The 288,358-nt window shown below is 46.5% G+C and overlaps 3 protein-coding genes across 3 annotated transcripts in view; all 3 read left to right on the top strand.

Annotated features, from left to right (window-relative positions):
* The window catches only part of PMVK (phosphomevalonate kinase), an 18,194-nt gene extending 1,440 nt beyond the window's left edge, over nt 1-16,754 (top strand). Inside the window, exons 2-6 of the mRNA XM_082616611.1 lie at nt 1,037-1,100; nt 3,759-3,911; nt 6,494-6,623; nt 7,693-7,845; nt 16,547-16,754. Of these exons, the coding sequence (XP_082472737.1) occupies nt 1,037-1,100; nt 3,759-3,911; nt 6,494-6,623; nt 7,693-7,829 (484 nt within the window). The 3' untranslated portion in view covers nt 7,830-7,845; nt 16,547-16,754. The remainder of the gene's footprint in view (nt 1-1,036; nt 1,101-3,758; nt 3,912-6,493; nt 6,624-7,692; nt 7,846-16,546) is intronic.
* A 42,501-nt stretch (nt 16,755-59,255) lies between these two features.
* On the top strand, nt 59,256-229,427 carry KCNN3 (potassium calcium-activated channel subfamily N member 3; the record flags this gene model as incomplete). The annotated part of the gene is made up of 8 exons (XM_082615534.1): nt 59,256-60,164; nt 110,110-110,205; nt 169,530-169,948; nt 205,112-205,253; nt 212,238-212,348; nt 222,381-222,508; nt 223,251-223,320; nt 229,077-229,427. 8 exons carry the CDS (start codon nt 59,256-59,258, stop codon nt 229,371-229,373), a joined length of 2,172 nt encoding a protein of 723 aa, XP_082471660.1. The 3' UTR covers nt 229,374-229,427.
* A 49,274-nt stretch (nt 229,428-278,701) lies between these two features.
* Nucleotides 278,702-288,358, top strand: part of ADAR (adenosine deaminase RNA specific) — a gene marked incomplete at its 5' end in the record, with an annotated part of 40,562 nt that continues 30,905 nt past the window's right edge. Inside the window, 2 exon segments of the mRNA XM_082612194.1 lie at nt 278,702-278,803; nt 278,806-278,844. Of these exon segments, the coding sequence (XP_082468320.1) occupies nt 278,702-278,803; nt 278,806-278,844 (141 nt within the window).

Genomic DNA, 288,358 nt, shown 5'->3' with positions numbered 1-288,358 from the left:
GGGGGCTACTCTCCGTTGCGGTGCACAGGCTTCTCATTGCGGTGGCTTCTCTGGTTGCAGAGCGCGGGCTCTAGGCGCGGGCTTCAGTAGCTGTGGCACTCGGGCTCAGTAGTTGTGGCACATGGGCTCTAGAGCGCAGGTTCAGTAGTTGTGGCGCACGGGGCTTAGTTGCTCCCCAGCGTGTGGGATCTTCCCGGACCAGGGCTCGAACCTGTGTCCCCTTCATTGGCAGGCAGATTCTTAACCACTGCGCCACCAGGGAAGCCTGTACAAGTTTCTCATGAGAAAGTTTTGTCATCTGTGAGATGGAGATAATAATAGGGTGATTGTAAGGGTTAAATGAGATAACGCACATGAAGGGCTTGGAACAATTCTTGGCATTTAGTAAAGGCATAGGAACTAAATGTTGGCTTTTATATTTATTTTACCCACATTGGCTCTGTTACTTGCAACGGTGCTTTGGGTGAGTCAGTTTTCCTCACTCAACCTCAGTTTCCTCATCTGAAACATGGAAATAAGAACATCTATCTCACCATGTCAGTGTTTAAGTGAATCTGTAAGGTCAAGGTCAGGGCAATGTCAGGGCAGAAATCATGTATCTTATTCACATTCGTATCACCTGGATCCAAATATAGAACCCAACAAATGGTTGGTTGAGTAAATTGAACAACTGAATGAATGAATTATTTATGTGTGGTGACCAAGTCACTTGAGACTGAGATACCCCTGGCTGTGAGAGAACTAGTCCAGGGGCCCAGCAGTAACTGAATCCAGCCAGAATATTGCCAGGATGTTCACACTGTAATTATGCTTTTATTTGTTTTCCCTGTTAGTTTCAGGGCTCTTTCACATTCGAGTTTCATAATAATCCTGTGGGAGACAGAAAAGAAACTGTTATCCCCATTTTACAGATGAGGAAATCAGGGAAGTTGAGACCTGACAAAGTTATATAGATGCCAGTAGCAGAAATGGTGCTTCACTCTTCTGGGGCCTGGAAGCTTTAGGTTAACGGGGTTCGGATCTCCCTGTCTCACAGACTTGGAGCTGATGTGTGTGCTGTCCTCCGGCTCTCTGGTCCACTCAAGGAGCAGTATGCTCAGGTAGGTGGTGGTTCTGTGGCATCTGGTGGGTTGGAAGAAGCCAGCTCCTGAGCTTTGGTTGCTGTGCTGTTGCTTGAGTCATGAGCAGCGTCTCTCTGACTCCTTTTGGGAGGGTGGCAGACGGCTCTCCGCTTTCTATAGGTGGACCTTTTGGGGGCATTTTCTGTTTGTTTCTTTCCCATTGCCCTTACTCACTTCAGGCCACCTCCCTAGAGCGTGTTCAGGAAAGTGTGTCCAGAAAAGGCTGTAGACGTGAGTTGGCAGCTATGATGCCATGTTATTGGTAAGGGTCTGTCCCCTTATTCAAAAAATATGACACACATCACCCCCCTCCCCCCATTAAAGCTGGCCAGCAACAACCCTTGGAATTCTCCCCTTAGAAGTTTAATCACATGAAAAAAGCAAGATGTAGAACAGTGTATAGAGAATGCTGCATTTGTATAAAAATGGGGAAAATTGTAAATATATTTGCTCATATACTTAGCCATTCAACCAATATTTATGGGGTGCATTCAGCACCGTTCTAGGCGCTTGGGATGTGTAAAAGCCTGGGCAGGATACATAAGAGACTGGACCATTGGCTGCCTCCAGGGAAGGGACCTACATGGCTGGGGAACAGAGGAGGGAGAGAGATTTTTCACTGTAAACGATGTTTATCTTTTGAATTTTGAACCATGTAGATTAAAAAAAAATAGGACTGCAAAAAATAAGTAGGAACTCTCAGGATCTTAGACTTCAGAAAGGGAGCCTGGAGGGTGGGATTAGCTCCCCACACAATGAAGAGCCTGATCTTCGCTTACATTTCTGTCCTTGACCTCTAGGTGCACCCTTCCAGGGACTTGTGCTCATGGCCCCTTGGTCAGTTGGCCTGAGACTGAACTTCTGGGTCCACACAAAATGAATTTGTCCCCTCCTTCCATATGACGGCCCCATCTCCATGGGAAGCATTCTCCTGAACCATCGGGTCTTCTCCCACCACCTAAACAGACCCATTCATAGGGTGGCAGCCTGGGGGATCCTGGGAATAAAAGATTCAGTGGTTTTCAATTTTCTTTTTTTTTTTTTAGTGGGAACCTTTCCCAAATGAAATTGGATGCAGAAATTCCTTGTATCCAGTAGATAGACTGGGAGTGACTCTGAGTGGAGCGGAGGCACTCAGCCTTCCCCAGTGGGGCTTGGGCACCTCCAAACCCCAGGGCTCAGAGGAGCAGTTTGAAAACCACTGATCTGCTTCCAAACTTCCCAAATTAGGCCCCACTCCAGACCAGTGAGCCAGGCTGGAGGGTGGGGTAGGGTGAGTGGGCAGGCGTTTGCATTTCTAAAACCCCAGTAGGAGATGGATAGGCCAGCCTGCGCCCGCTGTTTTTAAGTCCAGCACTGCTTCATCCATTGCTCCCATTTGAAAACAAATTCAAAATGAAATGTTAATGCATTGATTTTTTAAGTTGCAATGGGGAATATAATTGACAAGCAGACCATAATGCTCCTGGTGGCTAATCTCCCCCTGTGGTAAAGAGTACATGGCGGGGCTTCCCTGGTGGAGCAGTGGTTAAGAATCCACCTGCCAATGCAGGAGACACGGGTTCGAGTCCTGATCCAGGAAGATCCCACATGCCGCGGAGCAACTAAGCCCGTGTGCAACAGCTACTGAGCCTGTGCTCTAGAGCCCACGTGCCACAACTACTGAAGCCCGTGAGCCTAGAGCCCGTGCACCGCAACGAAGAGAAGCCCCTGCTCGCCGCAACTAGAGAAAGCAGCCAAAAAAAAAAAAAAAAAAAAAAAAGTACATGGCAAACTAGTTTATAGTTTATAAATGGGAGATGGCTGCTGGCCCCACTGTGGAATAGGGTGCAGGTAGGTGATTTGACTTGCTGGGTCACGGCCCCTTCAGTTTGTACATGAAGAAACTGAGTCTTTCGGGAGAGGGTCTTGCTGCAGTGAATGCCAGGGGAGCTGAAACCTGAACTGAGTGATGTTTTTCAGACCCCCTCCCATCCTGGGGCCCTCTGGATGGCCCCTCCTGCTCGTCAGTGTCCCTGGAGAAGGGAAGGCTGGGTCTGGAAGGGGTTCCCTAGGGTAGTCAGAATAGCCCCTCCTGCTCCAGGGGTCCAGGAGTGCCCAGAGCCAAATGTAGTGATGCTGATGCAGCAAAGGTGGCAGGAATTTGGGGATGAGGAAGGGGGTGAGGGGAAGGGGAGAGAGACAGGGAAGCTAAGTCTCCTGGGCTTTGGGATGGGGACAAACGATGCCAGAGGGGTTGTGGAAGGACACAGAATGTGATGTTTTCAGATTTCCCACTTTAGTTGAAGACTAAGCCTGTGCCCAAGGGAGGTAAACTAATTTCAGGTTTAGTTTAAGCCAGAAATGATTGGGAAGGTAAAACCGTTGCAAAAGAGAAAACCACATCACACATTTAAAGACAAACTGAAACAATCTCTGGATTATCCCAAGGTGTTTCTTCCATCTGCCAGTGTTTGAGAGTTCTTAGCTGCTAGGGCCCTTTCCCCTGCAGGCCTCTGGCCTGGCAGCAACCTCACGAGTCCTTGCGGCAGCCCTCAGGGAAGGCAGGTGAGGGGAGGGGTGGCCCTCCCTCTGTTTTAGGGAAGACCTAAGCGAGGTTGAGAGGGTGGTGGCATAAACAGAATGTGCTTTGGGCAGGAGCACGGCTTAGACTTCCAGAGACTCCTGGATGCCAGCACCTACAAGGAGCCCTTTCGGAGGGACATGATCCGCTGGGGGGAGGAGAAGCGCCAGGCCGACCCAGGCTTCTTCTGCAGGAAGATCGTGGAGGGCGTCTCCCAGCCCGTCTGGGTAAGTGGGCTCTATGGCAGCATTAGGAAAATCTGTTTCCCCAGCCGTCTGCCTCTCCCCAGACATATCTCACATGTGTCCATTTCTCTCTCCCCACGGCCACTCCCCTGGTCCAAGCTCCTGCTGTCTCTCACCCAGACAGTCGTAGTAGCCCTCACACTGGTGCCTGCTTTGGCTCTTGTTCCTTGTGATCCATGCATCACACAGCAGCCAGAGTGACCTTTTAAAAACATCAACCAAGTCATGTTTAGAACCCTTTGTCCCACTGTTTTGATGGACAAAATCAAAATCTGTAATGTGAACTTCTGGGCCTTGAATGATTGGCTCCTGCAGCCCTTTTAGCCTCCTTACTCCTTAAGCCACAGCAACACTGGCCTTCTCTCTGTTCCTCAAATAAATCAAACCCCTTCTGGAATCAAGGCCTTTGCCCGTGTCCTTCTACCTGCCCGGACTGCCCTTTCTATCCCTCTTCACCTGGTTAGCTCCAGCTCAGCTCCCATGACACCTCCACAGGGAAGACTTCCCTGATGCCCAGGTCTTAACTGGCGCTCCTGGTCAGGTGCTCCCATAGCACCTTATTACCCTTTTCCTTCCTCATTCATTCTGGCAGCCAGTAGTATCTTCTAGTAGCAGGACTGGTTCCAGGTGATTTGGGGATACATCATGTGAAAATCTGATGAAGTCCCTGCTCTCAGAGTACTTACATTATAGCTGGGGGCAGAGGGAGTTAGGCCCTAAAAAAATATAGAATATGTCAGGTGGAGATAAATACTAAGGGACAAAATAAAGCAGGCCAGGACTCTGAGGAGGGCTGGGTTGCTGCTTTATTAAGAGTATCAGGGAAGGTCTCACTGATGTGATGACATTTGAGCAGGACCTGAAGGAAGTAAGGGAGTGACCCAAATGGGTTTTTGTGGGTGAAGGGAGAGTGGCAGGAGGTGAGGCCAGATCATGAAGATTCTCTGGAAGAGCCTGGGGTTTCTCTGAGTGAGATGGGGACTCACTGGAGGGTTTGGAGCAGAGGAGAGGCATGGTCTGCTCTAAGGTTTAGAAAGCTCTCCCTGGCTGCTGCGGGAGGTCAAGGATGGAAGCAGAGAGGCCAGGCAGAGGATCTTTCCACAAGACAGCAAAATGGCCGTGGCTCGGCTCGGGGCGGTGGTGGAGTGGAGAGAAGGGGAGGATTCTGCACAGATTTTGAGGATAGAACCAATAGGATTTCCCGATATGATGGCTCTGGGAGACAAATCCAAGGGTTTTGTTCAGAGTAGCTAGACAGATGGAGTTGTGATTTTCTGAGACAGGGATGGTGTGGAGGAACAGGTCTGGGGAGAAAATCAGGAGTTCAGTTTCAGAGTGGTAAGGTCGAGATGCTTGTTGATATGCGCTGTGATTACATGGTAATTAGTGAAGCTGCATCTTTAGAGTCTGTCTCTCCCACCAGACAGTGAGCATCCTGAGGGCAAGCACCAGGTCTGTTGTGCTCACCACTCTATCCCCAGTGCCTAGCACAGTGCCCGGCACACAGTAGGTGTTTGACATAGTACTTGTTTAAGAGCTGGGTGAATGAACATGTCCACAGCATGGACAAAAACAGCTGACCTCTTTATTCACTTATTCATTCGTTCATTGACCGTGTGCTCCTGAGTGCTCCTTATGTGTCAGAGGGTGCTAAGGGCCAGGGATAGAGCAGTGAATGGAGACAAAGTCCTTCCCCTCATGGAGCTGACTCTACGGAGTGCAGATCAGGCAATAAACACACAAACAGATAAATAGTGACGGTTTCATGAATACTTAGTGCTCAGAGAAAAATAAAAAGCATATAAGAATTGGAAGGGACAGGAAGAGAGCCAGGAAGGATGGTAGGGACAGCCTCTCCAAGGAGGTGATATTTGAGCAGAAACCTCCATGAAGCAAGGGAGCCTCCCTCACGATTATCTCGGCAGAGGAAGTAGGATGTGCAAAGGCCCTGAGGAGGAGACCTGGTTGGTATGTTTAAGAAACAGCAAGGTTTTCAGTTGGCTGCAGCAGAATGAATGAAGGGTAAATGATGGGAAATAGGTGCCAGATCTTATAGGTCCTTGTAAGTTGGGGTGAGAGCTTTGGATTGTATTAGAATTATGGGAAACCTTTGAGAGATTTAGGGCAAGGGACTGACAGGAATCACATTTACATTTTAAAAGGTGCTGGGGGCAGGGACCGATTAGGGTATCTTTGTTTCTGGCCCCAGTTTGCTCATCTGTCAAATGAGTGCATTGGACTGGCTGATCTGACTTCAAAGCTTGAGGCCTCTTCTTCAGCTCAGCGATGACTGACATGACCGTAGAATACAGTGTGGGCATATCGGGCTGCAGACTGCAGCAGTCAGGAAAGGGCTGCCTGGAGGGAGGAGGGGATGTCCGTCCCAGCTGGCTGGGTAATAATAGGGAATGGGGCTACACTTTTCTGGGTTTTGTAGTCCATGCTCCTGTTTATTTGGACTGGGTCTGGGTCTTCTCCTCTTTCTCCCTTACCCCCAGTGCCTTGTCCTGTTGCTCCCTGCACCATGCCCCTGTTGGTCACTTGTTTGTGTCCTTTCCCTGCAGCTGGTGAGTGACACACGGAGGGTGTCTGACATCCAGTGGTTTCGGGAGGCCTATGGGGCTGTGACGCAGACGGTCCGCGTGGTGGCCACAGAGCAGAGCCGACAGCAGCGGGGCTGGGTGTTCACACCAGGTGAGCTGCTCACAACCTCTACCCCAAGGCTCGGCACACAGGCCAGCCGCCCCACCTGTAGACCAGGCCACCCGCTCCTGGGCTCTTGGTCTGGTCTTCCGCTGTCTCCCTGGCAGGATGTGGGGAGTGAGCAGGGGATTATAAAAAGGAGTCTGAGGCCTGGGGCTCAGGAGCACCTCCAGATTAAAAAGTGGAGTTGGGTAGAGGATGGTATCCTTGGGGGTGAAGGTTGCCCTGTGACCTTGGCCTGGTATCCTTACCTGGGCTGCCTTCTCCAGGCCAGTGGGCTTCTGGAGGTCTGGCTGGGACCCATTCCCCTGGTCCTTCACCTTTGCTTTCCAGCCTGGTGGGGGGACTGACAGTGGGTCAGAGGGTGGGCCCGACAAACTTCACTCCTGTTTGATTAACAGAGTAGGGGGAGGGGGAAGAGGAAGCTCTACTAGGCAGCCTTAGTGGTGCCAGCCCAGGACCTACTCTGTGGCAATTCAGAGGCATAGCTCATATGTCTTCCCTGCCCTAGGTCATTGTGACTCGGGGAAGTTCAGATCAGTGGGTACGACCCTTCCTAATGGCTGCTCACCTCCTGGGCACTCACTCTGGCCAGGCCCATGCTAAGCCCTTTAAACATTATCTCACTTTATAGTAGCAGCAAACCCACCAGGTAGATGCTCTTATTACCATTCCCATTGTCAGGTGAGAATGGCACACTCTGCCTTCCAAGAGAACTGAATCACAGATACAGGGATAGAAATGGACACAACCAGCTTCACATAAAATGAAAACGAAATGGCCATTTGGGTTGTCTGTGGTTTGAGATGGCAGTGACAAGTGAAGACTTAAGTCAGCGGGACCCTCTGTGGGGCTCAGGTGGCTGTGGACTGCTGAACCTGCTATCCTGGTGTTTCATGGGGTGGGGAAGTGCCCTCTGGGGTAAGTGGAGCTTGGTTCCGGAGGGACTGAGGGGAGTGTGAGAGAGGGTGGCTCCATGTGGGGTCAGCAGGCCACAATGCCCAATGCCTGGTTTTTGTCAGGAGGGATGGGGCCTGACCTCGCCATACCTCCTCTGCAGGGGTGGATGATGCTGAGTCAGAATGTGGCCTGGACAACGTCGGGGCCTTCGATTGGGTCATTGAGAACCACGGAGAAGAGCAGCGTCTGGAGGAGCAGCTGGAGCAGCTGATAGAATTTGTCCGCTCCAGGCTTTAGCTGGCAGGTTCTAGGAGTGAGTGGGGGCTTCCAGGGTGAGGGTGGGCTCCCTGGGCCGAACATGTGGTTGCCGATGCTGGCCGAGGTTGGGGGAGCAGACAGAGGGCCTGGGTCAAGGTTTCTGGGGGCTGGTAGATGTCAAACAAGTTAAGAAACCACCAGGGACCTCATTTCTTCGTGGAAAGGACAGCCCTACCTCTTTACAAGGAGACTTAAAGGGCAGAGGGGTGTGAGTTGGCTGTGCTTGAAGCAGAAGCATCACCACCTCCATGGGCGCCAGACCTGTCAGCCTGTGGTGGCCTTGCTTCCCCGACTGGATGCTTTCAGCCTCTTGTTCTCGTCAAGAGCCTGGGGCTCCCCAGTGTGGATACTAATAAACCTTCTTGGAGCACCTGCTCAGAGCTGGACATCTCTCATTTCCCGGATGACAACCCAGCCTGTGTGGCTCCGTAGGGCCTGGGTTGTCCTGGTGGCTGTGGGTTTCTGCTCCGCCTCCCAGCTGGGCGGGAACATATCCTGCAGAGGCTGACCTTGATCCGGGCCAAGTGGGTAAAAGGCTTGTATGTGTCTGAGGCAGGATTGGAGTCTGAGGGTCTTGTCTTCTGGGATGGCCCCAAGAGAGGCTCAGCATTCCACAGAAAGTGCCACCAGCAAGTACCCAGAGGGACTGGGGTATCATAGAGGGGCAGAGGCACCAGAGCTTGATGGCACCTGGTAACCATTGTTTGGCCCTGGGCAAGTCACCATAAACCTCAGCTTTCCCGTAGAAGGCCTTGGACTTGACCCCTTTTATTTATATAGCCTTATACAATTTCTAAATTTCTTCCAGATTCTTCACAGCCACCCTGTGAAATATTCAAGGAGGGCATTTTCATCTGCATTTAGCAGATGCCAAGGACTCAGAGAAGTGAACAACTTGCCCAGGGTGGAGGGTTAGTATGTATTTGTGCTCCGGCCAGGACACAGGCTGCCTGACTCCTGACCAGGCCCCTCGGCCATGTGCCTTTGGGGTACGGTGCAAAGACCTGTGGCTCCTGGCCGTCCTCAGGCCTAGCCTGAACCCGCCAAGTCTCTGGCCCTGGCTTTGTTCTCCTCCTACAAATCCTGTGGGTTCTCACTGATAAGGGGACAACCAAAGAAATTCCATCAGTTTCACCGTGACCCAAACTGAACTCTACATATTCCTGCCCACATCTCCTCCCTACATCACCTCTTCCTGATGCTAGTTCCCTGGCTCTTCAGTTAACCAGGCCTGAAAGCTTGACAGTCATCGTGGACTACTCCATGTCCCCTGACCCCCGGCTAATCAGCCCCCAGGTTCTGTTAACCTGCCCTCCCTGTGTCTGCTACTGTAGGGAAGTCTGTGTGCCCAATGCGTAGTGAGGCCAAACAATACTAAAACCTCAGAGTTTGGAGCAGAGAAAGGTTTATTGCAGGGCCGTGCAAGGAGACAGGTGGCTCATGTCTTAAAAACGCTGAACTCCCCTCAAGCTTTCAGCAAAGCCCTTTTATAGGAAAGGTGAGGGAGGGCTGTGGTTAGTTGTTGCAAACTTCTTTGGTGTCAGATCCTTTGTTCTTGAGGTCAGGTCACGGTCAGGTCACGATGTTCCTGTAATCCTCCACCAAAACAAATGTTATTCTCTGTTCTAACCAGAAAGGGCAAGGTCCCAAAGGCTCAACTTTTACTCTCTGAGGTCCAGGTCCTGGCTAAGAGGAGGGGGTCCCTGCGGAGGTCAGGTACCCTGCCGGGAGCGTTGGTTAAGCACCTAGTCTGGGTCTTACCGCCAGTGCCCAGGCCCGGCTGAAGAGGCAGATCTCAGCTTGCAAGCACCCTCAGGGCCAGGTCCCCAGACCCTGCCCAGCCATCATCACTGAGGGAGCCAGGTGCCCAAGGACCCAACTGGCCCTCAGGCTCCTCAGGCCACCCAAACGGCGGGGCCAGGTCACGCAGACTACGAGCCATGTAGACTGCTGCTGCCATTAGGGTCGCAGAGGCGGGTATGGGGGAGAGGTTCACTGCAGCCTCAAGGCCTGGGCCCAGCCAGTGGGCGGCCATGGAGAGGGCGTGAGCTCTGCAGGACACAGCCCCCAGCCTGTCGCTGGGCGCCCAGCTCATCCGCAGGGCCCGAGGCCAGAAGGCCTGGAGGGCCCCGGGGAGAAGGCTGTGACCCGTCTTTTACCGGACTCTCTGACACAAGGACCACTGCCAGGCCGACTGTTGGTGGGGCGGGGCCACTAACCGCGGCGCTCAGGGTCTCGCGCTAACAGGCGCGAGCTAAGGGCTGCGTCCCCGCCCCGCCCCTATTACGCGTCTTCTCTCTGGGATTCTCACTGGAAGGTAAACTCCCTGATGGTTGGGGCGTGTCTGTCTTGTAGTTGTAGCCCTGCCTCCCAGAGTTGTAGGCCCACAGTGGGCACTCAGAAAACGGGTGTGATTGGATGCACGGTGAGGCAGGACTGTAGGAGTCACGCTGGAATCAGGTGGTGATCATGCGGTACATGTTTCCTCATCTTCACCTGGAGGCTCTGACCCAGCCCCTGGGGCCTGGTACCTCTGCTCCCCGCTGGCATTGAGCCAGGACTGGCTTGGAGGCCACTGGGGTCCTTTCCAACGCAGAGACTCCGCCTCCTCGGGGCTCTTCTCAGAGTTGACAGCCGAGGCTCTTTGTGAGGTCATTTCCCCCTCCGTGTGGTACCAGACCGAGAGATCACAGATCTGTTTTTTTTTTTCTTCCTAGCTTTATTGAGCTATAATTGACATAATTGACATATAATATTGTATAAGTTTAAGGTGATATGATATCACATGATATATATATATATTTTTTGCGGTCCGCGGGGCTCTCACTGCTGTGGCCTCTCCCGCTGCGGAGCACAGGCGCCGGACGAGCAGACTCAGCGGCCATGGCTCACGGGCCCAGCCGCTCCGTGGCATGTGGGATCTTCCCGGACTGGGGCACAAACCCGTGTCCCCTGCATCGGCAGGCGGACTCTCAACCACTGCGCCACCAGGGAGCCCCAACATGATTTTTTTTTTTTTAATAGGTACTTTTATTTATTTATTTATGGCTGTGTTGGGTCTTCGTTTCTGTGCGAGGGCTTTCTCCAGCCGCGGCAAGCGGGGTCCACTCTTCATCGCGGTGCGCGGGCCTCCCACTATCGCGGCCCCTCCTGTTGCGGAGTACAGGCTCCAGACGCGCAGTCCCCAAAATTGTGGCCCACAGGCCTAGTTGCTCCACGGCACGTGGAATCCTCCCAGACCAGGGCTCGAACCCGTGTCCTCTGCATTGGCAGGCAGACTCTCAACCACTGCGCCACCAGGGAAGCCCCCCAACATGATATTTTGATACATGTATATATTATGAAATGATTACCACAAAATAAGGGTAGTTAACACCTCCGTCACTTCACATAACTGCCATTTTTTTGGGTGGTGGTGAGAACTAAATGCAACCTCCAGGTATATAATACAGTATTGCTAAGTACAGTGACTATGTGGTACATTAGATCCCCAGAACTTATTCATCTCATAACTGGAAGTTTGTAACCTCTAGCCAACATCTCTGCATTTCTCCCGCTCCTAGCCCCTGGCAACCACCATTTTACTTTTGTTTCTATGAGTTCAGCTTTTTAAAATTCCATATATAAGTGAGATCATGCAGTATTTGTCTTTCTTTGTCTGAATTATTTCACTTAGCATAATGCCCTCAAAGTTCATCCATGTTGTTGCCAAAGTCAGGGTTTCCCTCCTTTTTTTTTCTGGTTGAATAATATTCCATTCTGTGTATATATATCACACTTTCTTGATCCATTTGTCCACTGATGAACAATTAGGTTGTTTCCATATCTTGGCTATTGTGAATAATGCTACAGTGAACATGGGGGTGCAGATATGTCTTTGAGATAGTTATTTCCTTTCCTTCAGATATATCAGATCTATCTATCTATCTCCTTCCTTAAATATCAAGGAGGCAGGGATGAAGCAGAGAAGGGGAGGTGGCTCTCATATGCCCTTGGTAGGGGTGCTGAGCTGGTTCCTGGCTCTGGGTATTTGGAAGAGTCACAGGATGTGACTTGGGAAGCCAGCGGGTCCACTCCCCACCCTTTGACAAGTTGGCACTGATGCCTCTTAACATGGGAGGCCCCAGTGGCTAACCAGTCACTTCTGATGGACTTGAAGTTTTTCTACGCTTAAAAAAAAATCCCAAACTGATATTTCTCTAAATATCAAAATCAGTAATAACCCTGACTTATGATACCCTATGTTTTGATGAGAGCTTTAGCTGCTTTTTTTTCAAGACATTTTGTCTGTGGTTATGATCTCGGAGTATAGCTCTTATTTTTTAATATTATGTATATGTTCTTATATTTTTTATAAGATTAAAAAAAAATATATATATATATATTTATTTATTTATGGCTGTGTTGGGTCTTCTTCGCTGCACACAGGCTTTCTCTAGTTGCGGCGAGCAGGGGCTACTCTTCGTTGCGGTGCATGGGCTTCTCATTGTGGTGGCTTCTCTTGTTGTGGAGCACGGGCTCTAGGCCCACAGGTTTTAGTAGTTGTGGCTCACGGGCTTAGTTGCTCCATGGCATGCAAGATCTTCCCAGACCAGGGCTCTAACCCGTGTCCCCTGCATTGGCAGGTGGATTCTTAACCAGTGCGCCACCAGGGAGGTCCCTATATGTTCTTTTAATAATTATTTGTATCACTAACATTCTCTTAAAAATTTTATTATTCCACTTCAGAACTGCTGAGTTGAGGCATAGTTGGCATGTAATAACTGCACATATTTAAAGTGTACAATTTGATAAGTTTTGACATTTGTATTGATATATATCCATGAAACCAGTATCATAATCACAATGAACATATCCATCACCCTCAAAAGCTTCACCATGTCTCCTCCTCTTGCCTCTCCCAACCCCTGTCCCCAGGCAGCCACTGGTTTGCCTTCTGTCTCTATAGATTAGTTTGCATTTTCAATAATTTTATATAAATGAGTCATACAGTATACATTTTTTTTTGGTCTGATTTCTTTCACTGAGCATAATTATTTGAGATCCATCTACATTATTGCAGGTTCATGTCAATAGTTCATTTCTTTTTATTCCTGGTGTGTGGTATGAATATATCACCATTGTCTGTCCATTGACCTGCCGGATGTTTGGGTTGTTTCCAGTGTTTGGATATGACAAATAAAGCAGCTATGAACATTTATGTACAAGTTTTTGTGTGGACATGTATTTTCATTTCTCTTGGGTAGATACCTTCTTAACTTTTTAAGGAACTGCCAAACTGTTTTCCAAATTGGTTGTACTACATGTCCACCAGTACTGAATGAGAGTTCCATTTGCTTCATATCCTCACCAATACTTGGTATGGTCAGTCTTTTTAATTTTACCTATTCTAGTAGGCATATAGTGGTACCTCATTAGCATTTTATTTGCATTTCTCTAATTAATTTGTTACAAATCCTATGTTCAGTTTTGATAAAATCTCTCAACAAACTAGGAATAGAATGGAAGATCCTCTACCTGAAAAAGAACATCTACAAAAGTCCTATAGCTAACAGCACACTTTATAGTGAAATACTAAATGCTTTCACTCTAAGACTGGGAATGAGGCAGGGTTGTCCACTCTTATCACCTATTCAACATCATATTGGAGGTTCTGGTCAGTGCAATAAGACAAGAAAAAGAAATAGAAGGCATCCAGATTGGGAGTGAAGAAGTAAAACTGTGTTTATTCATATATGACATGATCATTTATATAGAAAATTTGATGGAATCTCCAAAAAAACTACTAGAACTGATAAGTGAGTTCAACAAGATTTCAGGATATAAGATCAATACATAAAAATCAATTGGGGCTCCCCTGGTGGCACAGTGGTTAAGAATCCGCCTGCCAATGCAGGGGACATGGGTTCGGGCCCTAGTCTGGGAGGATCCCACATGCCCTGGAGCAACTAAGCTCATGCACCACAACTGCTGAGCCTGCGCTCTGGAGCCCACGAGCCACAACCACTGAAGCCCGTGTGCCACAACTGCTGAAGCCCACGCACCTAGAGCCCATGCTCTGCAACAACAAAAGAAGCCACCGCAACGAGAAGCCCGCGCACCACAATGAATAGTAGCCCCTGCTCTCCTCAACTAGAGAAAGCCCTTGTGCAGCAACGAAGAGCCAACACAGCCAAAAATAAATAAATAAATTTACAAAAAAAAGTAAACCTTTAAAAAAATAGCATAAAAACATGGAATAGAGATAAATCTGATAAAAGACATGCCGAACCTGTACACTGAAATCTATAAAACATTGCTGAGAGGAATTAAAGAAGACCTAAAAAACAGAGATTATACCATATTCATAGATGAGAAAACTCAATATTAAGATATTCATTTTTATTGACATCATTACATACAGTGAAATGTACTGATCTTAAGTGTACAATTCAGCAAGTTTGACAAATGTGCACACCTGTGGAACAAAACTCCTTTATAAGATAGAGACATTTCCATCACTCTAGGTTTCTTTTTAACCCTTCCCAGTCAACCTCTGTCCTCCCAGAAACAACTATTATTTTGATTTCTTTCACCATAGATTAATTTTGCCTATTCTGGAATTTCATATAAATAGCTAACATCCAATTTTAAAACACATTCACAATTATTTATTTATTTATTTATTTATTTATTGGCCATGCCATGTAGCTTGCCAGTCTTAGTTCCCCACCAGGGATTGAACCTGGGCCACGGCACTGAAAGTGTGGAGTCCTAACTACTGGGCCACCAGGGAATTCCCCAACGATAATTTATTTTTTAGACTTAACTGGTTTACTGCTCACTTTCAATTCTTTAATGATACCTCAACTTCCCCATGTTTGAATTTTGTATTTTAATTTCTCTCGAGACAGTTGATGTGTCTTCAAATGCTTTTTTCAAAAAGGGCATGTGGGTGATATAATTTTCTGAACCCCTATGAAAGAGAGAATGACATTCTGTTGCCTCTACACGTGGACAGTGACTTGGCTGGCTTAGGATTCGTGACCTGGTTCCACTCTCTGCTCGTGTTTGATATTGCAGAGTCTGAGGTCACCTTGAGTTTTGTTCCTTTGAAGATAACCTCCTTTTTCTGTCTGGATGCTTTGGATTTTTTTTTTTTTTTGGCCTTCATTTTTAAAATTCAAATTCTGGCATTCTCCAAGGCAGAATGTGGACATGTTTCAAGAGAAAAAAGTTGGCGCTCATTGTTCCCTATAAAGTGTTATGGAGAAATGAGATGGAAATTTAAATGATTTCATACATCCAAGTGCCTGCTGCGACGTGAAGTAGTCCCCTTGACAGATGTTGCCTCTCTCAACGTCTTGGGGAGCTCCCCTTTGGTTTGAGGAGTTGGTCTCAGGGATGACAAATTCTCACTCTCTGAAAGCATATTTGGGTTTTGGAAACAGCCAAATGAAATCTGGTGCTAAATTCTGCTGAGGGGAGTGAGGTGAGAGATGCACTTTTTGGCTAGAATAAATAATGCCTATAGTGGAACAACTCTAAAACTTCCTCAAGGCCAGTTCTAGAGAGGAATTTTTAAAAGTTGTCTTATTGTCCATGCCTCTGTGCCTTTGGATATGCCATTCCCTCTGCCTGCAGTGCCCTTTCAGTGGCTTTCACTTGGACCTTCACAACTAAGGGTTGGACCACTGCACTCCCTGAGTGTCTCGTAGTGTGTGCTTTCTCACTGCTCCATCACTCTGTGAGCAATTCAGGAAAGGTTTTTTGTTTGTTTGTTTTTTGAATCTTTGTCTGGTGCCTGGCATGTAGTAGGTCTTAATAAATGTTTGCGGAAATGGAAAAGCTTTTTAAGTGTTAGGAGAGAATATGACCTCCCAAGCTTACTATCTTGAATTCGTCAATGTTCGTTTGGACATATAAAGTTATGGAGAGTGTGTCTGAAGCAACAACTCACTGACTCCTGTTGCATTACTCTTATTTATAAACAGTGGTGTGCTGGTAAATGTTGAAAAATTGGCTCTCTGGGGGGAAGAAAGGCCCCATTTGACCATTTCTATGATGTAAATACTCCTGCTATGGCTGATTTCAAGCTACTAACGTCATGTCAACTGGCTAGCAAAATTCCTGAACATTTAAAAATTAGCTCTTGCAAGCTTGCTCCAGTACATCACCATGAAAATTCTACACCTCTTTTTGTTTTTCCACCATTACCCAGTTTGTCTGGGTGGCTTTTTTGCTGTTTATACAGCACATGTGTTGTATATTTTATCCCTTGCGTCAGTCCAATTATTACTCTTATCCTCAGAGACTACGGGGCTTCTCCAAGGTGGCAAAGCTTTCCTGTCTATTCCTGGGTTTGGTCTCTGTCTGGAGCTCACTGCCAGCACCATGAGGGGCTGGAGAGATATGTGTTTTGCCCAGTCTTCTGTTTGCTGGTGTTGAGGTGAGCTGCCTGGAAGGACCCAAGGACCTGTTCTTGGCCCAGGACGTCCCTGCTGGCAACCAAGCTGTGACGTTTGATGGCCTTTGTCATGTTCACTTGTGACCTGATGAACAGGTGACAAGGAGGTTTGCAATTTTTATTATATGGGGATGAGCAGCTGTCACTTTCATGGCCTAATTCAGGATCTGGATGGTGCCTCATTGTCTGACAGCTGAGTGAAGTGATGCGCTCCTCTTTACAGTTTGGGGTTTTAACCTATTTCTTCCAGGTGCATCCAGGGAGCGTCCAGTCAAAGCTGAGTTCCTCAGGAGCCCAAGCTGAGGGCGATGAGGGCTCCCCCAGGAGGTGAGAGATGGACCTACTGCCTGCTTCCTGCTTTGGTGGTGTTTTTTTTTTTTGTTTTTTTTGTTTTGTTTGTTTGTTTTTTTTGATGTGCACCATTTTTTAAAGTCTTTATTGAATTTGTTACAATATTGCTTCTGTTTTATGTTTTGGTTTTTTGGCCGTGAGGCATGTGGGATCTTAGCTCCCCGACCAGGAATTGAACCCGCACCCCCTGCATTGGAAGGTAACGTCTTAACCACTGGACCGCCAGGGAAGTCCCTCCTGCTTGGTTTTTGTCTTAAATGATAACCAGTTTCAGGGCCTGTGTAAGGTCTGTGTTAGGGACTGTTAGGTTTTCTGGGGAGTCACCCAGATATGTGACATCATAGAAAGCAAGTACTGTAGTGGAACTCAGTGATCTAGCTTCAGATCCTTCACTTACAGATGAGGAAACTGAGGCCCAGTGAGGGGAAGTGTTTTGCTCAACGTCATACAGCAATAGTGGCAATACCAGGACTAGGCCCCAGGGCTCCTGACTCCCCATGCAGGTCTCATCCCCTGCCCTTCGTTTCCCTGTGGGAGCATGAGCCTTGTGCCCTTTATCAGAGGGTGGCAGAGAAGGCCCAGCTTGAGCTCTTGGGAGCTCTGCCAGGTTCCCTGCTTCCTGGGTTTTTCCAGACTTCCCTGAGGAGGCTGGGCCACCTGCCTATGCCACCTGGTGTGTTCTGTTTAGATGAGTCAATCTGTACCAGGAGAGGCCACAGAGGCCGCTTCCCAGGAGGGAACACTCGTGGCGTGAGGGGGATGAGGAAGGGAGAGATGGGTGTACACCTGGACCTGCCGTTCCTCGGAGGCTAGGGCACGGTGGAGGGCCGTGCCCTGCACCACGGCTGCTTTCCATCTGGGCGTTGACAGTGTCTGCTAGGTGGAGACCTTCCCAGCAATGTCCCTGTATCGTGAAAGCTCTGGTGAATTTCCAGGCACACCCAGACCTGAGCCAGTGGTACTTTTGGCAACTCATGTTTCCTGCTGCTGTGGCTGGCTGGTCCCGTAAGGTGGTGTGGAGGCCCCAGGACATCTGGCCTGGGCTGATCATTGTCCTAGCAGATCTGGGATGTTCCAGGAACTATGATAAGTCCTGTTGAGTATTGGCCAAGCAAGCCAGGAAGGGCAGGGAGCTGAGGCCTTGGATCCATTTGGCAAAGTCATTCTCAGCACCTGCCCTCTCGAGGGAGCACCAGGGAGGGGAGGCGCTCAGACCTTGCCCCAGTGGGGGGAGGGGCACAGGGAGGATATTAACTCGGGCGTCAGGCTTTACAGTTTACCATGTGTTTTCATGCATATTATTTCATTCCATTCTCCCAGTAGCCCTATTATTGTTCCCATTTTAGACTGAAGAAATGGGGACAGAGGAGGATGAGTGACTTAGCCCAGCACGCTTTGTCATCAGGCTTGAATCCCACCTGTCACTATCCAGGTGTGCAACCTGGAGCAGGTTAGGTCACTTTCTTGATTCCCACCTGTAAAACGGGAATCTTGCTACTACTGCAGAGGCTGTGCAGGTAGCGCTGCGCTTGCCCTTCGGGAGCTCAGCTAATGAGACTTCTTCTTTCCCCCCCTTATCCCAAACCACATGGCCAGCAACCGGGGAGGTGGGCCTGGAATTTAGGTTTCTTTCCCTCTGATATGTGTGAGATAAACTTGGCATTTTTGGAGAAGGAATTCTTACTAAGAGATAAAGGGAAACACAAACACAGAAATGAGTGTGTGAACTTAAGGGCAGAGTGCTGAGGCCAAGTCTGTGGTGCTGAGCCTCGGGCTGGCTTGCCTGGGGCTCACCCACACCTACCTCTGGCCCTTTGTCCCCTCTCAGTGTGTCTGGCTGGCCTAGACTTGCATGGGCACCCTGGCAGGTCCTCCAGGGTCCTTACGCCTTCCCAGAAGTTTCTCCCACCTGCTCTGGGATTGGACCCTCAGGGCGGGCTCGCTGATGGATTGTCTGAGCCCACCTTGAACTGGGAGGGAGTGCTTAACCAGAATCAGCCCTGGAGCAGGCTCAGCTGTGCCCTTTGGAGGCCCCAGTGCCCAGAGAGGCTTCTCAACGCACCTCAGGATGCCCACCCCTTCCCACCCTGGCACGCAGGCCACAGAGGTTTTTCAATTGACAATCAATTGACATCCTGAGGTCCACACTCAGGATGGTACTGGGCATGCAAGCACAAGTCAGGTGCGATTCAGCGCTTGTTCAGACCTGGTTTACTTCTGTCAATCATTCCTTTTTTAAAAAAAAATAAATTTATTTTATTTATTTATTTTTGGCCGCGTTGGGTCTTCGTTGCTGTGCGTGGGCTTTCTCTAGTTGCAGAGCGGGGGCTACTCTTCGTTGCAGTACGTGAGCTTCTCGTTACAGTGGCTTCTCTTGTTGCGGAGCATGGGCTCTAGGCAGGTGGGCTTCAGTAGTTGTGGCTCGCAGGCCCTAGAGCGTAGCCTCTGTAGCTGTTGCACACGGGCTTAGTTACTCCGCGACATGTGGCATCTTCCCGGACCAGGGCTCCAACCCGTGTCCCCTGCATTGGCAGGCAGATTCTTAATCACTGCACCACCAGGGAAGTCCTTATCAATCAGTCTTCAGAGGCCTCACTTTCATGACATCTGGTGGGATTGAACTTGACCAACTCAGAAAAATCCCAATTGTCAGTTACTTTCAGCTTCCATTAAGCCAAGCTGGTACGGGCTCACTCCTCCCTCCCTCCCTCCCTCCCTCCCTCCCTTCCTTCCTTCTATGATTTTGATGGTCACTGATTTAGCTACTGCAGCAACTCTCCCCTCTCCCCACCACCACTGCCCCCTGGCAAGGGTTATGGATTATATTCAGTACACAATGTACACAGTTTTTTGGTCCCAGGATATGGTGACCTATGGAGGCCTGTACTCATAATTAGGTAATTATTTTTATTTTATTCTGTATTTTTTTGCTAAATATCTCAGGCAGGCCCTGTTCCTACGGCTTCAGTCTCATCCCTTGAATAAATGTTCTGTGCTCTGCTTTCCAGCCATCCTGAACTTATGGATCCCAGTTCCTGGAATCACCAGGCTCTTGCTCATTTCTGTGCTTTTGAGTGTACTGTACCCTCTGCCTGGAACACCGTTGCCCTGTTGTTCTCTTGGCTCACTCCTCCTCCGGCTTTTGTTCTCTGCTTATGTGTCACTTTCTTGTCCCGTGCTCCCTCCCCAAGGTGAGGTGTCCTTGCTCTGGAATTCCATAGCCCCCTGGTCTAGCCTTACCACCCCCTGTGAAGGTCTGCTTAATCATGCTCCCTGCTACCCTCTGAGCTCTGTGAGGTTGGGGCCGGTCCCTCTTACTTATGTAACTCCCAACACTCAGCGCAGTACCTATCACATAGTAGCAGGCAGTAAATATTGTCAAATGAGTGAATGAGAGAGTGAACCATGGCCAGTCAGGAGGCCACGATTATGACCATGAAAGTGACCAGGCTCTGGGGCATACGGGTCCCTTAGCTCAGATGCCAGACACACAGTGGTGGTTTGGCCATGCTGATGTTGTCTCTATTCCAGGCTGGGGAGGTGATGGCAGCCAGTGTGGCAGAGCCCCAACCTGTGTCCTCCACTTCCCCTCCTCAACTCCATTCTTCTTCTCCCGCCCCTCCTGCCTTGGTGGTGGAGGGCCTGCCCCGGTTCTCTTCAATGCTTCACTCCCCACTAGTGTCCCATGCCCGCTTCTAGGGCTTGGCTGCATCAATTAGCTCCTTTCCCTTGGATTTCCCAGTTTCTCCATCTTCCACTGTCCTGAAACAGCTTCCCTTCCATCTGCTGACCCCTCAAGTACCATCTCGGTTCTCTCCTCCCTTCACTCCTTAACACTCTACAATTGGACCTTTGCTCCCATCTCTTATGAAACTGCTTCTTATAGGTGACCCACCATGCACACAGTGTTTTCAGTTCTCACTCATGATCTGCCTGCATCAGCAGATACGACCACCCACTCCTTCTTTCTTTTTATTTATTTATTTATTTATTTATTTATTTATTTATTTATGGCTGTGTTGGGTCTTCGTTGCTGCACGCCGGCTTTCTCTAGTTGTGGCGAGCGGGGGCTACTCTTTGTTGCGGTGCGCAGGCTTCTCATTGCGGAGCATGGGCTCTAGGTGTGCAGGCTTCAGCAGTTGTGGCAAGCGGGCTCAGCAGTTGTGGCTCACGGGCTCTAGAGCGCAGGCTCAGTAGTGTGGCACATGGGCTTAGTTGCTCTGCGGCATGTGGGATCCTCCCAGACCAGGGCTCGAACCCGTGTCCACTGCATTGGCAGGCGGATTCTTAACCACTGAGCCACCAGGGAAGCCCCCTCTTTCTTGAATTCACTTTTTTTTGGCTCTCCTGCCTCTCTGCTCCTGCCTTTTCTATTTCTGACCCCTCTTCTCTTCTTGTCCTAGAAATACAGGTGTTCCTCAGGCCCTCACCTTCTGTTCTCTCTCTCCCCCCCTCCGTTGGTGAGCTCGTCTTGATGCGGATGACTCCCGAACTTTCTTGCTTTGCTACATGGATGTTCCACTAGTTATACTCAGACCAGCCTTGTCATCACCCCTCAAAGCCTGCTCCTTCCCGAACATGCTCTGTTCCATTGCTCAAACTGTAGCAGGGTGCCCTGGCTGAAACCAATCCCTCAGACTTTTGAAACCTTGATGAAAAACTCTCACGGAAAGGTCACAAGAAGTTTTTGTCTTTAGAGGTGGTGACTTCATTTCACTTTTGGATCAGGCAACTCCTTTGTTTCAGGAAAATTGCCCAAAGCAGCCCTTTCATTACGCACATGTGAAGTAAGCATTTACCCATTGTTCTCAGGGAGAGGTGAAGTCACGGGTTCCCTGAGTGCACTCACAGCTGTGCAGTCATTCTGTTTGGTAACAGCAGCTCTTGCATATAGTTGAGTCAGAGCTCTGCCTCTGAGACATTGTCATTTTGGGGGGCGGTGGAGGGGTGTTTGCAGGGGGAAGTATTTCTTGAATCTGTGTGAATATAGAGGACACTGAGCTGCAGACTGCTGTTTGTTCTTGGGCGTTTTAATTTTTTAAAACTTTATTTGGCTGTGCTGTGCAGCCTGAGGGACCTTAGTTCCCCAACCAGGGATCGAACCTGTGCCCCCTGCATTGGGAACACAGAGTCTTAACCACTGGACCGCCGGGGAAGTCCCTGTTCTTGGGTGTTGAGTGTTCTTGTTGGGCCAGTAGTCTGTGGGGCATCCAGAGCCGAGTGAAGGGGCCTGCTGGCAGGACCCACAGCGTGCCCACCACACCTTGCTTGGAGGAGAGACTGAAGCCAGAACAGTCTGGACCTGGCATACCCCACCTGGACTGGATGGGCTGCAGGTGCTCTCTCTGTGTGATCTGGTTTCACCTCCCTACTAGACTGAAGGCAGCATGAGGGTGGGGACTGTGCATCTGCCAGATGAATTAATGGATGGATAAATACTGTGTTCTGCTGTACCTGGGGCCATAGAGCAGGAGCACCCTCTCTTGGTAGGCTGGGGTTTCTCCCAAGGGTCCATCATCCCGGGAAGAGGATGCTCCTGGGTAAGGAGGGCAGGTATCTGCCAGGCTACGGGGAAACCATCTTTCTTCCCTCTGCAGGTGGGCTGGGAGTGCATCATGGAGGGGCCCACAGCCCCTCTGTGTGCTTGTCTTCCATCACTCTCAGTAAGAGTCTGAAGGCACAGCCAGTGGGCCTGCCCATCAGGTTTGTGGGGCTGGGGCGAGAGGCCTACATAATACGTCTAAATATTTAAAAGTTACAAAGAGAACAAACTTAAATAAAATACCTTCTAACCTCCTACTTTGACAAATATAACTTTATAACGACAAAACTGGAAAATATGTAACTCACAGTTGACAAAATACCAAAATTGATTGAATTTAATTATTTTCATGCATGTCTGTTAATGGTCCAGAAACGATTGGATAAGTAATAAAGATAAATATCATTCATAAGTTATTATATAATGTTCCACAAAATTTATTTTTCTTGTCTTTATTTTAACAATATCACTAATTATATTAATTTGGTCAAGATTTTCCCTAATTTGTGTGCTGTTGACAGCAAGGATCTAAAAGATGAACGTACAAAAAACACTTTCCAAAAAGTACAGTAAATTGAAATAAATGTAAAACATTAAACAAATTAAAATTAATTTCCATATATTTTCAAAGAAATTCCATTTCTTGCAAAGTTGCCATTAAAATAAAAGGCAAACTACTAGTTTAAATGAATTAATGTAAAAAATTTAAAGCAAAATTTTTGAATAAAGCTGATGATTTAAAATTTTATTTTATGAAGAGTTAATTAAGTCTTTTTTTTTTTTTTTGGCCATGCTGTGCGGCTTGCGAGATCTCAGTCCCCCAACCAGGAATTGAACCTGGGCCAGCGTGCCCTGAGCTACGCTTCTGAGAGAGGAAGATATCCCTGTGGGGTGTGTGTGTTTGTGTGTGTGTGTGTGTTTGTTTTATCATTAACAGCTTTATTCTAACAATATTTACATATCATACCACTTGCCCATTTCAAGTGAATAGGTCAATGGTTTTTAGTATGTTCACAGAGTTCTGCAACATCACCACTAATTTCAGAGTGTTTATCAACCTCTAAAGAAATTCTATACCCATGAACTGTCACCTCCCATTCTCCCCTCTCTCAAGTCCCTGGCAACTACTAATCTACTTTCCGTCTGTATGGATTTGCCTATTTTGGACATTTAATATAGACAGAATCATAACATGTGGCCTTTTGCGACTGACTTCTTTACTTAGCATAATGTTCCCAAGGTTTGTCCATGTTGAAGCATGTATCAGGACATCATTCCTTTCCGTGGCTGAAAAAGATTCCCGTGTTTGGATGGATAGACCACATTTTGTTTATCCATTCACCTGTTGATGGACATTTGGATTGTTTCCACTTTTTGTGGCTATTGTGAATAATGCTACTATGAACATCCATGTACAAGTTTTTGTGTGGTCATATGTTTCTGTTCTCTTGGAGATGTACTTAAGAGAGAAGGGAATTGCTGAGTCACCCATGTTCTTTAACAATATTTGTGTAGATGCGTATGTGTGTGTGTGCATGCGTGCGTGAGTGCACAGGTCCCGGGGCAGGGCCCCTTTGCCTGGGTCTAAGGATGGTGCTGGCAGCGTGGTTTCTGCAATGCAGTGTGAGGAATGGAGGCAAAGGCTTTTGTCACAGTGATGCTGGGTGGCCAGAAAGGAGTATAGGACCAAAGTGGTAGCAGTCATCTGTGGAAGATGGCCAATTGTTATTTGGGTAATTTACATGAAATGGGACCTTATTTTGTGGTCCTAGTCTGGTGAGGTGTTATCCTCCTGGTTTAAGGCCATTGCTCTCCCCATCGTCCAGGCTTAAATTTTGCGGCACAGGTTGTGTGAATCCTGTCATATCAATAGCCTTCGTATCTGTCCTCTTCTCTGCACTGCTTCTGCCACTGTCTAGTTCAGCTGCCTGTCATTTATTACCTCTTGCTTACCTTTAAAAAATTCTGGCCACAGAAGTAATGCACAGATATACAAACCCCAAACATTGCAGAAATACAAAATTTAGAAAGTAGAGCCCCCCCACCAATACCCCCAGAAATAACTATCACAAACGGTTTAGTGTATTCTCTTCCAAAATTTTATACACATATTAACAAATTATTATTTCTTTTTAAAAACAAAAACAGGATAGTATTGTGTATATGGTTCATCCTGCAAATTGTTTTTCTCCCCTATTGGAATATATTAGACATCTTTCCTTGAAAACACATATAGATCTACCTCATTCTTTTAAGTCTACTGTGTGGCTATACAGTAGTTTATGTAACCAGTCCCCTATTTATGGACATTTGAGTTGTTGCCAAATTTCTGCCATGATAAACAATGCTGCAGTGTTTTTGTATACATTTCTCTTTATGCATTTGTGGGAGTTTTTCTGTAGGATAAACCCCCAGAAATGAAAATGTTGGGTCAGAGGATATAAACATTGACTATTTTAAATAGATACTACCAAATTTGCCTCCAAAAGCACACCACAGTTTCTAATATCATCATCAGTTCATAGAATGCTGGTTTCCCCGCCCCTGCCAGCACTGGATACTACTGACTTTTGTTATCTTTTACCAATCTTGGCAGCATGTCCTCTTGCCTCCCTTGTGGCATCAGCCTCCTAAAGTTCCCTCTACTCCCAGCTTCTCTCCTTTTGCATATTAATCTTCTAATACCTAGTTCTGATTGTGACCTTGCCAACTCTAAAAGCCCTTTTGAAAAATTGAAATAGGCTTGTCCAGGACACCTTTATGCAGTCAATCAACAAATAGTCATTGACTATTAACCATGTGCCAGGCACTGTCTAAGCACAGCATTGAACAAGAATGATAAGATCTCTGCTGTTGTGGAGTTTAATTCTTGTAGTGGGAGACAGATCACAACAAATGAAGAAGCAAAAAATGATCAGTCAGTCTAGTACTAGATAGTTGTGTTATCCTGAGAATTAATATAGGGAGACATGATGGTTACGAGGAGGCTGGTTGAGATTGGGTGGTTGAGAAAAGAATTTGTGAGGAGAAAACACATAAATGAACGAATGATAAGAGCAAAGACTGGGGAAGAGCATGCTAGGCAGAGAGAACAGAATGTGCAAAGGCCAGAAAGTAGGAAGGAGCATGGCATGGTAAGGAGCTAAAAGAAGCCAGAGTGGCAGAGTAGAGTGGAGAGGGTACTGGGCAGGATAGGATGTGATGAGAGTTGAGGCTTGGTTAGGGGTTGGACAGGTACAGTTTTATGAACCAGGGTGAGGACTTTGAATTTTAAGTGTGATGAGAAGCCACTGGAGGATTTTAATCATGGAAGTGACCTGATCTAAGTTATGTTTTTAGAAATCACTCTTACTGGGTGTGGAACGTGGATTATAACTGGGCAAGAGACCCATCATGGGCAAGGGTGGAAGAAGTGTAGATGGAGAGAAGACAACAGATTTTGGTTGGAGTAACTAGGTAGAGGGTGGTGGTATTTATAAGATGGGGAAGACTGAAGAAGGAATGGATTTAGGGGTAGGAAATCCAGAGATCCGTTCTGCCCAAGGCAAATTTTGAGATGCTTATTAAACATTCACACGGAGGTGTCATGTAGGTAGTTGGGTATTTGAGTCTAGAATTCCAGAGACATCCAGAGTTCTCTGCTATAAACGTAGATTTGGGAGCCATAAGCATACAGATGGAAGTTAAAACCTTGGGACAGGATGTGGTCACGTTGGGAGAGTGTATAGACAGGAGAAGAGATCCTAGGACCGAGCCCTGAGATCCTCCAATGCTGAAAAATCAAACAAAGGAGGAAGAACTTAGGAGGAGGCTGAGAAGGAGCAGCCTTGGAGGTTGAAGGAAATCCATCAGGAAAACAGGGAGTAGAGAAACCAAGAGAATAATATGATTCAAGGAGGGAATGGTCAACTGTGTAAAATACTGATGGGGGGTGACCATAGGATTTGGCAACATGAGGGTCATGAGTGTCCTTGACCTGAGCAGTCTTAGTGGGGGTGGGGGGCGTTGAGAGAGAATGAGGGACGAGTGGGTGGAGCCTGGGCTGTAGCCACTGTCCGACAGTTTCTCTGTGGACGGGGAGGATAGCAAGGGTCGAGCACCTGGAAGGGGACATGAGGTCAAGGGAGGATTTTTAAAGATAGGAGATGCTAAAGCGTGTTTACATGCTGATGGGTGGATTTGGTAGAAGAGAAGAAGATCGTGATGCAAGAGTAAGGTCCTGGGCAGGACCCATGTCCTTAAGGAGCGGGGAAGGGTGGGATCTGGGCACCGACGGGCCCAGGGACGTTATCCCTCCTCACAGGAGGGAAGCAGACAGGGTGGTCTTGATGTGAGTAGGCCAGTGGTTTGTGGTAAGGAGAGGAGGGGGTTTCTGTCAGGTTGCACCAGGTTTTTCCCCAGGAAATATGAAGCAAGACCTTTGGCGTGGTGGTAGTGGTAGTGGTGTGGGGGAGAATGTAGGAGGTGTGAGGAGGGAGAGGAGGAGAGCGCTTATCATCTTGGAGACTGGGGAAATGTCATTCTGGGGAAGCATGGGCATGCGGGTGCCCATCTGAGATTGACTTACAACTGTCCCCAGCTGTTCACTCAGAGGGAAGCCTTCTGTCCTTCCAGGCCCAGCTGTCCCACTCCTAGCTTTGCTCATTCACCTCGTCAGTTGGGAGCACTAGGTAGAAACCAAGGTGGAGTCCCAACCAGAGAGCTGGAAGGAGGAGGTAGGCGAGGAGGGAGGGCGCACAGTGGAAGAAAACCAAGCCAGTCCCTGTCCCCAGCTCAGGAAGTCAGTGACCCTGGACAGCAGCAGGAGGTCTGGCAGGGCCCTCCCGGGCAGGGCTGGAGGCCGAGCTAGCTAATTTTAGAAGGCCTCCAGGTTCTATTGTTCCGGGTAAGGCTGGGCAGTTGAGGAGGCGGCTTTGCACGGTGATACCAGTGTGGGAAAGGAAGCGTGGCTTCGTGTTAGAAGGATGGAAACTCTGAGGGTGGTGTGCAAGTTTCAGCCCTGGGGACATTCTGCCTCGGTTCCCACGGGGCAGGTAGGAAGTCGCCCCTCCCCTGACTCCTTTCTGCCATTAGTAGCTTTTCCATCATCCCGCTGAGCATGGGGTTGGCTAAAACCCTCAGCTCCCACACCTGCTCCAGCATCGTTTCCCCGCAGCGGGCTTTCAGGCTGGTGGAGGGTAAATGCCAGCCCGTCAGAGGAATGCAGTGACCCTGCGTGATTGTCCCCACTGCCAGTGAGGCAGCTGATGTCCAGTTCACATGGAGAGATTTGAGGCTTGGACGCATCCAGTGACTGCCCAAGGCCTCACTTTGGTAGCTGAGCCCTGTCATGGTCCACTGGGGGATTCCTAGATCTCTGGAAGGACAGAATACTTTGTTGTCCTGGTGAGGTTTGCTGCTGTTTGTATGGCAGACTGTGTAGGCACAGTGGAGATGCTTTTCTGAGAATTCGTGTAAGAAGAGAGGCAGCGCAGGGGTCCAGGAACAGGCCCCACCAGGTGTTAGCCTCGTGAACTTGAGCAAGCCATTTAATCTCTGGGAGCCTCTGGGTCCTCATCTGCTACTGGGGCCTGGTAATCCCCAACTGGTTCTCAGCTCGGATGAGATAATGTGCTGGAAAGCACTGCGCAAGAAGGAACTCTTATCAATGTGAAGCTATAAGGCCACATCAAAGGCTGTATTTTTATCTCAGCCCAAGAGGGAAAGGATTGCTTCTCAAAAGGAAAGAGGATTCATTGTACTTATCTGGGGGCTTCATGACTATGTGGATTTTGTTGTTAAAGTCTTGTGACTGAAGGGCACACAGGGGAGATGGATGAGGTGTGCCCAGGCTGGGAAAATTCCGCACCCTGCTGGTCTCCAAGGCCCTCTTGAAGTGGAGAGCTCTTATGGGCTGGGAAAGCCACTCAGAAGGCAACTTGCGTGATTTAAAATTCTAAAGATGACTTGACAGCTGGGTATGTTCTTTGTTGCTTAATAGGTTTTCTCCAGCTAATTCTCCTGGGTTCTTTCCATTTCCTGGGCAGAAGGAGTCGGCTTTAATATCTCCCCTCACTGGCAGTAAGCTGCTGCCTGGTGAACGGAGGTGAGAATGTGCAGATTCGTGGGGGAGAGAGGACTGAATGAAAGGATCTCAGCTGCAGGACTGGAGGGAAGTCAGGCTATCCTCATGGTGACCTGGAGGTCATGGAGGGCCTGCCCTGCTGCCTGACAGATTCAACCCTGATCATTCTTACCTCTCTTGTTTGCTGGTGAACTCCTACTCAACCTATAAATGAAAGGTCAAATGATGTCCCTTTTGGGAAGACTACTCCAGTATTATCAGACAAAATTAATGAGCTCTCTTCCATGCTCCTATATCAGTAAGGATGCTTTTGGTTGCAAGTAAGAGGAAATTCCATTCAAATGGACTTAAACAATAAAGAGAATTCATTATTTCAGATGACTGAGAATTTCAGAAGTAATAGCTTCAGGCATGGTTTGATCAGGACTCTGGCTCTGGTTTTTTTTTTTTTTTTTGTCTGTTTTTGATGTGGACCATTTTTAAAGTCTTTATTGAATTTTTTACAATATTGCTTCTGTTTTATGTTTTGGTTTTTTTGGCCACGAGGCATGCGGGATCTTAGCTCCCTGACCAGGGATCAAACCCGCACCCTCTGCATTGGAAGGCAAAGTCTTAACCACTGGACCGCCAGGGAAGTCCCAGGACTCTGGCTCTGTTTATCATTAGTTTTCTAGACTCTATCCTCCTCAGATGTGTTGACTTTGTTTTCAGATTGACTTCTCCCAAGGAGGCACGATGGCTGCCACCGGTGCTGGAGACTACATTCATCCTTCTTGACTTATGGGCAGAAAGAGAGAATGTCTTCTCCGCCAGCCATAGAGCAAAAAACCTTAAGCCTCACTGTGGTTAGACTGACCTGAAGTGGAGAAGAGAATCCATGCACCGATTGACATTAGCTTCTCTTCCTGAATCAGTCAGTGTGTGGTACAAATGATGAAATTATGCCAGGCAGGGACCACCATGGAACTGGGGTGAGATCGATCTCACCCAAGCATGTGGTTCCTACAAAGTACGAGTGGGGTGGTTCCCAGAGGGAGAGTTTTTGTTTGTTTGTTTGTTTTTGTTTTTTTGCGGTACGCGGGCCTCTCACTGTTGTGGCCTCTCCCGTTGTGGAGCACAGGCTCCGGATGCACAGGCTCAGCGGCCATGGCTCACGGGCCCAGACACTCTGCGGCATGTGGGATCTTCCCGGACCGGGGCACAAACCCGTGTCCCCTGCATCGGCAGGCGGACTCCCAACCACTGCACCACCAGGGAAGTCCTGGGGGAGAGTTTTTAGGACAGAGAAGAGGGCAGTTATTGCTGGGGATGTAACCAACTAATGCCCACTATACTCCCATGGCACTTGGTATGATGTACTAAAGTCATGCGCATTTTGTTAGGCTCTCCAATCCCTCTTAATTCTGATGAAGTCCAATTTATCATTTTTTCTTTTATGGACTGTGCTTTTAGTATTGTATCTATTGATCTATAGAGTCAGTGAAATCCCAGTCAAAACCCCAGTCTAACCCAAGGTCACAAAGATTTTCTCCTACGTTCTCTTCTAGAAGTTTCATAGACTTAGGTTTTACATTTAAGTCTGCAGTCCATTTTAAGCTGATTTCTGTATGTGGTGTGAGTTATGGATTGTTAAATTTTTCCTTTTTTTGCGTCTAGTTATCCAATTATTCTGGCATCATTTATTGAAAATACTATCCCTTCTCTACTGAATTGCCTTTGCACACTTGTTGAAAATCAGTAGTGCACATATGTGTGGACCTATTTCTGGAGTCTCTATTCTGTTCCATTGATCTATTTGTCTATTTTTATGCCAACTCCACACTGTCTTAATTATTTTAGCTTGATAATTAGTCTTGAAATCAGGTAGTGTAAATCCTCCAACTTTCTTTTTCAAGGTTGTTCTGGCTCCTCTAGGTCCTTTGCATTTCCACATAAACTTTGGAATAAGCTCATAAATATCTATAAAAAAGCCTGCTGGGATTTTGATTGGGATTACATTGAATCTATAGATAATTTGGGGAGAATTGGCATCTGAACAATCTTGAGTCTCTGACCCATAACCGTGGTATATATCTCTTCATTTATTTAGATCTTTAATTTTTCTCAGCAATGTTTTGTAATTTTCAATGTACAGATGTTGCATGTCTTTAATCAGATCTATCCCTATTTCATAGTTTTAATACTATTGTAATTGTCACTCTTTATTTCCATCTTTGATGGTTTATTGCTAATAAGTAGAAATACAATTGAGTTTTGTATATTGATCTGGTATCCTGCAACCTTGTTGAACTCACTTACCAGTTCTAGTAGCTTTTTTAGAGAGTTTCATCAAACTTTCTCCATAGATGATTGATCGTGTCATCTCTGAATAAAGACAGTTTTAGTTCTTTCTTTCTAATCTAGATGCCTTTTATTTCTTATCTTGTTGCACTGGCTAGAACCTTCAGTACAATGTTGAATAGGTGATGAGTTTGGATGTGACTCAGTCTTAGGGAAAAGCCCTTAGACTTTAACCATTATGTATGCTGTTAACTGTAGTTTTTTTTTGGTAGATGCCCTTTATCAGGTTGAGGAGGTTTGTTCTATTCATAGTTTGCTGAAGGTTTTTAATCAGGAACGTGTGTTGGATTTTATCAAATATCTTTGCTGCATCTATAAATATCTTTTTTTCTCTTTTTTAGTTTGTTAATATGGTGAATTATATTGATTGATTTTCAAATGTTAAACTTTGCTTTTCTTGGCTGAATCTCACTTGATCATGGTGTTTTATCCTTTTTATATATTGTTGGATTCAATTTGCTAAGTTTTGTTTTAGAATTTTTGTATCTATGTTTATGAGGAATTTTGGCCTGTGTTTTCTTTTCTTTTTTTTTTTTTTTTTTTTTTTTTTTTTTTGCGGTATGCGGGCCCCTCACTGCTGTGGCCTCTCCCGTCGCGGAGCACAGGCTCCGGACGCGCAGGCCCAGCGGCCATGGCTCACGGGCCCAGCCGCTCCGCGGCATATGGGATCCTCCCAGACCAGGGCACGAACCCGTATCCCCTGCATCGGCAGGCGGACTCTCAACCACTGCGCCACCAGGGAGGCCCTGGCCTGTGTTTTCTTATAACGTCTTTGTCTTATTTTGGTATCATGGTAATTCTAGCCTCATAGAATGAGTTGGGAATATTTCCTCCTCTTCAATTATCTGGAAGAGTTTGTATAAAACTGGTATAATTTCTTCCTTAAATACTTGGTAGAATTCATCAGTTAAGCCATGTGGGGCTGGGGTTTCTTTGTGGGAAGGTTTTAAACTATAAATTCTATTTCCTTAATAGATATAGAATTGATTATTCACATTATATATTTCTTTTTGTGTGAACTTTAGTAGTTTCTGTCTTTCAAGGAATTTGTCCATTTCATCTAAGTTGTCAAATTTATTGGCATAGAGTTGCTTACAATATTTCCTTAGACAGCTTCTTAATATCTAAGAATATGGAAGTTAGTTACATTCCTGATGTTGATGAATATTTTTCTTATTAATGTTTCTTTGGAATAACATCTCTTCCAATAAAAAGAAAGATTCAAAAAGTTCATTTTTTAAAAAAAGTTAAAAGTACATACTGTGAGAAAAACTAAATTCCCTCACACTCAATTACACAAGACAAATAAATTTATATGCTCCTTGCTTTGGCATTCCCATAAATACATATTTTTTTAATGATCAGATAGAATAAGAAATTCAGTAGAAAATAAAATTTTGTACAGAAAGTTAGCTGCACATTTCAGTATTAACATAAATCTTGTAATAATTCTCATGCCACATTCAAACATTAACCCCCATAAAAGGAAGTACCAGTGTTCAGAAGTAGTATAATAGCCATCTGCTGTAATTTTTCCCCTTATAGTGGGAGACAGTTTTGACTACTTGTTCTTCATACACATGAAGGAACAAATAGGGATACTTCTCTGTTCAAGCACGGAATGGAAAAGCCCCTAATAGAATGTCCCACTTAGCCTGAGTATTTCAATTATTATCCACTAATTATACATATATATATATATTTCTTTTTTCTTATTAGTCATCCATTTTATACACATCAGTGTATACATGTCAGTCCCAATCGCCCAATTCATTCCCCCCACCCCCACCCCCCAATGCTTTCCCCCATTGGTGTCCATACTTTTTTTCTTTACTTCTGTGTCTCAATATCTGCTCTGCAAACTGGTTCATCTGTACCATTTTCTAGGTTCCACATATATACATTAATATATGATATTTGTTTTTCTCCTTCTGACTTACTTCACTCTGTATGACAGTCTCTAGATGCATCCACATCTCTACAAATGACCCAATTTTGTTCCTTTTTATGGCTGAGTAATATTCCATTGCATATATGTACCACATCTTTATCCATTCATCTGTTGATGGGCATTTAGGTTGCTTCCATGACCTGGCTATTGTAAATAGTGCTGCAATGAACATTGGGGTGCATGTGTCTGTTTGAAGTATGGTTTTCTCTGGGTATATGTCCAGTAGTGGGATTGCTGGATCATATGGTAATTCTGTTTTTAGTTTTTTTTTTTTTTTAGATGTTGGGGGTAGGAGTTTATTAATTAATTAATTTATTTTTGCTGTGTTGGGTCTTCGTTTCTGTGCGAGGGCTTTCTCTAGTTGTGGCAAGTAGGGGCTACTCTTCATCGCGGTGCGCAGACCTCTCACTATCGCGGCCTCTCTTGTTGCGGAGCACAGGCTCCAGACGCACAGGCTCAGTAGTTGTGGCTCACGGGCCTAGTTGCTCCACGGCATGTGGGATCCTCCCAGACCAGGGCTCGAACCTGTGTCCCCTGCATTAGCAGGCAGATTCTCAACCACTGCGCCACCAGGGAAGCCCTATTTTTAGTTTTTTAAGGAACCTCCATACTGTTCTCCATAGTGGCTGTATCAATTTACATTCCCACCAACACTGCAAGAGTGTTCCCTTCTCTCCACACCCTCTCCAGCATTTGTTGTTTGTAGATTTTCTGATGATGCCCATTCTAACTGGTGTGAGGTGATACCTCATTGTAGTTTTGATTTGCATTTCTCTAATAATTAGTGATGTTGAGCAGCTTTTCATGTGTTTCTTGGCTATCTGTATGTCTTATTTGGAGAAATGTCTATTTAGGTCTTCTGCCCATTTTTGGATTGGGTTGTTTGTTTTTTAATATTGAGCTGCATGAGCTGTTTATATATTTTGGAGATTAATCCTTTGTCTGATGATTCATTTGCAAATATTTTCTCCCATTCTGAGGGTTGTCTTTTTATCTTGTTTATGGTTTCCTTTGCTGTGCAAATGCTTTGAAGTTTCATTAGGTCCCATTTGTTTATTTTTGTTTTTATTTCCATTACTCTAGGAGGTGGATCAAAAAATATCTTGCTGTGATTTATGTCAGAGTGTTCTTCATATGTTTTCCTCTAAGAGTTTGATAGTGTCTGGCCTTACATTTAGGTCTTTAATCCATTTTGAGTTTATTTTTGTGTATGGTGTTAGGGAGTGTTCCAATATCATTCTTTTATGTGTAGCTGTCCAGTTTTCCCAGCACCACTTATTGAAGAGACTGTCTTTTCTCCACTGTATATCCTTGCCTCCTTTGTCATAGATTAGTTGTCCATAGGTGCGTGGGTTTATCTCTGGGCTTTCTATCCTGTTCCATTGATCTATATTTTTGTTGTTGTGTCAGTACTATATTGTCTTGATTACTGTAGCTTTGTAGTATAGTCTGAAGTCAGGGAGTCTGCTTCCTCCGGCTCCGTTTTTTTCCCTCAAGACTGCTTTGGCTATTCAGGGTCTTTTGTGTCTCCATACAAATTTTAAGATTCTTTGTTCTAGTTCTGTGAAAAATGCCATTGGTAATTTGATAGGGATTGCATTGAATCTGTAGATTGCTTTGGGTAGAATAGTCATTTTCACAATACTGATTCTTCTAATCCAAGAACATGGTATATCTCTCCATTTGTTGGTATCATCTTTAATTTCTTTCATCAGTGTCTTATAGTTTTCTGCATACAGGTCTTTTGTCTCCCTAGGTAGGTTTATTCCTAGGTATTTTATTCTTCTTGTTGCAGTGGTAAATGGGAGTGTTTCCTTAATATCTCTTTCAGATTTTTCATCATTAGTGTATAGGAATGCAAGAGATTTCTGTGCATTAATTTTGTATCCTGCAACTTTACCGAATTCATTGATTAGCTCTAATAGTTTTCTGGTGGCATCTTTAGGATTCTCTATGTATAGTATCATGTCATCTGCAAACAGTGACAGTTTTACTTCTTTTCCAATTTGTATTCCTTTTATTTCTTTTTCTTCTCTGATTGCCATGGCTAGGATTTCCAAAACTATGTTGAATAATAGTGGTGAGAGTGGGCATCCTTTTCTTGTTCCTGATCTTAGAGGAAACGCTTTCAGTTTTTTTCACCATTGAGAATGATGTTTGCTGAGGGTTTGTCATATATGACCTTTATTATGTTGATGTAGGTTCCCTCTATGCCCACTTTCTGGAGAGATTTTTTTATCATAAATGGGTGTTGAATTTTGTCAAAAGCTTTTTCTGCATCTATTGAGATGATCATATGGTTTTTCTTCTTCAGTTTGTTAATATGGTGTATCACATTGATTGATTTGCATATATTGAAGAATCCTTGCATCTCTGGGATAAATCCCACTTGATAATGGGGTATGATCCTTTTAATGTGTTGTTGGATTCTGTTTGCTAGTATTTTGTTGAGGATTTTTGCATTTATATTCATCAATGATAATTTTCTTTTTTTGTAGTATCTTTGTCTGGTTTTGGTATCAGGGTGATGGAGGCCTAATAGAATGAGTTGGGAGTTTTCCTTCCTCTGCAATGGTTTGGAAGAGTTTGAGAAGGGTGGGTGTTAGCTCTTCTCTAAATGTTTGATAGAATTCACCTGTGAAGCCATCTGGTCCTGCACTTTTGTTTGTTGGAAGTTTTTTTTTTTTTTTTTTTTTTTTTTGGCAGTACGCGGGCCTCTCACTGTTGTGGCCTCTCCTGTTGTAGAGCACAGGCTCTGGACGCGCAGGCTCAGCGGCCATGGCTCACGGGCCTAGCTGCTCCGTGGCATGTGGGATCTTCCCAGACCGGGGCATGAACCCGTATCCCCTGCATCAGTAGGCGGACTCTCAACCACTGCGCCACCAGGGAAGCCCTCTTGTTTTTTGAGGTAGGCTTGTGTAGCTATAAACTTCCCTCTTAAAACTGCTTTTGCTGCATCCCATAGGTTTTGGATCATCGTGTTTTCATTGTCATTTGTCTCTAGGTATTTTTTATTTCCTCTTGATTTATTCAGTGATCTCCTGGTTATTTAGTAACGTATTTTTTAGCCTCCAGGTGTTTGTGTTTTTTACGTTTTTTTCCCTGTAATTAATTTCTAATCTCATAGCATTGTGGTCAGAAAAGATGCTTGATATGATTTCAATATTCTTAAATTTACTGAGGATTGATTTGTGACCCAAGATGTGATCTATCCTGGAGAATGTTCCGTGCGCACTTGAGAAGAAAGTGTAATCTGCTGTTTTTCGATGGAATGTCCTATAAATATCAATTAAATCTATCTGGTCTATTGTGTCATTTAAAGCTTGTGTTTCCTTATTAATTTTCTCTTTGGATGATCTGTCCATTGGTGTAAGTGAGGTGTTAAAGTGCCCCACTGTTATTGTGTTACTGTCGATTTCCTCTTTTATAGCTGTTAGCAGTTGCCTTATATATTGAGGTGCTCCTATATTGGGTGCATATATATTTATAATTGTTATATCTTCTTCTTGGATTGATCCCTTGATCATTACATAGTGTCCTTCCTTATCTCTTGTAACATTCTTTATTTTAAAGTCTATTTTATCTGCTATGAGTATTACTACTCCAGCCTTCTTTTGATTTCCATTTGCATGGCATATCTTTTTCCATCCCCGCACTTTCAGTCTGTTTGTGTCCCTCGGTCTGAAGTGGGTCTCTTGTAGACAGCACATATATGGGTCTTGTTTTTGTATCCATTCAGCGAGCCTGTGTCTTTTGGTTGGAGCATTTAATCCATTCAGGTTTATGGTAATTATCGATATATATGTTCCTATTCCCCTTTTCTTAATTGTTTTGTGTTTGTTTTTGTAGGTCCTTTTCTTCTCTTGTGTTTCCCACTTAGAGAAGTTCCTTTAGCATTTGTTGTAGAGCTGGTTTGGTGGTGCTGAATTCTCTTAACTTTTGCTTGTCTGTAAAGCTTTTGACTTCTCTGTTGAATCTGAATGAGATCCTTGCCGGGTAGAGTAATCTTGGTTGTAGGTTTTTCCCTTTCATCACTTTAAATATATCATGCCACTCCCTCTGGCTTGTAGAGTTTCTGCTGAGAACTCAGCTGTTAACCTTATGGGAGTTCCCTTGTATGTTGTCATTTTTCCCTCGTGGCTTTCAATAATTTTTCTTTGTCTTTAATTTTTGCCAGTTTGATTACTGTGTGTCTTGGCGTGTTTCTCCTTGGATTTATCCTGCCTGGGACTCTCCGTGCTTCCTGGACTTGGGTGGCTATTTCCTTTCCCATGTTAAGGAAGTTTTCAACTGTAATCTCTTCAAATATTTTCTTGGGTCCTTTCTCTCTCTCTTCTCCTCTGGGACCCCCTATAATGCGAATGTTGTGTTTAATGTTGTCGAAAAGGTCGCTTAGGCTGTCTTCATTTCTTTTCATTCTATTTTCTTTATTCTTTTCCGTGGCAGTGAATTCTACCATTCTGTCTTCCAGGTCACTTATCCGTTCTTCTGCCTCAGTTATTCTGCTATTGATTCCTTCTAGTGTATTTTTCATTTCAGTTATTGTATTGTTCATCTCTGTTTGTTTGTTCTTTACTCCTTCTAGGTCTTTGTTAAACATTTCTTGCATCTTCTCGATCTTTGCCTCCATTCTTTTTCTGAGGTCCTGGATCATCTTCACTATCATTATTCTAAATTCTTTTTCCGGAATATTGCCTATCTCCATTTCATTTAGTTGTTTTTCTGGGGTTTTATCTTGTTCCTTCATCTGGTACCTAGCCCTCTGCCTTTTCATCTTGTCTATCTTTCTGTGAATGTGGTTTTCCTTCCACAGGCTGTAGGATTGTAGTTCTTCTTGCTTCTGCTGTCTGCCCTCTCATGTTGATGAATTTTTTTCTTTCCTCTTTTTTCCTGATTCTTCTGGCTAGAGATTCATCAGTTTTTAAAATTTTTTTAATTTAAAAAATTTTTGGCTGCATTGGGTCTTCTTGCGGCCTGCAGGATCTTCGTTGGGTGCGCTTCTCTCTAGTTGTGGTGCACAGGCTTCTCTCTAGTTGAGACATGTGGGCTTAGGTACTCCATGGCATGTGGGCTCGATCAGGGATCTAAGCTGTGTCCCCCGCATTGGACAGTGGATTGTTTACCACTGGACCACCAGGGAAGTTCCAATTTTTTTTAATGTTTACCAGTTTATTAAAGGATATAAACAGCCAGATACAGAGAGATACATAGGGCAAGGTCTGGAAGGGTCCTGAGCACAGCAGTTTCTGTCCCTGTGGAGTTGGAGACCATTATTCTACCACCATGTGGATGTGTTCACCAACCTGGAAGCTCCCCAAACCCTGTACTATTGGGATTTTATGGAGGCTTTCTCACGTATGTATAATCAATTTTAATTAACTCCATTTCCAGCCCCTCTGCCCTCTCTGGAGGATGAGGAGTGGGGCTGAAAGTTTCAAACTTCTAATCACAGCTTGGTCTTTCTGGTGACCAGCCTTAATCCTGGAGCCAGAGATTCATCAATTTTAGTAATCTTCTCAAAGATCCAGCTTTTGGTTTGATAGATTTTTTTCCTAATGTTTTTACGTTTTCTATTTCATTGATTTCCACTCTGATATTCCTTTCTTTTGTTTACTTAGGTTTAGTTTTCTCTTCTTTTACTAATTTCTTTTTTTAAAGTATTTTTAAAAAATTAATTAATTAATTAATTAATATTTTGGCTGCATTGCATCTTCGCTGCTGAGCACGGGCTTTCCCTAGTTGTGGAGAGCAGGGGCTACTCTTCGTTGTGGTGTGCAGGCTTCTCATCTTGGTGGCTTCTCTTCTTGCAGAGCACGGGCCCTAGGTGCAGGCTTCAGTAGTTGTGGCATGTGGGCATAGTTGCTACGCAGCATGTGGGATCTTCCAGGAACAGGGCTCGAACCCACGTCCCCTGCATTGGCAGGCAGATTCTTAACCACTGCACCACGAGGGAAATCCCTAATTTCTTAATATAAAAGCTGAAGTCATTTATTTGAGATCCTTATTCTTTTCTAAGACAGGTGTTTGGTGCTATAAATTCTCCCTAAGTATTGCTTTTGTGGCAAATTAGAATTTGTGTGTTTTCTTTTCATCCAAAATACTTTCTGTTGTCCCTTTTTATTTCTCCTTTGACCCATGAATTATTTGGAGGTATGTTATTTTGTTTCCAAATGTTTGTGGATATTGCTGAGATCTTTCTGTTATTGATTTCTAATTTAGTTCCATTACAGTCAGAGAATATTTTTATGTGACTTAAATTCTTTTAAATTCTTTGAGACTTTTTTATGGCTCTGGATATACTTTGTCTTGGTAAGTGTTCCATATGCACTTGAAAATAATGTGTGTTCTACTATTCTTGTGTGGAGGGTTCTATAAATGTCAATTAGGTCAACTTGGTTGATTGTGTTGTTTAAGGCATTTACATCCTAACTGATATTTTGTTTGTCCCCTTTATTCTTTGTCCCTTTTTTTCTGCCTACTTTTGGATTAATAAATGTTTTAAATAGTTCCATTGTTTTTTTTTTGTTTTTTTTTTTTGCCTATCCACATAGTTACCAATTTTGATGCTCTTCATTCCTTTGTGTAGATCCATATTTTCCTTCTGCCTGAAGGACTTCCTTTAACATATATAACTATAGTTCAGGTCTCCTGGTGATGAAACTTTTTAGGTTTTGTATGTCTGAAAAAGTCTTTGTTTTATCTTCATTTTGAAGATATTTTCACCAGGTAAAGAAATTATAGTCTATAGTGCTTTTCTTTCAGTACTTTAAAGTTGTTGTTCCATAGTTCTCTGGCTTGAATTGTTTATGACAGGAAGTCTGCTATCATGCTTATCTTTTTTCTTCTGTATGTAATGTCTCTAGTTGCTTTTAAGATTTTCTCTTTAGCACTTGTTTTAAGCCATTTGATTATTATGTGCCCCTACTGTAGTTTTCTTCATGTTTCTTGTACTTGGGGTTCATTGAGATTTTTGGTTCTGTTAAGTTTATAGTTTTCATAAAATATTGTGAATAATTTTGGTTATTATTTCTTCAAATATTTTTTCTTTTCTCCATCTCCTCCCCTTTTTTCTGAGACTCAAATTAACATATATTAGGCCACTTGAAGTTGTCCCACAGCTCACTGATGCTCTGAGAAAAGTATATTGGATGGGTTTAACAGCAGATTAGATATTGTTGAAGAATGTATTAGTGAACTTGAAGACAGAGAAATAGAAATACCCAACGTGAAACACAGAGAGAAAAAAGACTGAAAAAAAATGAAGCCAACTGACATTTTGACTGCAACCTCATGAAAGACTATAAGACAGAACCACCCAGCTGTGCTGGACTCTAATTCCTAACCCACAGAAGCTTTGAGATTATAAATGTTTGTTGTTTAAACCACCAAGTTTTGGGGGTAATTTGCTATGCTGCAGCAATAGATAACTAATCCATCCTCTTTGCATTTTCCTCTAGCTTCTCCATGTGTAAGTCTCTCCTTTTTATGACCAAGTTCTAAGAAGAGAGTCATTAACACACTATCAGCTCTACTTTCTTAACTTCCATTTGTCCTTGTCGCATGCAGTCAAGTTACTATTACCCTCCCTTCCACCCACCCCACTGACTCAGCTCTCACTAGTGTCATCAGTGAACTCCTTGTGGCCAGGGACATTTTATCGCCCTCTGTCTAGACCTCTCTGCTGTCTGGGATGCTGTTGATCAATCCTTTTCTTTCTCTGGCTCTTGATGCTCTGCTCTCTCATATTCCTTATTTTCAGCCATATCTTCTGGGTCTCTTATGTAGGTTTCTCCTCCATGACCTGTCCAATGCTTATTGTTTCCCAGAATCTTGTCCTGCCCTCTCCAAATTCTTAGGCTACATATTTCATACACCTTCTCCCAAGGGCATCTCATCCACACATTTAGCTTCAACCACAACTTCTGTGCTACCACAATCTTGTCTATGGCTCTCCTGACCAGTGTCATGGCTTCTATTCTTTGCTTCTGTGTTGGTGATGATGATTTTGGCTCAAGATAACAGAAAATCCAACCCAAGTTGTCTTTGACATAAGGGGTCACATTTTAAGAAGTTCATATGACAAGACTAGAAGGAAGCAGCTCTAGGGTTGGTTGATTCAACAACTCAGTGATGTTGTCAAGCACTTAGCCTCCTTTTATATTTCTGCTCTGCCATCCTTGTGAGCTTTCTTCAAGCTAACTCCATTCATGGTCCCAAGATAGCTTCCATAGGTTTAGGTATCACATACAGATTCAGCAATGTCCGGCATCAACGTAAACTTTCTCAGAAGCCTCTTACAGACTCCTCTTCTCGTTCTCTTGGCCACCACTTGCCCATGCCTAAAGCAGTCACTATTAAAGGGAATGGGATCACCATGGGATCAGCATTAGGCCAATTATGATTCAATCCTCAGAACTGGAGATGAGGCACTCCTTCTCTCAGACATATGGCCACATGGTCCAGATGATTTACCTGGACAAGTGTTGGGTTCTGTTATAAGGAGGAAGGGGGACAGTGGTTGTTGGGGAGGTAGCCATGTCTATGTCCCTCTGTCTGACTCTGCCTCCCAACGTGGTCAGACATTTGACTGTGTCAGTGCTCTGATTAAACATGCCAATGGCTACATAATAACTTCTGACTAAATTTCAAGTACCTAGCATGACACTCCAGGTTTCCATGGCCTGGCCTTTATCTGCTTCTCCAGCCTTATCTCCCAATACCCCCACCTTGCATCAACAGCACACCATTATCCTTCAATGTTCAGATCAGGCATCACAGCCCCCAAGAAGCTTCCTGGCACTTGCAGGTGATCCAGGCACCTTGCTGTGGGTCCCCATAACACCTGCACATTCCTCCCTTAGTCCTCTCTGATATCGACATTTCTGAGCATCAACCTTTCATTCTAAGTGCTTGACAAATCTTTTCTGAACTGAACTACACACCTGCTGGCCTCTCTCCTGAGCTCCAGGCCCGTTTAACATGTGCATTTGGTTTGGCCCACAGACACCTGAATTTCAACATATCAAATAAGTGGTGTATCATCATCTTGCCCTGATCTCTTCTTCCTCCTGCACTCCTTATCTTAGAGAATTTACCTTCATTGAGCTGCTCAAGACAGGAATTTGGGAATGACCCTTTCTCTCTCTTAATCTATTTTGTCACCCAAGCCTGTCAATCCTATCTTCAAATCCCTCTCTAATTTCCCTCTTTCCCTCCTTTCTCTTCTCAGTGCTTTAGTCCAGGCCCTTATCAGCTCCCTGGATAACTGTAGCAGCCCCCAAATTGATCTTTTTGCCTCCAATCTTGATCCTAGGCTATCCGTTCTCCATACTGTAGCCAGAGAGTACTTTTTAATAAGGTCAGTCTCAGGACTTCCCTGTTGGTGCAGCAGTTAAGAATCTGCCTGCCAATGCAGGGGACACGGGTTCAAGCCCTGGTCCAGGAAGATCCCACATGCCGTGGAGCAACTAAGCCCGTGCGCCACAACTACCAAGCCTGTGTTCTAGAGCCCGCGAGCCACAACTACTGAAGCCCACACGCCTAGAGCCCATGCTCCACAACAAAAGAAGCCACTGAAATGAGAGGCCCGAGCACCACAACGAGAAGCAGCCCCCACTCGCTGCAACTAGAGAAAGCTCTTGCGCAGCAACAAAGACCGTCCCCCCCCCAAAAATAAATAAATAAGGTCACTCTCTTGCTTAAATCCTTTGATGCTTTCCATTCCGTTATCAAACTACCTTTCTTGGTTGTAAAACCCTTCAAATCTCTCTCCTATTTAATTCTTCAGCCACCTCTCAAAGTACTCTTCTACTCATGTGAACCCAAGCCATCTGGGATTATTTCCGTTTCCTCCAGAGCAATTCTGCAAAGCTTTATCTCTGCCTCAAGTGAGAATCTCTTCACTTCTGCCCCTGGTTGGCTCACAAATCCCCATCCTTCAGGACTCAGCTTAAGTTTTACCATTCCTAAGAAATGCTCCCAGCCCCACCCATTTTCCAGGGTTCATCCAGGTGCCTCTTCTGCCATCCACTGTCGCAGCTCCTAGCTCTATACGAGAATTGTCACTTAACAATTTTTGTAGAACCTCTGCACTCCAGGCCCTAGGTTACCCTGTACCCACTCTTTGGAGTTTCTGTTTTAGTGGGAGTTGGGGTGGAGCGCCCCCAAACTAAGCACATACTCTTTGATTACAGTTGAGACAGTGCCAGGGAAGACAGTGCAGGGTATTAATGGAGTAAATAACAGAGGACCTGCCTGAGCCTGAGGATCAGGGGTGGCTTCCCTGAGGAAGTGATGGCTATGTGGGAACTCTAGGAGGAGGAGTTGGTGGCCAGGGAAAGAAGATGTTGGGAGGGGGTGTTGGTGGCATTCCAGGCAGAGGAACATCATGTAGGAGCACCCTGAGTGGTGAGGTCACCTGCTCTCTGAGGAGCTGGAGGGGGCCAGTGTGGTGGGTGTGCAGGAGCAGGTGGGGAGAGGTGAAGGGTGATGCCAGGGAGGAGAGTAAGGTCGGCCCCCTCGGGCCATGGGGCCGCACTAAGGAGGACTTTGGCTTTTACCCTGAGGGCCCTTCGACGCCATTATGGGGTTTTAATCAGAGGAGCAATATGATCAGATTTGCATTTTCAAAAGATTTCTCTGCTGCCATGTGGAGGATGGATCTGAGGGTTGGGGGGGAGGGTGGCAGTCAGACCAGTTAGGAGACGTTGGGATCACCACTTGGACTAGAGAGGTGGAGAGGAAAGGAGGAGGATGTAGCAAGGCGTTTATGAGGCTGGGTGTCGAGGACGGCTCCCAGCATCTGGGGAGTGATGGGGCCTTCTCTGTCTGAGATGGGGGACGCGGGACAAGGGGATGGTTCTGGGGGGAGCAAATCAAGAGTCAGTTTGGGACATAAGGGTGAGCTCCTCAAGGACAGACACATCTATTATTCACCTCGAATTCCCGGGTATTAGGCCCAGCAGGGGCCCAAGGACTGTTGGTGGAGTGAACGATGGGACAGACGCTCTCAGGCCTGCTGACCTGCTTTTGTCGGTTGAACGGCCAGAACACCAGTGCTGCTCCTTGGATGACAAGGAAATCCCTGTTATGTTCTTTCTCACCCAGCGGGTTATCTGCCCAAATAGACCGCTCTGGCGGTTACCCCAGATGAGAGTGGAGAGGCCCACGTGGGTAGGAGTGGGTGGGTGTGTGGGCGTGAGAGAGCACGTGAGGGACACTGGGAGTTGGGGGAGCTTTGTACTCAGCATCTCATCACCATCCATTCCCTTTACTGCTCAGCTGGGGGCAGGGTCTGGCTGCTGCAGGGCACTGCTGCAGTCCGAGCACTTGGAACACTTCCCTGCCACTAACACATACCATTCCCAGATTTCCCCAGAGGCTTGGGGTTCTGTTTTGCAGTCAAGGAGTATAACATACCGAAGGGTGAGATGCTGCCAAGGTGTCTGAACACAGTTCATCCATCCCCCAGCCATGCACCATTCGTTCGTTCACTCATTCACCCTCTGTGTGCCAGGCCCTGTGCTGGGCTCTGGGTGTATCATGGCAACCAGATAGGTCTGTTCTCGGCCCTCTAAGCTCACACACTTCACATGCATCCATACACCGGTGGTGCCACCACCATCACAGCCACCTTTAGGGTCAGTAGCGGCTTCCAGAGCACATTACCCTTGCTTCCATCTAAGCTGGGTGAGATACAGCACTTCTGGAGTCCATAGATGATGCTGTTATTGGAAGTTTTATCTCCAACCACACACACGTACTTGCTGGGGGTTCAGAGCAGTGATGCTTATAAGAGCCGGAAACTGACAAGTGCCCCCAAACAGTGAATGACTGCGCAAACAATAGGCATAAGATGGGAGAGCAAGATGTTACCTAATAAAAACGCCAAGTAGGTGGGATTACACTGATGTGTAATGAGATGGGATTTAATGTGTCTATGAGATTTCCTTTAATGAAATAAACAGAACATAAAAATTCAGGTATACACTAATTACAACTGCTCTAAAACCTATGCACACACACCATAATCTCAGTTTTGTAAGGAAAACACAATGTATTGCGAAAGACTGGAAGATGCCAAATATTAACAACACCTGATTTAGGCAGAGTGTTTATACATGATTTTTCTGCTTCTTTATTGTTTTTATTCTTGCCAGACTTTTTATGATGAGCAAGCTATTACTATGAAAATTCAGAAAAGTAAATAACTTTAAACACTGGAACCCTCCTATGTCTACACATTGGCAGAGATCAGGGATCTACTTCCAGGGATGTAAGAAGAGCTTGGTGATCACTAGATTCTGTTGTCTACACTTGTAATAAAACATACACTGACATTTGAGAGCTGGACTAAGTGGGTGCTAAGTGCTCTTTGGCTCTGAAGTTCTGGGATTCAATTTAATTCCACACAAGTTGAGAAGCTCACCATCTAGTCAGGGGAGCAGACTTATTTATTTATTCATTCAACTCAACAAATATTTATGGAGTTCCTGCTATGTTCCTGGCATTGTTCCAGTTGCTGGGGAACATAAACACATAATTACAATGCCACGTATGAAGTGCCACAGGAGAATTCCCTTACAAAGTGTTAGGGGCACGCTGTAGGGGAAGCAACTGACCCTTTTGGGGGCTGTGGGAGGTCATGGAAGGCCTCATAAAGGAGGCTCATTTGAATAGGGTCTTGAGGGATGAATAAGAGTTCTCTAGGCAGCAAATAGAGGGAAACAGAGCTTATGCTAGGTTGAGAATTATTTCTGGAGGGGCCTATGTGTGCTATGAGGGAAGGTGGAATAAACAGATTGTTTATAGACTCTTGTCCTCATCCCAGCCGCAGAAATCAGGATAAGAAGTGAGTTCAAATGTCTGAACTCATAAAGTTAGAATAATTCTTTTGAGTCGTGGCTGTTTCTTCTTCCACCTTTAACTAAGAGTCATGCATGTTCAAGGCCTCTTTGAATAATGACCCCTTCGACCCATCAGTACAGCCTGGTCCAGGAACTGGAAACATCTGGATCCTGCTGGGCTGGAAAAACATTGTGTGACCCCTGGATTCCTGTCCTCATGCAGAAAGAAGGATGGCTATAAGAAGATGACCTGGGGCTGGAAATTCTAACTGGTAAACAAGAATCCTTGAAAAAGTGATTGTCAGGCATCTCCTGTCTGTCTGGTTCTGTTGCTTGTCTTTCTTCCCTCCTTTTCTCAGTTTCTTATTTCCTCTTTCTCCTTTCTCTCTCCTTTGTCACATCTATCTTCCTCCTTTTCTCTTACTTTTTCTTCTCTCTTTAGTCTCTTGGTCTCACCCTCTGCCTCCTTCTGTTTCTCTGAGTGTTTCTGTCTCTCTCGCTTTGTATATTTTCTCTTTCTTTTTCCCTAATCTCTTTCCTGTCTTCAGGTCACCTCCGTGGTTTTCTCCATTGAAAGGAGCCCCAGCCTGCCTTTGAGGGGATTTGGGGAGGGCAGAGTTGGTGGGATACTCTGAGCTTGTTTGGCCTCCCTCGACAAGCATCTCTTTTTAAGGAGTCTGAATTTATAGTGTGACAATATAAAGAGCTCTTTCATTCTGGCTCTCATATATCCCTACTTGAGCAGAGAGATTTCCAGACAGATAATCATCAGGCTTCCTACAGGAAATTAAAGACCTTGGCGCTGTGTAGCTGCTCATCTCACCTGTGTAGCCCATTAAATTTCACTAAAGGCTTTGCTTCCCTGGTATGTGATAGAACACATCTTTGACAAGATTTATTTCCCAAATCTCTCTAATGAAGGCAGTCGTGTGTGTCTTCTAGATAAGCAAGCTCACAGTAAGGCCAGAGGTTCTCATTTTGGTGCAGGAAAGGGTGCCTCACCTTTCTTATCTGGATTACAGGGACACTGAGCTGGCATGTGTCATCAGGGTCCACACTGGGGGCAAGAATCCTTATAATGAAGTACATTTGGACCTCTGGCTGGCTTTGTACATGCAGCACTTGCCTCACTTCTTTCTTGAATCCCCACTTTGTCCACACACTCTGGTCAGCATCTTCTTTAGAGGAAGACAGGCCCCAATCTAGACAGCATGGTAATCCCACTACCATGGGACTTGCCAGGGACTGACTTAGGTTGGAGCATACAACCCTTTTTTAACCAGTGAGATGTGGAGGAATGTCTAGGGACTTCTGAGACAGTTTTCCCCATTATTAAAAAGAGATCCAAGACAGGCGTACTTCCTTTTATTGTCTCTGGACTTTGAAGTGTAATGGTGGGATGCCTGGAGGTGCTGCAGCCATCTTGTGACCATGAGGGAGTGGCCAACATGCTGAATGAAGATGGTGGAGCAGAAAGTCAGAAAGAACTTACATTCACGGTGACACGTGCCATCAAATTAATGGCCCCTGAAACTGTCTTACCTCTGGAGTTAGTGTGTGTCCTTTTTTTTCCCTTTGGCCGCCCTGCTTGTGGGATCTTAGTTCCCCAGCCAGGGATTGAACCAGGGCCCTTGGCAGTGAGAGCACTGAGTCCCAACCACTGGACCGCCAGGAAACTCCCTAAATGTCCTTGTTTTTAAACTTTCTTGAGTTGGGGTTTCTTTACTGGCAACTGAAAGTATCTTAGCAAATACAGACAGGGAGGTCCAAGATGGGCCCACCATGTTTTATAAGGGAAGTGTGAGTTCACTGAGAGAGGGGTGGGGTGGGGAAATGAGCTTTGGGATCAGATGTCTCCGCACTGGAGCACCAGGTTTGTTGTTCCTGCTTATGACAAGTCACGGGCAAATCACTTAACCTCTCTGGGCTGTAGTTTCCTTGGCTCAAAATGAGTATTGAGTACCACACAGATGCTCAATAATTGTCAGTTCTCTTCTTCCTAGATATGTTTCTCTTCCAGCTATTTTTAAAGGGGCAAGAGGTGCCAGGAGCAGAGAGTTATTTAATGACATTTCAGTGCTGGGGAGAGTTTTATACAGAGACCATTCTGAGTCCTTTACCCACAGTTGCTCCAAGTACAAATCACATCTCTAGTGCCAGCAACAGCGCTGAGGGGGAGGCAAATACACCCAATTCTCCATTCTCCATGGTGATGAGAGATGTGGATAATTGAAAACAGCAGATAATCCCCGAACCTGCTTTGAGTCACTGACTTCCACCACCTCCCCCAACATCACTTTTTTGGTGCAGCTGACAAACTGCCACATGGATGCACGTCTCTCTCCTCTTCTGTCTTCTGGTGCATCACTCGGCAAAGCTGCTTCAATACAGCCAAGGCCAGGGCGATGGAGGAGAGGCAAGGGGGCTGATGCCACCTCCCCAGGCAAGAACAGCCTGGAAGCTGCATGATTGAGCTTGGCCTTGGAGTTGGGCTCTGTCTACCCCTTGGGCTAGTTTGACTTCAGTTTCTCCAAGCTCCTTCAGGTGGAGATGAGCACCAGAGATGCAGGTTCCTTGCCTCCAGTGGGCCCCACTCAGGCCAGTCAGTGCACAACTAACTTCACTTGTACTCAGAGCTCCTCCCCTTATGTCACTCATTTCTTGGAAAGAAGGGTGACTTTTCCTTCTCCCAAGCAATGGCATGAACTAAAATGAATTGTATGCATTGAATTTAGAGCTTTTGGATTCTTGATCCAGGTAGCAGTGACCCTCTTATTTACCAAAGTCCCCTTTCAGTCAGTGAAACACTTTACAAGAAGGATGAAAAGTGAGGCAAGAAAGAAACATTTATTGAGTACCTATCACGTGCTGGCCGTGTGCTAAGCACGTCACATCTATTACTTTGTGGGGAGACCAGATCTTTCCAGTGAGAACTCGTCTAGCCTGAAGTAGGAGATACTGGCTGCTTGCTTGTCTCTGGCAACCTATTCTGGAAAATTCCTGCCTTGGTACCAATAACACACAAGTCAATTTCCTCTAGTCCTAGACCCGGGTTCAGTTCTCTCAGGATCTCTTGCTATCTTGTCCTTTCTCTACACTAGAAGTTCGATTGGATGAGATTTGTGGGTCTGGGAGAACTGGACAACCTGAAACTTCTTGGCTGAGTGAGGGGGAGTTGCTGGCCTTCTTGATCTTAATCGGGAGATGCAGAAGTGCCCCACTGATCAGAGTCAAGGCTCACAGCGCTGGAGGCAACTAGGATAAGATCTGGGGGGCTGCCAAGGCAGGCTCTCATCCCCTTTTCTCTTCTTTCCCTTCCCTGGCCCTTCTGGCTGGTTCAGAAGCTTCTCTAATGGAAGTGATAAGACGTAAGTAAGAAGCCACTGGCCTTTCTCACTGTCTGGGGCTGACATTTGCCAGATCCTGGAGCCACCAGGAGGCTTATTAATTACTAGGTTTGCAGGAGGAAAAAGGTGTTGTATTCAATACTAAGAAAGAGGATTAGTGCTCACCAGGCCCCCAGGAGCTCCCATAACGGGCCACAGGGATTGCGAGAGCTGCAACTTGTCATAAAATCAGTTCTGGGATCATAGTTTTGGAGACAATCAGAGGAGGCAAGGTTTCCTAAATTGTAGGAAAACTCCTCCATTAGAATAATGGCTTATCTTTGGCACATACTCTTTCTGAGATGTACAGCCTCATCCCATTCCCTTTCTGAGCATGACTTCCAAACACCAGATGGGAAAATGGCCAAGATGAGGGTGCTGGGCCTTCGGAGTCTGAATGTCAGTTATTTAATCTTGGACAAGTCCCCTAGGCCTCTCGTTTCTCTTTGTAGAATGGGGACGACAGGAACTGCCTGGCAGAGGGTCACAGGGTCAGTGAGAAGTGGCTGCACCATGTCTGGGGCTTGGTAGGTGCCCCCAAACTGTTGTTTGAATCGGTTTCTGAGCTGTGATCCAGGCCTGGTATTGGGGCGATGGAAGAAGTGTCCTTGAGCAGCCCACATGCCCCCTTCTCCCCATCCAATGACAGGCAGCCTGGAAACCCAGAATGAAAATGTTCTCTCTTCTCTTGACCCTCCAGAGAGTCCACTGAGCTCATTAGCAGTCAGGGAAGATTCCCAAGGTAGAGGGCAGAGGCCAGGTCTGGAAGGACTAGGCTGGCGGCCCACCTGACCTCATGTGTGTAGGGGTCCTGTGCTCATAGGCACTTTCCTAAATTGAGGTCTCCCCACTTCTTTGGTGTCTTTCCTTTTCTTAGAAAAACTTACCAGAGGCTCTAGACTGGAAAAGGGAGTCCCAGGCTGGGCTGTGGCTCCCATCAATGGGGAATTCATCACTGCACTAAGTATCCAGCCAGCAGTGGCTGGGCCTCCTCCTGTCTAGCACTGCAGACCCCCAGCATTCTGGCCCCAAGGTCTGTGATAAGGATTATCTTTGAGTGCCCTGTGGACCAGGATGGGGGGTGATTTATGGTTCTCTTGAGGTGTGGGTTGGAGTTCCACTTGTTATAAAGTCAGTGTTGGAGTGAGTCACTGCTAGTGTGTGAGCCCAGCTGACTGCCTTGAACCCACTTCCTGGGGTGACCTCATGGCCCTCTTTTCAGGGTAAGTCTTGGAATTTCCCTTATAAGTCTGGGGGAGAAATAGCTTTCTGTTCTGCTTCACTGTATTTAATGGCAGAAATTAAAAAATGAGAGAAATAGTGGTAAATATGGGGGTTTGGAAGTTTTTGATCCCTCCCTTCATCAATCTTTTTCAACCTTTTAAAAATATATGTATATATGGGGCTTCCCTGGTGGCGCAGTGGTTGAGAGTCCACCTGCCGATGCAGGGGACACGGGTTTGTGCCCCAGTCCGGGAAGATCCCACATGCCGCGGAGTGGCTGGGCCCGTGAGCCATGACCGCTGGGCCTGCGCGTCTGGAGCCTGTGTTCTGCAGTGGGAGAGGCCACAACACTGAGAGGCCCGCGTACCGCAAAAAAAAAAAAAAAGTATGTATGTATAAACCCATGTGTATACATATATGTGTATGTGTGTGTATGTGTTTAGGTCTCTATCTGTATCTATAGCTATCCATCTGAAGGGTCTTTGGGGATAGAGTTGGGGCTTCCCTGGTTCATTCACACGCTTCCTCCAGGATTAATGAATGTGGGGAGGGGGGTTTTTGTAGTGGGGGTCAGGGCACAGCAAAGCTAACTTTATCCTCCTAATGGCTGAGCTCTGAGACAAGCCCAGCCTCCAGAAGGCCACTCTAGCCATCAGCGCACGTGTTCAGTGACTTGTAGGGCCCAATGTGCTTTCCCATAGGCCCTCTCTTTAAAGGTTCCTTGTGGCCACTGTGGGCACTGGAGGATGAAGCCAGCTATCCTTCCCAGAAGCGTGTGGCTTTTGGTTGAAAACAAAGGATGCTCCACGTTGGACCTGAGTCGATGGCTGTATGGAATCTCGTGGTCTTGGTGACCTGGTCTGATGTGTAGGTGGGCAGCTGCGGGGCATGGGTAGAGGTGACGATGTTCTGATTTCATGGTGGAGAGCCCAATAGTGGAGAAAAAATGCTCGTCTCAGGGTGGGGACAAGAATAGCAGCAATGGCGTCCTGATCTCTCAGAGGGGCTGTTCATAGAGGGGGTACACTCTGGTTCTCATGGCAGAGACGGGACTAGAGGTGATAGTTCTCTGGTCACCTGGTGGCATCCTAACGGGGGGCACGCCTGCTCTGTTCTCATGGTGGGGAAGCTAGTAGTGGTGATAATGATCTGATCTCCTGGGGAGGATAAATGAAGGGGGCTGTGTGGCAGTGGGGAGTTGAGGTGCTTCTGTACACAGGGCAGCAGGGGGTCCAGGAGTCCAGCTCAGAAAATCTCCTGGACCCATGTTTGTTTTTATATAAGAGCAAAAGGGCTGTCAAAGTCTTTCCCTCAGACACTGCTCATGCACACAGCCATGGGGCCTAGATTCTCCCTTCCCTCGTCTCAGAATCCTGCCTGAGAGATGCTGGCCATAGTGATTAAGTGTCGGATTTGATGGGGATCCTGTTAAGACACTAATGCTCTTCTAATTCTGGCTAAATTGGCATTGGTTTTGTTGATCTACCTACACAGGTTGAGCTTGTTGCTTCCAATTTCAGGTGATTTCCATCTTGTCACTCTCTCCTTCCCACTTAGCCCATCTAATCCTCAGGCTCTTCCAGCCGCCTGGTATCTCCTGTGCAGCATCCTGCTGCCTCCGAGGCTAGGCAATTACAGACTCAGACTCCAGCAGGGAGGGCGGCTACGGATTATTACTGAGGAGGGAGAGACTTGAGTGCAGTGTCCATAGCAACCCTCCAGCTTTCACCTTTACTAGGAGAGAAGGAAGTCAAAGGAAGGCAGGAAGGCAGCAAGATTCCTGCCCTTTTGCATTATTCATATCAAAGTGCTGGGCACAAGGCCTTGGCTGCTGACTTTGCCCTGTGAATGTGGTGTGGGGAGAGGGGACTTTTCCGCATTTCATAGCAGCGATTTGGAGTGGACATGCAGCTGGGAGCTTGAGTTTGGGATGCACCCAGTGAGACAGCAGGGAGGGGTGTAGTGAGCTGTGCTGTAGGGTATCCAACAGCTACTGAGAGATGATAGGGCCCCTGAAAGGGGCCCATCACATCAAGGGGATCCCGATTCGAGTCCCAGCTTTGTCCTTAACTCACATGTGAGCTTAGGCGAGTCACCTCCCATCTCTGGGAGGTCTTCTCTTGCTAGTAAGGCTGGGCCCTAGGCATATCTGTGGTCCCTTCCAGCCCTCTCATTCAACGGTTTTATGCTGGCTTACCTAGGACAGATCATAGGGGTAATATGTTCTTTCCCTATGGTGGAAAAGCTCGAAGAACCTGCCAAATAGAGGCTACCTTTGCAAAATGTCCTGGCACCAGATGTAGTCCCCGAGTCTCCATGGAAGGAGGCAGAAAGTTACGGGCGCAGTTTCCTTTGGGGATCTCCCTCCACGCCTCCCAGGGTGCCTGGAGTTCAGAGCTATGTGCACGTGCCACCAGCAGAGGTCGCCACACTCCTCACAAACCCGCCACAGGTTGCTGTGCCCCAAGTGGGTGCGCCCCGGGTGAGCATCAGCTGGGGCCTCAATCTCAGAGCCAGAGCTGGGCGGGGAAACGCCAGGACCTTCCCGCTTGAGCTGCCACTGGTCACCTGGAGTCTGGGAAAGGGCTGATGGCACCGGCTGGCTCAGAAGGCTCGGGCTCAAGTCACCAGCCAGGCTCCAGGGATCTGTCCTTCACTCTCGACCCTAACTGTAGGAGGGTGGTTCATCCAAGGCTGCAGAGTGCTGCTGTGTCCCTTGGTGCCTGGGGCCTGTGGCTGCCCTGGTTCTTGACCTTCTCTTGGACAGCTCAGGTGCCAGCTCTGGGTTTGGGAAACCATTAGAGGTAATTTTTTTTTTCTCTGAGCCTTTTGGGACTGAGACCAGGAAGCTGACTTAATCAGTAAATCTTAATTGAGAGCATGCGCTGTGCCAGGCACTGGGGATTCAGCAGTGAATAAAACAGAGATTCCACCCTCAGGAAGCTGAATCTCTGGTTGGGGGGAAGGGTGCCATCATCTACACAGTGTGGGGCTGGGCGTGGACACCCACCCATCCAGGGCAGGCCAGTGATGGGCTCTCTCCACTGACTTAGCCTTGAGCAGGCAGGCCTTTGGACCTGTCCTGGCTTTAGGGATGAGGCTTAGATGCTGAGCCCTGGCCAAACACGTCTACATGGGCTCTCCCCCAGCCACCAAGGTCCACCAAGCTCCTTGCACTTGCCCAGTCCACACATGTAGCACTTTACAGTTTGCAAAGTGTGTGCCCCTATACCATCTCCCTGTGAGCCTGGCAAGGCCTCATGGTGACAAGATGTTGGTGCCCTGTACCCATTTCTCATGCATTCTTTCCAGATACTGTATCAGCACCTTTTATTTGACCTTGGACCCCTCAAACAAATGTTCCCATCTGGACTGATCCATCTGGCCAGAACAGCAAGTTCTCACACCAAAGCCATGGAGAAGTGGTGAGGAGAAGCATTTAAAAATGTATCTCGTTTTTCACAAAACAACCACGGAGGGAGGCATGAATGGGTCCAGTTTTATGGGCTCAGAGTGGTGCCGTGTGGTCACCGGCAGGAAGATGGCAGCTCTGAAGCACATGTATTGGAGTTCCAGCCCAAGGCTGCTCCCGGCACCCCTGCCTGCCTGCTGCACTCCGTCTTCTCTCCATGTCCAGGACCAGCCCTGCCTGCCACAAAGTTTTTGGAGCAAAATCGTCACCCTTCTTTCAGACAGGCCTCAGTGGAGCTGGTCTGTTGAAACCTCCCCCACTCCTTTTGTCAAAGGGGGTTTCCTGGAGAACCTGGGTAGGAGTGGAGGGCAGGAGGAATCTTTCCTCTGAAAGGGGAAGAAGCCCAGTGGTGGTGGCTGAGTGGAGAGGTGACCTGCAAGTGGACAGTCCAGTTTGGCTCATGGCGTGGCCTCTTCCCTCCTTTGAGAACAAGAGCAAACCAGTTGCCTTCTCTGGAACTTAACTCAGTTTCCCCATCTGTGGAATGGGGATACTAATCTAACCCCACTAGCTTGTTGGGACCACATTTGCACAGAGCAGGCTTTCAGTGAATGCACCGGGCGTGAGATGTTGAGCTGTACATCTCTTTTATAGCGAGACCCATACGAAGCACAAAAGTTTCAGTTTTTCTTCAGCAAAGAGGAGATGGTGTGAAGCTGCCCTAGGTGGCTAAGAGCGGTTGGTGGGTGCCCTGGAGGCAGGTGGGATGTGCTGTGGTCCTGTCTCACTCTTTCTGCCATGACTTGGGGGAGCTTCTATTTGGCAGCCCTCACTCCGGGTCTGGATGTTCAGGGACTCAGAGAAAAGAAGCATGGATGAGAGACCTACACTTACAGATCGGCGTTCATTGTGGCCAGTGGTGCAGGTAAGGGGTAAGCATTGTGTCCAGGGTCAGAGTGCCCTGAACTCTCATTCATGCATCAGTTCACTCACTCACTTCCAGATTTAACACACAATCTGGGTGTGGGGTGAGGTGCAGTACTGTGTGTGTGTTTTATAATCCACACCACCGGCTCCTGTCCCCAAGGAGCTTATGGTGTAAATTAAAAATGGGAGAAAAGTCATGTATACAGAGGACTCCAATACAAGGCAAGAGGTGAAAAGTATCCCCAGAGAGATACAAATAAAGCGCTAAGGGAATTCAGAAGAGGAAGATGACGTCAAATTAGGGGGGAGGAGCAGAGGAGGGGAGGTGTGGGAAGGCTTTGGGCGGAGGCATCACTGCTCTCCTTAAATTCTAGTGGGACTGGACACCAAGTGAGGGGTGAAGTGGCATTCCAGGCAGCACAAATGGGGAATGGGAAAGAGCATGGGTCTAGTGGTCAGAAGGATCCAGGTTCAAACCCACGACTAACTGGTGACCTTGAGCGAGTCACTTCAACCTTTCTATACTTTAGTTTACGGGGGCGAGAGTGTAAAGGATAGAGCAATAGAACCTTCCTGGCCTGCCTTCCAGGGCTGCCAGGAAGTGCAAATGGAGTACTTTATGTGAAAGCAGTTGGAAACTATAAAGTGCTAGCAAATACAGGGGTTGTTTTTATTTTTAAAACGTGAACTGATCCTGTAACAGAGCTCCTAGTTAAGAACACAATAATGACGGAACCTGAATGGGCTAATGAGCTGTTCAGCCCAGAGCTGTCTCTGACCCAACCATCCAGGGTCTGAGGGAGGTGTCATTGATCTTTAAGATACTTCTGTTCTTAGAAGGTTAAGGATAGCCCTTAACCACCACTAGCTTTTATAAAAATCCCACTATTGTCTGTCATTGTATCTAAACTCCATCCATCCACCTATCTATCCCTCCATCCATCCATCTATCCAATAAACCTATAATGAGTATATCCGCAGCCAGATAACCCTGATCAGTGCTGGGGATACAGAAAAAATTAGACCCCTTCTCTGTGCTCAAGAAGTCTACAGCTTAGTGGGAAAGACAGCTATATAAACCATATATCATTCCTTTTCTTAAACCCATTTTCAGTCAGTTCTATGTTTTGGGGGTAACAAGTTCCACAGACCACAGATTATAGGATTTTAAAGCTGAGTGATCTTAGAAATCACCTCTTCTATCACACTCATTTTACTGATGGGGGAAATTATTATTTGTGTGGAAAGCACTATGACTTCCTCTTATTTGCCTCTCCAAGGTTTCAAGTTCAGTTCAGTTCAATGAATCTTTGTTAAGCATCTATTATATGCCAGGCTCTGTGTAAGAGCTGCAGGTCCGATGATGGAGAAGACATAATTCCGGCCCTCACAGAGGTCACAGTCTAGGGGGAAAAGGACACACAAAGAGATAACAGCTATAGTGCTTGATACTGAAAAACACAGGAGAAGGGCCCCTGATTTGGATATGGGGGAGCTTGGGAGAGGCTTCCCAGCAAGAAGTCCTGTGAGCCATGTCTTGAAGGGCAAAAGCAATGTGCTGGATGAAGATGTACTGGAAGGGCTTGCCAGGCAGAAGGAATAGCGTGAGCAAAGGCATGGAGGTATGAAATAGCATGGCTTGGTGGAGGAACCATAAGAAGCTGGTGGTATTGGGGCTTAAAGAAGGAAGTGGTGAGGAATGAATGTGGAAAGAAGGGCAGGGGCAGAGCGACGGCACACCTGATGTGGAGCTGGTGTGGCCAAAGGCCACCACTACCTTATTGGGTTTCATGAGCATGTCCTTGTTCACTTTCCCTGTCTTCTCTGGGCTAAGAAACTCCACCACATCCCCTTGACCTTCATCTTTACAGACTTAAGAGGCATAATTTATTTGAAGAGCCTATCCTTCAAGGTGTGGATTTGGACATGCAGGAAAAAGTCAACCCTGATTTGCAGGTGTAAACACTCCCATCATCACTGATTTCAAGCTATCAGTGTGACATCACTGGTTGTGGAGTTGGGAAGAGAGATACACCTTTGGCTTTTAGGAGCCAGTACCAGCCAGCTCCAGCACACCAGCTTCTGGGCAGTGTGTGTGGCCCGGTGAGATAGCCCACTACTACTGACTTGCATGATGTAGGGACCCTTATCACTCCCATTTTATAGAGTAGGAAGCTGAGGATCAGAAGGTAGTTATCCTGCCTGTGGTTACACAGCCATTGCATGGCAGAGAGGGGCGCCAGCCTGGGCAGTCTGACTCTAGAGCCCGAGCTCTAACCATGATATCATTCACTTCCCATTCCCATAGGGTGGTTGTATTGAAGGGCATGAGCTGCATCAGTGGCATTAGCTGTCAAGCTCCAGCCCATTTCCAGATGAGTCTCTAATCTATCTTTGGCTCTGGTATAGTTTAGTCCCCCACCCCACCCAGGTGTTTCTTATCCCCATCCATGATAGCAGGACATATTCTAACAGTCCCTATGGGATCCAGCTGGTACAGCCGGATGGCCCAGAAAGGTCAACTGAGGCAGAAGACAGGTCATAGCGGTGGAGTGGGCACAGAAATGCCCAGACCTGGAGTCTGCCCCTAAAAATTGATTTTTCACAGCCCAGATGCTGTATCCAGCCCTGAGAAGCAATACTAACAGCATATTTCTGCCACTAATGACATAGTAATGATAACTTATTAGGAAATCATTAAGCCTAAGTATATGATCTGGAGCCTTGAACCAAACAGGTGGCTCTGTTTGGGGATGGATGGAGGGAAACCAAGAAGACAGAAGGGAAGGGGAGAGCAGGCAGGGCATGCTGGAGGGGTTGAGGTGGAGGGTACCAGAGGGCCTGCATGGTCGTGAGAAAACACATGAGACCCCAGCTTGTGTCTGAGCCCCAGCACTATGACTTATAGTGGCAGGGGGTGTGACCGTGTCATTGATAATAATAACAGTAATCAAGATTATCAGGTGTAGTTGTAATTATTCAGGTTTCTGGGGTTGTGACTTACAAGTACTATTTAGCTCTCAATCATTCGGGCTGAGAGGGGTTTGGAGAGGTGAGAACCGGCATGTGGAGTATACTCTGGGCTCTTTTGATGGGAGCCCTGCTCCTTCCTGACCTGGCCACTTGCTGCTCACCATTCAGAACTGCTTTAGAACCTCACTGTGTGTGGGCATGTGTGTGTGTGTGCATGGGTGTATGTGTTTGTGGGCCAGTGAGTGCACACCTATGTATATAGGTGCGCCTGCATACGTGTATCTGTGTGTGTGTGTGCATGCATGGCTCTCCTCCTCTTCCCCCTTCCTACCAGAGAAGCAGCTGGACAGAGGCCAAGGGGTGATGGGGGAAGCAAGAGACAGGCAGGAAGATGCCGCCCTCCTAAAACCCCAGGTGTGCTTGGGGAATCCCATAATGGCCCCTTCTTCACTGATCCCTAAGTCGCTGCCGTTAGAAGTGGAAATGAATTCAGCTGGGTCCCATCTTTTTGGAACTCCCTTTGCACACAGTGGGAGCTTAATAAATACTTGATGATGGCTCTGAACCTGGGAAGCCAGCAGCTGTTCCCAGCTCTGACTCTCAGAGCTCCATGGGACAGAACAGGTGGGGAGCGACCACGGGGGGTTTCAGTCTTCCTTCCAGACCTTCCCATGACTCCAAGTCCAGCTGGAGCCATAGTCCATTTCACACATCCTGCTTTGGGGAGGCCAGTTCTTCCTCCACAGCTTCTCTCTGGCTCTTTCCCACCCCTCATTTGAGCAATATTTATGGAGCAACCACTGTGCACTGAGCATCACAGTGGAAAGGCATCCTGGGAGATTGTATAGGAGCTGTGGGGTCAGACTGAGCTGAGTTCGAATTCTAGCATCCTTAATTACAAAAGGGGGAACATCTGGCAACCTACTTATCTGTGCTTGAGTGATTTTTTAAAAAACGGGTTTCATCTGTAAAAGCAGAAGGATGACATCATTTTCATAGGGTTGATGTGAGGCTTAGAAATAACAGATGCTCCTGCACACATATTGCAGGCAGTTCAGTATTTACCTGGGGTCAGGAGGATGTGGGTTCCCTCTGCTTCTGTGACCTTGAAGTTGTTACTCAGTATCTCTGAGCATCAGTTTGTGAAATGGGAACACGATGCCCACCTCCTTGCGTGTTTGGAGGATGTAGCTGGATAATATGTGTGAAACAGCCTATCGCGCAGACCCTGACCATTAATAACTGTCTTCCTGCTTCTTGCCCCCGCATCAGGGTGCACAGCTCCCCTCCTTAGGAGGACCTCTGCTCCTCCTCTCCACCGCCCCGCGTGCGCGTACATCCCGTATCGCCGTGCGCTGACGGCTCTCTGCCGTACCTGTCAGAGGAAAGAGGGCAGCTGCTCAGCTCCCGGCTGGGGAGCGGAAACTACATTTCCCAGCCTTCGCTGCGCTGCCACTGGGGCTGGGAGCGGAGCGCGGCAGGCCCCTCCTTCGGGGAGGAGCCTATGCGGGGGGCGGAGTTAGGAGGTGGTTGGAGAGTTAAGACAAGCCAATGAGGCCAGCTGCTAATAAGTGGGCTTGGCTTACCCTATAACAGTGGCAGGAGGAGGAGAGCAAAGCTATTGAGCCAGCGAGGAGTGAAGCTGAGCCTGGCTTCACACGCTCCTAGAGGACCACCTCCTGAGACAGAGTTCTTTTTCCCCCTTCTTCTTTCTCCAAGCTCCCCTCCTGCCCTCCCTCCCTGCCCAGTACAATGCATTCTTGAGTGGCAGCGTCTGGACTCCAGGCAGCCCCAGAGAACCGGAGCAAGCCAAAGAGAGAGGACTGGAGCCAAGACACTCTGGTGGGGGAGCTTGGATGCCTGGCTTCCTTTGAGGACATCTTTGGAACGAGGGTGGCTTTGGGGTGGGGAGTTGTGCTGCAGGGAATCCAGCCAGGCCCCAAGATGGACACTTCTGGGCACTTCCATGACTCCGGGGTGGGGGACCTGGATGAAGACCCCAAGTGCCCCTGTCCATCCTCCGGGGATGAGCAGCAGCAGCAGCCGCCGCCGCCGCCGCCGCCACCAGCACCAGCACCACCAGCAGCCCCCCAGCAGCCCCCAGGACCCCCGTTGCAGCCTCAGCCTCCGCAGCTTCAGCAGCAGCAGCAGCAGCAGCAACCGCCGCATCCCCTGTCTCAGCTCGCCCAACTCCAGAGCCAGCCCATCCACCCCGGCCTGCTACACTCCTCTCCCACTGCTTTCAGGGGCCCCCCTTCATCCAACTCCACCGCCATCCTCCACCCTTCCTCCAGGCAAGGCAGCCAGCTCAATCTCAATGACCACTTGCTTGGCCACTCTCCAACTTCCACAGCCACAAGTGGGCCTGGTGGAGGAGGCCGGCACCGGCAGGCCAGCCCCCTGGTGCACCGGCGGGACAGCAACCCCTTCACAGAGATAGCCATGAGCTCCTGCAAGTACAGCGGTGGGGTCATGAAACCCCTCAGCCGGCTCAGCGCCTCCCGGAGGAACCTCATCGAGGCTGAGCCCGAGGGCCAGCCCCTCCAGCTCTTCAGCCCCAGCAACCCCCCGGAGATCGTCATCTCCTCCCGGGAGGACAACCATGCCCACCAGACCCTGCACCATCACCCCAATGCTGCCCACAACCACCAGCACGCCGGCGCCACCGCCAGCAGCACCACCTTCCCCAAAGCCAACAAGCGGAAAAACCAAAACATTGGCTATAAGCTGGGACACAGGAGGGCCCTGTTTGAAAAGAGGAAGCGACTGAGTGACTATGCTCTGATTTTTGGGATGTTTGGAATTGTTGTTATGGTGATAGAGACCGAGCTCTCTTGGGGTTTGTACTCAAAGGTAGGGGCTGCAGTTTCTCTTTATACCTTGAACAAAAGGAATATGTAGGTAGCAAGAGAGAGGGAGAGAGAGAGCGCGCGAGTTGTGGGGGGGGGTGGAGAGAGAGAGAGAGAGAGAGAGAGATTGGGGGAGAGAGAGATGGTGGTGCTGGGGAGAGGCGTTTGCTCAGTTATATGGAACACTCTAACTTCCCATGGTTTTCCTGCTTAATCCCGGGAGAATTCATTCCTTGCTTCCTTGGGAGGGGGGGACATCCCTACACACTGTGTCTAATTTGTAGACTCTGTGTAGGGAGGATTAAAGAATCCCTTCTGAGAAATCATCTTTCCTCCTGGCTCACTCGTACTAAAGCATAACCTAGCAGCTTAACGCACCAATTAATTACACTCTGCCTTGATGTGCTTGCCAGTTCCTGTGACTTCCCCTCCTCTCCTCCCCTCCCTGCTCCACTCCATTTTCCTGAGGATAAAAAAGAAATAAATGTCTGGGTGTGTGGGGGGGTGGGGATTCCATGCCAGTCCCTTCTCTCTCTGTCTTCTCTCTCTCTTCCCAAGTTTCTGTTTCCCTCCTCATCCCTGAGAGACGTAGGGCAAAATAGAAAAGCACCCGTGACTTGAGTCTCCTGGGGGCATGGGGTAAAAATGTAGGCGCAGGAAATCAGCGGTCTTTTCCCTCAGGAAAGAGGACTCAGAATAAACCTGCTGCTGCCTTGTAAACATCCCCTGATAAAAATGGCTACAGGTGTTACCCGGGCAGAGCAGATGGGCGCCGCCTTGGCATCAGCTGGGATGGGGGGGAGTGCCTCTTCTTCGGATGGGATGGCAGGGCTTCCTGGGAGTCCCCGAGAGCCCATGCCCCCGGCTCAGCCCCAGTTCTCCCCTCCCACCCCAACTCCTTCTCGGGATAAATAAGGATGAGTGTGTGAGTGCGCGCCCCGATGGAGAACGGCGGCACGGCTTTAGCGGGGGAGCTGGCCCCACTGCCCCAGCCTCTGTCCAGTCCCAAGACGGAGGAGGGGGTTTCCCTCCCCGAGTGGGCTTGGAAATCGCGTCCTCCAAGGGAGTGGGGCTTGAGGAAGGTGGGTTTCTGTCAAAGCTCTGCTTGCTGGGAGCCCTCCTGCTGCGAGCTTGAAGGCTTGGAGACCTGGGGAGTCACTGGGCAAGTGGATTTTTTTCCCACTCTACCCTTCACCCCCAATTTGTTGGTGTGAGTGTGTGTGTGTGTGTGCATGCTTGCTTGTTGTTTGGATTTCTCTACTTATTTGTCATTTTGGGCAGCGGGTAGCTGGGAGGGGTTCAGCTGTTGGAGGTTTCAAATAGAGCGTGTTTCAGGCTGGGCACAGCTGCTGCGAGACTGTCACATTCCTTGTTGAAATCCAGCCACAAAAACCTAGGAGGTGCTGATCGGATTTCCCCCATTCCCAGCCTCTCGCTAGCTGGAGCAGAGGATGGGCAGATTTGCCCGCTCTGGAAAGGGGTGGGGCAGACCTGTCGGATGACCTGAATAGCCAGAATCAAGACTTCCAGGTGGAGGGTCCCCCAGGGACCTGGCTGCTCAGAGAGGACAGCCCCAGCCCAGGGCAGCTCCTGGAAGCTGCCTTCGTCTAAATGGCTCAAGGATTTGAGCCCCTCAGCGAGCCGAAGCGAGTGGGGTTTCCCCTGGAATCGCAGCTCACTTAGTCATTCCCTGTAACGAGCCTCTGAATCTGCGGGTCCTTCTGCTCGCTGCCTTCTCCCACTGGGCGCTCCGGGAGAGGGGGCTGCTAGCCTCGACAGATCTGGCAGCCGCCCTGGGCACAATCCCAGCTCCCTCCAGGCACCCCCTGGGGACCAGGAGCCCTTGCTGGGGGAAGCTGATGAAGGCCCAAGTGCTGGAGGTGGGCTGGGGAGAAGGGGCAAGACAAGCACCCTCTCTTTTAGTGAACCCTGTGGTCAGAGCTCTTAGGGGAATGTCCCTTCCTAGAGACAGCTCCCAGTGTGGGATCGGTCTGTGCACATTTGTTTTAATGGGGCGGGAGGGTTGCTGCTAGAGCAGGTGCCTCCCTGATGGAGTATTCAGGGAAAGGGGCTTTCCCAGAGCCGGAGACAGCAGACTCTGGCGCGAAGGAAGGAAGGGTGAGGTGATCCAAGGGGTGGGCTTTGCCTAATTTTAAATTGATGAGCCTCTGGCTGTTGGAAGAATGGAGGGGGCAGCAACCCCGGGAAGTCCTGCCTGCCTCAGCTCCTGAGGCGGCCACCTCCTGTGCACCTCAGGGTCGGTATTGGTTGTGATGAGCAGGGCTCACCCGCTCACCAGCCCTTCCATCCTCTATCCATCCGGGCACTGAGTCATTATTGGAACAAGTATTTTCTGGGTGTCTGCAGCAGGCCCTGTGGACCCAGGAGGGGATAAGGTAGCTGTTCCCTCTCCTCCTGGGGGCAAATAGGATTGTTTTAAAGAAGCAGACCAAAGCTTGAATCCTAGCTCTGCCACCTCCAGTGTGCGACCTTGGACAAGCCTGAGCCTTCTCTGAGCCTGTCTCCGCAGCTGTCAAGTGGGGAGAGTGAATTAGTGTAAGGCACTCCATACAGGACCTACTGTTATTGTTGTTAATGATGAAGATGAGAGGAAAAGAGATGTCTTTTTCCCCTGTTATCTAACTCTGGCTCCAGAATTAGTTGGGGCCTTGATAGCTTGGGAACTAGGACTTGTCAGTGGAGCGAGAAGTTGTATCTCGGAGGGGAGAAGTTCTGAGATGGGGCTGGGTCTTCTGACTGGAAACCACCTATAGCATGGGTCTGTTGTAGGGGAGGTGAACATTTGTTCCCCAGCCTTGCAGAGAAAACGGACTGTTGTGACAAGAGGGTTTAGCTCAGAATGAAGAATCAACAGCTGGGGGAGCTCAGATGCTCAGTGGACCCTGAGGAGGGATGGGTAACAGCCTCTTTTGCTGGAGAGCTCTGTGTCTGGTTGGCTTTGCTAACTGGTCTGGAAGCAGGAGGGTGGACAGGGTGGCCTCAGGCACCCCACCCAGACTGGGTTATTCTGCACTGATGGTGGCAGTTCCCACTCAAAGGCCCTGGGGTGAGGGACACACTTTCTTTTCCCCAAATGATGAAGACTGCTAACCTTGTGCTTGAGCTGCTGCTTTCGGAAGTTCTCTGCTCTTTTCCACGGGGCTGTGGCCTTCCTGTTTGCCTGTCTTTAGCTGATATCTGTTACTGGGGGAGGAATTCACCATGCAGGCCTGGCTCGCTTGAGAAGGAAAATGGCATGACCCCTGAGCATAGTCAGTTAATGCAAAAGGGAGACAGCCTGAGGAGGTAAGAAATCAGGATGGAATGGTCCTTGGCTCGGCTCTCACAAGCCTCAGGTGATGATGGGGAAGGAAGATGGGCTGAGGTAAGAGGAGAGCTGTTTGTGATCACGCCAAGGCCGTGGCTCCTGATGGTACTGGGTTATCCCTGAACCGAATGAGCGCCCAGGTGTTTTCCTTATGGGTGGATTTACCCTCGAGGCCTTAGCCACCATGATAGGCCAGGTCTAGAGGTCCTGTTGAGGAATCTTAGTGGCATTGTCTCTACTACACTAGCGCTGGTCAGGATTAAGGAATGAGGATTTGGGGAGTCTTTCTTGGCATGCTTTATTTTCTTCCAGAGCTGGTTTGAGGCACACCCACTTTGTGGTCTTGCACTGCCTGCTGTGCTCTTTCCACTTGAGTCCAGAGAGAGCTGGGGACTCTGTGGATGCCCCCTCCCCACCTTGCCATCCTGCTGGTGTCTGAGCTGCTGCCTCCATCCAGCTGGCAAGTCATCGGTGGGCCTTATTTCTCAGGGACCTCAGGCATCGGGCTGTGGGGTCAGCCCAGGGGAGGCTGGGAAATGCTGGGACAGCAGCAGGGTGGTTCTCTGTCTCTGCAATTTTGCACAACCTCAAACCACTTCCCCACCCCCGGCCTCACAATCTGTCTGAGTTTCGCTGCCCAGGTAGAGCCCATCCTCTGCCCCTCTTGTGCCCCACTCCTGCCTCCCCACCAACTTCCTGCCCCTCCGCTCTTCCAGCTCCCCCTGGGGGCCTTGTTGCTGGGGTCAGCCGGGCCACGGGTGGAGGAGTGGATATGCTGGGGCTTCCCTGTCTACTCCATGCGTGGCTTCCTTTCTTCAGGCCATCTCGTGGGAGGCCACCCTGAAAAGGGCAGCCTTCTCTGTATGCCCTGGGGAGCTCGGTCTCCCGGCCGTTCGCTCTTCCAAGAGAGTGGGGTCCCTTAGGGCCAACTTGTATCTCTTTGCTGACCTCACAGAGGTCCACCCCCAGCTTGCAGCCTGAATGACTGAGTGGGCTCACCGGTCCCCGCTCTTCTGTTCCCCTGCCCTGCCTGTCATGGAGGTCTTCTCTGCAGAAGGGCAGAGCAGCAGCCGAGGCTCTGCTGGGTGAATTGTCTACACCTCCTGGCAGACCCAGGAGCCGCTTTGGGGTAGGGGGGTGACTGTGGGGGGATGTCCTGATGACTGGGAGCAGATGCCTCAGGGCACTCGTGTCTGTGGTTTCAAGCATGCTGGGAAAGTAGGACTAGGTCAGACTCCTCTGCATGGAGCCTCCCTGTGGGATGACCTGCAGGACAGGGTTGCAGAAGGCAGGAGACTCTTTATAAGTGATTGGCTAGAGGTAGGAGCCTGGGAGCCATCCACCAAGGCCCCAGGCATACATTTTATCATCACACCCAGCGTCTTGGCCCAAGGAGGGCAAGAGAGACTCTGGGAGTGTGAAAACGAGCCCCTTCTCCCACCCAGGGTGGTGGTGACTCTATTTATAACCTTTGTGGACAGTCTGCAAATGAGCCAAACGTTTGTAACCCACAGAAGGGACAGCTAACTTTAATATATGCTTCTCCTTTGCATGTCATGACACTATTTATAACTGTCCCGGGGGAAAGACTTCATAACACATCCGGACTTCCCTTCCCCATGGGCAGTGCTCCCTGCTGCTCCGGCCCTGGCATCATTGCTAGGGCATTTATCGGCTACACAGGCTAATTAGAGAGCTGGTGGATGGCCTTGTATTTCCCTTATTGAGCTTGCAGGAAGGGGAATTTGTGAGGCCAGGGTCCAAAGATCTGCTCTAAAAAACAAGGTAAAGAAAAACAAAATGAAAAGCAATTGGAGTAACCTCTGTGGTGAAGCTGAGGCAGGGAGAGAGATGTAAAATCGGAACTGAAAGGTTTGGTTTTGTTGCAGTTATTTGTAAAGCACATTTGGGGGAGAAAATGAGTGTGTACTAGAGAGAGAGGGAGAGAGAGGGAGAGAGAGAGGAAGGGGTTGTGGAGGGCGGCTGTATATGGATGAAACACCGCCTTCCTCAGCTCAGTGGCAGGCAGACCAGCATGTTCATTCATTCGTAGCTGTTTTTCTTCTCTTTCTTTCAAAACCCCAAAGGCAGAGAGAGAAAGAAGAAAGCCTCCTATTCCTCTTTAAATAATGATTCTAAGACTGCACTGTTCTCGGGAGCTTTGGGGAGGAAAATTCTCGTGCCTTTTTTTCTGGTAAGGAAAGTCTGGAGGAGGCTGATGGGTTTTTGGGTGCCCCCTCCTCCGACCCTGTCATTCCACCCCCAGGAGCTCAGCTGAGCTCCGAGAGCAGGGAGGGGAGGGGGAGCTGGGGGCAGGGACCACCCGGCTTCATCTCTGGGCCTGGCACTGCATGGGCCACGAATGCTGCTGGGCGATAGGAGCCGGGAGGAGGGGACCATTTGTGCCTCACTGGGCCGGCTTTACCCTCGAGAGTCCTGGAGGTAGGGGGTGGTCATGGTGCCCTTTGTAGATGAAGTCATGAGGCTAAGCTGACACTGCTAGTGGGTGGCGGTGCTGGAATAAGAATCCAGGCCCATTGGACTCCCAAGTTTAGGCCTTTTTCCTTGCCTGCTGCTGCTGGAGAAATTGCTTATCATTCTTAAGAGACAAATCAAGGTTTATGGGCCTGAGAGCCTTGATGCAAAATGTTGGGACGGGATGGACTTTACCGAGAGATAGGCAGGAAGCGGCTTGATGGAGGGTGGGAGATGCCAGTGCAGGTACCCAGAGGAGACAGTGTGCTGGGGGGTGGCCAGGGCAAGGGGGTGGGGCCCTGGGTGCAGCCTGGGTCCAGGGTGAGATGTGGACAGGCCCACGGTCCGTCATCGGGATGCCTCCTTACCTGGAGGCCTGGTAATACCGCCCCAGAGTGATGCTGGCAAAGCTGAGAGGGTGGAAGGTGTGGAATTAGACCCCTCCCTGTGAAGGCCTGGACCGGGAGGGCTCCTGACGCAGCCCCGAAGGGCTCCCCTCCACCCTTGAGAGCCAGCAGGCCGGGACATTTCTGCGCACGGCTCCCTGGCCTCTTGGTCCTCCTGTGAGCTTCCTGTCGCCCTCCTCTCCCCTTTCCAGCACTGGCTGCAGGGCTACTTATTGGGGTGACCCGCGCGGGCTCAGCATCTCATATCCAAGGTATTTCCATGTTTGTTTCTCCTCAGGGTCCCCACCTTGGCCCGGGAGTCATTACAGTCAGAGTATCTCACAGATGAGAAAACTGAACTGCAGAGGGGTTGAGTGGCTACTCCTGGTGCCCGTGTGAGGAGAGATGGTTCTAGAACACGAGCTCAGGTCCCCAGTGCCTTGCTTGTCTCTCTGTTCCAAACCCCACCACAAACCTCTGCTGGGGATTGAGTGAGGGAACCTTTAAGGGCTGCTCTGTCCCTGCTTCTAGAACTTTCTTCTGCATCCTTGAGTCCCAGTTTCCTACTTCCCCGGTGTTAGGCTTTGTTTAGCTCTGTCAGTGGCAGTTAATGTTAAAGAAAGGCCTGTCTCTGCTTTGAAGGAGCCCTCAAGAGGTGCCTCCACCTCTTGCTTCTGACTTGTTTTATGGCCTTTGTCAAGTCCCTTCACTTCTCTGGGTCTCTGTTTCTCTGGCTTAAAAATGAGGGCTGGGCTTCCCTGGTGGCGCAGCGGTTGAGAGTCCGCCTGCCGATGCAGGGGATATGGGTTCGTGCCCCGGTCCGGGAAAATCCCACATGCCGCAGAGCGGCTGGGCCCGTGAGCCATGGCTGCTGAGCCTGTGCATCCGGAGCCTGTACTCCACAACGGGAGAGGTCACAACAGTGAGAGGCCCGCGTACCGCCAAAAAAAAAAAAAAAAAGAGGGCTAGGACTCTGATGCTGAACTCCCTTCCTGCTCCAAAGCTTTCTGATTCCATCAAACATATATTTGTTGCTGTTCTATCACCAAGACAGCAAGCCACGGTCCTCCAGCTCCTGTTCTCAAGGGGCGTCAGGCCTGCACCCAGGCACCGTCCATCCAGGCTGGGCTGCAGTGGTGTTGGAAGCAGGCAGTCATTCGGGATGTTGGGAGGCTCTCTGTAGGAGGTGGGGTGGCCCCTGAAGGGTTAGACAGACCAAGATGGCAGGGTCATGGGCAGGGGGCCTTTCTGAGAGTGAGAACATTGGCAGCCAGGGTACGGGGTGCAGAGTGAGTAGGGAATGGAGCAGGGGCAGCTTGGAGTACCTGCCATGTGGTATCCACAGGGACAGGTAGGGAGGAAAGGGAAGCCTGGGATTTAATATTTAGTTGATAACTGTAATTGCCGGGGGCTCAGAGTTCTTCCTAGAGTTCTGCACCCTCAGACCCTGAAGACCCACTGCTCTTCTTTTCTCAGAGGCAATACTGATTGGCAGAGGTGGCCTGGCATGGCAGCTGCAGCCGTGGGCTCTGGGTTCGCATCTAGACTTGGCAGCATCCTAAGCGGGGGGTCCTCAGGGAGTTTCCTGAACCTGGAGCCTGTTTCTCAGATGTTCAGAGCAAATCACAGCCCCTGCCTACAGCATAGCACCCAGGGCAGAGCTGGGCACACGCTGAGCCCATCAGCTGTTGCTTTTGTGAGAGCAGTGCTTAGAAGATGATGCTATTAGCCCTGAGCCCCCCAGAGAGCCGTGGAGGGTGCGGGTGCATGTGTCACCCTCCACACAGGGGGCTATAGAAAGGGGCTCTGGAAGAGGCGAACACGTGTGGAACATGCCCCCTTTCTCCTAAAATCAAATGGCTTTACCTTCGGACCTGTTTCTGCCTGGGTCCCTGTGGGTGTGTCTGCACAAGTAAGAGGGAAGCAGACTGCTCCCTGGAAGGTGGGGCTGCAGTGGTGGCCTGGCCTGGGCTTCTGGAGCCTTCTTACCTCATGGGACCCAGTTATTCTACACTCAGCATCAGCAATCTGTGGCCTGGGCACAACTCGTTGGGTGTGGACCTGCAAATCGGACAGGTGGAGAGAGGACAAAAATAAGCCCAGGGAGCGAGGCCAGGAGGCCCGGAGGAAGGTCAGGGGGACACACGATGACCAGGCAGAATGAGGCTGAGAGCATGGATGACAGCGGGAGGGCCAGCCAGGAGGCCTTCCTGGGACAGAACTGGGCAAGCAAAGAATGCTAAGGCTTTCCTGACATGTCTTCAAGAGAACATAATTTTTCCTTCAAGACTTGCGATGGGGTACCGTCTTGAATTCAAAAGGTTGTGAGGGCTTGTGAATCAAGGTTCTCCCTATCCTTTCTGCTCTGGCAGGTGTTTAACTCTCCCAACCAGGCGCCAAGGAGCATAAAGAGCAGCTGGGCTGGGGAGGGATGTACCAAGGGATCAGGACTTGCCCTGCGTGGAGGCCATTTTTTTTCCCTGAGGCCTGGTTGTAAGGTAACCAGAGTTGTACTCTGAGCAGAGCCGTGATGACGCTAAATGAACAACATGCAAATGATGTGTGAAATAATATGCAAATTGGCGTCTGTTATTTTTGAGTCAGCTTGTTGGGCATTTTTCTTAAAGGACAGGCATTGTGCTCAGTGTCAAATGAACAGAAAAGCTGTCTTACAGGACACTCCCACAGGGGCTGAATGGGCTGGTGCCTGCCCCTCAGAGCTCATGAACACCAGGCCTGCCAGCCAGCATCTTCAGAATCATTGATGTTTAGCTTGAGCTGATAAATGGAGAAGCCCAGAAAGCTGGGGGTCTTGGCCAGGACTATCCCACAGACAGGGAGGGGGAGGAGACAGGTGATGTGCTGGCTGACCGTGGGGAGTGGGGAAGAGACTGCACTGGGGGCTAATTCTGGCCCAGCCCCTTGCTGCTGGGTGACCGTAAGGCCAGTGACTCAAAGTCTCTGAGCCTCAGTTTCCCCATCTGTAAATGGAGAGGGTGGCATTCACCAGCCTGGTGAGAACTAAACGTGATAATGGTTGGGTAAGTGGCCAGCCCAGTGGCTGGCACATCCCAGGCTGCCAACAAATGGCAGTTCTTCTTAGCGCCTTTGCCTGAGTTGGCACCTGCCTGCATCCTCGCAAGGTTCCACCAGCAGGGATTTTTGCACAGCCTTTTCTCCCTTTTAAGAAGATTTCTGATTTTAACAAATTGGGGCTTAGCCATTTTCTCTCTCTTCTGGCTTCCATCGGGTAGGATGTTGGCTTGCTCAGTCAGTCCCCGAATAGCTCCCACATGTGGGAATGCCCGGAGCCACAGACATGGGTGACGTCACCTTCCTCTAGGATGAGGGCTTGGGCAGGGCGCGTTGCTGTGGGTCGGGCTACTGCCTTTGGAGGGGCTCAGAGCTGGATGGCATTGGTGGGTTGACCCAGGGGAGGCCTCCTCCAGGGGCAGCTGACGGCATATCTGGCCTGGTGTGGTACCATACCTCCCTGAATGGCCAAGCTCCATGGGCCCACCAGGTGTGCCAGCCTGGGTGACATGGCCCCTGTACAGGCCTCCCACCTCAATGAGGAAGGCAGGGCAGAGACCATCCTCCTCTCTACAGGATCCCAAGGCCCAGAGAAGTTATGTGACTTGTCCAAGGCCACTCAGCATTGTGAGTGGCAAGGGTGCAGCTAGAATCCAGGAATTCTGGGGTTTAGTCCCACTGAACACCTGCTATGTGGCAGGCCCCAGTCTAGGTTCCAGGAGTGCAAAGGTCAGTGCCCTTAAGGATGTGAGTCAGCTATAAGGGTCTTTCCTCAATGAAATGTGTTTCTCTCTGCCTCTTCCTAAAAGAGCTCAGACTTTCAACACAGACCTGGATTCAAATCCTGGACATGTGCTGTTGAGCTGTATGGCCTTGCGCAGTGGCCCCTTTTTTTGGAAAGTGGGATTATAATTCCTTTTGCTGAGGGTGGAGGTGGAGGATTCAATTAGGCACAGACCTGGCCCCCGGGGGCTCTTTGGTCCACACTGGTCCATGGCAGGCTTGCCATGCTATTTCTTTTGAGAGTTCGGTGGCTATGGGTTTGTAGAAACCCCTTAGATCTGGGCTCATGACCTCCTGCCCCTCTTGCTCTGGGCCGGACCGGGCATTCAGCTCTGCCAAGATGCTCTCCGCTGCTCCTGGGGTAGTAATGATGCTGAGCCGGGTGGGAGGACATTTTGGCACAAGACACCAGACTGGTCCACGCTGTGTGCCAGTGATGGAAAGATCCCTCAAGAGTGAAATGAAATTGATGTGAGTGAAGAGCAAGTCCAGGATGGAGGTTGGGTCATGAGGGTTTCCTCTTGGGTGGAGGGGACCATCTCTAATGCTTCTGTCCTCAGCAGCTCGGCAGAACGTGCCTCTCTCACAAAATGGATACTTCTTTCCCCTTCCGTAAAAATGACTCCAAAGCAACTCTTAGGAGTGTAAAAAGGGGTAAATGGAGGAGGAGAAGAAAATGAACATTTATGAAGGGCCTACAGCTAGTGCTTTCACACACCTCGTCTCGTCTAATCCTCACAACAATCCTTGTTTTACAGATGACTGACCCAAGGATCAAAGAGGTTAGGTGACTTGCCCAGCGTCTCACAGCCAGGAAGCAGTGGACTTGGGGCTTGAACACATGATTTTGCAGATCACCTCCTGGCTTGGGGCTCTTTCAAGCCAAAAGAGCTGTTCTTGTTCTCTCCACCCTTGCCCACCCCACCCCTTTTAGTTTTATGCCACCCTCACGGTCCCATTAGCCTTACCAGAGCCTCAGTGGATGCTTTGAGCTCTGGAGGGAGGAGAGGGAGGAGAGGGAGGGGGAGGCTCTCAGCTTAGGTGCAAAAGTCTGTTGAACCTCCATGAGCCCTGGGTACGTTGACAGGGAAGACTGGGCTCTGGGGCTGAGGATGGTCTCCCGCAGGCTCTGGAGGGGTCAGCTGATCAGTCAACAGACAAGCTTTGGTGTTCTTGTTCCAGCTCTGCAGCTTCTTGGCTGTACAACCTAGATGACAAAGTTGACTTCCGTGAGCTTCAGTCTCCAGATCTGTGAATAGGGATGAGGATGTTTGTCATGAGGAGCCAATGAGACAAGACCCAGCACTGGGCTCATGGTAAAGGACTGGGGAAGTGCCAGCTGTTCTTATCGTTAATTTTCTCATTGTACAATCTGAAAACTCCAAACACAGACTTAGTCACCAAAGCCCAGAGGACTAGATAGAGTCACTGACCTTGTGCTCCTTCCTGGCCAGATCATCTGTTGCCGGCCTGGCCAGCAGGCATCTTCCTGGGCCCATCCCGTTTCATGCGCATTCCAGTGCCTCCTTCCCCCCTCTCCTTTGTTGGTCCCACTCCATGTCTATCCCAGGACCCCACCACCCCTTGCTCCTCAAGCCCTTGGTCTTTTGTGGATAACTACTCATGAGGGTCGACAGGTGCCAGGTTGGCTCTCGGGGTTCAATACTTAACAAGACACGGAGCTCACAGGCTAGTCAGGGAGGCAGGCATTGACCAAGTTATGACAGGTATGATGAGAGTTTTATAGGAGACAAAACCACACACGTGTCCTGGATTTGACCCGCCAACCTGGCTGAGTCTCCCATTCCTTCTGCCTGTTCCCCCGCCCTCTATTCCCTGCGGGTTCACCTCACCTTCACTTCTTTCATCTTCCCTTGTATCTATCTCCCAGCTGCCCCCTGCCTCTTATATATGGCAGCATAGCCTGGTGTTAGGAGAACAGGCTTCCACATGACAGAGCTGGGTTTGAATCCTGACTGTCACGTGTGGCTTTACATAAGTTGCTTCAGTGCTTTGATTCTGTTTTCTTGGGGGTTAATCCTAACCCTATTTCTGGGGCAGTTGTGAGGATTAAATTAGGCACCACTGTATGGAAAGCATGTGACATGGATTGTGGCCCATGCTGAGCACCAGTAAAGACTGTGGGTGAAGAGAAAGGCCCTGGACTAAGATTGAGGAAACTTGGTTTCTGGGCCTCTGTTTTGTCATCTGGAAAATGGGAGAAGTGAGGTTGAGGATGATGATAATTTCCCCGCTGGCCATTTTAACGGAGGAGGGTTATGAAGACCAGATGGAATTAAGGAGCGAAGGGGAAGAAAGCTGTGATGCCTGGAGTGAAGGAGCGCTTGGCTGATCGGTGGGTGCATTTTGGAGGGGGGTGGTGGGCTGGAGAGGTTTTTTTTTTTTTTAACGTTTTGCTTTCTTTCACTCTTTTTCTTTTTTAAATAAATTTATTTGTTTATTTTTTGGCTGCATTGGGTTTTCGTTTCTGGGTGCAGGCTTTCTCTAGTTATGGCAAGCAGAGGCTACTCTTCGTTGCAGTGCATGGGCTTCTCATTGCGGTGGCTTCTCTTGTTGCAGAGCACGGGCTCTAGGCATGTGGGCTTCAGTAGTTGTGGCACACGGGCTCAGTAGTTGTGGCTTGTGGGCTCTAGAGTGCAGGCTCAGTAGCTGTGGCTTAGCTGCTCCGCAGCATGTGGGATCCTCCTAGACCAGGGCTCGAACCCGTGTACCCTGCATTGGCAGGCAGATTCTCAACCACTGCACCACCAGGGAAATCCGGCTGGAGAGGTTTTATCTTCCTACCCAGGAGTGAAAACCTGTGAAGGCATTGTGGCTAGGTGGATTTACTCACTATCAGGAGATGGCTGAGACAGACCCTCCCGGCCAGCCTCCCTCCCTGCAGGCCAGCCCTTGACATGAGGCCTGTTCGGCTCCTGAACCCTCCTAGCAGCAGGGATTTAATTACTATAATGTCAGTAGCCATGGCTCGAGGCTTTCTGGTGGAGGGGAAACAGATTTGTCTTCTCACTGGGAGAATAAAAATCGATGGGAAGGAAAGGAAATGTACCTCCCTCTGAAGTACCCACTGCTGTTGGGCTGATGGGTAGCTTTGCTGGAGGTGGGGAGAGAGGAGCCTGGACAGCAGAGGGGAGGAGACACAGGGTCCACTTCAAGGACCCTTGGTTCTTGCTTTTGTCTTTTGTGCCATGACTCAGCTGAGCTGCCTTTGTTTCCCCAGACCAGCCTACCAGTCATATATCAAGCAACAACTGTATGCCTGCCACTGCTCTTTAGAAATTTCTAGCAGAGTAGGGAGGCCAGGCCAAAAAATACGTAACTTTATTCATTCAATAAATAGTTATTGAACATCTATTTTGTGCCAGCATTGTTCTAGGCAGCACAGATATAGTACAAAGAAACCATAAAATATAAAAAACCCTGGCCTCTGGAACATATATATATATATTTTGAATTTTATTTTATTTTTTTATACAGCAGGTTCTTATGTTATCTGTTTTATACATATTAGTGTATATATGTCAATCCCAATCTCCCAATTCATCCCACCACCACCACCATCACCACCCTTGCTTTCCCCTCTTGGTGTCCATATGTTTGTTTCCTACATCTGTGTCTCTATTTCTGCCTTGCAAACCGGTTCATCTGTACCATTTTTCTAGACTCCACATATATGTGTTAATATGTGATATTTGTTTTTCTCATTCTGACTTACTTCACTCTGTATGACAGCCTCTAGGTCCATCCACATCTCTACAAATGACCCAATTTCGTTCCTTTTTATGGCTGAGTAATATTCCATTGTATATATGTACCACATCTTCTTTATCCATTCATCTGTCGATGGGCATTTAGGTTGCTTCTGTGACCTGGCTATTGTAAATAGTGCTGCAATGAACATTAGGGTGCATGTGTCTTTTTGAATTATGGTTTTCTCTGGGTATAGGCCCAGTAGTGGGATTGCTGGGTCATATGGTAATTCTATTTTTAGTTTTTTAAGGAAACTCCATGCTGTTCTCCATAGTGGCTGTATCAATTTACATTCCCACCAATAGTGCAAGAAGGTTCCCTTTTCTCCACACCCTCTCCAGCATTTGTTGTTTGTAGATTTTCTGATGATGCTCATTCTAACCGGTGTGAGGTGATACCTCACTGTAGTTTTATTTATTTATTTATTTATTTATTTATATTTATTTTTGGCTGCATTGGGTCTTCATTGCTGCATGCGGGCTTTCTCTAGTTGTGGCGAGCGGGGGCTACTCTTCATTGTGATGTGTGGGCTTCTCATTGCAGTGGCTTCTCTTGTTGCGGAACACGGGCTCTAGGCACGCAGGCTTCAGTAGTTGTGGCATGTGGGCTCAGTAGTTGTGGCTCGTGGGCTCTAGAGTGCCGGCTCAGTAGTTATGGTGCACACGGGCTTAGTTGCTCTGTGGCGTGTAGGATCTTCCTGGACCAGGGCTTGAACTCGTGTCCCCTGCATTGGCAGGCGGATTCTTAACCACTCTGCCATGAGGGAAGCCCCCATTGTAGTTTTGATTTGCATTTCTCTAATGACTAGTGATGTTGAGCAGCTTTTCATGTGCCTCTTGACCATCTGTATGTTTTCTTTAGAGAAATGTCTACTTAGGTCTTTTGCCCATTTTTTGATTGGGTTGTTTGTTTTATTAATATTGAGCTGCATGAGCTGTTTATATATTTTGGAGATTAATCCTTTGTCCGTTGATTCATTTGCAAATATTTTCTCCCATTATGAGGGTTGTCTTTTCATACTGTTTCTAGTTTCCTTTCCTGTGCAAAGCTTTTAAGTTTCATTAGGTCCCATTTGTTTATTTTTGTTTTTATTTCCATTACTCTAGGAGGTGGGTCAAAAAAGATCTTGCTGTGATTTATGTCAAAGAGTGTTCTTCCTATGTTTTCCTCTAAGAGTTTTATAGTGTCTGGTCTTACATTTAGGTCTTTAATCCATTTTGAGTTTATTTTTGTATATGGTGTTAGAGAGTGTTCTAATTTTATTCTTTTACATTGTAGCTGTCCAGTTTTCCCAGTACTACTTATTGAAGAGACTGTCTTTTCTCCATTGTATATCCTTGCCTCCTTTGTCATAGATTAGTTGACCATATGTATGTGGCTTTATCTCTGAGCTTTCTATCCTGTTCCATTGATCTATATTTCTGCTTTTGTGCCAGTACCATATTGTCTTGATTACTGTAACTTTGTAGTGTAGTCTGAAGTCAGGGAGTCTGATTCCTCCAGCTCTGTTTTTTCCCCTCAAGACTGCTTTGGCTATTCTGGGTCTTTTGTGTCTCCATACAAATTTTAAGATTTTTTTGTTCTGGTTCTGTGGAAAATGCCATTGATAATTTGACAGGGATTGCACTGAATCTGTAGACGGCTTTGGGTATTATAGTCATTTTCACAATATTGATTTTTCCAATCCAAGAACATGGTATATCTCTCCATCTGTTTGTGTCATCTTTGATTTCTTTCATCAGTGTCTTATAGTTTTCTGAGTACAGGTCTTTTGTCTCCTTTGGTAGGTTTATTTCTAGGTATTTTATTCTTTTTCTTGCAATGGTGAATGAGACTGTTTCCTTAATTTCTCTTTCTTATCTTTCATTGTTAGTGTATAGGAATGCAAGTGATTTCTGTGCATTAATTTTGTATCCTGCAACTTTACCAGATTCATTGATTAACTCTAGTGGTTTTCTGGTGACATCTTTAGTATTCTCTATGTACAGTATCATGTCCTCTGCAAACAGTGACAGTTTTACTTCTTCTTTTCCAATTTGTATTCCTTTTATTTCTTTTTCTTCTCTGATTGCCATGGCCAGGACTTCCAAAACTGTGTTGAATAATAGTGGTGAGAATGGGCATCCTTTTCTTGTTCCTGATCTTAGTGGAAATGGTTTCAGTTTTTCACCATTGAGGACGATGCTGGCTGTGGGTTTGTCATATATGGCCTTTATTACGTTGAGGTAGGTTCCCTCTATGCCCACTTTCTGGAGAGCTTTTATCATAAATTGGTGTTGAATTTTGTAAAAAGCTTTTTCTGCCTCTATTGACATAATCATATGGTTTTTATTCTTCAATATGTTAATATGGTGTATCACATTGATTAAGTTGCATATATTGAAGAATCCTTGTATCCCTGGGATAAATCCCACTTGATCGTGGTGTATGATCCTTTTAATGTGTTGTTGGATTCTGTTTGCTAGTATTTGGTTGAGGATTTTTGCATATATATTCATCAGTGATATTGGTCTGTAATTTTTTTTTTTTGTAGTATCTCTGTCTGGTTTTGGTATCAGGGTGATGGTGGCCTCATAGAATGAGTTTGGGAGTGTACCTTCCTCTGCAGTTTTTTGGAAGAGTTTGAGAAGGGTGGGTGTTAGCTCTTCTCTAAATGTTTGGTAGAATTCACCCGTGAAGCCATCTGGACCTGGACTTCTGTTTGTTAGAAAATTTTTAATCACAGTTTCAATTTCATTACTTGTGATTTGTCTGTTCATATTTTCTGTTTCTTCCTGGTTCAGTCTTGGAAGGTTATACCTTTCTAACAATTTGCCCATTTCTTCCAGGTTGTCCATTTTATTGGCAAAGAGTTGCTTGTAGTAGTCTCTTAGGGTGCTTTGATTTCTGTGGTGTCTGTTGTAACTTCTCCTTTTTCATTTCAATTTTATTGATCTGAGTCCTCTCCCTCTTTTTCTTGATGAGTCTGGCTAATGGTTTATCAATTTTGTTTATCTTCTCAAAGAACCAGCTTTTAGTTTTATTGATCTTTGCTATTGTTTTCTTTGTTTCTGCTTCATTTATTTCTGCTCTGATCTTTATGATTTCTTTCCTTCTACTAACTTGGGGTTTTGTTTGTTCTTCTGTCTCTATTTCCTTTCGGTGTAAGATTAGATTGTTTATTTGAGATTTTTCTTGTTTCTTGCAGTAGGCTTGTATTGCTATAAACTCCCCTCTTAGAATTGCTTTTGCTGCATCCCATAGGTTTTGGATCGTTGTGTTTTCATTGTCATTTGTTTCTAGGTATTTTTTGATTTCTTCAGTGATCTCTTGGTTTTTTAGCAACGTATTTTTTAGCCTCCATGTGTTTGTGCTTTTTAGGTTTTTTTTGACTGTAATTGATTTCTAAAATCATAGCATTGTGGTCAGAAAAGAGGCTTGATATGATTTCAATTTTCTTAAATTTACTGAGGCTTGATTTGTGATCCAAGATGTGATCTATCCTGGAGAATGTTCCATGTGTGCTTGAGAAGAAAGTGTAATCTGCTGTTTTTGGATGGAAGTCCTATAAATATCAATTAAATCTATCTGGTCTATTGTGTCATTTAAACCTTGTGTTTCCTTATAAATTTTCTGTTTGGATGATCTGTCCATTGGTGTAAGTGAGGTGTTAAAGTGCCCCACTGTTATTGTGTTACTGTCAATTTCCTCTTTTATAGCTGTTAGCATTTGCCTTATGTATTGAGGTGCTCCTATGTTGGGTACATATATATTTATAATTGTTATATCTTCTTCTTGGATTGATCCCTTGATCATTACATAGTGTCCTTCCTTATCTCTTGTAACATTCTTTATTTTAAAGTGTATTTTATCTGCTCTGAGTATTGCTACTCCAGCTTTCTTTGATTTCCATTTGCATGGCATATATTTTTCCGTCCCCTCACTTTCAGTCTGTTTGTGTCCCTAGGTCTGAAGTGGGTCTCTTGTAGACAGCATATATATGGTTCTTGTTTTTGTACCCATTCAGCAAGCCTGTGTCTTTTGGTTGGAGCATTTAATCCATTCACATTAAGGTAATTATCGATATGTAGGAACATACATTTTTTTTGGCGATTTTTTTTTTTTTTTTTCTTTTTGCGGTATGCGGGCCTCTCACTGTTGTGGCCTCTCCCGTTGCGGAGCACAGGCTCCGGATGCGCAGGCCCAGCGGCCATGGCTCACGGGCCCAGCCGCTCCGCGGCATATGGGATCCTCCCAGACCGGGGCACGAACCCGCATCCCCTGCATCGGCAGGCGGACCCTCAACCACCGCGCCACCTGGGAGGCCCTTGGTGATTTTTTAAAAACCTTTTTATTTTATATTGGAGTATAGCTGATTAACAATGTTGTGTTAGTTTCAGGTGTACAGCAAAGTGATTCAGTTATACATATACATGTATCTATTCTTTTTCAAATTCTTTTCCCATTTAGGTTGTTACATAATATTGAGCAGACTTCCCTGTGCTATACAGTAGGCCCTTGTTGGTTATCCATTTAAAATAGAGCAGTGTGTACATGTCAGTCTGGAACTTACATTTTAGTAGGTAAAACTGACAATAAACTATATGTTAATTATCCTTTTTGTTAGATAGCAATAAATGATACGAAGAGAAAGAAAGGTGGGATGGGAGGGCAGGGAGTTCTGAGGGAAGAGTTATGATTTTAAATATGTGGGGAAGATCTCACTAAGAAGGTGACAACTGATGAAAGATGTTTAGGAGGCAAGGGAGTGAGTGAGCCACGGCAGAAGAGGAAACAGCAGTGTGAAGGCACTGGATCGACATTATGCCTGACATGGTCTGGGCAGCCTTGTCCAGTAAAAATATAATAGAAGCCACATCTGGAATTTTAGATTGTCCAGTAGCCATATTAGAGAAAGGAAAAAGAGAAATGTGAAATTAATATTAGTGATATTTTCTATTTAACCCAATATAGTAAAAATATTACCATTTCAACATATAATCAATGTAAAAAATTATTGAGATAGTTTAGATTCTGTTTTTCCTACAAGTCTTTGAAATCTGGTGTGTTGTGTATCTTACAGCACATCTCAACTGGACACTAAATCTTCACTGGAGATGCCTGATCTGTGTTTAGAGCTCATAATATTTACAGTTAAAAAAGTAGACTCACACACCCAGGTTGTTGCAAATATATTTAAAAGTTTTCCAATAAATGAATGGAGTATCATTTTTAACATGTAAGTTATTGAAAATGAAATACATTTAAAAATTCCGTTACACTAGCCACATTGCCAGGCCTCAGTGGACATGTGGCCAGTTTCTACTGTGTTGGACAGTGCAGGTCTTGGGCAGTGAGGTAGACTTGGTGAGTGATGGGGGCATTGAGGGAGCTGGGGGTATGAGGTCAGAGAGGAGGTGGGACCCACTGCGGGGTTCTGTAGGCCATTGTGAGGAGTTTGGCTACCACCCTGGGTGAAATGGGAGCAGACGGAGGGCTTTGAGTGGAGAAGTAACAAGATCTGACTTACGTTTTAGTAGGATGGCTCTGGCTGCAGTGCTGGGAACAGACGAAGGGGTGGGGGCAAAGGCGCCCAGTTAAGAAACCATGGTCACAATCCAGGTGAGGGGTCCTGGTGTTTCGAAGCCAGGCGGTAGCAGTGAGATGGTGAGAAGTGGTTGGAGCCTTGGAATTTTTGGAAGGAAGGCATTCCTGATGAGCTGGATGCAGGGATGTGGCAGTGGGGGAGGTGGGAGAGAAAGGGGAAGGTCAAGGATGAGGCCAAGAGTTCGGCCCAAGCAAACATAAGGATGGAATTTCCATTAATGGGGTTGGAGAAGACTGTGGGAGAAGCAGTTCTGGAGAGAAGGTGAGAGTTTGGGGTTGGATTTGCTAGGTTTGAGATGTGTCCATTTCGATATAAGGTGGGTGGTGTGTGCCCTGAGGCTGTGGGAGGTCAGAGGCCTGGGACATGGCAGGCTTCTGCCCAAACCCCTGCACCATACGGATGGCTCCCCTCCCATTCCAGAGTGCAGTTCTTGGCACAGCTGAATTTTAAAAACTTTCAGATAAATGCTCTGTGCCTCCAGCAACATTGGTGCTTACTCCCTGAAGGTCACTGGAAGTTGCTAGGGTCCTCTGGGTCAGAGCCATATTTCAAGGTCACATCTCCCTGCTCCTAGCTGACCCCAGAGCAGTATGATGAATAAAAAGAGTGATACATGGTCAAAATCTCCCCCAGCATGCTGGGAAAGCCAATTTTAGGGGAAGTTACTGAAACAGTACAAAACTCTGAAGACACGCATTCCTGATTTCCTAGCACTTTAACTCTACAGGGATGTGGAGGAAGGGATTAACGTGCTACAGGTGGAGAGGGAGTGGAGAGGCGGGCGACCTCTGCCAGGTCTCAGAGCCAGAGCCAGGGAGGCGGAGAGGCTCGGCCCCTGGGACCACCCCCCCCCCAGCCTCACTTCACCAGCCGTGTCACTGAGTGCCTCGGGCTCTCAGGGACCATGCCGAGTGCCATCACACCTGCTCCCTTTCCAGCTGGGAGGAGAGTTGGGAAAGGGGGCAGGAGTGGCCTTTAAGGTCTTCTCCCACCCCTACTGGTGTCCGATGCTGGGACCTGGGCCTGGAGGGTGAGGGTCTTGGGACCTGTGGACCAAGGCCACTCCATTCTGGTAGTGCCTGCTGGGCACGGGTCTTCTGACCTGGGTTCAGATCCAGAGACTGACCCTTATTGGCTGTGAAACTTCAGTGATTTAATTTTTGAGTCTGTTAGTGTGTCTCTTGAATGGGGGTGATGGTGCCTGCCGGGGGGGTTTTGTGAAGTGATGTTAATGAGTGACCTTAGCTCTGAGATGTGACACTTAGTGAATGTTGACTCTCAGTAAATACTGATTCCCTTCTTCCTTCCACGGATGTGAGAATTGCCTGTGGGCAGGCCAGTTCTGCCCCCCGAGCGGCGCGAGATGGTACAGAAGGGAACATCTATTGTAGTGTTGGATTGAGGATACCCAATGAGCAGCGAGTATGGGTAGAGGAGAAGGAAGCACCTGCCTGAATGGGGGAGAGTGAGACTGTGGGGAGTCTCCTGCCTTCTGCGAGGCTGGGATTTTGCCCTGTGCCTTTATTTTTATTTATTTATTTTTATAAATTAAAAAAATTTTTGTATTTATTTATTTATTTATTTATTTTTGCCATACGTGGGCCTCTCACTGTTGTGGCTTCTCCCGTTGCGGAGCACAGGCTCTGGACGCACAGGCTTAGTGGCCATGGCTCACGGGCCTAGCTGCTCCGCGGCACGTGGGATCTTCCCGGACGGGGCACAAACCCGTGTCCCCTGCATTGGCAGGCAGACTCTCAACCACTGCGCCACCAGGGAAGCCCTATTTATTTATTTTTGACTGCATTGGGTCTTCGTTGCTGCGTGTGGGCTTTCTCTAGTTGCGGCGAGCGGGGGCTACTCTTCGTTGCAGTGCACGGGCCTCTCACTGCGCTGGCTTCTCTTGTTGCGGAGCACGGGCTCTAGGCTCATGGGCTTCAGTAGTTGTGGCTCATGGGCTCTAGAATGCAGGCTCAGTAGTTGGGCGCACGGGCTTCAGTAGTTGTGGCTTGCGGGCTCTAGAACGCAGGCTCAGTAGTTGTGGCACATGGGTTTAGTTGCTCCGTGGCATGTGGGATCTTCCCGGACCAGGGCTCGAACCCGTGTCCCCTGCATTGGCAGGTGAATTCTTAACCACTGAGCCACCAGGGAAGCCCCATCGCCCTGTGCCTTTAGATCGTGGTTCTCAACTGGGGTGATTTTGCTCCCCAGTGGGATGTCTGGCAATATCTGCAGACATTTTTGGTCATCAAGACTAGGGGAAGGCTGTTACAGACATCTCGTGGGTAGAGGCCAGGGATGCTGGTAAACATCCTACAACACACAGGACGGTCCCCACAGCAAAGAATTGCCCGGCCCCAGTGTGAGTAGCTCTGGGGCTGGGAATCCCTGCTTTAGATGACTCATTCTCACAGGCTTCTTGTGAGGAGAAATGAGAAAACAGATGAGATTACTTTATCAGCTTGAACATGCCATTCTAATCCCTCTCTCCCCCTACCCTTTTCTCAGGGTCAGCCCTGTGTCATAAAGGGCTCTGGACCAGGAGTCGGAAGACCTGAGTTCAAAGCCCGACTCGGGGGAGTGTGTCCTTGTGTCTGGGCTCCGTGTCCTTCATCCTTGCAGGTCTCGTGTGTAAACAGGACAGCGGTGTCTCCACGGTGGTGGGCTGTGGTGTGGACACAGTGAGAGTCTGCGTGGGGAAGACGCTCCATCACCTGGGATGTGCTGGCCAAGCAGAGGTGGTGGGATTAGAGCCTTTCTACATGTGCATGAATGATACTTTAGGAGAGGGGACCCCGGGGATGCCCCTCTGCCCCTGCAGGGCCACGTGCCTGTTCCCCCAGGCCTGCTCCATTTCACTTGTTTTGTGTTTTCTTGAACAGGTGGAGCTAAAGTCTCCATTTGGGAAGATGGAATTTGCAAGAAAGCGCCGAGCTATTATTTCTGGGCTGTGTGAGTGGGGGACAGAGCCGGCTGAGTGGCAGATTTCCTGGCAGGGGAGAGACAGCTAAGTGTTTCAGCCTGGGCATTGCTAGAATCCTTTTGGGGTGAGTGGGCCAGGATTCCCCAGTAACCACCTCAGGAAACGAGTATTTGCTATGAGCTTAAGACTGGCCGCAGGGAAAGACAGGCCCCACTGTCAGGGAAGGATCTGCATTGATATGTTGAAGGTCTGAGGATGTTCTTCTGGGTAGACTTTCCCTGAAGCCCATTGTGTGCCAGGCACTGGCCCCAGAAATGCTGGGAGACAAAGAGATGGACAGTCCGTGGTTGGGGGTTGGGTGGCCAGGCTGCCACGGCTCTGAGGAGAGGCAGGCTGTGACAAATGCCCTAATGAGGTGTGGTGTCACATGCGGGCATGCCGGTGACTCCTCACATGCGGGGGCTTCTTAGAGGAAGTGGGGGTCATGCGGGCTTCGTAGGTAGGGAGGGCTTCATGAGGCAAAAGGGAAAGAGTATTCCAAGCTGATGGCACAATTTGGGCAGAGGCTCAAAGTTGGAGAGTGCCTGATGTTCTCGGTGGGGTACAAAGGAGGCAGATTTTCCTGGAAGTGCTGGGAATAGAAGACTGGAAAGGGACGTGGAAGCTGCCCATGGGGCTTGCACACCAGGCGGAGGAGTCTGCACTTTTTTTTAAAATTAATTTATTTTTATTTTTGGCTGTGTTGGGTCTTCGTTTCTGTGTGAGGGCTTTCTCTAGTTGCGGCGAGCGGGGGCCACTCTTCATCGCGGTGCACAGGCCTCTCACTATCGCGGCCTCTCTTGTTGCGGAGCACAGGCTCCAGACGCGCAGGCTCAGTAGTTGTGGCTCATGGGCCTAGTTGCTCCGTGGCATGTGGGATCTTCCCAGACCAGGGCTCGAACCCATGTCTCCTGCATTGGCAGGCAGATTCTCAACCTCTGCGCCATCAGGGAAGCCCAAGTCTGCACTTTTGTCTAAAGGAACAGGGAGCCATGGAAAGTGTTTGAGCAGACAAGCGGTGTGATCAAGCTCCGGGAGAGGATGGATTGTTTCTAAAAGAAGGAAGCTTGAATCAGGGAGACTGGTTAGAAGGTTATTGCAATAGTTCTACAGAAGGAGAGGTGAAGGCTTGAACCAGGCTGGAGGCAAAGGGAGGGAAGATGGTGGAGAAGGCGGGGGCTTTAGGGAGGTAGGTAGTATGTGGGGGGCTTCACATTTCTCCACCCTGGATGTGGTGTGTGAGGGTCAAAGCGAGTACTGTGCCCTGATCCCCTCACTGCTCTGCTCAAAACCAACGCCTTCTTGGAGGATGGGAGGCTGTGAGCACTGAAACAGCCTGCCAGTCCCAGAGGGCGGGGTGGCACAGTGCCCACACCAGCCGACACCAGCCACCCTGGCTGGGGGGCTTTCCTTCTGGAACCCACAGTGCTCAGCGCTGGCCTCCTGCCAGGCCCGAGGGAGATGGAACACACCCTCTTCCTGCTCGTTTTCAAAGACAGGGGTGGAATAGCGGCAGCGTGCCGGAGCCAGCTCCACTTGGGCTCACATCACAGCTCGGGTGCTGACAGGCTGTGTGTTTGGGCAAGTTGCCCAGTCTCCCTGAACCTCAGCCTGTGCATGTGTGAAATGGGGGTCATGGTGCTCAGCCCACAGGGTGTTGTGAGAGAGGATTAATAAGGACACATGTGTAAAGTTCTTAGCTCAGTACTTGGCCACTCTTTCAATTTACAAGACACGGTGACAGACTGGTGTGACGGGGTGGGGAGAGCAGGGCCATGTTGCCTGTAAAGGAGATGGAGCCCTGGGAGGTGGTCGAGATGATGAGTTCTGTCTTGAGTGTGTCGGCTCTGAGGGGTTCGGCGGGGATCCCAGGAGGATACCCTTCAGGAATTGGGTGATGCTGGGGGTCTTCCAGCAGTGGGGTTCACAGGAACCACCGTTACTAGCTAGCTTGGAATCAGCTTTTCAGAACCCCAGCGTCATTGCAGGTGGTCCCAGTGTGGTGCTTGGGAGCGGGGTTAGTAGGGCCAGCCTGGCCTTGGTCCTCAGCGCCTCCTGCCCGGAGGCTGGCCTCACCTCTGCCCAGGGCCCCACTGAGTCTTGGCCCAGTGCAGGCTCCAGAGAAGAGAGAGCCCTGGATTTGGGATCAGTGACCTGATATCCGCCCTGGCTCTGCCCTTTCCCTTTCAGGGTGACCTGGGCAGGTGTGGGCTCTCTGGGGGGGACAGCATGCTCATCCATAAAGTGGGCAGGGTTGTTGGGAGGATCCGTGAGATGAGGGCTGGGAAAGCCTCCCACAGGTGCCTGGCTCATACGGGCTCTTGGCAAGTGTTTGGTGAATGAATGAAGGGAAAGCCGGGCGGGGGGCAGAGAGGGGTGGTGGGAGGCAGCCCCGAGGAGAGGCCAGGGGACAGGGTGGGCGGCGAGGGGGTCGGGTAGACCTTGGGTCAACTCCTGGCTCTGCCACTTGCTTCCAGGTGTCATCCTCATTGCCGACGTGTGTGGGTGGTGGAGACAGCTTGGGCTTAGGGGCCGCCCTCATGCCTACCTTACCACGTGGTGATGGGTCTAGAGGGATAAACAGCACCAGGGACACACAGAGTGCCTAGGAACATGCATTCCTCCTTTAGTAAGTACGATAGGCAGTTAGGGCAAAATTACCCCCCAAAGGCAATCCCCAACTGCCTTTATTTCCCCAACTATGGCACTGTAAAGAGAAGTGGGTGGGGGAGCTTCTGAAGGCCGGGCTTTCTCGCTGCCCTGGCTGCCGTCATGTATTCCTTTGCTCTGTCCTCTCCAGAAATGTGAGCCAGCCCTGTAGACGCTGGCTGCAGCCACCTAAGGGCAGCAGTGCACCACGGCTGGGGAGGGGCCGTGGAGGAGCAGCCTGCTCCCAAGCGCACAGTGCGGGGGTATGTTGTTTGTAGAGAATGTAAAAAAATAAGTGAGGGCTTCCCTGGTGGCGCAGTGGTTGAGAGTCCGCCTGCCGATGCAGGGGACACGGGTTCATGCCCCAGTCCAGGAAGATCCCACATGCCGCGGAGCGGCTGGGCCCGTGAGCTATGGCCGCTGAGCCTGCGCGTCCGGAGCCTGTGCTCTGCAACGGGAGAGGCCACGACAGTGAGAAGCCCGTGTACCGCAAAAAAAAAAAAAAAAAGTGAAAGTAAAGAAAACCAACTAAAAGTCCTTTGATTACTACCATCACTGCTCAATAAGGTCAGTGATAAACTCTTCCCCCTCTAGGGCCAGATGCTCCCACCCCCTGCCCTTGGTATTCCCTGCCTAGAGGTCCTCCAGAAAAGAGCCTTGGAACTGTCAGTTCCAGGCGGGGAACTCATGGAGCCGTGGCCGAGGAAACAGAGACGATCTGGAGAGTGAGGCATTTATGATTGCAGTGGCAGCTCAGATTTGGGGCCCAGGAGACCTCGCTGGGAAGTGAGGGGAGAGAAGGGCGTGGGGAGATGAGGGCAGTGGAGGTGCCAGCTGTGAGCTCAGGCTGGGGAGGCATTGTCTAGGCCCTTTGGACGTGGGCATGGAGAGGGTGTGTTCTATCTCCCTCGGGCCTGGCAGGAGGCCAGCGCTGAGCCCTGTGGGTTCCAGAAGGAAAGCCCCCCAGCCAGGGCGGCTGGTGCCAGCAGGTGTGGGTACTGTGCCACCCTGCTCTGTGAGACTGGCAGGCTGCTTCCCATCCTCCAAGGAGGGACTGGTCCTTCATCTGGGGCGGGGAGGGGCCAGGGCTGCCCTGGGGCTCGGGGAGCTGGGAGGGTTTGGGGAAGATGGGAGACATGGTGGGATTCACATTTCTCCACCTGGCAGAACAGGATGTGCATGAGGGTCAAAATGAGCACTTTTAGGGTTTAATGACGATGATTTAACAGGTTTCCTTGCAGGGGTGTGGGAGGGGCCCACTGCGGAAGGATTGTGGGAGCATCTCTCCAGTCTGGAGAGCCTCAGTCGATGTACAAGGGAGGAAAGTGTGTCCCTGGGGTTGGATGAGACCCAGGGCCCAGGGCAGTATGTGCTTGGGATCTGGCAGTGCTTGGCCCCTTTTCTGTATGAACCTCTTGCCAGGGATCAGCAAGGCCTGGGTGTGTCTTGGAACCAGATACGTTTGGTCCCTGCTGTATCTGAAGCAAGTGTGCATTAGTCCAGATGGGCCTCTGTGGTCCTGTGTCATGGGGCCCCTGCAGTGAGGAGAGCCCATACCTTTGAGACTTAGGGGCATGAGGGTCCCTCTTCTGGATCTGCTCCCTAAAGCAGGTGCGTCTGGTTCCATTTGGAGCCCGTTTGGAACCAGTGAGTGGGCTTATGTGTGGCTGTCTGTAGCTTCTGGGGCTGAGCAGCCAGGCTAAGCTTAGCCCATACGCACTTCCCAGAAACTCATGGCACCATCACAGTATTGGCTGGGTATCGAGGAGTTGGCAAGATGTAGTGTAGGAACAGCAAACAGGTTTTATCTGGGCAACTGGTACTAGCCGCCAGAAGGGCTGTGTTGAGAAGGATCCTGAAGTGCAATCTGAGTGTGGTGGGATGAGGGCTGTGATTGATTTGTGATGTCTGTCCTGGGCAAGGAAGGATGGAGGAGTGGCAAGGTATTTGCCATCCCTGGTATGGAGGAAAGACAGCCTGTGTTTGCTTTTTGATGAGTAAATTTTACCTCTCTGGGCCCCAGCTTCCTCATCTCTAAAATGGGAGTAAAAATGTCTCCCTTCCAACCGGATAGACTTACTGTGGAAATTGAGTAAGAGAGTGGAGTGAAAGTACTGCATAAAATATAAAAAAGTGATACAGGTGAAGGGTGGGGGTTTTGTTGTTACCAAGTCACCCAGTACCCCAGATGACCTAGTAACAGTAGTGTCTGCAGTCACTACTTTCTCTGGCGCACTGGACTAGACCACTCCGCGGTCTGTGCAAGAGCCATGACTGACAGGATGGGTCATCTGCACAGTGCCTGGCACCCACGCCCTTTATACACTCTTGGCCAAGGTGTCAACAAAGTGTTTGGTCACGTGTCCAATTGGAAGTCACTTCATTTCTCTCACTGACCTTCTCCCCACCTTAAGATTTAGAGTCTGTTTTTATGTTTAGTGAGAAAAGGACAGAAAACCTCTCCCCTTGACTCTTACACTCCATTAAAGATAGCAAAATTGCTTTATAAAGTCTGAAAGCCTGACAAGAGTGCGTACTAATAAGGCATGAATTATGCAAATCTGTGTAGTCACTTTATTTGCATAATGGAGGGACTGGAGGAGGGCTGAGGAGGGGAAAGAGTGGGAGTGAGAGCGCCCGCCCAGATCTGTGTGTAACGGGGGACACTCATTCTCTTCTCCTTCCCCAACCGCTCCTGGTCCTGAGGGGGACTGTCAGCCTTTCCCAGCTGGCCCTGTGTCTGTCCTTCTGCCGCCTGGCTGCATGGCCATCCCTCCCCCTCACAGGAGTGTCACCGAGGCAGGGGCACACTGCCCTGTGCTCCCCTCTCATGTGGAACTGGCTTCATTAAATCTCACAGCAGCCCCTCCGTGTACAGACAGCTTTCCCCAGGAAGTCCCCCGGGTCATTATTTCTCCAAACTGTTCTGTCTCTCAGAGGTCGTAGACTGCCATCTGGACCTGTAACCATTGTCAAGTGCCTTTTGCTCCGGCTCTCTGGGAAGTGAGGGTGAGAAGGCACCTGGAGGAGAGAACTCACCTGACCTCCCTGGTTTCTGATCATTGCTTTGAAGGGTTTGGACCTCTGGTTGGGCTGGGCTCCATCTTCTGCTTTTCCCTCCTGCCCTCCCTGAGCCCTTGCTGATCTTTGACTTCAGCTTTGATGAAGGCTGAGGTTGGGACTGAAGGTACTTGAGGTCTGGCTGCTGTGGGTGCTGCCTGGAAGCCTGGGCAGCTAGGGGGCTCAGACAGAAGGGGTGTGGGTATCAGCTGCAGAGGTGGGGCAGTGGGAGGGGCTGGGCAGGGGGCTTCTCCAGAAAGTACTAACACTTCTTATTCTGGGGAAGGAGGACGTTCTGCATGGTGGCTGCAGAGACCAGCCCTGGTTAGGGAGTGGGTAGGGGCATCTAGTTTCTGGAAAGGCTGAGCAGCCTGTGAAGGCTGCCAACAGGCTGGGTTCGGCTCAGTTCAACATACTTATTACATGCCTTGCTCTGTGGGCCAGGGCTTGTGTTAGGTGCTAGAACCATGGAGATGAGAAAAGCGCTTGTAGCTCTTACTGAGCTCCTACCCTAGGTATAGGCTCTGTGCTAAGCCCCTTGTTTACATGTGTCATCTCATTTAATATTTACAACAACTTGATGAAGTCTCTGCTCTTATTTCCCCATTGTATGATGAGTAAGTTGAGGCTTGGTCACAGGGCCAGTAAGTGGCAAAGCAAGGCTTGAGCCAGGTCCTTTGACTCGGTAGCCCATTCTCCTGACTACGATGCTTTGCTGCCTCTGTAGACTCCTACCCAGACCCCTCCCTCGAGGGTGTTATGGTAACAGAGGTGTAAGCAGATGATGGGTAGGGTGAAGTATGGTCAGTGCAAGGAGAGAGGTTTGAGCCAAGAACAGAAGTAGCACAGAGCATTTAATTATGTCAGGGAGGGCCAGGGAAGGCTTGGAGAAGGGGTGGCTCCTGAATAAACCACAGAGGGGAAACCAGATTCTATCCGGCACTTGAGTCAGTGGGCTGTGGTGGAGAGTGGGGGGCTTTCAGGTGAGCAGGGCAATTCCAGATGCTCTCAGCCCCCTCCTGCGCAACTTGCAGGGTGGGACTGGGTGAGGGGGAGCTGACAGATTTCAGGGGATCATGGCTGGGACAGGCAGGTGTGGGGTGCTGCCCCAGGGGCTCCTTTCCCATATGTTCAGCAGCTGTGCTGACCTCCCTGGCCTGGCCACACAGCCCTGAGAGCCGGGGGGGTCTGGGGGCGCCTGAACTGTGTATGGACTCTGCGTGCGTGGGGTGAGGCCTCAGCTGGTCCCATACCCACATCCACTCAGGCCTGAGCATGGGGCCGCCATCAAAGCAGCCCTGGGAATTTTTTGCACTATGGCGCACAGGGCTGAAAGGACCTTCTGTCACACAGAGGAGGGGTCAGAGGTTCAGAGGGGAAGTAACTTCCCCGAGTCCAACAGCCGGTGAAGAAGCAGATCAACCCCAGAGCTCAGACCTCGGGTCTGAGCACTAGCCCCTCACCTGCTGGCTCCCCAGGGCTCCCACCCTTTCCAGGCTGTGTGTGCCCTGCTTAGCACCCGCTGTCCTGTATTCACGCATCTACACACATATACTCTTGCTGTGTTTCCCTCGTGCCTGGCCATCCTCTTGGGATCCTCTTAGGCCAAGGCTTTGTTCTGGAGAGAACTTAAGTGGATGAGGAAGGAGCAGAACCTACTAATTACATTACTCCCTGTGAGGCCCCTCACATACATTCAGCCTACTCTCCCCTGCCCCGCCTGCCCGTGGCGTCCTTGCTCCTGCCCTGGGGATGCTCTGGAGAGGGGAGAGCAGTACCTGGTAGATCTGAAAGACTTTCTGTAGGAAGTTTGGAGTGAGGGGGGCTCCATACTGGAATCACAGAGGTGTGAGCTGGAATCCCGACTCCATCACCTACAAGCTGTGTGACTTTAGGCAAGTGACTTAATTTCTTTGAGTGTCAATTTCCTCATTAAGAAAATGGGAGTAATAATACCTTCGTGTTTCCCAAACTTTGCTACATTTTGGAATCACCTGGGAATCTTTAAATAGTGCTAATAATGTCTGATTTCCAGCATTCTTCCTTCTGATTTCATTGGTTTGGGGTGCAACCTGGTATCAGGAGTTGCAAAAACTTTCCAGGTGATACTGAGCTGCAAAGTTGTGAACCACGTCGTAGAGTTTGGGGGGCGGGGATTAAAGGAGATCATGCAGACACGTGGGGAAGACTCAGTCAATGGAGGTAATTATTTTTTAATTCAGTTCCCTGTCTGTCACGCCACTTATTGTGGGATCTGAAGGGAGAAGGAGGGTTTTCATTTCTTCTCCATGGTGGGTTTGCCTTGAGTGCTGACCCTGAAGTGGCTGACTGTGGCCCATCTTTACTAGAAAAGCCCTTGCTTCCTTTTCCCCTCTCAGATTAAAACAGAAACTGTCTCTGCAGCCCTAGGGCAGGCCTCCGGCTTCCTGACAGTCTCCAGGGAGTTCATGATCAGACCAGGATGTCTGAGAGGGAAGCTGGAAGGAGTGGGGGTTGATGGCACATGACCAGGCCTCCATGAGACTCTTCCTGGTGGCTTTGCAGATGGAAGGGCTGGTCCCCACGCAGATCTCTGGGAGACAGAGGGCCAAGATGCTGACATGTGGTACCCTAAGTCTGGATGTGGTGGTCTGATCTGGGGTGGGGCTGGGCTCAGGGGAGGGTGTCCGTGGAGACAGAGTTGGGGAGGGGCCCCTTCCTTGATACCCTCTACTCTGCTCCTTGGCACCATTGGAGGCTCGGCAGACCTGAAGTGGAGGCCTTGAAGGAAGACACATTTCCCTAGATTCCTCGGCTGTTCTGACAGGAAGTTGTGCATCAGTGGGCTGACAGGAAGGAAATGGCTGTGCTATTTGGCGAGAAATAGAGAATTCTGACTGGGGCTGGGGAAGAAGGTGTTTGCTTGTAGAAGATGTTTTATTCCAATATAGGGACTCTTTCTCCCCTCAGGCCCTTGCTCCCTGTTTATCTTCCTTTGAATGACAAAGATTGAATTTAGCTAATGAGGAGCTGAGAGAGGGAAGTGAGAGGGGTCCTGTGAGATTTCAGGAGGTGGAGAGCCTTCACAGGACGTGCATCCTTCTGCTTTTAATCTGCGTTTCTTACCCAACTTCCTGCTTCGGGGAGCTGGAAGGCAACAGAGCATTTTGTGATCTCACACACCACTCTCTTCTCCATCCACAAACCATACCTTGGCAAATGCCTTTGATTTCTATTTCTTTTTACCACCCGCAAAAAAACACAGTGAATCTTTTAATAGCACAAGGCCTTTTGGATCACTAACCAGTCGGTCACCAAATCCTATCCATCTGAGTGCCTAAGGTGCACTCAGAATAGACACTTTTAATAAAATAGATTCCCTTTAAGCCAGGATAAACCTGTGAAATTTGTACATTTCTTTGAGAGCATCTCTACAAATTTTACAGTATTGAAATCGCCACCCAGTGACCTTTCAGGAAGTACTAGATAAATTATAAGAGACAAATAGACAGACCAAAAGGAGAAGTACAGTTTCCAGTGCCTTTCCTGCCAGGTTCTCAGGTTGAGTCTTAGAAATCCCTGGCTCCCCGTGTACCCCTCCTCAGCCTTGTGGCGGCCCCTGCCCACCTGCCTCTCTCCCGCCTGCCCGCCCGGGTGTCCTCTGAGATGTTTGCAGCTCTTAGAGGCAGCTCTGGTATGTGGCTCCTGGCACCTTTTCCTGTCTGTGTTTGCCTCTGCGCTCCAATATTCAAAATGTTTCCACCGGTGGCCAGAACCCCCCAGAAATGCCCTTGGGGCTGGCCGGGGGCTGCTTTGGAAAGGCTCAGATTCTCTGCCAGCTGGGTCTGCCCCATGCATGTGGCAGGGAGTCCTTGGCCTTGCCAAGTGAGAACCAGGCTGGGGTCCAAGCCCAGCCAACCCTCCCAGTGGTTTGAGGCCAGCCCTTTGTGCGTGGTTTGTCCACTTTGTGGATCTCCTCACCCCTGCCCCTAGGTCAGGTCCCCGCTGTCGTCTCTCCAAGTTGGGCACCTTCCTTCCCTACCAGTTGGTGGTGCTCAGGGGATGTAAACCAGGTATAATATGCTGTTCATACTCTGTGTAGGGAAAATAGAATTTGGAAGGCTAATGGCCTATCACGTCACATGACTTAGAGCCCCCGAGGGGTCTTCTGGAGACTCGCTGCTCTTTTGGGCTCTGGGATCTGCCCCCCCTACAGAGCAGGTACCCAGAGACTTGGAGCCGTGCTGTGGGGTGGTGTCGCACAGCTGTGCCCTGCTGCCAGGGGACTGCTAATTGCAGAGTCCTTGATGGCAGTGGCCACACGTTGACATGCTCGTTTCATGGAAAAGTGAACTCAGTAACCAGTCTGGCTGCTTTGCCATCACTGTTCAGTGACCTGTGTTCACATAAGCTGGAGGCGTTACTCAGGGCCTCTGGATCTCAGTTGCTCTTTTCCCCGCAGAGATACCACCTCACATGACTCCTGGTTGTGGCGAGACCCCGCCGCCCTCCCACGTCGGGAGGAAGGGAGATCAGAGAGAAAATCGGGGGTTGAGTATTCTGAGTGCAGCTGGTCCTTCTGGAGGTTAAGTAGCTTCATGAGGAACATAAACAAGGTACTATCAGTGCTGCCCAGGGGTTCACTCACTCCTTAATTTGATAATTAATTCTGCAAACATTAATGGAGTTTTTCTCACATACTGGGCACTCTGCTAGGTGCTGGGGGTCAGGGAGAAACCGGAGGATGAAAAAGACATTGCTTCCACACTCAAAGAGCTCACAGCCCAGTAAACAGATACTTAATGCACTTAGATTGTTTCCCAGAGAGGCCTGATGTCCAGCAGAGGTAGCACAGAAGAGGAGGTGGCTCGGGAGGGTGGGGCAGTGGGAGTAGTGAGAGCGTATTTGGGTCTAGGTTGACTAGGAATGCGATAGGCCAAGAGAGGAAGGTCACTCCTGGCCCAGAAAACATGTGCAAAGGCCCAGAGACATGACAGTGCAGAGCATTTTGGAGGAGTGTGAATAAAGACAAAATGTGGCTTGAGTCTATGGTGTGATGGGGCTGGAGAGGTAGGCAAGGGTCAGATCGTGCAGGTGCCTTGCTGAAGGGGTTCACCTCTATCCTAGAGGCCGTGGGGAGCCACAGAAGGGACTTAGGCAGAGGGTGGCATAGTTTGTATGTTTTTAAAAATTTAGGTCTTTTAAAAAAATTTAAATTAAAACTTTTTTATTATTGAAATATAGTTGATGTACAATATGATATGTTACAGGTGTACAATATAGTGATTCACAATTTTTAAAGGTTATGCTCCAGTTATAGTTATTGTAAAATATTGGCTATATTCCCCATTTTGTACAATATATCCTTGTAACTTATTTTATACATAGTAGTTTGTACCTCTACTACCTCTGCTAATCCCCTACACCTATATTGCCCCTCCCCCTTCCCTGTCTCCCCTGGTAACCACTAGTTTGTTCTCTACATCTGTGAGTCTGCTTCCTTTTTGTTATATTTACTAGTTTGTTGTATTTTTTAGATTCCATGTATAAGTGATATCATACAGTATTTGTCTTTCTCTGTCTGGCTTATTTCACTTAGCATAATACTCTCCAAGTCCATCCATGTTGCTGCAAATGGCAAAATTTCATTCTTTTTTATGGCTGAGTAGTATTCCTTGTGTGTGTGTGTGTGTGTGTGTGTGTGTGTGTGTGTGTGTGTGTACAGATATAGATATAGATAGATAGATAGTTGCTTCCATATCTTGGCAATTGTAAATAATGCTGCAGTGAGCATTGGGTGCACGTATCTTTTCAAATTAGTGTTTTTGTTTTTTTCAGATATACACCCAGGAGTGGAACTGCTGGGTCATATGGTAGTTCCGTTTTTAGTTTTCTAAGAAACCTTCATACTGTTTTTCACAGTGGCTGCACCAATTTACATTCCCACCAACAGTGTACAACGGTTCCCTTTTCTCCATATCCTTGCCGACATTTGTTATTTGTAGACTTTTTGATGATGGCCATCCTCACAAGTGTGAGGTGATATCTCATTGTGGTTTTGATTTGCATTTCTCTGATTATTAGGGATGTTGGGCATCTTTTCATGTACCTGTTGGCCATCTGCATTTCCTCTTTGGAAAAATGTCTATTCAGTTCTTCTGCCCATTTTTTTTTTTTAGTTGTCTGTTGCCTTTAATTAACATCTAAATAGATACCGTATTCTTCTATAATTACAATATGGAAATGTCTATGAATAAAATAGATAAATTTTTTGTCACGTGCCTAGGAAAGAATGGTGGCAGTAAGATTCATCCAAGGTTTTAGCAGCAACATCTACACAGCCAGGACATGGTCAGTGTCTGGGGACAGAGGTAAATATCTGCAATCCGTGCATACCTTTTTTTTTTTTTAAATTTATTTATTTATTTTTGGCTGTGTTGGGTCTTCGTTGCTGCGTGTGGTCTTTCTCTAGTTGTGGTGAGTGGGGGCTACTCTTCGTTGAGGTGCATGGGCTTCTCATTGTGTTGGCTTCTCTCGTTGTGGAGCACAGGCTGTAGAGCGCAGGCTCAGTAGTTGTGGTGCCTGGGCTTAGTTACTCTGCGGCATGTGGGATCTTCCCAGACCAGGGCTCGAACCTGTGTCCTCTTCATTGGCAGGCGGATTCTCAACCACTGTGCCACCAGGGAAGCCCCGTGCATACCTTTGATTTCTTCTTTTAATGCCTGATTTACCATCTGGTGCTGTTGGATCATTCTCTTCTCCTTAAGTTCTTCCAATTCAATTTGAATTTCATACATTGCCCCACAGCCTCCTGAAATGTCAATGACTTTGATAGCTGTAGCTCGAGGAAACTTTTCTTTGAGAATTTGGGTCACTTTGAGCTCCCCCTCAGTCTGCGAGGCAAACATGCACTAAGCTCAGTGGAGAAGAGGAAGGCGGTGGGTTCCGCTGAGCAGAGTCGCTGCCGCGGCCTGGCTCCACGCTGCTATGACCGGCCAATGTGGCCTGCCGTCCTTCTGCCCTTTTTTTAAAAAACATAATTAATTAATTTTTTATACAGCAGGTTCTTATTAGTTATCTATTTTATACATATTAGTGTATATATGTCAATCCCAATCTCCCAATTCATCCCACCGCCACCACCCCATACCCCACTTTCTCCCCTTGGTGTCCATACGTTTGTTCTTTACATCTGTGTCTCTATTTCTGCCTTGCAAATGGGTTCATCTGTACTATTTTTCTAGATTCCACATATATGTGTTAATATACGATATTTGTTTTTCTCTTTCTGACTTACTTCGCTCTGTATGACAGTCTCTGGGTCCATCCACATCTCTACAAATGACCCGATTTCGTTCCTTTTTATGGCTGAGTAATAGTCCATTGTATATATGTACCACATCTTCTTTATCCATTCGTCTGTCGATGCCTTCTGCCCATTTTTTTTTTTCTTTCCTCGGTACGCGGGCCTCTCACTGTTGTGGCCTCTCCCGTTGCGGAGCACAGGCTTCGGATGCGCAGGCTCAGCGTCCACGGCTCACGGGCCCAGCTGCTCCGCGGCAGCACAGGCTCCGATGCGCAGGCTCAGCAGCCATGGCTCACAGGCCCAGCCACTCTGCGGCATGTGGGATCTTCCCGGACCGGGGCATGAACCCGTGTCCCCTGCATTGGCAGGCAGACTCTCAACCACTGCGCCACCAGGGAAGCCCCTTCTGCCTATTTTTTAATCGAGTTGTTTGGTTTTTTGATGTTGAGTTGCATGAGCTGTTTATATATGTTGGATATTAACCCCTTATCGGTCATATCGTTTGCAAATATTTTCTCCCATTCAGCACAGTTTGTGTTTTATATTAACTGCTGTGGAGTCTACATGGTGTGGCAGAAGGAGCACTGGAGTAGGGGGTCTAGGGAGCTAGATTCTAGATCTGGACCTAGCAGCTGATTGACCTCAGCCAGGTCTAGGCTTCAGTGTCCTGGTTTGTAAGCAGAGAAGACTCCAAGAACTGTCCCAGCTCTGACACTATCCACACCCATGACCACCTCTGTTTTTGGCTCCCACGCCTTTTCTTCTGTACTTGTCTCTCTACCTCTGGCCGCCTGACCCATGTCTCCTGGCTGTCCCACCTTGCTCAGCAGCTGGTGGCAGCTGGAGGGAGAGGGGTGAGTTCTCCAGGAAGAACGTGCACCTCTGACCCTCATAGCTCACAGTTGCCTGGCGTTTTCCAGCCCTGCAGGAATACCTTCTCTCTGCACCCTCCACTCGCCCTCCACCCCTGCCCCAGCCCAGCTGGCTCCCCACAGCGCACAGTCCTGGGCCCAGCTGGGTTTCTTCAATGAAGCAATTCGTTCCCCTGGGCCTAACCCTTCCCCACGCCCCCAGTCCACTTGGCCCCAAGTGACAAGAGGCAGCTGATTTGGAGTCACCGCCCGGAAGCCAGGGACATCTGTGTGGAGAGATGTCAGTGCCTTTGGCCTGTACAGTCTTTTTCCTTTGCTTTGACCCGGGTTTTAAAAGCTTAGCAAGTCATCAACTGCAGTGGTTGTCCGGGAGCCCCAGCATTTGCTCTTCCTCTCAGGGACCCCCAAGCCACTTCTGCAGAATTGAAAACGGCTGTGGCTGGAAAGACAGGTTTTCCTCCATTTGTTCCACCGCCTTTGCAGGGTTATCTCTCTGATCCTAGAGCTTCTCCAGGCTGAGGAGCCTGGGGGGAGAGCTTGGCTGCAGTTTCTGTTTTCCTAGGCCTTTGATCACACCTGTTATATTTAAAGGCTTAAACAATGGATTCTAAACAAATAAGTATATGTTCAGTCAGTGGAATGAGGAATTTAAAGGTGACTCAGACTCCCCTCCCTCCCCTACCCCAATTCTAATCCCCCCCAATTCTAAGTGCTATTTACTACCTGAATGATGAGACCTGTAATGGAATCATTTTGCTTGATTCTCCTCTCCTTGGGAATTTGGCATGGTATTTCATTCATTCACTCACTCATTCATTCATTCGAGTACTTATTGAGTATCCACTACTATGTGCCAGGCCCTGTGTGAAGTAATGGGGAGAGAGAGACAAATAGGACCCAGACCCTGCCACAAAGCAGCCTAGAGTCTGGGGTGACTACCCAGTGGGAACCTGGGGCCTCCAGCACAGTGAGTTCCATTCAGACCTAGAAACTCTAGCTGACAGTCTTAAACCCTGTTTCTGGAAAACAGGGAAATAGAAATCATGCAAGAGGGAAGAAATGTGGGTGAGGAGAGTGAGATGAGGGCGGAGGAAAGAGAGAGATGGAAGAAAGGAAGCAGCAAACTTTCCCACGAGAGACACAGCAGACGGCCCCCCAGGTCCCTGCGGCAGCTCACAGCCACGGGCAGCAAGAACCCAGCAGAGGGGAAGGCCCTCCGCTCCCTCTCAGCTCGGCCCTGGCAAGCTGGGTCATAGGCAGGGCACTTCCTGCTTGGTGCCTCAGTTCCCCCATCTTTAAAATGGGGCTTTGGACTGTGGGATCTCGGAGATCTTTGAACTAGCGTTCTGTGACCGGTGCAGGGCATAGTAGATATGGAGCAGGAGCCCAAATAAAGGCTCTGGAAGTAGAAGGAAGTGTTCCCCTGGCTTCTCTCATCTCAACACTGAGACACCCTTAGGTGTCTGGGGCCTGTGGGTGTCCTGCCATCCCCTCGCTAGCAAGAGGTGCCTTCTGGCTACTCTCCTTGCTGAACAGTGGAAGAAGGAAGGTTCTGGGTCTCCATGTTTGTATATTTTTCTGGTGTGGACATTTTCTTCTTGGAGTTTCTTTTCTTCTTCTTTCTGACAGTAAGGCCGCTTGAATTGCTCCAGGTACAGGGTGACTCTGCATGGCGAGCATGCAACATCTGATGCGTTGGACTGACTCCTTGGCAGACCTGCATCTGGATGCCCTCAGATGCTGTCCCATATGCCTCGCCCTGGGGCCAGGTCAGACTACTGAAGCCCAAGGGTCACGTTCTGAAGGGTTCCAGTGCAGGTCACACTCATTGATTGCTAAAGAAAACAATGTTTTGTCAACACAGTGTTCTAAGAATTGGTGTTCCTAGCTGTGTGACCTTGGGTAATTGCTTAAATATTCCAAGTCTCAGTTTTCCCATCTGTGAGATGGGAGTGGCTCTCCCTATCTCTCAGAGATCAAATAGGAAACTGCAAGAAAGCGCCTCCTAAGCGGGGAGGCTCTAAACTGACATCACAGGGCAATGATTCAGCAGCAAATATATTCAGCCTTCTCCATGGTTACAGCCTCTTCTGTGCTGAGTAATTCAAGCCACAAAGGGTTAAGGCAGCTAGGCATGAGATTGTCCATAATTGATGGAATAAACCTTAAAGGAGTGACCTATAATTGCAGTTAATCCAGGCACTGTGACACTGCCCTGTTAAAACTGTCTACCAATGATTACTTTGATCTAACAAAATGATGCCTGTCTGTGAGCCTGGTAGCAGGGACCCTGGCCAAGGGTCTGCAGCACTGAGCACCACCCCTCCCACTGGACAAGGTGGGTGTGGGAGCTGGGAGACATGGAGGCCAGAGGGCAGGGAGGGGCCCCCAGTTCTCTCAGACCCTAAGGCAGCAAATGCTACACATGTAGAGTGATCGTGTGATTCACTCTACATATGCACTGTCTAAATGCGGACACTTTTGAGAGTATGATATTAATAATTGCTACTCACATTAATAATTATGCTAGACAACAGACAGAAGCTGGTCTCCCTAGAGCAAACCTGGATATGTATGGTCAACATGTGCATAGACTGTTTTGAGCTCCTGGGAATCCCTAGGTGGTTGAGCATTTCCACAGTTATGATTTGGTCTTCACAATAACTCCGGAAGGAAGAAAGGATTTTTACTCTCATTTAATGGATATTAAAAATAGTGCTAGAGACAAAGCAGTCCAGCTCTGATCTTTGCCATGGCTTCCCTGGTGGCTGAGCCAATGCAGGTTGAGGACAGCTGGCCAGGATCAGGGAGCTCTGGGGCTGGGGAAACACGTGGTGCTCAGAGGGAGAGACCCAGCAGCTCAGGCTTCAGAAGAGCTGCAGCAAAGTGATCATACCCACGGAGAGTGCAGGGCACACTTCCCAAAAGGGCCTTTGCCAGGGTCCTCTCCAATCCTGAACTTGGAATCAGAAGACTCCTCCCTTTACTAAGCATGTGATCTCAGCTAATTGTGTGATCACTGTGTGCCTCAGTTTCCTCATTTGTCAAGTGGGGACAATAATTCCTTGTTGTAAGGATTAAGTGAGATCCTATATGAAAATGGGTGGGCTCAGAGACTGACATGTCATAGGTACTCAGTAAATCCTTGTAGAGTTTGAATCTGGAGAGAGTTCCCAGAGCAGTATCCTTTAGGGAACCGTGGGGATCCTTCTGTCTTGGGCCAAGTAGGGTGGATGTGCTCCAGCCTTGAGATTGGGGTTGCCTCAAATTCTTGCAGGGAGGAGGTGGATAAGAGAAATACTTGGGGGAATTGAGAGCTTCCTGACTCCCCTAAGCTGTGATAATCTACTGCATGCTCTGTGCGAGGTGGGGACTGCACCCAAGGAGGCTTCAGGCCTTGTGATTCCCTTGAAGCTCTGCACACATGAGCAGCCCACGTTGGCCAGCATCCCTGGCCTTTTAGGCTCGAGGATGAACTTGCTCGGACATGGGCGGGAAACACGGCTCCTGTGGTGCCCTGTTGCTGGAGGTGATGGCACCTCAGAGCCAAAGGTAGGCGGGTTGGCAACAGTTTGGTGCCAGAGAGCTAGTGAGTGAGAAAGAGAGATAAAAGTGCCACGTTCAGCCTATTAATAGCCGTGTTTGGTCTCCACCACTTCTATCAACATCGTCCATCACATCCAAACAATCGAAAAGCTTGTGCCAAATGGCTAGGAGTTAACAACTCATGGCTGTGCTGAATTTCTGAAAAACAGTATTTCCACTTCTGATGCAGCTTTGAAATGCCAATTGTTCCATGCCAACTGGTTATTTTTCCAGACCATTTCCCTTTATTTATGTTTAAGCTTTTAGAGTTTTAGGCAAAAAGAAGATGGAGAACCTGGACTAGGTGACTATTATTTCTCCTGATTTGCCCTTGAGAGCCATAGAAGAAACGTTCATTCCCCAAACGTGAACTGAGGACTTGCAGAGGGGTGGGAGAGGAATCAGACAGGGGTACTGCCCCTTTCAGGAGTGTGCGACTGATGGGCAGGCAGAGTGGGGACGTGGGAAAAACACCGGCCCAGGCCTCAGAAGACTCAGGGCAAGATTAGCCCTTTCTGTTACTGCTGTGTGGCCTTGGCTAGGACAGAGCCCCTCTCTGGGCCCCCATTTCCTTGCCTGTAAAGTGGGGGGAGTTGGACTAGACGGCCCAGGAGGCCCCTTCCAGCTGAGTCTGTGCGTTGGGTTGGAGGACTTGCTGTCTCACGTTTACTGGCAAGAGTGCGGGTGTGGAAGTGGAAGGAGGGTGACGCTGTCCTCGGGCTGCTGCTCTGGGAAGCCTGGAAACGTGGCAGGGGAAACACAGGACAGGGCTGTTCCTGATCCGGGAAGCTCCAGCCTTCAGAGATGTCTGTGGAGCCTGCCAGGCGGTTGTTTCTCTCACCATATGTGATTTCTGGGCGTCTTAAAATTTTCATTTGGCCCAAACATTGCCAGGCTCAGGGGTTGATTGTACCCTGCGTGGGGATGGAAGTGGTCTTGCCTCTGGGCACCAGGCTGGGAGTGGGCAGAGAAGTGGGCTGTGCAAACCTCTGATGAGGTTGGAAGGTGTAGGTGGGATCATGGTGTTGCTTCTGCCACTGCAGCAGCCTCTGGTGCAGAGAGAGGCAGGGGCTGGAGGGTGAAAAGAGGGAAGAGAACTGGGGGAGGGGGGGTGATGGGGCTGAGAGATGAAGGGTGGGGGTAGTCTGTAGGCCTTGCTTTGTGTCTTTAAAACCAACACATGCTTCTCTGTGGCTGTCAGGTGGTGAGAATTCTTATTTCAGATTCTATCCATCTGAAGATGCATTTACCGAGTTCATTGCAATTGGTTGACCACAGCTCCTGCAGAGAATCCAGGAGTCTGGTGTATGTCCTGGGGCAGGATGGGGAGAGAGAAGCCCAGTCCTGGGTCAAGCCCTGTCTGGGCTGGTTCGGTTCTAGCTGGGAACCCAGTGTGCACACACAGCCTTCTGCAGAGCAGAGTGATTTCCTGCTGTTTTATTGGTTTGGGGGCCAGATAGGTTTTAATAAGAGAAAAGAAAACAACTTCAAAGCAAGCCATCCAGAAAGCACAGTTATTTGTCCCCAACATTCTAGAACATTAAAAAAGGGGGGCTCCTGCAAGTTGGAGGAAATATGGGGACCATGGTCTTGGTGAGGGTAGCAGTAGATATTTGCAAGGAGAACCCATCATGGTGATGGCAAACTGAGCAGCCTTCCGGCAGGGCTCTGCCACACCTCGGGGGTGAAGAAAGATTAAGTGATTCTCTGTAATTGAGGACCCCCCAGGTTGCCAGGATGCATGTTCTGACTAGGACAAGAGACCTTTCGTATGTGCTTCTCCCAAGATGATAGCAGGGACTGGGACCTTCAGAATGAGATGCATAGTGACAGGTGTGCATTCATCAAAGCTGGAGAAGGCTGTATGGGCTTTTTGACACCACAAGAGTGATGTTAATTGCTGACTGGCCAAGAGTGCTCACATTCCACAAGCAGAGGAGGATGAAAGGTAATCAGGAGCAGATTGTTTATTGGAGAAGGAAATAAAGTGGCTACGTGAGAGGTTTGGAGGTGACTTCCAGTATAGGGATCTAGGCTTTTGGAGAACAGATAAATTTAGAGTTGTTATATCTTCAGAAACAGGGGAGACAGGGTGGGCAGGGATGCCTACCCCGTGAGCATAAGCCTGGGGGACCCAATACCCAGGTTCTAAGCTTTGCTTCAACACAGGCTGGTGTTTGATAGGGGCCGAGCCAGCCCCACTGGGCCTCAGTGTCCTCATGTAGAATGAAGGGTGGGGATGAGCTGACCTCCAGGGGTGCCTCCAGGCCTGGTGTCTATATTTTTATTGGTATTTGTCTTGGGGAGGGGCTCACTTATTGAGGACTTTTGCATAGGCACATATGATGCCAAAATCAGAATGAGGCTTCACAGAGGCACTTGTTTGTTTAGCTTTATTGGGGGCTAAGTACCTGAGAAAGCTGAAGCCAGATCTGTGAAAAAGTCAGAGCCTTTCCAACATAGAGATAGGCTGCCTTGATAGGAAGTGAGTTCCCTGTCCCTGGAGGTAATCAAGCAGAGACTGAATGACTATATGCCAGGAATCTTACAGAGGAGAGTCATGAGCCATTTAACTAGATGGCTTTTACATTTCCTTTTTTTTTTTTTTTTTTGCGGTACGCGGGCCTCTCACTGTTGGGGCCTCTCCCGTTGCGGAGCACAGGCTCCGGACATGCAGGCTCAGCGGCCATGACTCACGGGCCTAGCCTCTCTGCGAGGCTGTGTGGGATCTTCCCGGACCGGGGCACGAACCCGTGTCCTCTGCATCGGCAGGCGGACTCTCAACCACTGCGCCACCAGGGAAGCCCTACATTTCCTTTTAACTCTAAGGAGCTCCACTGCTTATGCATATGACTAACTGTTCAACAGAGTCTCCTCAAGGCTATGATGTCAGCCCCAGCCTTCTGCACTTCTTTCTTGTGCCTCTAGAGCAGCAGTTCTCATCCCTGGCCTGCACATTTGAATCGCTGAAATAGTTTTTTAAATGCCAGTGTCCAGGCCTCATCTGCAGAGATTTGATTCAATTATTCTGGGGTGGGGGTCAAGGTCCCTCAGTTCTAGAATGGCCTGGGCTGTTGGTGCCTGGTGGGCATCCTTCCCACCTGCATACTCCCTGATGGGGTGAGGAGACTCAACCCCCCTCTGGTTTCATTCTGCCTTGGTATAGAGCTCAAAACTTTGACCCTTCCACATTCATTCACCCAACAAACATTTGTTAAGTGCTTATTTCATGTTGGAAGAGTCCTAGTAGGCCAGCTCTTGGCTACTTTAGGAGCAGCAAGCCCCAAACTGCCTTCAGAAAGACCTCATCATGTGTATTCCTACCTCCTACACTTAGCACAGTGTCTGGCACATGGCAAGTATATAATAAAACATTTTGACTGAATTGCATGGAATCTTTGCCGATGTTGTAAGTGGGGCAGGAAAATAAATGATAAGCAAGCGTGCAGTAGAGAATTCATGATATGCCATTTCCCCTCTGCTCAGACCTTGTAAAGGAAATCATCTCCTTAATTGGAATTATGTTTGTGGCCTTAGGGGTGACCCATCTGACTTGATATTTTGGTAGCGTGGTCTCCCAAATGACCATTTTTTCCTCCTTGGGGCATCGCACAGCAGGAGAGCCGAGGCCTGGGGCGGATGATTTCTTCTTAATTGGGGTCGTTGTGCTGGTTTCACTAACCATTACCAGGCCACCCTCTACTCAGACCCGAATGCCCTTGTGTTAACTGCATGTTGTCCCTCAGCCATCAGGTTCCATCTCCTTCTGGGAGTGACAAAGTGGAGGGCCACAGAGAAATGAAACTTGACTTTATGATGTTGACTTTTTGAGTTTCATTTTGAGACCATTGGCATCCTTCACTCCACAAGCATTTCCTGCCTGCCCGCCCCATACCAGGCCTGGTCTGGGCTGCACTCGCAGCAACGATGCAGACCCCCAGCCCTGATGTCAGGCTGCTGACTGTCTGTCATGCTACTAAGTGACCGGGGTTTAATGGTGACATGACCGGGGCCTCATCAGAGAGTGGGGTGAGATGGGGACATTAGTCCTGCCCAGGAAAACTGGGCATGGAAGGTGATGTTCTGATGACAGGCAGCCCGTGTGTCATGAGACTCTCTGGGTGGAGAGAGCACAGACCTTTGGGTCTAACTTCTGCCTGGGTTGGAACCTGACTTCTACTCTGTCCGTGCTTGGGGATGGTGGGCAAGTGACGGAACCTCCCCGGGCCTCGCATGGGGTTGTTCCGAGGATCTAAAGCAATTACAACAGCGCCTGGCAATGGTAAGCGCACAGTAGATGTAGGCTGTTGTTTTTATCATGTTCCTTTAGTTGTATTTGGGAGTTCAGGAAGGAAGTGTCTACCTCCTTGACACATCTCAAAATTTTGTTCCTTTCATTCAGATATTCAGCATTCAACTGATACTTATTGACCTGCTATGTGCTGGACAATGTCTGAGGCGCCAGGATGTAGAAGTGGACAAACAAATTTGTTTTGTTTTGTTCTGTTTTGGTTTTTGCGGTATGCAGGCCTCTCACTGTTGTGGCCTCTCCTGTTGTGGAGCACAGGCTCCGGACGCGCAGGCTCAGCGGCCATGGCTCACGGGCCCAGCCGCTCCGCGGCATGTGGGATCTTCCCAAACCAGGGCACGAACCCCCAGGGTTCACCCTCCTACCCCATCGTGACAGCTTTGCCTGTTTCCCCTGTTTGCAAGTTGGACATCCAAGGACGCAGAGGGTCTGAGTGATTCCATTCTGGACCATGAGTGACCAAATAGGTAGCTGACTTCTGGTAGGAGCCAGGCTGGGTAGTCACTCTGAGAATGCCAGGAAGAGCCAGGGATGTACTTAAATCAGGCAGCTCAACCTGGGACCATGAGCCTGAGCTAAGAGATGAGCATGAGGGTGAAAGGTGTGGAGAGTGGACGAGAATGAGAGATTATGAGAAAGAGGCAGGATGAGAGCAGAGGAAGGAGGAAGGCAGGGGCTTGGCACTGGTATGAAAGCACCAGGTTGAGGAAAGAAGCTCTGTCTCCTCAGAGAACAGCAATCATGAATGCAGTCTTCCTGGCTAGTGGATAAGGGGCTGGTTTTAATTTGCATAGCGTTAATTAGCAAGTGTCTAATTAGGACAACCATTACAGAGCCACAGTATTAAGCTGATGCTGAATGTCAATCAATTTGGGAGCCTCTCCATGAAATTGGAGGAAAAGTTGACCTTATTAAACTGAAAAGATTTCTAAATCAATTATTTCCCAAGTCGAATGCACAAAACGTAAATCTTAATTCAGTAGATACAGACTTTAGATGATATTACCTCTTCCCCTTTAGGGGTTCCAGCCAGTGACAAAGATCATGAATGGATCACATATGTACACACACACACACGCACACACATACTTTGGGGAAGGCACCTGCACATCTATACCTGATATTTAACTTCTGTTCAGTGCCCCTCTAGGACTCTGCCTGCATGGTTTTCTGTTATTTTCAAACGTTCCAAACAATATAATACATTTAGCTTCAAAGTCTCTGGAAAATCTACCGTAATCATTACAATTCTGGCTTGTCTTTGGAAGCTACAAGGCGACCGGGAGAGCAATTTGTATGGCTGGCTCAGAAGCTGGGAACACACTCCATCACAGTCTGCACAACCTCGGGGGAGGAAGGGCTAGAGCAGTTCTGAGAAGCCTCATTGAAGGAATTGGAGGCTGGAAAGGCCTGACCAGCCGGGCAGGTGGGGTGTTGGTGCACAGGCAGGGCACAGAACCTGGAAGTAGATGATCTGGAGTAAATCCTGGCTTCTTCAATCCTGACTTGGCCATTTGTTGGCCATGTCCTTGGACAAATTAGGTAACTTCTTGGAGCCTCAGTTTCCTCCTCTGTAAAAGTGGGTTGCCGATGTCCACCTTGCATGGCAGGCCCCTACAGTAGTGCTTTATAACAGATTGTTGTCATCAACAAGTCACAGATCTGTGAAGGGCTGGCTCATGGCTTGGAGCAGAACAGGACCACGTGGATAGGGGCATCTTGCAGGAATGTGGTTCACCCTCCTTCCCTGCTAGGAATCCCCTCTACAGCACCCTTGATGGCTGTAGCCAACCTCTCCTAAGATGACAGGAACTCACTATCTCACATGGGAGCCTAGTTCATTTTGAAGGCAGGGGGGAAGCGTGGTATATAGAAAAATCTGATATATAGCTAAAGTCTGGGCTAGCTGTATGACCTTGGAAAAGTCACTTTGTCTCTATGACCCTCAGTTTTGTTTTGTTTTGTTTTGTTTTTTAATCAGTAAAATGGAGACATTATGACTTCATCTGTAGGGTGAGAATGCGAAGTAATCTGTATAGAAGGCATAGTCTAGGACCTGGTATGTAGTCAGTACTTAATAAATGTTAGGTAAAAATAAAAGTACTATTATTAAGTAGTTTCAAGAAGCACTTATTAAGCACCTATTGTACTCAGATCATCAAAGGTAATACAATTGAGTACCCTGACACTTTATAGAATGACACTATATATTTGCAGTCTTTTTTTACATTAAAAAAGTAAAAAATAATTGGGAATATACCATATTTACAGTTTTGGGGTCTGGGTTTTTTTTTTTTTTTTTTTGTGGTACGCAGGCCTCTCACTGTTGTGGCCTCTCCCGTTGCGGAGCACAGGCTCTGGACACGCAGGCTCAGCGGCCATGGCTCACGGGCCCAGCCGCTCCGCGGCATGTGGGATCTTCCCAAACCGGGGCACGAACCCGTGTCCCCCGCATCGGCAGGCGGACTCTCAACCACTGTGCCACCAGGGAAGCCCGGGGTCTGGGTTTTTGACTTGATATTATATCATGAACCTTTCCTGATATCTTCAAATATTCTCTGCAGAAGTGGCTTTAAGTGGCAACATAGTGTTCCATCACTGGCTATTCTCCAATTTACTTACCCACTCTAATATTTTGGGGCATTTAGGAATAAATGGCTTTAAAAAACATCTCTCCTCTGTTGGGATATAATTCTTAAGCATTCCTGTGTATTAAAGATATTACTCTATTGAAAAATTCTGAGTTGCAGGGGAGAAGTGTTGACCAGTTGACCACAGGACTCCCTTCCAGCCCTATGAGTCCCTTTGGCCCTTGGATAGCAGTGAGTGGGGGCTGAGCAGGTGTGCGTACATACACACATGTGGTGTACGGCAGCTAATTAGCCAGCCCTGAGTTGCTGCCATCACCCAAAGAAGCATATCAATTTCAAGCTTCACTGGAGTTCAGACAGCAAAGAAAAGATGATAATTCAACATTTTAACAAATAGAAAACATTTCTAATCCAGCCAGATTTCTTTGACGTATTTTCCTGCTATTAAAAATGGTTGATGGTTTATTTTTTATTGACATGTGGTTGATAGAGAATGCAAGGAAATCTGTGAAGTAGTGAGCATTCCCACTGATCCAGTGCACACTCGTCTCCCCATGGGGCTGGGGCTGGCCGATGAGGTTTTCACTGGCCAAAACCAAGAAGCAGGTGGAGTTGCCTCTTATGTAAAGGCTTTGAGTTTTAGAACAAAAGAAGAAGCTCAAAGGAGAGGAGACAGCATCTGGCCCCTTTCCCTTCACCTCTTCCTCTAAAAATGATGGAAATAGACTTGGATTCCGATTTCAGTTACTTTCTGCCAAAAGAAATAAATTAGAGTTTGAAATGTGCAGCTGATCCCAAACCCTTCCCTGGGGAGGCATGATGCTCCCCAGATGTCAGACCCCTTTGAGAAGAAAGTTATGGTCATTTCTGGCTCGAAAACATCGTGATCTGTCCCCAGTTGATTCCTGTAGGGAGGTAGTCTTTTCCTAAAAGTCTGAGTGTCCCTGAATTCACCACCTGCTCTCTTCAGCCCCAGTAGGTCTTGTGGTTTGGGTGATGTTTCAGGCATCCAATAGTGCTTTCAAAGAGTGGAACCTACCTGAGGGCTGGAACTGTGTTCTGTTTTCCTTTGGGCCCTTAACTGGAGCAGCAGAATACCCACCAAGGCACCTCTGTGCATGTGCACTGAGTAAATGATTGCAGGCTGCTTTTCATTAAGTGTAGAACATGCAAGAGGCTAAATGAAAAGTGGATTATGCTTAGACCGTCGTCTCTGGGCAGGGCAGAATGGAGAATTTTCCCCACAGCTGGATGATCCTGTACAGTGTAGAAAGCTGGGGTTTGTGTATAAGCCAGATTGGAAACTTCTGGTGGGCAGGGACCCTCTATAAATATCCTGCAGTATCTAGCACACTGTTGGACATCTAGCAGGTGCTCAAGAAATGGGAAGTTGTTGAAATCGTCATGAAAGAAAGAAAGAATGAATGAGCTCCTTCATTAGTTCTCCCTTGGGTCCCCAGCACTAGCTTGTGTCTGGCACAGAGTGGGCCCCAAAACTATATCAAATAAATGAATGGTAGATTGGCAGACACCAGGGAGAGCTGCTTCCTTTCCATCTCAGCCTGCAGAGGGTGGTTGAGAACAGGGACTTGGGCATCTGGGAGTCCTGGGTTTAAGTCCAAGCCCTCCACTGACTCTAAGTGGCTGCCATATTGGACACACCCCCTAACGCTGGAGATCTCAGCCACCTCTCCCTCTGTCTCTGAAAGCTTGCTTTCTTGGACAGTGATGTCTCCCTCCCTAGCTCTATTGTAGGTTTCACGTGGTAATTAATCATATCCTACCTTCCAAACGCCTTCCATTATTGTCTTAAGTAGTCATTTGGGTCTGTGTAAATGGGCACTTCTCACATTTTTACTGTTTCCCATTGAGAGTAGGCCTGAGGGCTTACGGGCAGTGCTCTGGGCTGGGAGTCAGGCTGAGAGTCAGAGGTCTTGGCTTTGAACTCTGGCATGAGCCACTCACCTCTCTGAGCCTCTGCCTGTAATATCTATAAAGCTGGGCCAGAGGCCAAGGACTGTCTCAAGGATGGATGAGAACAAGATGTGAAACCACCTTGTAAACTGTAAGGTGCTTCACAGACATCAGACATGTTATGATTCTGGAGCATGGGGGCTGTTTCTCATGTGGCGTGCCTCTCTCAGGATGTGTGAGGCCACAACACAGTGCTTGGAAGTACTGCCTGGCTTTCTGCTACCTTTGCTCAGGGCTGTGTTCCTGCCTTCCTTTGGGACTGGGAGCTGCCTCTACTCCCTGGCTTCCAAATGCCCAGGAGGCACCAGCCCTGTGGAGGAGGTGAGGTAGATGATAGTAGCCAGCCCTCACAGGGCCTGGCACTGGGCTAGGCATTTTACATAGACAAATGCCTTTATCCTTCACAGCAGCCCTGAGAGGTAGGTACTGATGTTATCCCCATCTGATGCCTGAGGCAATTGAGCACAGAGAGATGGAGCGAGCAGCCTGAGGTTACGGGACTAGTAAGCAGCTACGTCAGGGTTTGGATTCTGTGGGCTGGTCCCAGAGCTCTTGGTGCTACCCACGTGACGTGGGTCCCCTAAGCTGCCCTGGGGCTGGAGGACTGCAGTGAAGGCAAATGGCCCACCCTGCCTCCCCCAGCCTCAGCTGGAGGGACCCTCAGGGCCTTTCTCCTGCCCAGGACCCCTATCTGCTCCTGTGCTCGGCCCCCTTCTCTTTCCAGTAGCTCCTCTGCCACCCTCGCTTCCCTCCCTGCCCTTGGCCCTAAAACGGGAGATGAGAGCTGCTGCCAGGACATTCTCATTCATTCCTGAAAGAACTCTGCATTGTCAGAGATGGAAGGGACCTCAGAATCCTCTGGTTCAGGTTTGTTAAGAGAAAAGAGAGGCTCAAGCTGGCACAGCATATAACAGCAGCATAGAAAAGAATTATGTTCATATGACTTCTGAGCATGGAGGCAAATATTCTAAACAACACATCAGCAAACTGAATCTAGGCATGTATAACAAACAGAATACATCACGCCCAAGCAGGTTCATCGCAGGAATGCAAATATGATTTAACCCTAGAAAACAGAGACTCAGAGGGCAGCTGCTGAGACAGAGCCAGCCCAGGGCCCAGCCCAAGGTACTTTCGGGGCTCAGGCTACCTTTGTGCTGTATCCCGCTCTCAGGAGGCGCTGGTGACAGTCTTTTCTTTGCCTTCACTGCCCCTCATCCCCACCCCTTAACACAGCCTCAGAGTAAAATGAGATGCTCCATCCCGGATTTCCCTAATCCTCTCTTTCCCTTTCTCCTGCAGGATTCCATGTTTTCGTTGGCCCTGAAATGCCTTATCAGTCTGTCTACCATCATCCTTTTGGGTTTGATCATCGCCTATCACACACGTGAAGTCCAGGTAGGTGCCCTCGCCCACACCCCTTCATGCAGGGGCTATTCCTTTGCTCCAGGCTGAGCCCGTCCCCCTTCCCAAACCCACCCTTTCAGTAGCTACTTGGGTGATTTCACCAAAAGGTATCTGAGATTGTGGATCTTCTCTTTTGGTTTGGACCCTCGTGGGAGAGGGAATTGTGAGGCTGCCCTGTGGCTTTAGAACAACTGTGACGTTATCTTCAAGTGGGGATCCCAGAGGCAAACACGACTTCATGATTTGGGGGGCAGTCCTGCTTAGAATTTTCATTTTGCACCATTCTACTGTGAGACTTGCTTTGCCCTTTCTGTCTCTTGCTGGATCCTTTCTGAACTTGAGCCACTGAGTCCCCCAAGTGAAACAGACCTGCCTCCTGTGCCCCTGCACACACACACACACACACACACACACACACACACACACACTGCACCAGATACCACCGGGAATCTGTATTTCTGACTGGTGTAGACTTTACTCCCACTGGACTCTGCCAGGGAGGAGACATTTTCTAGATAGAATAGAATCTGCTGTAGTTGAGGGGGCCTCTGTTTCTTGCTGCCCAGGAGTTACTTGGCACCCAGAGAGATATTGGCTTAACCTCTGGGGTGCACTCCAGTTTGGCCGATGTAAGGAGGATGGTTCGACCTGGGCTGGGAAGGGCAGGCAGGAGTGAGCAGATCTGTAGCATCTTCTCATGACAATGGGTCTCCCTCTCAATGGGCCCTTCGGGCTGACCTGCTCTGCTGGGGCCCTGGGTAGTTCTAAAGTATCCAGATGTTTTTTCTCACATGCATACGCATCTAAATATAACTCCCGTCATTTGGCTGGCGGAGCACAGATAGATCCACATCTGGGCAGCAGGCAAGAAATTGACAAAGACCAGAACTCAGAGTCAGAAAAGCTGGGGCCGAGTCTCGCCCATGACCTCTTCTTACAGCGTGTCTTTGGCCAGCCCTGAGACCTTTCTGGACTGGAACATGTGAACTTTTCCTCGACTGGAACATGGGGGGTTTTATTCTGCCATTTATGGGTCGTTGTGAGGATGAATGGGGAGTGTATGAGAGAGCTCTGTAAACTGTAAAACACTTCAAATCTCATCGCTTTTGTCACTCAACATTTCTGGGCTGAGCGGCTGCACAGGCAGAGACAGGTCGGTGCCTCCTGCTTCTGGAGGGGCTCTGCTTTGTCACTGGGTGTCAGGGACCTCTGCGGATGGCCTGGGCGTGGGAGCCCTGGCTCCAGGCCCCTTACCTCCACTCTGTTGATGACCAGAGTCATCAACAATCTAGAAGGTGGGGACTCTTTAATCTCTGGGGGGATCACAGGTTCGGGGACTGAGTTTGTGCTCTGAAGGCTGAGAGTCCCAGATGCCACCAAGCAGCTTCCTTCATGGCGTCTGATCTGGACAACGCAGGTGGGCTTTAACCCAGACCGTGGTCCAGTCAACCCCAGAAAGGAGCCAGGAGTACAGGCAGGAGGAACGGGCCAGGATCAGAGACAGGACCATGAGTCACAGTCGGGGGTCCAGGCTGGGTTCACCCCACCCCAAACCAGCTGTGAGACCCATGTATCGCCTCAACTTCTCTGAGCCCCTGAACCCTCATCTAGAGGGCATCTATACTACTATGTATCACCTTGACCTGTGCAGAGGGGTTGCAGAGGCCAGAGAAAAAGGCAGAGTCATGAATTCATCTGTGATCCAGGCTTGAGGGAGGGGAGAGGAGCTGATCTCAGCCTCACGCCCGCACGATGGTTCCACTCAGCCTGACTGCTGCTGCTTTCTACTCCAGGCATTGGGATGGGAAGAGCCAGGCATCCCTCCCTCTGATTCTCTTGGGGTCCTGCCCCACCTCCCCCCAGGGCTTGCAGCCTTGGCTCTCAGACCTGATCCCACCCAGCTGCAGTTGTGACCTCAGTTCTGGCCTGGTGGCAGGGCCATGATGCTGATAGGCTAGCACCTCGCTGGGCACACTTTGTCCATCCTCAGCTCATAGCCAGTCTCTGCTTCACCCTAATTATGGGCAGCAGAGGATGCTTTTCAGTCACTTGTCTTGGCCTGACACTCACAGTTTGGAGAAACAAAGTGAAGTCAGTGGCATTAAATCCTGGCTCAGACGCTTCAGCCTGAATGACCTTGAGCCAATAACAGCTTCTCTGGGCCTCGTCGGTTTCTGCATCTGAAGTATGGAAGTCATATCACCCACCTTGCTGAACTCATAAGCAGGGGGGGTAACAGTTGACAGTGCAGAGTGGGCCTTCGTGAAATGGTCTCTTTCCTCTGACCTCTGTCCCACTGCTTCCAGCTGGACCTCGTCCATGTACAAGCTGTGCCCACCAGATGGTCACTGTCACAACTGCCCGGTACTGGCGGGTGATTGGACTTCCTCCCTGCTCTGGCCTAGCCCTGCCTGCACTCTCAGCTCCCACTGCCCAGCCCCTTATCCTACCTGGCCCACTGTCACGTGGGGAGTCACCAGAACCTGGCTCCCTCTGTGCCTCTTACCTGTCCAGTGAAGTTCTTTCTTCTGGAAAGGTCTAGTGGGACCTTCTCCTGCCAGAGGGAAATGGGAATGGTTTGGGCCCAGACAGTCAGCAGGACCCTTGTATGCACTCACCTGACCATATTGTGATTTTCTGTTCTGTATCTTTTTCCCCACCCCCAGGGACAATGAGGCTGTTAATCTTTGTATTTCCAGGGACCCATGGTGTCTGACAGAGAGCAGGTGTCTGCAGGGCATATTTTGAATGAAAGAGTGCTGGATTCAAGCTATCTGGTTTCCAAAGCCTTTTAGACCATGACTCAGCTCTGTGGTCTTGGGCCTCAAGTTTCCACATCTGTTCACTGGGGATCCTAAGCACCCATCCCGCCCTGCCCCCTCCCGATTCTGTAATTCTCTGGTCGAGGTTGGTGTCCGCCGGCTGGGGGACCTGCTTCCTGAGAGTGGTGGGAGGGTTATCCCAAGCGTGATTGCCAGTGCTTATCCAGAGGGGACGCTTGGAAAGCCTCTTCAGTAGGGAGAGGCCAGCTGCTGCTCACCTGTTGGGAAGTAGGGCAGGGTGAGGGTATGGCTCCTCTCCTCCGTGAGGTGAAGTCAGGGGCCTGTGTTAAGGATATGCTTGCCACTTCCTCATCAACACCAGTTACTGGTCACTTGGCTAAATTTTAGCAGGAACCAGATGACCGTGTTTCCACCTCCCCCCAGCCCTGCCCCAGCCGCTCACATCCAGGCCTCTGGCCCTGGCCCAGCACACACAGGAGGCTAGGCTTACCTTCTAGAATAGTGTTCATACTTGTTATTAGTTTGGACAACTTGTGTTTTTGAGAAAGAAGACTCTGAAACATTATTGGGAACCTCTCAACCAAACTCTGGCTTCAAGTCATGCACCTGAGGCTCGGTAGGTCCTCAGAGGTGACAGGAGGGGGGTGCACCCCTCACCAGTGCAGGAGGCCCCTCCAGCCTCTGTGGGCTGGCCTGTCACTGGGACTCACTGCCTCTTGAGGGAGGCTCTCCCTGGCTGGACAGTGTGAGTTCCAGAAAGTCTGCCCTTCCGCTGAGAGGAAACGGGCCTCTCTGAAAATTCCACTCAGCCCGCCTCTCTTCTGGAGTAGGGAAAAGAGGTGCCTGTGTTTCCCATGAGGCAGCCCCTGTTGTTTGAGGATGGCTGCCCCGTGTCTCCTTGGTCTCCTCTTCTCTTGGCATCTTGGAACACGGAGCCTTCAAAGGCCCGGGCATCTGTTCTCCTTAGGCTAGCGTGTCCTGGAAAGAAATGAAAAGCAAAATGCATTGGTTGTTGTGTTATTTATCAAAACTTTGAAAACTGCGCTCTCCCTTGGAGAGTCCATTTATTCCTGTGGTTTGGCGATCACCAGCACCTCCCAGATCGGCAGTGCAAACCTCCTCTTCCCAGGCTGCAGACTCACATTTTAGGGGCCATCGGCACACCCCTGGCTCAACATGTAACTCCCTCCCTCCCTTCCTCTCTCCCTTCCTTCCTTCCTTGCTTCCTCTTTCTGTCTCTCTTTGTTTCTTCTCTTTTCTCTCTCTTTTTGTTTCTTTTCTTTCTATTGAATATAGTTGATTTACAACGTTGTATTAGTTTCAGGTGTACAGCAAAGTGATTCAGTTATATATATATTATTTTTTAGATTCTTTTCCATATGGTTTATTACAGGATATTGAATATATTTTCCTGTATAGCTATAAAGTAGACCCTTACTGTTTATACAGTTTATATGTAGTGGTGTGTATCTGTTAATCTCAAACTCCTAATTTATTCCCCCTTTGGTAACCATAAGTTTGTTTTCTATGTCTGCGAGTCTGTTTCTGTTTTGTAAATATGTTCATTTGTATCATATTTTAGATTCCACATATAAGTGATATATGATATCTGTCTTTCTCTGACTTACTTCACTTAGTATGGTAATCTCTAGGGCCATCCATGTTGCCGCAAATGGCATTATTTCATTCTTTTTTTATGGCTGACTAGTATTCCATTGCGTGTCTATATAATATCTTCTTTATCTATTCATCTGTTGATGGACAGTTAGGTTGCTTCCATGTTTTGGCTATTGTAAATAGTGCCACTGTGAACATTGGGGTGCATGTATCTTCTTGAATTAGAGTTTTCAGCTTTTCTGGATATATGCCTAGGAGTGGAATTGCTGGATCATATGGCAACTCTATTTTTAGTTTTTTAAGGAAGCTCCATTCTGTTTTCTGTAGTGGCTGCACCAATTTACATTCCCACCAACAGTGTGGGAGGGTTCCCTTTTCTCCACACCCTCTCCAGCATGTATTATTTGTAGACTTTTTGATGATGGCCATTCTGACCGGTGAGACACTGAATGCTTTATTGCTCCCCCAATATCCTCCCTCCTCTACCCTTCTTACCCATCTAGTGCCTTCATTCATTCAGTGTGCACTTAACGAGGGTCTACTCTGTGCAGAGCCTGGGACAGGGGCCCAGTACTCTGTGCTGGAAACCCTGAAATCACTTTTGCTTCTCCAAGGGGTTGCCAATGTTGAGTGAATCCATGGCTCTAATGTCTTTAGTGCCATCCTGGAAGGCAGGACAGAAGGAGGCTGAGAACACAGATTTTAGAGTAGCCCAGCTTGCGTTCAAATCATGTTCTTTGTCACATTGTAGTATGTATGGTAGCCTTTAGCAAGTTACTGAATGCCTCTTAGTCTATTTCCTTTCTGAAAAATTGGACTAATAATAGTACCCATCACAGGGTTGTTGTGCAGATCAAATTAGATAATACGTGCAAAACACCTCAGCTTCAATGAGGACGTGTTTGCCGGGCTGACAGCATGGAAAGGATATCCCAGGCAGAAGTCTCAAAAGGAACAGAGACCCTGAGATGAGAAACTGCAGAGTGCATTCAGAACGCCTCCAGGACAAGGTCCTGGGCAGTGGGGCCGGTCTACTCTGGAGCATGGCAAGACCAGCAGGAACTCATCTGCCTTGCTGAAGAGTTTTGGAACTGTCCTGTGGGCAGAAGGGAGAACCATGGAAGGAGTTCAAGCAGGGGAGAGAGATGATCAGATTTGCATTTTAGCTGCAGCATGGCAAATGTTGCAAGGACCAATTTCAGAGGCAGGAAGACTAATTGGAAGCATGTTTCCGTGGTCGAGATGAGGGATGGTGACACCCTGAATCAGGCCAAGACAAGAGCCAGGACAGGAGAGACTGTGCATAAAAGATGTTGAACAAGTGGAATTGACCAGACTTGGTCAGTTATTAGGTTGGAGGTACTGTCTGTGGGGAAAAGAGGGGTCCAGCAGTTGCTTGGGTAACTCAGTGGCTGGGAGTGCCATTCATTATAGTTGAAACCGCAGCAGGAGGCTGAGGTGGGGAATGATCACCAGGTTAGTTTGGGAAGTTGAGGTTTGGGGGCTGGGCATCCAGCCGCCTCCAGGACAGTGATGCAGAGGATAGGCCTAGATGAGCAGGGGGCAGTGGGATGAGAGGAGGCATGGGACAGGTCCCCAGAGGGACATCATCGAGTGAGAAGTGGGAGGAGCCCACAAAGGAGAATGGAGAAGTCAGGGAGGTCAGAGGAGACCCCAAAGGGAGGGAGTCACAAAGCCGGGACAGAGAAGGAAGTGTCGGTTATGCCACAGGGGGGCCAAGGAGTTGGGAACCCCATTGGTCCTTTGCACCAGGCTGTGGTAAGGTCATTGTACCCTTCCTCAGCACAGTCACTGGGAGTGACAGTCACAGGGCAGTGGAAGGGGAAGCGAGGACCAAGTAGGAGGTGAGGAACATGGAGACACTGAATACTGGCCAGTCTTCTAAGAAGTTTGGCTGTGAATCGAGGGAAGGCAGAGTGGCAGCTGGAGAGGACACACTGCTGAGGGAGGGATGTTGGTCTGCTTGTGTAGCCTGGAGAGACTGCATATGTCTCGCAGCTGTCAGGAAGAAGCCAATTGAGAGGGAGAGGAAATAACCAGGGGCCAGGTTCTTGTCCAGGAGCACACAGGAGGGGAAGGGATCAAGCGCCCCAGGGAGGAAGTGCCCTGGCTCAGAGCCTGGGGGACATGATGGGGGGATGGGGGTGGGTGGGAAGTGCAGACACACCCACACCTGGAGATGTGGAACCAGCCTTGATGTCCTTAATGAAGCTACAGGGGCAGGAAGCTGCAGGACTGTGCCTGGCACACAGCATGACTCAATTAATGTTTGTCTAATTAAAATGGAGGGACTGCTGTGAACCTAGGATAGGACATAGGCAGTGGCAGATTTCCCATCATCCAGTGTGTGGATGGGAACTTATAGATCATTAATTTCAGTTGGTGGTTATTGGCCATATTCAAAGTAGAAAGCATCAATCAGATCAAAATCTGGTGTGGGCCTCCAGAGGCTTCCAGTCCACTTCAAATCTGACAGAAGGGCTTCCCTGGTGGCGCAGTGGTTGAGAGTCCGCCTGCCGATGCAGGGGACACGGGTTCGTGCCCCGATCCGGGAAGATCCTACATGCCGCAGAGCGGCTGGGCCTGTGAGCCATGGCCGCTGAGCCTGTGCGTCCGGAGCCTGTGCTCCACAACGGGAGAGGCCACAACAGTGAGAGGCCCGCTTACCGCAAAAAAAAAAAAAAAAAAATCTGACAGAAATATAACTATAGTGACAAGATATAGGTCTTCAACCTCATGAATTTGAAACAGGAGACCAATAAAAGGGGAGACTTTTAAGTTATTAGATGTGTAAAAGTAGATATTTTTATTAAATAGCAATAGAGTTCTCAGCTGACAGGGAAATTACTTCAAATTGTAGGACATAAATTATATTCAAGAGACAGCTCACATTGCAAAAAGGCTCACATGCCATGGCATGATGGTCCCATAGGTTGGAGCATCCTCCTGGATATGTATAACCTGCTGTCACAGGAACAGGGGCCTCTGGAATGCAGGAAGTGTCACTGGTCCAGATGCCTTGGGGGCCCACTGCTAAATGAGTCAGGGGCGTCTTCCCATCAGGGAGTGGACTCGATGGTTCAGGCTGAGTCTTTTTTTTTTTTTTTTTTTGCGGTACGCGGGCCTCTCACTGTTGTGGCCTCTCCCATTGCGGAGCACAGGCTCCGGAAGCGCAGGCTCAGCAGCCATGACTCACGGGCCTAGCAGCTCCGTGGCATGTGGGATCCTCCTGGACCAGGGCACGAACCCGTGTCCCCTGCATCAGCAGGCGGACTCTCAACCACTGCGCCACCAGGGAAGCCCCAGGCTGAGTCTTGCTCTGTGCTCTCACTCTCCCTTCTCCCTATAGAAGAAAGTGGGCTCAAGTCATATCCTGAACTTATCTGTAAGGTAAGGACTACTATGTGTCAGACATTGAGAATCCAGAAATAATTCAGACCCAGTCCCTACCTTTGGAAGCTGCTTGTCCTAGACCTTGATCCACTGTGACCCAGGCTGATAAGCCCTAAGGTATGAGGTGTGTGTGAAATACCATGTGGCCACAGTGGGCCAGTCAACTCTCATGGAGAGAAGAGGCTCTAACCAAGCCATGTATTCACTAGGAGCAGGGGCCTTGTGTATGTTTGGATGAAACTGGCCTGGAGCATTTCAGGGGCGTGAGAGAGAAGAGAAAGGAAGGTGTATCTGTCCTCCAGGGGAGATGGCAGCTGCCTCACCCTGGTGGGGCTGGGGTCTCTCCTTGCAGGCCCCGATAGATATTTCCTAAGGTTGTCCCTGGCTGGTTGGCTGATGGATTTGAATCGCCTTCACTGGGCTCACAGATGGGCCAGTGGCCAAGGGACTCCTTTAGAGCTGAGCAGATTGGGGACCCCTGAGATCCCAAGACCTCCAGATGGCCCTGTCAGCCTGCTAGGTCTGAGGACATGAGCTCCTTAACCCAGGTGTGCTGCACAGAGAGGAGGAGGGAACTCTAGGCCCCCAGGGTGGCTCCAGGACCATAGGGCTTGACAGGAAAATTCTGGATGGTGGCCTCCTCTGCTGAGCTCACGGCCGTCTCCTACTCCATGCTAATGAACACTCCCTAGACAGATGGCAGCACACGAGGGAAATTGGAAATGGGGTGTGTGTCCAGGGGACAGGGCCTGGCTAGGCCACCGTGCATGAGCTGAGGACGCCGCCTGCCCTCCCACCGGCCCACCTGCACCTGTACAGCTGGAGAGAAAGGAGGAAAGAGGGGGCGAGTAGCTGCTCAGTCCAAAGGCCATGAATCCTTGTCAGACTACCCTCCAAATACAGAAAGCTGAAAGGATGATGCGTTAGCAACCATGTCGGTGACGACGGTGTCACCTCATCTTGTCTAGTGCTTTGTAGTTTTGGGAGTGTTTTCACATGTCTTTTCAGACCTCTTGCCTCCCTGACTTCGCCTCTTTGACTTTTAGGGTTCAGCACAGATGCTTCCTCCTCTAGGAACCCTTCTGGCTGCCCCCACTCCCCGGGCAAGGCGCCCCTTCTAGGAGTTGGCTGGACATGGGCTCTGACACTGTATCTCACGTGCACCCGCTCTGGCTGTATGTCCATGGTGGTGGAGGCTGACTTCGATTCACTGCTCTGTCCCATAGCCAAGAGCACCCAGCACATATCAGGGATTCAATAAGTGTTACCAAATGAATGAACAGCAAGCCTGAGGGGCAGACAGGCCGATTTATTCCCCTCGCTCCATAGGAGAGAAAACTGAGTCTCTATAAGACTGAGAGACAGGCCTGAAGTCCACAGCTCTGGCTTGTGCATCGTGAGGGGTCAAGGGTCTCAGCGGGCTGTGACCTGTGAGCTGGGCTGGCCATGCCCTCTGTGACCCTCCCCACCATCCTCTCATCCCCTCTCGTCCCAGGCCTCAGTCCCAGAGCCTCTTCACTCTCAGATCTGTGGCTGGCCATGGATTGCCATGGTTACCACGTCAGCCCTGGCAGTCTCTGTGTGACATTTTGGTTTTATTTGCTAAATATTTGAACACTTGGCTTTAACCCTCTCTGCCCCAGAGAGGGCTTTCCTGCCACTTTGCCCCTTCCCTAGGGGCGATGGCCTCCTGCTGTTTTCTCCGGGCCCCAGAGACCATTGGGGCTGGCGTGCCTGGGGGAGCAGCAAGGCTGTTTCTCAGCCGCCTGTGTTGACTTTCTGTTTTGTCAGTTGGAAATGTCATCCTGTGTCATGCTTCTTGACAGGGCATGTGCTGTGTCTGTTAACAGGTGTGAAAACTGTTGCCCTGGGCATGTTGAGACTTGCCCCAGCCGGGAGGGCCGGTCCCAGACTTCCGGAGTCAGCTGCCTGCGGCTCCATTGACTTCCTGGCAATTGCCTCTTGCCAAGTCCTCCAGAAGCTTCCTCAGCTCCAGGACTCCAGGATGTCAGGGGTGTTCTCTGCCCTGAACCCTGGCAGGGGGACAGAGGGGAAACTGGTTTCTGGAGGAATCAGTGTTTGTAAATGGGGAGGTAGTGTCACCTGCCCTCCCACTCCTCCTCCCTGCTGGTGCCGGATGAGGTGGTGCTGGGAGGCTGAATCCACCAAGCTGTGTGTTACCTTGGAAACCACACACCGTCCTCACCTTGGGAAGTGAGGGGGTGCCGAGGAAGCTTCTCAAGAAGCTTCTGCTGTAATTCAGGGATACAAGAGATCACCGTCCAACATGGGCAGCTAAGTGAATGACAGGGTTGAGAAAAACAGCCCGAGAGCCTGCCCCATCCAAGGCGCTTCCACCTAGCAAGGCTCTGCCCCCTTTACAAGGTGAGAGGGACCTGTGGCCTGGTCTGTCTCGGGTACCAATCACCGTGCGAGCTTGGATAAGCTACTTCTCTCTCAAAGTGAGTTTTGTCATCTGTAAAATAGGCAGATTGGATCAGATGATCTCTGGGGCCTCTGACTGTATCCAGGATTCCATGCCTGAAGGATGCTCAGTGACAAGGGGACAAAAATGTGGGGAGAGTAGCTATGAATGGTTTTTGATAACAAGAACTGATAGAGTTTGCATTCAGGAGGCCCTCATACGGGACTGTCCCAGCAAACTGTCCCTTCTCCTAACTGCCTTGCTTCTCTGCCCAGAAAGGGAGCTGGCTGTCCCCTTAATATAGCCTTGAACTTGAAATAGCAAACAATCGAAAGAACAGTTCTTTGGCTCCAACATCCTAAAGTTTAAAGGTGACTCCTCTTAAATCTCTTACAAATATAATCTGGTCAGACATCGTAAAGCTTTTAGGATAATTAAAGTCAGTGACCGTGTTCCCTTCCTCAGTGTTTAGTTCCAGCTTCCTTCCATGAATACAAACTCCCATTTCTTCAGAGTCACTGGGGAGCGAGTGTTCAGTTTAATTCTGTTTCCCTGAGAGTGCCGATGTGTACTGTCCGTGACTTTTTCAGAGTTAATTCATTCTATTTTGTATTGTTGTTATTACTATTTTCAAGTGATGATCTCTTCCTTTTTCCATCAGGGATGGGCATCAGATCCCCTGTGCAATGTCTGGGCCCCACAGGCTAGTGAACCCCACTGACTGGGGATGTGTGTTTGGAAAGCACCACAGGGTTCCAGGGCTTACTCCTGATTAAGAAACATCGTGCTAGCTATAAGCTCCGCAAGGGCCATGCTTTCTCTTAATCGTCTGTGTGACTGTCCCTGCTGTGCCAATAAAGGGGGTTGTACGTAGTGGGAGTGTGATGATTCTAAATCTGGGCTAAAGATAATTGACTCTCTGAGGATTTGGGAAATTGGAAGGCATGGTAGAATTTTTAGTGTTTGGAGACTTCCTTACCATTTTCATTGCATTATAAGACCAAGAAAATTCTGATAATTCTAGTCTCTGTTCAGCAGGAAGCTGAAGTCACGTCTTTTTGCTTTTAAGAGAAAAGATGGCAAAATCACCACTGCTCAAATTCTCCCAAACCCAATAATTGGAAAAGAGATGAACTGTGCCGAGTTTATCTCTGAATTAAAGAATTCAATACAATTCAATCCAGCAGAATTCCATTTCCTCTGAACATATCACCAATACAAACCTGGTGGGTGGGTGGGAGGGACCCTAGGCTTGTGGTCAGTAGACCTGGGGCCAAGTTGTGACTTTGCCATTAAAACTTTTTAAAAATTATTGTAAATGTATATCATGTAAAATTTTACCTTTTTAACCACTTTTACGCATACAGTTCAGTGGCTAAATTCACCCATGTTGTTGTGCCACCCTCACCTCCATCCATCTCCAGAACTGACTTTGTCATTTTTATGTAACCTTCAGTCACCCGATGGCTCGTGGGTGTGGGCTCCCCTCTGAGTATGGTGGACTTTTTTCGTACACCGCCCCCTACCAGCATCCCCCGAACTTTCCTTCACCCTGTCCCGACATCCTCATATCACAGGCCCAGGTTCTGATTCCAAGTTTAGATCTGGAAAAAGGTTTGTAACTCCACAAATGATAATAATGACAGGCTCTATTTTTGATCTCATATGTGCGGGGAATTGTGCCCTTTATGATCTCAATGAATCCTCATGTCAGTCCTGTGAGGTGAATTCTGTTACTATCCCTGTTTTATAGATAAGACAACTGAGGCCTAAGAAGGTAAGCGATGTGGCCAAGGTCATGTGCCTGGTGAGAGGCAGAACTGGACTCAAGTGGGCTGTCTCCAAGCCTGTTATGCTTCACTTGGGGAGAGTGCTCCATCCTTGGTCTGTCTCTCCTGCCCCTAGTTCCTGCAGTACCAGAAGGTGGCTTGGAATTTGGGCTCAGCCATGGGGACTCCCCTCCAAAACAGGGCAAGGGCTCACATGACGAAGCCAAGGGCAGAACAGCAACCCTGCAGTAGCGCCCAGGGCCCTCAGCCCCAGCGGCACCTCCAGAAGGGACCTCCAGCCTCTGTTCTGCCCTGGGGTGGCTCCTCTGCCTGTTAGAAATCGCTTCCCTATCCTGGTTTCCCTCTTGTCTTCCTCTTGGGTCCCAGGCCTACCCCAAGGATGAGGTCCAGCACCTTCAGGGAGCTGGGAGCTTGCCAACCCCAGGTAGCATTCCCAGCCATCAGGACTGGATGATGCTTTGGTTTCCCCGCCTCCCCTCCTGATTCCTGCTTGGCTAGAGCCTTCTTCGAAGCTCTGGCTGCCTGGCTGGGCCCCACACTGGGTCTTATTCTTTTTTGCCCTCTCCCCACCCACCGGCTTCTGAGAGGCTAGTTCCTGCTTCCCTGCCAGTCCCTTGGCCCTCAGGACCAGCCAACGCCTATCTGGGCTGCGTCTGGTCTTCCCTTTGAACACTGAGCCTTGGGCCGCCAGTGGCTGGGGTGGGTCAGGCTTCAGCAGCCCCCTCAGTTTCCCCACCCCTCTTTCCTCCTCGTCCTGACTGCCCCTGTGGTAAGGGGCCAACAGCTTCATACCCAAGCCCCCCTGGGTTGGACACAGGACTTCCCAGGGTTTTCTCCTGCCCGCATGAAACATCCCCAGCTTCCCTGGCACTGTTAGGAGCCCTGTCTCCGTCCTGTCCCCACTCCTTTGCTCAGTGCCCCTTGCTCTGCACCTGCCCAGGGGTGTGAGCTGCTCAGGACAGAGGACCACCTACCTGCTTTCTCATTCCGTTACTGCAGCCAGAGACAGCCAGTGCACCTGACTTGCATAGCAGCCTATTAGTTCACATGGAGTGGAATGTTTATTAAAGCCCTCTGTCTTCTTCACAGAGCTGCCAAGCCACAGGCCTTCACCCCCTGCCCCTGATCTCCCACCCTTGCTTGTCCAGTTGGCTTTTGGGGACGAGAGCTGCACCTGTCGTTTGCCTCTGTCCCTTTTCCCTGAGTTTGTTTGGTTTTAGCCCTTCGTTCTAATCTGTCCGGGTCTTTTAGCATCTCACTCAGCAGCCCATGTTTGGGGCCCTCCCAGCTTCCTGTCCTCCCACATTTGATGAGCCTGACTGTGATAGCTTCATTCAAGCCATTGATACAAATGTGGAACCAGAAATGGAATCTGGGGAAGTAAACTTCCTTTTGTTGGATTAAAGGCAGGAGGAATGGAGAAGAAGAAATTCAAGGCTTTGCAAATCTTTCTCATTCTAAATATTTTGTGGCCTCCCCATAGGCTGTGGTTTTATGCTCCCTCCTAACCCACCCGCCAAATAAGTCTGGCTGTGCAAGCACATCGTGTAAGTGTTTACTGAGTGCTGCTCTGGTGCGGGATAGAGCTGTGAGCTGCCGAGTGGACCCTGCCTCTGTGCTGCTCAATGGTCTGTGAATGAAAGGGTGAGGTGGGCGCTTGGCCACCTGGCAGGATTGGGTTGTCATAACGCTGCCCCAGCAGGCTGTGTCACGGGAGAGTGTTGCCGGACAGCCACATGCCCCTGGGGCTCCAGCGTTCCTGAAGCCACTCTCACTGCAGCAGCTGGACTTGGCTGTGACTGCCGACCTGTGGCTGCACTGCTCACGGCCACAACCAGAGATCAGTGACCAGGCATGGTGGAGCCATCGCCAGGTGCAGGGCAGCCGCAGCCTCTGAACTCAGTACCCCGAGGCAGCTCCGTGGGAGACTGGCTGGGGAGACAGGTACACCCCTGACGCTGGTCTGCTGCGTGAGTGCCCGCTGGCCCTGCCCCTCGTGGCCCTCAGGTCCCCAATTTGTGCAACCAGGGCGGAGAGCTAAGTGCTCTCCAAGACTCCTCCCAGCTCTCTCTGGTGCCTCTTGCTAGAATGTGCTAGAAACCTTATTGATGTGAGAGCAAAGAGAAATGACCACCCCTGGGTGTGTGTGTGGAATGGTGGGGGATGAAGCGGGGTTGGGCAGGGCCATATTTGTCTTCCTGCTGCCGTTAGAAATAGCAACCGCTTTCCACCTCCCCTGAGGACTGGACAAAAGGTGATTAATTCATTTGACACGGAGCTATTGAAGGTCCTGTTCTGAGCCTGGCACCATGCGGACTGCAAGGTCCCTGCCCTAAACGGGCTTGGGATCTAATGGGGAGATAAGCACTCAAATGCTCACAGGCCTTGGCTGCCAAGTGTTGGGAGCGCAGGTGCGGTGGGTACAGCAAGGCCTTCCTCATGGGTGGGAACGAGGCCTCTGCCTCTGGGGCATTTGAGATGGGCCTTGAAAGCTGGGCGGAGTTTCACAGATGCAGGTGGGGTGAGGGGTGCTTTAGGGGAGGGGACCTGCTGGAGCAGATGTGGAGAGCTGGGAAAGCTCAGGGCTTCTGGGGAATGGGAGAGATGCAGTTGGCCATAAAGGCAGTGGTAAGAAGCGAAAATAAAAAGAAAGCCTGGACCCAGAACCTGGCAAGTAGGATCAGGAGAGATTAGGCATCCTTGTCTATAATGGTAGCAGCTCCTAGCTGTCCATCAGAAAGGGCTCAGGGATGGCAATCTGATGGGGGGGTCAGAGAGGCCAGAGAATTGATCCCCAGGTTGCATTAGCAAAGCATTTTACCTAAGATTGAGAAACCATCAATAGTCAGCATTAAGACCAAGAGGTGGAGCTGGGGGTGGGAGGACTGGTGGAGATTAAGGTGGGAACCCGCCCCCTCTGCAAGCTTAAGCACCTACTCTGACTTTAAAGCATAGCATTGAGCTTGAGAAAACGTTGAAAAGCTCCTTCCTTGGGGGAACTTTAGACATAAAGACGACAGCAACCTGGTACACTCTTGTTCGAGAGGGAGAGGAACGGAAAAATACCCCTCCAGAATCTGAGGTTCTGTGATCTTGTTAACGGAACATGACCCCACTGGGAGCCCGGGCCTCCTGGGGAGCCCTAGTTTGTCTTGTTCTGTCGGATCTTCTTAGATGTTTAACTGCACGGATGAGATTTACAAGAACCTCAGGATTTTACAGTTTGGCTCTTCTCTCATTGTTCCCTAACCCAGGCTCCCCAGCGGCCTCCCTCAGGCAGGGAGTTCGTGTCCTTCCTCTGCCTGTGGGATCGGGGAGGGGGTGTGGCGGGAATGGCCACCCTTCTGGAGTGCTGGCAGGATGGGCTCCTGTCCCCAAGGCCTGGTTGTCGCCTGCAGGAGCAGTGATATCATTCGAAACTGACATGGGAGCTTCTCAGTTTGTAGTGGGCTTGAAAGGTGCAAACGCCGGGGAAATGGAGGAGACGTGCTGCCTGCAGCTTGTAAAGGAGCCGCTGACTTCGAACAGGACCCCATCGTAGCTCTCGTGCCCCCGATGGCTTATCCCGGGAGACCCTGCCACAGCTGCCCGGCCCCATTGCTGTTTTTTTCCTCTTCTCAGTTTCTTTACGACCCTCTTATCAGCATCTGCCTCTTTCCACCTTCTCTTCCATCTTCTCTGGCTCTCCTTTCTCGCTCTTTCAACATTTCCTGTCTTTTGTATCTAAACATGTGGTACCTGTCGCTGTGGACTGGCATCACGTGTGTGTGGCTTTCAAGCTGAATTGACAGGGCTGAATTGACAGCCGATACTCCCTGGCTCTGGCAAAAGAGAGGAGGACAATGAGGGACAGGATATCTTATAGCAGAGAACATTCTGATCTGGGTGTCCTTTCAGGATAAATTTAGTTCCCAGGGCTGGTACACGTTCTAATTTGATGGGAGTCCTTGGGCGCCCACGCTGGGGAGGGGATGAACCTCTCCTCACCTGCCTGGTCCACTTCAGGGGCCACGTGAAACCCAGGTTTGTGATCATTATGTAGAACTGCGATTATGGCAACCCCGAGCTGACACAAGATCTATTCATCTGGGACCAGATTCCCTTCAAGCCCCTTTTTAGTTGTTTGTAGTTTTTAAAGCTTCTACATTTTCATGGCTGGCCCATTTCAAGGTATAAATACAGATTAACTGTCTGTACTAGCTGTGTTCTCATCCTCCCAGGATTAAATCAATAATGACTAAAATAGGGCTTCCCTGGTGGCACAGTGGCTGAGAGTCCGCCTGCCAATGCAGGGGACACGGGTTCGTGCCCCGGTCTGGGAAGATCCCACGTGCCGCGGAGCGGCTGGGCCCGTGAGCCATGGCCGCTGAGCCTGCGCGTCCGGAGCCTGTGCTCCGCAACGGGAGAGGCCACAACAGTGAGAGGGCCGCGTACCGCAAAAAAAAACCCCAAAAACCAAAAAAAAAACCACAAATAGAGATAACAATAGTACTTACCTAGGGTTGGTTTGAGAATTAATGACTTTATCTATGTAAAAGGGATTAATCAGAAGAGTGTCTGGCACATGGGGAGACTGTATAGGTATTTGCTAGTATTACTACTCTTGCTCTCCCTGTTCTCTTAACCTGGCCCTGTGGGATTCAATTGTATTCAGCAAACACTGATGACCTACTCGGTGCCAGAACAGGAAGGAGTAAGAAGTGTTTCCTACCCTCAAATAGCTCACGGTCTTGGGAGGGAGTGAGGGGTATTGAGAAGGAGTCAGACAGGTGGGCAACTCGTAATACAGTGTGAAAAGTTTGAACCAAATTGCTAAGGGATGAGAAAAATAGGGACATCCATGATGTGGGGATTCAATGGGACCACGGATTGTGAATTCTAAGCACTAATAAAATCTTAATGGGTTTTGTCCCTACCGTCGTCTACACTTGTGAAGTTTGGTCTGTAACACTTAGACTAGTTGTGTGAATTGTGAATTCAGGTCAATTGTGTTAGTGCTAGCTAGTCAATGCAGTAATAGGTCCCAATTCCTGCTTAAGATGCCCCTGATGGGAGAACTTGCCCCTGAAGAAGGGGCTGGTTCCCTGCCAGGAAAGGGTTACCATCCCAGATTGCAGCTGGAGTCCAAGGAGGGCTTGTCATGCAAATGAGGGGGGGGGGCGGGATGGAGTGGGTGGGTGTGTGTGGTCAGGGAGGGCAGTGGCAGCAGTTAACAGTGGAGTTTGGAGTTGCTCAGAAAGCCCTAGGCTTGGGCTTAAAACCCCCAAGGAGAGGGATAGAAAGTGCCCGGATGGGAAGCTTGGTTGTGAAGGTGGCTGCGGGGTTAGTGGGAAAGGAGAGAGCAAATCCTTGGTGGGAGAGGCTCTTTAGAGAGGAGTCCTCCCATCCCCTCCAGCCCAGTGGCTGTGGCTCCACCCACGCCCCTCTCTTGGCTCAGGGCTTCCTTGCTCAGTGTTGGCCCTTGTTGCTGGCCTGCAGCTGCAGCGTATCTGCCAGCTGTGGGAACAGCTGTGCACCGACACTGGGCTGAGTTGCCGCCTGGCACCTTTCCCATCCTGCCTGGTTGAACATGCTTAGAAACAGGACTCAACACTCCTTGGGTTCTTACTGTAAAATATGGGCTCAGAGGCCCAAAACTCCTGTCTGCCTGTTGAGGACAGTGCAGCGAATGCTTGATAGGCTTGTGGGTTTTCTGGTTTTGAAGAAAATCACCTGTCTCGAGCAGACAGACGTTGATGAATGTGTTTATAGGGGCTATACTGCAAGCCAATAATGATGCCAGATCATTACCAAAATGACAGGCATCAATTCTGACCTACAGCTCAGAGGGTTTTATTGTCAGAAACATCATTTAGACCACCCCTCTCTTGGGGCAGCCTGCTCCATGCTGCTGACCTTTCAGCTGCGGCCCTGACCTGACTTGTGGCAAAATGTTTGCAGTTGGCTGGGGCGCCCTGCTAATCCATCCATGTGCCTTGCTGGTGGTCAGTAGTGTCCCTTTTTGTTCCCCAGCCACTGGAGTCTCTAGGAATCTGCACAGGGAAGAAAAGCCCTCGGGCTCATTGGTGGGTAGGGCCCAGGGGGATTTCTGAGCCACTTCCTAGGGCCTGGCCAGGGCCCAAAGCCCAGTGTGGTACAGCTGGAGCAGAGGCAGCATGACAGGGAGGGCTCCGTCCCCAACAAGAGGCACTTCACAGCCTTGGTGAGATGGGACAGAGGGCAGAGCCATGACGTGTCATGTACATGGAAAGGGCCCTCAAAGACAGACAGGCTCTCCCTTCCAACTGGTCAGAACACCTACATGAAGAGGCTAGAGAATAAGGTCAAGGAAGAAGCCTCTGAGTGACAGCCAGAGGAAACCGGGGAGTGGGGGCCACTGGCATGGTCTTGGGGTCCCATGCGTGCCTGAGTCAGCAAGTGGAGCCCTGCAGGCAAGCACAGGTTTCCTGGGGTTGAGTATGATGCTTCGCAGTGGCTAGAGTGTTTCAATAAATGGATCCTATTTTTTTCTGTAATATTCTAGATATTGTGTTTTGCCTCATATTCTCAGGGTTTTGAATGGTAACCTGCAGCTGGTAGTCTTCCTAAAACATGAGTCTGAGTAGGTCATCCTCTCTTCACACACTCTCACCCTTTGGTGACTTCTAGATAAAGCTGAACCCCTGAGCCTGGATTTCAAGGCGCCACAGTGTGGCTGGCCTCCATGCTGCCTGGGTCCTGCCCCAGGCCAGCTGCCTGAACACGGACTAGATCTTACCCGCCCGCCTCCATGCAATTATGCAAACTCTCCTCCTTCCTGGCTGGCGAGTGAGCTCCTGGACATGGGGTAGTATCCTGTGCTTCTCTGCGCAGGTTTGGGTGAGCACTGCCTGTTCGTACTGACCAGGTCAGGATACATACACATCGATGGTTAGTCCCTCTCCAGCCGAGACACAGTGGGTCTGGTATAGATCCAACTCTACCTCTTATTAGCCATATAATCTTGGGCTAGAGGTTTAACTCTCTGCCTCAATTTCCTTGTCTACAAGCAGAGTCACTTCATTACCTTCCTTAAGGGGTTGGTGTGACCATTAGATGAAATAATGCACAGAAAGCACTTGGCAGAGTGTCTGGCACAGGGTATGAGTTCAGTGTGGTATTAGTTTTGTTGCTACTTTAATTTCATCCCACCCCCACTGTCAGTGCCTGGCGACAGTAGGTGCTAATAATTGCAGGATCAATGTGAATCAATGTTGAGCTATGTTCTTATTCCCCTGCTCTCGTGGCTGTAGCCCCTTCCCCTTTTGGTGCCCACGTGCCTACCCCTCGCACCTGGCCGTCATGAGCATTCTTGGAGCACCTGGGCTCTGGTGGAAGCAAATGGAGCACCAGAGGTCAAGTTCTTCACACTTGGATTGCACATCCTCTTGGGGTGTTAGCTCTTCAGGCTCTTCTCAGGGACCTTTTCCAGGTCCGGCAGTTGTTGGCTGGAGATGCCAGCTATGGAAACAGCTGTGCCTCCACCATCTTGCCTTATTCTCCCCCCTGGATTTTTTTGCTCTCACTTTAGCAAGCAAGTGCACTTAAAAATAAGTGGCAAAAGCTGCGCTTGTTTGAAGTGAATGTAAGATATGTCACTCTCAGAAAGAGATTTTGTTCTTGCTGTATAAAAGTATAAGAAATAGATATCTAGTTAAGGAACTTTTTGGGCCAGCTCTTCTTTCAGGAGGTGGGAGCGAGCATCCTTTGTCCTTTTGGCGTGGGCTCCAGGGAAGAATGAATGTACCTGCTTCAGAGCTGTCAGCACAGCTGCTCAGGGCTGGGGTTTTCTCATTGATCTATTTCCCTCCAGTGAATGGGTTCTACAGAAGCTGCAGAGAGATTTCCCCCTAATGATTGTGGATAGAAAAGAATAAAAAGTGACTCTGGGGGTATCTTGGGACCTTAACTGTCATTGCATGCTGACACTTCATTTCAGAACATAAAGGGTCTTCTCCCATTTTGCCAAGATAAATGGTTCTCTTTAGTCAGGAACAGAGAGCAAAGAAACAGGGCTTTCCGTGTAAAATTGAAGGGCCTCCTCTGTGTGGGGTGAGGGTGTCTCCCCTCCCTCTTCTGCTGGTCACTCCCAGAATATCAAAGAGAGGAAGCTGGAGGTTGGAATCCACCGGCCAGCTTGGGCCCAGGACAGCTCTGTGGATAGAGTCTTTTTTTTTTTTTTTTTTTTAATAAATTTTATTTATTTATTTATTTATTTTTGGCTGTGTTGGGTCTTCGTTGCAGTGTGCGGGCTTCTTATTGCGGTGGCTTCTCTCATTGTGGAGCGCGGGCTCCAGGTGCGCGGGCTTCAGTAGTTGCAGCACATGGGCTCAGTAGTTGTGGCTCACAGGCTCTAGAGCACAGGCTCAGCAGTTGTGGTGCACGGGCTTAGTTGCTCTGCCGCATGTGGGATCTTCCTGGACCAGGGCACGAGCCCGTGTCCCCTGCATCGGCAGGCGGATTCTCAACCACTGCGCCACCAGGGAAGCCCTATATGGTCCATTTTGTAAGAACGCAGCCAATGAAATCGTCCAAAACAGCATGATGACAATGATGACTTTGGGGCCCCATATAGTGAAGTCAAATCCCCTTACATTTTTTCAGGGCTCTGCAAAGCTGTCTCCCAGATACAAGCCACACGCCTAGACTGGCATTTAGCCTCTATTTACAGATGAAGTGGTTGAGGGGCCAACAGGTCAAGGGACGGGCCCAGGACTGTCCAGACTGTAAAAGGCATGCAGGGTGGCTGTCTCCCCATTTGGGGTGCAGAGCCCTGGATACCCCGACACTCAAAGCCATTTTAAATCCAGCTGCGGAAGTAATCTCAGTGACCTTTCCCAAGTCCTGCATTCACTGCCTGATCCTTTGAGGGGTGAGGGCACCATGCCGACCAGGAACTCCAGGCCGTGACCCACTCACCATCGGCCACAAGTCTCCCCCCACCCAGGGCACTTGCGTGTTCCAGAGTGAGACAGTGGAGGCTCTCTCTTGCCTCAGTAGGAGCTAAGCCCGTCTACCTGCCACTCTTTACAGCATTTACAGCTGAATCCCTATATGAACTTATGCAGGGGAGGGGACATGACCCTGGACAGCCTTACTTTATGGGCTTGGAGTCTCCCTGGAGACTCTGGCTACACTGTCTGGATGGTTCACAGGGGTTGTCCTCAGAGGCCCCCGACCAGAAAACGGCAAATGCCCGGAACCGCTGTGCATTCACCCACTGGGTGACAGTGATCTTGAGCCTTTGACCTAATCCCCGAGACCGACCTAATCCATTTGGTGTCAGTGCTGGCTGAGACTGGAGAGCACTCGCCTCTTTCCAACTCAGTTTGATCATATTCTAAATACTGTAATGGTATGAATCATTGTATATAGTATGCTTTGGATATATGCATATGGTTAATGTTATATTAATATAATAAACGTTAGTGTCATATAATTAAATGTTAATTTACCCCAGTAGTCTCACCAGCCTGCCCAGGATATGGTGAGATGGTGGAACTGGATGACTAGAGTTAGAGAGACCAGGGTTGAAATGTTGGCTCCACCACTTCCTAGCTGCATGACCTCAGGCAAGTACTTTGCCTCTCTAAGCCCCAGGCTCTTCATCTGCAAAGTGGGTACAGTATCAGTGCCTACTCACTGAGTTTTTGTGAGGATAAAACCGGAGAGTGCTTGTGATGTGCTTAGCACTGAGTCTACTTCACCCTTAGGAAATTCTCTGTAAGTATTAGCACTTTTCAGTGCTCTTATTATTCCATTAGTGTAAACAATGCTTCCTCTAGAGGCTGCTCCTGAATTAGTGGTGTCTTCTTGCCATCAATTACACTTGGGGTATATCCTGATTAACGGTCACAGAGAAGAAGCCTGACGTCTAAACTCCACCAGGTTCTTCAGTGTGGGAGATTTAGAGTCAGGAGGGTCGGCTTTATTTCCTGCTTTGGTACTTGCTTCTTCCCAGGGGCTGCTACTAACATGCTCTTCTGGTCTGTGAGTGGGTATAATGGTATCGCCCAGGCTATGGTGAGGACCAGACAAGCTAGTGATGCCAAAGCCCCTGGCTTAGGGCCTGGTGCATGTGCATACCCAATGCTCTCCCTCCCTCCCTCCCTTCCTTCCTGTGTTCTCAAACCAGTCCTGAGGCTAAGCGGTGATTCGTGGTGAGTCCTCTGGGCCTGATGCTGGGCAGCAAAGGAGTGGGGTTGACTGTTGGCTATTGCCAGCGCTCACTTCTTCCTAAGGATTGCACCTGGGCCTTTCAGGTTCATTTTGTATGGCATTTGTGGAGCTGAGAGTCACACACACAGGATCCAGTGATGGAGCTGGCCTTTCTCTTAGTCCTTGTCAGTTCAGAGCCCATGTGGAGAATCAGAGACAGTTAGAGCCATGAATGCTGGAGAGGGCCCCAGCGATCATCTTCAGACCATCTTCCTCATCGGACAGATGAAGAATCTGAGGCCTAGAGGCGGAAGAGGCTCACCTAAGTCCACACAGCAAGTTGCAGAGATTTTCTCCGGGCCAGAACTGGGCTCCCAGGTCCATGCCTCTGGGCTTTCCAGGTGTCTGGGTCATACTGGCCACTATTCCTTGAACATCTACTGTAGGCCAGGCACCATGTTCCCCATTCAACTCATTTACCCCAAATTTAAAGAGTGCCTACACTGTTCCAGTCAGTGGGGATACAGTCATGAATGAGACAGGTATGATCCCTGCCCTCATAGAGCTTCCAGGGACAGCGTTAGGGACAGGTACAGCGTCAGGCAATCACAGGTGAGATATCAGATAGGTCCGTGTAAATGCAGATGAGGACAATGAACAAAATGGGACAGTGATGGAGAATGATGCGAAAGGAAATTACTTAGGGTTGGAGTTTCAAGAAAGACCTCTTTGAGATAATGGTTTGGTGTTGCGATTTATTTCTATTAACATTATCTCCTTTCTGTTTGTACTACAATATCTCCTTAGGAAAGTAAGGCTCAGATGGGTTAATTAACTTAACCAAGATCATACAGCTGGTCAGTGGTGGAGCCAGAATTTGAATCCTACTCTGCCAAACTCCAAAGTCCAAGTTCTTTCCACCGTCCTTGATTGTCTCCAGAAATTAGGAAAACCCTGCCCTACATGTTCATAGTAATATGGATATCATTGGTATGAGCGTTAAAAACCCCAAGGCCAGGCTCTCTCTTCATCCTTTTCTAGGGGAAGGATGAGGTGGACTATCCAGGTGGCCCTTTCCCCTCCTCTCCTGGGACTGGCCTCATAGGGAGTGAGAGGACACTGTCCCCAGGCCAGCTTTGTTAGGTCACAATTTGTCCCAAGCTCTTTATGAAGACAGGCAGAGCCTGCCCTGCTTCCACAGGCAAACCAGGCTGATATGCTTACGTCCCAGCTCCCAAATGCTTTTTTCATTTCCCGGTTTACTGATTGTTTCAATTCTACCAGCCTCATTTGAAAAACTCTTTCATTCATCACAAAGGCAAACCACACAGTCAAAAGCCATATCCTGTCCTCTGGGCATGGCCTCATTTCCTGCCCCATGATTGACAAGTGCCCAGAAGCACCCTGCACACCTGGGTGAGTGATTGCTGTGCACTTCAGCCACTGGGGCTGTCCTGCTGGGCTGGGGGTTGGGGGGCTTGGTCCTCCCCCAGGGCTTCCAGCCTCAGACACTTCTGAACCCGCTGCTTTATGGGCAAAATCGGTTCTTGAATCATGACTTGCCTCCCAAACCGCAAATTTGCAGCCAGTTCCCTGTGAGCCTTTGCAATCAGATGAATTGTAGCCAGGGCAGTCTGTTCACCTAAATTTTTCATCCAATTAAAAATTATATTGAGGGACTTCCCTGGTGGTACAGTGGTTAAAAATCCTCCTGCCAATGCAGGGGACATGGGTTCAAGCCCTGGTCTGGGAAGATCCCACATGCCGTGGAGCAACTAAGCCCGTGCGCCACAACTATTGAGCCTGTGCTCTAGAGCCCACGAGCCACAACTACTGAGCCTACGTGTCACAACTACTGAAGCCTGCACGCCTAGAGCCCGTGCTCCACAACAAGAGAAGCCACAGCCATGAGAAGCCTGTGCACTGCAACGAAGAGTAGCCCCCGCTCGCAGCAACTGGAGAAAGCCTGCAAGCAGCAATGAAGACCCAACACAGCCAAAAAATAAATAAATAAATAAATAAAATTAATTTAAAAATATTATATTGAAACATCTATGTATGCACAAAAGCACATCTATCTATCCTTCCTTCCTTCCATCCATCTATCCACGGTTGGGTGTCAGCTACATGTCAGGAACTGTGCTGGGCTGATGGGAAATACAGAGGTGTGTGGATTGCCAGCTCTGCCCTCAACCTGTTCTCAGACGGGGTAGGAGATGATACTCTGTGGACTGTAATTCAAGGAAGACAGACTAGTAACAAAGAGCTATGCAGACTAGGGGCAGGGGCAAGAATTCAGATATGGAGTGGAGACCAGGAAAAGGGCCCTGAAGGCTGGGCTCTCCAAGAGTTTTTATTTATTTATTTAATTTTGGCTGTGTTAGGTCTTTGTTGCTGCAAGCGGGCTTTCTCTAGTTGCAGAGAGCGGGGGCTACTCTTCGTTGCGGTGCGCAGGCTTCTCTCGTTGCGGAGCACAGGCTCTAGGTGCGCGGGCTGAGTAGTTGTGGCATGCGGGCTCAGTAGTTGTGGCTCACGGGCTTAGTAGTTGTGGCTCGCAGGCTCTAGAGCGCAGGCTCAGTATTTGTGGCACAAGGGCTTAGTTGCTGTGCGGCATGTGAGATCTTCCTGGACCAGGGATTGAACCCGTGTCCCCTGCCTTGGCAGGCAGATTCTTAACCACTGCACCACCAGGGAAGTCCCTTCTCCAAAAGTTTATGAACTCTTTCTTTGTTGTTGCTGAGTGTTTATCTTCTAAGATAAGATGCCTTTTGATTGCAGCGTTCACTGACTCTGCTCGTCTCCCCACACCGGGGCTCAGGTGGACTGTTAGGGCAGCCTCCAACTGGTACCCCTTCCTGCTTGCCCTCCTTCTACCACCCCACCCCACCTACATTGCTGCCGAGGAATCCCACAGACACATCTGACCTTGCCTTTGTCTGAAAACCTTCAGCAGCTCCTCACTGCCCTTCAAATACAGTCTAGACTCCCCAACCTGGCACACAGGGCTCTCTGGAAGATAACCCTGTCCTCTGGGCAGCCACATCTGTGCCATTTCCTCCTTGGACACTGTGCCAGTCCCCTTGGGGTTCCCTATGCCCCACTGTTCCACATCACTGGACCTTTGCATGTGCCACCCCTCCTCCTGAGGGCCCTTCTCCACCTCGCCTGCTCAGTGAACACTACTCATCTCTCCAGCCTGAGCTGCCCCCATTTCGGCGCCCCCCATGCACACAGGCCTCTCTTGTTGTGTCTCCCGTGGCACCCGATTCTCTGTTTACATGACGTTCCCTCTCAGTGAGCTTTGTAGGGCGTCCAGGCCCGGCTGCTCTGAATCCCCCAGGCCTTATACAGCGTCTGATAGAAGACATGTCTCACGGAATGTTTGGCAAATGAGTGAATTACCTACAGCTTCTGCTGACCTGTCATACTTGAATTCGGGAGGTCCTGGGATTGAGCCTTGCTGTCACAGAAGCCTTCCCTTCACGCTGCGATCAGCAGGCAGGGATTGGCCACTGTCCCTGCAGAGGTGCCTCTACTGTCTGCTCTGTTCTGTCCTCCTATGTTTACAAAATGCTTTCTTTCAGGTGGCCAGCCTACAAAGTGCGCCTAGGTTCTTTCCTCAGAAGCCAGTCAGAGAAGGGACGTGGCTTCCCAGATCATGACCTAATGCCAGAACTTCTGTTTTTGTTTAACCAATAGCTGCACAAGTGTCCTGAGACCACAAAGACTGGGACTTGGGCATTGTGAGTCCCCTGTTCCCCTGGGCACCTTAGGATGCCTTTCTCTCACGCGGTTCCTTTAGCAGTGCTTCAGAGAATGTTCTGGAAAAATGTGATGCCTGCCTCAATAACTTAGATATAGGCTACTTATGGAAACATCCAGCTATGGGAAATCCAGCCATAACCACTAACTGGGAAGAAATGGCCTCCCTTATTCCACAGAGCACTTGCCCTCACGAATTGGGCAGGGAACAGCTCTCCAGCAGGTCAGTGAACAAGCCCGCCTGCCTCCTCAGAGCAGGGTGACCAACACATGACACATGACAGGCATGCCACTCGTATCCCATCTGCACCCAGAGCAGACATGACTAATTGATCTCAGCACCCTTTCTAGATGATTTCAGATGTCTTCCCAGAATTCTTCTCACTGAGCACTCTGGGCAGGCACCTCCAATCATTTGGAGCTGGCCTGAGAGAAGAGCCTGGCATCCCTCCCTGCACTAGTACTTCCTCCCTTCTGCTGCTCCTCCATGCTCGATGCCCAGGCTGCTGTGTAAGGTACTCCTGTGACTCTGATTCAACCATGGACCACACGCCTGCTCCTTCTGGGCCATAATAGCTTACTCATTCAAAGAGAGACCAGAAAGGCAATAACGAAATATACTGGGCATAACAATTGTCTCCCCTCCACGGTCCAAGTCTTTTCTCCTCTCAGAGGGTCTCTGACCCCCACCAAAGGACCCAGTTCCTCACTCTAAAAACTGGTCTTGCAGGAAAGGCCTGTGGAGTCATTTACATGGAGGATCAAATAGTGTCTCTTCCACCTGCGTGTGAGCGCTCTTAAGGTATACTTTATTTTTTCACTTATAAAGTATTTATTAAAGACCTAGTATCAAGGGCAGGCTCCGGGGAGACAGTGGAGATAGAAACAGATATGGCCTCTGCCCTCAAGTAAACTTACAGTCTCATAACAGATCAGACTTTAGTCAGATAGTTGCACAAAGAAGTACAGTTGCAACTACAATAAATGTCATGAGTGGCCTAGGATTGACTCAGTCGATAGGAGGGTGAATAGATTCTAACTTGGCACAGAGTGAAGGGAAGAGCGTTCTAGGCAGAGGGACTAGCATTGCTCAAAGGCCGTGTGTCAGCAAGGAGAAGATGAGCATGGCAGCCTGCAAGATGGCCAGTGTGGTTGAAGTGGGGAGAGTGAGGGGTATGAAACGCAAATGGAGGCTGCGGAGAAGGAGTGACCCATTCCCTCCGCACCCTGCAAGATGGCCAGTGTGGTTGAAGTGGGGAGAGTGAGGGGTATGAAACGCAGATGGAGGCTGCGGAGAAGGAGTGACCCATTCCCTCCGCACCCTGCAAGATGGCCAGTGTGGTTGCAGGCCCTGAGAAGATGACTTGTCTTCATTTTGCACAACAGGAAACCATTGGGCAGAACCACGGATTCTGTGTCTCCAGCACCTGGGACAGTGCCACGCACATGTCTGAGGAACGGATGCATCCCATCAGTGAGGGATGAAGGGATCCGTGGGTGGAAAGATTGAGCACGGGGCAGGGGGTGGGGGCGGAGTGGGGGTGGGATGAGGGGCGCTCTGTGGAGTACTTGCAAACCCTGGACTAGATGCAGCACCCTCCCCCACTCCAATGCTGATCTCGGGGATCTGGTGTAGGCTAGAATTTTAACTTCTGCTCTTTGACGTTTCTTGACTAAGTCAGCTAAGTTACTGCTCTGGCCATTCTTACAGGTATTTCACTGCAGGCATTTTGTGTTCTATTTCTGCCTTTTTTTTTTTAAACTGTTGAATAATAGTCCCCAGCATCCAGAATAAGTTAATATTGATTTGTTGTTTTCCTTTTAATTCAAACTATTATTAATGATCTATTGAGAATTTGAGGTTTACAGTAATAACCATCATTAAAGGTAGTTCTTTTATATGGTTTATAACTTTCAAATGGGGTCTGTCAGTTCCCAACCCTGGTGGCTTTGTCTGTAGGCTGGATTGGGGTCTGCCACCCTCACTGGTTGCTCTTTTCCCCCTCAAGCTCCCCACAATGCTCCCCTATCCTCCACCTTTGCTGTAAGATGCAGGGATGGAAATCCAGGTGTGAACTTTTCAATGTCAGCCTCTCTCCAAGGACATTTGGCCAAGAAGCAGGGACAGCACTTTACCTGGCTCTGGGCCTTGGCCATGGGCAGGAGCAACTGGGAGGCTGTGAATTCAACACACCTCTCCATTTGCAACTTGCCAACTTTTCATTCGCTGGTTTGCATGTCTGACACCTCACTTGGCCATGATTTATTACAGCTTTTAAATATCCCTTTCCTTCTCGATTGAACTGTCCGTGTCCATTTGGAATGGGAAGATTGGCTTCTAAGTGTTTGTGGTGAGAATGTTCCTGGGTGCGATGGTTTTAGGTTTGGGGCTTCCTGTTCTTAGTGCTGAACCAAGGACCATAACCCAGGAACCGCCCTTGATCTGGCAGGAAATGAAAGAGATGGGGAGGGACACACCAGAAGCCACCTGAGACCTGGCTGAAGGAGGGAGCATGTGCAGAGAAACCCTTTAGTTTTGTCAACACCTTTAAGGATAGAAAAACATCAAACTTCTACCTGGATCTCAGACAAGGGAAGGTAGTTCCATCTAAACAGACTGGATAGGCTTTCAGAACCCATACAGGACTTACTCTCCTGGATGTATAGTTTGGATTCCATTTCGAAAGCACTTCCCTTGGGGGAGTTTCTCCAACATATGTCTTTCTCTCTCTCTTCTTCTGCAAGGTTTGACAGTCTCTCTAACCAAAATCCCTCTTGCTAGAGTTAAAGCCTCTTAGGGACCAGTTAAACTGGAATAAAGGATGGATATAACAAAACATGCAAATTCCCTTCCCTTTTAAAGAGAACTATGTCTCATGGATATTACCTGAATAAACTCATCAGTTTGTTATTACCATTCTGGGATTATAACTGGGGAGGGCTGCAGAAATCTCTGTGAAAATCTTCCATGCTCTGTATGGGGAGGGCAAGTCCTACCGGTTTCCTGTGGAACATTCTGGTTCCTATTGTTACCCTATATTTATAGACTGGGCTTCACTAAGAGCCTACCTCCTTCTGTCTCTGGTTGAAAGGCTATTTAATACAAGCCCAGTCAAAGGAGGAAGATTTGCTGTGGTTGTAGGAGCACGGCAGAGAGAGGGACACGGAGGGAGTAAAGCACTCCGGGGTGCTGCATGAGTCACCTGACCCTCTGCGAAGGGACACCCATTAGCAACAGCAGGGCCCTTATTTCCCTTTCTAGATTCCCACAGTGAGCGCCACCCATTTTTACCACAATGGTGACAGGATTTATTCTTGTGCTCGTCTGCCTCCACCCACTCTCAATTCTGAAGCCTCAATGGCTTCACCCTCCACTGATCATGACATAGGTGCCACCTGCCACTCTAACTTGGATTTTCTTGCAATCACGTTGTTTCCTGTACTGTCCCCCTGGCGCAGTGGAAGGATGCTTTTATGGACAAGATATAATTGGCAGGTTGGCAGGTGAGGTGATTTCTGAGGGGCTGGCACGATGCCCAGAGGGACGCAGGTCAGCTCTTGGAGTTTGGTTCTTCTTCCTGAATTCATGCAAACAGCAGAGAAGTTTAAAAAATCCTCAAGTATCTTATTTGGCAACAGAGGGATACAACAATCAAAAAGCCTGGGTACTTTAAGCCATGGAAGAGGCATGGGGTCACTCTCAAGTAAGAGGGGGCTCAAGTTATTTGTAACATTGACATCAGAGCCCTGTCTGCCTTTCAAGATTTCTTTCAAGGACGGGTGAGAGACATTGTTCATCACAACACAACTGAGTTTATTCTCATTTTATCTGCCTCCACCCCATTCCCAATTCTCAGTGCTTTTATTGTTTTTGTTTTTAACCAAGCTTGGGGTAGCTGTTTAGCCACCACTGTGGGGCTTCTAGAAATGCCAGCCCACAGCTTGGGGGAGGCAGCAGAATCACCCACTCAACCCATCCAGCAGTCATGGGCAGTTTTCTGTTGAGCCTGTTCTGTGCACCAGCCTGCACAGATGTGATCCCTACCCTGCAAGAACTCTCAGTTTCGAGCAAGTGTCCTTTTTCAAAAAAGTGTGCTAAAATACACATAAGATTTGCCATCTGAACCATTTCTTAGGTTACAGTTCAGTCGTGTTAAGTACATTCATGTTGTTGTACAGCCAACCTCCAGAAAGCTTTTTGTCTTGCAGAACAGAAACTCTGTACCCTCCCCTCCAGCCCCTGGCCACCACCATCCTTCTTTATGTCTCTGTGAATTTGACTACTCTAGTACCTCATATAAGTGGAATCATACAGTATTTACCTTTTTGTGACTGGCTTATTTCACTTAGCATAATGTCCTCAAGTTTCATCCATGTTGCAGCATGTGTCAGAATTTCCTTCCTTTTCAGGGCCAAATAATATTCCACTGCATAACGTGTTACTTATCTATTTATCCATCAATAGACACTTTTGGTTATTGTGAATAATGCTGCTTTGAACATGGGTGTGCAAATACCTCTTAGAGACCTGGGTTTCAAGAGCAAGCATTCTTTTTTTTGGCTCCTCCATGCAGCTTGTGGAATTTTAGTTCCCTGACGAGGGCTTGAACCTGGGCCCTCGGCAGTGAGAGCATGGAGTCCTAACCACTGGACCGCCAGGGAACTCCCAAGAGCAAGCATTCTTAACTTGGGGTTTGTGAACTCCCAGAAACTATCTGCAAAATGTGGTGTGTAAATGCATCTTGTTCTGGGGAAGGCAGATCCCTAGTGGTCATCAGGTTTGCAGTGGGTTTAAGATGCCAAAAGGGTTCAGTCTAAAAGGGAACAAGAGCAGCCCCTGCTTCAAAAACTCCTGAGCTCAGAGTATATATATGTATATATAACTGAATCACTTTGCTATACACCTGAAGCTAACACAATATTGTAAATCAAATATACTTCAATAAAAATATATATTAAAAAAACCCTAAGCCCCCCCCCACCAACCCCCCTGAGCTCTCTAGCAGCAGATGCAGGGGTGCAGGAGCAAGTCGTCCACATTTATCATGCTGTGCCATTTCCTACCTGGATGAACCTTGGCAACTCTTTTGACTTCTTGGAGCCTTAGTCTTCTAATCTGTAAAATAGGGATAATGATAACATCCTCCAAGAACTGTTGAGAAAATTAAACGAACACAGTGCAGTGGTTAAAAGCATGGTGTGATAGGCTGAATAATGGTCCCCCAAAATATTCAGGCCGTAATCCCTGGAATTGGTGAATGTTACCTTATATGGCAAAAGGGACTTTGAAGATGTGATCAAATTCAGGCTCTTAAGAAGGGGAGATCATCCTGGATTTTCTATGGGGCTCCTGCATGTCATCACAAGTGTCCTTATAAAAGGGAGGCAGAGGGAAATTTGACTACAGAAGAGGAAGTAAGAGATGTGACAACTGAAGCCAGAGGTTAGAGGGCTGGAGGGAAGGGTCTGTAAGACACAAAAGACAAAGAAATGGACTTTCTCCTAGAGCCCCCAGAAGGAGCCAACCCTGCTCATAACCTTGACTTTAGTCCAGTGAGACTGATTTCAGGCTTCTGGCATCCAGAACTGGAAGAGAATAAATTTGTGTTGTTTTAAAGTCACGAATTTTGTGGTAATCTGTTACAGCAGCAATGGAAACTAATAAACAGGGACTCTGGAGCCAGACTGCGTGGGTTCCTTCCAGGCTCCACCATTTGCCAGCTATGTGACCTTGGGCAGGTTACTTAACCTCATCAGGCCTCAGTTTTCTCATCTTCAAATGGGGATAATAATAGGGCCCACCACATAGGGTTGTTATGAGGATAAAGGAAGTTAATATTTGTAAAGCACGAGAACAGTGCCTGGAATCTAGTAAGTAAAGTACGTTCATTTGTTAAATAAAATACCTACAAAGCATGTGGACACTCCTGGCTGACAGGAGGCCATTGGACGGAGCCAGTTGACATTGGCTTGACAGGTTTGGTGTGCTCAGCAGAGCCTGTTGAACAAAGCAGGGGAGTATGTGGTGCCTTTCAGGAAGACTGTCAGCCATCTCAGTTCAAATGCAGCATGGATGCCTGCAGGATGAACTTGAGTTCTCTGCTACAGTGATGGCCCCACTTGAAAGACTGCTTTCCAGTCTTCCTTGAAGCATTAATAGCTGTTACTCTAATAGCTGGTCAAATAAGTTGGAGAAACTACATTTCAAAGCTGACTGGTGGGCTTCCCTGGTGGTGCAGTGGTTGAGAGTCCACCTACCGATGCAGGGGACGCGGGTTCGTGCCCCGGTCCGGGAAGATCCCACATGCCGTGGAGCGGCTGGGCCCGTGAGCCACGGCCGCTGAGCCTGCGTGTCCAGAGCCTGTGCTCCGCAACGGGAGAGGCCACAACAGTGAGAGGCCCGCGTACCGCAAAAAAAAAAAAAAAAAAAAAAAAATGCTGACTGGTTTTCTTTTCTTTAGGAATTCTCGAACATTGCATATGCAGATGAACCTAGTGAATCCCCAAGAGACATTTCTCAAACATTGGCCACCAGACCCCTTTCTGTGGCACTTCCTACAGGACTAGTGTTTTATTACAGAGCACACTTCAGAGCAAGTCTGGAGGCCTGGGGCTGCCACAGAAGGTGGGGAAAGGTAGGACAGACTATCTGAGAAGGAGTGTCAGGTCTGTTTGCCTGACCTCAGAACAATCTAGAAAATATAGCTGCTGCTGTATAGATATACCCCAGACAGTCAGAAAGGACTATGGACAGACCCACCCCTGATATCTGCAGGGCCTGGGGCCAGCCTTAAATGGGGGCGTCCAAGCCCCCAGCCCTCATTCCCTAGCATGCCCCTCCTCTTCCCTCCCCTGGCTCAACCAGTACCCTGAGGACTCTTGTGGGTACCTTAGCCCTCAGGCCCAAGCTCCATCCAACCCCTAACCCAGCTGCCCCTTGGCCGCCTCTCAGGCCTAGGGCCACATCTATAAGCCATGGTCTGCCTGCCTGCCAGAAGACAGATGGGGGAAGGAGCGGTGCCGGCCATGGAAGCAGGCTCAGATATGGAATTTAGGGTCCTGGATATCTGAAGGGTGGTTTACAAGATGGGAGTGGATTCAGCACCTTGGCGCCCGTGGGCTCCTGGCTCCATGGGGTGAGGTGTGACCAGAGGAGGCATGGAACATGGCCCTCTATTTGGGGAGGCCCAGAGCAGGAGCCCCAGGGGTCTGGGTCTAGGGTGGCACCAGGTGTGGGCACTGACACTGCAGTGTCACAGGACCCTGAGTTGCGGGTAGCGCTCTTCCTCTGCCCCTCAGCACCAAGCTGAGCACCTCCATAGCCTCGTCCTTCGTTATGTCTGGTGACTTCTAAGCTCCCGGTTGGGCAGACACTTGCATCCTAATCTCTGCTGTAACCCATGGGGCCTAGCTCTGTGCCTGATACCCTGTGGCCATGTCCCTAGTGAGCCTTCCCCAACAGCAGTCACCCCCTGCCCTGTCCCTGCCCCCTCCCCTCCTGAAAGGAGGGAACAGTGGAGTGCGATTTATGTTATGAATTGTAGGAGGGCCACCTCTTCCCATGGGAAGCCCTGGCCTCTGCCCATGATGGGCGAGCAAGGTGGGCTGCTGACTAGCTCGGCTTTCAGGACCTGCAGTGTAAATGTGCCCAAGAGTGTTTATGTATAGCTGATACACTTTGTTACAAAGCAGAAACCAACACACCATTGTAGAGCAATTATACTCCAATAAAGATATTAAACAAAAAATGGGCCCAAGAGGTAGGCCTTGAGATAAGTGCCTTTGTTAATTTTTGTACGTGAGAACTATTTTTCACAGGGTGGTTTAGTCAGAAGGGCTATGGAACAGGTAATGAAGTTGGCCTTGGCGGGAGGAGCCCTGTGAGAGGAGCCCCGCTGTTGACACTTTTCAGTAGGGCTTGTTCACAGCATCCTGGTGGGAGTCAGGGGTGGGAGGCTCCTGGGGGCCTCGAAGCTCTATATGGAAAATTACAGAGCAGCAAAGGCTCAGGGGATCATTGTCCCTCCAAGAATGGCCGTGCTTAAAACATCCCCATTAGCTTCAACTAGTGGCTTCCCCCAGGCCAGTTCTTTAAAAAGAAGACTTTTTTGGGTTTTCAAAATTACCAAAGCTTGTTTTAACACAGAGGTATGTTCTAATTATTAAAGGAAAAAAATAATCAATAGTTTCCCTGACTCCCACCCCCTTACCTCCTCAGAGGCTCTGGTGTTAACCATTTGGTGATTAATCAGAGGGTTTTTACCACCTTTTTGTGTGTGTGTCCATATACAAAAATATACCAATATGTATATACATATAGAGGAATTTTTGTTTTCACATGTTGGTGTTTGCTTTTTTAAAAAAAGAGGAATCGCACTACACCAGTTATGCTGCATTTTCTCTTTTGACTTAATAAAATATCATGAACGTTTTCTAAGTCTATACAAATAGATCCACTTCATTTTTAAAAAGAGCTATATAACGTTCCACAGTGTGAGTACCGTAATTTATTCAACTGTTTCCCTGTTGATGTGTATTCAGGTTGTTCCCAGGTTTGTTTTTTCCATTATTAGCAGTTCCAATAGCAGCTCTTATTAGCAGTTCTAGTTTAAATATTCTTCAGTTTCTTTCTTGTGCATATGTTGCAAAAGACTTTTGCCTTAGGAGAATTATAGAAATGGTGGACAATTAAAATGTTTTCCTTTACCGTCACACTGATAGAGTTTTGAAACCTTAACCTGTGGCGTTTTCAGAATATTTGCCCCAATTATGCATGCATTGGGACAGCCTGCGTCTCCTGAGCTCTGTGCGTGGCCCTGTGGCCAAGAAGACAGTCTGTCCTCAAGGAGCCATGTGTCAGGTGGGTGTTGGTGTAGACAGGTGGGTGGACTGGAGCATCTATGAGGCAGCTCACTGGGAGAGCTAGAGGATTAATAGATGGCGGCGTGGACTCTGGATTCAAACCCTGTCTCTACCACTCACTTGCCGTGTGGTCTTGGGGAAGTTGGCTCATCTGTAAACTAGGGAAAACAATAGGACTTTTCTCATGGGACTGCTGTGAGGACAAAGAGGGTTAATTAATGTAAAGAAAGTACTTTGGACCAAGCCAGCAAGTCGGAAGCCCCAGTGGGCTGTAGTTGCTGTTTGCAGTGGCCCCCCTGTCTGCGGGGAGATCAGGAAAGTTCCCCTGAGGGTGGACATTTCAGCTGGTCCTTGAGGATGAGTTGAAGGGCATTTTTGTCTGCTGGGGGAAAACAAACACTCCCCACCCACCACCAACACCTGGTCCTGACCTGGTTCTCCAGCACCCCATGTAGTTGACAGATCCAGAAACCTCTTCATTTTTAGCTGCAAAGCCTCCCTCTGCGCCAGGGTTAGAGATCTTCTCCCTAGTGGTAAACAGGTTCATGTTACAATGGAGCCAGGTCTGGCAGCCCCAGTGATCGTGCTGTTACCCCGAAAACATTCAGCAGGATCAGTTCATGTGTCAAAACAAAATGGAAACTTATCAGAGACTTCCTGTTGAGAAAACAGTTCTTCTCACCCCAGACTTAGCAGGTGCTCAGAAACCTTCTAACTCTCCAATCTGCCAAGGCAGCTAGAGACCCAGAAACACTCTCCAGCCTGGTCTGAGTGAGCAGGCACCAAGGGTCAGCCCCCCTCACATAGCTGGGCACCAGGACATAGTGGTCAAGACTGTAGCCTTTGGAACCTGTCTTCCTGGTTCTAGAGCCTAGGTCTGCTCCTTATTAACTGTATGGCCTTGAACAATGACTTAATCTCTCTTAGCCTCAGTTTCCCTATCTGCAAAATGGGAATGATAATACCTATCCCCAGAGCCCTACTAAAGACTAAATGAGATAATGCCTGTAAAGCACACAGCACAGGGCCTGGTACAGAATGAGGCTACAATACCTGGTGTCTGTCGTTATGGGTGCTTATGGAGGTGGCCACTCTGCCTCCTCCCTACCTCCCCTGAAATTGGGGCTAGCACTCCAGACCTTCTGACCAGATGCTATCTGAGAATTGGCTCTGTGACAGTGTACAGTGACTGGGAAATCCCCAAGGGGGGCTGCCTAACCCTGTCTGGGGTTGGGAAGAGGCCTGCTAAGACATGTGGAAAGGAGAGGTGCTCTATCTGGGCTTTCAATGATGAGAAGGAGCTCCCTGGTGAAGAGGCTGAGAAGAGGGAACAGCTTGGACAAAACTTCAAGGGACAAAGTTTGGGAATCACAAGTAACTTGGTTTGGCTGGAATGAGATGCCAGGTTTGGGGTAGGGGGCAATGGCTGGGACCACGTGGGGAAGGGCCCTTTTGCCAAGTACAACTAGGAGGTTGAACTTGATTCTGAATGCTCTGGGGAGCCATTGAAAGGCTCCAAGAAGGGAAGTAGCACAGTTTGGTTTGCATTTTAGACCATTCGCTCCGGTAGCAGGGTGGAGGATGGATGGGGTAGGGCATGTTATGATACCAGGGCATGGCCAATCTAACCCAAGTGTTATCTGGGGTCATCTTGTCCTTACTGCTTCTAATAGAATTGGGCATGAACTCCCACCCCAAGCAAGGAGGGGACCCAATGTCTCCCCACAGGTCTCTGGGGATTCTTGGGAACTTCCATTTCTCTCTTGGCAGCTCCCCTGATGCCAAACTCCTGCTTCTACTGAATTCTCCAGTTCCATCCTGCACATAGTGACCCCCATAGGCACTGGGTCACCTCCTGGTTGGTCCCTTCATTCCCACAGGACTCATGATCAAGGCCTGACTTCCCTGTGGGTTGGGAGCAAGGGGAGGGCATGATGTTGCTGGTGGCACAACAAACAACATGGCATTGAACTTTGCATAGTGTTGTATTTAGAAGTCTCATGACTGTTCCTGCCTCAACGGGGAGAGGAGGAGTGGTCAGAGGCAGCTGCTTCTAAGTGGGCTTTACCTTCCTTGCTCACTCTGGACTGGCCCCCGGGAGATGAATGCAACTGTCTTACTTCCACAGAGACCAATCTGGACTGCTAATCACAATGTGGGTTTCCCAAGGTGGTGCAGACCCAGCCTATTTTCATTGTATGTTAATCCCGTGGTCAGTGAAGGTTCTTCTGAGAAATGAACATTTAAAAGAGTGGGCTTGGGGCTTCCCTGGTGGCACAGTGGTTGAGAGTCCGCCTGCGGATGCAGGGGACACGGGTTCGTGCCCCGGTCCAGGAAGATCCCACATGCCGCGGAGCGGCTGGGCCTGTGAGCCATGGCCGCTGAGCCTGCACGTCCAGAGCCTGTGCTCCGCAGTGGGAGAGGCCACAGCAGTGAGAGGCCTGTGTACCGCAAAATAAATAAATAAATAAATAAAATAAAATAATAAAATAAAATAAAAGAGTGGGCTTGGGCTTCCCTGGTGGTGCGGTGGTTAAGAATCCACCTGCCAGTGCAGGGGACACGGGTTCAAGCCCTGGTCTGGGAAGATCCCACATGCCATGGAGCAACTAAGCCCATGTGCCACAACTACTGAGCTGCACTCTAGAGCCCACGAGACACAGCTACCAAGCCTATGTGCCACAACTACTGAAGCCTGCATGCCTAGAACCTGTGCTCCATCACAAGAGAAGACACCGCAATGAGAAGCCCGTGCACCACAATGAAGAATAGCCCCCACTGGCTGCAACTACAGAAAGCCCGTGTGCAACAACAGAGACCCAACGCAGCCAAAAATAAATCAATTAAATCAATTAAAATAATAATAATAACAAATAATTGATTAAAAAAATAATATAAAAGAGTGGGCTTGAGTTTTCTTTAGAATAAAACAAACTAAAGCCAAAACTGGCTAGTCCCCAACATAGAGGGTTCTGCTTGGTGGACTGGCAGGTGAAAGGCATATAGAATGCAGAGCTGAGAGACCTTCAAGGAGTAAGACGTGGAGATCACCTTCCTCCCCACAAATACATCAGAAATACATCTACATGTGGAACAACTCCTACAGAACACCTACGGAACACTGGCAGAAGACCTCAGACTTCCCAAAAGATATATATTTTTTCCTTTCTCTCTTTTTGTGAGTGTGTACGTGTATGCTTCTTTGTGTGATTTTGTCTGTATAGCTTTGCTTTTACCATTTTTCCTAGGGTTCTTTCTGTCCATTTTGTTTTGTTTTGTTGTTCTAATATAGTTTTTAGCACTTGTTATCATTGGTGGATTTGTTTTTTGGTTTGATTGCTCGCTTCTTTCTTTTTTTTAATTACTTTTTGTTTTATTTTTAATAATTTTTATTTTAATAACTTTCTTTTTATTTTCTTTCTTCCTCCCTCCCTTCCTCTCTCTCCCTCTCTCTCTTTCTTTCTTTCTTTCTTTCTTTCTTTCTCCCTTTTCTTCTGAGCTGTGTGGCTGACAGGGTCTTGGTGCTCTGGCTGGGTGTCAGGCCTGTGCCTCTGAGGTGGGAGAACCGAGTTCAGGACATTGGTCCACCAGAGACCTCCTGGCTGCACATAATATCAAACAGCAAAAGCTCTCCCAGAGATCTCCATCTCAACACTAAGACGCAGATCCACTCAACAACCAGCAAGCTACAGTGCTGGACACCCTGTGCCAAACAACTAGCAAGACAGGAACACAACTGCACCCATTAGCAGAGAGGCTGCCTAAAATCATAATAAGGTCACAGACACCCCACTGGACACAGTCCTGCCCACCCACCGGACACAGTCCTGCCCACCAGAAAGACAAAATCCAACCTCATCCATCAGAACACAGGCACTGGTCCCCTCCACCAGGAAGCCTACACAACCCACTGAACCAACCTTAACCACTGGGGGCAGACACTGAAAACAACAGGAACTACGAACCTGCAGCCTGCGAAAAGGAGACCCCAAACACAGTAAGTGAAGCAAAATGAGAAGACAGAGAAACACAGAGCAAATGAAGGAGCAAGGTAAAAACCCACCAGACCAAACAAATGAAGAGGAAATAGGCAGTCTACCTGAAAAAGAATTCAGAATAATGATAGTAAAGATGATCCAAAATCTTGGAAACAGAATGGAGAAAATACAAGAAACGTTTAACAAGGACCTAGAAGAACTAAAGAGCAAATAAACAATGATGAACAACACAATAAAAGAAATTAAAAATTCTCTAGAAGGAATCAATAGCAGAATAACTGAGGCAGAAGAATAGATAAGTGACCTGGAGGATAAAATAGTGGAAGTAACTACTGCAGAACAGAATAAAGAAAAAAGAATGAGAAGAATTGAGGACAGTCTTAGAGACTTTTGGGACAACATTAAATGCACCAACATTCGAATTATAGGGGTCCCAGAAGAAGAAAAGATAAAGAAAGGGACTGAGAAAATATTTGAAGAGATTATAGTTGAAAACTTCCCTAATATGGGAAAGGAAATAGTCAAGTCCAGGAAGATCAGAGAGTCCCATACAAGATAAATCAAGGAGAAACATGCCAAGATACATATTAATCAAACTATCAAAAATTAAAGAAAAAATATTAAAATCAGCAAGGGAAAAACAACAAATAACATACAAGGGAATCCCCATAAGGTTAGCAGCTGATCTTTCAGCAGAAACTCTGCAAGCCAGAAGGGACTGGCAAGACATATTTAAATTGATGAAAGGGAAAAACCTACAACCAAGATTACTCTACCCAGCAAGGATCTCATTCAGATTCGAAAGAGAAATTAAAACCTTTACAGGCAAACAAAAGCTAAGAGAGGGGCTTCCCTGGTGGCACAGTGGTTGAGAGTCCGCCTGCCCATGCAGTGGACACGGGTTTGTGCCCCGGTCTGGGAAGATCCCACATGCCATGGAGCAGCTGGGCCCGTGAGCCATGGCCGCTGAGCCTGCGCGTCCGGAGCCTGTGCTCCACAACGGGAGAGGCCACAACAGTGAGAGGCCCACATACCACAAAAAACAAAACAAACAAACAAAAAACTAAGAGCATTCAGCACCACCAAACAAGCTTTACAACAAACGTTAAGGAACTTCTTTAGGCAGGAAACACAAGAGAAGGAAAAAACCTACAATAACAAACCCAAAACAATTAAGAAAATGGTAATAGGAACACACACGTTGATAATTACCTTAAATGTAAATGGATTAAATGCTCCCACCAAAAGACATAGACTGGCTGAATGGATACAAAGACAAGACCTGTATACATGCTGTCTACAAGAGACCCACTTCAGACCTAGGGACACATACAGACTGAAAGTGAGGGGATGGAAAAAGATATTCCGTGCAAATGGAAATCAAAAGAAAGCTGGAGTAGCAATTCTCATATCAGACAAACTAGACTTTAAAATAAAAACGATTACAAGAGACAAAGAAGGACACTACATAATGATCAAGGGATCAATCCAAGAAGAAGATATAACAATTGCAAATATTTATGCACCCAACATAGGAGCACCTCAATACATAAGGCAAATGCTAACAGCCATAAAATGGGAAATCGACAGTAACACAATCATAGTCGGGGACTTTAATACCCCACTTTCACCAATGGACAGATCATCCAAAATGAAAATAAATAAGGAAACACAAGCTTTAAATGATACAATAAACAAGATGGACTTAATTGATATTTATAAGACATTCCATCCAAAAACAACAGGATACAATTTCTTCTCAAGTGCTCATGGAACATTCTCCAGGATAGATCATATCTTGGGTCACAAATCAAGCCTTGGTAAATTTAAGAAAATTTTAATTGTATCAAGTATCTTTTCCTACCACAATGCTAGGAGACTAGATAGCAATTACAGGAAAAAAATCTGTGAAAAATACGAACACATGGAGGCTAAACAATACACTACTAAATAACCAAGAGTTCACTGAAGATATCAAAGAGGAAATCAAAAAATACCTAGAAAAAATGACAATGAAAACACGACGACCCAAAACCTATAGGAAGAAGCAAAAGCAGTTCTAAGAGGGAAGTTTATAGCAATACAATCCCACCTCAAGAAACAAGAAACATCTCAAATAAACAACCTAACCTTACACCTAAAGCAATTAGAGAAAGAAGGACAAAAACCCCCCAAAGTTAGCAGAAGGAAAGAAATCATAAACATAAGATCAGAAATAAATGAAAAAGAAATGAAGGAGGGCTTCGCTGGTGGCGCAGTGGTTGAGAGTCCACCTGCCGATGCATGGGACACGGGTTCGTGCCCTGGTCTGGGAAGATCCCACATGCCGCGGAGTGGCTGGGCCCGTGAGCCATGGCCGCTGAGTCTGTGCGTCCAGAGCCTGTGCTCCGCAACGGGAGAGGCCACAACACTGAGAGGCCCGCATACCGCAAAAAAAAAAAAAGAAATGAAGGAAACAGTAGCAAAGATCAATAAAACTAAAAGCTGGTTCTTTAAGAAGATAAACAAAATTGATAAACCATTAGGAGACTCCTCAAGAAAAAAAGGGAGAAGACTCAAATCCATAGAATTAGAAATGAAAAAGGAGAAGTAACAACTGACACTGCAGAAATACAAAGGATCATGAGAGATGACTACAAGCAACTCTATGCCAATAAAATGGACAACCTGGAAGAAATGGACAAATTCTTAGAAAAGAACAACCTTCTGAGACTGAACCAGGAAGAAATAGAGAATATAAACATACCAATCACAAGCTCTGAAATTGAGACTGTGATTAAAAATCTTCCAACAAACAAACGCCCAGGACCAGATGGCTTCACAGGCGAATTCTATCAAACATTTAGAGAAGAGCTAACACCTATCCTTCTCAAACTCTTCCAAAATATAGCAGAGGGAGGAATACTCCCAAATTCATTCTATGAGGCCACCATCACCATTATAACAAAACCATACAAAGATGTCACAAAGAAAGAAAACTACAGGCCAATATCACTGATGAACATGGATGCAAAAATCGTCAACAAAATAGTAGCAAACAGAATCCAACAGCACATTAAAAGGATCATACACCATGATTAAGTGGGGTTTATCCCAGGAATGCAAGGATTCTTCAACTTATGCAAATCAGTCAATGTGATAAACCATATTAACAAATTGAAGGAGAAAAAACATATGATTATCTCAATAGATACAGAAAAAGCTTTTGACAAAATTCAACACGCATTTATGATAAAAACCCTCCAGAAAGTTGGCATAGAGGGAATTCACCTCAACATAATAAAGGCCATATATGACAACCCCACAGCCAACATCATTCTCAATGGTGAAAAACTGAAACTATTTCCTTTAAGATCAAGAACAAGACAAGGTTGTCCACTCTCACCACTATTATTCAACATAGTTTTGGAAGTTTTAGCCACAGCAATCAGAGCAGAAAAAGAAATAAAAGGAATACAAATTGGAAAAGAAGAAATTAAGCTGTCACAGTTTGTAGATGACATGATACTATACATAGAGAATCCTAAAGATGCCGCCAGAAGACTACTAGAATTAATCAATGAATTTGGTAAAGTAGCAGGATACAAAATTAATGCACAGAAATCTTTTTCATTCCTATATACTAATGATGAAAAATCTGAAAGAGAAATTAAGGAAACACTCCCACTTACCACTGCAACAAAAAGAATAAAATACCTGGGCATAAACCTACCTAAGGAGATAAAAGACCTGTATGCAGAAAACTATAAGACACTGATGGAAGAAACTAAAGATGATATAAACAGATGGAGAGATATACCATGTTCTTGGATGGGATGAATCAACATTGTGAAAATGACTATACTACCCAAAGCAATCTACAGATTCAGTGCAATCCCTATCAAACTACCAATGACATTTTTAACATAACTAGAACAAAAAATTTCACAATTTGTATGGAAACACAAAAGACCCCGAATAGACAAAGCAATCTTGAGAAAGAAAAATGGAGCTGGAGGAATCAGGCTCCTGTACTTCAGACTATACTACAAAGCCACAGTAATCAAGACAGTATGGTACTGGCACAAAAAACAGAAATATAGGTCAATGGAACAGGATAGAAAGCCCAGAGATAAACCCACACACATATGGTCACCTTATTTTTGATAAAGGAGGCAAGAATATACAATGGAAAAAAGACAGCTTCTTCAATAAGTGGTGCTGGGAAAACTGGACAGCTACATGTAAAAGAATGAAATTAGAACACTCCCTAACACCATACACAAAAATAAACTCAAAATGGATTAGAGACCTAAATGTAAGGCCAGACACTATAAAACTCTTAGAGGAAAACCTAGGCAGAACACTCGATGACATACATCACAGCAAGATCCTTTTTGACCCACCTCCTAGAGAAGTGGAAATAAAAACAAAAATAAACAAATGGGACCTAATGAAACTTAAAAGCTTTTGCAAAGCAAAGGAAACTGCAAACAAAAGGAAAAGACAACCCTCAGAATGGGAGAAAATATTTGCAAATGAAGCAACTGACAAAGGGTTAATCTACAAAATTTACAAGCAGCTCATGCAGCTCAATATCAAAAAAAACCCAAAACAAAACAAAAAAAACAATCCAATCCAAAAATGGACAGAAGACCTAAATAGACATTTCTCCAAAGAAGATATACAGATTGCCAACAAACACATGAAAGGATGCTCAACATCACCAGTCATTAGAGAAATGCAAATCAAAACCACAATGAGGTATCACCTCACACCAGTCAGAATGGCCATCATCAAAAAATCTACAAACAGTAAATGCTGGAGAGGGTGTGGAGAAAAGGGAACCCTCTTGCACTGTTGGTGGGAATGTAAATTGATACAGCCACTATGGAGAACAGTATGGAGGTTCCTTAAAATCTAAAAATAGAACTACCGTACAACCCAGCAATCCCACTACTGGGCATATACCCCGAGAAAAACGTAATTCAAAAAGAGTCATGTACCGCAATATTCATTGCAGCTCTATTTACAATAGCCAGGACATAGAAGCAACCTAAGTGTCCATCGACAGATGAATGGATAAAGAAGGTGTGGCACATACATACAATGGAATATTACTCAGCCATAAAAAGAAACGAAATTGAGTTATTTGTAGTGAGGTGGATGGACCTAGAGACTGTCATACAGAGTGAAGTAAGTCAGAAAGAGAAAAATAAATACCATATGCTAACACATATATGTGGAATCTAAAAAAAAAAAAAAAGGTTCTGAAGAACCTAGGGGCAGGACAGGAATAAAGACGCAGATGTAGAGAATGGACTTGAGGACACAGGGAGGGGGAAGGGTAAGCTGGGACGAAATGAGAGAGTGGCATGGACTTATATACACTAACAAATGTAAAATAGATAGCTAGTGGGAAGCAGCCGCATAGCACAGGGAGATCAGCTCGGTGCTTTGTGACCACCTAGAGGGGTGGGATAGGGAGGGTGAGAGGGAGATGCAAGAGGGAGGAGATATGGGGATATATGTATATGTATAGCTGATTCACTTTGTTATAAAACAGAAAATAACACACCATTGTAAAGCAATTATACTCCAATAAAGATGTTAAAAAACAAAAGTAGAATGCAGGGCCCTGGGCAATCGATTTAACCTCTCTGGGTCAGTCTCTCCATCTGCAAAATGGGCATGATATTACTTCTTTACAGGAAGGTTGTGATGTTGCAATGAGATAGTATGTGCAGAATCACTTGGTTTGGCCTGTAGTTGGGCTTTGGGATAATTTGGACACATATGGACACTGTGATGAACTGAATTGTGTCCCCCTCAAAATCCATACGTTGAAGCCCTAATCCCCAATGTGACTATATTTGGAGATAGGGTCTTCAGGAGATAATTAAGGTTAAAAGAGGTATAGTAGTAGCCCAATCTGATAGGACTGTGGACTTATAAGAAGAGACATCTCTCTCTGTCTCTCTCACTCTCTCTGCCATGTGAGAACACAGTGAGAAGGCAGCTGTCTACAAGCCAGGAAGAGAGTCCTCGCCAGAACCCGACCATGCTGACTACGTGGATCTCAGACTTCCAGCCTCCAGAGCTGTGAGAAAATGAAAAATTCTGTTGCTTAAGCCACCCAGTCAATGGTACTTTGTTATGGTGGCCCAAGCTGACTAATGCAGACAAGTATTCAATCTGTGTACAGTCTGTCTTCAGAAAGTGGTGATGACATGGACTCGGCCCTGAGGGGGTGGGCCTGTGGTCTCCCTGCCCCTCCAGCTGCTCCTACCCTGGCTTCCCAGGTCCCAGTGATCTGGGTCCTGCTATTTTCTTGGCCTCATCTGGTACCACCCATCACTTATTTCCTAGATTGGCCTTCTTTCTTTCATTTCTCAAATGCTCCAAGCTCTATCCTGCTTTGCACATGCTGTCCCCTCTGCCTGCAGTGCTTACCTTTGCAGGGTTTACCTTTCACTCAAAGGTTCAGTTCTCAGAGAGTCCTGCCTGGACTGCCTGTCCAAGACAGCACAACTTCTACCCAGACTGCTCTTGTTTCTTCCTAGCAGGCATCACGTACTGAAATTAAATGATTTACCTGTTTCTTATCTGTTTTTCTCCATTAGAACGTAAGCTCCATGATGATAGAGGTTTTGTTTACTTGTTCTTGCTGTATCCCCAGAGCTTGGTATGGTGACTGTCATATATTAGGGACTCAACCCAGAAAGAAAGAAAAAAAGAAAGAAAGAGAGAAAGAGAGAAAGAGAGAAAGAGAGAGAGAGAGAGAGAGAGAGAGAGAGAGAAAGAAAAAGACAGAGAAAGAATGAAAGAGCAAACTGATCTGGTAAAAGTTCCATGCCCGTGCACCCAGCATTGCTTGAAGTAGATCTAAAGCACCTTGATTTCCAGTACCACAACTTATCCCTCATTGTAACTAGAGGCCAACTGGTCCAGCCAACAGTTTTTCAACAGAAGGGTTCTATGGGGGGTTATGGGCCACCACAGAGAGCTAGGCGGAGAACGAGGTGAATGAGTTGGCCTTTTTTTTTTGTCTTTTTGAATTTTATTTTATTTATTTTTTTATACAACAGGTTCTTATTAGTTATGCATTTTATACGTATTAGTATATACATGTCAATCCCAATCTCCCAATTCATCACACTACCACCACATCCTCCCGCCACTTTCCCCCCTTGGTGTCCATACGTTTGTTCTCTACATCTGTGTCTCTATTTCTGTCCTGCAAGCCGGTTCATCTATGCCATTTTTCTAGGTTCCACATATATGTGTTAATATATGATATTTGTTTTTCTCTTTCTGACTTACTTCACTCTGTATGACAGTCTCTAGATCCATCCACGTCTTTACAAATGACCCAATTTTGTTCCTGAGTAATATTTAATTGTATATATGTACCACATCTTCTTTATCCATTCGTCTGTCGATGGGCATTTAGGTTTCTTCCATGCCCTGGCTATTGTAAATAGTACTACAATGAACATTGGGGTGCAAGTGTCTTTTTGAATTATGGTTTTCTCAGGGTATATGCCCAGTAGTGGGATTGCTGCGTCATATGCTCGTTCTATTTTTAGTTTTTTAAGGAGCCTGCATACTGTTCTCCGTAGTGGCTATATCAATTTACATTCCCACCAATAGTGCAAGACGGTTCCCTTTTCTCCACACCCTCTCCAGCATTTGTTCTTTGTAGATTTTCTGATGGTGCCCATTATAACTGGTGTAAGGCGATACCTCATTATAGTTTTGATTTGCATTTCTCTAATAATTAGTGATGTTGAGCAGCTTTTCATGTGCTTCTTGGCCATCTGTATGTCTTCTTTGGAGAAATGTCTATTTAGGTCTTCTGCCCATTTTTGGATTGGGTTGTTTGTTTTATTAATATTGAGCTGCATGAGCTGTTTATACATTTTGGAGATTAATCCTTTGTCCATTGATTCATTTGCAAATATTTTCTCCCATTCTGAGGGCTGTCTTTTCATCTTGTTTGTAGTTTCCTTTGCTTTGCAAAAGCTTTTAAGTTTCATTAGGTCCCATTTGTTTATTTTTGTTTTTATTTCTATTACTATAGGAGGTGGATCAAAAAAGATCTTGCTGTGATTTATGTCAAAGGGTGTTCTTCCTATGTTTTCCTCTACGAGTTTTATAGTGTCTGGTCTTACATTTAGGTCTCTAATCCATTTTGAGTTTATTTTTGTGTATGGTGTTAGGGAGTGTTCTAATTTCATTCTTTTATGTGTAGCTGTCCAGTTTTCCCAGCACCACTTATTGAAGAGACTGTCTTTTCTCCATTGTATATCTTTGTCTCCTTTGTCATAGATTAGTTGACCATACGTGCGTGGGTTTACCTCTGGGTTTTCTATCCTGTTCCATTGATCTATATTTCTGTTTTTGTGCCAGTACCATATTGTCCTGATAACTGTAGCTTTGTAGTATAGTCTGAAGTCAGGGAGTTTGATTCCTTGAGCTTCCTTTTTTTTTTCCTCTTTTTTTAGAGAAATTGCAGAAGAAACCAGAAGTTTCTAGGAGGTTGAAATGAGTCTTTTTTTTTTTTCTTTTTAAATTTATTTATTTATTTATTTTTGGCTGCATTGGGTCTTCGTTACCGTGCGTGGGCTTCTCACTGCGGTGGCTTCTCTTGTTGCAGAGCATGGCTCTAGGGCGCAAAGGCTTCAGTAGTTGTGGTGCATGGGCTTAGTTGCTCCGCAGCATGTGGGATCTTCCCAGACCAGGGCTTGAACCCATGTCCCCTGCATTGGCAGGTGGATTCTTAACCACTGCACCACCAGGGAAGCCCTCCAGCTCCATTTTTTTCCCTCAAGACTACTTTGGCTATTCAGGGTCTTTTGTGTCTCCATACAAATTTTAAGATTTTTTGTTCTAGTTCTGTAAAAAATGCCATTGGTAATTTGATAGGGATTGCATTGAATCTGTAGATTGCTTTGGGTAGAATAGTCATTTTCACAATGTTGATTCATCCCATCCAAGAACATGGTATATCTCTCCATCTGTTTATATCATCTTTAGTTTCTTTCATCAGTGTCTTATAGTTTTCTGCATACAGGTCTTTTGTCTCCCTAGGTAGGTTTATTCCTAGTTATTTTATTCTTTTTGTTGCAGTGGTAAACGGGAGTGTTTCCTTAATTTCTCTTTCAGATTTTTCATCGTTAGTGCATAGGAATGCAAGAGATTTCTGTGCATTAATTTTGTATCCTGCAACTTTACCAAATTCATTGATTAGCTCTAGTAGTTTTCTGGCGGCATGTTTAGGATTCTCTATGTATAGTATCATGTCATCTGTAAACAGTGACAGTTATACTTCTTTTCCAATTTGTATTCCTTTTATTTATTTTTCTTCTCTGATTGCTGTGGCTAGGACTTCCAAAACTATGTTGAATAATAGTAGCAAGAGTGAACATCCTTGTTCCTGTTCTTAGAGGAAATGCTTTCAGTTTTTCACCATTGATAATGATGTTTGCTGTGGGTTTGTCATATATGGCCTTTATTATGTTGAGGTAGGTTCCTTCTATGCCCACTTTCTGTAGAGTTTTTTTCATAAATTGGTGTTGAATTTTGTCAAAAGCTTTTTCGGCATCCATTGAGATGATCATATGGTTTTTCTTCTTCAGTTTATTAATATGGTGTATAAATTTGATTGATTTGCATATATTGAAGAATCCTTGCATCCCTTGGATAAATCCCACTTGATCATGGTGTATGATCCTTTCAATGTGTTTTTGGATTCTGTTTGCTAGTATTTTGTTGAGGATTTTTGCATCTATACTTATCAGTGATATTGGTCTATAATTTTCTTTTTTCTTTTTTTGTAGTATCATGGTGATGGTGGCCTCATAGAATAAGTTTGGGAGTGTTCCTTCCTCTGCACTTTTTTGGAAGTGTTTGAGAAGGATGGGTGTTAGCTCTTCTCTAAATGTTTGCTAGAATTCACCTGTGAAGCCATCTGGTCCTGCACTTTTGTTTGTTGGAAGATTTTTAATAACAGTTTCAATTTCATTACTTGTGATTTGGCTGTTCATATTTTCTATTTCTTCCTGGTTCAGTCTTGGAAGGTTATACCTTTCTAAGAATTTGTCCATTTCTTCCAGGTTGTCCATTTTATTGGCATAGAGTTGCTTGTAATAGTCTCTTAGGATGCTTTGCTTTATGTGGCGTCTGTTGTAACTTCTCCTTTTTCATTTTTAATTTTATTGATTTGAGTCCTCTCCCTCTTTTTCTTGATGAGTCTGGCTAATGGTTTATCAATTTTGTTTATCTTTTCAAAGAACCAGCTTTTAGTTTTATTGATCTTTGCTATTGTTTTCTTTGTTTCTATTTCATTTATTTCTGCTCTGATCTTTATGATTTCTTTCCTTCTGCAAACTTCAGGTTTTGTTTGTTCTTCTTTCTCTTGTTTCTTTAGGTGTAAAGTTAGATTGTTTATTTGAGATTTTTCTTGTTTCTTGAGGTAGGCTTGTTTGCTATAAACTTCCCTCTTAGAACTGCATTTGCTGCATCCCATAGGTTTTGGATCGTTGTATTTTCCTTGTCATTTGTTTCTAGGTATTTTCTGAGTTCCTCTTTGATTTCTTCAGTGATCTCTTGGTTATTTAGTAATGTATTGTTTAGCCTCCATGTGTTTGTGTTTTTTTTCATTTTTTCCTTATAATTGACTTCTAATCTTACAGCATTGTGGTCAGAAAAGATGCTTGGTATGATTTCAATTTTCTTAAATATATTGAGGCTTGATTTGTGATCCAAGATGTGATCTATCTTGGAGAATGTCCCATGAGCACTTGAGAAGAAAGTGTAATCTGCTGTTTCTGGATGGAATGTCCTATAAATATCAATTAAATCTATCTGGTTTATTGTGTCATTTAAAGCTTGTGTTTCCTTATTAATTTTCTGTCTGGATGATCTGTCCATTGGTGTAAGGGAGGTGTTAAAGTCCCCCACTATTATTGTGTTACTGTCGATCTCCTCTTTTATAGCTGTTAGCAGTTGCCTTATTTATTGAGGTGCTCCTCTGTTGGGTGCATATATATTTATAATTGTTATATCTTCTTCTTGGATTGATCCCTTGATCATTACGTAGTGTCCTTCCTTGTCTCTTGGAACATTCTTTATTTTAAAGTCTATTTTATCTGATATGAGTATTGCTACTCCAGCTTTCTTTTGATTTCCATTTGCATGGCATATCTTTTTCCATCCCCTCACTTTCAGTCTGTATGTGTCCCTAGGACTGAAGTGGGTCTCTTGTAGACAGCATAAATATGGGTCTTGTTTTTGTATTCATTCAGCAAGCCTGTGTCTTTTGGTTGGAGCATTTAATCCATTCAAGTTTAAGGTAATTATTGATATGTATGTTCCTATTACCATTTTCTTAATTGTTATGGGTTTGTTTTTGTAGGTCCTTTTCTTCTCTTGTGTTTCCCACTTAGAGAAGTTCCATTGGCATTTGTTGTAGAGCTGGTTTGGTGGTGCTGAATTCTCTTAGCTTTTTCTTGTCTGTAAAGCTTTTGATTTCTCTGTCAAATCTGAATGAGATCCTTGCCAGGTAGAGTAATCTTGGTTGTAGGTTTTTCCCTTTCATCACTTTAATCCCTTTCATCACTTTAAATATAACATGCCACTCCCTTCCGGCTTGTAGAGTTTCAGCTGAGAAATCAGCTGTTAACCTTATGGGAGTTCCCTTGTATGTTATTTGTCATTTTTCCCTTGTTGCTTTCAATAATTTTTCTTTGTCTTTAATTTTTGCCAGTTTGATTACTATGTGTCTCGGCATGTTTCTCCTTGGATTTATCCTGCCTGGGGCTCTCTGTGCTTCCTGGACTTGGGTGGCTATTTCCTTTCCCATGTTAGGGAAGTTTTCTACTATAATCTCTTCAAATATTCTCTCCAGTCCTTTCTCTCTCTCTTCTCCTTCTGGTACCCCTATAATGCGAATGTTGTTGCATTTAATGTTGTCCCAGAGGTCTCTTATGCTGTCTTCATTTCTTTTCATTCTTTTTTTTTTATTCTGTTCCACGGCAATGAATTCCACCATCCTGTCTTCCAGGTGACTTATATGTTCTTCTGCCTCAGTTATGCTGCTATTGATTCCTTCTAGTGTAGTTTTCACTTCATTTATTGTATTGTTCATCTCTGTTTGTTCTTTAATTCTTCTAGGTCTTTGTTAAACATTTTTTGCATCTTCTCAATCTTTGCCTCCATTCTTTTCCAAGGTCCTGGATCATCTTCACTATAATTACCTGAATTCTTTTTCTAGAAGGTTGCCTATCTCCACTTCATTTAGTTGTTTTTCTGGGGTTTTATCTTTTTCCTTCATCTTGTACATAGACCTCTGCCTTTTCATATTGTCTATCTATCTGTGAATGTGGTTTTTGTTCCACAGGCTGCAGGATTGTAGTTCGTCTTGCTACTGCTGTCTGCCTTCGTATGACTGGCCTTTGAATGCTCTTGTCTACCCTTTCAACCAGAAGAGCTCTGAGTTTATCTGATTCCTGTATTGGGCTTTAATGAAAAGTCTCACTAGAAGAAACAGCTCCACAGCTAGGAGAAAATGGAAAACCACAAATTGGATCCAACCCTTCATGTTACAGATGAAGAATCTGAGGACCAGAGAGGGAAAGGGACTTGCCCACGCACAGATGTTCAGTGGCAGAGCACTCTATCCCCGATGGTGCCGTGGTCAGGCACCATTCTTGTTAATGATTCTTGTTATGTGAGTGAAAAATACTGGCTTCCTCAAATGCTGTAACTTGGCTTTTACTCTCTATGAACTGGGGACAAGAAAGGGCTTAATAAGGTCACCACTGGTCTCTGGCAGTCCCGAACAAATTTCAGGCTCAAGGGTCCCATGGGTTCTCATGCCCACTGCAGGAGACCACATATGAACTCTGCTAGAGGCACTCAGGAGAACCCTGACCAGGCCAAAGAGCCACCAAAGAACATTACACGTGGCCCAGTAAGTCGTATCTGTTTCAGAAGGGGAGGATTTCTTCTTAGAAAGACTCAGAGCTGGCTAGCATGGACTCCAACCCTCTGAGAGTCTTGTTGGTTGTAGAATGATAGACTTTTCTGACAGCCCCCCTACTTGCTGACCTCTCTTTTACCTTCCCTTCTTTTCCTTCCTCCCTTTCTTCAGCTAGTTCCAAGGAGCATTTGCTGACTGGAAATTTTATGTTAACCATTACTGCAAACCTAGACATTCGTTTCATCACTGGCAATCAGTTCTTGTCCTTGGGGAAACCTAATTAGGTATTACGGGACTTTTGATGTCGTTTCCATGGAAACCCCCATAGTAATGATGTACATGAAGAATATATGCTCCAGGGAGTTTGGGAAAAAAATACATATATATTATTATTGGATTTTAAGAATATCTTTAATGTTTTTCTCTTGCTTTTTTTCTGCATATATATTTTTTTAATCATGGAAATTTTCCCTGGATTTTTTTCTCTCACAGAGAGAGAATAGTAGAGAACACAAGGGCCTTTTCCATTTTCTCTCCTTTAATTAAAAAAAATTCATAGTTGTGCAAGAATGAAAGTTTTTCAGATGGGTCAGAAAATGTCTAAGCAGGATCTCCCCTACTAGCTGAGAACATTTTAAGGAAAGATATTGCTTAAATAAAGAATTGAAAAGGCCTCATGTCTTTCAAAATAGAAGGGGGAAACTAGCAAATCCAATGAATCAACTCCAAATGTATTTACACTAAAGGGGGAAAAAAAAGGGCAGGTTCCCTGGTGCTTGGTGCTCTGTCAGGTTGACACTGGGGGCTCTGGGACATTCTCCTTGTCTCCCTGTCGAGACAGCCTATTTCCAGTCCTGCAGCTAACACATGGTGGGCTCCAGTGATTGCACATGAAATGACCTGTCCTGGGGTGACCAGATGACCCTTCAGAGTTGGCCCCCATGGTGAGCTGGTGAACCACACGATTACTCTGTGAGAAACTCCAGTGTGGGAAGCGTGCAGACCTGGTCTGACTGGTGCAGATGGAAGAGCCCAGAAGACTTTACAGAGAGGGAGCCTGTTACACACCCATGTGCCACAGCTAAAATTCAAGTGTTCCTGGAGAACCCATAAATAACTGAACTGTTTTCTTCGATACGTCTAATTGGCCACTCAAGGATGGAATGCCCACACTGACCTTTTTGCTAGCTGCCAGGTGATCAATTTACCCCCCAAGTTTGCCAACAAGATTCACTGTTCCCAGAGTCCCTGCAGTTTTTCTTCTTCACACCTGATAAATTCTGTTTTGCCTTTGCTCCTCGATTCAGTCTACCAGCTGACTTCCTCGCCTGTGAGAAACACATTGCATGCAAAATAACACAGCTGCTTGCAAAATAATTTTTTAAATGCTTTGAGTTATTCTTTGATATATGAAATGATGTGTCCACTGGGTGGGGCAGGGCTGGGGGAAGCTGGCCTGGCCCTTGATCGTGATCCCCTCTTCATCCAGTTACCCAGTTACTTGAGATAGACTGGCCATCCCTGTCTGATTAACTATGCGGGGTGGCAGGGTGAGGGTGGAAGTTCCTTCTAGGGGCTGTGGCATGAGAAGTTAAAAGAGAAGTGTTGGGCATGGCAGGCAAATCACCCAACTTCTAATGTGCGTGCTAAGTAAACGCGTGAATTAGATTTGTTTATGTATTAGTTTTGTTGCATGACAAAGCACCCCCAAAATTAATGACTTAAAACAATAATCATTTAGCTCACGATTGTGTGGGTCAGCAGTCAGGGCAGGGCTCAGCTTGGTAGTTCTTCTGCTGTCTCACTTGGGGTGAGCTTCTGTCATGCAGCTGGTCAAGGATGACCTCACTCGTGTGCCTGGCAGCTGGTGCTGGCTGTAGGCTGGGGTGACGGGGAAAATGGGGCCATGTGTCTACAGCAAGCCCCATCATACTGACATTCTACAAACCTCAGCTACATCACATTATCTAATGTCCCTTTGGCCAAAGGAAGGCACATGGCCAGGTTCAGATTCAAGGGAGAAATGGACTGCACCTCTTGAGAAATGGACTGTATGTACCTCTTGCTGGGAGGAGAAGCAAAGTCACATGTGAAGAAAGAAACAAACGGGATGGGAGGAATTGGTGGCATTTTGGTGGCACCACACCAGGTTTGTCTGATACAGGCCTTCCAAGCACTACTGAATCCCTATCTTGCCTAAGAAGCTTTCCATGATGGGCCCTTATCATGCCTCTCTTATGCTAGAGCTCCTTGAGATTGTGAGCTGATTCATGGGACATGTGTCTGATTCATATTTATATCACCACAGTGTTCTCACCTAGTTGGTTCTTTTTCATTGAGGTATAATCGACAGATAAAATTGTATAGTGTACAGTGTGTTGATTTGATATACATATACATTGTGAAATGATTACCACAGTCAAGTTAATTAACACATCTACCCCCTCACATCATTACCTTTTTTATTTTTTTGAGAACACATGATCAGCTCTCTTAGCAAATTTCAAGTATTAGTTGGTTCTTACTAATTATTTTCTTGAATTGAGTTGAGTTGAATTGACTGAGTTGGTTCTCCTTTCTTTCTAATTACAAGCTCCTTGAAGGCAAGTTTGGAATTGCTCTCTCACATAAAATCTCCCTCCCAAAGCTTTTGGAATTATACCAACAGGCTGAAAATCCCGCAGGCTCTTAGAACCAGTTAAGTGGCAGAGGATCAGGTCTGGAGCCAGCTCTGTTCAGGACACTATCTGGGGTAAGAGTGGGACTTGCAGGTGACCACAGGCCCTGGCACCAAAGCATTCCATCTTCAGTCTGGCCATACCCCAAATGAGCGGCATCACCGTGTGAGGCAGAAAGACACAGCAGTTTGGAGATCGTGGCTTTCCTTCCTCACTCAGGGGAAACCCAGGCCAGGTCAGGAGGAAACATGTTTGTCAGCCCCCGGCCTCTGAGGCTTCTACTCTGTGACAGCTCAGAGCAGACCCCACACCCCGAACCCCCACGGGCCCTCTGGCACCCCTTGTCCCATGCCAGATCCCATCCATATCACCTCAGCACTCTTCCAAAATTCATCAGGGTGACCAGTCAGGCTGCTCTAGAACCAGTCATGGGTGGCTGAGACCCAAATGGAGGGAAGGACAGTCCTTTGCCACCCTCCCCACTCTGGTCCAGCAGTGCTCCAGCACTTCTCCAGCACTTTCTAAGTCTTGGAGATCACCTGTGACCCTTTATTCCAGATTGGACCACCCCCTGGGAATAGGAGGATGTCCTTCCTATGGCATAAGATAAATCGTCAGGTACTTCATTACTCACAGGCTTAGCAATGAGTTTTCTATGGGAGTTTCCATTCTGGGTGGTTAAAAAGGGCCACTGGCCACTTGTCCTTTTCTTCACATGACACAGTCGTCCACCTACCCACCCGTTTACTCACTAAAATTCTATTGACTGCCCACTGTGTACCAGGACCATCTCAGGCCTTGGGGAGAGGTGAGATGAGTCAGGCATGGGCCCTGTCCCCTGGGAGCTCATGTGCCCCGAGACCACACACGAGGTCTGCATAGGACCATGGAATAAGGGCTCTTCAGAGCAGAAGGTACCTCGGGGATCATCCAATCTATCCCCTCATTCCTCAGAGGAGGAAACTGAGCCCAAGAGAGGGATGTTTAGTCATCCATGGTCACACAGTAAGCAGTAGTTATTGATTCACTACACAAGAATTTACCCAACACCTATATATGCTAAGATCTGGTCTGGCACTGGAGATACCACAGGGAACAAGGTGGACACGGCCCTATCCCTTTGGCAGTCCAGCTGTGACTGGTGGGTCTCAATCCAGGTTACACTTTAGGCTTACCCAAGGAAGCTTAAGAAAAATCCCAATGCCAGGGCCTCATGCCCAGAGGTTTGGTCTGGGGTCCAAGTGTGGGTATTTTTAGACAAGTTCTCCAAGTGATTCTGATGTGCAGACAGGTCAAGAACCACTGCTCTGGGGTGGGGGAGACAGGCAAAAACCAAGCAAACATGAATAAATACGTAACTGAAATTTGTGATTTGTAAGGAATGAACAGGATGCTGAGTGAGGACATGGCAGTGTGGGGTACTGTTACCTGCCTAAGTCTGAGTGAGGCTACACTTGGAGAACTGTGGTTCCAGGAGTAAGATGGGAGCAAGCACAAGGGCGTCCTCATATGGGACAGCAATGGAATCTTCTGGGCCATATTGCCCACACTGCTGATCCACAGATCCCTGCACTGGAGCCCTGTCTAGCAGAGGCTCTCAATCTGCCACCTGAAATATCTCCCTGCTGGCCCCCATACATACTATTTATGAGTGCCTCCCAAGCCAGCCGGATTAATAATCCCTCACATTTTAAGAGTATAGTCATCCCTCGGTATCCACAGGGGGTTGGTTCCAGGAAACTGAGGGTGCCCAAGTCCCTTATATAAAATGGTGTAGGACCCTCAGCCCTCCGGATCCACAGTTCTTCAGCCATGGATATGGAGGTCCAACTGTAGTTGGTAAAGCACATTCCCTCTTATTTGTATTATTGGATCCTAATGCTAATCCCGTGCGATGGACAGGGTCAAGGTTAATAGTCTGATGATAGAGATGTAGAAATAGGCTCAGAGAAGTGGTGTGACCTGCCTAAGATCACACAGCAAGTATCTGGATGTGTGAGACTTCAGTCTAGCTCATCAGCCTCCAGCTCCACTACCCATGTCGTCCCCCCACCCCAAGCCGTGCGCCAGGAAACTGAAACAGAAGCGGGGCACCTGGGAGGCAGGTGGGGACACCACCCCGGGGCCAGCACCCTCCTGTCAAGCTGGGCAGAACTGCCGATGTGCCTAACCTTTAACTTGGATGGTATACAATCTCATTCTCCATCAGGAAATCCAAGGAACCTGTGACTCTTTACTTCGGTTCCTGCCCAGAATGAACCCGGTTGCTATAGTAACCTGATGCAGTTCTTATAGGGTGGATGGTTTTCATTTTGTATTTGAAGAGTCTGGCCAGGCAGTCGCGTTGCCATGGCTCGGCCTGTCGGCAGCAGTTAGAAACAGAGGGAATCCTTTGAGCATCCTCTAGGTCCCTCTAATTGATGGTGGAAACCTGTGTCTGGAAAACCCCCCAGCTCAGCTGCGCTGGGGAAGGAGGGAGGGGGAGTCTCGGCTGGTGTTGTGCTGGGTACCCTCTCCTGTTCAGAGAGCACACCTTACTAATTACAGCCGCCTGGGCAGAGGTCAGCCCCTCAGCCACTTGCTCCCATAGAGCCTTCTAGTTCCCCTCCATGATCTTCATCACAGGGGGCCATGCTCAGAGCTGTTTCATTGAACCCTGAATGCCCAGCTCCCTGGCAAATAGAGGGCCTCCAACATATGTTTGTTGAATGAATGAATGAATGAATGATCTTTTGTAGTTTATGAAGCCCTTCATACCCATTATCTCCCTTACTCCCCATGATAGCTGTGTGAGGTCCCAGGGCAGAAGGAAGAGGAAACTATGGTCCAGAAAGGTGAGAGAGGTGCTCTCACAGGCTGCCTCCCCTCCCTGTGCACTTTTGTAGCTGCCCTTGCCTCTGGGCAGCCCACTGAGTTGCCTGGCACTTGCTCCCTGAGGCAGACAAATATCACAGGCACACCCTAAAAGTAAGGCAAGCAGGAGACCCCTGTTCAAGTCATGTGACTTGATTGGTTCACCTTGAATTTGTCTCAGACATGATACAGATCCTCTTTTTTTTTTAAGATTTTTTTGATGTGGACCATTTTTAAAGTCTTTAATGAATTTGTTACAGTATTACTTCTGTTTTATGTTTTGGTTTTTTGGCCACGAAGCACATGGGATCTTAGCTCCCCTACCGGGGATCGAACCCGCACCCACTGCGTTGGAAGGCGAAGTCTTAACCACTGGACCACCAGGGAAGTCCCCCGACACAGATCCCTTGATGGGCCCTTTTTACCCTCAGAGGCCCCAGACATGGGTGCCACGGTTTTCTCTCCTGGGTCCTTGGTTGTGGGCATGGTGGCCTAGAGGGCAGGCAGTGAAGGAGGGAGAAGAGAAGGGTGCTTGGTGACTAACTTCAAAACACAGCAGAATGTTCCTTTGGCCCAAACTGCAGAGGAAACAGGGGGACACACAGAGTAAAGGGCCTCTCCATTCCTAAGCTCCCTGTGAAGTGGAGTGAAGTGTGAGGGCAAGCAAGGCTTAGCTCAGCCTTCAACCAGCACGCCCAATCCACGCTGACCCAAACTCTATGTTACTCCCTCCATGCTGAAGGGTGTATTTCCAGGTTAAATCAAACTTCTTCCACCCAACCCTGGCCCCAACATTAATTTCTTTCTAACGCAGCCTAATTTCCTTCTGGCCATGAATCCTTCCCAGGATTATCATGAGGATAAATGCTTCCATCGCCTCTCATAAGTGAGGCGCATACCTGTCCAGGAGGTCCCCATGACCAGCACAGGCCCCTGATTGCAGACCTCACCTTCTAAGAATCAGAACCTTCAGATGTCCAAGGTGGACCTCAGAGGCCTTGCATTTCACAGATGTGGAGACTGGGGCCATGGAGGGGAAGAACGTGAGGCCCCCTTCACAGTCATTGGGTGTGGGAGACCCCCCACTGTGGGACCTCCTTGAGAACAAGCCTGGGCCTTCCCAGTATGCGAACCCAGCACTGAGCCCAGGCTGGGCACATAGCAGATGCTCAGTGAAGGCTTGTTTCGGCTGCTTTGCCAGTCCCCCTGGTGCGACAGTGGGAGCCTCATCTTCGTGGAAGGAAGGTTAGGGCCGGAAGGGAGCTTAGACATCACTGAGCCCAACCCTCATGAACATGGATTAATAACGCTAAAAATAACAATAGCTAATACTTACAGAGCTGGGTGCTAAACAGGATTCTCTGCACTTTGTACGTACTAATCCATTGCAGCCACATAGCGACCACTATGCAGCAGGTATTATTATCATTGTCCCCAGATGAGGAAACTGAGGCACAGAGAGGCTCAGTAACTTGCTGCAGGTCACAGAGCTAGTTCATGTTGGGATCAGGATCCAGACCCAGGCAGTCTGGCTCCAGGGCCCACACCACTAACACCCCACCACCGACAGAGAGCAAAGTGCTGCCAGCAGGCACTTTTCTCCCAGTGGGAAGAGGAGTCTGTGCCAGCCCTATGAGTTCACTCAGGAAACATAGCTTTTTCATCTCCGCATCCCCCTCAGGGCTCAGCTCAGGGCCTGGAAGGGGCCCAGGGACCTGTGTTCAATACAAGTGAGCTGTTCATCTTCCTAGTCATGAAACAACCAGTTTAGGGGCTCCTTGGAGCTGGAAGGAATCTTGGGAAGCAATTTACAGAAATGGAGGCCCAGAGATTGACGTGTCTTAGCCAGGTCTCCTGACTCCCTGTCCAGGGCTCTCTTCACCCAGGAGAGGCCTCCAAAGAGGGCCCTGAGGCGGATCAGCTGCCGGATCCTCCCTCGCCCCTGCTGTGTGGTTCCATACTGGCTGTGCTAACAGGCTGTCTGCTCCCATAGCTCTTCGTGATCGACAATGGTGCGGACGACTGGCGGATAGCCATGACCTACGAGCGCATCCTCTACATCAGCTTGGAGATGCTGGTGTGCGCCATCCACCCCATTCCTGGCGAGTACAAGTTCTTCTGGACGGCACGCCTGGCCTTCTCCTACACACCCTCAAGGGCGGAGGCCGACGTGGACATCATCCTGTCCATCCCGATGTTCCTGCGCCTGTACCTGATCGCCCGCGTCATGCTACTGCACAGCAAGCTCTTCACCGATGCCTCGTCACGCAGCATCGGGGCCCTCAACAAGATCAACTTCAACACGCGCTTCGTCATGAAGACCCTCATGACCATCTGCCCCGGCACCGTGCTCCTCGTGTTCAGCATCTCACTGTGGATCATCGCTGCCTGGACCGTCCGCGTCTGCGAAAGGTATTCCAGCGGGTTGGGTTCTCCACTCGACCGGGGCCTCTGAGCACACAGCGCATGTTAGGATGGGGGAAGGGAGGAGGAGCGGGGTCGGGGGGGCCAGATGTATGTGGTCTGATGGAAGAAACAGGCATGTACCCAGACACCTCAGGAGAAAATGGGAGAGGAGAGGACCAGGTTGGGGCTGAATATGAACAGCAACATTGAAACATTGGAACCAAGGTAAGCTGGGAAAAATGCATATATAATCCTCATTTCCTATTCTTTGTAAACCAGTATATCTCAAAGCATTCTGGTTATATCATTACCCCTTTCTCACATATAACACTTTGCAATTTCTGCATTATCTCTCCCTCTTGGAGATTAAGGATGTTCGCTAGCATTTTAAAGGCTCTGAGAAGTCCTGCAGTAATGAAACTGGTTTAATTTTGTTTAGTCCAGATTTTCTCAAGAGTATTCACCCACCAATGCTTTTCATTGTACATCACTATGGATGCCTCACTCCTCAAAAATTTGGTCCACAGACCAGCAGTATCAGCATCACTGGTAACTTGTTAGATTGCAGAATCTCAGGCCTCACCCTGGAACTACTGAATAGAATTTGCATTTTAACAAGTTCACTGGTGATTTGTATGCACCTTAAAGTTTGAGAAGTACCTCACTGTTGGAACATGCTTTGGGAAACATTGTTTTGGGAGGTTGGTGGCTGGTAGGAGAGAAGGGGGATATGGCCTAATAGAGATCTGGGGCTCTAGGGCATCATGCCAGCCCCTCAGAACTGCCATCATCAAGGCTCAAGGGTAGGTCTGTAGCTGCCTGTTTCCACCGCCATCCTCAAGCTGCCCTTACTGACTCCTCTCCCTTTCAAGCTTGTCCTGGATATTCATTTTCTCTGATTTCATATGTGGAGTCTGAACACTGAGGTTAAAAACCTGGATTCTGCCCCTAAGTAGCCGTGAGACTTGAGCAAGTCACTTCACCTCTCTGGGCCTCAGTGTCCTCATTTTAAAGTGAGGATCACTTGAGATAGAAGGTAGATATATATTTACTTGAGAGAGGTTATTTTTAGTATGCTGGGAGGCCTGGTCAAGCGTCCTGTGTAATTTACTCAGATCACCCTTCATTCATTATCACATAAAATTATATTGTCAGGGCTTCCCTGGTGGCGCAGTGGTTGAGAGTCCGCCTGCCGATGCAGGGGACATGGGTTCGTGCCCCGGTCTGGGAAGATCCCATATGCCGCGGAGCGGCTGGGCCCGTGAGCCATGGCCGCTGAGCCTGTGCGTCCGGAGCCTGTGCTCCGCAACGGGAGAGGCCACAGCAGTGAGAGGCCCGCGTACCACAAAACAAAAAAAAATTGTATTATCAAATCTTCCATGTACCAGTGTCCCAGGAGGGATAAAACAAGCAAAAGAAGTCTGGAGGAGAGTTAGTCTAACAATATCTCAGGGGTTCACTGAACCAGATTTCCCACCTATTTTGAAATGTTCTGTGTGCAGACAGTTCTTTCAGATGTTTGGCCAGCAGACACACAGTCAGATAAAGAGGCCATTCTGCTGCAGCCAGACAGAGACCCCTGCGCATGGCAGGGTCAGTCTCTGAGAGCCACTGCCATGCTGGGAGACATTTCTCACATACAAAGCCTGAAGGACCCACGATACCCATGTATTCAGAACCCCATCATTACTCAGCAGCTGACATTATAACATCTGCTCTAAGTAGGATCATAACTCACCAGGCTTCATGAATTTTCTCTGGTAAGCAGACACTCTTTCTGCAATGGAGAAAGCATATGTTTGGGTTCCAACCCCAGATTCCTCATAGTTCCCTTAGCTGAGCAATATGGTGCCAGTCTGGGCCTCAGTTTTCTCATCTGCAAGCTGGGGATAATACCAACTTTATAGGATTTGTTGTTGGAGTCAAATAGATAACGTATGTGAAGCGTACACTGTGATCATGATAGTGACTATTCATACTAATAACGGAGATCTCTTGATAACTCTTGGGAATCTTGTGGCTGCCTTTTTATAATTAGAACAAACCAATTCCTACTATATGTGGACCTATGCTCTTCCTGTTTTCCTTTTTAATTGATCAAAGCTGAGTCTTCTAACAGCAATAATAATTGAATTTGCATAGCCCCTTAAGGTGTTTGAAATCTTCCGCGTCCTCAAATCGACCCTGTTTGGTGTGTATCGTTACCCCATTTTTCAGATGCGCAAACATGGAACAAAGTACCAGCAAGTGAGTTTCATTGTTTATTGAACCTGTCAGAAGTCTGGGTGATGATTTTTTATCGGATGATGAGCGTGCTTCATCATCCGAGTGTGTAGTTTGCAGAGTACTCTGTTGCATGCTATTTGGCACTGAATGACACTCTATGACCTCCACACTGGGGCTGGGTTGACCTGGCCTCCATCAGACCATGGGCCTCTGTCTTCGGAGATGACTGACATGCCCAGCTGAAGTCCAAGGCAAAGGCACAGAGAAGCAACGAGCAAATCAAAGGTCCTCCTAAAGCTTCCCCTTCTCTTGTGAAAAGACCCTTTGACCAAAAGGCTTTTGCTTAGATCTCACATGAGATATATTAAAACACGTGGGGTGTTATCATTGCCCCTGTGTTTTGGGAGCTTACCCTGTGCCAGTTCTGTGTGAAATACTTCACTGTTATCTCCATTTGCCCTCCCAGTAGCCCTGTGGTAGAGGCACTGTGATTGTCCTCATTTTAGAGCGGAGGAAACTGATGTAAAGTAACTAGCCCGAGGTCACAGAGCCAGTAAATATGGAGCCAGAATTTGAACTTGCTTCTGACTCTGAACTTCATGTTTGTCTCACCAGCCCAGGCTGAATCCTGCACTTACAAGGAAACTGTGGCCTAGACTCCCCTGGCGACCTTCCCGATCTGAGTGTCTCACAGCCACTGAGACTGACACTTAAATCCCAGTCTTGCTGTTTTGCCTGCCTCTGATGTCTGTGCTTTTAACCATTTTACCACCCTGTCTTCAGGGCTGCCTTCAGGTTAAATTCAAACATACCCGAGTGTAGTGGATGCTGTGGTATGCCACCCCGGGGCCCCCTCTCGGCCCAGGCTCTCACTCCCTCAGCTGGGATTGTCAGCTGTGGCAGAATTGCCCTGGATGAAGGGAGCTGCTTCAGCTAAGATCAAGCCTCCTGCCCAGGGCAGCAAACATCCAATGACTTGTCAGTGTAGGAGTTGAAAGGCCCAGCCCCTTTACCTCACAGCTCTGCAGGGCCTTCCTGGCTCCAGGGCTCCTGAGGGATCACATGGCACTTCAACCCCTCCCTCTCCCCAGTCCTATGTCCCTCAGGCCCCATGGGTGTTGATCCTGAGAGCAGCCCCAACAAACCTCCCACACTCAAATCGCAGCGTCCCAGTGACTCTTTCCCAGGAATCTGACCTATGGAGCTGTGGAAGCGTTTATGAGTAAGTGTATTCTTTCCTAATCAGGCAAAGTGCTTCTTTTAAAAAGACCAAGCAATTTCTTTTAGAATCAAGCTTAAATGAGCATTGTCCTTCCCCAGTGTCAAATAATCAGCAAGATTGGCAGAGACTGAGATAGGAATTATTCAACCAGAGACCGGACAGAAACTGGAGGCAGGCAGTGCTTTGGAGGACTGAAGCCTCGGACCAGGGTGGAAGGACCTGCCCTGTCCAATGTGGGCAAGATTCCGTTTTTCTCTCTCAGCCTGATCAATGACAATTCTGTCATCTGAGACAGCAGAGAGAGTAAAGGACTCACCCAAGGTCACATAGCAGCATGACAGGCTCTAGAAAAACTCCCCTCTGCTGATGCCCAGAGCAGGGCTTGTTCACATTCCAGGTGGGTTTCATCAGCCCGGATGCATCTCTAGCTGTGAACACACACTTCTGAAGTTGCTATGGAAATCCCTCTTCAGCAAGACTCATTTTGAAAGACATTTCTCATATCTGGGGTTGGCTTTTATGTGACAATAAAGGTTTTTCACATTTCCTCCTTCCAAGGAGGGAGAGGGAATCAGTAATTACCCAGAACAGCCTGCTATGGGGAGGGCAGCGCCTGGTTGCTGGGAGGGCAGCATCAACAGCAGGCTTGTTTTCCTCGCACCCCAGTGAAACATTACATCATGGGTTCTGAGGCCTGACAGTGTGGCACTCGCCATTCTCTGGGATTCTCCTGGCCACGTGCCCGCCTCCCACAGGCCTCCCAGAGCCCATCCGAGGAACCTCCTCATTAAACACTGTCACACGCCAAGCAGCTGAGCTGGTGGAGAGACCACGGGGGGTGGGGGCCCAGGCCTAAAGGCAGCAAGGCAGGAAGGGGGCTTTCCTGGCACGCCCTGAACGAAGTCTGCCAGCTCACATGTGGCTGTTTATCTCTCTGGGAGGAGCGACAAGGCCTCCCATGACACTGACAGAGTGGGCTGAGTCTTGTGATCCCGAGCCAAGTTTTGTAAATGACCTCCTACCCTCGTGACTGGAATCCCTTTGGCCTCTTCTCTCCTGAGGCTCCAAGTTCTGCTCACAGGCTGTGTCAGTATCTCAGGCCTTCCAGCCTATCAACAGGTCTTTGGTGATGGTGTGAACTTTCATCTAAGTCTGTATATTGGCATTTTCGTGAGAAAATGGATTCTGGAGACCTGGCTGCTGGAACTGGAGAAAAACAATGAGTGGCCATTCTTTCTCTCATTAAAAGAGAGCCACTCCTCCCATCATAAGGAAGATAAAAAGAGGCTTCCTTCCTCCAGTCTCTTCTGCTTCTGTCCCAGACACCCAGGTCTGCACCAGCCGGAAGCTGGGAGCAAGAGCAGTTCCCTCCTCCTCCCCGTCTCCTTCCCACAATCTCCTACCACCTCCGCCAGGGGCTTCAGCTCCAAGAAAGAAGCAGAGAGAAGGTCTACAGAAGGAAGTACATAGCACGAGGTTGACAAACGTGCCCAAATAGAGCCTTTGTGTGCTGGGCAGAGCTGGGAAGAGCTCTGAGAGCAATGGGTTCTCACGGGCCCTCTGATGCCAGGCACAACCTCCAATGTGTAACACGTGCACAGTGACCCACTGGGACGACGGGAAGAAATGATCAGAGTTTCTATTCATAGTTATTTTTATCTAAGAAAATTAATCTTTGCTAATCTTAATATGCAGGTAGACTGTAATACATGTGGACAGTTTATAATAAATATACATATAGCAGGGGGAGGGTGCATGCTCAAAATTTTTTACTAGCAGGAGTCCATGACTTTAGAGGATACAAACCACTGGTTTGGGGAATGAGAGGACTAGTTAGTAAGGATAGGAAAGTATCCTGTCACATTGGTTGAAGCCTGCTAGAACTGGAACCCTGCCCTCTAGCTAGAGGAAGGGGAAATCAGCACCCCGCTGGGCAGAGGAGCAGCCTAGGGCAATCCTGCTGCAGGGTGCCAGGTCTGGATAGATCACTCCTAACTCAAAGATGAATTCCCGGCAGGGGGTGGGTGGGGGAGACTGAGGAGGGGAGGGAAGGGGAATCATACAGGAGGCCTTGAAACAAATGTGCAGCATTAAGAAAGAGGAAAATAATTCTGAAGATGCAGAATAACGTTTAATCATGAGGAACAGAAAGCAACATTTGAAAATTCTTGGGCATCCCTTACAGGGTGCAAGAAGATGTGATCTCTGTGATAGAGAGGAGTGGGCAGATATGAAATGAAAATGTATCTGGTTCACATAAGCCTAGAGTTCACAGAAAATGAAAATGTTTTAGCAAAAAGAAAATCCACATTGGGGCACTGAATTTTTTTAAATGCGGAATGTGAAGGACAAACAAAGTTCTCTCCAAATGTAGAAGACAAGAACAAAGAGATGAGAGAAGAGGGTGAATAGGACAGAATTGGAAGCTGCAGAATCAAGGCTAAATCCTAGCTCTAGAGTTATTTTGGAGGAAGAAACCAGAATGATTTGGATAAAAGCAAAATCAAGGACATACATGAAGAAAACTTTATCAGAATTGGCCTGCCAGGGCGGTGGTGGGGAGGTTAAGATTATTCAGATCAAAAAGTTTCCTGTTTTCCACTTAGAATAGGGGGAAAAATAAATTTTTTTCTGGAAAATGTTCTGAATCATAAGGTTAAACAATCCTAGAAGCACATAGGCAACACAGAGCTGACTTTTCCTCAGAACCCTAAATTCCAGGAGACATTAGGGCATTCGTGTCATTTACATGAGGAAACAAGAGGAACAAAAGTCATTCTTGGAGTTTTGCGGGCTCAGAAGGCTACAACCTACACTTTTTGGGGGAGCTTGTGTGTCCGTTGACCAAGGGATGAATCACGATTAAGATCTTAATAATGGAACTATATGAAAGAAAGACAGGTAGACAGTATTGAAACCAGGTAAACATGAAATCCAGACTACATTTAAACATGATTGTAAAACGAAGTTCTAATGTCAAAGAAAAAGTAGATTCTGGAAAGAGTAAATGTATGCAACAAAATAATAATTCCATAATAATGAGAGGGTTGCTAACTCTCAGATTAAAAAGTTGAGAGAAGGGACTTCCCTGGTGGCGCAGTGTTTGAGAGTCCGGATGCTGATGCAGGGGACACGGGTTCGTGCCCTGGTCTGGGAAGATCCCACATGCCCCGGAGCGGCTGGGCCCATGAGCCATGGCCACTGAGCCTGTGCGTCCGGAGCCTGTGCTCCGCAACGGGAGAGGCCACAACAGTGAGAGGCCCGCATGCCGCCAAAAAAAAAAAAAAAAGTTGAGAGAAGTTGTCTAGGAAGGATTAGTAAAAGCATGATAAATTCATCATCTTAAGTAGAAGAGAATTTTAAAAGCCTTATGTCTCAATTTTAATAATTAGAGAAATATAGTTTAAATCATTTTTTAAAGCTAAAGGCAACCACAGGGAGAATTTTATAAGTATAATAATGATAACGATAGCATCAGCCAGGTGTTATTTCACTTAATCCAGACCACAGCTCTATGAGGTATAGGGACTATCATTATCTTCATCTTCCACCTGAGGAAATGGAGGCCCAGGGAGGTTACCGTTATGCAATGTGCCTTGGGTCATGGAGCCAGGGGTCAGCAGACCCGGGACCCCCAACCCCCTGCCTGAGAGCCTTGCTTTTCCCTACCTTGAGAATGTGCATTTTCCACATTCCTGGATGAGACACACAAACATCATCAGAGACAGAAAAATAAAGGAAGCAGGAAGGAAGAATTTAAAAACAGAAAGCCTGAAACAAGATGAGAGGAAACCAAACTTAAAATTTATAACAATCAACATAATTGAATTTACCTCCCCAATTAGAAGACAATGTCCCTTACTTAGATAGGATTTAAAAGCAAAATTTAATTTTACGCTGTTTACAAGAGAGGTACCTAAAACGGAAGAACCCAGAAAAATAAGTGAATAGCAAAATTTATTAGTTAAGTACAAACCAAACGGCAATTGAGTAGAAATCCTCATTTTAAACCAAGTTGAATTCAAAGCCAAAACCATTAAATGGTCCAAAGGAACCATTTAATATGGATAAAAATATTATACACAGGAAAACTGTGAACTTTTATGCAAAAATAAATAAGGAGATAGACGATCTGAGTTTTTAATGTTTTAATTGACTGATAAATTTTGAACTTTGTAGCCTATAAACAAATAATACATTTTCTTTTTAAGCATCCATCGACATTTACAAAAATTAATCAACTTCTTGGCCACACATTTCAAAACAACAGAAAAAAAATTTCAGGCAACAACAACAAGGCCTAACAACAAGGCCATAAACTTCAATTAAAAGGAAACTTTGGCGGGGGGGGGCTTTTAAAGCAGTCTCCTCAATTACAACTTGGTCAAAAGAGAATTATTCAAAACTACCATTGAAGACTATTTGAAAAATTATAACAACTCTATATATTAAAACTCAGATGTGACCAAAGTTGTTCTCAGATGAAAAATATCCTTAAGATTTTTCATTTAAAATAAAAAGCATGAAAATAAATTGAATTCATTAGAAGAACAGAACAAGCCTCAAAACAAATTAGCTTTATAACAAAGACAGGAATTAATGAATTTAAAAAAAGAAAAACAGAATTTGTGAATCCAAAAGATACCAGTTTCTAATAAATCTAATCAAGAAAAAAAGAAAACACAAACAAAATTAGAAATTTGAAGGTGGAAACCTACTGATTCTGAGGATGTTTTAATAAATAAAAGAGAATAGCTTAATTGTTTTTGAAAGAGAAGACCTTTGATGGGGACTTTCTCCACTAGATATTAAAATGTGTTACAAAACTAAAGTAATTAAGTCCCTGTGGCATTACTGAAAAATCAGTAATGACAGATCAATGAAACCTAATGGAAACTCCCGAAATAAATCCTAGTATGTGAGAACCCAATATTTGAGGAAAAAACCAATTAGGAAGGAGTAGATTATTCTATAAATGTTAATGGGAAGATTGGATACTTGGATGAAAAATCAAATTAGAACCCCACCTCTCACCAGCCACCAAAATAAATTCCAGGTGGATTAAAGAGTCAGATGTAGAAGAAGAAACCATGAACAAACTACAGAAAACAAAGTAAATATTTAATCAGTCCTGAGATGGGAGAGAATTGTTAAGCTTATAATCTTAGAAGAGAAGAAATGTGAAGGAAAAGACTGGTATATCTGATTATATTATACATACAATTCTGGATTTCTGTCCTTCAAAAAATATAAATTTATTTTAAAAAGCAAATGTTACACTAGGAAAAATATTTGCAGCAAACATGAGAAGAGGTAAATATCCCTATTGTACAAAGCAGTCTTAGTTACCAATCAGAAAAACTCATCTCCTCGGTAAAAAAAAAATAGGCTAAAAATAAAAACGGACAACCACAAAGGAAGAAATACAAATAACCAATAAAATGAAAAACACATCCTCTCAAATCAAAGAACTACAAATTAAAACTACAAGGAGAATTGCTTTTTCTCCTCCAGAATTGACAAAAATTTAAATAAATATAATTCGATGCTGAAGAAAGTTGTTATTGTTTGTGGTGGGGTGGATGGGTTGTTTCATACTGATGGCAAGAAGGAAAATTAGCACCATTTTTCTGGAAAACAATTAAATAGTATGTCAGGGGAGCCTTTACAAGTTCATAAATTTAACCCAAGAATTCACCTTCTAGGAAGCTCTTCTAATGGAATAATCAATTATGTCAAGATTCTTCGGCATGATGCGTTCTACAACAGTGGAGAATCAGAAACCAAGCAAATGTCCAGGGTTTAAACAGTTAAATAAATCATAGCACATCAATATGATGGGTAGTTAGGCAACAATTTTAAAAAATCATCCTTCAAAGACTATAATAAGGTAGGAAAATAGTCGTGATGTAATATTTTTTAAAAGAGCACACAAAGGTATTATATAGGATGTTACCAATTAAAAATACATAGATGTATAACAAGCATAGAAAATGCTAGGAAAATAAATCTATTGTTTTCTGTGGGATGTTACATGTGATTTTTTTCATTACATTTTATTGTATTTTCAGTGAGAATGCATGGTAATATGTGTGTGTGTGTGTGTGTGTGTGTGTGTGTGTTTTACTGTAAAGAGGGAGCATTTTGTTTTTTCTCCCTCCACAAAGCCCCTCTTCTCATCTTGCACAGGAACTCATATTTTATATCAACAGGGCTTGGAATGTGAAGTTGAACGGCTCACTCAGTTTTTACATATAATTTTCTCAGAAAAGCTCAATAAAAGTTCCTTCCTAAAGGGCTCCCCTTCAGACTTAGCCTCCAGTGGCCTTAGTGGACAAGGTAGGGGGATGACGTGAGCCTAGGCTGGGGTCCTCTCTCCTCGGCCGGGGGTGCCACTTACAGCCCCTCTGTGGCCGCGGGATGATTATGGGAGGACCTAGAACCAGTGTCCAGGCAGGTGGAGTTATGCAGGTGAGGTGTGGTCCGAGGCAGGGCTGCATTAACTCTCTAGCACCGGCTCTAGGCGGGCCAGGCTCTGGGATCCCAGCAATGACGCGGAAGGCCCCGTCCGATAGGGAGAAACAGCCAGCCGGTAGGTGGTTCCCTCAATGCCAAGGCTTTTGGGAGGAGGCTGGTACCGGGGTCAGGGCCGAGGCTCGCTCCGCCAGGGGGCGCGGGGCGGGCGGGGGAACGCGAACAGGTGGGGGCCGGTGGGCGGGGTCTCACGGGAAGGGGCGGGCCGCGGGGGAGGAGCCAGTCGGCCAGCTCCTGGCGCCGCCAGAGTTCAGGTTTAACCCTGCTGTGGCGCCGGCGCCCAGGGCAACAAGAATAAACTTCTGGACTGGGTCCTCTGCCCCAGGGTTGCCTCTCGTTCCTGCTTCTAGTAGCGTCCCATTTTTATTTCATGTGCGTGTTTTACATTTTTCCCCATCCTTACTACCTCAGCCCACTTGCTCTTTCTCTGTTATTTTTGATTCAACAATTCTTTCCTTTCTTACTGGCAGTATGTTTGTGCTCTTTGACAGTTACGCACGGAAATCGTTAATTTGTGACTGGTTTCTTGGTATTTTTATTTATATTAAATACTATATTATTCACAAATTATAAGTAATGAATGACACCTCTTAGAAAGGAGAATCAAGAAATGAGGAAAATGCCCATAAGGTTAGTTTGGGACAGTGTGGGTGCAAAGTGAACTCCACTGCACTGAGAAACCATTCCATTTTTCCAGTCAAGTCAATCCCCAAATTACTCCAACTTGTGTTACACTAAACACTAGGTTTCCATAAACTCTCTCTGCTGGGAGGTGGCCAGTGCCTTTTCACCTCCAGGATTTTTGCCTTAGGTAGACCCAGCTAAGGACAGGGTTCTTTCTCCAGCTGGGAAGGATCATCCAACCTTTCTCAACTGAGATCTGAGAATTAAGCCCTACAGAAATGGGCTGGAATGACCATCTTCCTGATTCCACCAAGGAAGGTACACAGCTAGTACCACCCTTGATGTATAAGGGGGAGTTGCTTGTTTCTTATCATGGATGCCTAAGGGCACCCAGGCTTGAGTCTTATCCCCAGGACCAGTTGAAAAAGGCTGTACCACTGGGAGGAGACAATGCCAAAAATCTTACAAGGGTGGGAATCCTTGGAGGGAGCCAAGGTGAGGAAAAGGGAGGGTTTCCTGTAAGCCACGTCAGCCACATCTATTTGTGGGCTGACATTAGTCAAGACAGGAAACCCACATTCTGTCAACTTTTCCATTTTTCAACTTTGGGGTGGTTTTGTTTGCCCCTGGTGATCCCTTGGTGCCCTGCATCTCAGTGCAGGCACCCACCAGCAAGGGACTGGACCCTCACCCCACAGGCCTTCTCCATGTGTTTGGTGGCCTGGGACACGTCATGTGTGCACTCCTTGCCATCCTGTGCTTTCCACCTCCCTCCACTGCGGGCATGGCTGCTGCCACCCAAGCCGATGGGGAGCCCTGCATTCCCGCTCTCATAACATATCTGCTAGGGGATTTTTTTCATGAGATTTTCTCCTTCCATTTAATACAGGCTCCTCCGTCCCCTGAGGCTTGGCCCCAGTCCCTCAGAGGCTGAGCTGGGAGGGTATATGGGCGAGATATGCTATACTGCAAATGGAACCTCACTGAGCATCCCCAGCCCTACCCCACTGGGCTCCACCTCCCACCCCACCTGGATGTCTACTTCCCGGCTCTGTGCACTGCCCAAGAGTTTCCCTGGCAACCACATGCCCTGGTGGCCTGGGAATAGTGGCCCTGGGAACCCACCAACCCTACCACACCAGGTCATTTTGTTTTCCCAAGAGGCTCATAGGAGCTGCCTGCCAACAAAGCCCCTGCAGGCTGGCCCAGACAGGCCCAGACACACTAAGAAGGGCCATATGAGCTCAACACCCCTACAATAGAGGGGGCACAGAGCCTACTGAGTAAAACTCCTTTTGAAAGTGTTAAATATGCTGCAGCTGAGCCAATATGTGCAGTGACACAGCGTGCAGAGGCTGGATACAGCCTGAACTCAGGGTTAAAAGACCATGCTCCTGGTTGCACCATTTACCTTGGACATCATACATGTACTTAATCTCTCCAGAGTCATGCAGCCTCTACTGACCCTGCTCTGGGACAGGGAACTCATCACTTTAAAAGACCATTCAATCCATCTGCAGACAGCTCTGACTTAGAAATATCTTCCTAATATTGGTTAAAGTTAAACTCCTCATAGTTTCTGACTTGGGTCCTAACTGTTTTCTGTAGCCACACAAAAATTCAAGCAACATAGGCTGGTGGTTAAACCATTGCCATCTAGGCAGATATGGGCTTGGGGTCTTGCTCAAGCTCTTACAGCCGTGACCTTGGGCAAGCTAGCCTCAGGACATCCGGGAAGTGGGATAATTCACAAAAAGTGCTTAGCACAGGGCAAAGCATTTAGCACATGCTGAGCACCCAGTGAAGCAGGCTGATCTTCCCTCTTCTGCTGAAGGCCCCTTAAAAGTTTGAGAATTCAGGTTTCATCTTCTTCAATCTAATGGTCTCTGATCCTTCAGCAAGTCCTCACAGGACTCAGTTCCCATCAGACTCCACTCTCTTTCTCACCCTCCTCTTTGGTCATCAGTGTCCCCACAAATTGGAGGCCCCAGACCGAACACAGTGCCCCAAAGATTAGGCAACGTCCCATTTTCTCAGCATTATTCTCCTTTTAGTGCAGCTTGAGAGTGGCCCATGGGAAGAGCAAGCATCTCCCAGAAGAGGCATAATGACCTGGGAATTAGGGATTGAGACCCAGGGCACTTTTGACAGTCCCAACCTACAGCCCCATACGCTGTTGTTAATATTTCCTCAGTACAACTGCAGAGGCCCCGCTTAGCCTGTGCCCTATGACCAGCACCCACACCCCACTCAGCCTGCCACCTGACAGAGCCACAGCTGAATTTAGGCCAAAGGGTTTTTTTGTTTTTGTTTTTTTTTGCGGTACGCGGGCCTCTCACTGTCATGGCCTCTCCCGTTGTGGAGCACAGGCTCCGGACGCACAGGCTCAGCGGCCATGGCTCACGGGCCCAGCCGCTCCGCGGCATGTGGGATCTTCCCGGACCAGGGCATGAACCCGCGTCCCCTGCATCGGCAGGCAGACTCTCAACCACTGCGCAACCAGGGAAGCCTTAGGCCAAAGAGTTTTAAGTCAAGTGGGGAACTAGTTAGGACTCTAAGTGTCAAGAGGCTCATATCCTGCTTCCAGCTTTAGCAAGGAGCTCTGGATCTGGCCTGGGAGCCCAATTCTCTGCCTTAGTTTTCCTGCTGATAAAAGCAGTGGTTTTTCAGGCCCTTGCAGATCTTTAAACAGGGGTTGCCCCAGTGTTGAGCTCACTCCCTCCACCCTCTGCTCTCTGGACCCATCTCATGCTGGTCTTCCCCATCCCCTTCTTTTCTCCATCAGAACTGCTTCCTAAAGGACATTCTCCACCCTTTGGCATCTTTCTATCATGCTTGCCCCCAGAGAATGCATCCAGTCTCACAAGAATGCATCCTCGCCTCCGAAGTCTAAACGTTGAGCCAAGCCTTTTCCCTGAGATGTAATGCTCAATTCCGAATGGCTTGCTAAGTAGGAATAATGTTAATAGTTGTTGAGCCCTACTATTCACTAGGCACTATGTTAGCCATTAAATGTACCTTAGTAAAGCACACATGATTTTTTTCCCCTCATGGGGCTTATAGTCTACCAGGGAAGACCATGTAGACCAATAACAACTCAAGACACAAGTAGGTACTTTCAAATCTATGGTATATACTGTTGAAGGTGTTAAAAGAAACAAGGTTGCAATGATTTTTTTTTTTTTTTTTTAAGTAATGGGGTTGGAGAGGAATCCTACTCAGCCGGGACCTGCTTGGAAGGTCTCTCCAGAGAGGTTATGTTTCAGCTGAGACCTGAAGGATGGGAAGGAATGAGTCATTTACAGACTAAGGGGATGAGCTCTCCAAGAAGAGGGAACAGAACATACAAAGGCCCTGAGCTGGTGAAGAGCATGGTGTGTGGAGTGGCTGGAAGGAGGGTAGTGTGGACGGGCACAGGGCTGTGGCAGAGCCTGAGCTGCAGAGGGGGCTCCGGGGACTGTGTTAAGGGATTGAAGACAAGTGCAGTGGGAGGCCTCTGAAAGCTTTAAGTGAGAGAGTAATACAACCCCATTCATTCTAAGAATATCACTCTGGCAACTTTGTGGAGAATAAATCGGAAGTGGGCAAGGAAACTACTAGGAGGATGAGTTAGGAGGCCATTGTACAGGCCAGGGCAAAGGACATGGTGACTTAGAAGGGTGGTGGTGGCAGTGTAGGGTTCTTAGATACGTCCTATGTACTAGGCCAAGACTGAATGTCCCATGTATCAAGGCTCTGTTCAGACTCATCATGCTGCCCCTCGTTTCTCTCTGCTTCTCTGTTTTTCTCTTCTTTTTCTCAGGAATTTTCCAGTTAGTATTAGTTTTTGGCTGCAAGTGACAGGAAACCCAAAATAACCGCAGCTTAAGCAAAATAGAAGTTTCTTTGTTATGCAAAAGAACACTGGAAAAGGGTCACTCCAGAGCAGTTATGGTGCTCCATGGCATTAGGAACCCAGGCTTCTTCTGCCTTGTTGCCCTGCCGGCCTTGGTACATGGCTTCTTCCTCATAGTTCAAGAAGGCTGCCAGAGTTCCAGCCATCCCATCTACCTTTTAGCCAGCAGGAGGGAGGAAGGGACAAAGTAAGGTGTGCTCTTTCTCTCTAAAGACATTTCCCAGAAGTGACATGTGTCATTTCCATTCACGTTCATTGGTCACTCACGTGGCTGGAAACATGTAGTCTTTATTATTGGCAGCCATTGCTCATTCCTGGGCTCTTTTACAATGAAGAAGGGAAGAAGGACTATCAGGCCATAACTATCTCCTAGGCTCATAACCATTCACTATCTTTGTGCCTATGCCCACCCCCATTCACCCCTTTATTCAGGCCTCAAGCCCTAGGGTCCTCGTGCTGTAATGTCTCTCAGACTCATCTCTTCCTGCTACCTCACTGACCCAGATCCCTGTCATCTTACACTGGACTATAGAAGTGGCTTCTCTGGCCTCAAATTATACTACCAGTAGATACATTCTATTACCCCTGAAAAACATGCAATTGCTCCCTTTAGAAGATTAAGTCCATATTCCTTGCTTTAGGGTCCAAGGCCTTCTACAGTCAACTCATGATAAAACCCATTTGGTTCAATTTCAGTAATACCAGCAATGATTGTAATAACACCTCACATTTCTATGTGAGGTTTTATTGCCTACAGAATTGAAAGCGGTGACATCTGAAGTCAGAAAACCCTGGCTCACAGCCTAGCTTAATAGTGCACCAGCTATGTGACCTTGGGCAAGTCACTTACCCTCTATTAAATAAGACAAGTGCCTATGATTGTAGCTGGTTCTTGGGGAACACTGGATCCTTTCCTGAGCCTCATTCTTCTGATCCGTAGGTTGGAAATATAAGCCTGTCTTACCTATTTCCTAGGTGAGTATGAAATTCAAATAAGAGAGGGAACGAAAAGCTGGGGAAAACATAAAATCAAGGACTTTAATCTCTTCCGCTTCTCACAATGGCCCTAAGAAGTGAGCAGGTAGAATAGAGTCCAGAGCCCCCTATTTAGTGGATTAGGACATAGCGACTCAACGAGACTCAGTGATTTGTCCTGTCCCCTGACTCATAGGACAGTAGAGGCCTGGGACCCCGGGACCCTAACTGCCTGCTGTAGGGCCCTTGGGATACTTGTTAAATTAGGGAGTTGTCTTGTGTGACTGTGTTGGGGCCAAAGGAGAAAGAGCAAAATGGGCAAAGTGAATTTAATTTTTCTTTCAGTTGGCGCTCTGAGGACAATTTATAATTTGTTTGAGGGCATGCTATCTGGTACCTAGATGGAAATTGTGATTGGTGCTGTAGAAAAACAGCGATTTTTAGCGGGAAGCCACTTCCTGTTAGTGGGTACAGGTAGAAACGGCCCATCATCCTCAGATGCCATGATGTCAGTTTTCGGGGGGCCGGGGCAGGCGGGGTTGGAGACTGGCTAGGCATTTTCTGAGAAAGTATATGTCAAAATTAATAAAGTAAACAGCTGTATTGTCAAACTTACAGAGTTAAGTAAATGTGAATACAGTTAACTGGGGAGTAGCTTTGTAATTATTTTGTCAAGTTTAGCATATGAAATTGCTCTCACTTAGTTACCAACATTCTTAATTTGTTTCGTTCTTGTTTATAATTTAAACTGTGGATTTTATTTAGGGAGTAAATGTGTCTTGAGGCTTTTCATTATTTCAGAAATAAGACTATACCCTCCTGAGGTTGCCAGACTGTTGCTGCGGCCAAATTAGGCAAAGCTGGAGGGCTGGTGAGACTGAGCCAGGGTCTCAAAAGCCTAGTTAAGGATGACCTCAAGCCTGAGGAAGGAGAAAGAGAGCTGTCATTTGTTAAGTACTGGTTTCTTGCATTCATCATCCCATTTAACCCTCACAAGAATCTTGTGTGATGTTATCTCCATTTCACTGATGGAAAAACTGAAGCCAAGGGCAGTGGGGTAGCTCACCCGCCATTGTGTGAGGTTGCTTGTTAATTGCCTCTCCCCCAGCAGATGGTAAGTTTGTAAGAGAATGTTTTCTAGAATGCCCAGCACTTGTAGGAGGTTAGGCATTAATTTTGAATAAGTCAGGAACACTGTCTTCTTGCTCACAGCTTTTCTGTCTATGCACTTTCTCCTCTGGGGCCAGCACTCTGTGGGGTGGGCAGGGCAGGAGTAATTTTCCCATTTCAGAAACTAGGGAATGGAGGCTTTGAGAGGTATGTGAGGCAGAATCTCACTGCTGGTCCAGAGATCCTGCCTGGAGAGGGAGGGTCCTCCACCCATGACACTCCCATGCCGAGCTCCCGGCACCTCGCTCTGAGGTCCCCTTGGCAGCCAGGGAGCCTTCCAGCCTGGGCGTGTCTCCTGGGCCTGGCTCTCCCGGATCTACTCAGTGCTTGAGATTCCAGAGCCCAAGGTCACTTAAGCTAACAAGTGAATCATCCTGTATTTGGGCAAGGGGGTGATGATAATGGCTGCGAAGATCTTTGTTTTAGGGAATAATTGTTATTTCCTGGAAAGTCTGTGGAAAATCGTGCCATTGCTTGAGAGTGTTTAATAAAATCACTCATCAAAGTAAAAGCTGATAGATAAGTGTTTGCCTAAGGAATCATCATCAGTATCATTACCATCATCCTCCTTATCAACAACCTCAACTCTAGGGCTTCCCTGGTGGCGCAGTGGTTGAGAGTCCGCCTGCCGATGCAGGGGACATGGGTTCGTGCCCCGGTCCGGGAAGATCCCACATGCCGCGGAGCAGCTGGGCCCGTGAGCCATGGCTGCTGAGCCTGCGCATCCGGAGCCTGTGCTCCGCAACGGGAGAGGCCACAACAGTGAGAGGCCCGCATACCGCAAAAAAAAAAAAAACCTCAACTCTAATCATGACAGATTTGACCAAAAATAAAATAAAGGAGGCCTTTCGAGGACTTGACCTGCGGAGGGCTCTCCTCCACGTCACCTTCTCTCTCTGTCTCCCTCATTTCAGTGAGTCAGTTTTTCCTCCCCATCTGTTTGCTGTTTGGTAATTTATACAACTGTCTGGGCTCTTTCGTCTTGCTTCTGCAATTGCTCAGCTCCGACGTGTTCCCTCCTGACGCTTCTCCTTTGTTCTGGCAGGCTCCTCTCATCTGCGGTTTCCAGCCCTATGAAGTGTCAGAGGTGGGTTGTAGTTTTCAGGCAGCATTTTGTTGCCTGGCAACATATAACAAGAATCTTCTGTGATGGCTGCATCCTGGAAAACAGAGCCAGGGCTGGGGTGCTGGGATGGAGGAGGCTCCAGGGGCCTCTCCAGGCTGGCTGGGGAGGAAGAGGGGGTAGAGAGACAGGCAGGCAGACTCAGGTGACTCCGAGTGTAGCCATTCTGACTCTTTTATAATAGCTGGCACACTAACTCACCCTCTCCTGTTCTGTTTCAGGAATCACAGGTGTTCAGTGGTCAAAAGTCTTGGTTAGGAGCCGTCAGAGGTTCTGTGTAACTTGGTGGCCACCTGCTGCAGCTGCCCAAGGGGTGGCTGGCTGGCTCTGGGTGGAGGCTGCTAGGTGGTTTCCACTTGAGCAGAACTCTTCATCTTGTTCCCCATGGGATGTAAAAGGCCTCCTGTCTGTGAAGATGACTGGCTTCTGTGTCTGCAGTCAGCCCAGCCAAATGGTCTCCACCAGAGACCGGGTGGAGGTTGAGTGAGGGTGTGTAGGTGTGGATGATGGTAGAGTGTCATCATAGAAACACCTACCTAAGACCTGGAAAAATCCTCACGTTTTACATGAAGAAACCAAGGTCCAGAGAGGGGAAGCGACTTGTCCAACGTCACACAAGTTGGAGAGAATCTAAGCTCCCTGTTGAGGGTCTTTCTCCTGGGACTGACCATCCCAGGCTGACATGACTGGTGCTGGTAGAGTAGGAAGAGGCAGCGCAGTGATGAGAAGTACGATGGACTTGGGCCCAGCATGCTCCTCTCTGGCCTCCATTTCCTCGCCTGAAAAGAATGAGGTTTGTCTGGCTAAAGGTAGCCCCAAGACTCAGTGACTCCCAGAGACAAAGCCTACCCAACAGGCAAAGCACCTCCTGCCCAGGTCTTTGATGTTATGTCAATGGCTGTTCTCTCCCCTCCCTAGAAAAGCCCAGAGGCTGGGGAGTCCTAGGCCTCTGGTTAATGCTCCTTAGGAGAATGCCATTCTGTAGGCAAAACCCCTCAGTACAGCCACACTGTGTTCCTAAGGACACTTGTCACCATCAGGTCAATTTAGGGTAAGTCTCTGAGAATCTGTGTCTTTACAAATATGGCCCCGTAAAGCAACAAACGTGCTCCCAGGGTATTTCTTCCATCCTGTTTCTGTTTGTTCTTGGTCACTGACCACTCCCCTACCTGGCCAGCTCTCTGTCCTGTTTGGGGGGTTACAGTTGCATGGGGCTGGGGACCAGGCCCCCTCATTTCTCAGAGGAGCAGACGGAGCTCATGAGGAGACCGCTGCTGTGCAGGGGATTTATACCATCCTCTTCATGTCCTGAAAATGAGAGGAAACGTCCAGATGGGTAATCTCCCCTGTGTCTTGCTCCTTCTCTTTCCCCAGCAAGAATCTCTCAGTTCAAGAGGCAGAAAAAAGGAGTTTGGATGCTGCAGGCTGTCTTTCCCCAGCTGCATCCCTTCATTCTGCTCCTGGGGCCACAGAGATGAGCAGGGAGGCCCCAGCACACGAGCCTTTCCTTCCAGCTGCTGCTCTTGTAGATCTTGGGGCATGCCAGCTGCGGAGATTTAGAAGTTCCTCTAGCAAGAAACCCCCGCTTGGAGGGGTGCAGGTGCTGGGTGTCTCCATTCCCTTCTCCACACAGTCCTGAGCTTTCAGAACTAACTTTCTTTCTGATGTGTTCCAGGACCTTCCAGTTAATCATATAAGCCAAGGTCTGGGTGGTTTGGCTGTGGGACAAGTGAGCCTGGACCAGCCCCTGAGACCCTGCCCGAGACTTTGTCACTCTTCAAGTGGCCAAAGTCCACCCCCAGAAATCCAAGGAATGCCATCTGGATGCCCAGGCATGTGGAAAGAGGTTAGAGGTTAGAGGCAACTGCCCTCCACATGCAGGCTACTTGTGGTCAGAGAGATCCTGCAGCCCCCGGAGCACTGCAGCCATATTCCCCAGATGGGGGTGGTTGTCTCTGCTGAGTTAGACTTCTTCCTACTCACCTCTTTGGCACCCCCCTCTTCTCAGTGGCAGGGGAAGCTGTCCAGCCAGAGCTCCCATGTCCTGCCCTGGAATCCCCCTGCTCTGGGAAACAGTAACAAGAAAACTCCTTCCCAGCGTATTTCTTCCAGTCTGTTTCTCTTTGTTCTTGGTCACAGAGCGGTCCCCTCCCTCCCACACTAATGCTGCCCAGGTGAGACCGCAGCTCTGTGCCCTCCTCAACATTTGTGCGCCTGGGCAGCTGCCTGCCTTTAATTCTCTTTGGAAAGCATAACTGAGAGGAGAAAGACACCCTTCTTTCCTTTGAGGCTCTAGCCGGGACCACTGCCTACGCGGCACTGCCCTCCAGGGGGCGCCATTCGCATTGACGGCTCCACGAATGGCACTCCCTGGAGTTGCACAGCACACAACCTACGGTGCTGAACAGGGCAGCCCTGGCTCTGGCTCACTCCCTTGTGAAGCTGGCTCATTGTAATACACATCCAGGATCAGGTGCCTGAGAAAGGGAGCATCCCCAGTAATCTCTCCCATCAACCTCACTGGGTCTTCACTTCCTCAAAGGCATAATATGGTCAAAGATGGGGCTGAGGAATACACCAGACCCAGGCTCACACTTAGGCTCTGCCACTTGGTAAATGTTTATTTTGTGCAAGTTCCCTAATCTGGCTGAGCCTGAGTTTCCAACTCAAGAAAACAGGAAATGACAATTGCAAATCTTGTTATTGTGAGGATTAAATAAGATAATGCACACAAAGGTTTGGCCCACATGGCTGGCACTTGACAAATGATGATGATGATTGTTATCTTTTTAAATTTTTTAAATTTATTTTTTTGGCTGTGTTGGGACTTGGTTGCTGTGTGCTGGCTTTCTCTAGTTGTGGGGTGAGCGGGGGCTACTCTTCGTTGCAGTGTGCAGGCTTCTCATTGCAGTGGCTTCTCTTGTTGCGGAGCACGGGCTCTAGGCGTGCGGGCTTCAGTAGTTGTGGAAAGTGGGCTCAATAGTTGTGGCTCGTGGGCTCTAGGGAGCAGGCTCAGTAGTTGTGGCGCACGGGTTTAGTTGCTCCGTGGCATGTGGGATCTTCCCAGACCAGGGCTCGAACCCATGTCCCCTGCATTGGCAGGCAGCTTCCTTACCACTATGCCACCAGGGAAGCCCTGATTTTTATCTTTTAAAATAGGGCTATATATCCAGTCCTACCCACCTCATAGAGTTAGTCCCAGAAATAAAATGAGATGAGAAATAGATCATCTCTAAGTTCTCTGAGGAAATATTTGGCAAGAGTCCCAACCACTGGTATTCTTGTGTATAAAACACCAAGAGCTGTGAAGCCCCTTTGCGTCCAAATCACACTCTGTAACTAATGTCAGGAAAAGGCTCAACCAGGAGAGAAAAAGCTCCCAGGCTGAAGACTGAGGCCCCAGGAGGGTGCAACTGAATGAAAACCAAAGGCAGAAGCTGTGAGAAAGCAGAGGCTCATGGAGGGGAGTGAGATGAGACCAAGTTTGAAAGTCACATCCCCTGGGCCGTTGTTCACTCACTACCCCCTTCAGTGGATTCTCAGAGCTTCCACCAAGTGCCAGGGCCCCAGGACTGGCACTGGGCCATGCGGAAGGGCAAGCCCCAGGAGCAAGCACATGATTAGATCCTGCAGTAGGAGGTGACAGAGAGGACCCTGAGGCTAAGGGTGCTCTGCAGAGGGTGCTTGATCCAGGAAGGCTTTCTGGAGGAGGTGATCTGGGCCTGAGGGGACTCCAACCAGAGGGACCAGCACAAGCAGAGCTTGGAGGTGGGGGAGCACAGGGTGGGAGAGAGAATAAGCAGTTGCTTGCCAGGGGGTGTCAGTGAGAGGTCGCAGCTGCACTCAAGGTTAGAGAGGTAGGCAGGGGCCAGGCCAGTCTAAAGAGTTTGGACTTAATCCTTTATCACAGCCAACAGTTCCCAACCTTGTTTATTTACTTTTTCCCTTTATTCTAGTGACGCAGGAGAGATGGTATTGAGATACCTGACTTCCGCTGCGGGTGTGCCCCAGCTTATAAATCATTTCCACCAGCCTAGCCGGAGTCCTAGCCCTTCCTTTCCACTGGAGAAAGCAAATCAGAACATAAGACTGAGAGAGTGATGTTATCATAGGGGTAACCTTGAAACTATCTCGTAAATCCTTCACAGATGTCAACTCTTCAACCACTCTTAGTCCTGGATGGATTGTTTGTGTGTCTCCACGCTGAGGCTGAGGAACACCCCATGCCCCTACCCTAGGCCAGTGGGAGCCACTAGTGGGTTTTGAGTGGGGGAAAGTCCTCTGTTTTGGAAAGGTTTCCCTGGCTGCAATGTGTGAGGAGAACACAGTGATGACCATGAGTTAAGGAGACCGGTTGGGAGACGGCTGCCATGATGGACATGGGATAGGATGCCACTTCCACCAGGGAGGTGGTGGCAGGGATGATGAGTGAGGGGCAGGTCTGAAAGAACTAGAGGAGGGGCTTCCCTGTCAGTCCAGTGGTGAAGACTCCGCGTTCCCGCTGCAGGGGACACGGGTTCCATCCCCGGTTGGGAACTAAGATGCCACGTGCCTCATGGTGCAGACAAAAAAAAGGGGGGGGGGAGAACTAGAGGAGCCCAAATTGACACGCGGACTCACTGGATGTGGGGTGACAGTGGAGGAAGTTCGAGAACAATGCCCAGTGTCCTGGCGCGGCTGGGTGGTGGTATTGCCCACAGATAGGAGATGCAGGAGGAAGAGGATGGGTTTGGAGGGAGTCCGGGCACAAGGCAGGGGGCAGGTAATGAGCAGGGCTCAGGATAAGCTGAACGTAATTTACCTGCTGTCCCCCCGGATATGCCCCGTGTTGGTAGGTGGGTCCACGGGTCCGAAGCTCAGAGGGGAGGTTTGGGCTGGTCTCAGAGGCCTGGGGGTGGCAGCTGAAACCACGAGTAGGCATACGGTCGGACAAGCACGTGGGTACTGCTCCTGGTACAGCCCTGCCCACTTCCCATCCCAGGAGTCTGACTCTGCGGGGAGCGGGGGAGGGGTTCCTGGAGCAGGGACCCTGGGCTCTTTCATCTCATGCCATTGGTATCTGGCCACCCAGTAGGTGCAGAATACAAGTTTGCTGGATAAGCAAAACCAACCTGAGGCCAAGAAAGACTGGTGTCCCCACGGGAATTGTCAACCCCTTGGTTGGAGACAGAAGCCCCCGCCTCTCCTCGCGGCGGGGCTTTGCTCACGAGGAGAGGATGAGAAAGAGACTGAGCGGGTGAAGGGGAATGAAAGAGGAGACATAGAGGGGGGCGGGGAGGGGAGTGTTTCAAAGGAGGGAACGAGAGAAAGAAGGATGAGAGAGAAGACAGATCGGCAATGGAAAGACAGACGGAGGGGGGAGAGGAAGGGAAACAAGGGCTCAGGGAGCCGGTGCCAGGGAGGCCAACAGTGCCAACAGCTCTTCTCATCAAAGCCCAGTGCTGGTGCTCGGAGAGAGCATCCTTCATCCGCCCTGCCTCTCCAGCCATGTCCTCCCAGTTCCCCCAGCCTTCTCCAGGGCAGTCCCTCCACCTGGAGCACCTCCACCCCGGCCCACCCCTGTGCTCCAGCCTCATCCCTGCTCGTCCTGGGTGGCTCTGTGTAAAGGTTGCATCCTCAGAGGAGGTCCCTGCTTAGGGCACCCCATGCTGCCTCTTGGCATGCGTCTCACTTCTAACTCGGCCTTTTTCAGCTTTCGGTGTTGCTTGGTGTCAGCCTCCTTCACTGGACTGTAAGTTCCCTGAAGTAGGTGCCAAGTCTGACGCATAGTAGGGGCCCGCTCACAGTTGCTGACTGAATGAGTTCATGTAGTGAGCCCCCAATAACTGCCAGGCGCTGCACGGGGTCTTATATTTGTTATCTCATTTAACCACCTACATGATCCCATGAGAGAGGTTTTACATTTTGTTTTACAGAAAGAAAGCCCAAGACATGGAGAGGTGAGCGCCTTACCCAGGCCACGCAGCTAACAGGTGGCAGCGTTGGGATCTGAGCCCCCATCCCCTCTCCGCCACGCCACCTCCAAAGACCGTGGAAGACATGTTTCCCATGGGAACAGTGCTTCTTCCAAACATATTGTTTTTCTCCATTTTCATGCATTTTATTAAACATTTCCAAATGAGGAAACATGGAAATATTTTTTAATAAGAAGAAAGAAAACATTGCAAATAGTGAAACTGACTCAGAAAGGTTTGCCAGATGAACCATCTGGTTTTTAATTTAATAACCATTCAAAGAGGTTGACAGCGCTCCTCTTTCTGAAGAAAACAGACCGTGGAAGGAATGGCAGCTGGCCTCCCTCAAATGCTGTATCCATTTGCGAAGTGGGGAAGTTGAACAAAACTTCTTAGCCTAACAAAGGGAGGGAGAGACCCAAGAGAAGACAAAGACACCCCAAGAAAAGCTGAGCTGGCATCCTTGTTCAGACTTCCCTGTAGAGAGGTTGCATCCAGATGTGTGACACCAGCCAGATGTCCCGACTCTCCCACATTTGGCAAAAGTCTCCAAGGAAAACTGCCAGAGGAGGTATGCATGCCACCACCTCTGAGAGAAAAAGACACACCCACCGTAGTCACAGAAAGGGGATGAGCTGCTTCTGTCTGGTTGTTTGTTGGAGTTGTCTGTTTTGGTGGTGGTGGTTTTCTCCCCTTTTAAAAATAACCAGAGGCTTTGCACCCATGCTGTTAGTTCTTGGGGCTGGAAACAAGAGACTAGATTTAGGTTTGCCTTGGAAAGATTCAACGCTGTTGCCTTGAATTACCTGGTGGAGGGAAATGTCCTTATTTTCCTAAATTCAAAGCCAACTTGTAAAAAATAGAACACTGGCTATAGGAATGAGGCAGATGAGGGAGTGACTTCGTGGATCCGTGTGTCATCAGACATGTGGTCCAGTAGGCTGGTGGTTAGCCCTGGGCCTCCAGGGCCATTTATTTTATATTTTAAGATGTTTATGAGGGAAACTGTTTTTAAGAAAAGAAAGAATTTTTTTTTTTTGGTCTTTAAGTGAATTCACTTGTAGCTGGAATAACGGAGTAGCTCTAAAGTCACTGTAATAAGCCATTTATTCCTCAGCTAACTTTGAATTTCAGTGGTACTCTTTCATATACCTCAAGCATTTCTCAAGTCCTCCTAAACTAAGGCTCATAATATGCTTAAGAAATGGTGATTTTCTCCCCAACGCTGGAATCACATGCCCTTTCATGATGAGGGCCCTTGATAATTAGGAGTTGATTATATTGGCAACCAAGACAAAAGTAGAGGTAGGGATGGGAGTGAAACCCAGGACTCCATGAAAATGTCTTCCCTTGGGAAGAGTTCTCAGGCCCCCTGATCCCAGCTGGTACTCACTCGCCAGTCACACACAGTCCCCTGGCCATTATCCTACTGGCAGGGACCAAGCAGGAGCTCCGCGTTGCTAGGACAGGCTGGCATCTGCCCAGGCCCACAGATGCTGCCACCACGCCCCACCCTGGGTCCTGCTCACTGCAGCCATTTCTAGAATCAGAAAAAAGACGGGTTTCTGGCCCAGTTTTTTCACTCATTTGCTCTGAGAAGTTAGGGAGGCTAGTTAGTCTCTTGAGCTTCTCATTGTTTTATTATAAAATTGGGATAACAGCCCCTGTCCCTCTGACCTTGTCCTGCTGGCTTGTGATAAAGACAAAATGGGATCATTCATTCATACATTCAACAAGTATTTCACTCCTCACCACAGCCTTGTGAGATGGTCAGGGCAGACATTATCATACCCTGTTTCGGTAAAGAGGAAACAGATCCTGAGACAGTAATTTGTTCAAGGTCACAAAGCCATTAGGGCATGAAAGGCCGTTCTTCAGCTCCAGATCCTGCATCTTTTCTGCCATGACAAGGCCAGGCTTATACACACTAGATTGTAACAGCACAACAATAGCCAACATTTTTTAGTGTGTCTATGTGCCAGGCGCTGTTCTAATGGTTTAGAAATATTAGCTCATTTAACCCTAAAGGTAACTCTGTGTGAGCTGGTACAAGTATTATCCCCTTTTACAGATAGGAAAACTGAAGACAAAGTCATGTAGATACTAAGGAGCAAAACCCAGATTCAAACATAGGTAGTCCACCATGACACCTAACCATGGTCCACACCGGTGGTCTCCTACCAAAGACAGTGTGTAGGCATCAAATGGAGAGTGCAGAAGCTGAGTGGTGTGGGGTTAGAGACAGAGAGCCCACATTGGCTGGGTGGGTCAGGGTAGGCTTTGAGCTGCTTCTTGAAGGGTTATTTAGAAGGGAACAGCGAGGACAGTGGCAGGCATGAGAGAAGCAAGAAAGGTGTGAAGCAAGCTTGGAGCACAGCAACACTGAAGAGGAGGCCAGAAGAAGAAGCCAAGAAGGATGGTCAGGGCAGGAGGAAGGCAGGAGAGCAAGCCACTGAGGATGCCAAGAGGACTGTTCTGAGGAGGGAGGCACCAATAGGATCCAAGGCCACCAAGGGGTCGAGTCAGGTACATGTTGGGTTTTTCACTGGAGAACTGAGCAAGCACGGGTTCCACAGCTCAGTGGGGCCTGGGATCTGACTGTGTGAAGCTGGGGAATGACTGGAAGGTGAAGACAAAGAATCCACTTGGCTTGATTCCTGAAAATTCCCAACAAACAAACCAGACCCAGGACAAATGGCTAGAGCCATTAAATCACTAAGGTCCATATGAAAAGAGCTAGGTCACAGCTACTGTCAAGAAGCTGAGTCCTTATGAATAGTGAGAACCAACTTCAAGCCCAAGGAAGGAATTTGGCAGCCAATTTGACAAAAGTTTATCTGCCAAAGAGAACAGCTGAAGTCACCTTAACATGAGTCACTGAATTACTAAAGCAAACATCGCTTTCACAAAGGGACAGGAAAAGCAACAAGTAGGCCATATTCATTCCACAAATATTTACTGAGCACCTTTCAGGCCTTAGGCTCTGAGAAGGTACCCAGAAAAGGTTACAAAGAAGAGTATAATGTAACTCCAGGGTTGGACAAATAGGCCAATGGAACAGAATAGAGAACCCAGAAATTGTTTCACTTTCACATATAATCTATATCACAGAGGTAGCATTCTCAGTGGGAGAAAGGATGAACTACTTGTTAAGTGGACCTGGGATAATTGGTTATCCATATGAAAAAAGATGAAGTTGTATCCCTACCTCACACCACACACAAAATCAATTCCAGGTGAATTGAAGACTTAAATGTGAAAGGCCACATTTAGAAACATTTAAAAGAAAGTCTTATAACCGCAGATAGGAAAGGATTTCTTTAAAAAATTATACAAGTTGCTAATTATAAATGAAAAGGATGATAAATTCAGCTATAGTAAAATTTAAAACTTCTGTTCATTAAAAATACTATAAAGCAAATAAAAAGACCTGGCACAAACTGGGAGAAGATATTTGCAATACATAAACTGTCTAGATAAGACAAAGTTCTTATCTAGAATTATATAAAGAACTCTTATAATGAATTAGAAAAAAAGAAAAACAAACCAATAGAAAAACAAGCAAAAGTCATGAATGGTACCTCACAGAAGAGGAAACACAAATGACCAATAAACATATTAAAGGATACACAGCTTTTATCAGGAAAATGTAAAGTAAAAGCATGATGAGATACCAGTTTGCCCACTGGTTTGGGAAAAATTGAAGTCAGATGACGATGTGTTGATAAAGACATAGAGCAACAGGAACATGTATTCACTGCTGGTAGAAACCTAATGGTGCTGCCGTTTTGGAAAATAACTTGACATTTTCAAAGGAAGTTAAATATGTACATGCCTTACAAACCGTAAATCCACTCTTAGCTATGTGTCCTAAGACTCTAACACAACCAGGAACTATGATTAAGAATGTTTGTAGCAGTATTGCTCATTAGAGGAAAAACCTAGAAACCACTCAAATGTCCATCAATAGGTGAATGAATAAATAATGGTATGTTCATATGATGAAGCACAGTACAGGAATGAGAATACACTATAGTCACATATATCAACATATATGTTGAGTGGAAAAAAGCAATTCAGAGAAGAGTTCATTGTATTAGTTATCTACTGCTGTGTAACAAATTGCCCTGTAATTTAGCAGCTTAAAACAACAAACATCTGCTATCTCACAGTTGCTATGCATCAGGAATTCAGGGACAGCTTAAATGGGTACCTCTGGCTCAAGAGGTCTCATGAGATTGTAGTTCAGGCCTGTGGTCTCACCTTAAGGCTTGACTTAAGGGGTTTCTGCTCCCAAGTTCACTCACCACTTGGGTGGCTTCTCCCAAGGGAGAGCAATTCAAAAAAGAACAAGGTAGAGATCTCCCAGACAGAAGCCACAGTCTTCCTAAAACCCAACCTTAGAAGTGATAGCCATATTCTGCCATATTCTATTCCTTAGAAACAAGTTACTAGGTCCAGCCCACACTTAAAAGGAGGGGATTACAAAAGTGTGTGAATACCCCAGGAAGAGGGAGAATACCGGGGGTCATTTTAGAGGCTGCCTATCACACTCTTATGGTACGATTTCATTTTTATAAAATTCTGAAGTAGGCAAAACTAAATTATATATTGTTTAGGTAGGTATACATAGCTAGGTAGAAGCACTGTGAGGAGTTTGAGATTAACATATACACACTTCTATATATAAAATAGATAACCAACAAGGACCTACTATGTAGTGCAGGGAAGTCTATTCAATATTTTGTAATAACCTGTAAGGGAAAAGAATCTGAAAAAAAAAAATATATATATATAACTGAATCACTTTGCTGTAAACCTGAAACTAACACAACATTGTAAATCAACTATACTTCAATTAAATTAAAGAATTAAAATATTTTAAAAAAGAGAAGCACTGTGAAGAAAAACAAGAACACAGACATGAAATTCAGGATGTTGATGATCTCTGGGGGGACATGGGAGGCTGAGAATGGAGAAAATGCACAAGTGGTTTCAACAGGACAGTGAGTTCAGGAATGCTTACTTTTATGCTTTGTAACTTAATTTTATGTTATATATATTTGTGGTCTTTTTTTCTTAGGTTTAGTTTTGTGTTTGATATTATGGAAGTTATACCTGCATACATTTAGAGTCAATTGTTCTGTGGTATTTGCTGTCCTCCACCAGTTTTTCCCATTTATGCCTCCCCACGGGTAGTGCTTTTACCTTCTTTTGCTAATTAATTTTAACCTTTTCCTCCATGTCTCTTCATAACACACTATATTGCTACTTTTCAGTGCTTTGGTTTCGGCATCATCTATCCCCTTCCCACAGCGGAAGATGAGGATTTAGTTCCTTTTCCTCCCCTCCAACTCTTCCTGTCCCCCCATCCTCCTTTCATCATTATATCACGTTTTTGGTTAGATCAGTAATCGGTGTTTACATTACCCAGCCAACACTAATTTGACTCTATTCAGAGCTGAGCCTTGTAGTAAAGGATGATAGCTTTTCCTTCCCTGCATAACTTTTTGTTTCTCCTGGTTAATTACCATGTTTGTTCATTTGCTTAGTTTGCTGTGTATTTATCACTAACTCAATTCTAGACTCTGACAGTTGTCTAAATTTCTTCTCAGGATGTTCAGGCACTGCAGGTTTTCTATCAATTTCATCTTCTTGGAGAAATACCTTCCAGAGCTGTCTGACCTGCTCCAGTCTGGATGGGTTGCCCTCCATGCCTGGTGCGTGGCCGTCACCCAAGGACCTCCTGGTGCCATCACCCCAGGCCTCTCTCCTCTGTGGATCCCCAGTTTCCTCCATCTCAGGGCTTCCTCCTTCTGGGTTTACTCCTTTGTTCTGGTGACGCACACCCTCCTGTAGCTTCATGAGAAAGGGTGCAAAGGAGGCAAATCTTTGAGAGCCTTGGCTGGTTTGGAATTCTGGTTTGGAGATAATTTTCCTTCAGAATTTTGAAGCCTTTATTCCATGGCCTTCTAGCTTCCAGTGTTGCTGTGAAAAAGTCCAGAGTCACTCTGACTTCTGATTCTTGTGTTTGACCTCTCTCTCTGTCTCCCTGGAAGCTCCATAGCATCTTCTCTTTTCCCCCTGGTGTTCTAAAATTTCACAATAATGTGCCTTGCTGTGAGTCTCTTTCCATCCACTGTGCTGGGAACAGTGGGCCCTTAATCTAGAAACGTGTGTCCTTCCGCTCTGGGAAATTTTTTAATGGTGTCTTTTTTTTTTTTTTTTTTTTTGCGGTACGCGGGCCTCTCACTGCCATGGCCTCTCCCATTGTGGAGCACAGGCTCCGGGCGCGCAGGCTCAGCGGCCACGGCTCACAGGCCCAGCCGCTCCGCGGCACGTGGGATCCTCCCGGACCAGGGCACGAACCCGCGTCCCCTGCATCGGCAGGCGGACTCCCCACCACTGCGCCACCAGGGAAGCCCCTAATGGTGTCTTTAATGATTACTTCTTTCCTTCTTTTCCTTTTTTCTCCTCCTCCTTCTTTTTTTCCAGTTCTCTCTTTCTGAGACTCTCGGTATTTGAATTGGTAGATTGATTCACTAATTTTCTCGTATTTTCATCTCTTTCACTGTCTTTTGGGAAACTTCCTCAATTTATTTTCCAGACCCGTGGGAGGACTTTTTTGGTATAGCATGCCATTCTTGTCCCATGGGTCCAATATCTTGTTTTATCTCTCTTAAGATGTTAACTACAGGATTTGTTTCAAGAGTTCTTCTCTGTTAATGGTCAGTATTTGATCCAGAGTCTTTTTTCTTTGTTTGTTTAATTGACTGATTTGGTCTGTGTCTTTAATGTTTGAGACTTTCCTCAGATGTCTGGGGATTCCTGGTTGTCTGCTTATTTTTAAAAGCAGGAAACGAAAACTGTTAGTTGTAGAGGGATGTGAAGAGAGAGCAAAAGTAACATGTGTGTTTCATCTACCGTCTTTACCCAATTGTACAATCTTCCATATCTGTCATTTATTTCATAATAGTAAAAAGTGAAAAAAACCATAGTCCACACACGCTAATGATAAATTAATAACTATAATAACCCTAAAAAAAATACCTACACCTTTTCCTCCTTAGCCTTTAAGGAAAAACATGGGACTCTTTTCTCCAAAAAATTCTCTATTGCAAAAAATATCATGAGATTAGTATGTGAGTTTGTGACAAGTGTAAACCACTCTAAAATTGTGAATAGATTTGGAAACAATTTTTCCCTCCTCTCCACTCCCACAGTCCTGAATCACCAGCCCTGCTCTCTCACTCATCACTTCCTGCTTGGTGAGTTGCATGCGTGTCTTATCTCCATGATGATGCTCCAAGCCACGGGAGAGCAGGGTGCATGTCTGATTCATCTCCAGATCTTCAATAGCCCCTGTCAGAGGGGAGATCATCAAAGTCTGACAAACGATGAATGAATAACATCCTCAAGATCTGCTTCTCCTCTCCTCAGCACACATAGTTAGCACCAAGGGATTTTAAATGGTGAATGAAAAAGAAACCCACAAGAACATAAAGAGAATTTAGAGAAAAATAAAGCAGTAAATCAAACCTCAACTTTAAAAGAGAGACACATTACTGGTTGCTTTTATTTAATTCCACTTTGAGTTCTGATCTCTTTTCCTCGGAATCCACCCACATATGAATAGGATGGACCATGGTCCCGAGGGCAGCTGAGCAGCCCAGGAACTCTAGTTTAAGCAAAGAAAGGAGGACTTTAGAGACCCATGTCCACAGCAAAGCCAATAAGTCCACAGAAGATAGGCTGCAAATTAAGTCCAAACCCCATAGTTCAGCATTCAAGTCTCTCCATTGCTTCTCCTTGGGTACCTGCAAACTTTCTAGAGGTTCTCACTGTCTGGGGCCTGTCTTCTTTAATCAGTCTTACATGTAGCTGCTAGAAGAATCATTCTCAGATACCAAGTGTCTTGTGTCCCTTCTTTGTCCAAGAACTTAAAGTAGATTCCTTTCATCCCTTCATCAGATAGTTTTCCAGCCTAAATGCCAAGACATCTTTATCCTCATCCCCCTTTATCTTCATCCCCCCACTTCATCTTCATTCCCCCCTCCATCATCATCCCTCCCTCCATCTTCATCCCTCCCTCCATCTTCATCCCTCCCTCCATCTTCTTCCCTCCCTCCATCTTCATCCCTCCCTCCATCTTCATCCTCCCTCCATCTTCTTCCCTCCCTCCATCTTCATCCCTCCCTCCATCTTCATCCCTCCCTCCATCTTCTTCCCTCCCTGCTGGGACCCTCTACCCACTGCACTTGTAAATCCCTGCCACTGTATTTTTCTATAGATTGTTTCTCAGACTGATAACACATACCAATCTCAGCAATAATGGTAATTGCTGACACTTAGTGTGCACTTACTCTGGGCCGAGCACTGTGCTAATATTGCTGGTGAATTATTTTCCTTACTCCTCCCATCGGCAGATAAAGAAATTGGGTCACAGAGAGGTTAAGTCATTTGCCCACAGCCGTGGAGCTACTTAAGGTGGAGCTGGGGCTCAAAGCCAGGGAAACTGAGCCCGAGACCACAGGCTCGCCTCCTCTCTACCCACTGCCTCAACCTCACTGTCATCAGACCTGACCCAAGACCCCTTCCAGGAGATGACGACCCCGGCTGTACTCTACACATGTGTTTGCTTGTTGCTGGCTTGTGGCATGGAGCCATCTTTAACTCTTGCCCCGTCTGTGTCCCCACACTCAACCTGTCACTGAGTCTCGCTGCTTCACAGACTCCAGAGTCCATCCCTCCAGGGAAGGAATCCCTACCACTAACCCCAGCACAGGCCCTTAGAGCCAGGGTCACCACCATTCTTCCTGGCCAAAGAGAAGCAGGCTGTGAGTGGAGGGGACCACATCAGCCCAGGGGCCTTGCAGAGAGCCAGGGCTGTGGGGAATGGGATGGGGAGCGTGGCTGCCCATCCAAGGCCATGTCAGACCTGGGATGGAGCTGGTGTCCCGGGGCCGGGCAGGGCACACTCCCTCTTGGGGATCAGACCTGGGCACCAACAGCCTATGCTACTCCAGCGTGGCCAGATGAGCAGACACAGTGCAGCCCTGGGGACATGAGGCCAACTGGAAGGAGCAGGCAGCCAGGGTGCCAGCTGGGTAGCAACAGAGTATCACTGGGGAGCAAGCAAAGCAGGTGGGGGAGGGCAGGTAAGACAACCAGCAGAGCTTTGGGGAGGGATGTCTGCTTTTCAGATGTCGCCCCTAGAGTTCTGGGCATGCATGCCCTTGTGCAGACAGCTGTGAAAGGCTAAAGCCACCCTCCTCTAGTTGCTGGTAGAGGATTCAAGCTGGGGCTGGACGGCCCACCAACGATGTGCTTACCGGGATCTGCTTGGGCCAGGCTCAGGTGGGCCATGAAGGTTGCTGCCTGCACCTCCCTCCTGGCTTCGCGCATTTGCTTCCCACCTGACTACCCCACCCCTGTGCTGCATCTTTTTAATCAGTCTACTTACCACCTACAGACCACTCTTCCCAGTGGGCCGTGTCATCTTGTCATTCATCTGCTCAAGAACCAAGAATCATTTCCAAGGCCTCTGAGACCAGATCCAAACCTCTTATCCTGGAATTCAAGGCGTTCCAAAATCAGACCCTTGGTCTCCATAGCTACCTCATCACTTGCTACTGGAGCCCAGGTGCCCTCCTGTTGCTAAAACTTCCTCATCATTCCCCAAGTCACACAGCAGTCACTTCCATCTCCCTGATGCTGAGGGAATAGCGAAAAAGGCATGGGCTTTGCTTTGGTTACTTCCTGTGTGTTTCCAGGCAAGTCACTCAATGCCTCTGTGCTTCCAATTGCTTTACAGGATGTGAGAATCTGAGTGTTTGTACACAAAGTGCTAGCTAGCCACAGGGTAATGTGTATTGTGTGGCTCCTGCTAATACAGTGTGAGTCCATAAACGGTATCCGTCATAGAGTGCCCTTGGTGTTCCCCGCTTACGTGCCCTCCATCTCCTTTCTGACTAGCAGACTTCTGCCTCCTTTTACGCTGATCTCCAGATGTACCTGTATCTGCAGCCTTTCCAGCACACCTGACCTGGGGCGGGGGTTAAGGGTAAGAAAAGCAACATTTGTCAATTGCCCACTGGGCGCCACACCCTGTGGGTGGGGGTGTGGGGCTCAGGGAGAGCACTGGCAGTAGCAGCTAATACTTTCTGGTGGTCTCCTTGTACCAGACCCCATCCCAAGCACGTCATGTAAGCCTTGCTGGTAACTCAGTTCTGTAGATTAAGGTTCCTAAATGGCTTTCTGCTCTATCCAACCAGGATGGTTTGGTCTCCCTGGCCCCATCTCACCTTTCCCATCCAGTGGCCTCCAAGAGGCTGATGGGAAGAGTTTAATCAAGGAGTGATGTCAGGCTCATCCTGTTAGAGAACATTTTGAGAAAGGACCCGCCTTCATCTGCCCTGCCACCCCAGGTGCAGCCAGGCCCACCTGCTGCACTCAGGTTGGGCCCTGTCTTTTCATAAGGGCATTCCCTCTGCCTGGAACTGCCTTCCCCCGGCCGGCCTGGAAAACTCAAGCCTCTGACTAATCCTCCTACATTTGAGTCGAGGTCATTGCCCTTTCCCTCCTGTCCTCCAGGTGCCTCGTCCACTCACTTACTGACGCTTTCACAGATGTCTGCATCCTGGATGGACCCTTGCCCTGGGCTGAGAACCCTAAGGCAGGGGCTGTATCCTGTTCATCTTTCTATCTCAGTGCCTGGCACAGAGCCTGGCCCACAGTGGGCCTTGGTGTTTGGGGATGAAGGGAGGGAGGAAAAGGATGGGGTGGAATGGGTATCCGGCAGAGGGAATGGTGGTGATACATTTCCAGCTGGTTACTCCCAGGGCGGGACAGCCACGAGCCTCCATCCAGCTCAGAAGAGGAGGCCATGGCTCCGTGGAGGCTCCAGAGCCTCCCCTGGAAACAGCTCCAAGAGAGCCCCGGCTACGGCAGCCTCCCTCCAGACACCTGGGAGGTGCCAGTCTTTGGGCTCCATCAGCCTTCTTAGGGGAAATTGCTAAATGCGTTTGGTGATTTTTTTTTGACATTCTCCTTGTTCGGGAGCTTGTGATTTCAGATTAATCACATCCACATACATTTAGACTGTCAGCTTGGAAGGGAAAATCTAAATTTTGTTACTGCATGATTTCATCCAGAGGTATTTTACTGAAAGGACGTCTATGATATGGTGCAAATCATGACAAAACATTTTACCGCTGGGACCAAGCTCGTGGTGGGGGGTTGGGGGAATGGACGGAGAACTGTAGGCAGGATCTGGGTGGGCAGAGTTGCGGCAGCTTCAGTCTCCTGAAGAGATCCGTGTGCCACCATCGCTGCTGTCTCCATCTCAGCAAAATGTCACATTTCCTTCTTTGTCCAGGTTTACCCAGAGCCTTTACTCCCGGGAATGGCAGTTCCACTAACTAACTCCTGTCTTCCCCCCCGGCAGGTACCATGACCAGCAGGACGTAACTAGTAACTTTCTGGGTGCCATGTGGCTCATCTCTATCACATTCCTTTCCATTGGTTATGGGGATATGGTGCCCCACACATACTGTGGGAAAGGTGTCTGTCTTCTCACGGGCATCATGGTGAGTACCTGCCTCGGACAGTTACCCTTCCCCACCCACCGAATGCTGCTAGGAGCAGCGCCTTTATGGTGGGTGCAGGGGGCCCTCCTCATCCGGGCATGGGGCCAGCTGCTAGTTAACAGGCCAGCATGCGTGTCCCTGCACGTAGAAAGGCAGATGTGATATCTGCGTGGCTGCTCACTGTTTCATTTCCTTGTCTAAGATAGGACTATGTCCCGGTTGCTGACATCTAATGGCCTCTTCATAGCCCCCCAGAAACGGGCCGAGTGAAGCTGGCCATGGGTCTTACCCTCTGCTCCCATCCACCAGCCCCGGTGAGCATTAGGGCTTGCAGTTCATTGTCCTCTTTCCTATCGCCTGGGCCCCGCAGACCTTGGTACCACATCTGATAGAGTATAGCTAGAACTCACTGAGCCGGCCATGAGAGACCCGTGTCCTAGACTGGGTTGGCCACTGCTTTGGTCTTGGTTTGATGACATGGCCCTGGGCCAACTCTTGGCCTCTGCATCCAAATGTTGAGGTGCCAGGTTCTGAGTGCCAGTTCCCTCCCAGTGTTGGCACCCGGCTATCCTGTGACTGCATCCCCATCTCTCCCCAGGTGTCCAGCAGCTGTGCTGCCTCCTTTCAAAGTGTATATTCCTCCCACCCATCACCCTGCCATCCCCCACCCCTACACACACTTGTGCCCATCACACGGCCACACAGCACGGAGTTTGAGAGAGATGTGGGTAGGGAGTCGGACCAGAGTCTGAGTCCCCGTTGCTCGCTGCAGCGCTGGACCCTCCTACTCTCCAGCCCCACAGCCGCAGTGCTCTGACCCCATGACCTCACTGTGGACTCCAGGCAGGGCACTTGGCCTGTTGCACCTCAGCATGCTCGAGTACAAAGGGCGGATGGGAGGCCTGCTCTGCCCTCCTCCCTGGCTGGTGATGGGGATAAACTGCAATGCTTTATGTTCACGCACTCCGTCAGCAACAAGGAGCTGCGCCACCCTCGGTGCTGGCGAGTCCTCGGCGTCCCTGCCGCCACTACTCCTTCACTGGCCGGAGGTGAGGGCTCCTCACCTTGCTGTGCTTTCTGGCCAGGACAGGCAGCCCTGCCCTTTGACCTCCTTCCCAGAACCCCAGAGTACAGAGTAAACACACCAGGTCCTCTTTTCAGAAGAGGAAGCTGAGGGTCAGAGAAGGAGCGGGCAGCTAAGCCTGGGTGTCGTGGGGGTGACGGTGGACAGGAGGCCTGTGACTTGGTCCTGGGTCTCCGTGGTTGGTTACGGCAGCCCTCCCCAGGGAGCCCTCTCTGCACACCCCCCCCCATCCTCAAAATCCTTCCAGGGCTCCCTCAGATTTCAGTCATCACCCCCACTTCTCCAGGAGGACACAAAAGACCCTCCTTCTGAAAGGGAAGTGACGCCTTTCTGCAGTGGGAAGGGGGTTAAGCCCTCGCCAGCCTGGTGGCCTCCTGGGACTGATCTCAGTGACAAGGCAGCTCAGAGCAGCAGAGGCCATAGGGTCAGAGGCCTGGGGCCGTGGGGCTGGTGAGCAGGAGGGGTCCAGTGCTGCCATGTCACGACTGGACACCGTCCTCTCCCCTTTGGACTGAAATCCAGAGCCGGTGCATATTAGCAGGTCCTGGGCAACAGTTAATGAGAAAAGGCTTAGCGCTGGGGTTGGGATAAATCACGGGTAAGTGTAAGCCCTCAGAACAAATACCTCCCATGGGTTAGTAGGAGTCTATCTGGCACAGCTCCAGCTGTCACCAGGAAACCAAGGAATGATTCTTCCTTCCAGAAGGGAATGAAATGTTGCCCGAAGGCCAAAGCTTTCCTGTCTCAGAGCCGCTCGTGGGGTGCAAGCACCAGCTCTCAGCCAGTCCCGCACGGAGCCAGGCTGCCAATAGGTGGATGGCCCTGCTGGGAGCCTCCGTTATTTTTAAATACAAGCCATTTGCCCTCTCAGCACGGAGCTGTGCCCCATCCAAGAAGCAGCCCCATAGCCACCATTTCCCTGGTTCCCTCACTCCTGCATCTCCGGGCTTCTGCTCTGGCATGGCTAGGGGGTGGGTGAGCAGGACCCCTGGGCCCCTCCCTGACTTCTCCTGGTGTGTGGTCTTCAGCACCCGCTTTTGCTCCTGGGGCTGTAGCAGCTCCTTGGAAAGGAGTGTTTGTTCCTTGTGGAGAGAGGAGTGATCAAAGTGGAAAGAACAAACAAGTGAGGAGGAACTGATACCCACCCCCCATATTAAAAATACAGCACATGCCTTTTATCTTCTCCTTTTGCACAAAACCTGCTGCGTAAATATATACCTATCTATAACAGAGACAGGGAGCTCCCCTCCTCTCATTGTCAGTGTGTTTACCCAAATTAAAATCAGCTGCCTCCCTCTGGGGTCTGACAGTGAGGAACCCTGGTGGCATTTTTACTAACAAATGTGACTTTTCCAGCTGAGTCACTCCTTTCCAGGGTTTCGCATGGCTGAGAATCCCTTCCTCCCCTCTCCCAGCCTCCCAACACTTTGTACATCTCCTGATTATTATTGAAAGTGCCTTTACTAAAGGTAGGGCTTCCTGTTTGGTTACCATGGACACCATGCAGGCCAAGGCAAGGCCTGCTCGGGAAGGGAAAGGAAGAATTTGTGTGTGCGGGCTGTAAATAATCTTAATCATTGTTTTCTCTTGGCAATCCCAGTAACGGTGTAATTATCAACCATTAAGCAGGGTATATAATTGTCTGAACAACTTGACATTGTTGGCACAGACCTGGTGTGTTTGAGAGATTTCATCCACAAAAGCAGGTATCTCAAAGTGCATCATCTTTCCATAAAGAATTTTATGATGACAGTTACAAGGTAGAGAGAAAGCTGGCAATATTTAGTACCAGAATGGGCCTTTGAAGGCTTTTTGGTTCTGCAGGCATCTGGAAGACTTTTGGGGCCCCCAAGACTCCTTGGTAGGAATCCCATTTCAATACAGCCAGTTTCTAAAGCTGGACTCACTCTGTGGACCCTTCATGAGTTAGGGACAAATAGACAAAAGCTTCCAGGATATCTGTGGGGGTCACTGAGCTTTTCCCCGAGGCTTCATGAGAGAGGCTTCTTTGAACTGCAAAAGGAAAGGGATGATGAAGTAAAAGGTAGCACAAATTGAGTCATCTGGGGAGGAGGGAAAAAGAGGGCTCAGTAAGACATCTGCTTAATGTCAGTTTTAGAAGATGAGCTTCTCCCTGAAACACCTTGGTTTCAGACCAATTGATGTTATTTTAGCTGTTACATGGTATCTGTTGCAGAAACAGAATCCAACTGTAAATCCTCCAGGCTTCCCTCCTCCATTTGTCATTTTCATTTATGTTTTATTTTATTTTATTTTTTGCTTCTTTAGTTAAGTACACCTCATACTTTTCCCCTTGGGATACTTGTTTTTTGAGACTCTAAGGTTTTCCAGCTGGAAAATGTTTCTTGGAAACAAGGAGGAGGAGGACCAGAGTGGAGGAGACTGGGTCTCTGATTTGGGTCCAGACCTATGGACGAGTTAGGCATGCTGACCCCAGGCCAACCGCTCCTCTCTCTGTTCACTCCTGTACTCCTGCTCACCACGTACCTTGCCAAGTACGACCTCATTAGAGGTGAACCCTCTCCCCTCCCACAGCCCTCCCATGGAAATAGCGTTAGACAGAGAAGACCCAGGGAATTCAGCTGGTGTCAACAAGGATTCAGGACTTGGCACCTCTGAAGGCAAAAGTCTGAGTCATGGATTTGCTCCACAGTCTGACCCCATGGAAGTCATCCTAGCAGCTGCTTACCCTCTTCTGTCCCACTCCGATCTCTCCTCACATGGCCCCCCTGCACACCAACCATTTCTGAGATTCCACACGAGGACAGCTAGGACAGCAGGAGCTCTCACACACCCAAATGAGCCAAGCCCTTGGCAATCTGTCTCTTAAAACCAACCCGCATCCCTGCCGTATCACACAAGCATTCCCAAACTGCTAACAGGGCCCTGTCAGGCTGACAAACTCAGCTAAGTAAAAAGGCCCAAAAGGAACATAGGTGATCATTATACCACTTGAAAGGTGAATACAACAGGAGGGAGGGGGAATCCCATAGTACTTCCTTTATTTCCTCTAAAGAGCCAAAGTTGACCATTAACTTCTGACTCAAGTCTTAGGCTCCTTGTTTTTCCTGCCTTCCACTCAATTCCCATCAGCCCATCCTTTTTTCCTATTCGTCTGCTTCTTCCTTTCCACTTCCCCTGTCTGTCCCATGCTGTTGTGGAGGCAGCACAACTTGTTCCCTGTCTCAGTCTCTGCTCCAGCTCTATATCTCTCTGCATCTCCCCTCTCCCCTTCCCTTCCCTTCCCTTCCCTCCCCCACTCTTCTCTCTCTCTCTCTCTCTCTCTCTCTCTCTCTCTCTCTCTCTCACACACACACACACACACACACACACACACACACACACTGGAGAGGATCAGTTTGCATTTCAGCACCCTGAACACCACTTTCTGAAGGTTGCTGACGTCTGACCCCATCTTTACAAGGTTGCCTCTTAATGGGAATGACCAGATTAGGCTTCATTATTGGCTACTTCCCTAATTCAGCCAGATGATGGATTTTCTAAAAGAAAAGTTGAGAGTATCCACTGCTATTTATTCAAGTTAGAATCAGGGGTTAAGAACCAAGCATCCTTCAGAGAAATATCCATAGGAGAGCCTTGACATCTTTAAGTTGAAAGAAACTGGGAAATGTCATCTAGCCCAGCCTCCTGCCTCCACGCAGAAATGAATCTTAATCATATAAGATAGATGGTTCCTTAGTTAGAACACTCTAGCTTCTCATTAGAACCCTTCTGCATTCAGCAGCCTAGGTTGTGAGCCATAGCAAGAACCATGGAGCAATCCTTCTAGACCCTGGAACTTCGGGATTGTGGAAGGTTGATTGTTTTAATGAAACCTCCAAAGTGGCGTGGTGAGCAGGGAGACTCCTTCAGGCTAATTCTGCCCCCAGCTTTCAGGAGTGATTTAAGCAGAGTTTCCCTGGACCCAGGGTAATGAGGAAGCCTGGAGCCTAGGAAGAACCCTCTCCATCTGATGTTCCATTTTTAACACAGTGATATATCCCTTTTTTGGGCGTTCAGCCCAAAGTTCTTTTGTAGCTCCATACAAAAGAGAGGGATTATATACTCGGTCTGCTTGATGGGAAATGGAGCACACATCTTCCCTCTAGAACAGCTTCTTTTTAAGCTATTTTTTGCTTTTAGAGGCCTGGCTCAATTGATGACACCTACAGACCAGGCTGTCCAACTGCCCATACATATCCTTTGAAAACTGGGCACAGTCTCCTGAAAGTCACAGATGCCAAGAAAACAGGGCCGTCCCTGAACAAGAAAGGAAAATGAGGTCAGAAAAGGAAAGTTCACACAGGCTCCTTTCTTTTCAGTTTGTTGTGCTAGAAATGGGTGGCTGACCAAGTGTACCGAGAAACATGAGATTGTTTTCATGGGAACCCTTGTAAAAAGCTAGGGGAAAGCGTTGCCAACCTCACCTGTGCCAAAACCTTGCACCGACCAACCTTTGCCAACCTGTGGCAAAGGAAAGAGATTATGAAGGAGAGAGTAGGGGATTGATCTACCATATGCATTCCGCCCAACTCTGGTGCAGATTATAGTACCTTTGAAAACAGTCTTTAAGGTTTCCTATGCATTCCGTTAAACTGGGTGAGCCCTAAATGTTATTGATGGATTCCTTCAATCCTAGGACCTCAGTTGCTAAACTGAGCTCTGTGGCAACTATAATTACTGTTTGGCGTCTAGAGGCTCAGACTGCTGACTTTTCTGAGCTTATTGTCTCTTTCCGTGAGTGGAGGTCAGGATGGTGCAGGGTCTCACGTGCAGGAAGAGGGTGATGGTCAACAAGGGGCGTGTGCTCTCTTCCAAGAACCAGGCAAGGGTGGGGCTGTCATCTGCTGCCTGCAGGAGAAGCAGGGCAGGAGCAGTTCTCTCTTGATCCCCCCCACCGCCAGGTCAAGATGCACAGCAAAGAGGACTTCAAAGTCCTTTGGAAGAATGTTGGGATGAGCCCATTTCTGCTCATTTCTCAGACAGTCAAGCAGGCGCCCAGAGGATTAGGAGAGAGAAAGTGAGTCCTGAGGAACTGGCCTCTTTTGCTCACTCTCCCTGGGCTTCCCTGGAATGGACCTTCCAGAGCAGAATAAGAACGCTGGTCTGGAGAATACTGAGCGCCTTCTGCGGGTTCCCTTAAAATCCTGATTTGAGGCAGGTGTGTTGCTATCGTCTTTTAAATCTCTGAAAGATGGTGAATTCATGAGCCTCCTGGTGAAAGCAAGAAGGAACTGAATTTCTTGTGCTGAGTCATAGGCTGGACCTCCAGTAAAAAAGACCCAGCTGGGAGCAAGCTCAGTCACTGAGTACACAGACTCATGCCAACCAGTGTAGCCCTGGGAAGCAGTCTTGGTGGGGTGATGCTTTGCCTCTTCGTTAGATTATTTTCAGGAAAACTCTCCACCACCAACAGGTGATCCATCCAGACTGCACGGCTTTCTTTCCTCCTGGCCCCCTGCTCTGGAGCTGGCGGTGGGGCTGGGATATGCATGAGGGAGGGGGAGGAGCTTGTGTGGATTTTCTGTCTTCCCTGCACACCCTGGCAGGTGACCAAGTGATTGTTCGGTGTTTTAAATTCCCCCAAGCCTCAGCCCCATCCAGTCTCCTGCTCCATGAAGAAGTGGCCAGGTTTATGAAGGCTCAGTCTCCCAGAGGTCAGCTCTGCAGCTAAGCCAAGAGCACTGCAGACCCCTTCATGGGTGCGGGAATCAGGGCCCTGATGGGTTTTGTGGCTTGGCCTTGTCCAGCCAGAGTTCAAGTCCCCACTCCACTCCTGGAGACCCCATCGTGGGCCCGGGGCATGTGGAGTCTTCCGCCTGACCCCTGCCTCTTAATGATGTGCTCTCTCCTCTGGTCCTCTTGTTGTCCCCTCACAGGGTGCGGGCTGTACTGCCCTGGTGGTGGCCGTGGTGGCCCGAAAGCTGGAACTCACCAAAGCAGAGAAGCACGTTCACAACTTCATGATGGACACTCAGCTCACCAAACGGGTAAAACGCCACTGTCCACGTCTTAACGGGGGACTTAAGACCAACATGGGAGCCAGTCAGAAAGTAGCCACAGTGGGTTAGGGCTACACCTTTCAGTGGAGGGTGGAGGGAGCCCCAGACACATGCCAACAGCCAGCGCAAAATGGGCACCATGTCCCAAAGCTGAAGGCTCCTGTCTTCTCTTAAATCACTGTGCATGGTTCAGGCAACCAAATAACTTTCCTGATAATTAAATCTATAGCATACAATGATGTAACCCGCCCCCCTTACCTAATGGTACCGAGTAAATCACCCAGCACGAGGTGTTTTTGCTTATGCTTAAATATTTTCATGATTCTCATTAGGAAGGGCAGTAGAAAGTCTTAAAAACAATATTGGGAATGTATCTAAATCCAACCCTTAAAAAAAAATCATTACAGACAATCACTCCTAAATAACGTTCATCAAAATGTCATCATCCAATGTTCCCCCTTTTTGGGTTTTCCAAATAATGTTTCTCCCTTGTAACGTCATGAAAGTGGGTAAGGAGGGTGAAAAACTGAATATAAGCAGGAATGGGGAGATCATGTAGCAGCTCAAAGTCTGACACCCCACTGAATTGTCAGAGAAGAAAAGGCCCATTTAGAAGAGACAGAAACGCGCCTTCCAGGATAACAGCAGGCCAAATGAGCGAGGCAGAAGCTGTTTATTTAATGACAGCTTTTATGGAAAATTCTTTAGAGCTGCAGGCTGAACGAAGGTCAGTAATATGATTTCCTGCAAAACTCTCCTCTTTCCGAAATGAGAGCGAAGCAAAACCCTGTGCTGGGGTCTTGGCCGCTCTCACAATTTTCTCATTTAGGATTAAAGTGGGTTAGGAGACCCCTGAGCAACGAGATTTCGATGGGGGTCTTTGAAAGCTGGAGAAAATATTCAGTGATGAATGTTGCAGCACGGTAAAAATGTGTTCTAAATAGAGACAAAGGCAGGAAGGGAGAACAAAAAGAGAGGGAGAGTGACAAAGGGTGAGCGCGCTCACGCAGAGGGAGGCGCGGGGGAATGGGAAGTTGCCAAGGCCTCTCCAGTTTCTCAGCAGAATTATTTATGGTGTTTGATTGTTTGGTCTTTGATTACATGTACTGGATTCTTTAAAGAGCCTCCATAGATGTGAAAAAGAAGGGGTACAGGCAAATAGTCTTCTGTCGCTGCCATACAGATGGTTGTATATGGTACATCCTGGCACTGAGCTGTCCGTGGTACAAGAGAAAACATGATTTGTATCATCAAGATGGCAGAATGGAGGACCATACCCGTGGGTAGGCCAGCTGGGTTCCACCCAGAGCCCTGTAACCTAGCTGCTTTCCTTCAGCCCCCTAGTAAGCATGTAGAAGTCATGCTAAGCATTGAGCAAATTACCAAAGTTGCCTCTATTCTCCTGGAACAATTTGGTGCAGGAGTCAGGGGCAAGGGAGTCTAGCCTCCAAAACCTTCTCAGAAGCTGTTTCTTAGAGCAGAGACATTAACAGCCTCTCTGTTTATTCAATTTGCTTTTTGAAACCAAGGATATACTTTGTATATCATGTTATTCCTTTGTCCTCTCCATTTTTCACTCTGTGAATCAGACATTAGAGGAAAATAAAGCCGAGGAAAGCCAGCTCCCTCACATGACAGGAAAATAAACATTTTTTCTGCAATATAATTGTACAAGGAGATGAAATTGTGGTTGCTAATTTCAAGCTTTCAAGAATAATTCTCTAAAATCCTCCTCAAGTCTACTTACTTTTTGAAAAGTGGGACTGAAAATCAAATCAACAAATATTTATTGCCCATCTATGAGTACAAGGCATCTTTTTATCAAACAACATCTCACTTTTCTGAGAACACTTAAATCTGTTGAAATGTCCCTTTAATATCTAATATCTTTTCCCAGAGAAACAAACAACACGAAAGGAGTGGCTCTTACAGAGAGAGGATTCTCAAAGCTGGCAAGACTGGAAAGGTTCTTTTACCTAACCTTGATCGAAAGGAAGCTGGCTGTGAGCTTGGCCTGCTCTGGTTTCAGCTCCCCTTGACCTGGTCTCAGAGAAGCCCACCTTTCTTCCCCTGGCGAGGCCTCATCCATCCTCTGTCCTCTCCAGGGGGCCCGCTGTGTCCAGCAGGAGTGGCTCATGGGTCAAACAGAATTCACAGTGAATTCACACTGAATTCTCAGTGAATTCGCAGAGAAAGATCCGGTCTTTGGAGGAGCTGATTGGGACATAATTGCAAACCTCTGAAGAGTGGACAATTAATAGATTTAACAGAGAAAAGCCATCTCTTACAATACATGCAATCTTTATTCTTCAAACCTCTAAGCAGAAAAAACAAAAACGAGGAATTGTAACCTATTAATCATAAAAATACTCAGATGGTTCTAGTCTTTATTTACTCTGCCTGTCTTGCTGTAAAGGCTTCAGCCCAGACTTTTCCACTAGAGTCACACTGTTTTTCTTCATTTATTTGCCAGGGAGGCGGGGGCAGGTGCAGCGGTGGTCTGATGGCACAGGGTCGGAACTCAGTTTCTGGTTTTCCTGATTCCCGTGGCTTTTCTACTCTCACTTGTATAACTTGTCAACCCTGGTGGCAACGTCATTTCTGTATTTAATGCAATCAGATCTTCCCACACTGACTTTGCAGTGTTACTGCCATTGTTAATCTAGAATTATAATTTATTGCTAACCTCTGGGCTACTAGGTAATATGTATGTAAATGACACACAGAGAGACTATAAAAACGATACTAGATCCCCACCTTTTCTCCCACTCAATGCAACACATCCCCCTGTCGCTGTTTTAGGTAACGAAACACACCCATCACAGCTGGATGGCACTCCCTGTGTTCTGGGGACACCAAGATGAGTAAGAGATGGTACCTGCCCTCATACTTACTGCCTGTCCTCAAAGAGCACCTCTCCTTTCTAAAGAGCAAGGTAGCTGCCCATGGACACACTTGACTTCAGAGGCACCATGGACAGGAGACGTTCTGTTTGCCACGCCTCCTCTCCACATCAAACCTGCAGAAACCTCTGCGGTGTGTGCCACTGGCTGAGGATTTTGTCTCCTTATCCTTGCCACGATGGGTTCCTGCCTCAAATACTTCATCCAAGTACATTTCCCCATGAAATCAATGAGTAAGACCAAAACCAAACCCATATCTTCCCTACACTAGTGCCTTCTCCTGCCTTCCCTGTTAATGACATCATCGTTCTTCCAGTCTCCAGGCCTGAAAGCTTAGCAGCATCTCTGACTCCTCTCTGCCCTGGTCCCCACAGGGGTCCGAGCAGCTTTGGAGTCTGATTCCACCAGGCCACACCAGCCTCTCCAGGTCCTCTGCCCACCATACTCAAAGCCACCATCTCAGTCATGTACCATCTCAGTTGCTTGCTACCTTCTCATCTCACCTGGTCCTCCCTTACCCAAGCCATCCTGTACTTTGCTTCCTTGTGACTCTCCTTAGACTCTGAGACTTAGCTCTGAACATATCACCAACCTGCTCAAAAACCTTTAATAACCCCCCAAAACCTACTGATCCACTGATAAAAAAGACTTTTCTTTATTTTTTATTTTTTTAAATAGGGGCTAATTTTTTTAAATTTTACTTATTTATTTTTTTGAATGCATTGGGTCTTGGTTGCTGAGCACAGGCTTTCTCTAGCTGCGGCGAGCGGGGACTACTCTTCGTTGCGGTGTGCGGGCTTCTCATTGCGGTGGCTTCTCTTGTAGCGGAGCACGGGCTCTTGGTGCCTGGGCTTCAGTAGTTGTGGCACATGGGCTCAGTAGTTGTGGCTTGCGGGCTCTAGAGCACAGGCTCAATAGTTGCGGCGCCCGGGCTTAGTTGCTCTGCGGCACGTGGGATCTTCCCAGGCCAGGGCTCGAACCTGTGTTCCCTGCACTGGCAGGCGGATTCTTAACCACTGAGCCACCAGGGAAGTCCCGAAAACTTTTCTTTAATTATGAGCGTGTGTCAAAGTTTTATCACAATCCTGCTGGGGGAAAAATTGTTTTTTTTTTTCCAGCAGGCTAATTGAAAGGTTTACTCATAGTAGGGGTCTTTTATAGGAAAAGACAATGGTAGTCATTGTTGTACAGGGTACAGAAAGCCTGGCTAAAGGACACAGACTCCTGACTGACAGCTGGTAGGGCCCATGAGTGGATTCCCAGAACAGGTCTTAGTCTTTTAAAAATTTATCAGATAATCAATTGAGCAGTTATCAAGAATGCTAATTCTCCCCAGAAGGGGATTATAAATTATATCACCCACTAAAGTTCTGTCCCAGACAGACTGGGTACAGTTTTCTTTAACAATAGTCATAGGAACATGGAGCTTTTGAGCTGGAAGCGTTCTTAGGGATGAGGCTCTCAGGCCCAGAGATGGGCAAGTGTGGGCCCCCAGCCATATGCAGTGAGCTGGGTCCCAGCCAGGGCTGCCATTTGTTCTCAGGCTGGCAGGCAGCTCTCCAGCCATAACCCAATGGGTTTCCCAGAACAGCCAGTTCCTTGGAACTCAGAATGGTGGTTAGGGTCCCAGGTCTGCTGGAGAGAAAAGCCAGTTTACCTCCAAACTAGCTGAGCATCACATTAATAGCATTATGGAATTAGCCGTGGTTCATTACTGGGCTGCTGTAGGGAAAGCCTGCAGACTCCGACTTTGAACCACAGAAGTACATCCCTCCACGCTCCCTGTCCCAGTGTCCTGCCAGCCACAGGGGTGGAGCCCCCGTTTCTAAGTGTTCGGTGAGGGCTTCTGGGTAAGGCGGGCAGAGAAGCCTGAGAAGGGAGTGTGGAATAGGATGGGGGAGAAAGAAGAGTGGGTATGAGGGGGGAGATGAAAGAGATGGCAGTGTCAGGAAGCCAGCAGGAAGTGTGTGTGGGTGAGCGTGAGGGAAGTGAGGGGCTGGTGGATGGAGAAGAGGGGACCCCCTGGTTATAATGGACACCTTCAGTCAGGTGTCTGAAGACGGGCCTGACCTGAGGGCTCTCAGATTGCGATTTTATCATCCCTTTAGATTTATTCATCTAAATTCAACCCCTGGAACTTCTTGAAGTTGTCTAAGTTACACCCACTTGCCAGGCCTGATCTGCCCTCCTCTCCAACTGCCCTCTCCCTGGGAGGGAGTCCTGGCAGCATGGAGGGCATGCTATGTCTTTCCCAGGGGCCCATCAGTAGGGCTCCTGGAATTTCTCTCCCAGGGCTCCCTGTGGCTGTTGGGAGCACGGGGGGAGGTGAAGAAGGGTGCCCCTCGTCTGCCCCACACGTTCCTCCTGCACCAGCCTACACGAAGTCTGGAGAGGCAGGTTACCCCAGCAGAGAGGCAGCCAGAGCAAGTCGTTGACATGGCTAATACGGCCAAGAGCTCAAGGAACAGACATGTGTGTTCTGTTTTATGTTTTCTTTTGCTGGAGGTGGGGGAAGAAGCTGACATTTGTTGGGGGAAAGGAACATCAGTAAAACTACTGTGTACTGAGGTACGGTGCAGCCAGGCTGTGTGCTAAGTGTTTCATTGAATCAACACCACAATCCCATTTCACAGATTGGGAGAACTTGCATCACTCTGTAGCACCCTACTGTGCTGTAGTTTTCTCTGAAGCACTTATTACCTGACACTATATTACACAGGGCATGCTGTCCCCATAGGATTAGAAGCTCCTTGAGGGCAGAAATGTTATTGGTTTGTGCATCCCAGTTTTCTTACTTCCTAAACAGTATCTGCCCCATTGTAAGGGCTCAGTAAATGTTTTGGGAAGGAATGAATATGAAAATTGAGTCTCAGAGAGGTTCCGCAACGGTCCAAGGTAGAGATGATCATTCATTCCCTTGTGAGGTTTTCTGAGGGCTAGCGGAACAATGTAAACAGAAAGTGTTTAGCATAGAGCCTGGCACAGAGTAAGCACTCCGTGAATGTTAGCTGTCAGTATTATATGCAAGATCTTAGTTGGATGACTTTCTTGCCTGGGCTAATGAATCTTAGAGCCCTCCCTGAAGGACATAGGTCACTGAGCCAATTCTCTGGCCACCATCAGAGTGAAAGCATACAATTCTTGGGAGAGAATGAATGGGCCCAAAGAAAACAATTAGCTCACGTGCTTAGGGGTTTGGGGGACGAAACAGCCAGTCTTCCATGCACAAACGGCCCTCTTCTAACCGTCCCTGAGCCTGTCGGATCATGGCCAACCTTACCCAGTCCTTCCCAGTTCCCTGACCCACCCACTCCCACCCTCACCCTCAAGCGCATCTTTTGGCCTTGGTGCCCCGCCCACTAGGAGAGCTCAGTGGGTACCCAAGTCCCCATCAGGGAGTGGTGCTTGGAAGCCCTATGGAAGCTCAGTGAATCCCAGGAGGGGCACACAGCCTCAACTGCCTCCCACCCCGGCGATGCTTAAAACAATCAGCCAGGTGAATTGGAGGGAGAACCTGGTCGCAATAGCATTTACTGTCGACGTGGGAAAGCACAATGCAGTTAAAAGCCTATTTCTTTTTCTCTTGCATTTTTTTTTTACATCTTTATTGGAGTATAATTGCTTTACAATGGTGTGTTAGTTTCTGCTTTATAACAAAGTGAATCAGTTATACATATACATATCTTCCCATATCTCTTCCCTCTTGCGTCTCCCTCCGTCCCACACTCCCTATCCCACCCCTCTAGGTGGTCACAAAGCACAGAGCTGATCTCCCCCTGTGCTATGCGGCTGCTTCCCACTAGCTATCTACATTACGTTTGGTAGTGTATATATGTCCATGCCACTCTCTCGCTTTGTCACAGCTTACCCTTGCCCCTCCCCATATCCTCAAGTCCATTCTCTAGTAGGTCTGTGTCTTTATTCCTGTCTTACCCCTAGGTTCTTCATGACATTGTTTTTCTTAAATTCCATATATATGTGTTAGCATACGGTATTTGTCTTTGTCTTTCTGACTTACTTCACTCTGTATGACAGACTCTAGGTCCATCCACCTCATTACAAATAGCTCAATTTCGTTTCTTTTTATGGCTGAGTAATATTCCATTGTATATATGTGCCACATCTTCTTTACCCATTCATCCGATGATGGACACTTAGGTTGTTTCCATCTCCTGGCTATTGTAAGTAGAGCTGCAATGATCTGCTTAGCTTTGTGCCAGGTTGTTTGCTGGCAATTAATTCAGAGTCAGCATCAAGGCTTGCATTTAACATCACTTTCCTGAATTTGCAGGGGCCTCCCGTTCAAACCCATAAAGATGCTGTGACTGCTTTGCTCAGCTACCCCGGCTGTGCTGTGATTTCAGTACCTTATATTTGGGATAAAGTTAAGTGCAGGACCTGGACTCCCTGTTCTGTCATATTGCTAAGTGAGGGCCATGATGATTAAAAACAAATCTAATGTCCTTTCCAGTTCCTTCATCCTGGAAAACAGGAAATAATTTTGTTTGTGTAGAGATGACATCTAGTCAGTCAGGTCTTTCTTCAGACCACATGAAAACCTTATGCTCTTTTTGGACCTGGCTCTTGTTTTGACTTTGCCATTAGCTAGCTGTGGGATTCTGGCCCTCACATTCTATCTCTGAAGCTGTCATTTCCTCACATTTTCAATGGGGGTTTGGGCCAGATGATGATAATTAGTATCTTTATGGTACTTTATAGTTTCTATAACACTTAAATCCACATTGACTCAGTTTGCCGTTTATAACTTTACGGTCTTGGTCTCTGTCTCAGTTTCTTCATCTGTAAAATGGGGATAATATTAGTACCTTCCTGAGAGGGTTGTTGTGAAGATTAAATGAGTTTACACATATGTAAAGTGGCACCTGGTAGATGTCCGCTCTTAGGCTCAGCACCATCAGCACCATGGTTATTGCCTCATTTGGGCCTCATAACAACCCTTAAGGTAAGGATTTATTTTTCCCTTCTTATAGATAGTTAAGCACTTACTCCTCAACTGGCAGAGGAAGGAGTCACCGGCAGCCTCTCCAATTTCAAATGTTTGTTCCACACCAACACAGAGACAGTTGTCAAAGGCTCATCAGCGCTGACATTCCATGGCTCTGTCAGTGTTCCAAAGACAAGACCCGTGTAACTGGGGCTCTGCCGATCATCATACATGCTGGGCAGGTTTTTCCCTCCTGTTCTTCTGTGAGGCTTTCCTTGGAGGCTAAGCACCTAGGGAAACTGAAAAAACCACCTGTCAAGTTGCCCTCTCCCCACAGAAGGGCAGCAGGAGTAGGCACTCCACAGAGAGAAAGCCTTCCCTTCTATGCTGCTTCTTTTGCCAGGAGGCTGATGTCCACTCCAGCTCCTGGACAGAACCCCAGTGACCACACCCTCCTCTACTTCCCCCCTCCTCACCTGGACACTTACCATTTCCAGCTTCTTCTCACCACCACCTGCTTCCTTTCAGGCAAGAAAGTACCGAAGGTGGACAATTAAGTCATTTAAAACCATCTTCACGGTAGATTTTTACTGAACAAAAAGGCAGTATTTATGTCACTTAGACATTTCTGAGAAGACCTAGCTGTTCTTTTAGAATATCACTTCAGCGCCAATGGAAAACATAATCCAGCCTTAGTAATAAATTTTTAAAACATACACACAGAAGTTATCAGCCTGCAAAACAATGTTTCCCAGGCCTTCCCACACGTCTCAGTATTTTAACAACGTCCCATCTGTTGATGTCAGTCTGAAGAAGCAGGCCTGTACTCTCCAATTTTATTAAAATCCTTCCTGGCTAGTAACCTGATTTCTACTAGGCTGGCCTACTTACTTCCAGGCCCTGGGCCTGTGGGCCTGTGCCAGTTTGTATGGCTGACAGAAATGGGAACGGTTAATCAAAAATCTGTTTAGCTTGTGCTTAATAAGAAATGTTTCCTCTTGCTCTTGTTACTAATTGCTGAAGATGTCTGTGTTTGGATTAAAACTTTGTCCCCTGCCATCTGGATGCCATTGATCTGTCTCAGCTCTGTCGTGAGCCAGGTGATATCAGTGGTTTCCATGTCAACAGATGACAGCGTCGTATGTTGAAATGTGTGATTGCAGTGCAGTGAAAGAGCCAGCCTTGGGAAAGAGGCAGCTCTGGTTTCACACCAAAATATCTTCACTGATTTTCAGATACTGCTTGGAAATGATTTCAGTTTTATGCCAATTACATTTACATGTAAAATTGCAGTGTAAATGTTTTTTGCCATTTGGGAAAGGAAACAATGGACTTGTTAATACCTAGAGTTCTATTCGGTGGGAAAGACATTTCCTCAAAGAGGCCTTGTAAAATCTCCAGCTGAAGTGAAAGAAGTCAGACAGAGAAAGACAAATACTGTATATCACTTATATGTGGAATCTAAAAAATACAACAAACTAGTGAATATAACCAAAAAGAAGCAGACTCACAGGTAAAGAGAACAAATTAGTGGTTACCAGTGGGGAGCAGGGAGGGACAACATAGGGGTTGGGGGAGTGGGAGAAACAAACCACTGGGTGTAAGATAGGCTCAAGGACGTATAGGACAACACAGGGAATATAGCCAATGTTTTGTAATAACTGTAAATGGAAAGTAACCTTTAAAGATGGTATATAAATTTTAAATAATTTTTAAATAAATATCTAGCTGATAGGAAATCTGTTTACTCTGTGAATCCAAGAAATGTACCATGTACACTAAATAGAAATCCCACATAGGGCATGGAACTCTGCATCCAAGGGCAGCAGTGGTACATATTTATCTATTCAAAGTGTGCCCCAGGCCTCCAGGTCTTGGTAATGTAGCCTATCTAAATATAGCATCAACAGTCGATAGGCAGTCCTGAAATAATTAAGAAAGAGACAGGATCCACCCCTCAACTTCGGGCTCCAGTCTACTCTGTCCAATACAGGATTAATAAGAGATGAATTTGAATGATCCTTTCTAAGAGTTCATGATTTCATTAAGGAAAAAGATCGTTGCAGAATCATTTCCTTATAAGGTAGACTATATCGACAGACATAAAAAACATGTTATGTGAACCTAGGGAAATTTACCTGATAGCAGCCTGTTTTATTTACTTTTCCTTAGATCAAGAATGCTGCAGCCAATGTCCTTCGGGAAACGTGGCTAATCTATAAACACACAAAGCTGCTAAAGAAGATTGACCACGCCAAAGTCAGGAAACACCAGAGGAAGTTCCTCCAAGCAATCCACCAGTGAGTAGGCCGGGGCAGCTCAGCCACCAGAGGACCAAATTAGAAGTGGTGGGTTCCCCAGAGCTCCATCAGTATCTTCTTGTAAACTTAGAGGAGCAGGAGAAATCCATTCTTTTCCACTCAACAACCACTAGGGGGCGGTGAACTGGACGCAGATCAGTCTGTTTATTCACTTATTGCACCTGCCACTGCCAGACATTGGACAGACTGCTATGGAAGGTAAGTATTAGGTAAGAGCCTCAGGGGTCTCTCATAGTCCACACACACACACATACACACACGCACACACACGCATACACACACACACACCCACACACGCATTACAACTGGAAGCAGAACAAATTGTGGTCAGTGCTTTCTATAAGCTAAGTATTTAAAAAGTATAGTGGATTTTTAAAAGTAGAGGATGAGAACATTTATTCTGACCTGGAGGCTTGGGAAAACCCTGAAAGGCTGAGAGTAGGGCACTTAAGGTAGAAGGCACAGCCTAGATAAAGGCATAGAAGCCGGGAAATGGTCTGAGAGTGGTGAGGAAGCTATAATGACTGAAGGCAGGCACGCGTGGAGGCAAGAGTTTGCTTTCTTGGGGACCTGCCAAGCCCTTGATTCTGGTCAGTTGTCACCCATGTTCGAGGTCCTGGGCTGGGTTCCAAAACCAGATGAATTGATGTGGGTGTGGAATCTGCCCGTGGGGCTGAGCCCAGCGCCTGAAGAGCATCGCTGTTACGACTCTTTCCCGCAGACTGAGGAGCGTCAAGATGGAGCAGAGGAAGCTGAGTGACCAAGCCAACACCCTGGTGGACCTTTCCAAGGTGAGTGGCAAAATCCGAAGACCCCATAAAGGGTTCTCAGGTGCTGGCATTTCAATTTCTCAGGTGTGGCTGTGAAGGCCTGGCCTTGGCCAAACTGGACAGTGCAGGACCAGGAAAGTAAAGACTGCTTCCTCCTTTGTTAAAAAATCATCTGGGTTCGAGTTCTTGACACTGGCAATCTACTAGTGCATGTTGTTGACTTTTAAAACCTGGCGTGTGTTTCTTTTTTTGTTGTTTTTTTTTTGTGGTACGAGGGCCTCTCATTGTTGTGGCCTCTCCCGTTGCGGAGCACAGGCTCCAGATGCACAGGCTCAGCGGCCATGGCTCACGGGCCTAGCCGCTCCGCAGCATGTGGGATCCTCCCGGACCGGGGCATGAACCCGCGTCCCCTGCGTCGGCAGGCGGACTCTCAACCACTGCGCCACCAGGGAAGCCCCTGGCATGTGTTTCTTAAATTCAGTCACTCAGGTCAGTCTTTGCTGGGATTTAATTAGCTGACCTACTACATCTTTTCAGTGTGTTGCTTGATTAGCTGTACACTGAGTTTGCACAGGGTGAAGCACACTGACGAGACCAAATGGTGATAATGGTGATGCTGCTGCCTGGGTCACACCTAGGAGGATCCTTCCGGTTTGCTGTTATAATTGCAAACTCATTTTCTTGCATCCTGCAGTCCTTACAACTCAGCTTTTCTGGACGCAAATTGGTGGTGGTGGTGGTGAGGGGTGCATTTCTTTCTTTCTCATGAAGATGCCCAAAACGAGAGCCCTCCTTTGAGAGCCCTACTGTCAGTCTGTGTTTCTGGCCCTGAACTGCTGTAAATACTGTAAAGGAACTTCTCTCCTTTTGCAAATCTCTGGAGTGAAGGAATCGGAGGCTGCACTGCTGGCAGAGCTGAGTGTAGGCGCCAATGAAGAAAGGGCCTCCCCTCCTCAGCCCCTCCTCCTCATTGCCTCTTTTTTTTTTTTAATTTGTTTTTTATTTTTGGCTGCATTGGGTCTTCGTTGCTGAGCGCAGGCTTTCTCTAGTTGCGGCGAGTGAGGGCTACTCTTCGTTGCAGTGCGCAGGCTTCTCATTGCGGTGGCTTCTCTTGTTGTGGAGCACGGGCTCTAGGTGTGCGGGCTCAGTAGTTGTGGCTCGCGGGCTGTAGAGCACAGGCTCAGTAGTTGTGGCGCACGGGCTTAGTTCTGCGGCATGTGGGATCTTCCCGGATCAGGGCTCGAACCCATGTCCCCTGCACTGGCAGGCGGATTCTTAACCACTGCGCCACCAGAGAAGCCCTCTCATTGCCTCTTGGTAGAAACTGTATATCAAATATATAGCCCAGGGCCAGGCTGGCAGAACATTCCAGCAGATGTTGATTATCATCATGGAACACATTCCCTGGGTAAGCAAGAGAAGTTCCCTCAGGCCAATTAAGCCCCCTTTGAAAAGATGGTGCAATCAGAGAAATTGCCAGTTCTTGGGCCACGTGCAGGCGCCTTTTTCAATGAAGGGATCAGGCCAAAGAAAGGGCCTCCTAAGCTTGGGAGGACTTCAATCAGGGAATCTGCTGCTGGCACAGGTGGGGAGAAGCCCACAGGCTGTGTGCTTTGGAGGGGGTGCTGTGGTGGAGTGCAGGGCTCCTGAGAGCCAGGAGGAAGCAAGGATGTGAATGGAACGCCCAAGTGCAGAAGGGAGCCCCCCATGGTCTTGGGTGCACTGCTTAAAACTCTTGGGTTCCGGTATCAGAAACCCATTGGAAGTAGGTTCTAAAATGTAGGTGTTTATTATAAGGATACAAGGAAGTCTCATTCCAGGTAGAACCTCAAGGCAGGCATGTGATCAGACTTCAGGAAGGAACTACCTAGAAGTGCCCCTCACCCTGGAAAGTATTCGCTCACCTTCTCTTCTCTCTCCTGTTCAAGTGCCTGTTTCAGTTCCCTCTCTCTCCCTCTCCCGCACCTCCTGACAACTTTCTATGCCCCCTATCTCCATGGCAGACCATGGCAGGCCCCTACCCAGAGAGTACATGTTCTAGTTCTAGCCACAGGCAAAGACGGATTGGCCATCCTCCTATTGGTCTTAATTCTAAATTCTCAGAAGGGATGAGATGACTGGCCCGTTTGAGTCACGTGTCCACCCTTGGGCCAATCAGCTGAGGCCAGCAGGGGGTCGGGTAGGGCAAACATGGCTGGGGACCCACGCTGGGAGGTGCAGGAATAGCCCAACAAGCCCCAAGATATTTCTTTTACAGGTAGCCATGTTTCTGCCTCCCCTCTCACCTGGCAGGACAGGCTGTGGCTGGTGTTCTCCTGGGAATAGCGGGCACACTGGACTTTCAAGCCTGCGTTTCTTCAGTGCCAGCCACCGCCTCTCACAGAGACAGGGCCCCGTGCAGAGCAGACTGGGTGAAGCAAAAAACTCAGTGAACTGGAAAGAGGCTCAGGTGAATTGGGTGGGGGAACTAAACCATCAATAACCTGGGAGCAAGTTACCTGGAAAGAAAGGGTGTGGAGGAGAGGGTGAAGGGAGAGCGTCTGCAGGGCTACCGGGAGTGGTGTGGGACCTGCAGGGAGGGTGCACTCTGACATCCATCCAGTCTTCATCTTTCCTCCCAGGAGACTCAGCCAAGGTCCTGGCAGCAGCCTAGCGTCTCTCACACTGGTCCACCTTCCCCCTGGTATCCTGTCACCAAGCAACAGAACAGGGGAGACAATAATAACACTGGGTTCTCTCCCTTTTCTTTCTGTGCTTCGTCCTCCCAGCTCACCACCTTCCACGCCTGTCCTTTGGTCCTTTCTAGATTAAGACAAGGGCGTGTGGCCTCCACATAACACTTGCTGTATTGAAGAGCTCGCTCATAGGGTGGCAGAGATGGGGTGGGGGAGCGCTGGGATGCTTTATATGCTAGCTTCAGTGTCTTCCATTGAAGTGTAAAAATTATTCCCCACATCTGAGGCTCAACTGATCAAATAAGATGGTATCTGTGAAAATGCTTTGTGAACTATAACGGTTTTGCATGTGGTAGTTCTGATTAGGAATATAGATGAGGAAACCAAGGTCCAAAGAAACAAAGAGACCATCCCAAGGTCAGGCTGTTGGAGAGCTGCAGCACTGGGGCTGAGACCCAGGGGCCCAGATTCAGTCCAGAGCTCGTTAGGGTGTCCCTGCGGTCAAATAGATTTGTGGTGTTGTACATTCTGGGAAGAACATACACCCTGAAGAGGTTCTGTGAATGTTAATTAATGAAGGAAGCACTCTTGCTTCTAAAGTCACGCTCTCCTCTGAGGAGGCCACAGAAGAGTCCTGCCCTTTGCAAAGGCAGAGCTGCCTCACTCCACCTCTGTGACGGCTCCCTTTGGGGCTGCAGCCAATTTCCTGGTGGGAAGGTATCACTACGTTTTCAATCCCCCTTCTCCCATCTCCTTTCTGGCTTCTCATATTTTGCCACCTTCCTTTACTTTTTTTTTCCGTTCACCTCATTCCCTACTACCTTGGCCCCCGCGGGCACCCATGGTTTCTGCATCTTCCTGGAGTAACTTGAAATTTCAGGTAAAATAGGATCAGGGTGTCACTGGCAGATGACCAGAAGCCCCTAGAGCCACAGTGCCTGCAGGTGGGGTTTGGGAGGGTACAAAGCAACTGCCAACCTGGCCCACAGGAACACCCAAGAGCATGAAGTCTCCCAAGAGTCTTGCTCCCAAGTCTGATGTCGCTTGTTAGTTTGCAGGGAGAAATGTGACTGTCACATAGATAAGGGCTCTACAGACCAACCCGGGAAGCCAAATTATAACCAGAAAGTTGCCTGGTAAGAGGATAGTCAGAACCATGGTGGTACAGTTGGAACAAAAGTGGTTTCATTTCAATTAAATGAATTGAATTTGAGGGATAGTTAGATGTAGGGTGGGCAGGACTTTGTACTGGTGAGATATGGGGGCTGAGGGAGAGGATGACGCCCAGGTTTCAGGTGGGAACAGCCTGAATGAGTGGCCTCTCATGGAACCAGGGAGCACTGGCAAAGAGCAGATGTAGGACCGAAAATGGTGCACTTGGCACAAGCTGCCTTTGTTTAGTGCTGCTCTGACCTGGTTTTATAACTTAACTCTCAGAAGACGTTTATTTTATTACATTAACATTTTATTTTATTGGCAGTTCCCTGGACGTACCCCATTTTTGCTCCCCTGCTCTCACGACCTTGTTCAATGTTCATTCACAAAAGCTTACAGAACACCTGCTCTCCAGAGGCAGGCCCTGGGCTGGGCCCCCTTGGGAGTCTTCTCTCCTTTCCTTCAGCCACTCAGGTCTCGGTGGGAAACGCTGAGAAACTTTCCAGGTATATGGAAATAATCTGTGGCGCAAAAGGTCTTTTCCCATCAGTTAAACTCCTACATTGGCCAAAGGATGGAAGGGACGGTGATTTTCCCCTGTGCCAGCACTTTATTCATTCATTAGTTCTACCAACATCTTTTAGTGCCGACCATGTATGACAGACCCCCCTTGCTAGGCATGTTTATGTACACTTGTCCATCAAAAAATGTTAGTTGAGCATCCCCTATGTGCCAGATGCTGTTTTAAGGCCTTGGGACACATCCGTGAACACAACAGGTGAAGGTCCCCGCCCTGGAGGAGCTTTCCTTCTAGTGGGAGAAAACAGACAATAATAAGCGAAGAAACAGCAAATTAGCTAGTGTATTAGAAGGTGGCATGAAGAAAAGAGTTGAGCAGGTTTAGCGGGATCGGGGTAGGGGTGGGAACAAGGTGCCGTATTAACAAGGGCATGGGGGGAGATGATTTTTAAGGGGAGGCTGAGAGGAGGTGAGGCTGTCGGCCATGGGATGTGTGGGGAGTGAGCAGTGGTGACAGGGCGGGTCCCTGGGATGCTGGGAGATGGCACTGAGAGCAGGAGGTTTACTGGGGGCACCATCAGGACAGCACCTGTTGGGGAGCAAGGGAAGCAGGATGGGGCAGAGGGAGAGTCTGAACTGTGATACGATTGACAAAGGCCTCGACCAACCCACGGGAGTTCCGGAGGTGGACTGGCCCTTCAGGGGTGTCCCAAACTGAGGCAATGTCCCTCCTCATTGACCAGGCAGCAGAGGGGCTGTAACCTCAGCGAGGCAGCTCCCTTTCACTACAGCCCAGTCCTGAGTGAGTTACGTTGTACGTTGTACATTCTGGCTGCTGTGTTGAAAGTTGGGGCCGGGGGGAGCAACAGCTTTATAACTATGTGTTGTTATTATTAACTCCTATTTCATAAGGAAACCAAGCAGAGAGGTTAAGGGGCATGAGGGAAGGCACATTATTAGTGAGTGGCAGACGTGTACTTGAGCCCTGGCCTACCAATGGTAAGTCTATTGCATTGTCCGCTCCCCACCACAGAGCCGTCTCTTTCATCAGTAGGTGCCATTGCCACATGAGCTGAGAGGTTGGACGAAGTAAGAACCTGAGGACACTTCAGGGACTTGTTCTATTTAAGAAGAAAGTGCTGCCTTTCCAGTCTATATATTTTCTAATCTATTTTTATAAGTAATATACATTATTTTTGTAATAAAACAACAACAAAAACACAGACATACAAACCCACTGCGCCATTTGAGCCTCCAAGTCCTCAGGAAAGTAAACTGTTTCTCTGTCCTTGGCCAGATCCGACACGGCCGGTGTGGAAGTTGATCCCTGGAGGAGTTGTATTTCAAGTGTAATCTGGAGGAGTATTTCGTTTTTTCCATTGCAGATTCCTCTGCAATGACCTGTCGTCTCCCTGTCTCTCCAAACAGATGCAGAACGTCATGTATGACTTAATCACAGAACTCAATGATCGGAGCGAAGATCTGGAGAAACAAATCGGCAGTCTGGAGTCTAAGCTGGAGCACCTCACCGCCAGCATCAATTCCCTGCCCCTGCTCATCGCGGACACCCTGCGCCAGCAGCAGCGGCAGTTCCTGTCTGCCCTCACGGAGGCCCGGGGCGTCAGCGTGGCAGTGGGCACCACCCACACCCCACTCTCCGACAGCCCAATCGGGGTCAGCTCCACCTCCTTCCCAACCCCGTACACGAGTTCAAGCAGTTGCTAAATAAAACTCCCCACTTCAGAAGCATTACCCATAGGTCTTAAGATGCAAATCAACTCTCTCCTGGTCGCTTTGCCATCAAGGAACATGCAGACCAGGAAACGTAAAGGAGAGAGACCGAGCTAATTAACTAACTCATGTTCGTTCAGCGTGCTTGGTTTGATATGCCTTGAAACCAGAAATCTGATCTCTGTTTAGGTGCCTCTACTCGGGAGCAGCAAGAGGAGATGACAGGAAGCGACGCCTCTGGTAGGGCCCTTGCGGCACAGTTGGTGGAGAACAGACACCCACGTTCAATCTCAGGTCTTCACGTGGTGGGGGGGGAGCTCAGATGCACTGAAGTAGCCGGCAGTGAAGCCAGCCCAGAGGAGGGTCCCACGGAGGGAGGGCATGGTGTCAGGCTTGGGGGATGGGTTCCTCACCCCGGGGTCCTCCAGCCCACCCGTCTGCGTTCCTTCTGTCTAAGGAAGCCCCTGGATGACAAAGTAAGGGAGAGCTGCCCACAGCTTTTGCCAAGACAGACATGCTTTCCTGCCATCCCTCGCACAGTCATAAAACACAATTGAGACTGAAAGAAACATAGACAAATAAAAAGCCAGACTTTCCATCCAATATTAATACCCATATAAACCCGTGTATTTGCAAGCGTGTGCATGTACACACATACACATGCCACAGTCAACCCAGGTCTTTTCTGGTTTGCACTTGACCCAAATAAAGAGGGACCTGGTACCTTACCCTGCACACAGTAGGCACTTTCTAAATGCACGTTGAGTTGGTCTGAATCGGGATGTCAGTTCAGGTAGTTTGCCAGTGTCGGCCGCATCCTGAGCTTCACTGAAGATGCAGGTTGCTTCAAACACAGAACAGGGTGCTTTGCCCTGGGTATGCACCATGCTTGCTCTGAGATGAATGACAAGCCAAAATTGGCATTCTGGAGAGATAAGCAGCCTTCTAAAAATAACAGCTTCTGCAGAGTTTTCATCTTATATCCAAACAAGCTGTGTTCCACTGGAGCACATGATCAGGTGTACGTGTGTGAGGGAAGGGGGGTGGGATCTGTGCATGTGTGCACACACATGTACCAACAGGTGCGACCCCAGGACACCTGCATGAATAGAAGTATTGTCTGGGGGGGTTTGCTCAGTGATATTTATCCAGCAACAGGTTTACAGCCCCAGATGTTAGGAGCGCAAAAGGGTCAAATGCCTCACCTGAGAGCTGGGAGAAGTGATGGTGAGTGGCCCAGCTGGTCCCTTCTACCTGACCTAAAACCACCTCGAAGTGTAAGGTTATGAGGATAAAGGGAGCCTCTAGGGAACCCTGTGGGTAAGATAAGGTGACAGGGGTCTGTCAGTATCCTGTTCCTGCTGTGCCACATTAATCTTGGTGCAGAAACTATTATAATACATCTCAAACTCCAAGGGACTCCAGAAACATCCAGATCCAGTGTATGACAGGCATTGTGAGGAGAGGGCATGGGGATGCATGATATTTTCCACACTCCATCATCTAACCATGCATAATGTTTGTGATGTGAAAACCATCATACTAATCATCACATTTCTCATTCTGAGGTCTTTGACGTCTGCTTGTGGGGACTTAAATCATACTGTAGGGAATATTTCATCCGTTTAGGATAAAACAGAAGGGTATCATTTGTGGATGGCTGTCCTGTTGGGTTTCACTTTGTACAGGACATCGCCACTTTTCCAAAGGCAGAGTCTAGCTGTGAAGACTTTTCCTCTACAGCACTGGCCTGGTCTTCTAAGGGCAAGGGAACCATCAGACAGCAAAAGGTAGACCACCCTAGAAAAGCCACTCTTTCAAGAAGATCTGGTCTCTTGTTCAACCTCTTCTTATATCTCTTTTCATTGCTGTGCTCTTCCCTTGATGCCCTCATTTTTATCTTGATAACTCCTTTGAGCATTTTCCTTGGTTGCTTTGTACACCATAGATGCCACACTTGCTGCTGGCTTTAAAGTTTTTTTGCTTGTTCTTTTAACTATTGATTATCTAAAAGATCCTTCTCCTTTTTTATGTCCCAGGAATGGTGCTCCTGTTTTCAGTGACAGCTGACCATATAAACAGACCAATAAGCAGATGAAATAACCATGCAGTTTCTTTGTGGCGTTAGCTCATTTCACAAAGAAATGAAGTGAAGAGCACTGACAGGTCAACCTGAGCATGCCAATACCAGTCATCTAACCTACAGCCCTCAATTCTTAATTCCTAGTCACCCTTCCCATTCCCCCGTAACCCTGGGATGTGTGTGTGTGTGTGTGTGTGTGCACGTGCACACAAATAGGGATTTAATCTGAATTTCAAACAAATGGCATGCAAGATTCCACTGCTACTACTCCTCCTGCCAAAAAGTGTGTGCAGACTGTCATTGACCCACCGCTGTCTGCGGGTGACTCTTCTTTAACCCACCACTAACGCTATTCACTTAGGTAAATCCTGATGACCAACCTAGCAACACGAGCAAAGAGAGTGGTTGGAGCTATTTCCAGTAGCAGTAGCCACTGGCATCCTAGAAACATATGGGCATTTGTAGCATGACTGGACCTATTGGTAGTGCAATGGCTACGTATGGTTTTTATCCTTGACGAAAGAGTACTTACTCTTCGGAAAAAAAAAAAAAAGAAGTGATCAAATCTGCATGTTGATCCTGCAGTGGTAAATGGGAGGCTGCTTCTCTGTACTGGTTTTTCAGCTTTATGTGGGGAAGTTGCCCATTCTCCTGCAAGTACAATCAACCCTTGATGACTTAGGTATTGATTATCCAGGGTGTAGCTCACCCAGGTTTCCTTCCTACAGCCCATCTTTCGGCTAATTCCACTGAGCCTCAGCATCTTAGTCAGATGGGAAAAGGGGGCAAGTGGATTCTCATGCCATGCCTTCTTGTTCTGTAATCTCAAGTTTGGTGGTGGAGGAGGTTTAATTATCTACTCAAGAATTGGCTATATGGAAAAACTATTAATTACAGTAACCTCAGTCCAGTACTGAACTGATTGAGTTCTACCCACTCCTGGAAGGATGACCCAGTGGCAGAGCCCCTACTATAATCCTTCTGATGACTCAGTGTCAGGTAAAAGTACTCTAAAATTCCCTAAAATATCTAGACACTTGAATTAAAAATACAGAGCCACCCCCTCATCGCTTAAGCCATATTATAGCTTCATGTACTGTAAAGTCAGGGATGTACTGTGATACTTTAAGACCACTAATCTCAGTGGAATTTCAGGACATAGCATCAGTTGGTAAATTATACAAGACTAGGGACTCACTCCTCCTTAGATTGAAGTCCAAATAAAAATCTGCATCTTTGGATCAAAGGCCACATATGTGTGATCATCATCAATAAATTTATCATGAAGTGTCTATGAACTGCTCTTGCCATCCTCATAATATGTAACTTCAGGACATCACATCTCTAGAAATGCTTAATGCAATGCAAAAGAACAAGAGGGGTACGGCCCTGCATCACCACTAACCTCTGACCTCAGCAAGTACCAGTGGTGTAAGAACAGTCTCATAACTGAAGAGGTATGGAAAATGTCTGTGCAAGTAATTTCCAAAGTGCTGAGCAAGTGTAAACTATTGTTATTTATTAAAGGCCAAGAAGAAACAGCATTGAAGAAACAATGATTTTAATATATAATAGTTGAGGCTTTCCCCCTTAGATTTTTGATAATTTCTTGTGAATAAGTAATGATGGAAGAGAAGAAAACTAGAGATGCAGAATCAGGATAAATAAAACTCTAACACTGGATCCACATCTTTGGCCAATGAATATAACCACCTCATACCTCCATTTCTCTATGCTTAAAATGAAGGTAATAGTTAATATTCTTAAGTACAAAGTATTCAATAGAGTTTAAAATGAAATCACTATTGCCAACAACAGCAGCCCAAACTGACTCTGTCAAGCGCACACTTTGATGTTGCCTCTGAATGTAGTCAATATTTACCAAAAAGTAATTCTTACATATCAACCTATGTGAAATTAGCAGGGAGAAGTATGGGATTAGCACATAGTCCCAGGACCTCTCTCCTTCAGAGCATACCTCAACAAACAGTGCACCCCAAATTAAGAATCAGTGTTTCACCCCAGAACCCATGGTGTTGCTACCATCACAGTACCACAGCTGAGACACTCTGAAGGCATTGCATTACCAGCAGGTTGCTGCTCTGTTAAAGTTACTGCTTTCAAGTCCTAAAATACGTCCCAGTTCTACACAATCCTCCTACTTCCTTGGATGTTGCTTAGAAGCAGATGAAGGCTCCATCAGTGGCCATTTGGCTGCCCCTATTGACTCTGCGGCATTCGGTTTCAGTACCTTAGACAGCTATCTGGTGGCTTCCTGGTAGGCGGGAACAGCCCCTTCCCTTCCCTGCAGTCAGTCAGCTTAATGACGCCCTAGACAGTATCCCTTCCTTCTCTACTGCCGCCAAAGTAAACACTGTGGGAACGGGATCATTGATACCACTAAGAAAGGAATGTTACAGGGATAGCAATATCAACTGTCTGCCTCTGGCAGTAGAATATAGGTGAGTGCTCTTCATTCTGAAAGCTTGTGCCAGGCTGCATGAATAGTTAACACTAAACTCCTGTCAGACAAGTAATACGTAGATTTTTACTAAAATAGACCGAAGCTTATTAAAAGTACTCAGTGCAATGGTATATAAATATATACAGATAGAGAAAAAAATAACTGTGATGTTTTTTTCTTACACCATTACTGGAAATGCCCAAACATGAACTGGAGTTCCCTCTGAACAAAACCATTATCAAATCATCAACGTATGACCTCCAAATCTAGGTGCCAAGTGCCCTGCCACAGTTGTTTACACACCTGAGAAACGTGTTCTGGAAGCTGTACTCTTGGGCCTGGACCATGTGTTGAAACAAACAAAAGAGACGTTGTGACCAACCAAGCTGATGGAGGAAAAGCACAAAATTCAACACCAACCTATAGTTCGGATCCCAAAGAGATGCTGAATTTATAGCCAAAAAAAAAAAAAGTATATATATATATATATTTTTTTTCTTTTTGACAAAGCAAATATTAATCTGATCGGAGCAGCCAACATCCAAGTTCACGAAGAAGGACAGGGAATAAACAACATTCTCTAGCTGTGTCATATTGTCTCAGTTTTTGAATCTCAACCAGGACTGATCCACCTTCATCAGACACACTTTTTAATGGCGCAACAACTCAATGCTGGTCCCAGACTCTCCATTCTGCACTGACCAGAAGAGAACAACAAAAGAGAGCAACAGGATGTCAACGGAGGAAATATTTTCATGGTGAACTCGGAAACTGATGTGTTTATATTCAGAATCAGATGAGCTTCAGTATGAATTTGCATCTTGCCTCTGTACTGCTTGCTATTTTTTAATGATAGGAGAAAGTATAACAGTTTATTTTAAATATGAAATATATTGCTATATTATAAAATATATTGTAACTTTCAACTAACATTTTGTATCAAACGAGTCTTTAACAGGTCCGGTGTCAGCCTGCTCTCCCAATGACTGTTTCTGAGTACACATCACTGTTAGTGATTGCCTGACACCCAGACCAAGGGTCCTCAGCCTACAGAACTGCCATATTCTAATTCTCTGAGACGTGACTATTAGACACAAAAGAACATTGTTCCCAGCTTAGATGACTAATTCTACCCTAAATTCTTTCAAGCCATTTCAGAAGAGATTTTAAAAGCCATCACTCCTTTAGTAGCTGTGCAAAGCCAGTTTAATAAAAGTGCAGGCTCTTTCTATATAAATGCAAAGACCCTCTTCCATAAATGATATGTCTCAAACACAGTCAACTGGTGTTTCCTTTGGCAATTTCAGAAGGGGGCATAAGGAAGACTCTTGGTCTCCTGTGACACAAAAGACTCAAAATTCTAGGCATTATAAGTTTCTCTGTGTCAGAGTATAACTGGGATTGGAATTCCATTTACCCAGGGCCCAATGAGAGGCTGGTGTGCAGGCATACTTTCCTGAGTCAGCAGTGCCCTAGAGGGTGCGAGGTTTGCACATGTTTATCCAGAACACTGAGCACAGCTTCTGAGGGACTGAGGGGAAGAGGCGGGACAAGCAGAGAGCTGGGCTTCCTTTTCTGCTAGTTTACTCCAGCTGGGATGAAGGAAGAGTTTCAATCAAGATATTTTCCTTTACTGGCAAAATTGTGGCAAGTTCTCTACTTTGGCAACTATGATATCCATGCCCCGCCTTCTCTGAGACACACGTGTGGAATTTCTCACTTCCCTCCTTTGACTGACCAAAGGGCTATTTGTAGATGAAAACAGGATGTGTTTGGTTATAGAACAGAGGTTTCCTAGAATCAGTGGGCCTCCTCCCAAGGAGGACCCTCATTTGTTACCATCACTCTGTATAGTATTGCACAGGTGCAAACCAAGTAGCATCAGGGTAGATTCAACTGAGTATGTGCATCTCTTCCCTTCACAATCTCTGACAATTCACACAGATATACTGATAGTGCAAAATGGCAGGTTTTCTCCTGGGAAAAAGTCTGGAACCCTCTCACACTTCCATTCATTTGAGCTTAAATATAGGTAAGACTGGGGCTTCAATGGTATTAGTCATGCCATTTGAAAGAGAAATATCTAAATGTCCAGTTTCAATCAGCTTGTGTAGCTGAGACCTAACTTGGACACACATTTTATTTTTATTGAGCTGAGTTCTCTCAGTTCTCTCTCTCTCTGTACTGCTCCTCAGTTACATGTTAGGCAGAGCTCCATTAAAGCCATCAGAACTCCAGGGCACCAGTTTTTAGCAAGTTACTCACTCACTGGGTGATGGAAATTAGTTTATTCTCAAGTTTATAATTGACTGATGAATGTACTGGTGGTAATTGATTTATCTCGTAATACTTTTCTGCTACTAAATAGAACTGTCTCTTTTGGCTTTTCCTTCTAGCCTTTCTCAGACTAAGACTTGTACATTTATAGAGAGTGTTCTGATTTTCTACTCAAAGTTATTATTCGATCTAGAGTCAAGGAAACCAATACAAATTCCTGATTTTGGGAAAACAGACGTTTTGACAGTAATTCAGGTATATAGCTATATGCTAGCCCTTGCCAGTCAAAGCGTGGTCCATGGACTGGCAGCATTAGCATCACCTGGGAACTTGTTAAAAATGCAGAATATCAGGCCCCACACCAGACCTACTTAATCACACTGGGCATTTTAACAAGGTCCCCAAGTGATCTGTATACATATTAAATGTTGAGAAGCACTGGCCTCACCACACAGCAGTGGTAACCAACAAAATTAATAACCAGAAAATCAAGCCATTTCTTCCTTGACCCTCATCTACAGAATTATTTGAGGAAGTAAAGGTCCTATATGATCATAACGATAAAAACAAATGCATCTTAAAATTCCCCTTGAGGTCATATAGCTTGGGTGGTGTACACAAAGAAGCAGTCTTTTCCCAGTCTAATTTTAAAAGTACTCACTTCATTGCCTTGAGCCACCTCAAAGCACCTTTCTAAGGTTTTCATTTTAGTGTATGCTGGCAGGGCCATCGGAATACCAGGTAGCTCCTCAGGGCAGGTCCCCTGGAAGGCCACCTGGCTTTCTGCTCAGCATAGTACAGAAATAGCTGCATCTGTGTTCCTTCCTTGAGAAACTCACCATCCCACCAGTGGGAACTCTCCTCCCTACAGGAAACTAGCAAGAGGAGTTAGTTTAACCATCTAGAAACATTCCTAATCTCTTTTAAAACCAAGCCTCTTATTCACTACACCAACCACACACTCCGAAGTAAGCAAGGAAAGATGTGAATTGGAGCCGTAAATCGATATGTACCCAGAAACAGTTATGTTCTGAATTAATGGCTTTAACCTGTTCATTGTAAAAAGTGCCTTGGACTTCAATCTAAAGAGGTCAGTATAAATATATATGTGTGTGTGTGACATATGTAGGCAAATATTTACATATTTATACGTACATAGGTGCACACACATATACCCGCACATTCATATATAATATATACATACATATATAAATGCTTCATATTATATCATATTGCTATTCGCAGCTCCATTTCTTTTGTCTGGTCCTATGTTTATTTGTTTAGTGAGACCTTTACATAGAGAGGTTCTATTCAGGACATCGATGTATTTTTTTGTTTGTTTTTTACTTTTTATTAAAAAGGTAAAGGATATTTAAAAAAAAAATCAAGTGCCTGAAGGTTTTGAATGGAATTGTGGTCAACTTTCTCAGGTCACCAAAAAGGAAACCGAATTTGCCTTTGGGAACAATTTTTCTGTTTCAGTGACTTTGTTTTCCCTTTGCAGGAGTGCATAAGTAAGAGTGGTTACAGTGATTCTATAATTTCATTATAATCCATTTTAACCATTTTAACAAAAGCAAACCTTTTGTTCAGTCTAGTGCCCAGGTCTCTTCACACATCAGCATCAGAAGGGGCTGGTCTTTGTGAGCTAGGCATGGTTTTGTTAGCATTGGACAGACTAAATTGCAGGGGATGGGGCTTAAATCAGCTCTAAATATTGCTTCCTTTTTAGCAGCACACACAGAAGGACAAATAGGAAGTTCTCTCCCTGAACCAGGTGAGAACCTGTCCTAGAAGGCCAGCAGAGGGACCCCAGTGAACTTTCTAGAGCTCCTGTGCCCTGCCTTTCTACAATAATACAGTCACCTGTATCAATCAGCCTGTCTACCTTAGCCAAAGGTCTTCTCTTTCTATGGTGTGACAGCTTGTAAGGGACCCACCTCTCTGGTTAGAAGCCCTCCAGAGCCCCAGGGGGGAAGTCATCAGGTTTCCATGGCTCTGCTCATGAGCTCAAGGAGGGATTTTACTTCTTCAGATCAACTAAATCTTCTCTCCAGTTCCTTGCCCAAGTGGCAACGCCCTCATGACAGCCAGGGCCAGGCCAGAGCGGCAACACCCAGTCACGGTGTCAATCAGAAGAGACACTGCAAAATATCAGAGGGGACCAGAAAGACAACAGGTCTCTCCAGCTGTCCTCACAGCTGCAGCAACATTTGTGGAATCGTCATTAAGAAGGCTTGGCAAATCAAGTTCCCCAAAGTGAAACCCCCCCACCCTTACTTTCCTCCCCATGAATTTTTCTGTAGCTCTAGACAAAAAGAAAAAAGAAAAAAAAGAAAAAAAAATGCAATTTAGGTGCTTTCAAAACCAGTATCTAATATTTGGGACTTTTTCTAAGTTAAAATATTTTAAAAATATATATCTAGCTATATTTCTGCTGCTCTTCCCAAAATTCCTTATGAATGAATACATTTACCAACTCAGTGATTAAAAAATAACAATACTTCGTACTTATAAACAATTATATGTTTCATCCAAGGACCTCAAATGTCAAATGTCAATAAGTTGTCACTCTGTGAGGTGGATGACAAACATTATTCCCATTATTCAAATGGGAAAATTGAGCTAGAGAAAACGGAGCAGTAAATGACATCTAAGTCAGGAGCTAAGCTGAAAATACAACCAAAGATTTTTCAGCACATTTGGGGGGGGAATGGAAACTTGGTGGTTCAAATTCTATTGCTGGCCACCTTTGGATGAGTAAGACCAAGAATGTATGTCGACCATATGCCCAGACCCAGGCTTGGAATGTAAATGGTGGGCTGGTTTGTGGGTTTGGAGGTCTGGGTGGGAGACTGCATCTCTTTCTTTGTGTGAAGTTTGAGAGTTGTGCCGTTGGGGGTAAGCTGAGTCTATGGCCTTTGCCACTTCCTCTTGAACTGAAGCTGGAGAGAAAGGGCATTTTTTAAATGTTCTGGCAAATGCTAATACAGTATGACGACATTAAATAAAAACAAGAAGGGAACTGACACAAACACAAAACCAAAAATGCAAGTGGCTGATTTCCTTTAATTTTATCTTCTTCCTTCCTTATGTCTACAGTTGTGAAAACAGGAATTTTTAAAGGAGGAAATCTTAATTTAGATTGGAAACAGAGCCCCCTGGAAAAAGTTGCCTCTTTAACCAAGGGTTACCCTGGCGTCGATGGCTGTGTCTGACTCAGGAGGTTGGCCCTGCCAACAAGTAAACACGTGAACGGCTTTAGTGCCTAACCCAGTTTTGGTTTTTGGTTTATTTTTTTGCCTAACCCAGTTTTAACAACCTAGAGAGAAATTGAGAACTGTGCCCAAGGTGAGCAGCTGTTATCAATGAGGATGTATAGACACACTGATGGGTGATAAAGCCGCTTGCTGCTATGTTCAAATAAAGGATCAGGCAGTAACACAGTACAGTCATTCCATTTATCTGAGCAAAGGTTCTCAATCTCGGCTTCACGCTGGAAGCACCTCAGAAGCTTTTGAAAACATCCAAGCCAGTGCCCCCAAGCACCAAGATTCAGAAGGCAGAGTCTGGGGTGGTGCCCGCAAATTTCCCTGAAGCCCCGCAAGGGGTTCTAAGGGGCTCTCAGAGTTGAGGGCCGATCCAGAGCTTGCTGAAGTGAGACCCGCAGGTGCCCAGCCTGGCCAGTGCCCCCTGGGATCTCTACCCTCCCGAGTTGGCAAGGAGCCATTGGGGAGGGGGCAGGGGAGACAAGATTTGTATAAAGACGGGGATTTGCTTGAAGCTACGTTCCTTTCATCCTGCCCTCGTTTCTTTTCAGTTCTGGACCCATGAACCTGTGTTCATTTGCATTCGGCTCTACACGTATTGGCAAACAATGCCGCCAGGTTATTGTTCACTCAGTATTTCTCCGCCTGGCTGCCGCAGCCTTCTGCTTTTGCCTGACGTACAGTCTGGGGCTTAATGTCTTTCTTGGGGCTTAATGTCTTTCTTTGGCCTTAGCTGTGGGCGAGGATTAGCGGAAGGGCCATCCCAACATTTTTCATTAGGCAAAAAAGGTTAAGATTAAAAATAACATGTCCTTGCTAGTAGGTGTCTCATTAAACCTAACGAAAACAGGGTAAGCTGCCATGTGACACTCATGGATCCTTTCCTAACTATATTTAACCATTAAGTCAAATGGCTCCTATCCTAAAGAAAACTTGACCCGTTATTACATTATGCATACCCACGAAAGCTGGGGGAAAGGGACACTAGAACCGGAAAGTGGGCCCCGTTCTCAGAACTGGACAATTCTGCTAAATTCAGGGCCCTCTGAGTAAGACTGCCCCCTGCAGGTCAGACAGAAATACAGCAACCGAGGGAATAGGAAACTCCTCAGGCATCCGGGAAACTCATTTGTCAGTCACGTCCCTCACCTTACACAGAGGCAATGGGGGGCAAGAGAAGTGATTGGCCCAAAAATCAAACAGAGGATTTCTGCCTAATTGGGCAGAAAAGGGACTGGAACGTTGCCACCCCCTGTTGAGAATGCCTTCTGTGCGGGTGTGGAAAGCTGAGGCTTGCCCAGAGTCTCGCCACGTTCTTCCTAGATTCATTCTCATGGTCAGTTATCAATTTTGTAAATGTTAGATAAAAATAAAAGGCCCTGCTTCCCCCACACACATATTCACACACACATACACACACCACATTATTAATCTCTCACTGAAAACAAAGATATGCATATTGCGACTGGCCAAATTAATTCATCATGTATTTTATATTCCAGAGGCATTGATAATTTTCACTGTTATCTGCCTTTAGTTAAAGAATTTGGAGCTAATACTTGCAAATCTGCAAGAACCCCCACTGGTTAGGAAACATTAGATTATTAAAATGATGCAATTTTATATCCAGCAGTACAGTGGATTATGCTAACGGTGGTCAAGGTTATTAATCTTTATTTCAGTCACTACTGCAAATAGTACATAAACATTAGCCCAAATTAGCTTTATCTTTTATTTTTGTAGCATGAATTTGAAATTTACACTTTATTTTTTTCCAGGAACAAGTCACACTTAATAGCATCTCTTTAAAATGCAATTCTGTCCCCTAGAAAACCAAAGATGGAAAACCCAAATGCAATATGTTACTGCTGCCTATGGGCGATTTCCTCTTTACTTAGGTAAAGCTTCTTTCCAAATCTGTTCTACCTCCTACTTTCCAACACTGGGGTATCACTTAAAAGCCATCAAGTATTTCTCAAGAAAGAGTACATATAGCAGTGGGGCACCCACACCCCAGTCACTCATCAAGGGAAATGTCAGGTCTTCTGTAAGCTCCTGTACACCATGATTCAATTGCCCTTTCTTCTAACACCCTCCTCACCTCCCACCTCTTGGAATGAGAAGGTAGGTACATAGCTCTGCCTGAACATCAGAATTTAGGAATCCTAACAGATTTATACTTAAGGTTTCCTAGAGAATTTTTCTAGGGATGAAAATGCAATGTTTACTTGACTCAGAAATTTGGGAACCTAAGATCCGGTTTGGTTTTGGTTCAAATGAGAAAATAATCATCTAGTATTGTCTGAACATCAACAAGAGGAGCTGACATCCATTATTCATTACCTCCACAACATCCATTCCCCCAATTCTGCAGCCCATAGTACATGGATTTTAATTTGATGAATTTACCCTTCCCCCATCTCCACTGTGCATTTGGGTAGGAGTAATCCTATTTCCAGACCCATGGTGGACCAAGGCAGGCTAAGGCAATTAGAGGGACTCATCACCCTCACTAAGGGATGGGCACATGGCCCAAATTAAGCCAACATGAGCAAATGAATCTCAGAGCCAAGGCGTAAGCAGGAGCTACCAGGGAATAAACAGTCTTCCCCAGGAAGGTATGGTACAGATTTTGTCAGGAACTGATGTGCCCTTTTGTTTCATGAGGGAGAGGGTGGGGTTGACAGGGGGCCAACACGTGGAACATGAGGTTGAAGCCAAGACCACAGAAGGCAGAGAGGAGAGGAAGAGAGAAATGGGGGTCTTGGTAAGTTCCTTGGAGCCACTGACTCTTCTAATTACCTGAGCCAGTAACTTTGCTTTATGATGAAGTCATTTGCAGGTGGATTTTCAGCCACATTCAACATAAAGAGTTCTGGTGGAGAAGAACCAACCTTCTACACACATGTATGATTCCCCAGAGGAGTAACCAGAACGAGAAAGGGAAATGCCTATACAGTAATTCTGACATTTAAAACGTTTAAAACACAAAAACTAAATAGGATAACAAGAAAATTGGAAATGTCAAAATTGACTCTAGAGTGTACATTGACCGGCAGGGTAGAAGGGTGATGGAAGAAGGAAAGAGCCATAGAATGAGATTCTGTTCCATGAATCAAGAGACTAAAATGGACAATGATTGATCAGTCAGGTGGTGGAGAGGAGTGCAGTAAAAGTGATCTAGGTATTTTTTGGAAGGAAGGTAAGTATTGATAACTTCAGAGTTAGATAAGTAAAATTATAATCATCTATATCATTGAAATGGAGTCTATAACTTCCAAATTAGTAGAGACTGAAAAACTGAGGGGAAAAAATCAATTCAAAAGGAGAAAAAACACAGAAAAGATGGAACAAATTGCAAGGACAAAATAAAATGGAATAAATATACCCAACTATTTCCATAATCACAATGAAAGTAATGGACTAAATGCTCTAGGCAAAAGAAAAGGATTGTCAGACCAAATGTTTTCAGTTATCCAAATAAATGCTATTTATAAGGGACGCATCTAAAACATAAAGAAAAATTGAACGTACAAATCTTAAAAGGTACACCAAGTATATTCTAACGAAAAGAAAGTTGTGTAGCTATACAAATATCATGGGGAAATATACTTTAATGTAAAAAGCACTGAATTCACCAAGAAAATATAACAATTCTGAATTTCTGTATTTGATCATTTGGCCTCAAAATACATAAAACAAACATTTATGGAACTACAGAAAAACACAGACAAGCCCACACATTTAACAATTTAACAATTTAAATGTGTTAAATTTTCCTGTGTTAGTAGGAAAATGTAACACATCTCTCTGAGTAAGTAGTAGATCAAGCAGACAAAAAAAATCTGAAAGGACATTGAAAATTTGAATGACTTAATAATTATAAAATCACACCTTTTCCTAGTACATGGAACATTAATGAAAATCAACCACTTAATGGGCCATGAACACATTTGAAAGGACTCGTACCATCAAACAACATTCTTTGAGTACAATGTGATATATACTAAAAATCAGTAAAACAAAAACTTATAACCAAAATATGTCTTTTGGAAATTAAGAAACATACTTATGAATAACTGATGAATCAAAAAATAAATCATAATGGAAAATTTCAAATATGTAAAACAGAACTTTAATGAAAATACATTACATTTCAAAATTAGTTGAATGCAATGTTAAGAAAAGCAGAATGAACGAATAGAAGAGCAGAAATTAAATAGAAAATAAACATACACCAGGTAAGATTTTTAAAAAGACAAAAGTTGATCCTGTGAAAACAATTAAAACTGATAAACCTCTAGCAGGATTGAACAAAAAGAGACAGAGAAGGAAGGGAGGGAGAGGGAGAGAGAGAGAACACAAAGCAATCTTAGGAATGATGCTACAATCACCAAAAAGATAATAGGAACAGTGTTTGGAAATAAAAGGAAAAAAATAGATTTCTAGAAAAAGACTACTTACCAAAACTGACTCAAGAAAATAATTAAAAAATAGAATAGTCATAAAATCATTATAAACAAATAAGTAAATGCTTCAAATTTTTCCCACAAAGAAAATGCCTGGCCTGGATGATTTTACCAGCAAAGTCTACCAAATATTCAAGGAGCAAGATAATTCCAATCTTACACATTTTTTTCCAAAGCATAAGGAAAAAAAAAGTGCTGTTTCCAATTCATTTTATGAAGCTAGCATAGCATTGATATCAGAACCTGATAAGGACAGTACAAGAAAGGAAATCTATAGACCAGTTTTATTTATGACTTTAGATGCAAACATCCTAAACATACTATTACCAAACTAAATCTAGAAATAAATGGGGAAAAATACAACATAATTAAATTAGGTTTGTTCCAAAAATGTTTGTTTAACATTAGAAAAATAATGAAATTTGCCACATTAATAGATCAAAGGAGAAAAATCATTTAATAATAATTGATTTTTAAAGAAATTAATTAAAATCAACATTGGTTAATTAAAAAAAAGCAACACTGAGCAAATTAGGCATAGAAGGTATAGTGTAATCACCCTATGATTCATGTCTTTGTATACTCTTCACCTCTTGAGTGTGGGTGGGACTTGTGACTACGTCTAGCCAATAGAATACGGCAAAGGTAATGAGATGTCCTTCCTGTAATTAGGTTTTGTTACAGAAGACACTGTCTTATGGACTGAGAGAGTCTCCTGCTGACTTTGAAAAAGCAAATAGAAATGCTGTGAACTGCCCAGGGAAAGGGTCTGTGGCAAGGAACTGTGGGTGGGAGGCCTCTAGCAGCTGAGGGCAGACAATAGCCAGTAAGATGCCAGAACTCTCAGTCATATGAGGAAATGAATTCTGTCAACAATCGGAATGAGCTTAGAAAAAGAGATCCTTCCCTAGTTGAACCTCCAGATGAGACTGCAGACTGATTGCATCCTGCGAGAATCTGAGCAAATGACCCAGCTAAGCTGTGGCCACACCCCTGACCCATGGAAACTGAGATGATAAATGTGTGCTGTTCTGAGCCATTAAGTTTGTAGTAGTTTGTTATGCAACAATAGAAAATTAATACAAAGGGAACTTCCTTAACCCAATAAATGATATCTACAAAATCGTATCTTCCTAAAGCACGCACCATATTTAATGATGAAATCAAGATGCCTGTTATTACCACCTCTGCAGTGGAGTTCCTAGCTGTGCAATATCAGTAGAAAATAAGAGGGAAAGGATCAGAAAGGAAGAAAATTTTGTCATTACTTGCAGCTGATATGATTGTCTGCTTGTCCACCCCAAAGCATCTGAAGATAAATTATTAGAATTAATCAGAAAGTATGGTTGCTGGATACAAATTCAATAAATAAAAATTAATTTACATGTCTATACCCTATCAATAAGAAGCTATGGAATGAAATTTTACAAAAGCAAACATTTATAATAGCATCCAAAAATATTAAAAATCTAGCAATAGGGACTTCCCTGGTGGCACAGTGGTTAAGAATCCACCTGCCAATGCAGGAGACATGGGTTCGAGCCCTGGTCCGGGAAGATCCCACATGCCATGGAGCAACTAAGCCCCTGTGCCACAACTACTGAGCCTGTGCTCTAGAGCTCATGAGCTGCAACTACTGAGCCCATACGCCACAACTACTGAAGCCCGTGCACCTAGAGCCCATGCTCTGCAACAAGAGAAGCCACCGCAATGAGAAGCCCACACACCGCAACGAAGAACAGCCCTCGCTCGCCACAACTAGAGAAAGCCCACGTGCAGCAATGAAGACCCAACGCAGCCAAAAATAAATATATATATATATATAGCAATAAACTAACACTATATTTTAGAACTTTACAGAGAAAATTATGAAATGTTATTAAAGAACAATAAAGAAAACAAATAAATGGGAAAATATTCATGTTCAGGATTGTAAACATGTTTATTCTCCCCCAAATTAATCTATAAATTTAATGCCATACCAACCAAAATCCAAATAGGTTTTTTTTGTGTGAAACATGACAATCTGATTGTTAAATTGATACAAAAACAAAGAGGTCTTGACATTTCTGAAGGAAAGCAAGGTAGGAGGACTTACCATAGATCAAGAAGGTTTGTCATAGGGCTTCCCTGGTGGTGCAGTGGTTGAGAGTCCGCCTGCCTAATCAGGGGACGTGGGTTCGTACCCGGTCTGGGAGGATTCCACGTGCCGCGGAGCGGCTGGGCCCGTGAGCCATGGCCGCTGAGCCTGCGTGTCCAAAGCCTGTGCTCCGCAGCAGGAGAGGCCACAGCAGTGAGAGGCCCACGTACCGCAAAAAAAAAAGAAGGTTTGTCATAAAGGTAATGTGGTTTTTGTGTAGGGAGAGGAAGACAAATTGAACAATGAAACACAACAGAGAGCTGACAAACAGACATACATTTATGGAAACTTGATCTTTTATAGAGCTGGCTTTGCCAATCAATTGGAGAAAATGGACTATTCAATGAACAGCACTGAAACAATGACTACCTAAATTTATACACAAAAATTAATGCTGGTTGAATTAAAAACATAAAGAAAAAATGTGATACCTTCAGAAAACAATAGAAAACATTCCTTAAACAAGACTCCAAAAGCTCAAACCAAGAGAGAATGACAAATTTGAGTATATTGACTTTCTATTCCAAAAATGAGAAGGGAATTACAACTTGTGTGACTTACAAAGTCAAGCAAACCAATAGGGAAAAAAAAAACAGGCAAAAGAAAGGAAGATGGGGACTTCCCTGGTGGTCCAGTGGGTAAGATGCACTGGACCCCCAATGCAGGGGGCCCGGGTTCGATCCCTGGTCGGGGAACTAGATACCGCATGCATGCCACAACTAAGAGTCTGCATGCCGCAACTAAGAAGTCCACGTGCTGCAACTAAGACCCGGCACAGCCAAAATAAATAAAATTTTTTTTAAAAGAAAGGAACATGAATTTCACAAAAAAGGAACCACAAATGTCCATAAACATATTAAAAAGGTGGTCACCTTCTAGTGATCAAGGAAATGCAAACAAAATCACAAGTTACTATTTCACATCCATTAGAGTGATAGAAAAAAAGTTAAAAATCAGGTACTACCAAGTGTTGTAAGTATGTGGAGCAACTGGAACTGTCACCCATCGCTAGTGGGAGTATTAACTGGTATAACCACTTTGGAAATCAGTTTGTCATTATTTAGATTGGTTGAGTATGTGCATATCCAATGACCCAGTATTATTTGTAAAACAAACAAGCAAACAAAATACCACTAGAATCAACCCAAAACAAGAATAGAATGAGTAGAAGAATTATAGATAATCACATGATGGAATGTCAGGCTGCAGTAAAAATGAAATCAATGAACTACAACTGGGTACACCAGCAGGAATGACTCCGGTTACATGATATTAAGGGAAGAAACAGCCCAGAAAGAATACAGATTGTATGTGCCTGTGATATGATGTTCAAAACCAGGCAGAACTAAATAATATCCTGCTTAAAGATACAGACATTGGTGTGTCACGGGGAAAAAAGGGAGATGAGATTGGAGAAGGGTGTCAGGGAATTCTAAGCTTCTGAACATTTCCTAGCTTTCAATCTGGGTAGATAAGATACAGATGTTCATTTTATTATTCTTCTGTAACCTATACAAAAATGTATACATACATTCTTTTGTATACCTGCTATGCCTCATAGTTTTTTAAAGTTAATAATGCAGCACCCAGCACATGCCAGGTTTTTCCTCTGGTCTAGTACAGCTGGTCGGCATATAGGCAGCAGCAGCATCTAAGATAAGTAGAAGGAATGACCCAACATCCAGGAAACCAGGACAAAGCTGAAGGTACACCCCTGGAAGCCTCTGATGCTGTTTTAGACTTTAGGAGACAAAAGAGACGCCCATAAATGACATCCATACTTCTTCAGTTAGGAGCAGAGCTTTTATCTCCAGAGAACTTTGACCGTGAGCACACGGCAGACCCTCCTGAACACTGAGGAGAAGGGAAGAAGGAGAAAGCAGTCCTTACAGGTTTCCATAAAGAAAAAGGAGCCCTGCCAGGGATGTCTTATTTAATCAAGAACAACTGAAGTGGGACTTCCCTGGTGGTCCAGTGGCTAAGACTCCACCCTCCCAATCAGGGGCCCCAGGTTCAATCCCTGGTCAGGGAACTAGATCCTGCATGCTGCAACAAAAGATCCCGCATGCGGCAACAAAGATCTCGCATGCCCCAAATGCGAGAACTAAGACCTGGTGCAGCCAAATGAATAAATAAGAACAACTTAAGTACCCCACACCTAGATTTAGAGTCAGCTAGACCAGGGTTCTTATTGCTGACTTTGGTGCTTACTAGCTGGTGACATTCTGTGAGAAAGAAGAGCTCCAAGCGTCATTTTCTCCATCTGTAAAATGGGAATACTAATAGTACTCCTACTGGAGGGTTGCTATGAAAATTAAATGCAGTAACATATGTGAGGTCACCTCCCACACGCACAGGGCTAGCCCAGTCTCCAGCTGCTTGTGAAGAGTCACTTATTTCCAAGCTTTGTGTTTTACCCAGAGGGAGCTGACTCAACCATTGCTTCTTTTCATCTAATGATGGTGCTTTCTAGTCTCTGCCATGCCTAGATTCAACCGACTCTATCAGCATAAAATAAAGAGGGCTGGAAATCCCAACACAGTGTCCCAGGGGCTGCAAATCAAGAATGCAGCTCAAATGACTCTTATTACACCCGGGAGTCTAAAGCACATCATGCACTGTGATTAAAAAGAGGCTTTACTGCCTCAAAAGTACAATCTTGCCAGTCCTCCCAATCATCAAGACATCATAAGGACTAACACATATCTCCTCCCAATCTCATTTTACAGAGGTCTGCATTCAGAGGGAGGCATGGATCATTCAGGAAACCCAAGGGGCCAGGGCGGCAGCAGCTCCTGGTTCCCTCGGAGGAGATGCTGGGGAAACTCTTCCTACTGCATCTCATTCCCCTCGTCCCCGTGGAGCCTCTAAACACCAGCGTCCCCAGGCCATTGGGGGCTGGGCTCCTCCCCACAGCTATGAGCCCTTCTGCCTTCCCTTTGCCACCTTCCCCCAGGTAAGGCACAGCAACTGATTTCCCCTAATCGATCCTCCATATCCTCTGCTGTGAAAATACTCTCTCCCTCCGTTTTCTTCCAAAATGAGGTAAGTCAGTGAAGTAACAGCCACTTCACAGTGCATTCAATTTTCAACAATCCACTCTCTCCTCTCACCAAAAGCGCTAAGATGCTTCTGGCTAAATTAATTATAAATTGTGATCTTCCTTTTCCTGCTTATGTTTATTTTCCTTCAATATGTCAAAATTCTTAGAATCAAAAAGACGAGCTTCGAAATAAAGACCATGTAGAGAGCAAATTACGTTCTGCCCTGCATAGAAATTCTTCAGGTGCTCTCCCTGTCTGTGGGATCAAGTCTACATTCCTTCGCACGATTTCTAATCCTATCCCACTGTGGCCCCAATCCACCTTCCAGCCTCCTTCCCTCTTTCTACCTCTCATCCTGCTTTCCTCATCCGTCCCACCCTCTTCCGTTACCCTGTCTCACACTCACTCACACATGGCTGGGTCTCATAAACCTGAGTTTCAGGGCTTACCTGGTGGCGCAGTGGTTGAGAGTCCGCCTGCCGATGCAGGGGACACGGGTTCGTGCCCCGGTCCGGGAAGATCCCACATGCCGCGGAGCGGCTGGGCCCGTGAGCCATGGCCGCTGAGCCTGCGCGTCCGGAGCCTGTGCTCCACAACGGGAGAGGCCACAACAGTGAGAGGCCCGCGTACCGCAAAAAAAAAAACAAAACCTGAGTTTCACATACTTGTGTTCCCTAAGTGTTTACACATGCTCTTCCTCCTGCCTGGAGAGCCCTAACCTCCATTTTGCCGAGAAAACTCTACCCCATCCTTCAAGACCCACTTCTCTAGAGGCCTCTCCATTTCCCTCACTCCGAGGATAACAGCTCTCACTTGTCTAAACACCTACTAGTTCTCAACCTGCACATCAAGATCACCTGGAGAGCTCTCTAAAAATACAAATTCCTGGACCTCGTCCCAGACCTTCTAAGTCAGAATCTCCCCAGTGGGAACAAAGCACTCCAAAGCCTCACAGGTGATTCTAACCCACAGCCATGGCTGAGAAGCTGTGCTGTGTAGCAACTGCGATCATGGGCTCTGGAACCAAATACTCTGGATTTGAAGCCCGGTTCTGCTGCTAACTGGCTGCCTGACCCTGGGCAAGTCACTCGGTTTCTCTGTGCCTCCATAAAATAGGCATGATGATGATAAATACTGTCTACCTTACAGAGTTGCTGTGAGTTTTAAGTGAGCTAATATAGGAAAAGTGCCTGGCACAGGGTCAGTGTTTAATAAGTGTTAACTATTTATCGTGTGTCTCTGGCACGCACTTCAATTAATCTTCACAATAGCCCTGAAGGATAGTTACGATTAATCGTAACTTACAATGAGGGAGCTGCAGCTCACAGAGATTAAGCAAACTGGGATTCACACCCAGATCTGCCTGCCCTCAGAGCCTGTGTTGGTTCCAGTAAACCACATGGCACGTTATGTTTGCAGTAGGTGAATCACATTGAAATGGCCTTACCATTTGGATGGACCACTTGACATTGGATGTCAAGTTCCTTGTAGGTTGGATACATGACTTGAGCACCTTTGTATCCCCAATACCTAGCACAATAAAGGACCTCAGTAAATATTGGCTGAAATGTGAATTCATAAAGAAAAGGGGGCTCTCCTGGTGGCGCAGTGGTTGAGAGTCCACCTGCCGCTGCAGGGGACATGGGTTCGAGCCCCGGTCCGGGAAGATCCCACATACCGCAGATCGGCTAGGCCCGTGAGCCATGGCCGCTGAGCCTGTGTGTCCAGAGCCTGTGCTCCGCAACAGGAGAGACCACAACAGTGAGAGGCCCGCGAACCCCCCCCCAAAAAAAAGAAAGAAAGGAAAGGAGGGAGGGAGAGAATCAGTCATGGAACAGTGGTCCGAGTCCCTGAGCAGCTCCCGAGGCTAGAATTGTGCCATGCCCCACCTTTGGAGAATGTCTTCACAAACGTTCTCTCCTTCACAAGAACTCCGGTGGCAAGGATAGCATTCTCCCTATTTTAAAGGTAAGAAAATGGAAGCAAAGAGTAGTAATCGTTCATGAATCGCTTGATTTCTTTTCTTTTCTGTTATATATTCTATTCTCTGTGTATTTTAATGTAGTAAGTCATTTTCAAATCATCTATGAAAACAGATAGTATATAAATCGATTAACAAAGGTTTGTTATTGATATTGTTTTTACCCAAATTTACCTCCTTGAGAGAAGGGGTAAAAGTCTGAAATTCCTACTTGCTGATGTTCTCTAATTAACAGAAATGGAAACAATTGTGATGCATTTGCCATGGGGTCTATCTTTGGGAAGGCTTGAAGGATGTATGTTTGTTGGGTTTTTTTTAAAACATACGTGTCAAATGGAGGAGGCACGGGGGTGAGTTGTGGGTACTTCACTCACCCAGGGGGTCCTGGAGGAGTAACTGGTCAAGGGAGCAGCAGCAGAAACTGAATTTAACAAAGAGGGATCGTTCTCTGGTGGGTGGAAGTCATGTGACTTCAGCTCCTGCTGGCCAGGAGAACAGTAGTGGCCTCCACCTGGATCTGGAAACAGAGCCCGGGGTACCTGCCCTAACCGGCAGAGCCAGAGTGCAGTGATGTGCAACAGGGACCTGTGTTGGAACTCAGTTGGTAGCAAAGAACAAAGGACCAGGAGTCAAGATCACACCCCACCATCACCGCCCGTGAAAGCCGTGTTTCCCAACCTCCAGACCACCAAGTAATATTTTCAAGTATTATTTTTGCTTTGCCTGGGATAAGCTTTCTGGTTTACGGTCTTTCTTTTGTTGCATTCTGTTCCTCAAAAGCCTGAATCTCCCCGCTGTGAGCTCACATTCCCTGGGAAGCACAGTGTGTCAGGATAAGGGGCTGAAGCTCAGCCCCAGACCTGTGACCCTCCTGGTGGGCTGCAGCAGCAAGGGCAGGCTGGGAGGGCAGGTGACGGTCCTCTGGACACACAGGCTGTCTCCATCCTCCCTGTTCCCAGGACCCTGTCAGGTGACCTCGCGGCTGCCCCAGGCAGAGGCATTTCTCTTTTCCAGGTGCTTGGTTATAACCCCTTTGGGGGAAGGTGGTAGAAGGAAACATTCAGGAACCCTCAGGTCTGGAGCAGGCTCTGGAAGTTCAGATCACACAGGTTATAGTAACCAAGTTTCTCCTTAGAGATAGTGACTCCAGGCAGCAGGAGAGAGTCACCTAGGACTAGAAGGGGACAGCATGGCGAGATCCTACCTGTTAAGGGACCCAGCTTGCCCGCCTCTGGCCCTCCATGAACTATTCATAAGGCCTCTTTGGCAGCGTTTTAAAGTCCAGGTTGAGCAAGTCTGTTCAGTATGGACCAGACAGGTGAGACCTGATTGTTGAGGAGTTAACAGGGGCCAAGCAAGAGCCTGGCCAAAGGAAGAAGACGGTTTTGTTCAGCCAGACTGGAAGCCTCAGCTTGAGCTGAGGTCGTCTCTCTCTTTCCATCCTCCTCCTCTGTGTCCCACCCCTTCTTCACAAACATTTAGAATAAAACCCATCCCTGGCTCTGAGAGATCAGGTTTATTATTTTTTTTAATAACACTGAGGAGAGAGAGTTGGAAGCAAGTTGTGCCTGAGTAATAAATATAGAACAGGTTCTCAATACATCATAGGCTGACACATCAGGGACTCAGCAATGACTGGAACCTGTAGCCAAGTTATTAATTTGCTGATTCACTTCTGGAGAAAGCCCACCAGCTTTGAATTCCTCATTAATTTCCATAAACAAACTGTGTCCTCTGTCTCCATGGGCAAGCTAATGGAGTTGATAATTACTTCTGCCTTACTATTCTAGTTTCAGAGTTGGAGTTTGGTGATTAAAATACCTATAACATCAATATTTCATTTCCAAAGACATTTGAATTTTAAATGAATAGTGCAAAGCTTCGGGTACCTTCATACACAAGTGCACCTGTTTATTCCAGTTTGTCAGTTTTCTTCATTACTTCTGTACCAGAGGAATTGCAAAGATTAACTGTTATTGCTAAACTCTTAAAAATTAAAAGCATTACACTGGTAATGGACATTGTTTCATATTTGGGGGAGCCATATGATTCAGAGAAACCCCCAAAGTACAGATTCATTCTTTTTCTTACAGGTGGTTCAGTGGACAGAGCAAGGGTTTGGAGTCAGAATGACCAGGGTTCATATTCCAGCCCTCCACTTACTAGGATGTGTCAGTAGGCAAGTTATCGCAACTTCTGGACCTCAGTTTTCTCATCTGCAAAATGGGGAGAGTATGTGAAAGGGCTGCTGAAGATTAAATGTGATTGTTTAAAGCAGTGATTTCCTAGACCAGCAGCATCAGCACCACCTGGGAATTTGTTAAAATGCAAATTCTCGGGCTTACCTGGTGGCGCAGCGGTTGAGAGTCCGCCCGCCGATGCAGGGGACACGGATTCGTGCCCCGGTCCGGGAAGATCCCACATGCCGCGGAGCAGCTGGGCCCGTGAGCCATGGCTGCTGAGCCTGCGCATCCGGAGCCTGTGCTCTGCAACGGGAGAGGCCACAACAGTGAGAGGCCCGCGTACCACAAAAAAAAAAAAAAAAAAAAAGCAAATTCTCAGGGCTCCATCCCAAACCTACCGAACTAGAAACGCTGGGCGTGAGGTCCAGCGATCTGTGTTTTAACCAGTCCACCAGGCGATTCTGATGTCCACTCACAAATGAGAGCCCCTGGTTTAAACCACAAAGCATACAGCAAGCGCTCAAGTGTTCCCGTTTCCTTCTTTCTCTTTAAATAGCAACTGTTCTTTGCATCTAATGACTTGCACGTGGAATGAGCCAGTGATTTCAGCCTACCTGCTCAGTTTTAGTTAACACAAATTCTAGACCTAAATAGTCCTTTGGGGATGGATGCCCACAGTCCAAAAACATCACATAATTCACCTCAAAGAGGTCATCTTCCGGGAAGCACACTGGAGAGAGGGTGGGCAGTTAACATTATATGTTATTTTGTGGAGGGTTTCTTCATAGGAGGGGATCTGAAGTACTCTTTTCCTTTCAGGAAGAAACCAGGTACTTTCAAATTCCCATACAGCCAGGCCACTGGTGGGGCTGGAGCCTTGACTAAATGCTGCCATCCTGTGGGCAGAAGCGAGACACAGTGCATGACCACCTGGCCATCCCACAAGCACTGACCAGGCATCTATAACACACCAGTCCCCAGACTGGGTCCAGACAGGTGCAGACATTGAAGCCCCTGCCCTGAGGAGCTTGCAACAGACTAGTGAATAAGATGAGCCTGTAGGCAGATAAGTAGGTAGTCGGTGCAGGAGCCCAGAGGAGGGAGGTGCTCACGTATAAGTGCCTGAAAAGACTATTTAAATACACAATCTGTTCCCTAAGGGCAGCAGAGAATTTGCAGAACTATTAATAAATTTTCACAGAACAAGAAATATACATATTTTTTAATGAGAAACTAAAAAGTGTGATTTAAAAAAATGCTATTCAAAGGCTCAGGTTCTAATTATAGTCTCCTAATGGAGAAAACATGGAACGGATTCATTTCTCCTGATATAACAGACGCTCAGTGAGAGCTCCCATTGATAAATTGGTGCTCTCATTTGTATCTGCATGTAGCTGCATGATTTAAAACTCTAAGAGGATATTTCATTTTAACACAAAATACCATATTTTGAGCAAATGCAATTAACTTAAATTCTATATATACCTAATTCAATCTTTCAGATAAGTAAAAAAATACCATCTACCAAAACAAGAAATTACTTAAAAGAATGGTGGAGGATGTCAAAAAGATTTGGAAGGCAGCTTGAAAGCACTCCCAATGGACAAATCTAGAAAAATTAGGGCATCAAAATAAGTAATGAAGTAACAAATTACACCCCATTGGATAAAAGAGGAAACATGACCCTGTACTGATGTAAATAAATTAAATGAATAAATAGAAATTTTTATGAAGAATAAGATCTTTACATAGTTTTACAATACCACCCCACAGAATGGGTATACAGTACAGAAAATAGTATGGAGGTTCATCAGAAATTTAAAAATAGAACTACCGTATGATCCAGCAATCCCACTTCTGGGTATATATCCAAAGGAAACAAAATCAGTATCTTAAAGAGATATCTGTACTCCCATGTTCATTGTAGCATTATTCACAGTGGCCAAGATATGGAAACCACCAAAGTATCTGTTGACAGATGAATAGATTTTTTTAAATGTGATTTACATACACACACACACACTGGAATATTATTCAGCCTTTTTTAAAAAAAAAAAAAAGAAAAGGAAATCTTGTCATCTCTGACAACATGGATGAACCTGAAGGGCATTATGCTAAGTAAAATAAGCCAGACACAGAAAGACAAATACAGCATGATCTCACTTATATGTGGAATCTAAAACAGCAGAACTTATAGAAGCTGAGAATAAATTGGTGGTTGCAAGGGGCTGAGGGGTAGGGGAAATGAGATATTGGTCAAAGGGTACAAAGTTTCAGTTATGCACGATACATAAGTTCTGGAGATCTAAAGTACAGCATAGTGACTATAGTTAATAATACTGTAGTATTTACAGTTCTTGAAATTTGCTGAAAGAGTAGATTTTTTTAAGCCTGCAAATGTATAATTTATTTTGTTTTGTTTTTCTTCCAGTTTTACTGAGATATAATTGACATACATCACTGTACAAGTTTAAGGTGTACAGAATGATGATTTGACTTCCATGCAACATGAAATGATCACAATAAGTTTAGTGAACATCCATCATCTCATATAGGCATAAAATTAAAGAAATAAAAAAATTTTTTCCTTTGTGATGAGAACACTTAGGATTTACTCTCTTAACAATTTTCATATATAACATACATCAGAGTGGATTATATTAATCATGTTGTACATTACATCCCTAGTACTTATTTATCTTATAACTGGAGGTTTGTACCTTTTGACTGCCTTCATCCAATTTCCCTGTCACCCCACTCCCTGCCTCTGGTAACCACAAATCTGATCTCTTTTTCTTTGAGTTTGTTTCTTTGTCTTGTTTTTGAAGTATAACTGACCTACAGCACTATGTTAGTTCTTGTTACACAAAGTAGTGATTTGATATTTCTATACATTTCAAAATGACCTCCACCATAAGTCTAGTTATAATACATCACCATACAAAGATATTACATAGTTATTGACTATGTTCCCCACTCTGTATATTTCATACCTGTGACATTTATTTTGCACCTGGAAGTTTGTACATTTTAATTTCCCTTACCTATTTCTTTCCTATTCCTGTCCCTCCCCTAGGGCAACCACCTATTTGTTTTCTATATATGTGACTCTGTTTCTGTTTTTTTTATGTTTGTTCATTTGTTTTGTTTTTTAGGTTGCACATATAAGTAAAATTGTACAGTATTTGTCCTTTTCTGTCTGACTTATTTCCCTTGGCATAATACCCTCTAGGTCCATTCATATTGTCACAAATGGCAAGATTCCATTCTTTTTTATGGCCGAGTAATATTCCATTGTATCTATACACCATATCTTCTTTATCCATTCATCTGTTGTTGGGCATTTAAGTTGCTACCATATCTTGGCTATTAAAAATAATGCTGCAACAAACATAGGGGTGCAGAAAATTTTTCTAATTAGTGCTTTCATTTTCTTCAGATAAATACCCAGGAGTAGAATTGCTGGATCATATGATAGTTCTCTTTTTAATTTTTTGAGGAATCTCCTTATTGTTTTCCATAGTGGCTGCCCAATTTTTTTACTGAGATATAGTTGATTTACAATATTATATAAGTTTTATGTGTACACATAGTGATTCACAATTTTTAAAGGTTATATTCCATTTATAGTATTAGAAAATATTGGCTGTATTATCTGTGCTATACAATGTATCCTTGTAGCTTATTTATTTTATACACAGTAGTTTGTACCTCTTAATCCCCTCCCCCTGCATTGCCCCTCCCCCTTCCCTCTCCACTATTAACCGCTAATTTGTTCTCTATATCTGTGAGTCTGTTTCTATTTTTGTTACGTTCACTAGTTTGTTTTATTTTTTAGGTTCCACACATAAGTGATATTGTACAATATTTGTCTTTCTCTGACTTATTTCACTAAGCATAATACACTCCAAGTCCATCCATGTTGTAGCCAATGGCAAAATTTCATTCTTTTTTATGATAAGTAGTATTCCATTGTATATGTATACCACATCTTCTTTATCCAGTCATCTGTCGATGGACACTTAGGTTGCTTCCATGTCTTGGCTATTGTACATAGTGCTGCTATGAGCATTGGGGTACATGTATCTTTTCAAATTAGTGTTTTCACTTTCTTCAGATGTATACCCAGGAGTGGAATTGCTGGATCATATGGTAGTTCTAAGTGGCTGCCCAATTTACATCCCCACCAGCAGTGCACAAGGGTTCCCTTTCTCCACATCCTCACCAACACTTGTTGTTTGTTGTCTTTTTGATAATAGCCATTCTGGTGGGCATGAGGTGATATCTCATTATGGCTTTGATGCAGTTTTAAACGGGATTGTTTTTTACTTTCTTTTTCTGATATTTCATTGTTAGTGTAAAGAAATACAACAGATTTCTGTATATTAATCCGGTATCCTGCTACGTTGCTGAATTCATTTGAACCATCCTTGTGACCCTGGAATGAATCCAACTTGATCATGATGTATGATTGTTTTTGTGTGTTGTTGGATTCGGTTTACTAATATTTTGTTGAGGATTTTTCATCTATATTCATCAAGGGTATTGGCCTATAATTTTACTTTTTGGTAGTGTCTTTGTCTTTTGGTATCAGGGTGATGGTGGCTTCATAGAATGACTTTGGGAGTGTTCCCTCCTCTACAGTCTTTTGGAAGAGTTTGAGAAGGACCAGTATATGTTCTTTTTTTTTTTTAACAACAAAACCCATCTAATTTAGTTCCTTTTGAAATACAGTTATTTAAAGTGATAGTATGAATCAAGATATTACTCTTTACAGAATAAAATAAAATATAGTTTGAAAAAATATGTGGCTATTTCTTTAATTAATTAATTTTTATTGTAGTATATTTGCTTTACAATGCTGTGTTAGTTTCTACAGTGCAGCAAAGTGAATCAGCTCTATGTATACACATATCCCCTGTTTTTTGGATTTCCTTCCCATTCAGGTCACCACAGAGCATTGAGTAGAGTTCCCTGAGTTATACAGTAGGTTCTCATTAGTTATCTATTTTACACAAAGTATCAATAGTGTATATATGTCAATCCCAATCTCCCAATTCATCCTACCCCCGCTTCCCCCCTTGGTGTCCATACTTTTGTTCTCTATATCTGTCTCTATTTCTGCTTTGCAAATAAGATCATCTACACCATTTTTCTAGATTCCACATATATGCATTAATATATGCATTAATATACAATATTTGTTTTTCTCTTTCTGACTTACTTCACTCTGAATGACAGTCTCTAGGTCCATCCATAAGTTCTTCTTTGTATTGATATGCTTGGTAGAATTCCCCAGTGAAGCCATCTGGTCCTGTGGTCCCATTTGTTTATTTTTGCTTTTGTTTCCCTTGCCTGAGGAGACATATCCAAAAATTATTACTAAGCCTGATGTCAAAGAGCTTACTGCCTCTGTTTTCTTCTAGAAGTTTTATGTTTCAGATCTTATGTTTAAATCTTTAATCTATTTCAAATTTATTTTTGTGCATAGTGTGAGAGAGTAATCCAGTTTGATTCTTTTGCACGTAGCTGTCCAGTTTTCCCAGCACCATTTATTGAAGAGACTGTCTTTTCCCCCATTGTATTTTCTTGCCTCCTTTGTTATACTAGATTAATTGCCCTTCCAAGTGTAGGTTCATTTGTGAGCTCTCTATTCTGTTCCATTGACCTATGTGTCTGTTTTTGTGCTAGTATCACACTGTTTTGAGTACTGTAGTTTTATAGTAGACTTTGAAATCAGGAAGACAAATATTGTATGATCTCACTTATATGTGGAATCTAAAACAGCAGAACTCACAGAAGCTGAGAGTAAATTGGTGGTTGCAAGGGGCTGGGGAGTGGGGGAAATGAGATATTGGTTAAAGGGTACAAAGTTTTTATGCAGGATATATAAGTTCTGGAGATCTAAAGTATAACATAGTGACTATAGTTAATAATATTGTAGTATTTACAGTACTTGAAATTTGCTGAGAGAGTAGATCGTAAGTGTCTTCACCACACACATACACACAATGGTAACCATGTGAGATGACAGATGTATTCAACCATGTGAGGTGACAGCTTGATTGGGGTAACCATTTCACAATGTATACCTATATCAAAATTTATAACTATATCAAATTATATCACATTGTATGCCTCAAATATACAATTTTTATTTGTTAATTATACCTCAAGAAAGCTGGCAGGGGGTGTGTGGAGAAAGTTAGAAAAACTACAATAATCCCAAATAAAATAAAATATAATATTGCCCCACAAAATATTAATTCCAGACAGGAAAAAGTGAAAGAGCCTGGCAAACACCACCTAAATCAAGTGATGGAAGTGTGTACATTATTAATAACGGGGCAAATCAGAATCTTGTCCCACCTGGTAGGGTGCAGTGGGAACACAACACCACTTCTGTATGCATAACCTGAATGTAAGCATGAGAGAACAGCAGACAAACTCAAAGTGAGGTTAAAATTCTTGTAATCTTCAAGAATGTCAAGGTCATGAAAGTCAAGGAAACCCTGGGAAACTGTTCCAGACTGAAGGAAAATCAAGAGATTTAAGAACTAAATGCAAGATGTAGTTAGTTCTGAACTGGATTCTTCTGCTGCAAAGGTTATTATAGGGACAATTGGCAAGACTGGAGTGGACTTTAAGGGTTACATGGTGGTTACATATCAGTGTTAATTTCCTGATTTTGATGGCTGTGTTGTGGTTATGGAGGAGAATGTCCTTATTTGGAGGACAAATGCTAAATACAAAGACTAAAGTATGTGAAGGTAATAGGGTATCAGGCTGACAACTTACTCTCCAGTGATTTGGTGGTAGGATGGGGCAGTTCTTTGTACTATACTTGTAAGTTTTCTGTAAGTTTATGATTTTAAAATTAAAAAGAAAACTACTTTTTTTTTTTTTTTTTTACAGAATATCAGTTCTGGAGTCTGGGTCCTTGGTTTGTAATCCAGTCTCTTATAGTAGTTACAGGATCTTGGATAAATTACTGAACTTCTCTGTGCCTTCATTTTCATATCTGTACAATGGTAGTATAGTAATACATACCATGTGGGGTTATTGTAGGGATTAAATGAGAACAATAAATGTTACAAGTTAATAGGGTAACAATTTATATAATAGGAATCATTTAATTTATCATCCAAACAAGGATTCTTTTCAGAGTAAAAGGGTGTCAACTGCTGATTCCTCAAGGAGATCATCAAAATAAACTGTTTATTAGCAAAGTTAGGTTTATTACTTAATGAAGCAAGGGAGACCACTATCTGAATAGTGTCTCCAAAGGAGGAGGTTGTGGGTGGGATATTCAGGTTTGGAAATCGGGTTTAACTTGGATCTTTCAATACAGGGGCCCGGGAGCATGACTGGGATTGACCAAAATCATGATCTAATAGTTTAGAATTGGTGGATACAGGGAGGAGAGAATTTTGAAGGGAACATCGAGGAGTAAACAGGTGTTTCACGAGCCAGATGAGTGATCTGCTGCTGTGAGAAGGGGGCTATTATCCTGATGAGGGCTAGCTGAGTAGTCTACGTTCAAACAAATGGATTTTTCTAGAAGTTCCTGAAATAAACAACAATGCTATTTTCAGCTTTCTGGGCCGGAGTTTCTTGGAGTTCAAGTCATGTTAATGCAGTCTTGGTTCTTAATCCTATTAAACTACGTGTAGTTGGTTTCCGTTCTCAGAGGACACTAACCAGACATGACTTAGGAACAACAGGCGTAAACCCGGATATATGGTTACCCTACCTACCACTAGAGAGATACCAAACCCATATAATACAGGAATTATTATCCCCATTTGACAGATAAGGAAATTGAGGTTTGTGGCCAATTGGAAAGGCAGCTCCTTGAGCCTTGGCAGATGAAGGAAAGCTTCCCAGAGGAGATTAGAGTCAAGTTTAGTTTTGAATAATTAGCAGGAGCTCATTAGGTGACAAAGGGAAAAGAGGAAGAGGTAGAGGGTAGGGGGGCAGGAGGAAGTGTACCCAGCCAAAGGAGCCAGGGCCTCCTGGGGAACTACAAGCACCTCAACTAGGGGAGAGCTGGCGTGGGAGCAGGGAGAAGCCCTGGGATGCCTTGCTATGGAGTTTGGGCTCTATTCCAAGAATGATGTCAAATCATCACAGGGTGGTAAGCAGGAGTGACATGCTTAGATGAGCATTTTAGAAAGTTAAACTTAGTTGCAGTTGTGGAAAGATGGATTGGAAAGGAGCCACAGTTATGAGGCTGTTTTAATAATTCAGGAGAGGAATAAGGAGGACTTGAAATAAATTTGAATCAGTGAGAGTGGGAGAGAAGTGGGCAGATGGAAGAGAAGGAAGCAGATCCAACAGGACTTAGTGTTTTGAGTAGCAGGAGGGGGCCAAGAAGAGGGAGAAGAGAATTTTATTGGAATTGCAACTGACATGATAGTGAGTCATCCTATCCATGAACATGTTTCATTGGTGGTGCAGTGGTTGAGAGTCTGCCTGCCGATGCAGGGGACGCGGGTTTGTGCCCCGGTCTGGGAAGATCCCACATGCCGCAGAGCGGCTGGGCCCGTGAGCCATGGCCACTGAGCTGTGCGTCCGGAGCCTGTGCTCCGCAACGGGAGAGGCCACAGCAGTGAGAGGTCCACGTACCGAAAAAAAAAAAGTTTTACAATTTTCTTCATAGAGGAAAATTGGCCACCAACATCACACTGCCCTTTACCCTTGTTTATTCCTATATATAACTAATATTGTTTCGCTATTATAAATGGTATTTTAAAGCCTCAATTCTCCTTCTTGAGCTGATGAACTGAAAGGCAGCTATTAACAAAATGACCTGTTTTATCATTTGGCCAAATGCCCAGCCACTTTAGGACGCCAGCATTTAAAGAAAGAACCGCACCATCCATGGTGGCAGCCAAGTGGCCAAATAGCAAATGGAGTGGTTCCTTGGCTGCTTTCCTCAAAGACAGCAGGACCACAGCTCCAGCCCCACAGCAGGTGTCAGAGCTGTAGTCAACGCAGGGGGAGCCCTGATCGCAACCTCCAAGGTGGGTGAGAAAAACTGCCAACACCTGGCCAAGAGAAGATCCTTGAAAGAGTCTCTCCAGGAAGCAGTGTGCCACTGGTTGAAATGTAGCTTATCATTAGCGGCAGGCAAGGAGGAAGGCCTTTGGCTTATAGAGAGCTCCAAATCCATAAAGGAAACACATTACCCTCGAATGTCTAAAACTGCACATTTTCACATTTCCCTAACTGGGTTTTTGTTGTTGTTGTTTACTCGGGAACTAAGTAAGGGAGTCACTCTACTAAATTTGCATAGAAGTGATTGAGTACAAACAAATCATATTTTCGTAATTAGGTGTATAAGTTCGAACAAATGAAGGAATTTTTCAGAAATACTACAGAATGCTATGTGGGTGATAAAGTAACATTTTGATCTAGCCCTTTTTCATTTCCAAAGCCCTTTTCTATCCATTATATCATTTGATTCTTACAACAACCCTAGGAAGTCAGCAAGAAGAATATTACTCTCCTGGTTTTATAGATGTGGAAACTGAGGTGCTGGCAATTTCAGGACTTGCCCAAGGAGGGTTGTTGTGCTGGCACTCAACAGAGCCAGGAAGCAAAGGCCTGATCTTAGGCCACCAACACCACACTGCCCTTTACCCTTGCCTGTTGTATAGAAATCTATTCTTGGCTCTTCCAGGTCCCTGGACAGCTTGAAAATTGAACATAAATATTTGTTAGAGTAGAAAACAAGAACTAAACCAAAGATAGGCATAGCTACAATTTTTATGCTAACCTAATGAAGTATTTTACCCCATTTATTATGAAGTCACGGGAAAGTTTATGGTAAAAGAGACTCTCCGGATAGCTAACATGCCATAGGAGCGTAAGTGAATTTGTCCTCACCTGGCATTGTTGTACAATAGCATTCACCTAGCAAGGACCCTCAGCTGGCTTCCCTAAGGCCATGGACAGCTGCCCAGGTTGTGTTGGATCATTTCTCAGTTGATGGAACTTTGAATGGGTCATATTTCCACAGCAGAGCATCCTTCATTCTTGGGCAGGGAAGACAGTTATATAAAGTATGTTTTGCTTTTATTTAATATGCCGTTAGACAAGATGGGTTCTTCCCCAAGATAACTACATTACTTCCAGTAGAATATAGACTAAATGGTTCTTCCTGAAATAAAATACGCTGGAGACTGTTTGGTGCCAGCATCCAAATTAGCTTAAATCTTTGTCCAAAATATTCTAAAGACTCTCTAAGAAGAATTGTGTTTTTTTAACCATTGGGTCATTAAAAGAAATTGTATACCAAGAACACAATAACAACTGGCTTTAATCTACACTGGCTAAGTACAAGAGAGCAATGAGGGAATCATTTGAATGATGTATTGGAACCATTTGGATTAAGTGAGTTCACTTCAGATCTATAACAGGCAATAGCTATCATTATTTCTCCTGTTTTTAGTGTTTTTATTTTTCCTAAAAAGTGGAGATTTCTTCACACAAAAGAATATTTTGCTTATATATCAATCTCACCCTTATTAATTTCTTCCCCTAATAATTTAAAGAAAGACCCTAGGGCTTCCCTGGTGGCGCAGTGGTTGAGAGTCCGCCTGCCGATGCAGGGAACATGGGTTCGTGCCCTGGTCCGGGAGGATCCCAAGTGCCGCGGAGCGGCTGGGCCCGTGAGCCATGGCCGCTGAGCCTGTGCATCCGGAGCCTGTGCTCCGCAACGGGAGAGGCCACAGCAGTGAGAGGCCCGCATATCGCAAAAAAAAAAAAAAAAAAAAAGAAAGACCCTAAATGTAGTCTTAGGACTTATATTTTACAAGATGTTTATTTTAACTAGTGGTTACCTGTGAGGAGAGAAGGGAGGAAAGGGGCAAGATAGGGATAGGAGATTAAGAGGTACAAACTATTATATATAAAATAAATACGCTACAAGGATATATTGTACAGTACAGGGAATATAGTCAATATTTTATAACAACTATAAATGGAGTATAACCTTTAAAAATTGGGAATCACTATGTTTTTCATCTTAACTTATACAATATTGAACATCAACTATACTTCAATTTAAAAAATCAAAAAAACCCCATGACTGGAAGGGTAAGCTGTGACAAAGCGAGAGAGAGGCATGGACATATATACACTACCAAACATAAGGTAGATAGCTAATGGGAAGCAGCCGCATAGCACAGGGAGATCAGATGGGTGCTTTGTGACTGCCTGGAGGGGTGGGATAGGGAGGGTGGGAGGGAGAGAGACGCAAGAGGGAAGGGATATGGGAACAGATGTATATGTATAACTGATTCACTTTGTTATAAAGCAGAAACTAACACACCATTGTGAAGCAATTATACTCCAATAAAGTTGTAAAAAAAATAAAAAAATAAAAAAGCCCCTCCATGTGGCCCATCCCGAACAAAAACAAACAAACAAACAAAAAAAAAAACCCATGACAATTCTGCATAAAATATATGCATTCAAAATTATTCACAGGGGCTTCCCTGGTGGTGCAGTGGTTGAGAGTCCGCCTGCCGATGCAGGGGACACGCGTTCATGCCCCGGTCCGGGAAGATCCCACATGCCACGGAGTGGCTGGGCTCATGAGCCATGGCCGCTGAACCTGTGCGTCTGGAGCCTGTGCCCCGCAACGGGAGAGGCCACAGCAGTGAGAGGCCCGCGTACCGCAAAAAAAAAAAAAAAAAAAAAAATTATTCACACATACATAATATATAGAAAGATAAAATTTGTTACCTCTAAAAAATTTTTTAATAAAAGATATTTGCTTTAAAAAAAAGTTAAGGGGATATGTTTGGTTGGTTAGTTGACTGGTTAGATCTCAGAGGTGGCTTTTAGTTTTTGAGACAATTGACTAAATTATTCTGGAAACTTAAACTCATGTTCATTAAGAAACCTCAAGTCAAATTACAAAACACAATTACTTCAACCTTGAAATGTTTTCATAATATGTTTCATTTAACTTTAAAGGGACTTTAAGAAACTATCTGTTGTCAGCATTTCCTCCAATTTCATTTAAATTTTGCTTTATTTCTACTAAATTCAAACAAAGTTCAACATAATACTTATATTAGGTAAGACTCCCTTGGATACAGATAACGGAAACCTAAGCAGTAAAAGGGAATTTGCTGACACCAAAAATTGAGATGGCCAAGGATATATCTGGATTCCAGTGAATCTAGGCATGGATCAGAGATGTCCTCAGGGCTCTGCTCTCTTCAACTTTCAGTTTTATTTATCCCTCCTTGGCTATGAAGCCAGACATCCACACCCCAGATGGTAGTGAGATAGCCTCTGGAAGGCCTTGTCCCACACAATCCTAGTTTAACAACCCAGAAGAAGCAGCCATCATTAGCTCCCCCTGCAAAAGCTTAGAAAGACTCTGATTGGTCCCCTGCTTGGCTGAGTTGCATACCCAGCTGTGAACCAATCTAGAAGGCAGAAGAGTGGAGGAGGGTTCTGACTGGCCAGACATAGGTCACAGGACCACACCTAGAAAGAGAATGTAGGCCCAAACTGACCATATCAGATCGATTCCTCACAGGAAAGAGGGCTTCTGTGCAAGAAGAGAGCCAGAAGTAACATGAGACAGACCAAAACAGACATTCAATTCCATATTTTAGTTTATCTCTGGATGGTAGCAGTAGAGGCAAATTAATTTTTATGCTTTTATGTATATGTCAGATTTTCAGCTAAGACCATGTATTGTTTTCATAAACAGAAAAAAGCAATGAATATAATTTATATTTCTAAAAATGTCACAGATATATGGAAGGATGGATTGCTAAGTGAAAAAAGGTAAGTTGTTGGACAATATCTATAGTATGATCCCATTTATGTCAAAACACTTCTTAAGTGCATAAGGAATGCTTGGTAGTATCTACCCTAGAGGGTAGGCAGGAACAGGTTAAGGTAGCCTTTTACTTTTTACTTTATGACATTTATACTGTTGAGTTTTTCCATCATGCCCATGTATGTTTTTTATAATAAATTACAAACAGTGTGGATAATAAACAAGGACAGAATAATAAATATAGGCTGGTGTATTAGTTATCTATTGCTCTGTAACAAACTGTCCCACAACTTAGTGGCTAAAAAATATATATGTATTATCTCACAGTTCCTGTGCGTCAGGAATTCAGGCATGGCTTAACTGGTTCCTCTGCTTCAGAGTCTTTCACAAGCCTGCAATCAAAGTGTCAGCTAGGGCTGCAATCTCATCTGAAGACTCAACTGGGAAGGATATGCTTTCAAGTTCACTCATGTGGTGGCTGGCAGGATTCAATTCCTCATGAGTTTTTGCACTGAGGCCACCCTCAGTTCCTTGCCACATAAGCCTCTCTGTAAAACATCTCACAACATCAAAGTGAGCAAACAAAGGGGCAAGAGAGAGTGCCAGCAAGAGAGAGCATGCTAGCAAGACAGGAGCCATGGACCTGATATCTCATTAATTTTGCTCTATTCTATTTGTTTGTTAGGAGCAAGTCACTAGGTCCAGCCTACACTCAGGGGGAGAGGACGATACAAGGGCATGAATACTAGAGGTAGGGAGTATTGGGAGCCAGGTCAGATGCTTCCTATGACCACTGGAATAGCCTGAAAGGCTTCATGGGGGAGGAACTTGAAAGGTGCAACTAGAAAGAGTGAGAAATTGGGCAGAATGAGAGAAAAGTGGAGGGCAATATGGAAGGGAAGCACAGAAATAAAGAAGATATAGGGTAGAAAAGTGGATAAGCATTTTCAGGGAAGGGACTAGACCAAAGACCATATTGTTGAAAAACATGAACTTTTCTTGGGAGTAATTAGGCTGGAAGAGTAAGTTAGGAACTGAATGACAAACTAAGGAATTTTAAGTTTTTTCTCTGCAATGGCTAGCCATGCTAGTCATCAATATCCTCACCAAAAACTTATTCTCTGCTAGTTATGACATATTATTAATGACTTAACTTATGGCTCAGGAGGGATCATGACTTTAAGGGAAAGTATCACATCATAATACAAAATTCACAAAGTAGGTAATATGCTCATAAAAAATGGAAAGTTGGTTACATATTCTAATCTCATCATATTGCTTTGATTTCATTTTGTAGTAAATGTCAGCTGTCACATAAGGAGCCTAAAGGTTTTGGAAATATTTTTACAGTGAATGATATTGATTACCCTGCTTTCAATTAAATAAATATTTAATATATGTATGTATTCAGTGTGGAGAGTGGAACAAACAACAAGTTTGAAGCCAGGAAGAGAATTTTAATACCATTTGAATCTACTTTTACTTTTTTTAATTGAAGTATAGTTGATTTACAATGTTGTGTTAATCACTGCTGTACAGCAAAGTGATTCAGTTATACATATATATACATTCTTTTTAAAATTTCCTTTTCTATTATGGTTTATCATAGGATACTGAATATAGTTCCCTGTGCTATACAGTAGGACCTTGTTGTGTATCTATTCTGTATATAAAAACTTACATCTGCTAAGCCCAACCTCCCACTCCAACCTCCCCAACCCCTTGCCCCTTGGCAACCACCAGTCTGTTCTCTATGTCCATGACTCTGTTTCTGTTTCATACATAGGTTCATTTGTGTCATATTTTAGTTGAATCTACTTTTTTGATGTTTCAGGGAAGTGGATGTGATAAAATGTGCTGAATATCATTGACAGGTCAACTAAGGCAAGGACACCAAAATGTCCATTAAATATGGCTACATGGAAATGGTTGATGGCTTTAACAAAAGCAGTTTTAGTGAAGTGATAGGAATGGAAATTTCAACTAGGGTTGAAGAATTAATGGGACTCCCATCCTGGCAATATGGAAGATAAGTTATTATTCAAAACACAACAAAACAAAAACACTCTTCTGCTAAAAAAACAAAAAAAACTCCTAAAAATACTAAATAAAAATGTTTTAAAAATCTCCTTATATACATAGCTGAGCAGGCAAGAAACTAAGGGAATTTCTCAGAGACTAAAATAAGTCAAAAGCATAAAATCAGAGGGTGAATGAGCACTGAATCCAGCCACCTTCTTAAGGGCATCTCATGATCCCCAGTAACCTAGAACTGGAGTTTTATCAACCATGCTAGGAAACAGAAGGCCAAGTTTAGTGCCCTTGCAAGCTGGAAAGTTGGTTTTAAAACCTTCCATAAAGCCAGTACTCTCAAAGGGCTATACTCTCAGTAAAGAAAAGTTTGCTGTATAAAGGGAGAAGGACACAGCTCCAAATAGAGTGAGGTAAAATTTCCCCCAAATAATTCATAAGCAACAAGTTGGCCCTCACAAAGGTTTGGTACCCAAATTCATGCTACCTGCTTTGTCCAAAAAACTAAGAATTTAGTTTAAAGTGGTCCCAAGTTTTGGACTGTCCCTGACATGGTAAGCAGAAGGAAAAGCAAACCCCTTCTAAGGGAATATACCCTTAATGTAGGCCTCAAATATTGCTCACAATACAGTTTCAACAAACATGAGAGGATGATAAAAATTACAGAATATGCAAGAAAACGACACCACATGAGAGACTCAGAAGAAAAACCAACAGCAAAATCAGAGCCACAAATGCATGCAGTATTGAAATGATCATACAAACAAAAACAAATATATAGTAGTTTTTTTAAGACTTAGAAACATGAGTAAGGAACAAAAGCTATAAAAACAACCTTGTAATGAAAAAGTGCCAAACTGAACTTCTAGAAATAAAAAATTGGTGAAATTAAAATTTTAAAAACCTAAAAGGTGGGAAATTAATTAGAGACATGGAGCTCATAAAAATAATGAGCTAAATGTCCAACTTAAGAAATTAGAAAAAGAACAACAGAATAATCAAATTATGAGGAATGTAGCAGGAAGAAAATAATAAGTAGAGAAAGTAATGAAATTGAAAACAGAGGATCAACAAAGCCAAAGTTGATTGTTCGAAAATTGATAAACTTAAGGCAAACCGATTTAGTTTAAGATAGAGAGACAGAGATAGAAAAAGAGAGGCAAAGCAATGTTGCCTTTTATGTCATAGCATTGGAAGTCACTCCACAGCATTAGTTTGGCCAAATTTTATTCATTAGAAGCTAGTCACAACAGCAACCTTTATTCTCCCTTTGTGGGAAGAGTGTCAAAGAATTTGCAGATGTGTTTTAAAACCACTACTTGCTATATTACCGTTTCTACCCAGAACAATAAGACCAAAAAGAAAAAAGTAAATAAAATGTATACAGACTAGAAAGGAAGAGTCAAATCTGTTATTCACAGGACAGATTATTTACATGAAAAACTCAAAGAATAGATGAATCAGTAGAATTTAAAAGTCTGAACATAAATATACAAAAGTTAATTGCATTGTTACATACCATTAATAACTGGTTAGAAAATGGACTTTTAGGGCTTCCCTGGTGGCACAGTTGTTAAGAATCTGCCTGCCAATGCAGGGGACACAGGTTCAAATCCTGGTCCAGGAAGATCCCACATGCCGCAGAGCAACTAAGCCCATGTACCACAACTACTGAGCCTGCGCTCTAGAGCCCACAAGCCACAACTACTGAGCCCACGTGCCACAACTGCTGATGCCTGTGAGCCTAGAGCCTGTGCTCCGCAACAAGAGAAGCCACCACGATGAGAAGCCTGCACACCACAACGAAGAGTAGCCCCCACTCACCGCAACCAGAGAAAAGCCCATGTGCAGCAACAAAGACCCAACACAGTCCTAAATAAATAAATAAATAAATAAATAAATAAATAAATAAATAAATTTTTAAAAAAAGAAAATGGACTTTTAGAAGGAGAGCATTAAGAACTGCAGCAATTAAAAAAAGATACAGTGGGACTTCCCTGGTGGTGCAGCGGTTAAGACTCCACACTCCCAATGCAGGAGTCCCGGGTTCGATCCCTGGCCAAGGAACTAGATCCCACATGCATGCTGCAACTAAGAGTTCACATGCCACAACTAAGGAGCCCATGTGCCACAACTAAGGAGCCCATGTGCCACAACTAAGGAGCCCTTGAGCTGCAACTAAATGAGCCTGCCTGCCACAACTAAGACCCAGCGCAACCAAATAGATAAATATGAGGGGAAAAAAAAGATACAGTGAAACCTGCTCACCAATATAGGCATCTCCTGTTAACGTCAGTAATCCAATCCTGAAAATCAGGTATTCTGCACAAAAATACTAATCAGGGCCTATTTCCCATTATTTTAAAAGGAACAAATTATAATGCATTACATTTCAAACCAAACTCTCCAATCAATTTCCTGAAACTAAACTAAACACAGTAAAACACCTGTAAGTAACAAATGATCATAGTAGGATATAAAATGCTAAAACCCGCAATAATTAATGTAATCATTAAAAAATAGTTGTTCTTCATGCAGTAGCATGGCTTCTTTTAAAACCAATGTCCCCTACATGCATCTCCTTTGTTGGCACTGGGCTTACTTCTCAAAACACCTGATTCTGATATTCTGCCAATGATACTGACATTCAATTGTTTTTGGAATGTAACTTGAGAATTCTCCTGCACATTGTTTTGTAAAAACAATCGATTTGAGTTGGGGGAGACATAAAAATACATTTTTACCATACAACCACTGGCCAAAACCACTGTATTTGTAATTTAATTTCTGGAACACATTCATCACAGCTAACTTAAAGTCTGTGTATGATAACTCTAATATCTGGATCTCCTGTAGATCTCTATTATTTGTCTTGTCTCTGAATTTTTGTCAAAGTCTTCTCTTTTTTGCATCCCTAGTTTTCATTAAGTGCTAGACACACTGTATGAAAATGTAGAGATAATTTGAAGTACTGGACAATATTACTTTCTCCCAGAGTATTTATTCTTGTTTATTAGAGAGGTTAGGATAGGGGCAAACCACCTAAATACATCTAAGATTGAATTGTTTCAAGTTGGGTTTCAGTCTTCATGAGAGCTAGATTTTGGTTCATCCTTACTCCTAGGGTATAGCCCTTTCGGATCCCAACTCTAAACCTGAGGTGTTTACCAGGACCCTTCTCATCAGTGAGTTCTAAACTTCAGTTATTGTCCCTCTGTGAAACTTCCAAAAGCTCTGTCCAGTTTCTCATCCTCACAGCTTTGATTTCATAATTGGCAAATACATTAAAGGGGGCCAAGTGTTGGTCTCACTTCTGTGGGATTCCCTCTTCTCTAGTCTCCTCACTCCTAAATCCTTTGCTGTCTCAGTAGTTTTCCAATGCTTTCAAACAGATGTTTTTAAAATATTTTATCCAGCTTTTCTAACTGTTCTTCCTGCGAAGTTTGGTCTGATACAATCTGGTTTGAAATGTCTTTGGATGATTTTAATTTATTCTACCTAGCTCAGAGAGTCTGAAAAGGGAAGTCCTTAATAACACCCGGAGGTGTTTCTCAAATGTAAAATTATGCGAACAAAAACTTCAAGAACCCACCAGAACATAACAAGACACTCTGATCTGGCTCTCTTAGATATCCTGACATATTCAGCACCATTCCTGGCAGGGATGCTGAGATGGACCATTCCAAAGACTTTTTTTTTTTTTGCCTTAGTTTTTTGTCTCTCCCAAACTGTCACAGCAAAAACATCTATGCCCACAAACATCCTTTTCCTCTTCCCAGTAGCCTGCTCCCTCTATCTGTAATTACTCCCAATGTTAGAAATTCAAATTCATGTATATCCAACCTGAAATTTGAGCATACAGAAAAGGCTCACAGAGGTAAAAATACATCTTCAAGAGTTCACATAAAGGAAATCTCCAGTTTGAAAGAAATGGCTATTCTTTCTTGCATCTCCCTAAAGGAAGAGTCCTTTCTTCCATATTGGTGCCTCTAAAATGTTGTTCCTTCTATTGAGAACATTCTCCCTCTTTATTTCTCATTATATGCTTCACTTCAGACTCCCTTGGCCTCACATATAATCCTTGCTCCAGCCACCCCTGTTGGGGCCAACTCAACATAGACTCCACCCAATTTCATGCAAGCACACACTGACAGGCGTCACTCTATACTAACACCACACACTTCTTCCCTCCTGCCCTGGGGCTACACAGTTGATGCAGAGAAGTCAGACACCAGGGGATGCACTGCACAGCGCAGAGGGGCCGGGGAGTTAACCCTCATGATAGAAAGAAAGCAAGAGTCAGTAGAACAATTTCTTCTTTCCCCAAAACAGTTTACTGAGTGATTGAAGACATCTTTAAAATATTCTCCCAGGCAAACTTTCCTGAGACACACTTCATATGACTTCTTGGAGAACAGTCCCATAACATCAAGCTATCCCAGTTGCACTTAGCAGCAGCTAGTTTGTAAACACATCCTCGTATTAACTCTTCTTCTTTCTCTGTATGTAAACCCAAACAAATATTGTCTGTGTAGAATAAAATGACAATGAACAATTTGTGAAGTTAAAAAGAAAAGACAGAACCAAAAATTAGGCAACAGTGCTGTATTAGTCAGACGGGGTAAAAAAAGTGCTAAAGTATTCAAAAGCTCTCGTACTGTGTAGAAGAGGATGTCAACACTGTGTTTAAACTTTAGACCTTATTAAATTAAATGCATGATAAATTTTAAGGGTGACCACTAAAAAATGTATGCATGATTCCAAATCTTTAGAAAGAAAAATATGGAATAGGAAAAAAGTTCAAAAATAACTCAGTTAATCCAAAAAAAAAGAAAAGAAAGAAATAAAGCAAGAAAGAAAAAAGCCAGAAACATAGAAAACATGGAACAAATAGAAATCATAAAGTAAGATAGAATCAAAGTCCAAATATATCAAAAATTACTATAAATATATGTGGACAAAAGTTGACAGTTACAAGACAGAGATTATCAGAATTTTTTTCTAATCCTGCTGGCTTTTTAAAAAAGCAAACGAACTTGTATAGATTAAAAGTAAAAGGATTGAAAATGATATTCCAAGCAAACACTAAAAGAAAGTCGGTTTGGCCATGTTAATATCAGACAAAATAGACTTGAAGATAATGAGCAATATAGGGATAGAAAGGGATAACCATGTAATGATTTAAGATTTAATCACCATAAATAACACAGTTCTAAAAATATAAGCATCTAATAAAATATGCTCAAGATATATAGAGTATAACTTGATAAAAACTTCAGGGATAAATGGACAAATATACCATCACTGCGGGAGATTCTTCAACATGTCTTTATCTATGTCTGATGATTCAAGCAGACACCCCACCCCACCCCCCAAAAAAAGTATCAGCAAAGATGTAGTATATTTGAACAACAAAACTAACAAGCTTGTAGTAATGGACATATATCAATTTTGCACCCAGCAGTGAGAAAATACAAATTCTTCTCAAGCACATATGGAACATTTACAAAATTAGATCATGAATTAAGCTACAAAGCAAGTATCAACAAATTTCAAAGAAAAGTATCACAAAACTATGTTCTGTTCACAATGCAAATATTTTAGAAGTTAATTTAAAATCTCCGTAGATTTTGAAATTGAAAAGCATGCTTTTAAAATAACTCATGAGTCAAAGAAGAAACCATAATACAATTTTAAATATATTTTACAACTTAATGATAATGAAAACAGTATATATTAAAACTTGTGGAATATGAAAAGTGTGCGTCAAGGGAAATTTATTGCCTTAAATGTTTTTTTATAGAAGGGGAAAAAGGCTGAAAATTAATGAAATAAATCCATAACTTAAGAAGTAGAAAACAAACAACAGAATAGACTCAAAGAAAGTGGAAGGAATATAATAATTATAAGAGTAGAAGTAGGAATTTAAAAAATGAAATAGGAAACCAAGTTACAATAGAGAGAATCAACAAGGCCAAAAGTTGGTTCTTTGAACAGACCAACAAAATAAACAAACCTCTGCAATGATTTATCTAAGAAAAAAAGAAGAGAAGACACAGACAAATAATTTATCAGTCAGTTTTCACTATAATATGCTGTGGTAACTAACAAAATCCCAAACCTCAGTGTTTATTTTTTGCTTGCTGTGTATGCCACATATCTTCTGCATTCTCAGATCCCCAGTGGAGGACATGCCATTCTCACTGAAGAGGGAAATGAGCAAGAGAGCTAGTGGAAACACACAGAGAATATTTTTTAAAGATTCCGGTCAGATGTGAAGTCATTGTGACCAAACCCATTGTCAGTTGGGTGGATATGCATATTCCCAAAAGGGGCAGTTCAAATAACATGGCAATAGGTGGAAATGTGTAGTTCTCTTACAAGAAGAAGAGCAAATATTTGAGCAACTGTCTGTACATCAACAGATAAATGGATAAAGAAGCCACAACAAAGAATGAAATAATGCCATTTGCAGCAACATGGATGGACCTAGAGATTATCACACTAAGTGAAGTCAGACAGTGAAAGACAAATATCATATGATATCACTTATATGTGGAATCTAAATAGATGATACAAATGAACTTATTTACCAAACAGGCATAGACCCACAGACATAGAAAACAAACTTATGGTTACCAAATTGGGGGGGGGATAAATTAGGAGTTTTGGATTAACATATACACCCTACTGCATATAAAATAAATAAACAACAAGGACCTACTGTATAGCACAGGGAACTATATTCAATATCTTGTAATAACCTATAATGAAAAAGAATCTGAATATATATGTATAATATATATACATATAACTGAATCACTTTTCTGTACATGTGAAACAAACACAATATTGTAAATTAACTATACTTCAGTCTAAAAAATGGTTAAAAAGGAACCTTCTTTAATCTGACAAAGGGGATTTACAAAAAGCCTTCAAAATATTACTCTAAATTTATTTACCAAAAATATTCTACAAAGATAATTCTAAATTTCCTTTTCAAAAATCAGGATCAAGTCAAGAGTGCCCAAGTAAGAATGTCAAGAAAATAGCACCATTTCTATTAACATTGTACTGGAGGTCCTAACCAGTGTAATACTTTAATAGGAATAAAAGGCAATAAGGGCTGGATAGGAGGCAAAATGGACATAGATTTCAGATAATAATTGTTTACATAGAAAAATCCAAAAGAATCTAGAAATGAATTATTGGAAGAATCAATAGAAAAATTATAGAAAGAATAATAGAAAAATTATTAGAATCAAAGACAAATTATTGTTTCCAGCAAAGTGACTGGACACAATATCAATATACAAAAGTCCAATTTATTTCTATACTAGCAACAAACAATTACAAAGCATAATTTTTATAGGATATCATTTACAATAGCAACAAAAACAATGTATCTATGAATAAACCCAACAAAAGATGTGTAAGATCTGGACACATAAAATAAAAAACCTCTACTAAAAGACATTAATGGAGACCTAATAAAAAGATATCTATTCCTTGCTCATGAATTGGAAGACTCAAAATCATAAAGATGTCAATTCTCTCCAGACTGATCTACATATTCAACACAATGCCAGTTAAAATCCCAACAGGTGTATGTGTGTGTGTGTGTGTGCAACTTGAGAAGCTTGTTCTAAAATATGTATGGAAAAACAAAGGACTAAGAATAGCCAAGACAAAAGATAAAGAAGAAAAATAAGGAAAATTTGCCCTGCTAAATAATCAAGACTTTTTATAAAACTATGGTAATTAAGTAGAGTGGTGTTGGCACCAAGATAAATTGTCCAGTGGAACTGAATAGACAGCTCAGAAACAGACCCATATACATAAATGGGATGTTGACACATGACAAAGCTGGCATGACAGATCAGTTGAGAAAGGTGGGGCTGGTCAACAAAGAAAGCTGGAAAAAAATCTCAGTTGTACGTAAAAAGTAAAATTGAATTCCCTACCTCACACCATAAACAAAAGTAAATTCCAGAAAGAATAAGGATTAAAATGTCAAAAGCAAAACTACATATTTTTAGAAGTAACAGTAAGTTAATATATATTAGGGTAGGAAAAAACAGTATAAGTATTTATAAGTTCAAAGTTAAGTACATCTATTTATCAAAAAAAAGTGAAGGGCTTCCCTGGTGGCGCAGTGGTTGAGAGTCCGCCTGCCGATGCAGGGGACACGGGTTCGTGCCCCGGTCCAGGAAGATCCCACATGCCGCGGAATGGCTGGGCCCGTGAGCCATGGCCGCTGAGCCTGCGCGTCCGGAGCCTGTGCTCCACAACGGGAGAGGCCACAACAGTGAGGGGCCCGCGTACCGCCAAAAAAAAAAAAAAAAAAAAGAGCCAATGTTGGGCTCTGTATATAGCCCCCCAAGTTGTTTATTTCTTCACAGCAGGCTAGGACCAATTAGCTCAAAAGCCTGCCTGCACTAAAGTCAAATTTTTACATATCTAGTTGTTTTAAGCATAGCCCAAATAAGCAGATTTTTAGCCATTTAGAGCTGCCTGCCTGCCATGCATACTTCACCAAAGTGCACCCAACATCTGCTAGTCATAGATAAGATAAACCCTGTGGTTATAGACCCCAAGCTGCTGCTGCCCTTTGGAGCTTTCTGACCCAGAGGCTCTCTGTTAGGCAGCTGAGCACATCACATAAACATGTAAGTCCCCTCTCCTCTGGGAATTTCCTCGTCCTCTCCTTCCAGATGCCTCCCCTCCCTGCCCCTACGTAGTCTCTGAATTATCAGGTTCTGTGCGGGACTTCCCCTGCCTGCAGACCTGTCAAAACTTGTCCCAATAAAGCTTGCCTGTGCTACTGCCACCTCACAGTCATGCCTTTTTCCTTGATCTGCCTTGAAACCCCTGAATGCCCTACACTGACATTTCATAGAAAAAGAACTACAGATAAAATATGTAAGAGATGCTTAACTTCAGGGATATGCCAATAAAGCCAGGATGAGACACCATTTAACTCCCATTTCATTGGCAAAAATCAAGAAGTCTCAAGTATTAGGGAAGCTGTGGATGCCAGTAATTGCTAGGATTGTAAACTGGTATAACCACTTTGAATAAAGATTTGGCACTATCACACAGAGTTGAACACTGACATACCCAAAACCCATCAATTCCACTCCTAGGTAAATATACCCAAGAGAAAAGTTTGTATAGAGGAAACAAAAGGCAATGCTCATAAGCAGCACAGTTGGAAAAAGCAAAACAAAAACAAAAAGACATCAACAACTGGAAATTGCATAAATATTCAGCAGCCAGAGAATGGATAAATAATGGTACACTCACAAAATGATTTGTTATATAGCAGTGAAAATGAATGAAATGCAACTTCACTCAACAAGAAGAATGAATCTTAGTGCTATGGTCAACATTTGTGTTCTCCCCCAAATTCATATGTTGAAATCCTAAGGCCCAATGGATGGTATTAGGAGGTGGGGCCTTTGGGAGGGGCTTAAGTCATGAGGGTGGAGCCCTCATGAATGGGATTGGAGTTCTTATAAAAGAGACTACACAGAGATCCCTAGCTCCTTCTGCCATACAAGGAGAACTCTGCCAATAGGAAAAGTGCCCTCGCTATAACATGCTGGCACCCTGACTTCCAGCCTCTAGAACTGTGAGAAATAAATTTCTGTTTAAAAATCTGTTATTTGTTATAGCAGCCTGAACGGACTAAGTAACTTAGGAAAGTGTTTGTTAAAATAAAAGTCCAGAACATTAGATGAAAGTTCAAACATACACACACACAAAACTAATTTTAAAAAGTGTTTAATAATGCATATAACTGTGAAAAGAAATTAAAGCAATATAAAAGTTGTGTAAACACAAGTCAGGATGGAGGTTACTTCTGAGGGGAAGGCAGAGGTAAAGGATGGCGACCACATAAGTACATTAAAATTATTGATAATATTTTAGTTCTTGGTTGGGGTGGCAAAATGGGGAGTTAAAGGTGATGTTCATTATAACATTTAAAAAATATTTAGGGCTTCCCTGGTGGCGCACTGGTTGAGAGTCCGCCTGCCGATGCAGGGGATACGGGTTCGTGCCCCAGTCCGGGAAGATCCCACATGCCACGGAGTGGCTGGGTCCGTGAGCCATGGCCGCTGAGCCTGCGCGTCCGGAGCCTGTGCTCCGCAACGGGAGAGGCCACAACAGTGAGAGGCCCGCGTACCGCAAAATAAATAAATAAATTAATTAATAATATATATATTTAATTTGAACGTGCCATACAAGGAATACTGATTATAGGGTATTATTAACTAATTCTGTGTACTTGATATCCATTAAAAAAAAAAAAAAAAAGATGGTACCCACATACCGTCTCAGGCCTTCCGGCCCAACTACGTTATAAATGACTGAAGAGTTTAATCAAGGCCATGAGCAAAAATGTAGCATCCCAAACCCAAGTCCCTACTCCCCACCGTGCCTACGACAACGCCATTAACAGATCAGTAAAAACCCAAGGAAGGCAGCCACAAAAACCTAGCTTAACTAGGACGCAAACAAAAGAAGGAGGAATCACGTGGTGCTCCCTCCCACGCCCGGCGCGTCAATGATGTCACCAATCCGCGACCGGGCCATTGATTCCCGACTGAAGGTAGAGAGGGCTACGTGGTGGGGGAGGGCGGGGGAAGGGTCCCGGCCCCACTGGCAGTCTCTGGTGTCGCGCTGTGTCCCGGAGAATTACAAGACCCGGTAAGAGGCTTTTCCCTTCCCCGCTATCACCTTCTGTGGCCTGAACGCCCGGCTCGCGCCGACGCTCCAGTGTCCGGCGCGACTGGAAGCGGGAGCGCAGGGGCGCCCGGGTGGGCTCTGAGTGTGGCCGCAGGGCCAGGTGGGGAGGCGGGGGTCGGGGGCAGCGGCGGGGCTCAGCAGCCTTGCGGGGAGGCGGGCGCCGGGGGCCAAGTGCTTGTGTGCGGGTGTTTGTGCTCCCGGGTGTGCGCGGGTGTGGGCGGCAGAGGCTGCGCACGGATGCTCTGGCGCTCGTGCCAGCCGGAACCGAACAGCTGGGTACCAAAGGCCCTTGTCTCCCTCTCGCCAACTCCCTCCCCTGGGGGAGAGTGACTGGAGAGCTAGGCGCCTGGGACTCGTTCAGGTCCGCGCCTTCCTGCGCCTTCTCCCCTGACTGCATAGGCCCGCGCCTCATCCCTGGGATAATATCCGCAGCCCTTGGCGTGCCTTATACAGGGAAGGCGTAGGCGTCCGCGGTGGAGAGCCCACTGCGGGGTCACGGCCACTGCGTTCTGCCTCGGTCTGGCCTTGGTGCAGGAGGCCTAGTTGCGTCACCTCCCCTTCCTTCATCTGCTTAGCTTGATTCTTGGGTCCCGCTAGAGGGTAAGCCTGCCTCAGGTGTGCCGTGTTGGTGTCAGAGTTTGGGAAACTTGCCTTTCAAAGAGGCATATGCACCTGTCATTGATTTTTAAACGCAGTGTCGGGGAGTCCCAGCCTGCGGTTGAGGAGGGAACAGAGCCTAAGCTGCTAAGGGAGAAGATTTGCACACAGAGGCCTACACAGTGGCTGCTGTTGGAGAGGGAGGCCGGATTGCTAGAACAGGTCACTGGGAGCCGAGAACGTTGGAGCAACAAATTGTCGAGCAAATGCGAGTAATGATGCCAGTTTCTTAACTAAAGAAGGCCCGTTCCCATCGTTTCAGAGATTTTGAGATATCTTTTCCGTTAGTTCATTATTTCACAGACAGCTGGGTGTGCTGGCAGGGAACAGAGTGGAAAGGGGGCATGACTTTTGGGAGTCTGGTCTGTGTTTGCCAGCCGTGTGACAGTGAGTGAGTTATTTAACCTTTCTACTCCTACTTGGTCTTATCTACAAAATGAGGATAATTATATCTACCTTGCAGGGTTGTTGTCAGAATTTGAAGTGTCTAGCTATTATTAGTAAGGGCCCAGCACCCATGACTTGAACTTGCTCCCTTGCTGAAGGTTTCCCATTGGTACAGCTGCTTGAAAAGCAGGGGAATGTTTTGCTATTCTGTGTGCTTGCTATTCTGCCAGATATGATAAAGCAGACTTGCGGTGGCGGGGGAGACTCAAAACCCATAATCTCTCTACAATAGACCATAACATTTTAGAACTGGAAAAAGCCTCACTTTATTCTCTTAATTATAGCTTCTCTTTATTGAGCACATGCTATGTGTGTGACCCTGTACTGAGCTCTCAACATACACTAATTTCTTTAATCCCTCTGGGAGCCCAGTGCTATAATAAATATTATCCCCATTTTACAGATGCAGAAGGTGAGCTTAGCCAAGTTCCTGACACTATTTAATGGCAGAGGTGAAACTTGAACCCAGGCCCTCAGGCTATGTAGGGTTTGGGCCTTGTTATTTCTCAGTAACTAGAATCCTGGCAGTGTGAGGTGTAGTGGGGGAAGGGAAGCATAAGCAGAGTTTAGAGGGCCGGTATTTGCTGTAAGAATAACATCTCAAATTGTCCAGTGATAAATTACCTTTTATTTTACATTTTACCCAGCATTGTCCAGATGAGAAGCAAGATTTAGCCTTTTCACCCAGAGAAAAAGGAAAGGCTCATGGGCGCACAGTGCTGGGATAGTGGGCAAACAGTAGGTATTTGGTAAATGTCCGTGGAAAGAAGAAAAAATCTTGAGGTATTGTTACGTCTGCCAGAAGGAGACCCATTGCTAACACACACAGTTTCCTTTAAGCTAGCTATTTTTATACTGTAACACAAGGTAATATGAGCATCTTTCTGATTCATGGATTTAAAGATTTGAAGCTGTGTTTCAGACCAAGACTGGTATTATTATCTGTGACCAACTGATTTGAGTTTATGTGAACAACAGGGCCTGAGCCCCTTTTGGGCTTCTGTAGTGATCTCTTGAGATACAGCAGTTTATTTTGCTATAACACCTGTTAGACTTGGACCATAGTGGGTACAGCTGCTTGAGTTAAGTTTCCTGGAGAACACTGGATGATGGTTTGGTATCAGGGATAAAGAGTTCAAAATATTAAGTTTGTCACAAAATTAAGTATTTGAGAAAGATCTGTGACGGATGTGCATTAATGTGGTAATGGTAAACGGGTTTTAAACAGATGATATTCTTGGTGGTTTTGATCAGCCATTCTGTGTTGGTTCTCAGTCTGAAGATGACTTAGGGCTGTCTGGTGAATTATTAGGAATGCAGAAAGGTTTATATAACCCATCTGTATAGATTGTGACAAGTAAACTCTCAGTTCCTCCACCCAAGGAGCTTTCATTGCTGCTTCTATACCCTCCCAGATGCCTTGAAGCCACCTATTTCATCATGTTTATCAAACTTAATGGGAGAGACCCTTTAACATAATTTATCCTCCCTTTCCCTCTGTACCCCACCACCACCACACACAGAATGAAGTTCTTTCCCCAGAAGGGGGTATATTAATCTAGTTGCAAATGGCAGAAACCTAATGTAAACTAACATAAGCAAAAAAGTGTTGATCATTTAACTAGGAGGTCCAAATGTGAGCTTCAGGCATGGCTGGACCATGAGTCTGAAATGATGTCATGAGGACTCTCTTCGCCCTGCCTTTCTCTGCTTCTTTTTGTTTATTGCCCTCATTCTTTCCTGCTGTTTTCTCCGTACATACTGGAAAAGGTGACTCTTGTCAGCCCCAAGCCTATGACCTTACAGCTCTCTTCTAGCATTGTAAACTAATCATGTGGACAAGGACCTAGGGATGTCATGTTTAGACAGATCTGTGTCACAGGCCCACTTTTGAGATGAAGGAGTAAAATTTCCTTCCATAACCCCATGGGATTGGGAAGTGCAGAGGTACGAGGCAGGTGAAAACAACAGATGATTACTGTAAGTGTGTGTGTATACATAGGCATATGTGCTGACATGTGTGCTTATATCCCACTTCTTTGAGGCCTTTCCAGAGCCTTCCAACTGGAATGGATCCACGTGGTTTTGTTTGTCCATCACACGTTGTTATTTTGTTGTGGCATTGATCATGTTCTTTTCATCCCTTCTGCTCCTTTGCATCTGCTGTTTGTGCGTGCACGCATGTACACACACACACACACACACACACACACACACTGTTTTGTCTGACTGACTTCCTTTTGGATTCAGATCATGCTTCTCTTCTTAGAAGCCTTCCTTGACCTCCATCAACGAGGAAGTCACATCCCCTGAGCACAACCCTACTGTGGATTTGATTTCTGTTTGATAACTGTCTACTTTCTAGTCAGTTCTCCACTAGACTGAGAGCCCCTTGAAGACAGAGGTGCTCTTTGCTTTGTATTCCTTACCTCCTTCTTAGCTGCATTATTTTTCTTCTTAGCACTTACAACCAGTTGACACTGTATATTTGTTCGTTGCCTGTCTTCTCACTAAAACATCAGCTTCATGAAAATGATGAGGAAAGGAATTTTTATTTTATTTACTGCTGTATCTCTAGGGCCTAGGACGTGCCTGGCTCATAGTATGTGCTTAATAAATGTTTATTAAATGAATGAATGAAAATCTGCCCACAGGGAGAAAATGCTGCCATGGTGTTGATGAGGATTCAATCTGCATGATAGATACAGTTCTCACTGTAAATGTCTGTAAATGCAAGTACTGTGGGTGACGTCCCAGAAAGGCAGAACCTCTCTCCCCATGTGCATCTGAACCTACAGAGGTGAAGGGTTAGGCCCCAAGGAGCAGCCACCTGGAAATTCCACCCTGTGAGATATTTCACCCCCCTCAAACTCTTCTGAACTGTGATAGGTTGTATATTAAGGCTTTTTTCTTTTTTTTGTAGTTTGAGTCTTTTTTTTCCTTAGAGTATTTATCTTTTTTTTTTCTAATTTTATTTATTTTTGGCTGTGCTGGGTCCTCATTGCTGCACGTGGGCTTTCTCTAGTTGTGGTGCGCGGGCTTCTCACTGCGGTGGCCTCTCCCTTTGAGGAGCATGGCCTCTAGGAGCACGGGCTTCAGTAGTTGCAGCATGCGGGTCCTAGAGCGCGCGGGCTTCAGTAGTTGTGGCTGGTGGACTTAGTTGCTCCGCGGCATGTGGGAATCTTCCCGGACCAGGGCTTGAACCCGTGTCCCCTGCATTGGCAGGCGGATTCTTAACCATTGCGCACAAGGGAAGTCCCGGAGTATTTATCTTTAAAACATTCCCTTGAGCGCTTACAATGTGCCAGGCATGGTTTTAAGTCCCTTAACAACTTATTCTTTGACTGGAGTTTGAGTGAACTTTAAAACTTTTTTTTTCTTTTTAAATACAAAAACACTCAAAAGAGGCTAAAAAAAATTCAGACTAGAAAATTATAAAAGAGATGAGACCCCTCTCCATCCAGCTCATCTCACCCTCCAGAGGTAGAGCTACTACTAATAGCTTGGTGTGTGTCTCCTCCCTTACCTTTTCTTAGGCTTTTATAGTCAAAGCTATTAAATAAAATACACTCCATCTTGTCATTGTTTGATTTTCACCCAGATGCAGCCATGTTCTACATGCTGATCTGCACCTTTCCTTTTCCATAGCTGTCTTCAATGTGCTTCTGCTGCACCCACCACTACTCCCCAGGGAGAGCACCCTGCCTCGGGGTGAGTGGCATAGCCGGATGGGGGACTTGCAGCCCAGAGTGCAGTCTGTCCTTCAGGACAGGGGCTGCTTGGGTGTTGGTCTTCCGCCCTCTCCCAGGGAGGGCCGAAATCCACATTCATCTTCCTGGGTACTGTTGTGCCTTATCTTATCTTATTTTAACCTACCCATGCCACACCCACCCCCCCAACAAAAATAGCAGAGGGAGGATACCCTTTTGTTTCTTGTTTTAACACACAAAAAATAGTTCTCATACAATTAGAGGCTTGAGGTGAAAGGGCTATTGTTAAACCCCACACTCACCCCCAAACATCTGGGCCCCCGCTTCTACCCAGCTGAAATACCTTCTTGTAGTGCTTAGTCCTCATTTGCTTCCTAAAAAGTGAATATGAGTTTATACTGCAATGCCTGACCATTCGCTGTGCCTCTGTCTCGCCCTGCCTTCTCCAGGACTGGGTATTTTAACTGAAAGAGGAAAATCTTAGCTAGTTGAAAAATGGTGTCTCACTTTAATTTGCATTTTTTGTTATGATTAAGTTTGAACTTTTTTTTTGCATATGCATATTAACCATTTTTATTTCCATTTAAAAAAAATTGTTAATTCCCGATTTTGTCTATTCGCTTATTGTGTCTAAGCGATTTTTTAAATAAATTATACAAATACTCTAAAAAATATGAGTATATGCTCATTGTAAAAAACAAACAAAAAACTCTTATTTGCTGTAAATATTCTTCCAATTGGTTGTTTGCCATCTAATTTTGGCTTTATCATTAAACATACAAAACCTGTTTTTCATTCTTCTGCAGACAAATTTTGTCCTTTTTGATTTCTTCCTTTGCTTGTAAGCTTAAAAATATTTTTTCTTCATTTTGTGTTCTAAAGATTTGCTTTTTGACACATGACTTTGAAAAGCTAATATTCAGTTTTATTTCAGATTTAAACAAGATATTTGATGAAAATATTGTACAATGTTTTAAATAAAAGCAGTTTTAATTAGATAAAGGTCTATGTTTTGTTTTGTTTTTTGTAAATTTAATAATTTATTTATTTTTGGCTGCGTTGGGTCTTCGTTGCTGTGCGCGGGCTTTCTCTAGTTGTGGCAAGGGGGGCTACTCTTCACTGCGGTGTGCGGGCTTCTCATTATGGTGGCTTCTCTTGTTGCGGAGCACGGTCTCTAGGCACGCAGGCTTCAGTAGTTGTGGCACGCGGGCTCAGTAGTTGTGGCTCGTGAGCTCTAGAGTGCAGTCTCAGTAGTTGTAGTGCACGGGCTTAGTTGCTCCGTGGCATGTGGGATCTTCCCGGACCAGGGCTTGAATCCGTGTCCCCTGCATTGGCAGGCAGATTCTTAACCACTGTGCCACCAGGGAAGACCTATGTTTTGTTTTAAAGATACTTACATTAGTGCGTATGTATCATTTATTTTTCCTTTTTTAAATTTAGCAGAATATCAAAGCTTGCTCCACAAAACTGAGTTCGAATGTATGTATAATTCTCATCATTTTAATGTTCTTAAGCGTTTCCATAAATTGCTACATGAGATGTTTATCTGTTGCTGTTGATCTGGTTTAAAGATGCACTCTTTTTTTTTTTTTTTTTTTTTTTTTTCTCGGTATGCGGGCCTCTCACTGTTGTGGCCTCTCCCGTTGCGGAGCACAGGCTCCGGACGCGCAGGCCCAGCGGCCATGGCTCACGGGCCCAGCCGCTCCGCGGCATATGGGATCCTCCCAGACCGGGGCACGAACCCGTATCCCCTGCATCGGCAGGCGGACTCTCAACCACTGCTCCACCAGGGAGGCCCTAAAGATGCACTCTTATTCTGTTAGCAACGTCTAGGTGTATAGCCAAGATGATGAATTTAGCCTCTTCCAGTTCACCTGTCTCACCATTTCCCTAAGTCTCTTTTTGAGATGTAATTATGTACAGTAAAAATATTTAATGAATATGCTATGGTATTCATTGAATACCATTCAGTAAATTTTGACAAATACATATACCCATTTAATCACCATCCAAATCAAGAAAATAAAGGATTTCCATCACCCCAGAAAGTTCCCTCGTGCACCTTTCTAGTCACTGCTGTCCCCAAAGGCCACCACTCTTCTGATGTCTATCACCATAGATCAGTTTTGCCTGTTCTAAAATATCATATAAATAGAACTATGTATATGAACTTTATGTGTGGCTTCTTTTAGTGAGGTTCAGCCATGTTGCATGTGTCAGTATCCACTGTATGTATATACATCAGTCATTTATTCATTCAGCAGTTGGTGTGCTTTGGGGTTGTTTCCAGTTTGCGGCTATCAGGAATAAAGCGCTAGGAACATTCTTTATTTTTCTTCTTTTTTTTTAATTGTGGTGAAAAACACATAAAATTTACCAAATTAACCATTTTTAAGTGTACAGTTCAGTAGTATTATGTATATTCACATGGTGAAAAGTTCAGATCTCCAGAACTTTTTCATTTTGCAAATCTGAAACTCTGCACCCATTAAACAGCTCCCCCTTTCCCCTTCTCCCTACCCCTGGTTCCATAAACATTCTTGTATAAGTCTTTTTGTAGCCATCTCTTTTCATTTTCCTTGGGTAAGTACCCAGAAGTATAGCGGCTGAGTCATACATAGGGTGTTTACATATTTAGCCTTAGAAGAAATTGCCAAACAGTTTTCCAAAGTGGTTGTACCATTTTACATTCCCACCAACAGTGTATGAGAGTTCTACTTGCTCCATATCCTCACCATTAGATATTATGAGGGGTTTTTTTTAGTTTTATTTTAGCCATTCTAATAGCTATGAAGTGGTATCTCATTGTGGTTTTATCACAGCATATCTTAATCATTTATTTACATGGCTATTTCCATTATCAGACTGAGCTTCTTAAGGGCAAGGTTCATGCAATACATGCAATACATGAATCTTTTTCTTATTAACTTTTCCCCTTTATTTTGAGTGTGATAGATGCTTTATTATAGAAAACTTGAAAATTGAAGAAACTATTAAAATGAATATCCCTGGTAACCCTACTTCTCAGATATCATCATTAACATTTTGGTGTCTTTTGTGCAGTATTGTGTTGGTTAGCCCACAGATAGGGCAGTTCCAGGGTAGATTGATTGAGCAACTCAGAGTTGTCCCAGCCCTCTACTCTGCCATCCTCAGGGCATCATTTATTCATAGCAAGAAACCTTTGTGACAGAAAGCCCCTGACAGACTTCCTTTGTGTTTTGTTGGCCAGAGTTGTATCACATGTATCACTGGCAAGAGGAATGGAATTGCCAAAACCAAGTTAGATTAGACTAATCACAGTCCTCTCTCTGGGTCTGGGGAGGGAGCCTGGCCTTCTCAGATGAATGTGGACAGAATCAGAGTTCTCTCAGAACGGAAGGCAGAGTTCTAGGGTAGGCACTCAGCACTGTCTGCCACTTGGGCATATTGTTTTTCAAAGCCGAAATTGTTCTCTATTTAAATTTTATGTCTTTCCACTTATTATGAACTAAACATCTTCCATGGCATTAACTCTTTGTAAATGTCACTTTTATTTATTGTATAATTTACTACTGTACCAGAATCTACTTGATTGTGTCTCTAGTTTTGGACATTAAGTCTACTTTCAGTTTTTTGCTATTGTAAACAATTCTGTAGGGAGCTTAAATTTCTGTACTAGATCTCAAATTTTCTTCCTCAAGGTAGATTTTTATGATTGGACCATTAATTACACTTATTAATAATTATGTAACAATATGATTACATATTAATAATGATTGTTGATTATTAAATGAGGTTATTAGCATAGTTAAGACTTCTGACACACATTGTCCAATTGCTTTGTAAAAAAAAATCATCTTAGTCTTACCATCATAGGGTAGAATGCCTATTTCTCCTCCTTTCCTTATTTTTTTACTTTTCTCCCTCCTCTTTATTTCATTCAATCATTAATGTGTATTCCTTTGACAGATATGTTGAATATCTTTTATAGCCAAAGCACTGTGCTGGGTCATGGGGGGTACAAGGCTAGTACTGCTCAGGACAGACAGACAAAGATCATGCAATTGTGTAACTACAGCTACTGATAAGGATTATGAAGGAAGCTTCCTAGGGTTACGGATACTATAAACTCTATATGCCGTCTGGCTTAGGGAGAGGACTGGAGGAGAAAACAGTCTACAACTTGGCTTTTTTGAGGCTGCAAGAGTGCTCTGTGGCTATTGGGCAGGCAGGATGGAAGGTGCCTTTTGTGAAGTATGGGAGGATAGGCTTGGCTGGAGAGTGGGAGTGCACAGCTGACCTTGTTATGGACTTGGGCCTTTATCCCAAGAGTAACATGTAGCCAATAAAGGGTTAAAGAAGGGAGGTGATGGTGACCTAACCATCTTTGAGAACATTTTGGAGGGGGCCAGAGGGGATTCCTAGAGTCCAAGATTAGATTGTGAAGGTAGCCATGGAATCTCCCCACCTGGCACTGGGTCATTTTTTTTTAATTGCTAATTTTATGAATGAAAATGTAAAACGTATTACAAGTGTAACTGAATATTTCCCCAAGCATCTGACAGGCATTTGCACTTCCTTTTTTGGGAATTGGCTTTTTATCTACTGCAGAGTTAGTGGGGGCAGTGTAATGGCCAAGAGCACCCGCTCTGGAGCCAAAATGCCTGAGTCTGAATCCT

Source organism: Mesoplodon mirus, assembly GCF_964341445.2.
Source record: "Mesoplodon mirus genome assembly, chromosome: 3".
Taxonomy (NCBI): domain Eukaryota; kingdom Metazoa; phylum Chordata; class Mammalia; order Artiodactyla; family Ziphiidae; genus Mesoplodon; species Mesoplodon mirus.
This window is presented reverse-complemented; position numbering and strand designations above follow the sequence as displayed.